This window comes from Chelmon rostratus, chromosome 14, assembly GCF_017976325.1.
Source record: "Chelmon rostratus isolate fCheRos1 chromosome 14, fCheRos1.pri, whole genome shotgun sequence".
Taxonomy (NCBI): Eukaryota; Metazoa; Chordata; class Actinopteri; order Chaetodontiformes; family Chaetodontidae; genus Chelmon; species Chelmon rostratus.
The window spans coordinates 3,261,290-3,508,905 of record NC_055671.1 but is presented as its reverse complement, the minus strand read 5'-3'; the positions used below and the strand labels follow the sequence as shown (position 1 = coordinate 3,508,905).

Below are 247,616 nucleotides of genomic sequence, written 5' to 3'. Positions count from 1 at the left end.
GTCAGGGCTTTAAAAACCATGAATATCTGATCAAAGCTGTGAGGACAAGGCTTTAGGTCTTTGATTACTGTTAACACATCAGTAGAACACACTGTTGGGATCAAACACGTTCAGTAGTGAACAAACCATCCACAGGTTAGATAGGAGGCGATGTTTAGTCAGACAGTTAAACAGAAAACAATCCACTGCACAGCGTGACCCTGCGCTGCCCGTTATCATCTCAGCTGAATGCATGACCAGTGACGGTGAAGTGGGACACGACAGAAAGACAATAATATTATCACCTACATAGTGATTATTGTCACAATTATTTACATATTATAACCTTCCTCTTTGGCTGCTAGAAGCAGTTGTTAAATGGTTTATAACACTATAATGTGTTCAGGACATTTGTAAGTGGTGCATAAACAAACAATGAATAACTAACAATGTGGGTTAACATGAAATATGTGTTCATATTCAATAATATTATGGAATATATCCTTTATATGTATATATACTCCATATATCCAAATTTTATATATTTACATTTATTAATGAAGAACTTACTGATTTATAAATGCGTCTTCAGTCTCCATGGCAACTGAAGAAATTTACTTAGTGTCCCTTGAGTTTGTGTTTTGTTTTGTTTTTGTCAAACTATTATTTCTGAGGTTAAAAAATGAACCTCTGAGTTCAACGTGTCGTCATGGAAATGGAGCACATTTATAGACATTTGTAAACCTACCTGTGAATCAGGCCTAATTGTGCAGTAACAATCACTAACTGTTCATGAACCAGTTACAGATGCACATTAGACATTTTGTAAATAAACTGCTCGTAAGTGCAAAGTAGTTTAAGTGTTTCATGAAAAGAAATTCTTTTAAGGAGCATCACTGGTTAAAAACAATGCAGGTGAGTGGATTAATGTGAAATCCTCTTCAGCAGTGATGCTCATTTCATGTCATATGGGTTAGAGAGGAAGAAGAGCCTCTTACAGTCGTTGAAAAAGTCATTCAGCTGAGCTGTTGGGTCATGAGAAGTGAGACTCAGTGGTGCTTTGATTTATCCTCCTGAATCTTTATGTCACTAACGAGGAAAGTACAAAATTATACATTCAGCTTTACATAAACCAGAAGAACTGATTGACCTCGGCCTTTTTTTGCCGACATGAAAAGAACATGCAACTTGCCGGATTTGTCATTTGTGGTTTGCATTTCTATGTTTGGCTTTATGTAAAACATGAACTCCATAACCACGTGCACATGTGTAAAAGCTTAAGAGGAGAAGCCAAAGTGTGCAGACAAGTGCAGTCACTGTGTCTTTAAACCGTCAACATGCTTCAAATATGAGCACTTATTAGCTTTTTACCAAGAAGTCGTTTCTTTAATTATTCCCACATGACATGAACGCAGCACGAGCCTTTTGTTTTTCAGCTGTGTTACACACAGGAATAATTGTGCAGGAGTTGGTGTCTTCATATCAGCGTGTCAAAGAAAGAAAAAATCCAAACAACTGCGTTCTTGCCTTGAAATGAGAAGTTAAAAAATATCCACAGCAAACAGAGCCTAACAGGCTAAATGAAGTGCAGCAACAAAAAATCATGTGGCAACTGTTTACAGCATGTCAGGATGAAAAAAGCTGCTTCCCCTTGATTTACAGTTTCTGCACAACAACCAGCTCTGCTGAGGTGTCTCGCTGCAGCATTGTGCGTGAAGGTTTTGGCTGAAGCTTCCCAGCTGTTTTGAAATCCCTGTGACTGTGATTCAACCACAGCTTGCGAGCGGTACGCTGAGCTCAAAGAGCCCTCTCTGAAGCCTGGGAATCCAACCCCACAAAGACGACTTTGATTTCTGATGAGTAAAATAAACATCGTGCTTGTACATGTTACCAGAATCTGCTGACTGTGTCTCTGTGAGTGGCCTCCGGGAGTCTCACAAGCTTCTCAAACAAATGAGGCTTGAAAACCCATAAACTCAGCCACAGACTATGGTCCTAAGTATATATGTGTGTGTGTATGTATGTTTATTTTCAGAGGAAAAGTCATTATAGATAAATATGTGCACTTTGTAGTTTTTATGCTTTTCAGCACACACATGCAAAAGGCAAATTGCGTGCAGGCCTACAGTATATACTGTAAGTGTAGTCAATTTCATTTGTTGAATGAATGCATTTGATTTTCATTTCATACGACTGATATGGTTCGTACCACATGGCACACGGTGCCACTTATAGACAAAGGCCTCCAGCAGCCCATGTTGCAAAGAAAAACGAATCATTTCTGTTTATCACGAACTTGAAGAGGTTTAATATGCTGGCAGTGTGGCTCTGTGGATGGCCGTGTCCTCTGCCTGACGCTCGGCCCACTATTGGATGGATCGCCACGAAATTTTGTGCAGACGTTCGTGGTCCTCTCAACATGAACTCTGACAACTTTGGTGATCCCTTAACTTTTCATCTAGCACCATCATCAGGTGAAAATGTCAGTTTGTCCGATACTTTTGCACTGTGATCAAACACACACACAGCTAATGACTCAGCCTCTGCTGGACTTTGTGTTTAGTGCTGATTATCTGAATTCAGCCAATAAGATAATTTCAGGTGAACATGGAAAAGTACTGGACCTGAAAAAAATTTAATAGTGAGCATGTTCTCATGAAGATATCAGCATTAAGCTCAGAGCAGCTCGGTGCAGAAGCTGAGGCATCTGATCAAGGTGCAATTTAAAAAGTTTCATAATCTGCTATTATTCCAGCATCTTCCAACAGAAACGTCTTTTTTTATTTTGATGAATGACCTCATTCTTCAGGTATGATACAAATGAAAACATAAAATTAGATAAATGACAATATGAAATAAAATGTGTTTAACTCAAATATCCTGTGATGCTCATCAAGATCTGCATAACACATAGCTTTCACACCTCTGTGGAGCACACTGACATCTTTCTAAATTCAGTTTTGATGAGACTGTACGTTCTGCATTTTGTCAGTAGCCATGTTTTTCTTTTGACAAGTGAAGAGCAGAATCTCACATCAAACCAACATGCACTGTTTCAGCCCTCCTTACTGAAACACAGAATGCCTGGATTTAACAGTTTGTGTCCGATCAAACCAGCAGTCTACTCATACAAACACCTCAGTGTAGCTCACAGGGTCCCACCCAGTGCCCTCTGTCACACGGCTGCTCGGGACAAACTTATTTATACTCCCAAAAGTTCCTCAAAGTTTTATTTTGGAATCTGGTCACATCCTTTGAAAGCTTTAAATGCCCAAAGCTTTCTGAGTTGAATGTACATGAACAGGCCAGAATGAGTTCAGCTTTTCCAATGACTCTGCAGCCCTACCAGCCAATCTACAAGTGCTTCTCCCCATTACGTTTGTTTTCTTTGTGTTCATATATATGATAGGTGCCACTTCTCATACCGTTCAGTGGTGACAGAAAACAGAAATAAACGCTTCGAGCTGCATCCATCACTGCTGACGAATCCCACGACTGCACAGCAACATGAAATGATGCGTCAGCTCAGACTGTTCAGGCCTCTGCATGCCTGGATACAACAAACCACCACAGGCCTCTGCTCTGAACACACACACACACACACACACACACACACACACATCCTGTATACATCCCTTCAGTTTATTGATTCATCTTTATTTCACAGTCTCGCACAGCAATCATGGCGGCCACGGCTCGCCACGCAGCCAGGCGAGCGTGCGCCTCCCCACGTCCTGCCATGCACGCCATCCACGTTGCAGGAGTAGAAAACTTGAACATACAGATGTCTCCGTCCCTCACCGGCTCACTGGTGCCTTCACACAAGACACCGCCGCCGCTGCCCCTCAGGCAGCAGCCTGTCAGACGGACATCCATCGGCGCAGAGAGGGAGGATGACGAGGCGATGTAAATGAATGGAGAGGACAGGTGTCAGAATTAGCTGCTGGAACACAGAAGACAGAGCTGCTGCGCTCTCTGTGTTAAGGAGACGGTTTATCATCCGTGAGAAGCAAGTTCAAGCCTCAACACAGAGATGTAAACACTTTAGGCTGGAGAAATGACTGACAGCTCTTTATGCCAGAGGCCTATATAATTACTAAACCAATGTGCAGTTTGTAAGCCTCTGAAATAGATTTAAATAGGTCTGCGTTTACTGTCCTCTCCAGATGTCCCTCAGCTTCACCCAATAAGAAACAGCACAGCAACGATGAGTCAGTAACATCACTTCACTGTGGCCTGATGTCCTCAGGTCTAACGCTCGTGCACCGTCACTGATTGGATGAAAGACCTGCAGCGCTGGCTCATCAGCAGAGAGAGCTCTGGCGTCATCTTGTGGCAGATAAATGATACCGAGACAGCTCAGCCACCGTGCAGCCTCCATCTGCAGCTCGGCTACAGCGTCAGTCCTTTTACAGTCTCTTATAAATGAAGGCCAGTCTTAGCATAACAGAACACACATTATTGGAGTTGTTCTGCAGAATTTACAGTTTGATTTTGAATTAAAAAAGAAAACTAAAGCATTTGTCATAAAGACAGGAGACAGGGAAAAGCAGCTCGCCCAAAGGTAAAAAAATACAGGGAGTAAACAAGGTTAAACCATTTCTGGATTCTAATGAAGTAAAATCAGGCTCTTCAAAGTACAAAAAATGAAACTGATTGAAATACAGAACAATAAAAAAAACAAGGACTCATTCTAAATCTAAACATGCAACTCAAACAGCTGATACTGTTGCAGAGGTGTGACACCCTAACAGATGCAACAAAACTCCCAGCAGAGTGAGGGACATGTCAATCAAACACATCCACACCCACACAGTCCTGAGAACAGTGGTGAAAGAAGTTATTTAGGAAAGAAAAATGATCATATACGTGAGCTGATTAATACTGATGCATCGAGCAGCTTTTATCTGGTGCAGCAGGTGACGGTGGAGCTACTTTATATACAGTTAGAGTGGGTGGTTCAGTCCAGAGGTTAGACCCACCTGAGGGTGGGTCAACAGAGACACCTGAGGAGCTGTGAGATATTTAATGAGGTAGGAATTTAAAGTCCATTTTTTTGGACTTTGGACTGAATCTTTGCTTTTATGTGAGATGTGGGATAATGACCCTCTCTGGGACTGGAACCATCACTAAACTGGACTCATCTGAGAAGTTTAAAGGAGAAATGTCTCTTTGGTGGAACACAAGCAACTCATAGACATCTGAAACGTGTGAAGGAGCCCCAGCGACACACTGCTTTTTTTGTAAAGGGTCACAAGCCAAAAACAAGCCAAGCACTAATTATAATTGTAAAATAAATGCGGTGGAGAAAAAAAATACTACATTTACCCTCTGAAATGTGGAGTAGAAGTATAAATTAGCATTAAATGGAAGTAGTCAAATAAAGCACAAGGACCTCAAAATTGCACTTACGCACAGTACTTGAGTGAATGCACTTAATGACTCTCCACTACTGCAGAGAAGAGGTCTAATCAGGCACAACAGGAAGCCTACACATTGTAGAATTTTGCTTGCTTCCATTGTTTTTGGGGGGGTGGCAGACACGACAGACACCTCAGAGTCTGGACGATACGGCTGCCCCTCCTCAGGTAAAATCAATCAACGCTGCAGTGCTTTCCTCTCGTATAAATCAAGCCACATTATCCTACAGCAGCCCGTTCCTTTTGTTATTACGGGACTCCTGTTGAAGCTTCATGACTGCCGTTCAGAAAATGTAACACATGACAGGAGAGTAAGCAAACATGGTGGGATTGTGACCAGCTGTGGGCTGAAGTGAGCGACCACAACAGCTTAGAGATGTAAATGATGTTAATTTGCAGAACCGCTGTGTTTACAAGTTCAGAAGAAGCGCGAGCTCCTCTGGCTGCCATGCTGTCACTGTGAATTAGTCTGACAGTGCTCGTACACACACACACACACACACACACACACACACACACACACACACACACACACACACACACACACCAGCAGGTGACAGTAACACACATTTTCGAATTTTGACAGACTGCACTGTTTTTTCTTTCTGTGTGTGTGTGTGTGTGTGTGTGTGTGTGTGTTTGTGTGCCGTCACTTCATTGATTACTGAGTATTTACCCAAAGATGTAAAGCAAAGAGCTGTTCAAAATTAGATCAAACAATGAGCCAGTGTGAGGAAATGACACTGAGAAAACACATCTGCAGTGTGTGTGTGTGTGTGTGTGTGTGTGTGTTTGAAAACCGACAGACAGAACAGTCTTTTTCCTGGAACATTTTCTTCAGCCACAGTAGCAGAGCGGCTCTGTAGTGACGATGGTGTGAAATGAAACATCGACTGATGATGACTCTGGTTATAGCTCAGCGTGTTTTCACACAGGCCAATCATCACATCCACTGGATCGACCGACATGATATTTAGCACAGAAATTCATGGTTCCCAAACAGTAAATCCTATAGATGATGCCATGATCTTTCCTCTGGTGCCACCATGAGGTCGACATTTGTAGCTTCAAGTGAAACGTCTCAGCTATTGTTTGCATTGCCATGAAATTTTGTACATTCATGTCTCCCTCAGGAGGAAACCTGTCATCTCGTGCACCATCAGACAAAACGTCTCGTTTAGGATCAAATACCTGTGAAATTAATGTAAAATTTGATTTATTTTTGCGAAGCTTTATTTTATAGATCACCTTTGGTCATGTTTATTGGGATTATACCATGAGTTCTAACTTAATTTAATCACCTTGCTCACCTTGTCTGTGGTTTTAATGAATTCAATGAGATGATATATGACATTTGTTGTGAGGGGTCTTTTGTCATTAATTTGGACTGTTGCACAGATGGTGCTGTCCCTGCGCTCCACCTTTAACCACCAGCTGGATTTAACTTAGTGAACAAATGTCAGCATGCTAACATGCTAAACTATAGTGATGAACATGGTAAGAATAACACCTGCTAAACATCAGCATGTTAGCATTGAGATGTTAGCAGTTAGCTCAGTGCACTGCTGTTCTTAGGAAGGCTTAACATGGCTGCAGACACTTGTTGACATACAGTGCTAACCTACGGGTCAGTGACATCACTATTTAAATGAATAATTGCTCTTTTAATTTCTTGTAACTCAGTAACTCACTTCTAACAACCTTTGAAAGTCAGACTGGCTCTCTGCGGGGATGGAGATGGAAGTCAGGGATGAAATGCGTGTGTTGGGCCACATCTCATCCATGAAAGACGTCTTTTACTAATGCTGGTAGGACACTGAGGGGAGTGAAAGGTCAGAGGATGTCCATTTGAACAGCAGCGCTCGAGTCTTCTCTGTCTTTATCGGTGGGTGATAGTGAGAGTGACCATGACGGCGCTGCGATCCAGCTCACAGGAGGAAGAGTCTGAAGGTCAGTGCTCTCAGAGACATGTTAACATAAAGTATTATAATACCAGTACAGCTGGCGATGATGCTCCAAGCTACAGCACCAAGGATCTAGATAACATCTGAAGGTTTGATGGTTCAGGTTTCTTTTTTTGTGCTTCATCTTTCCTGAAGCACCTGCTGATTTATCTTCACAGCATAAAAAAAAACATAAAATAAGAGGTTGGGTAGCTGGGGAAGAGTGGCGACAAACAGCCACACAGCATCGTTTCTCAACAGCCTCCGTCTCTGTTTGTCCTAAAACCTGACTCTGCCGTTGGGTGTCATATATTTTAGACAGAGGAGGCGCAGCTGGCAAATACAGAAGCTCCTGCTTAATGAGAGGAGACGGGGGGAGGAGCAGATCAGTAAGAACCAGGACAGGTGGCGGCCATGTTCTACAGGTACGAGTGGTTAGACATGAGGTTATTCTTCAGCTCCCTCAGAGTTAGCTCTGCGTAGCTTTGATCAAGTAGAACAGTGGTTACTGCAGGTTTGTATTCCAACCAATCACTGACCTCCACCAAGGCCAACAGTCCACTCTTTTATGATATGCAAACCTGCAAGCACAAACTTCACAGTCAATATTATTGATTGTTCTCTTGAAGCATGAAGTTTATTCCATACAATTCTCATTTGCATGTGAGAAAGAGCATAATTAGTTGCATGATATGTGTACATTTATGTTTCCATTGCCACATCTTAGTGAGAAAAAAAACATTGTGCTGATGTTCCAATTGTACTGAATCTGCCATGAAACCACTGCTCCCCCAATGCTCCACAACAACTGCGTTCTGCATGAAGTTTGAGCAGCTCCATGCTCCGAGGATCACTGTACCCCTATCTATATCTATCTATCTATCTATCTATCTATCTATCTATCTATATATATATATATATATATATATATATATATATATATATATATATATATATATATATATATATATATATATATATTGGTTGTTACTATAGAACTTTACTACCATCTACTGGATTTGAAGATGTATGGCATTTATTCCGCCATGGCCGAATCATGTTAACAAAAGTGAAAAATAATTTGTTTGTCTTCTGCTTCAAAATTGAATGGGTTCCTCCTTGGCCCATGCTACAATCTTGGTCAGTAGTTTTTCCATAATGCTGCTGACAAACAGACAAACCTGACTGAAAGCAGAGCCTCCTCTGCAGAGGTAATGATGCAGTGCTGCAACTCAATATTCTGAGGGTTTCCACTCTGTTAGCAGGTTTATCTCCAGCTCTTATGTCCCCGCGGGAGCAGTTGGTGCTGATCAATTTTCTAATAATCTAATCTAATTCATCTTGATGGTAGAGAGCTGACCTGTACAGACATGTTTTCTTCTTCTATTTGTATGAATTCACAAGACACAATAATTGCTAACAGTCTAATTTTCTAAATATTGTAATTAATTTCCCAGACCAACTGCTCAACACCAGTGCAACCTGCTCTCCTGTTTGTGCTGGTTGATCAGTTTGTCTGAACAGAAGGGCCCAGGCTTCCTGACATGGACTCATTTGTGTGCGTGAGCCTGCAGCCAGTTTGACTGAGAAATGTCACCTTCACTTCTGACATAATCACTATTCACTGTGACGGCCCTTTGTGTGCGGAGAATTAAAACGCTGCCGACGCTGCCAGCGCTGAACGCATCGTGACAATACCTGAGTCAAACCGCTGAAAGCTGAAGTGATGACACTTTGGAATAGCGGGGCAGCACACATGGTTAAATAATGGTTAATGTGTGAGTCGTGATGATTCAATGCATGAATACGCATGCATCATGAATACCAGCCGCTTATTATTATTAATAAATGATCAAGTCACTTTGAGTTTATGTGATTAGTTAACACTTCGTGGATCATCAGTTAATCGATATTAAATCACAGTTACTTCATATCACAATCACATTCAAGTGCACAAACAAGCTACCATTTCAAATCTGCATTTCATTTTTTATGCTAATTATCACACTGATCCCTCAGTGATCTAGTTGCTGCAGTCGTCCTCTAATTTTAACTGCAGTGTGAATTCACACACACACACACACACACACACACACACACACACACACACACACACACACACACACACACCGGCTGTCCAGTATTTGTTGTTGTTATGGGTTTTATCATTTTTATGACTATACGCTGAGATCTTATGGTTTAAAAACAAAAATATAATATAATATATAATATAAAAAAGAGAGAGTGAACTGTGAAGCTTTCTGCAAAATTATGGTCAAAATAGATTTCAAGTGGTGAACGGAGGGACAACCATTAGTCCAGTCTGAAGGACTGAGTCCAAACACCATGCACCTCTCATTAGAGGCATCAGCAGCTGCTATCTGTTTTCTCCCAGCATGCAGTGAGTCTGATTTCCTGAGAGCAGAGCACTCTCAGCTCACCCCGGAGGACATTGCTCCGGAGTATCAGTTCAACAGTATTCAGTTTGGGCACCGCTGTCCACCTAATCTCACGTGAGGGACAGGATGACGAGCGCGTCGCACAACACACCATGTTCATGCAAAATGCTTATTCGACCAATTAGAAGCATGGAGGCTGCAGTTCAGTGGGCTCAGGAACAACATTTGATCTGTACTAATTGGATGTCAGGAATTGCCTCTCAACAGGCCTAATGATAATACTGTCTAATGAGCTCCGCTTCCTGCTCTCTGGCTTTGACTTAAAGGAGAAGACAGACATAGACAACAAATGACAGGTAAATAAGAAGTAGATGAATGCAATAAAACTGCACTGCAGCAGTCATTCACACACAATCGCTTAGACAGAAAAGTTCCATCTTGCAGCAACATAAACTGTCATAGAATAATTTGGGAGCTCACTGTGCTGTGACATGCAATGACAGCGTGCCTGAAATGATAGCTGCAGATAGGCAGGTTCACCAGAAACTGAAATGTAAAAGAGTATCCGTGTTTGAAGATGTGATTTGGAGACGGCTCTTGACAATCCACAGAATATTTTCTGAAACGTGGAAGGAGTTCAGCTTTATGCGTGTGCAGTGCAGCTGTGTTTTCCACCGCTGAGTCGACTGGCTGTGGCAGCGTCCTCAGTGTTTCATAACACACCTGACGAGAGCAGAGAGGCTGCAAATGAGGAGGACAACATGTGTGTGAACGGTATGGCTGCTTGTTAAGGACTGAGGTCAATATGGTATTTTGGTAACACAACCTACCAGGCTTTATCGCCCGGTGGCACTGTCACCCGGTACACACTGCATCATCATACTCTGTCAATTTTTCACTTTCAATAATATTCATTCTGCTTTGCTGCTCTGTCACACAGACAGGTTCAGGCAGTTAAAGTAGCAAGATACACTAAAAAACTAAAAGTTACAATATTACCTAAACGTAGGATATGTATCATCAGCAAAATATCAAGAGTAAAGGTACTCAGTGTGACACTCTATTATAATAATCTTATATTATTAGATTTTTACTGATGCATGAATGTGTTTGCAGAATTTTGGGGTTGCATTTCATCTTTGTGGACTTAATTTTAAGTCCTTTCTATGCTCTTTAATTTAATCTGTAACAATGCATCATTACACTAGTCCTGTTTTGTATGTGTGAAATCTTTACCTGCAAAGTAAGTAAAAACTAGAGTTGTCAGATGGATGCAGTAGAGGTCTAAAGTAGCAAAAAATTGACGTACTCAAGTAAACACCTGAAAATTGCCTCTCCGTCCCTCTTTGTCCTGCCTTTGTGATTGGACTGAAGCCTTACTGATGTTGACATTGTGTGTCCTCTGAGATTCCTCCGGAGCTGTCAGGCTCAGCTCACTGTCCTCACTGCCCAAGCAACAAGCCTGACTCCTGCCCACGTGACGGGGGGAGAGGAGGCCTGCTCGGCCCGGCTCGAGCATCATCTGCAGTCTGGCTACGTCCCGCTCTTCTCTGCCGTCCTCTGCTCTCTCTCACCGGGGCTTTATCTTGAATTGTGTGTTTTCTTTTTTTGCATCTTTAATCGCTTCGTGTTTGCAAATCAACAGGCGAAAAAGCCGTTGAAGACATCACTTTTGACATCACGTGTTTTTGAAGCAGATGGTGTCGTGCGTCTTAATATAACCCAGACTAGCTGTCAGTCCATCCAGTGCTTGTGACAGACACCTGACTGTGAGGCCTTATGGCACTGGTTCACTAATGAAGCTTAGTGTCAAACTCGCTCGACCCTCTGGGAACAACACAATCAGCATGATGAGCCCGCTCGCTTGTCAATCAGCCTTCAGCCAAATACTTTCAGTTTTAGCACCTGATGACGTCTCATCACATCTGTTTCTTTTTGAAAGACATTTAATCAGTTCATAAACGATTGTTACTGTTTGCAGTGGGAAGCTTCAAAGACATATTTCACAAATATAATGCTTCTCGCCAACAACATCCCAAAACCTGTATTCACTCTTTGTTTTGGCAGCTGAGGCCAATGCAACAAGCTAGCAACAAGAGGAACATGTTAGCAAACAGTGGAGCAACATTTGCATATTTCTTCTCACATGATGAATGTAAGTCTAGTATTCACTCACTTTTTGCTCTCTTTTGGTCTCCTGATCTCGATCCTTGATCTCCTGAGGGAAATATCCGGCTCTGTCGTTGCTAAACGCTTCACTACGCTCACCAAACGGTCGCTAACTTTGCCGGTCTAGCATTAGCTGCTGAGCAAGCAGTTTACACTGGGTTTATCAGAGCGCTTTCACTCCGAAACGAAACAGAAACAGCTGCCGGTTGCATCTGGAAGCAGCACCGGTGACAGCGGTGAGACGGAGACACAACGGGATAGTTGTGGACCGGTGAACCAAAATGATTAGCTGAAAGATGACGGAGAAGCTATGAGCTGGAGTCTGCATACAGCCACGCTCTTGAAAAGAACAAGCAGGTTTTTCCCATTTTGTAGCTTTTCTGTAAATCTAAAAACACTTTGGTTTAATTCTGTACTGTTTTCTTCTTGCAGACCAAGCAGGGGCGAGCCAATTAAACTCAATATTTATGTCGTGTCAAAGGTATCCTTGGGATGGAGATACTGATGGTTGAACTCCATGGTAGTTTCTGAAGATGTAGTTTTTGGTGCTGCTGTGCGAGCAGAGTGTTTGAGAAGGTGGAGTATTTCAGGGTGACGTTGCCCCTGACATGCATCTGCTCATGACACTTAGAAGCGCTGATGTCGGAGGAGCTAGCAGCACTGAGTCCACTGTCCTTGTTCAACCCGAGTTTTATTTGGATGCTTCACCTCTTCGCTTCCGCAAAACCAGTCATGAGAAAAGGCTGAATTTCCAGATTAAAACACGGCCCCTGGTTTTTATTCTCTTTGCATTCTGGTGATAAGAGTCAGTGCTCTGTTTCTGACAGGCGTGCAAGGAGGAGGTCCAGAAGACGCCTGTATGCATACCTGAAATTTCTGTTGTGTGGATCTGTGTGAGACGTGAACCAGCTCGTAAATCCAGGGATTCAGCCTGTTTCTGAAGATTGAAGCATTTTGGTGCACCATTTAATCTTGGCACTTGTAGCTCAGGCTTTCCTTTTGACAAACCTTCACAGCCAGCCAGAGAGGTTTTCATTTACCTACAAGGTCAATTTTGAAACCAGAGTTCATGATGTTTTGTTGAAATTCGTTCTATTCTCTCATCCTTGATATTTTGTTCAATAAAACCTGATAGAACAAAAACAACTCAACTGAAATGTAAAAGTGAATAGTTGTGAATGCACTGCAATGAATTAGTTTGTACAAGTGTTCTTGACATTGTGTCTCTCCTCGTACAGTGACACACATCTCTGTGCTGCAGTGGCTCTGTTCTCTTTGTTGCTGAACAACACACCCACACATACAACCTCTGACTCCACACGTTTTCTAAAACCTGCTCACAACATTGTGGATTTTAAGAAACAACGACGTTCAGTTAATGAAAGCAGATGAAGGTGTGCGTGCCTCAGTATAAAATGTTGAAGCTTGTTCTACTTCAGCCACCAGGGGGCTCTTTTCTTCCAGTCTATATCTGCACATATACAAGCGAGAACAGGGTTCATTTGTCGCCATTGCTTGCTTTTAGCCTGTTTGTGGTGCACAAACCATCTGACCATCATCTTTGCATTCAAAGTGTTCTGACAAACTCTCTCAGTGCGAAGGCCTCACAGCCAAACACACAAACCTGGTGAGATGTAGAGCATCACCTTGGTCCTCTAAAGTGAAAAACATTTCAAGTAATGCAAGTGTAAAGAAGTGAATGCATTTAATGAAACAAAATACTCATAGAAACAGCTGGATGTCATTTACAGTTGAAAGCATGAAGCACAAAAGAAGTTCTGGGCTCATGTGCAGTCAAACTAGTTGTGTGGAGAGTCCTGACAGCCACGTGCAGCAGCTCCGAGGCTTTCATCCAGCATGACTGCAAACCTGTAGCAACCAGCAGATTCCCACAGAAAGTCGAGCTAATGCTGGGTTTGTCATCTGTTAGTATGACTTGCACTTTTTATTAGGATGGGTTTACTGTATGATAAAAACACAGTATATGTACTAAAGTGAAATTATAAAGCCACAGAAAACCCTCTTCAACCAAAAATGGGTCCATCCTGGATTTAGACACTAATATTTGTGCAGTCGGGCACTTCACTAGATAATCCCAACTCTGCAGGCCAGCAAATTATGTCAAATCCTCTCTGAGTATTCGTCTTATTTGCAGCTCTCAGAGAGGCAGTCGCTGCCCCGAGGCTTTCATCACCGTTCACCATTTTGATTTCACATTGAATTGTCATGTTTTCTCCAGTGACCCCCAGTGCCTTTCCATGACTCCACAGCCATTCACAGTGCATCTGAGAGTCAGGTGGTCCAGTTAGTTAGTTCAAGCAGAACAGTCCGTGAAGATCGTCTCTCTCGCCAACCCCTGCAGGACCAGTCATTTAAAGCACTGTGTGTTCGACCTCTCGACATCATCATCTGGGGAGGTATTCCTGTGGAAGTCTGCTAAAGTTCCTGCTCTGCAGTGCTTGGTCAACAGTGTGAATGAAGGGGTCAATCATCTGTCTCATGTCGGCGGTGAACGGGTCGAAGGAGGGCCGCTGCGCCGCTGAGCGTTTGAAATGGCCGTCCTGGTTGCTCTGGGCACAAAGCAGCCTCTCCTCGGTCACAGTGATGTTCAGGAAAGCCGTGATGTGTTGGAGTTGTGGGAGAAGGGCCCTCTGCAGCTCCTCGTAATGCACCACCAGCAGGCGGCGTCCAAACTTCAGCCAGCTTAAAGCGTGGGATGCCCACCAGGGGGCGTAGCTGGAGACAAATTCTGGCCATTCTGCAGGTGAAAGAGAGGACAGTTGATCATTTAGACAACAGCTAGTCTCAACAGGCGTTATGTGATTTGTGAATATAATTATTAGATCTTACTATATGGTGACAGCTTTCCCTCTGAGGAATGCAGTGTTCACATTTAGAATTTCTTTCTTTACATCTCACAGATCATGAGGTGGAGTTGGGAAGAATGTTGCATATGTGCAGCTTCAGAGGACTTACGGTCCAGATGTGAGTTAAATGCCACAATGCATCTAAAAATGGTCAGGTCGTGCACAATAACTGGGGGGATCTGTATTAGAGGGAGAGCCTTTACCCTCTTTATACACACTGGACCAAAGCCAAAGTAATGATACGTAATGGAACGTTCCAGACAGGTGTTTCTGCAGCATTCAATAACTTTCCCAGTCTCTTGTTGCTCCTGTTTCAAAGTTTGAAACGTGTTGCTGCATCAAATTTAGAATAAGAAGATATTTACAAAAAATCAATGAAGCTGATGAGGTTTTACACAGTGTCCCAAGTTTTCTGAAACTGAAGTTGCTTTTTAGTGATATTGCCACCACTGGATGCAGAGTTGATGATGATATGAAAAAGTGAGAGTGGAGGTGAGGCGGCCAACGATGAAACCCACTTGATCCACAGTTCATGAATTAAAGATGAAACCGCTCTCTGAAGACATATTGCAAGCATCTTCACAAACACTTTATAATCATTATGTAACAGACTTAGTGGATTAAAATTATTCCTCTGCAAACGGTCTTCACCTGGTTCTGGCAGCAGAGAAATCACAGCTGAACTCGCGCTGTGCAGCATTGGCTGACGACGGTACAGTGAGGAAGAGGATCAGCGCGTTTTCAAAACATTTAGAAAACTCGGAGCTGTAATGGTCCTCCCTGGAGCTTTACCAGGAGCCAGCATCTTGATTGCAGCCATGACTCTGAGGCACTTCTGTCTGAGCTGTATTTACATTCACGCTCATAAAGTTTTGAATAATATTTCAGAAATATCAAATTTATTTGACGAGATTAAAATACTAGAGAGACCTTGTTGTCGTGGCAGGAATCGTAGACTTACTCTCTGTTTGTTTCAGTCTTGGGGCTAACACTTTATCCGCTGAATCACTCCTCTCAAAATATTTTCATCAAAGTCTGTACAGTGCAAATGAGGTTTATACAGTATAACGTGCAAGTCCATCCTATAGTGAGTAGTGCTCATTTCTATAGTTCCAAATAACTGAGGACCCTCATATGCTGTTATTCTAATTTCTTTAGTTCAGCCATCAAAGTGTGTTTTCTTGCACACAGAGGTGTGCATATTCCTGCCTTCAGCTTTCTAGTTGAGAATCCAGCCTCTACATGTAACTTTAATAGCCTCTATCTGAATAGATGAAGAAATGAAAAATTTGAAATGAAAATGAAAACTCTGATATTTTGTCCTTTAACAATGATAGAAATTTGTCATCCACTAACAAGAATGATTTTTTCCTTATATACAGAATCATCAGAATCACAGTCTATCCTTGAATTTGAGTTGTTAGCTTGAAAATAAAAAGTGAGTTCCCACAATGACCATTCCCAAGACAACACCATAAATCTGACAAATCTTGGGATTAACAAACGCCTCAGAGAGAGCAGCATCTGTGATGAGGGAGTGATCTATCACTGGATCAGACACCAGATTAAGGCCCCCACGGAGCAGTAAACCTGGATTAGACGTCACATAAGGTTGACAAAAAAAGCAGCTTGTCCAAAGTTCGGAGCTTATATGTTAGCAAAAGCACATATTTTATTTTCAACAAATCCAGGAACTGTAAGGTTCTTCCTTTCCTTATCTGCAAGTTTATTCATTTCAAAGAAACTTTTTTTCAAAAACAAGACACTTGCACCCCTTGAAGCTCCATCACCTGGCCTAGAAAACCCATGGTTTCATTTCTGTGCTGAAGTATCAAAATTCAAATGAAAATGAGCAGCCTTTTAAGTGCAACCAGTCATAGGTTTAATTAGGAAAAACAGGGAACTAGACGATTATCACATCGAAAGTCTGGCATTAGAATTCATTAGCAATCAAAGCTGTCCGTCAGTCCGTCTCCATGGCGCGAGCAATGCCTTTCTCTTTCATTGCATTTTGGTGGAAGCAGAAATCTCAAACCCTGGACAAACAAACCTGAACTATCTGCCTGATGAGATGCCAGGAGACGTACAGTAAGTGAGAACATGTTTTACCCTCTAAACAGGCTGCATCCTGTGTCGTCACAGATGGAGCCACAGGAGGATGTGTCTGATTTCTGTGCAGGAAAGCTTTGAGAGAGCACACGTAGGCTGCTGTATGTTACTGACCGCGGTGCAAAAGCTGTAATACTCAGCAGTGCTGTCTTCACTGTAAATATGAGAACTTAACTGCTTCATGATGCACTCACAGTCACAGAATCCCCTCTGGTCCACCATTGCTCTGACATTCTGCAGCAGTAAATACAGCATCCTTCAGCAGGGCCATAAACTACTCCACTGTTATGTCTTTGTGGACTGTGTTACCTTTGCTTTTCCATTGTGCATCTGTGGCGTGTCCTAAATGTCCGGCGCACTTGCGGTTGAATTCGGCCACCAGGGAGCGGTAAGGGTTTCGAATCAGCAGGATGGCAGAGTCGAACATCTCAATCTCTTTCTGACCGCTCTCGTGGGTCTTCACGCAGACGCTGCGGCCACTCTTCCAGTAGTCCTTCTCTCCTTTGAAACCTGGCACCAATGAATAAATGAATGAGTAACGGTCAGCTGCGAGGCAGTATTCAAACGAGCGCTCACTCAAACGCTCATCTGAACAGCGGTGAGGCGCCCTCCCCACCTCTGTTGTACAGCGTGCCGTCGAAATAGAAGCTGCCAGTGTAGTAGCCGGTCACGAGCTCGATCAGGTGCCGTACCCAGGTGTTGCCTGCACCAGGAAAACTAGAAAGAGCCACCAGGGAGCTGGATCTCTGAGGCAGAAACATCCTCTCTTTGCACCTGGAATCTAGAAGGACAGAGTTTTTGTTGCCAGTGTTGAGAGAGATCCCAAACTGGATTCACCACCACAACAAAAGTAACACAAGTCCTCAGTGACAAATTTTAGTGACAAAATGGACCAGAGCTGAGATTTCGCGTGTGATCTAAACTTGGGATGAACACTGCTTTCAAGAGCAATTTCTTCCCCAATCATGCACTAACTGTTGTGCATGATTGCACAAGGAAACCACACAGCATCCGTGGACAGTGTCAGTGAGCAGAGCACTTATTTTTACAGGTGGAAAGAGTCTGCTAACTGCTGAACGCGAGCCGTAAAAATGACTGACATGGCCGGATGGCAGTCTGGTAATTACTACGCTGTCCCATCTCCCTCTGTACGACCAATCAGAAAGAGGCTCTACATGGTTGGAGCTTTAAACGAGACCTCGTCACGCGCAGAAGATTGATGCAGCTTCTGTACATGCGTAGCGAATATCTCACCGAGCACAGGTGTGTGATACACCTGGAAGTGGTCGTGCTCAGCGGACGCTGAGGTGCTGGTGTAGTTCCCCGCACACTGCTGGCTGTCGGACTGCTGCTTGAGACTGAAGAGAGAGGACGTCCACGTACAGAAACAGCGGGGCTTCTTGAACACAGCCAGCGGAAGCTCCTGCGAACCAAAAGCACAAATGTTCTCCATGTTTTTCTGTGACTCATCGTGATTATTTTTCTCTCCAAAGACTTCTATCTACCCAAGGGTGATGTGTCAGCTCAGTTCAGCAGGAGAGTCTGAATCACATCCGCGCTGCACGCTTCATTTTTGTTCATTATTTTTTCTCACTTTTTCAGTAACAGACGGCCAAAACGATCAATGTCAAAGCATGAGGACAGACACTGCAGTGGAAATTTTAGAAGGGTTATGCATAATTACACACACACACACACACACACACACAAACATAGTCACCAAATTATGTGCATTATTTCTACCAGCCATTTCTGTTTTGGGGAGGAGACACAGCTGCATTCAGTAAGATCTCAGTGCAAGATCCGGACTACTTCTCATTAGCGGCACATTAAACCTTAAATATTCAGCAAAATCCGAGGAGCTCTGCGCTCCGACATGCGATCTCCTGGGAGCGGAGACAGCTCTCTGAGCTATGGAGCCTCCTCTCCTGGAAGTGGAGAGCTGCTGGTAGACTACAGAGCGCTACGTGCAATTAAATTGCTCGCCAGCTCTGTAATTTGAGAGAGCTTATTCAAACCTTATCTGTGCAGGTCTCGATGCAGGACTGCGTGGTCAGGTTGGGCTGAAAGGAGTGGATGGGGAAGGTGCTGACGGTGTTCTTCGGCAACCTGAAGCAGCCGCGGTGGTGAATGTTTCTGACTGCAGAAAGAAAAACACGCATGAGAAATTAGAAGCACATGAGTGGCAGGATAACAGAATTAGATGTGGTAGGATTCACGTGTTTTCATTTGTTCTCTGACAACAGCAGATAAAGGCTATACTGAGACAACAACGGCGCTATTCAAAATTAGGTTGAATTTAAATTAGCAATCTGTTCTTCTGCTAATTACACTCCTATATTTAAGTGAATTCTAGTGTTTAATGTGCTCACAATTCAGCTGCAAAGCTCCAGAGACACTGAACCTTCCGATCATGAATATTAATACTGTATATGATATAAACAACGTATATATTTGACCTTGCCAACAGCAGTAATGTGATGCATATCTTAAAGGCCAACCAGTCTAAGAAGAGTTATCCTGACTTGTTTATGTATATTTTGTTCTTTTAAATGAAATTTACAGCATCTTAAATCTGGAGCTTCACAGCCTTTCTGTGACGTGCAGGCAGACAGTGTGTATCCTTTGATGCACCCTCGCCTCAGACAGCATTCTTCAACAAACGTCATCAATCAGGTCTAAAGTTGCAGTAACAGTGATGTTGCGCAAAAGTGTACCTGTTTAATCGGCCTAAAGCACTCAGTCGGACATCTCCACTCATCCCCTTTGCCCAAATTATTTCATATTTGGAGCATCTTTGTCACAGAAGTCTCCTCGCTACAAAAGAAGTAACGTAGCTCAGCACATCAAAGACTGTGGAAGGATAGGACTGGGGATTTTCTGTATGTCTGTGGCACTTAGCTCTGAGCTGATTCATATTCAGTCACATTCATGCTGGAGACAAAATCTTGAAAAAAAAAAAAGAGTGCTCTTTTTTTGTTTTTGAGAAAAGCTCTGTCATTTCCTCAAACAGCTGGGCACTGTATTTCTGAACAAACGGGCCTCTAATAGGAACAGTGTGCTCCATTTGTTGGGGATCATTTTCAGCTGCAGATTAATACACATTTAGTTTTCCAGTGCAGTGGGTGTTGCGGCACCCTGGGGTGTCTTGACAACAGACCAAGGCTGTTGCGATGTACAGTACATTTTTAATAACCTTTCATCACATTAAAAAAACAAGGCGGCATTTACATGAACTACATTTACATATTACATTTTCAGCAACACAGAGGCTGAAACATCCGAAAATCACCATATCAAAAGCCCCGTTAAATACGCTGTTATACCACAGAGGCTGCTGATGACGGCTCATGCTCGCCGGTTGTTGTGATAATGGGCGATCATGACTGTCGCAGCAGTGATGGAAATTTTCTTTCTTTAAGTCCGCCGTCATCCCAGTCTGAGACGACCAAATGAGGTAAAATTAAAGTTGGCTGACAGCTTTTCTTTGGAGAGGGGAGGTTAGCTGTCCCACAGCAGAACAAAAGAAGCGCACTCTGTCGACCACCACGCTTAGCTTTTATTTATTTCTTAGTTAAAGTTTAGAATTTATGAGCAAACCTGAGCAACTTTTTCACAGTGACTATCACAGAGAACAGGCCTCTATGATTCTGGGTTAGGGTTAGAGGCTGCTTTTGGCCAGACTGTTTAAAACGTTGCTTCTTCGCTGGGGTGTGAAGCCCCCCACGGAGCAGCTTGTGCACATAATAAATAGCAAACAGTCCTGTGTCTTTCCTGAGGGACGCTGACTCACATTTTCTGTGACCTGGCAGCTGCTCCTCCACCTTGTAAATGGAGAGTCGGCCCACGCCGCCACAGGGAGACCCCCTCTCGCCCCTGCACACCAGACTGCAATCCTCCTCAGGAGCCTGTGGGCTACTGATCCGGTTCCCACAGTGGCATTCAGCTCCGTACTCCAGACCTGCAAACTGGTACCCACTGGCCACACACACACACACACACACATATAGACAGACACAGTTATTGCCCTAGCCGAGGGCAATCCATAACCTTAAGCTATTGCCTTCAGGCTGAGCCATCCCACAGGACATTAGCTAACATTTCAAACTTATCATTTAACTCAAACTTCCAAGCATTAAATCTACAGTCTGGGCCGTCCCCCGTGACATTTGTCGGTACTTCTCCATCTGCACTTGTCTGACTGTGTACTGCTGTCTTCCAGCTGTGCTGCAGTCACCTCTGATCTGTACTTTACATATCAAGGCTGTTGTGACTCATCCTCTCTCTTTATCCTCCCTCCTTGGGACAGACGGAGACCTCATCACAATTGACCTTTTCATATGTGTCCTTTGAAGCTTCCTCATAAATTGCCTTGACTTTTTACTTCTACTTATCCCAGTAATTGGCCCGCTCAGGTAACGAGCATGACTGCTTTTGTGTGTGTGTGTGTGTGTGTGTGTGTATGTGTGTGTTGGGAGGGGTGTGGGGGGCGGGGTTGAGATGCGAGCACCAACTCCCTGCATCCATCTGTCCTCAGCTGTTCTGTTTCAGCAGGTCTGCTCTGCTTCCTTGCCGCTAAGATATTAGAAGGAATAATTTAAGCGGGTCATTCCTTGAGTTTGCTTTGAAAAATCCACCTGCCTCCCCACATATTCTTGCAGCTTTTGACAGTCATTACAATGCTGCAAAGTCAGCTCACACTGACCCAATCAGAGCTACCCCCCCCCCCAACGGCCACAGGAAAGCACACATCTGACCTCTGACTTCTCCACCGACTGCTGTAGTCAGCTCATTAAGCTTTCCAACACACACACACCTCCCTCCTTCCTTCTTCTGCAACAGATCAAGCCTTCTGTCCTGGCCTGCTCTTCACTCTCCCCTCTCTCACCCCCCCTCATCTCTTACTGTCATCCAGCCACCTGGCTCTCCGCTGGCTCCAAACACAGGGGGCATTCATGGAGGGGACTGAGATCCAAAGCATTTACTCAAACAGCAGGCCTTCTGTGGTCCCTTCACAGGAGCCCGCCGCACACGCATTACCTTTCCGAGCAGGTGTCTTGACACAGAGAACTGGTCATTTTGCGCAGGTCATAAAGCATCGTTCCTCCCAGGGCGCGATCACTGGCATTGTGCAGAAAGCAACCGATGTAGGTTCCTGCATGTGTCAGAGAAATCCAGACAGAAAACCATTCAGACTGAAAAATCCCCTGCAGAGGCATCGGGACGTGCCCTCAACATTGACAAGTGTCAGTGGGAAAAGTAACTGATCGAAACGTGTGTTTCTGTTACAATAACATTTCATGCTGAAAGGATAAATCAATTAATCGATTAGTTGGGCCACAGAAAAATTAACTGATGACAATTTAGATAATCGGTTTATCATTTAAGTAATTTGTCGAGCAAAAATTCAGAACAGTCCTCATTTCTAGCTTCTCTAATGAGAAACGGCTTCTTTTCCTTTGTTTTATATGATTGTAAAGTAAATATATTTGGGGGTTTGGGATCGTTAGTTTGACAAAATAAAGCAATTTGAAAGTGTCACCTTGAGCTCTGGGAAATAGTAATGGGACATTTTATTGACTAAATGATTCATCAATCAAACTAATGGACAGTTTATGAAAGTAATGAAACAAAATGAAATTAAACTTCATAATTCAAGTAATCATCCGTCGCAGCCCTAATGACATCAGTTACACCAAATGTGAAGCTTCTTTTCTGGTTTATTCTTTAAGACAGATTCTTAAAAATCTTAAAAAAGACAAATAAATTAGAATAATTTCTATAATAATTACAGTAATTCTGAATGCTCTTTGTTCCATGCTATGACAATGCACAAAGTGCACAGCTGCAATCAGCCCTGACGGATGTTGACGCTCTCCTCTTTAACTTGATTTGGACATAAACCAGACTTCCTCTGTCTTTAGTCTGGCACTGGCGACGTCCTCAAACGGTGCCAAAGCAGCTTTGCGTCATCACTTACTCACACTAATTATACACCAGCATGTATTGTGAGCCATAATATCCAACTAATTTATAATATGATGAGGCCTAATCTATGATCCAATAGAGATTCTTCTTATTGCTACATTACAGTGAACCTTATTTACTTTCAGTTGAATAAAAATCGCCCCTGTAGAAAGATGGATGTAACGCATAATAGACTACGACAGACTATTATGATGTGCTGGCAAGATTAAGGCACCATATAAAATGTCACCTAAATTCAGTCTTTGATGTTATCCTTGTCTTTGCCACATTGTGACATCAAACTCTGCTCAGCTAACACATAAAAGTCTTCCTTATAAATACTGGTCTCGTTGCGGAGGTTAGCATATGCATTTCTTTTGTGTGCAGACTTCATTTACATCTCGCCCCTTGGGTCTGAGACGACTATATTTTTAGGTTATATGCTGGATGTTCCTCCTCATTCAGGTAGGTTAAAGCCTATATTCTGTTACATGGAGTGCATGCAGATAATGCTGTTTTTTAAGGTTTATTTAAAAAACCCGAGTATTCATAGATGTTTTAAAGGTTTCAAGGACACTGAGGATTTTTTCTGTTTACTACCAGCACAAAAAAGACTAATGCCAACTGTTCAAAGAAAGAAATTAAAAGTGCTACTTGCAACTAGAACTGAAGAGATGTGGCAGCAAGGTGCGCAGACAAGATGGAAGCAAGCAATGGACCGTGAAATCTCTGGCAGACCGAGCATCACCATATCGAATTCGTGATTCAATCAGTCTGCTGTGTCCTCTGAAGCCCGTCCAGCCTGTTGTGCTGGGGCGAGGCTGAGTCACCAGCCGCCTGTGCCTCAGGAGACAAACACTGGAGAACAGCAGCAGATGCTGCCTGAAAGCACTAAGAGACTGGGGGCTGCCAAAGTCTGTGGCGGGAAGCTTCTCAAGAGGCGTCACCCAAGGTGGGGCTCGCCCACTCCCCTCACCCACCCAGCAGGGCAGGTCATTGCTTTAATCAAAGTGAAGGAGAGGCCCCAGGCAGCTGCAGCTGAGGGTTAATGGAGGGAAGCAGCCCAAATTCCCAGACGTGATAGAAATGACCGCACTTAGGTCTGACACTGTGTCGCTTCCTTAAACACACAGACAGATGGCTGTGCTGGACTTGATTCTTCCCCACAGGATTGGATGGAGAAGGTTAATGACATGATGACCAAGTATGAGGACATGTGCCACTGCTACGGGTAGCTTGTGCACCGTGTGTGTGGGCTGAGTTCACCGTCTCACTGCTGGGTCTATAATACCCTCACAGATGTGAAGAGAGTCATCGAAAGCACAGCAGAGAGGGTTTCAAGACATGGACGGCTGACCCACACTGGGGTCAGATAGGATCAACTCAACAGGGTTGTTGATACTGAAAACCCCTGAATGCAGTCACTGTACACCACTCCGAAAATCTGAATCTATCAGAAGATGTACAGACAACCAAGGCCAAAGGTTTGGTGTTGGAAGTGATGAAATAATAAAATAATCCTCTTCATATATATATATATATATATATATATATATATATATATATATAAATTGTTTTGCAATTTTAAATTGGGCTCTCCATAATCATGCATGTATAACAAAATGAAGAAGAAATGCTGTGTAAAGCTCTGTATCATTAATGCCGAAATCCTTTTTAGTTTCTGATTGATAAATGTTGCATTCCGAGCCCTGTGTGCTTAACTGTTTTATCTTTGACAGATGTTCAGTTCTTGCGTCTTTTTTGGAGAGGATTAAGATGAAATGATTTTTTAATCTAAATGAAAACACTGACTCAACCCTTTTTACAGCCTGAGTGGTACCTGCAGGTAATCTTGCAGACTGTGTACAGCCACAACAACTAGGGCAACATTTATGTAGCCTGGGAGGCATAACCCAGGGGAAAAATGGTCCGGCAAGCACTCGCTGCAACACTGCCTGCTGCTTGTTAGATCACTGCAGTGACCGTACGTTAATAAGTGAAGGTAACTCAGATAAGTGCATCCACATTTGTATCAATTCAAATCACTCTTATCTGACTGCAGTGGCTTTGCATTCAGTGGACAATATTTAGAGAGAACTCAGTAAGAAAATCAAGCCTCAAACAACAAATTGACAACCATCTAATTCACGCGTCACCTAAAACTTTGCACTGGAATCAACAGAAACCTCATAAAAATCAAACATCACAAAATATCAACACAAAGAGAGTGACTTCTGCTGTGCAGTCCCTGTAATATCTCTCACTTCTGATCCCTCTGCACATCTCTGGACGTGTAATACTTCTGATATATATTTTACATATCAAGGAATTTGTGACTCATCCCTGTGAGGCACAAAGTTTCCAGCAGCAGACACAAAGAGTTATGCTCCTCACGCTCTTATTATAAAATGTTTGACTAGGTAGGGCTCCTGGATCTATGAATATCTGAAACTGAAAATGCGTGTGCAAACCTTTCCACCCGGCTGTGTCACATTGTGTCGGAGCAGTGAATAAAGATGAATATAGATTAAAACATGAAACCAGTGAAAACATAAAGATTGAATATGAAACTACAGAGCTAAAGATTTTATATTACAGATGTAGAGAAGTGGGTTGGCTTGTGATTAGAGCTACAAGTCTTTATGTCTATATGATTTTCTCATACTTTTCTTACTTTTCCTTATGTTTCAATCCTTTGGCAGTCCAGAGCAGGTACATCACCATATCATAGAGATAAATAGGTACTAACATACAGCATGCATCAGCCAATAGATATAGAGTAGTTACAGTACAGAAATACCAAAGAAATGTTTAAGACAACTTAGCAACAGTGTTGTTATTGCATAGTTTGTCCACCAGAGCACTGACAAGTGTAATTTTACACTGTAAAATGAAAATAGTCACATCTTCAGCAATTCTTTAATAACCATATCTAAGGAATAATTCAAAAATATTTTTCTATGGTATGTGGTTAAAAACGTAGTGGACAATAATCTGTTATCACATTTTAAAAACTCTCAGATCTTGCCTCAAACATCTTGTGTTATTAGTTGGGCTCTAGTCCAGAGACTTCAGCTGTGTGCTGGATGGATAAGAGCTGTTTAATCATCTCATGATAGTCCTGATTCAGTAACTTCAGAGGACAGTTTCTGGTAATACGCTTCTACTCACTGAGTAAAAAAGTGATTCTTAACCCACTTTAGGAAGACACATCAGAAATGATGAGTGAGCTCTGTGGAACAGCGAAACTGCAGCTAACAATCACTATTAATTCATCTGTGGATAAGCCTGCATGTTAAAGAATGGATGACTCATTTAGTCCCTAAATTGTTAAAAATTAGTGAAAGATTTTGATCACAATTATTCAGTTTGGTTATCCAAAACAAAAATATTCTATTTATGATGATATGAAACAGAGAAATCACCAATTATCCCATTTGAGAAGCTGGAGACAACAGATCTGTGTACTTTTGTTCAATAAATCACATAAAACAATACTTCCACACTTTGGAAACAGAATTCTTTGCTTTCTTGCCAAGAGTTTGATGAGCGGTTAGCTTTGTTTAGCATACAGACAGGAAGTGGGGAAACAGCTGGCATGGCTCTGTCATTGGGGGTTATGTGGTGGACCATGTCTTGGCTGAGCAGTGACTTCCTGAAGTCCCTGCTGGTTGCCTGGCAACCTCACTTTGACGACAAGACTCTGGTTTAAACAAACGAGATGTAATGTGTTAATTAGTGAGCTTCAGTGGATGGATTTTCAGACACGGGCTACCTGTCAAATCTTGTCTGTTCCTTTAAATCATCGATCAATTATCAGATTCAACTTAATCGACTCATCTTTTCAGCACGAGCTGACACTGGGAAATGCACATTTGTTTATGTCTGTAGAGGTTCATGAATGAGATCAGAAACAGTCGGCCCGGGCATGAGGTACAGTAGACCTGAGCATTTCATTCTGTGTCCTTCGTAACACTTTTTAAAAGGAACCTTTGCCAGATGGCTTTTGCAGAAACTGATCTCATTCCTGCCTCCAACATTTTTCATCTGTATTAGCCTACTTAGTGACTGAGAGGTTATGTAGTGTCTGTTTAAAAAAAAAAAAGGATTAAGCGCTCTTGTAGGATGCTTTTCAAGAATGAGCTGGAAGAACAAATGCTCCACTGGAGGTAATTCCATTGTTTTTATCTTTTCATCAGAATGGCTCTGACAGGCCCGTTCAGGGATATCTGTAAGTACTCAAGTAAAGGTGAGGGCTCTTTAATAGAGAGCACTGGTAAGCAATTATATCATTTTTATCTTCATAATTACTAATTTATTTTCCAGAAACTTTGGTGCCCGCCCGCCTTTTCCTTCTCTGGTTTTTAGAGGATCAGTGAGCGCCACCCCTCATCTACAAGATCTGAAGCATCCGCACGTAAAATGTCATATAAATGTATAATGAAGCTCTTCTAAATGTTCTAAGGTCATGATTATCTGTTCATAAATGTACAATGAGGCTTGTTGTCAGTGCGCTGTGGAAGCCCCGTGCAGAATGTATTACCTCGGCTCCAGGCCATCCGCGCTGAAAAAGTAAATCACGAAATAGAAAATAAACGTGTATATTTGCTCCCTCATATATTATTCACCAGGAAAACCACCGTCTCAGTCAACACGTCTTCACCAGGATGCTTCAATGTCTCACATCCTCGCCCCGCCGCTCTATTTCAGATAGCATGATCGCGTTGCAGCCCAGAGCTTTTTCGCTGAATATCTGGTGATTTGTTTTGTTTAATGGCAACAGAGGTGCACCACCTTGGCTGCAGATATATAAGGTCGGTTAATGTTAATGGCAAAAAACGCCTTGTATGTTGTGACGAGGCCACACAATCACAAATCTGGTAACATGAGTGTCTTTTGGCAGCCATATTGGAGGTCCCTGTGGTTTGGAAGAGTGGCTGATTGAGCTGGTTAAAGCACAACTTTCCAGTAATTCCTGATTATTTCAGTTTGTAGTGAACGGAACAATAACATTGACTTTTCATTCACATGCTGGTCAGCTAGTTAAAAATAGTCTTAACTAGTTATCCCTTTCATGTCGTGAATGCCTCTCACTGGCACACTAATTAATGTAAATAGGGCAAGAAGTGGCCAGCGGTCACATGTTAACATTAACACTGGTTGCTTTGCTTCTTTGGCCTGCTGGCTAGTTCACTATAAGAAAAGCTGCAGTGATGTTTATGCAGTCACGACTCCGAGTACAGTATTTAAGAACTGAGACCTGGACTGAACACCGGACACTGTCCGTTCAATGTGGAGAAAAATCGAACTCTTCAGTCTGACTCTCAGCTTTTATGAATTGAATGTGTGTAGTTATTTACCTTTGTGTCTGCTGCTCCTGTGGAGAGAGACTCTTTGCTCGGGACTCTCTGGCAGCAGACTGTGAAACCAGCGGCGATGCAAGTGCTGGACCCCCAGGCTTTGGGAAGCGGGCCAGTGTCGCCCTGCCTTGGCTCCCCCTCCGGACACGGGCTGAATGTCGGCCCATCTGGAGCGTGCCCTCACACCCAGGCCGGCGGTCCTGAGGACCGTAGGGGGTGCTGCGAGGGACAGCAGTGGCGGCAAGCTGGCCAGGTTTGGCTGGGTTACTCTGGTGCTGGAGCGCTGCAGGAGCAGGATGCTGCCTGCCATCAGATAGGCGATGCCCAGGCAGAGCAGCAGCATCTGAGCCCGCTTCAAGAGGCAGTGCAGTCTGTAGAGGGGCGCCACCATTCTGCTCACTGTCTCTCACCTTAGTGGAAGGCCATTTCATGGATCAGGTAAGAGGAGATCTGTAACCTACTTACAACTTCATAATCTTGGAAAGACCTGCAGCATCTGGCAGTGTTGTAGACATTGTCTCTTGGTCCTTCGTCGCCATGGAGTCCAATAGCAGCAGTGGAACAATGGATGTGTCACAACAGAGGGATTTAATATCCAAGGCCATTGGCCACTGACTCCAGGATGATCCTTGGGGAAAAGCTAAAGCACCAAAACAGAAAAAAGCACAAGCAGCAGGATTTAAAGCATGAGTGTTTTTCTCTGTATGTGAACACAGTGAAAGGGAAGGGAAGTATATGCCTTGTGGATTAGATGCACATCTTATGTTGACATATGGGCTTGTGTTTCTGTCATGCAGCGTTTGCAACACATCCCTTGGTGTCTGCTACTTCATTGCTCTCACTCCTGCCGCTTGTTTTTTGATTCGGAGCCCTTCCTCAAGTTGTGTTCCGCAGTTCCTGTAATTCCTGTTTCATCTGTGCGCTGCCTGCGCTCTCCTATCACACAAATCTCTTTTTAAAAAGGGGGGAATTAGGAAATTACACCAGCCTTTTAAGTTGGATTCCACTTCAGTGCTGAGATTTCCTTCAGTTCCTGCACTGTCAGATTGTGAGGCTGGGAGATATTGTGTTAAAATAAGGATAATCTAAGTCTCAGTTATCAGAGTGAAATGACATCATGTGATAAAAAACTGTCTGGAGAGCGCATTATGGGCGCTTATGAAAGGGGGATTATCATAGCAGTATGCAGACCATCTCTCTCATCTGTGGAGAGATTAATAAGTGATGAATAAAAAAAAACATGCAAAGATGAGATGTTGAAGATTTCAGAATGATTAGGATGTAAAACAGCCAAGTGCTCCAAGTGTTTGTGAAGCCTGGTACTTGGAGTGGAGAGAGGCGCAGTGAAGTGCAGCCCTGACCCGCTCTGCGCGCTTTGTCCGGTTTTTCCTGTCACGATGCGAGCCCCTCTTTGATGACTGTACTTACTGTATTCTGTAGAGGTTCCCACAGAATGAGTGTGCAGCCCTCGGTGGCAGCCTCACAGACCGGCTCCCTCTCCTCCCTCACATCCGATCGCATCCATTATTTGCCCCGTTGTCTCGGTGGCCGTCACACACACCGTCATGCCCTTCAGCTCTACTTTACATCTCGGGCCTCTCGTTCTGTCTTCTGAAGCGAACCCGCCACACTGTACCCCCACACCCCAACACCCCCCTCCAAAAAAAAAAAAAAAAAAAAAGTAGGGGTGCGGTAGTGCTCCCGAGGATAGAAGCAACAGTTTGCACAATGAACAGTCTCTGTTCAAGTCCGAGTGCCCAAGTTATGTTCAACTCCAAATGTTTACGCATAAAATAACTCACGATCACGCCGAATGCTGCTGAAATACCCGCACCTGTCTGCTGCGATGTAGTGGCACGGATGAGGGGATAAATGCATAAACAGCATCAGAAGAAAAGCGAATCACCTATTTAAGGATCCGAGGTCTTCCATCTTAAAACCCCTGACTCTGCCTCCACCATTTACAGTACAGGCTGTCTGAACATGCGGCTTACCTTCAGCGGTGGACTGGTACGCACGGCATCCTCCTGCTCTGCGAACACTTATCAGTTTATGGCCGTCATGATGGCTGCTTTCCCCTCTTACTGTCCAGTGGAGGTCTCCTCGGCTCTCCAGCATTTCCCACAGCTGGTATTATATAAGCTCTCTCCCTCCCTCTCTCTGCCAGCCAGTGCTGCTCTCCGTCGCTCTGAAAGGCTGGCACGGCGATATAAAGCACAGACAGTATGTGCGAGTGTGTGTTGGAAAGAGAGAGAGAGAGAGAGAGAGAGAGAGAGGAGGAGGTGATGAGGAGGAGGAGGAGGAGGAGGGGAGTCAGTCTCATTTGCATTGGTGAAACGCGTCACAGCTCCACCACTGTGCAAACGGGAGAATCACGTCCAACAGTCCGCAGCTTGCACTGCGCACAAGGGGGCCTCATAAGAAACAGCGGCTTCACCATACACACCGTCACATCTCCCCCCGACACCGAGCTTCACATGCACCGTGCACTCTGCACTGGACCACGGTGTATGTGTTGGACCACGGTGGACCACGCTGCAGCGCACGGACACTAGGCAGTTTCGGTGGGGGGCATCAACAGTATTCTGTAGCCTAAATCAGTTCAGCCACAGAGGACGTTTGGCTTTGTGCGTGTTTGGTAAAGGGTGCATGAGCCTCATCAAATCTAAGGTTGCCTTTGGTATTATAATGGGGCGCATGGATTTCGCAGCCGTATCTCTGAAGTCCCATCAGGACCACAGATCCTGACAGCGGCAGGCAGTTTGGAGATCCACAGCTCAAATCATCTGTCACACTGACCAATTTATTGTCCTCATTTGTGGTTGTTCACTCGCATTTAGCCTTGCGCGTTTGTTCATTTGAAGTTCTGAGCGCACTGAGTTTGTCATGATGAGTCATGGGTGATGCCGACGATGCATCACTCAGCCTGACTGTATTATATCTGCGCGTTTCAGCGCCACGAGCAGCGCCTCGTCCGCGCGCTCCTGTCGTGAACAAAGGGAAATTAACAGCGCAGAACAAAGCGCTTTGTCATGGCTGATTGACCTTCAACCTGCTTTATGCAGTCAATGCCTTCAACCGAAGGCCCTCACTTACAGTCCGTGGCCTGGATACAAGTGCTGGTGTGCTCAAGGGTGCAGGGTGCCAAAAAAAAAAAAAAAAAAAGCATTTTGATTTATTCTTGAGTCTTAAAATGTTAATCTGCTCTGAAGTCTCCAAATGTTAAAAGGTTCTATTTCATAAAACATCTGAAGAAATCTGGGAGTTCTTTGAAACACCTTTTTCTGCTGTAATTGAAGGGGTTTGAAGAATTTTCTAAATGTGGGGAGGATGAGACGTTAAGATGGAAATGATTATCATTTCAAAACCATCAGCAGGGATGTGTCACTTATTCTTTTTGTTTTAATTCTACTCCCTGTGCTAACAAATCAAATATAATTGGCCTCCCATCTTCCAGCGTATTTGAACTTGAGGATGTCAAGGCGGCAGAGCACTTACATACAAGATAAGTGGTTTTCTTACTTACATACAAAACGTCATCTATAGAATAAACAGACTGCTGTCACAACTGGTTAAGCACGTAAAGTGCTACTGTCCTTAAACATCTTTATAGACAGAAAACACCAAACACAAACAACATACTGAACAAGATGCCACCAAGATAAGTAGACATATATATATACTTAGAACTTTAAAGATGAGCAACCCATTAACCAGGTTTGATTTGAACCAGAAATCTGCTGAAATCATGCTGATGAATGAGCACAGTGAAGGAGAAGAGGTCTTCTGGCTGAAACCAGAGGATGACAGAAGCAGAATTACATTGAAAATCAGTCTGGAGCAATGAGTTCATGTTGTGTGGTTAAACCAACCTTCTGTTTTCTTTTTCATGATTTTAAGAAATGTCTTTTGTAACGCCTGCTAAGACAACTATGTCTGTCTTTCTGTGTTTTTCACATGTTATACTGAACGTTATCATCTCCTACCTTTTGTGGAAGCCTCAACGCCTCGCCGTCTTCTGTCCAGACTACCAACAATCCTGGTGTGAAGCCTCACACAATGCGACCGCAGCCACCTCCTCCCTCTCTGCTTCTTGTCCAAATTATGTTGCTTGTCTGTACTAGTACAACTCCCTCCTGGCTGGGCTCCCAACAGACCTTCATCCAGCCTCTACACTCATAGAGGGCTGCAGCCTGTCTCATTTTCATCCACACTAAAGTCTCCCATTTCATCCCCTTCACACTGGCTCACCATATTGAATTCAAATCCTCAGCTCTCTTCTGTCTGTGTTCCCAGTGGTTCAATGACCTCCCCACCCCTCACAGGACTACAGTCGCTCCCTATCTGCAAGTCTCAACCAAAAATCCTGCCACCTTTCTCCCGTCAGTGTGTCCTTGCAGCTGATCTTCCATGTTTTCTTTAGCATGATTTTAACCATTGCCTCTTTCAAAGTCCGACAGCTTTATCTGTCTTTCTGGGTTTCTCACGCTATGCTGAACATCATCACTTCCTCCTGACTGACTGGAGCTTTCAGCAAAATATTCGAGAAGGTTGAATATAAACAAATGGATCACTCCCTTTGCACCCACGGTGTGTATGATGTGTTCAAGTCAGGTTTCTGATCTAATCGCCACATCAAATCAGCCATTATCAGAATAATCAATTATGTTATGATTAACAGTGATTCAAAATAGCTTTTCTTTATTAGTTTTGCTTGATCCCAGTGTTCAGTGCTACAATATTCTGATATGATATTCTATGTCAGTGGTTTCAATAGTTTAAAGCCTGCTGAAACTGTTTTCTCAGGGGTTCCACAAGGGTCAGTCCTTGGACCTTTGGTTTTTAATTTGTACATGCTCCTGCTTTGTAATATTTAGAAGAAATATGTTTAAGCAGTCAGATGCAGATGATACATTTCTCCTATAAACAAGCTGGTAAACTTAATCACAGCTTTGTATCTTGTGAAAAACATCAAATGTTTGTGGATTTATATCTCAAGATGACTCTCAGATGCTTGGTCATGCATTTTTCTCAAGAAGGTTAAAGCGCTGTAATGTCCCATTACTAGATTACCCAAATAACGGGAAGGCTCCAGAGCATCCAGAACGTAGCAGCCAGGGTCTGTATGAACTTTAGCCCAAACCACAAAATTGTCAGGCCGATACTGGAATGAGGACTCAGATGCAGAGATAGCAAAATCCACAGATTTATTTATACCGGGTTCAGAGATCTCTTCGCTGGGTGTAACCAAAATGGCTATGAAATTACTCTATGTAAATACTAACAAGATATATCATGAAAAAACAATAAAGTAACAAAAAAACGCTCCACAAGGAGGAAGAAACAAACGGCTATGAAAGAACTAACAAACAAACTAACAAAACAATAGAAACAAAAGATCGCTCCTGAAACACGGAGGAAAATAACACTACTATGAGATACAAACGAAACAAAAGAACAATCTTACAAAGTACTGAAATTCAGCTATCAACTAGCGAGAAACAAAACAACAAAACTAGACTATAGAAATTACAACAAAAAACACTCACGAAGAGGATCAAATGACACGAAGGCAATAATACTGTGGCTGTGGCTGTGAACAAGGGAGGCACGGGTGAATCGACCAAAGGACAAAGACACACTGGCACAAGACAAGGGAGACGCGACTATTTACCTATTTAACACATGGAGGGTAATCAGGAACAGGTGGAGACAACAGGTGATCGGGGCAGACACACAGGTGACACATGAGGAAGGGAAGTGCTCTGAAACGAGAGGAGAGTTATACCTTCAAAATAAAACAGGAAATGACGAACAAAAACCCAAGACGAGACAAACTCACCACAGTGTGACAAAAATAAAAAATCTCTTATTTTAACCTGAATGTCCTTTTTGTTTGTAACCCTAACCAAACCTTAACCTCAGTGTTGCCACATCATAAAACTGAAGGAACAGACAAAATGATGCACAGCGAGGTTGTTCTGGAGGGGATGGAAAAACAGCATACACAATAATAAGCTATTGTTGCCTAACTCAGAAGTGAGTGTCGTGTTGGTAACAGATCAGCGGCACCTTCCCCACCAGTGGTCACAAAAACGAGGAAGACATGGCTCATGATGTGTGGTTTGCTAACGATGTTGTGGAGCGAGTGATGAGAAGGGAAAGAGTTTATAGAGAGTGCAGTAAACTGTTGGAAGTGAGGACATTGTCATGAGTTAGCAGAGGCGCTGAGTCCTGCCACATTAAGAAGCCGCAGCAACTCAGAGATTTCATACTACTGTCAGGTTCTTCTATTGTTCCACTGCTCACTGAATTTCTCTTCCCTCTGAAGGCAAACATTTTCCACTCGAGTGAACGGAGCTGAGCGGTTTGATGCAGTAGCTCAGTCAGCCATGCTTTTTAATCTTAAAGAAAGTCCTAATTTGCCCAGAATTCATGTCGAAATAGTCCTACTTAGCGGATGATTTCAGACATCCATCAGAAGTCTGACTATTAGCTTCATCTAAGCCATAGTCAGAGTCTGGATTTGTATGTGTGTGGGGGAGCAGGTGGTTGTCACTGTTGTTTGTTCTCATGTGTTGTTTAATATACTCTCATGCCACTTGTTGTTGTATGCACTTGAATGTAAAGCACACTGAGTTTACCTGCAAGGAAATGTGTTATATAAAAAATGACCGTACCTTTAAACTACTGTGTGTTGTCTGGGTTGGTCTGGTGTCTAGTGGGAGTAAGCTGTGAGCTGTTACCTTGCTGCTACCCTCAGTTGACAGGTGCCTTGCTGTGGACTTTCACAGCCAGTTTATAAAGAGCGACACTGCCTCCCCCACTGAGCTTAACACTCCTGTTATTATTCCAATCAGCCTTAATATTGCTTGGCCTCAGCTTTTCCTCCTGTGGTTAAACTGTAGAGTTGCAGCCTTGTGTAACGCACCCCTCTCTGCACAGACAGCTGCACAAAAACAAGGGAGCTTATCCACAGGAGTCCATTGGGGAAGAACAAGGTAAATCCAGCAGCTTGCCTATTTGTTTTTATTACTTTTCCCTTCACAGTATCCTCTTCTATATCTCTTTTTTGCAGAGGATGGGGCCATCTGTCCCTAGGAGTGCTGTCAATTTAACCTTATTCCACCCTTTAGGTCAGCTCTGCTCAGACCATCGTAGAGACAGGGTGCTGGAGCTGTCAGTCAGCAGTCCAGACACCAGGCTCATCCCCCCCGTCTCTGCCTTTCTGTGCTGCCTCACAGACACTGATCACCTCAGACAAGACAGAAACACTTGCTGCTGTCTCTCTGCAGCACAATGCCTCAGTCTCTCCTCCATCCTGTATGCCTGCTGCTCTCTATTGACACTCCTCCTCTTTCTCAATTAGAGAGCGGTGGAAAGTCGGAAAGAAAGGAAAGTTCAGGTACAGTACGTTAGCATTAGCATTAGAAACAGGCAGGTTTAATGGTCTGCTGAAGAGAATAGACTTAGATTCTTATGTGGGTTATGTGAGACTGCGTTTCAGGAGCCTTATTTGTGGCAGGTTGTATTTGTAGAGCCTCGAACAGAAGACAACGCTTTCCTTGAATTTAATGTTACTGTATATATCAGAAACTATGTTCATGTCTGTCACGTGTTTTGCCATTGCAAAGGTATTTTTTGCTGTTTTAGAAGTCCATGTGGGGCACAATAAATAATACAACGAAGTAACTTGCTTCTCCATACAGCAGATCCACTTAAAGCCCTAACAAACATGGTCCACTGACCTCAACATTCCTGCAAAGAAGCTGGATTCTCTGATTTTCCATCACCATTTGTCCTCTGCGCTCTTGTCAAGACCGATGCTTTTAATCTGATTTCGCTGTTTCACTTCGCACCATCTGCAGTCGGTATTCCTCTCTAACTCCATAGCCTGCACTGCTCCTTCAGCAGCTGTCCTCTGTTCTTCTTTTGACCTTCGCTGTCATGATTTCCTCCTGCAGCTTGGCTGTCTGAAAAGCTCGTAAAATCAATTGACAAAGCCTCCCCGCTGCCCACAGAAAGTAGCAAAAAGCCGCCTGGTTTGAATTTTCTCTTGTACTTTTAATTCCTCCTCTCTTGCTGTTTTGTACCTGTCTCTGCTGAAAAGTCAGCAAAAAACAACCCTCTGTCTCCTTCTCAGCTTCTCCCCCTCCTTCCATGTATTCTGCTCTGCTCTTATCAAAATGTCACATATATCTACTGTACATGTGCAGCTCCTCCCTCCAACTCGCCACTCGCCCCTCCTTATATCCTCCTCTGACCCCGCTGAGTCAAATTCTAAACGACATTCTCCTCTTCCAGTTTGAGACCCAGAAATCTCTCTCTAACATCAGTGGTAGAGACTCCCCTCTTGACCTCATCCACCCCCTCAGACTATCGCAGCTCATCTACTCTGGTTCCATCAGCTTTCACTGTCAGCTCCTTCTCAATATGAGGCCACATGAAATCAGCCCGAAGGTCACCTGGAGGTCCTCCCTGTCCTCTTCTCTGGAAAAAAAATCCTTTAACCAGTTTTAGGTAAAAACTCAGTGATTTGATTAGTGCAATATCTGTCTGCACAGACACGACTTCTTTTTAAAATGACAGACCTTAGTTACACCAAGCTTGTTAGCGGGCATTGGAATCTACTCAGAAAATCACAGTTTTGTTAGAGGGCACCCAAGGACCTTCATCACTGCATCTAAGCTAAGGTTAAATATGTTTGTTGAATGCCATTATCGTCCAACCACCATCCTTCAGTTGGCTAAAAAGCAGCAAAAAGACGGCATGTTATCTGCCTTCTTTTTGGAGTGGTGGTGTCAAGCTAGAAATTCTCTTCTGTGTATGAGGTCACAATGATGTCAGTAATAGATAAATCAGTTGATTGATTGATCCTTCTTTACTGTAATGTTTCAGAGCCAGACTCCCTCTTTGTCAGGCTTGTGGAGGCCTGAAGAAAATGTCATCAGAACAAATCAATAGATTTTAGTCCATTGTGTGAGAGGTCTGGCTTGCAGAGATAACCTCTGTAGTGACTCTTTTTTGCTCTGAACCCTGACAACCTCAAATGCTCCTTGCCATGTTTGCTCACCAAAGAATCTCGAGTGATTCATCTCCTAACTGATACACATTTCTGCCCTCGCCGGGGTCTCCGCGGTCACGTACGTCCTCAGGGCTAAAGTGCCACTGCTGCTCCTTCTCTCCTCAACTCTGCTGTGAAATCCTGCAAGTCTCCCCACCATTGTTAATGCTGACAACACGAACTCTTCTTCTCTCCCATAGACACGCACATTGAAGCTTGCACCTCTGTGTTTCGAGCTGACATCTGCAGTTGGACGCCTGCCAACCACATCAATCTCAACACTTTTTTTTCTCTTTCTTCAGCAAATCCTTTTGTAGAAGCCTCAACGCCTCGCCGTCTTCTGCCCAGACTGCCGCCAACCCTGGTGTGACGTCACACACGATGCAACCGCACCCACCTCCTCCCTCTCTTCTTTTCTTGTTGTCCCAATTCTATACGTCGCTTGTCTGCACTAGTACAACTCCCTCCTGGCTGGGCTCCCAGCAGACCTTCATCCAGCCTCTACAACTCAAAGAGGGGTGCAGCCTGTCTCATTTTCATCCACACTGAATTCTTCCATTTCACCCCTTCTCACTGGCTCCTCATATTGAATTCAAAACCTCAGCTCTCTTCTGTCTGTGTTCCCAGTGGTGCGATGACCTCCCCACCCCCTCACAGGACTACAGTAACTCCCTATCTGCAAGTCTCGACTAAAAATCCTGTTCAGCCAAAGCATTTCATGTCCATCTTTCCCCCTCCCTTCCATGCATACTTGCGTCTGATCTCACTCTTTTCCTGTAAAAAACCTTTCACGCACCACTTCTTTTTCTCTTTCTTCGTACGTTTCTTCTCCGACACGTTTCTCTGTACATGAACAGTCAGCATACATGAATATTGATGTGTGGGTTGAGCTCACGCGTCTAGTTTCCACAGCAGCCAGACCTTTCAAACAGCGCTTCACTAAACTCTAACATTTAGATTTGTTTCTGCAGGCTGATTAATGTGGGACTTGAAACAAGCAAATGAAGACTGTCACTGCAATGTAACGGCTCCCTCTCCGTACGCCAGTGCCAATCATTCTGCACAAAACGGCTCTATTGTTTTCTGGACACCAGTGGTCATTTCCACTGTGGGAGAGGTCAAAGTATATTGTAATAATTATCGTAAGGCATGCCAATATAAACCCAGGACACAATTAAAACCAGACTCTCTCCAACAGCCCATGCTGTTTCACTTCTTAATCAAAATGAACACATATTCTTCATGTTAAATTCTGCTGATACCAATTTGCTGTTTTCAGCATTTCAAACAATCCAGAAAGCAGAATGAGCTCATTTGGAAGAACCTGTGACACAAAACACAGCAGTGGTTACAGTTTTAGCTGCCTAGCTCCTTGCTGAATGTTGAATCAATTACTGTCCTGCCAATATATTCAGCATACCCCGCAGGAGAACTGTGATGCTGAATCAGACCATGGCCGAAAGCAAGATGAGGTATGGGTAAATAATAATTGCTACATAAAGCATCAAAGTCAAAGGTTGTAAATATCTTTTTTATTTTTATTTTTTTGGCCATAAATAAAAATGTTCCACATAATTTGACAAGTCATACAACCCTTAATCTTCAGATAGTTTATTTGATGAGCTTTTACATTAGAGGGTGGCTCTCAAGCTTAAGAATGTGACCTAGATAATTGATTTTAAAATTACTGACTCGTATTAATTAGAAAGGTTTTTCTACACAAATAATCAAGAATGATTGGCGTTCACACAGGCGTGCATCTAGAGCAGCGGCGGCCACAATGCTGCACCCTGACACCCTGTCAAGTGAGTACTCCATCACCTCATGAACCCAGACAGCACATATACACTGTAATGTGTTTCAAATCAATAGCATCAGTCATTTTTATGGGACATTTATTTGAATATGCTCTTATATTTAAAACATATAAACTCAGCAAACAGATAAATTACTCAACAAGACTTTTATGTTAATTGGAACTTAATTTGTCCACGCAGCTAATCTAATCAGTCCTGCTGATGATGATTTTATATACACAAACCTGATTGGCAAAAAGGCTGGGACGCATTGTAAAACATAAATAAAGCAGAATATGATATCTTGCTAATCCTTTTTGACATAAACTCAACTGAAAACAAGACAATATATTTGATGTCTGACCTCACTGACTTCATTGATTTTTGTAAAAATATATGCTTATTCTGAGTTTGATGCAGGCAGCATGTTTTTTAAAAGAAGTTGGAACAGGAGCAACAAAAGAAAATCCTGGAATGCTCCAAAAGCAGCTGTTTGGAAGATTTTACACAGCGTCCCACCCTTTTGAAATTGGGGTTGTAATGTAAAGGAATAGTTTGACATTTTGGGAAATCTGCTTTCTTGCCTTCTTGCAGAGAGTTACATGAGAAGATTGATGCGACATCGGCGTAGAAAACTGGTATCAATCTTCTCATCCAGCTCTCAACAAGAGAGGGGATGAAGGTATTTTGAAGGTCAGTGTTGAACTGCTCCATGAAGGTGGTGGTAATCTCTGCTTAGTCAGGTTTCCATCCATTTGTAGCCAGGTCTTAACAGACTTTACATCAAATATTCTAAAGAAAATGCTAACGAATGCGTACGTCCATCCACACCTTTTATGTGTATATTAGCAGTTGGTTTGTCCAAATAAGTTTGTTAGTGGCGCTAATTCACCAGTTGCATTCCACTCAACCACTGCAGAAGAAGAGGGTGTCACAAGATGATGATAAAAGGATGCCAGTCAAACAACAAATGCTAGAAAAGCATGTGGAAACATGATGGAAATATGATGTTTCTGTTTGTTTCATCTATCACTCAAGGTTACAGTCTCCTCATCGCTCCACACAGATCTGTCTTTGTCTGCTTGTGTTTTTGGTCTCTTCTGTGTAGCAGAAGCTTGACTGGATGCTGAAGTCACTATTTGTAAGTCACTTCATGCACATCATTTACATTCCTTTGCGCTTTGTGACATTTTGCTTTAATTGATAGACCAACTTTTCCATCACAGCCAAGCATAAAAACGTTTTTGCCACATTTCGAGCTTTTTTTTTCTCCACATTTTCAGCATTTTCACTCAAGTTTTTCAATTTTGCACATAAAAAAATGTGGAACACACACACACACATAATGTATGCAGGAGCCAGCGTGTTAACTGATTGAATGTTTGGCGAGGCCTGGTCTCCTTAGTGTTGTGGCTGGACAGGGAGGAATCCAACCCCCCCATCTCCCCGAAACAGGGGCCTCAGACTGGTCACAGCAGAGAGACAGAGGGGCGGGGAAGCTTGAAACAACAGAGAATGAATAGTGGAGGGGCATGCTTTTAGAGCTGCAGACTAATTGGAGAATAATTATCCTTCAGCAGTACTTCAGCTTACAAATAAGCTCTCTGAGTTAAAGTCAAATATATCACAGATTTCAGGGCACCAAATTGATTCGAAATGAAATGACAGGCATTCATTAATAAAATTCACCACACAGAACACTTTTGCTTTTCATTTGTTATGCCCTGATTTTAAACTCATCAGCTCATGTCAAGACGGTACGTTACATCAATACTCTCACAACATACAGCATCTGCTCACCAGAAAAGACAAGCACACAACTCCTCCTGGAGTGCAGAGCAATAAACTGACGAGATGAAACACTTTGCAGTAACACTACATTTATGCGCTACATTTATGCTCCCACCTATTTGCCATGCCAGCAGTTCATTTGAGCCTCTCCACTACAACTCGCCTTGGCATTCTTGTTTGTGGGCAGAGTGTTCCTCTGTAAAGCTAAACCAGCATTGGCAAGTTCTTCATGCAGATGGTTCCTCTGTTCGCTGTGTTATTCTGCCAAGAACTCTCCTTTTCTTTGACTGAGAATGAGTCATTGAAGAAGAAACACATTTTGATTTTCTCATCATTTTGCTGAACAGCTGAACAAGCATTCCTCTCATAGAGGACACATTTACCGACTCTTCCTAGTGCTTCACCTCTCCCTGACCTTGGTGCAAACACTGGCACTGCCAAGGGGTGGCCAGGAGGGGGCCACGCCCACCCTGATACGATCTCTGTCACACCGCCCACCATGCGACCGTTGTGCGACTCAAAATGTTAAATGTGCTGGTACTACTCTATGCACATCAGATAATTAGGAACATTAACTGTAAAACAATGAACAAACTAAATCAGTATGTGATACCTTAAATCTCAGTCACCTGTCATGAAAATGGGATCTGTATCCGGATACATTATCCAGGCAATAAATGATCCGATCTTGCCTTTGCGTTTACGCCTGATATTTTTAATGCATTTCTTTACCCCCCAAAACAAATATCTGTAGGTTGTGTAAGGATGTCAGCATGCTGTTCAGACTGCGTTTACACCCACCTAAGATCTGTACACAATGCAAGCCAGACTACCACCAGAAGTGGTCAGGCATCACATTCCTCATTTACCTCTGGCATTAACATGCGGTTTTCCTTACCCAGATAACGTGTGATTCAGATCACATGTTAATACCAGGTGTGAATGGGGTCATACTGACATAGTTTGCAACTAGTTTACATACTATAATAGAATTCCTGAGATTCAGATACAGCTTTTGGTTTTGTGTGTCACTACAAGATTTTCAGTGGCCCCATCTGGCCATCCCCACATTTCTGGGGGTGCCACTGTGTGGAAACTGAAAAGAGTATGATGTGTTAACTATTCCACTATGCACACACCACTGACCCTTCCTGCATATTCTACAATGATGCTTGTTTTTCAGATACAGTTTAAAAGTGCATCAGAGTAGTTTGCCTACTGATAAACACTTTGTTTGCATAATTTGCTGGTTTTCTTGCATTCTAGCTGCTAAAAAGCTGCTAAAAGACGAAGAGACTTCAGCACACTGTACTTTGAGATAAATGCTAACCTCAACATGCATGCATATCAGCAACAACAATGCTAACAAGTTGATGCTGAGTAGGTTTTAATTTTAGTCTGGACCAAAGTGGTGGACTGATAGACCGAATAAAAATATTCTCTCATTTGCATGCAAGCCTCCAAGCAAATCAATATATTAATACATTCACATGTTAGAAAACTGAATTTGCTGTTTTTTAGGTCTTTTAATCTATCTCCATTCATCTTGCCGATGGATGGCTCAGCGACTGAGGCTCCTGCTCCTTTCTGCCTCTTCTCTGATTTAATCTGCAGGTTTTAGTTTTAATGAGAGAGCGTTTTTTTTTCCTCAGGTGTCCATCTTTCTGACATGGCCCTGCCAAACGATGGCCTATGCTAACTGAGCACTCTTATTATTTGCTTGCTCAAGGTCACTGAACAATCAAGAGATTGACTATGAGCGAGCTCGCCGTTTCTGCCTCAGAGGGATAAACTGGATTAAGGTATTGGGCGGGCCGCGCAGTTAAAGCTTTAGAGATGGCAAACACAATCAGCGTGTCTCTACATGCCTTGCCTCTTTCAATCATCCACAAGCAATCATGGCACGAATGGAAATCCCCATCCCCTCTGCAAATCAGATGGAGAGGCGGCAGCGTAAGATATGATCCTTGTAATACATCTCTTAAGGGCCTCATGTGCATCTGTGTGAGGATTCACATCTGTTCTGCTCAGTTTGCATAATGATACTCAGTAGATGTGTACATTAAATCTTAAACCAAGGAGGGGCGACTCCTAAAATGTGACACTCGGGTCTAAATACTACAGGTAGTACTTTGTAAGTTACCATTAACCTCAAAACCTTGTTTTCTGTTTCTAAATATTGAATGAAGGATAAAGCATCTGACTCCTGGCGGTATTAAAAAGTGATTTTACATCATGCATGAATAACTACATGGTTGGAATATTTTGGACCACTACAGTACTTCCAATGATGAGTGAAAGATTAAATCTCACGGCTCCATCTGTTTTCTTCTGACTACTTTTTAGAATGCATTCTTAAGGAGCTTCTCTCTTCTTGAAGGTACAGCTTCATTTGATATCCAGAGAGGGGTCGTGGTCATCGCTCATGCAGATAAAGCCTATGCAAAATTCAGTGCATGATATAGTAGAGTATATGCTGCTGCAATGTTTACGTACCGGCAAACACACTTTAACTTTCAGGGTTTGGCACAGCTGTAGCTTGACAAAGTTGTCTGAATGTAATTAGCTTCTAAGTTCCCAAGGGGGGATCCAGTTGGTTTGCCCACCAACAGTAACCCAGTCATCAGAAGTGCAGAGGCATGCTCATACAACCCCAGGATGCCCTTGTGGCTCATTCATCTGTCCTTGTGTGTGCGCTGGAAAAACATTTTCCTCTCAGCATTTCTCCCTCTGTAGCTCATAAATGTCAAAATGCCAGCGTTCATGTCAAACATGTTTGGACTCACAATAAAGATGAACCATGCAATTATGCTGATATACACATACGTGGCTACAATAAAATGCAGGATATGACACATGATCAGACAGTACCATGTGATTGGATGATAGTTTAACCAGTGAAATATCCCAAACTCTATTGGATGGATTACCACAAAATTCAGACTTGCAGTGGTGGTATAGTTAAAGTCTGACTTTTCATCTACGTCCATCATCAGGTCATAATTATAATTTGTGCAATACTTTGATTTACGACTAAATACCTGCAAAACTAATGACATTCCCAGCAGCCTCCACTGTGCTTTCTATTCTTTCTGTTCGGATTATCAAACGTTAACATGCTGCCATGTTAAGCTAAGATGATGAACATGGTGCTCTAAGCATCGCTCTGTCTAAGTGGAGCCTCACAGAGCTGCTCGTGTGGCTTTTTAGACTCTTTGTGTTGTTAAATAGCTCACAGACATGGAAAGACAATATTTACAAGTTTGACTCTTTGGATTTTATCCCAGTATTCCATTTAACTACCAAACATATCCCCTAAATTGTTGTGATGGTTTTCTCGAGCTATTAACTCACCTGAAAGTCTTTAATGGGTTTAGGTTTCAGGGGAGAGTTTCCCATAATGGCCTGGTGCTTCACCGGTTTGACTACTGCCAATTTCAAGTAGTGCTGACACTTGTCTTCAGAGAGACCAAACCAAAGTCAGGGTTGTAAGCTCGCTATAATCAATCTCAAACAGCCAAGGTAAAAACAAACAGGAAGTGTGTCTGGCTTCTTGTGTTTGTGTATGTATGTGTGTGTGTGTATATACACACACACACACACACACACACACACACACACACACATATAGGAGGCCAGGTTGTTGCCCTGCTACGGCCTCCTCCACATCTCCTGATGTACTGGCCTGTCTCCTGGTAGCGCCTCCATGCTCTGGACACTACGCTGACAGACACAGCAAACCTTCTTGCCACAGCTCGCATTGATGTGCCATCCTGGACGAGCTGCACTACCTGAGCCACTCGTGTGGGTTGTAGACTCCGTTTCATGCTACCACTAGAGTGAAAGCACCGCCAGCTCAAAAGTGACCAAAACATCAGCCAGAAAGCATAGGAACTGAGAAGTGGTCTGTGGTCACCACCTGCAGAACCACTCCTTTATTGGGGGTGTCTTGCTAATTGCCTATAATTTCTGCCTGTTGTCTATTCCATTTGCACAGCAGCATGCGAAATTGATTGTCAATCAGTGTTGCTTCCTAAGTGGACAGTTTGATTTCACAGAAGTGTGATTGACTTGGAGCTACATTGTTTTGTTTAAGTGTTCCCTTTATTTTTTTAAGCAGTGTATATAGTTTAACCATATACACTGCTCAATATATATACACATATGTGTGTGTGTGTGTATAGTATATACACATATATATGTATACATATGTATGCATATGTGTATGTATATCTGTGTGTATATGCACATATACATGCATGTATATATATGTATACAAGTGTCTACATATATACATTTATATTGCATGGTACAGTTTATCCCACAAATACTTGAAACAGGCTTGTTGTTGGAGTGATGGCAGAGGGACCTGTTTGGCTTTCAGAGTCATGCCTTGACCTCTCGGGATGAATGCTGAAGGACATGTTTTGAAGCGGGAGGTTACATCTCTCTCTGTAAGGCCTTTGCTCTTTCATCCCTGCCTCACTATCCTCCTCAGCCCGTCTCACACGCTCTCCAGAGCTGAAGCGATAGCCTCCAGTGTTTACTCGTCATACTGCATGACTTATACATGAAGAGGCTGCTCTTTATTCATCTTCGGGACTCCCACTGCGTGAGTGCAGCTCTCCGCCGTCTGTATCACTTCTGCTACTGTGTCTTCCCTAACCTTTTCATCTTCTCGCACGCACAGACGCTCACGCTGCGTTCATTCAAACCTGGGAGCCTCTGGGAGCCCTGTGGAAGTGAAAAGGACGTATAAAGCAGGCCCTGTGCTTGGCTGCCTCGCACTCTTTGCAGTTTAAATTTGTGTAAATGCATATGTAAAGGGTAAATAAATCAGCACTGTTGTCTAAATGAGTTCTGACATGGCCATTAAAACCTGTTGTAGAACTAAATGTATCTTCAGCTTTGTTCGACTGTTTGACTGTTGTTAGTCCTTTGTGTTATTTGAAGCTTGACTTATTAATGACACTGGAGTCAAATCCTGAAGGCTGGAGCATCATGATGTTGCTGGGACCTGCAGTTATCAGACATGTTGTTTTATTATTTATCCTTCTTCATCTTTTTAGCTGTGCTATGTGCCATGTTGGTCCCATGACGTTACCTCGAGCGCCGCCATGAAGTCTTGTATGGTTTTAAGAGAATGTCTTGACAACTTCCCTCAAGCTGAATTATAATAACTTTTGTAATCCCCCAACTTCTCATCTAGCACCAGGTCCAATTTAAATTTGTTTGGTTTATGGCTGAATACTTACTTATTTTCTGTCTAGCGCAAATTAGCAAATGTTAGCATGCTAGCATGCTAAACTACAATGGTAAACATAATAAACACTACATCTGCTAAACATAAATGTGTTGCGTTGTCTTTTGAGTATGTTAACATGCTGAAGTGAGAATTTAGCTCGAAGCACCATAGCCTGACTACCTTGTTACTTCATATATTTTATTCCATTCTTGGAACATGGACGACGTTTTTCATATCACTGCATATGAACTTGTTTTTCTAATTCTCCCTGGGCAGATTCAGCTGTCTAAACTACATTAAATAAAAAATATCCACTCATATTCCACTCTAAACAGAAGGGATTTTCATCCACTCACCAGGACTTTGGACCAGGGATAAAGAGCGCATTTAGAAAATATTCTACCACAAGGACCATATAGACAGCCTCGTCTTTTATCAGTAATTCATTATAGTATTATTTTTTTCTTATCAAATGCTGTATGTTTGAACCAGCTTGATGAACACTGTAGCTTTAAATCTCTGGTCATGAAATTTTATCTCACTTACTGTCCTTCCTGAGGGGAACCATAGCAAAACAACGATCCATATCACTGCATTTGTCACGTGATTTTTGCTCAAACTAATCCGTTATGTTTGATACGTGACAAAATGTGTTCATATCTTCATGTGTAAGATATAAAGAGGAAACTCTTGGATTGTTCTACGGTCCCCAAAGAAGCACCTGCTTTGGTGACACCTGCTCCGGCACACCTTTAGGGATCTTGCTGGTGTAATGGATTGAAATTGTTTCAACAACTTGAAATACAGCGAAAGGCATTTAAATATTTTCCTTTCAGGCTCAGATGACTTTATTGTCCATTCAAGATACAAACAATGTAAATTCATCTTCGACACTGGCAAAATGGGACAACTCACACCATACACAACAATACAGAACAGTACACAATAATGTAAGCCACCATCGCCATCACAATATTTACCATAATTAACAACTGTGTCAATACTGGACAGAGCCAGCGGATTTGGTGCCTGGTTTTTGCAGATAAACCATTTCAAGTGGTTTTAAGTGTGAGAGAATGAGGAGAATATCGAAACTCCTCCGTATTTTTGGACCATATCTGTTCCATCTGACATGTTTGTTTACCAGAAACACGCTGTGATTAATTGCAGTCCCTCTTGCAGAGAGCTTAATGAGACTTCTGATGGAAAAAATTAGTAATGCTCTGCAGGAAGCATCATTCTTTAACTCCCAAATGTTATATAATTTAATAATTATTATGATAAGCTGTTTAGATGAGTAGCATGTTGCCACAACTCATATTTATAACGGAGAGGGATTGCCACATGTCTGTATGCAGGCTGACGTGAGGAAACCAAGTGCTTTTATTGTTTCTGTGGGAATTATTTTTCTCTTGTAGAGAAATAGATCAAAATGAAGCTCAGTTTGAGTGATATCAAGGTAAAGAATGTTGTTATTGAACTGATGAGGAAGTACAGTTCCTGACATACATCATCAGTGCGAGCTAATGAGACAGCCCACAAGAAGCTACACTGTGATCACAGTCTGTAAAATGTCATCAGACTCAACCTTCTCCTCCCCCGACATGCTCTAATGGGCTCGTGGTCAAATAAAATACAGCAGGGGCTCTCAAAGGCTGAAGCTGTTGCAGAGTAACACTTCATGTGTGCAGTCTGAGATATGAGCTTCAGAAATCTTCAAAGCAGAGTGCATTTCAGCAGCAGAAGCAGCAAAGACTGAGCTTTATTTCATACAGCTTTGAAAATAAAGAGCTAGTGTCCACCCAGATAAGTGCAGGAGCGGATATTTGTCCCAGCATCTCATTTCCTGAGCATCCGCAGTTATTTCTGATAAATTCGCAGTGCTTGCAGTGTTCTTGTGCTCCCTTCACTGCTCAGACTGATGATAGTCTTATGATATCGTGCTTATGAAAACCGCGCACTGAAATTCCCTTGACACGTTGGGAGAAGCTGGGCTCAAATGTACTCTATTTTCACGTCACTCTCATCAGTATTTGTCATTATTTGCTTCAGTCAAACTGCTTTCACACCTGGAGCTCATGCATTATATGAGCCGGGCTATTTTCATCTGCGGGCTTCCTGTCATGAATACCAGATGATACACCTGATGGGGCCACGGCCTGATCGTGCGAGGGGTTATTGAGGTCTTCAAAATCGTAAGTCTGACTCATCTCCCGGGTCAGCGTGATGATATACACCAGATTCAATGAATCATTACGGAAGCATTGCAGGCCACGGAAAGACTTATTTCTGAGCATCCAGCCAGAACACAATGCAAACTGATTGTGTGCTTTCCAAGCAGATGTTTAGATGTTTTTGTAACCTTTTGTCCTCACTCCTTCTCTTGTCCTCACCTTTTGGTTTGTGTTAATGAACAATTCCCTTTCCTTCAACAGTGAATAAAAAAACAAAAACACCTACACTCTGCTTTCTAGATTGGTAGTCTGTATTAGAGCAGGGGTCTCATAGTGAAAATTTAGGCGGGTGTATTGGCAGAAATGGAATTTAATATTCATAGTTATGTTTTCATTTGTGTATAATCACCTGTAAATAAGAATAGTTGTGTTTTGTTGCCTTAAAATGAGCTCTTTATATCCACAGAATGAAAAGGTCTCTATTTTTCACCATCATGTTGCTACAGTAGCCCAGAAGGGTCAAACTGGTCTTTCACATTTTGACATTTTTAGCAGCCACTGTAGGTTCTCCTACACACTTGCAAGAGGAGGGTGAGGTGAGGGCTATTCTGCTGGTTTCAATCTGCAACCCCTTTGCTAGATGCTGCTAAATCCTTCTCACTGGTCCTTTAAGAGAGAATAAGTCTGTTTGTATCTACAATGTGACCATTTTTATGTTGTCAGCATTAGAAGTACACTGTCAGTCCACTCCTGCAGCTGAGTGCACAAGTGCTGTTTGTTCTTCATGCTGTGACGATGCTGCTGAGGACTGAGGTGAACTTTGGTCCTGTCATTTTAACAAAAAACAATCCAATCAGGCTCCCGAAAGAGAGGAGGAAACATTCAGAGGGAAGGCAGCTGCTGCTAAATTTCTTTCCAGAGAGAGGCAGGTGAACACAACCTGCTATCCGTGGGTCACAAATAGCCAACTAGCTCGCCGACAAATGAAAATGAAGCGTCATTGACTTGAGCTTCAGAAACAGCCACAGGGAGTGAATCAGCTGACAAAAGGTTTTTCCCCTTTCATTTTGACGATATGTGCACCAAAATGAAATGAACATGAAAGAGAAAAGAGAATGGAATAGACAGAAGAGAGGAACAAAAAGTGCTATGAGGAGAAAATGCGAGGTGAACGAGTGGGGAACACAGAAGTATTTTTTTCCCATCTATTTTTATGGTTCAGGCTGGATTTTATAGCTGTCGCTAAATCAGCCTATGATCTTGGGCTACAGCAGCTTTTTACTCCAATGGACGTTTCAATTAATCAGTCAGGCTCCAATGCACAGGCAGAGGGACGAGTTTAAAGGAAGGCGCTCGCTGTTTAAGCGCTTTCCCCGTCACTGTTTCAGAGTATGAAAGACAAACTGGGCGCTACGTAGGGGCCACCTGGTGTAGGTTTGCAGTGCTGTCACATAGAGCCGATGCATGATTCATTAAAGCCAATGTGGGGGCTGAAGAATTCAATCTCAAATTATACTGGAGACATTTTTGTTACTGTAGGCACTATCATAAGAAAAGGCCTCGCTGTAATTCACAGACAGTCCTTTCATCTATTCATCCAGCTGAATTCGCCTGTGCAAACGCTGTGCATTACTTGTCATTCAAGGATATAATGACTCACCATCCACTGTTCCTCCTGGCACCATCAAAGGTCATCCCTTCACCAGCGTCACACTCACTCATCGGAATACAAAGACGGCAGGAAAACTTATCTCATCTGCTCTCCCAGGTGCTTTTGAAGAGATATTTCACCGCAGTAGAATATTTTATCATTATCTGCGTGTGCCCACAGTGTGTGGCTATTCAGGAAGACTCCACAACAAAGACCAGAATATTTGCAGATCCACATAGACCTCAGTGCCTTGCTCAAGGACACTATGTAGTCTCTATAGTGGAGAGAGATAAAGCCATCCAATGTATTAACACAAAAAGAGGGCAGCCTTTAATAGATTGTTAAATAAACAGCAGAGAAACATCAATTCAGTGAGCGTGCTGTATGTGCTGTATGTGTGTTTTCATTTTTAATTACAGGGTCATTCTTTTCAGGATGCAATTTTTCCAGTTTGCAGTTGTTGGTGTTGTGGAGAAACAAACCCAGATTGCTGGTGTAAATAGCAGACCGAGGGCAGGCAATTTGGAGGGTGACTGCTCTTGAACCATGATGGAAGTGCGGGTGCTGGGAAGTATTTAGCAAAGAGAAATATCGCTGGCCTAAACCAACACCCACCCCCATCTGGAGCGTTATGAAAGGTTTCTTCTCTTATTCAAGATCCTAACTTGTTTTTGCATTCATCTTCTTAATCTCTGATTCAGTCTGTTCGCCTACATCGACACTTAATCATTTCTGCCATGCAATGATGGCAGTGAATGCAACACTGTGCCGCTGAAGCTGCCGTTCCACCTGCCAGCTTCAAAGACGAGTCTCTGCTCTCAGAGGACCAGTTTTGGAGACGGAGCTGCACAGACTGTGTGCATATACTGTATGTTTGGGTGGTTTCAATTCCAACTCACACAATGGGCTTATCTCTCCTAGTCTCCGGCTGCCTTCTGTGCTGTCCTATAAGACAGGCAAGCACTGTAAGAACTGTATTCTTTTTGTTCCTTCATGCAGACCTGAGATGAAAAATGTAATGATTTCACCCTATTAAGAACCAGTGAGTACAGCTCTTGCTTTGCAGCCTCCCACAGAACACCTTCTTTGGCTCACATGTTTATTTGCACTCCTCATATTCCACCTTTTGTAATGTCTTGTTTCATTCCTGCATCAATCACTCAGCTCCCCCTTTCCTTGGGCATCGCCTACAGATTGATTACCTTTCAGGAGTTCAATGTAATGACAGGAGGCCAAGCTAATTTCTGAGGTGATAAATGGTGAGCTAAGTGACTACAATCCACTGGGAGGCAAATGGTCCTGGAGCTGCTGACTGAAGTGGCCCCAACCTTTTCTGTAATGACGTTCTCTGACAATGTTAAAGAAAAGACAAAGACTGCCACTAAGCATGCATCCAAGAAACAAAGACATGAATCAGCCCGGATGAGATTACTGCTGCTTTTCCTTTAAAAGTTCTCTTTTGCTAAAGAGCCCTTAAGGCCCAGTTTGTAATGGCAGAGCAGTGAGCGCTAATGAGAAAATGTCACATCAAGTAACACTTGAACATGTAAAAGGGTCTTGTGCATTTAAAATGTTGATCATCGAGGGAAGAAAGCAGGCCTACAGTAAGAACTGGGATGAAAAGAGCATCTGTGAAACTCCAGATTAACCTATTGAAGTTGTGTTATATCCCTGCTGTTTGCTTTACGTTTAGAGTAAACAGACAATCAGTCATATTAAGGTGCCTTAAAACCTCTGCAAAGCATTTTCATCACAATTCTTTGAGGACGATCACGCTATAATTATGATGGGAAATAGATTGTAAAAGTCCAGATTGTAATTTCAAAGTGTCCTACAGTGTCCTACAGGTTCCTGTTATTCAGTTCACTGATGGCAGAAGCTTGTCTGCCATTGGCCTTTGTAGATGTGAAGACATCAACAGCCTTGCAGAGCTTTCAGGGAAATAACAAAGCTCTACATATGGACCAGCCTCTGTTCACCGAATAGCTCACACAACATGGCGATAGTCTGTTTCATGGTCATTTCTCACCCGACCCCAGGCCCTGTTGTGTATTAAAAGAGCATTTGTTATTTTTCTAGTGCTGGTTATTTCAGGGATTTCAGTTCAGAAAGCTTAAAGCATTTCAGTTTTCTGATTATTTCCCTTCTTTCTCAAATACCAAGAGCACTATTTTTTTTTCTTTCTCTCTTTTCTCAAGTACAGCCAACAAATTTCACACAGCAGATCCTTGGATTTGGCAGTGGTACAATTTCAAGACCTTTTCTTGCAGCCAGCAAAATATGTTAATTGCTAATTTTTGCATGCTTGAATAGTTAATGGATTTTTATCCATTTTTTTTTATCATATGTCAGTTAGCAAAAGTTTGCAGAGATGTGATGGGATTGGAGCAAAGCAAGCTGCCTCTAGTCCTGTACTCCAGTTGCCTGTCATGACCATCAGGCTACCTGTGATTCATTTCTGTTTTACAAGGAAAATTCAAGACATTTTTGTTTTCATCCTGACTTCTTTTTCGCACTCTATTTACAAAACACTGAGTTCATCATTTGTTTGTAATTTCCCCTGACATGTCTAATGATGACGTTTAGAGCTGCAACAATCAGCTGGTTAATCAATTACTCCACTGCCTAAAACATAATCAGCCTCTATTTTTATAATCAATTTTCTAAGCACTCTCAAACAGTATGCCCATCGCTGGTACTGGTCATACATTTCTTTTTGGGAGGCCGAGTCAGTCATTTAGGTAGGAGGACGTGTTTTTTTTTTTTTACCCATCAAATAGAACTAAAAGCTTGCAGACGCTCAACTTAGAGACGTTTGCCTACATGACATCTATATAAAGATATGTCACAGATGTCTCAACAGAGAAGCAAACAAATGTCTCGTATTTGTAGACAGAATAGTGTGGGCTGAATCAATCTTTCTTCCACATATTGATGGTGAAACGTCTGGCTGTAAAAAAAAAGTCCCACTACTGTCGTGGAGGAGGTGCATCAGTGTTGCTCTGTGCCAGTGAAAGCATAAGTGCGCTGGTCATTATGTGCATTAGTTGCAAATTAAATAGATTAGCTGCAAGTCCCGTTCCCTGGATGTGCCATGCACTCTGCCTCCGCTCCATGATAAGAATCACCAGATACGCTGACGAAGGGGGGGCCCATTTTCCAAGTGAGCATTCAATTTTGGAACCTATCCTCTAATGAGGGTTGTTGTTCGCCTGAACTAAATGTCAACTAATGGATAGGCTCTCAGACAGAAATCTCCATTGGCCCACAGTTCATCTCAGTCTCTTAGCCTCCTCATCAGGGTGAGTATATATATGCAGGCAGTGCAGAGGCAGAGCTCGTTCTCCGGGCCCTCGGCACACAAACTCTATTCTGCTTTAATGTCATCTCCCGCTCGTAAATAACTTCAATAGGTCCCAGGTGGTATTTAATAAAACACATCTGATTATGTGGGAAGGAGAGTTTATTAAAACTGTATTTCTTCCATTCGCGTGGTGATTTTGGTGTGCACCTTGATTCAGGGAATGTGACAGGTGCCATTATTCCTAACCCCACTCTCTCACATTCGGCCATTTCCTCTTCTATAAACAGCACCTCATGTCAGAGGAGGGTGTTTCCTGCCCATGTGGTTAGAATAGAGGACAAGCACGAAGACAACTTCTACATAATTAGTGTAACCTACAACATGGTGTCTGATACACTTTCTGTATTCTGAAGAGCCGAAGCCTCCAATAAATCTCACAGTAAATCCATTTGACAAGCACACGGTGATAAAACACCTCTGTGTAAAATCAAAAATTGCTTTGTGGGAGTCAATCAAAAGCTGTGTTTGTATGGATGGTGAACACTAATGCTTTTCAAACATCTGCCCACTGTGTTTGTGAAGATGATGCTCGCAGTAATCTTTGTTCTGGCCATGACAGTTGTTGGGCTAACAAATAGCTGAAAGGGTTTTTTGAGTCTAAAAAAACAATACAGCACAGTCATGTTGCGTCCTTTTACACAGCATTATGTGAAAAAACAACAACCTCCCACAGTGCTTTTGCAGCATGAATCTACAGAATACAACACAATACTCACCCTTATCCCTTTCTGTTGTGGTTCACTTTCTTCATTAGTGAGAAAGCAACAGCAGAAAACATGCAGAAAGCCTTTTGCACTCCTCTTGCATGATGTGCCACAGAGAAATGCAACCGTTGTGTGGGCTCGTGTTTGCTGCTAATTAACTGCCCTGTCTCTAAGCAACATTGTCCATTTCAAAAATCAATCACAGATATTAGTGCGCCATGTGATCAATGTGCTTCATTATATGCGAGAAGGCTCGTCACTCTTTCTTCTGCTGTTTTTGTTTGGTTGCCGGGTCATTTAATCTCATTCATGTTTCTCCTCTAATTGGTCACTTTTAATTCAAACAAAAGCCCAAACAGTAACCACAGACATGTTTCTGTAGGCAGTGCGTGCAAGAAACAGTGCAAGTAAAACAACAGATCTGTGATCTGCGTAGTAACCAAACTAAATTCCCTCCTAACAAAAGCGCTTGAATAGCCATCACAATACACCACTACTGGTCATCTTCATGGCCATGTGGAGAACAGCCAGTGTGACATTTGGTCTATGAATGCTAGTTTCTTGGTTTTTGTTGTATACAGATGATTATTGATTATTGCACAAAATACATCTTAATACAATTTCATTAATACCAGCATAGATGTTATATTATATTATATATTTTATGAAAGTTTTATAGCAGATGTCATGACCCGTGCCATGCACGCCGGTTTTGTTTAGTTTTCCTCTTGATGTTTTGCCTTATTCAGTTTGTAAGTGTTCATTGCAGTGTTCTTTGTTCATGTTCGTTTCTCTGTTCTACTCTGTGTATTCCTAATGTCTTCTAGTCATGCCATGTTTTATGTGCTTGAGTCTTGTCTTAGTCCATAGTCATGCCATGTTTTATGTAAGAGTTTTTGTATTGTCTTAGTCTGTACCCTTGCCCTGTCTTGTTTGTATTTTGTTAAGTTCCCCATTGTGTCTTGTCTTTGCCTGGTTTTGGTTACTTCCTGTTTTATTTTGAAGGTTCATGTTATGTGTCCTCTTGTTACTTTACTTCCTGTGTTTTCCCTCCCGTGTGATTGTCTGATTGTTTTCACCTGTGTCTCATTAGTGTTCCTCCCTAGTGTATTTAAGTCCGTGTCTTCCCTTTGTCCTTGTCGGGTCGTTGTCTGAGAAACCATAGTCAAAGTCATAGTCTGCGTTATCGTTATAATTCTTGCCATAGTCCCATAGTGAGTGTTTGTTGTGTTGTTTCTTTGTCATGTCCGAGTCTGGTTTCACGTGAGTGTTTCTGTGCTGTGTTAACTTTGTTCACGTCCGTGTCGTGTTTCATGTGTATGTCTCCTTGGTTTGTCTTTGTCCTTTGTTTCAGTCCCTGTAAGTTTGTTTCTTGTCTTTGTTCTTGTCCACGCTGTGTTCTCTGTGAGTTTTCCTTTTCTTATTATTTGCATAGTCAAGCTTTGTTTTGTTTTCGCTAACTATAGCCGAATTTCAGTTCCTTGTTAGATTGTCCCTTGGTTTTGTTTTAATAGTAGTGTTGTCTCCCTCCGAGTTCTCAAGAAGTGATTTTGTTTGTTTTGTTAGTAAAGTTCTCAAGATCTTTCATAGCTTTTGTGTTTTTCTGTTCTTTATTTTACTCCCTGATAGTTTGTTCCTAGATGTGTCTATGTCTTTAGTCCTGCCCCAGTTTATGTAATTGAGTTTCTAGTCTTGTCTTGTTATAGTCCGCCACGTTTTGTGTTAGAGTACCTGTGCTGCCCCTGTCTCATCCATGCCCCATTGTGTTTTGAGTTAGCGTGTTTCTATTGCTCAGTTTTTTCCCTCAGTGTTCCCTCGTTGTATGTATAGCCCTTGTCCCTAGAGTGTGTGTTTAATTATAGTTTCCTTACTTGTAGATTTTCGTTGTGACTCAATAAACGTATTAATTTGATTCTAGTGCATTCCTTAGTCTGTTCATGACCTTCCAGTCGTGAGTGGTTTTCCGTGTCTTGTCTTTGATCATGTCCATGCCACGTCTCATGTAAGTGTTATCTAGTCTTGTCTTTGTTTGTGTTACCATGCCATGTACCTTGTCAATGTTTTCCCATAGTGTGTCTTACCATAGTCTACGTCCCCTTTGTCTGCACCTGGGTTCAACCCTTAGTTTCCCCTCATAGTTCCCCTCATAGATCCCCCTAAGTTCTTCCTGACAGAAGAATCTTTCAGGCTGTACGCTGCCCGCCTGCTATTTACATGAACAAACAGAACTGTGCTACTGTGCGGAGAAAGCTGACTCAGCTTAATCAGCAAACAATGCATAACTGTGAGCTGTGGACACAGTTTGATCCTCCAACTTCAAAAGTATCTGAATCAATCAGATTCATAGTAAAATCCTGAAACGTTTCCAAATCCCTCACGATTATGAGAAATGATGAGAGGCATGCAGTACTGATGAGTGGTCAATCATAAAATGAGCGTCAGGACTCATAAAATTATCCTGATGTTCACGAGATTTATATCCATCGAACTCGACTGACTGCTTTACAGTGCAGTTATAAACTGTGAAGAGACTGTGTCCTTGCTCTCCTTCCTTTATATAACGTTGGCTTGTTAAGCCTTACGCAAGCCTCCACACTTGTACTAATTATGTACCTAGATCTCTTGTGGTAGCGCACTGTCACGTTGCCGGCCGCCTGCAATCAGCAGTGCCTTCAGAAAATGTTTAGTGGAGGCCAGTGAAAATCCTGATGTGGTGCCATGAAAGAGTTGAAGCATATCTGAAATTCAGATTAGGCGCCTTAATGTAAGAGGATTATATGATATAGAAGGTATCATTAACAAGCCAATGAAAAACCTATTTGAAGAGTAAATCAAGGGTCTGGTTGGCCTTAACTGAGATAAAGATTAATTCTAATCTGATATCAAAGAAGCGTTGTATACTGTATCATTCTCCACTCCTTGTTAATCAATCTTCAGTCAATCCTTAATTTAAAAAGTCTTATTTGAGATGTTAAGATTCTGGTTGATGAGGAATCCTGAGAGGCCACAAACAAATCTTTGCTCCATCATGAAAGTGGATCTAAAGATACGGTGGAATTAGAGGGAAGTAGAAGCCTGGAGCCACACGAGCGGCTGCTCAGGGCTGCAGTGTTCATCACACTCCACAACATATTGACACTTTTGCTATTTTTAAAGCTTTAGTGGAGCTTCTTTTTCTCCTATTCCTCTACTTTTTATCGGCTGTTTAATGAAAAGCACTTTGTGACATTTGTTTTGAGAAGTGCTGCACATAACTTAAATAACTTCTTTCTGATGCCGGTGCTTGGGGAAAGACTGTGAGGTCAATATAATCAATAGGGCTGCGCTCAGCAAATTTCACAGCCATATATCTATTTGACTTTGATATTTTCATGTGTAGTGGATATCTTGGTCTCATGTGTTGGACAGCGAAATGATGTTATGAAGAAAATTGAGATTTATCATCTGGTGGAGATCATAAATATCTCCAATTACACACAAATCCAGCGATCGATTTGGATATTTTGTGTGTGCAAAGCTTGCAGTTTGACCCCATGGGGGTGCATCTCCTCAAATCAAGGGAACACGGCAGTGAAATTTTACAGATGTTGGTAGTGCACAGGGCTTATATTACACCATGTGTATTGAAGAAATCAACCGTTCATCATCAAAGACAGACATTTTGGACTGATGCATTTAAAAGCCTTTCATCTAATCTTGATATGCATATCAAACCACGTCCAATAGTTTGTTAACTTGGCTCAACAGACACTGCACATTCCTAAATGGTACACAGAATGATCACATTGGCTTACTTCTCTGTCAAGTGGGTCATACTAATAAAGTGAAGACAATAGGACAACTGCTTTAACGTGCAGGCTGAAGGACCTCCTGGACTCTTCCTCAACAGTGAAAGAAGGCTGGGGCTGTGTAAGGTGCTGCAATAATAGAAAAGCTTCAGTCACTGTCAACTGATGAATCCTACTGTTGTTCTTGTTATGGTTGGTATCTTTTCTTGGATCCTCATGCTGGAATTTAAAAAACATTGCTGGACATTAGATTAGACATTAGATTTATTATATATTTTGTTGAGCACAGGAAAGCAGTGTGTGTGTATTTTAGCATGGGGGCCACAGTCCCTCCTGGTCCTCCCCTAAGGGCCCCATTGACTGCAATGATTCTTGTGTCTGTGTGTGTGTGGCACATTAGCCTGCAGTTTTTCCGCCTGCATATTAAGCGCAATAATGGAGCTTGGAAGGACCTTCTCGTTACAACAGGCCTTTGGGTGTTCCATTCATCTTTGAAGGCGCACCAATCCCCTTCCCTGCTGTTATTCTGCTGCAGCTCCTCTTAGATCAGCCGCTTTGCTGTCACTTGCCTCCACTGCCGCACAGCCGAACGTGGGGGCTGATGGAGGCCAACTTCACCCTCTGGCAGCTGTTCAGATTTATAGGCTTTTTTGCTTGAAGGCTGACTCCTAGCTGCCCAAAATGACAGCAACTCCCTTTTCTCCCCTGTTGGGGCTGTCTGAGCCACTTTGGTTAACATCCTTGAAACGGGACGGCTCCTTGGGGTCTGACTTTAAGGATGGCCACTTAGTCTGCAGCCAGCACATTTGCAGGACTTGGGGGACCTGCAGTTAGAGCTGCGTCAAACTCGTGACGCTGTTACCCCTTTTAAAATAAAAGTTTAATCCCATTCCCAGCTGGAAGACACATTCTCATTCGAAAGTCATGACTAATTATTTATTAATTATTATGGTTAATTGTTGTCTAAGGGGAAGATGAAAAAAAGTAATTGCTCAATCAAAACACATTATTTCTGGTTCACCTCAAGCTCTACATTATGAATGAAAAAACTTGTTTTTTTTTATCTGCAAGCAGTTCAAATAAAGCACTTATGGAGTTGTTTATTTGAAACACTTCATCAAATAGATGATGCTGGAAAATATGAGTCTCACTCCTCCTCTTGGAGTGCTGCAGTGCAGTTTAAAAGAGTGGGCATATAATCTGAGCAAACAACAGGAAATGACCCAAAAGTTCAATGTTTTATAGGATAAACAGACAGATAATGACTTTAATAGCCGGCCATTCCTCAAGCCTGGAGTGCCAAAATGAACAGAGGGCCAGAGAGAGATGCTCATAAACATCTATTTCACAATCCAGTTTCCATTTCTATCCCAGTTTGTTCTTAGGGCCAAACTCACATGAGTGATGTTTGATTAAGCAAGTCTACTTTGCTGGAAACGTACTGCAATCAGGTTGATTTTCAGCTAATTCTGTTCCATAAAGCAGGTTTAAATAAGTACGGTCCAAGTTACCATGGAAATGCATCCATGTAGACGAGCCCGTGGTCTGGGTGTTTTTCAGGCTGAGTTTATTCTCAGGCTTAACCAGTGTTACAATAAATCTGTCTGAATGAATCGCACTCTTTTCTCCAAGGTTCCTCCCACAAGGGTTCCTCTTTGCTACCCAGCAGAGCACATCAAGTGTATTGGCAATTTGAAAAAATTATGATATTCCATATTTATTTAGTACTTATTATTTATAAGTACTTACGTATCGCTTTAGGCAAGTGAAGTGCATTACTTGAATTTAAGCTTCATAATAACAAAAGTTGTCTTTACTCCTGCAGTGTGAAGCTATGAAGTTGTATGAACAACCTGATAGAAAACTTTAGTTCTAGGCAAATTATTTTATAATCTTTTAATAAGATACAGTAACTGGCTGGGGTCCTATTCAACTTCTGACTTCATGACTCCAGTGTCATGTTGCATTTTACACATTTTATCTGGCAGTGAGGTTACAGATCCAACCAACTGAATGATGCTCGCCTCCCCCTCCAAAACTGTGACTAAATGTAAAAATGCAAAAGGCTCCCTCTAGAGCCAGTGTTTGGTTTGTCCATTCTGGGCTACTGAAGAAACATGGCGGTGCAACGTGGCATGCTCCATGAAAGGGGACCTGCTCCCTCTGTAGATAAGGTAACAAAAACACAATGATTCTTACTTTCAGGCGATCGTACACTACTGCCCCTTAAGATCTAAATGGCTTTCTGAAAGAAATAATTCAGGATCTGTTTGTTAGGCTCATTCAAAACGTTTCTGAGTAAATGCTGCTTCTCTGAGCCTCCTTTATGAAACACCACTCTACAATATAAACACCCCACACACAGACATTCTCTATGGGGCCCTCCCCCCATCCACGGCTATTCATACTAGCATCTCTGTGGGCCCTCCGCACATTGTATTCAAAGTCACACCAATCCTACACCCCCGAGACCACATAGTGTATAAGGTGAAAGGTGAAAAACAAGCCAATCTGCACTTGGGTGCAAACCAGGCTGGTGCTGGCTAAAGGGCTTCTTGCTCCACTGTTTCCTGCCCCCACAATTCCCATAGATGTCTTTATGTCATGGCAACGGCCGCCTGATGAAATCTGACCTGCACTGACTGTTGTTTCAAACTGGAATTGATGTTTTGCATGATTAACCCAGCTAAGTTATTTTGTCACACACAGATACAATTAATTTGGGAATGTCATTGCCTCTGCTGTGCACCACTCGCTGGTTTGATCTCCTTGCTCATCAGACGACTCACTCATAACAGCGGCATGTGTATTGATACCTGACATTTCATTTATTGAACTACCTACAAGATTAATCTCTTCAAACCTGCACTAGGCAACTTTGTTCAGCTGCATGATTCATGTGATGCAAATTCTAATAACCTGCACACTGTATGTTAATGCAGGTCAGGATACCAAAGGCACAGAGGCACGTGATCGAACACTGTTCAGAACACAGTGTGTGTTTCTTTCTGAGGAGTCAGTGTATTGCTTTCTGCAGGGAAATACATATAGGTGAGGATGTATTTGAACAAATAAGATAAATCTGTGGAATCTCAGCTGGGAGGCTCTGTTTTGCTGAAGCATGTTTATTGGTGTAGTATAATAACAGGGATGTACGTTTACAGTAAAATCTGACTCGGTGCTGATTTAAACATTCAGTGTCACCTGCCATTAAATTTCAGCTCCCTTGACCACTTTGAACAGCTCAAACATGTTCTGTATAATCTCTGGCACGTTCCAGGGCCCCTCTCCAGCTCTGCCCCACCAGAGTTCATCGAATATCTTGTTTGCACTTCTGTAATTTGACAGGTTTTTCAATACATGCAGCTGGCTGTCTGTTGACCTTTTTCACACTATCCTGTCTTGCAGCGTTTCAGTTTGCTCTCTTTTTCGGCATTCATCAAAGCGTCACTTGGCTGACATGAGTTAATGTGCTATTTTGAGCCAGATGAAGCTTGCAGTGCCTGATAACACAGTAAATTTCCCCTGTCTTAATGAGCTTGTTCTGCACTGTATTGTCACAAACCATCTATTATCTACAGAGGTTTCAGCATCCTCATTAGTGTGTTGTGCTTTGTGTAGCATTTTGCAGACAGGGGTCTGATGCAGGCACTTTCTTTTACCACATTTGTTTAATTTATTCTATGTTTATGTAGCGCCATAAAACTATTCACATACAATAGCATTAGGAGTCACTTAATGTACTTATCATAATACCAGCAGGATTAAACTTTCATTTGTTGTTGCATTTCAAAAGCATAAGTGAGGCCCAGCACCGATCTTTTAAGCATATTTTGGGTTCAAGGCTAAATGAGCAGTTTCACAATCAATAATCGGCCTCTGCCCTGTTGTGAATTTGTGCCTTTTCTTTTGTTCACTTCAGTTAGAATACAGGGGTTATATGGGGCTAATTGCCCTTGTGGTGAATGCTCTCCCAGCCTATGCTAATGTTCCAGTATTATAATTACAGTACCCCCTGCTTAATTGTCAACCAAGGCTGAGCAGAAACATCATGTTGAGCTGTTACTGCTCAGAAAATGATGTATTGTATGTTTGCATGTTATGTAAGTCTAATATTCTATTTAATTGTAGTGCATCCTGAAATAAAATTAAAAAAAAATAATGTACAATATCTGAAATGTTTTCTTCTTGCCATTTAAAAACATGCATTTCAGAACGGAGGCTTAGCATTTATTTGAACATCCTGGATTTCTGAATCCTCCTCTCAAACCCTGAAGCTATCCTTTTACTCAGCAATTCGTCTGAATTGTCTTTCAGGATCATTGACCAGCACGCTTACTCTTTCTCAAGAAAACAATTTGACATTTCAATAGAATCAAGCAAGCAAAGCACATTAGTTCTGCAGCATGTACACTTTCAAAGGCAATTACAGAACAACAAAGGCGAAAAGTAAAGTGATGAAGCAGGAAATCTTTTCCATTTGAAATGTTAAATATAAGGCGTTAAGTATTGTTGAAGCTTGACTGTTCACAGGCATGAGACAATGTTGCTTTGTTACTGAATAAATGCAGTTATTTCAGTTGGAATGCATTGTGCACCAAATGATAATACATAAAATAATTTATGTGACTCCTCAGAGCAGTGTTTGAATTCCATGAGAGCTGAATTGTGCTTCTCTAACCGAAAAACAGCGAAGACCTGAGGCCCCTGTTAGTGCAGTGGTGTACTTGTTTGTTTCGATTGACCTTTATTAGACGTTTTGAAGGAAAAGCAAAGGTGTAATTAATAACATTAATACCGCCCCTGTTGCTACTGTGTCCCAGTAAGCCAGCACACAATACCAGGTCCCTGGGACCACCACACCCGAATGGTATTCAACCATTAATCATCTCAACTTGCAGCTGTGTTTGACATCTAAAGCTGTCTGCAGTGAGACAGATCTATAAAGAGACATTCACGATGCATTGAACATGCAGCTCACAGACATAGATAATATAATGCTGTTCAGGATAGACACAGCCAACCATCACCAGGTTCCAATTTAAGTATACAGAGGAAACATTTTGATATGTCATAGTTGGAAAAACACAGGTGTAAATGATAAAATGAAGGATGGCTGAATTCTATTTAGTTGCTTTAGTTTCAGGGTCCTGCTGCTGTGCATGCTGGCTTACTGTCACACTGTCAAGGCTCTGTTGAGCCGTTGTTAATTTTCTGAGTAACACTAATTAGTAATTAGTGCTTTACCTGCAATGACAAACCAAAATATCCGCGGTGACAACGGCTTTAATTAACCGTCCATCAACACAAACACACCAAAATGCCAATTTCTAGCCATTGGAAACAGTTGGAATAATAGTTGGTAGCAGAAAAGAAAAACAATCTGGAATGAAATAATGCAGTACTGAAATATAAAGAACACAAGGTCAACATAATGCATAAGAAAATAAGTACATAATGTACACTGGCCGCTGTGCATGTACGATTTGAGGTCAATTATCCAGCCCACACAACTACAGCATTTTGCAAATTATAATTTGGATGCTGTGGAAGAAGAGTTTCTATTTTCTTGCTAAGGATAAATTATACAAATTGTCAAAATCATTAAAAGCAGGATTACACACCAAACAACTTAATGACATAACAATGTGTATTTAAAGCCACCTTGCAGTACAGATCCACAGAGACCGCCTTAATTTGAGAAGAGGGTGGTAAGTAAGTATGCTTCATTAGTGAGCAGTCACAGGATGGCGTCTGTCCTTTTCATGATAGGGTCTTAAATGTCCACAGATTATTCATTTCTACAAACAAAACCATGCACAAACACACACCATTATTCACAAATAACACTTTTAACTGAAAATTTTTACCTGTCTGAGGGTGATCTTACATGCATTATTATAGGCATTGTGCTGGATTTCCACACTGATGACTGAGAATATTGAATGTATTGGCTAAGAGCCAAATTAAGAGCACTCTCATCCCCAACTGAGGGAAAACCCAGCTGGAAACTTGTAAAAACTGTTCCAGTTGTGTAAGAGCCACCGGAAACGTGAAGGCAAAGATAAGTTGTGATTGGTACAGTTACACAGTTTGGAGCCAGTTTTTGTTTTGTGTGTGTGTGTATTGCATACATCATCCCTTATAAAACAGAAATTTTATGCTTTTCTGCTTCTTCACCAGACGTGCCTAAGCAACGATTTCAAACAGTGACCATGATCTTGAACATCTACCAGATGTTCAGAATTATGTGAGAGTCCCCAGTGTCCATACGCAGCAAATACGGAACAATGTTTGCATGTGAAAATGAAGACAGATGGCCATTATTTCATAAAGCAAAATATTTCTAATAATGAACTGAACAACGCACAGCTGTGAGGCTGTGATCCAGTGAAGCTCGACCAAAACAATAACAAGTAACTTTCAAAAGGATGAGATGCCAATTTATTCTCTCTGAAGCAAGTTCAGATGTTCGATCTCTGTAACTAAAACAGGTGGAGAGAATCCTAGTTCCACAAATCAGCAAAGCAATCCTTTCAGTCCACCTATAGATCTATATAAGCTACTAATTATATCTTGCTTCATTTTACAGCACATGAAAGGTTTTTAGGATGCTCCCTTTGTTTTGGGAACAGATCAAAATCACACCTTGTAAAAAAGGATTTGACTGTGCAGCACACAGACTGTAGCCAACTGTAGTTTTTGAGGATTCTGGACTAAAGCATTCAAGTGCTGTCAAACAACCTATTTGGTTTGTATGGCCCAAACCGGGCCTGTGTGATAACATGAAAACTGAAAGGACTTTATCTTATCTTAATCAATGGAATTGCCACAGGGAAAAATGTCTATTTGATGATTTGAGAGTATAATATACCAAAATTACTTATTGGTTTTGGTTTTCTTTGAAATTACAAATAAACCTTACCTTACAGTGAGGTCAGTTATTACAGGTATCCATTATGCTTGTTGTTGTCCTCCATGTGAACACAACCACTAGAGGGCGCACGAGTCAAAAGGTTATCTTTCCATAGTCAGTTGATCTCAAGGATAAATTAGCTAATTACTAACGTCACACTCATCCAAGTTTTTTTTTTACGGACAACAAGAGCAAACATGCCACCCGTCGTTGTAGTAAATAAAGTGTATTTTGAAGGTATGTATATATTTCATCCATTCATTTATAGCTTGAAAACAACGTAAAAACAGTGTCAGCTAGTGTTAGCGAACAATATTAGCTGAAGTGCGTCACTAAAATGCCGTACCGTTACTGTATGTATGTATGTATGTATGTAGCGTTTAGCTAGCTAGCTATCCTTAGTACCAAATATATACAATTGTATAAAATACAAAATTATTTCTAATAACTCATTAAGTCATTGTCCTTCAATAGCTGAAAAACTATAGTGGATTCCTCTTATTCACTTATTCTCTATTCGTTTTTTAACCTTGTCACCTTTCATTAAATGAAATTAAACTGTAGGAGACACTGTCAAGGAAAGGTTCTGTAAAAAAAAAAGAAAAAACATACAAAATGCCAAAAGTAGGTGGTGTCCATTGCCTGTTATTGAGCCATTTTTCATTGTTATCCTGGAGACTTGCCATTTGATTTCATACTGTGTGTAAATTTGCATTGGATTATTGAGTTCACTGATTGCCTCACACACTCATGGATTAATTCTCTGCAGAGTACAGCTCTATGCATGTAAGTCAAACCTTGACGTTATGATGTTTGGGTTTCATTTTCCTTAACCACACAGTAAATATAAAGCCTGTTTGACTTACCTACCTGAACAAAACTAATCCATCTTTTTTGACAGTTGGGGTTCACTTCTTTACCCTTATCATATTTTCTCCTCCAGTAATTGCCTTTTCTTTCTATTTCTCAGGCTCAGAAAAGGGAATTGATTAAATTGTGAGTCTCAGCGGCACAGAAGGAAAAAAGAAAACCCCAGTCAAAGAAAAATACAGTAAAGCCCTAGAGGCCATGTAAGTCTGGCACATAATGTATCTTTATCTATGACTAATAACACACTTCTTTGGTATTCTCATTACAGCTGAGCCCTTTGCTATCTCTCCCACAGGACACTAATTTGAATGAGATGTACAAATGTGTATGAAAATCTATGTTGGAAGACATCAGCTCAGGTCCAATAGTCATTTGACCTCAGGATGTTTAAGTTCAATCAGTGCTATTATTTTTCTTTCCTGTGGCTGTGATGAAATGGTTTTAAATAAATTGAGAGACATCTTATGGAATACGAGATGCTGTAATTGCTTGGAGAGCCTGTTAAGGCCCAAACATGAATTTCATCTTGTTTACGTATCGTCCTCAGCATCTCCCTGCATGTCTTCACAGGCACTTAAAACCCTCTGCTCCTTCACCGCTCACTCTCTTCCCTTCTGATAGTTTCCCGCCACCCTTTACTCTCATAGAGGTTTTATAAACCAATTTCCCAGGAAAAAAATCAATCCATTAGAGGTGGATTGCGAGAGGAGGAGAAAATTAAATAATTAAGGGTGAAAATAGCTGCCGAAATGAGCCTGTCCAATCACTTAACAAGGTGTCGTTTTATATTCCTGAGAGGTGGCCCTGTGTCAGGGTACAGATAACCTCTTAAAAGACCAATTTATTTTTCACGATTATTTAGACCCACTCTATTAACTAAATTACCAGCTTTAAGTGATCTAGCCTCTGTGCCCTCCTTAAGATGTTAAGGCTACACAGGGCCACGGCATGCCAATGAATTTACCTTAAAGTGGACATATTGGAAAAATGTCTTACCTTTTGCAATAAATCAGCCAAAGTTTCAACTGCATAAGTAAAAGTAACTTCCTTGCAAAAATATTCCTGCTTAATCTCCTATAAATCGAGTTGTGTGTGTTGAAATTAAACAAGACAGTAAACAAATATAACACACTCTGACATCTGCCAGAGCAAATGATTGTATTTTAGTTAATTGCATGAAATGAAAGTACTTCATTGAAAATGCCAGCAACTGACAGCATCTCAAAATCCATTCAGTGTGGGCTTGTATTTATTGACCTTTGAGTTAATAGGAGAAGTGGATTGTAGGAAGGGGGCACATAGATATGTACAAGCTGTCGGTGGGTGAGATCAGCTTGTGAAATTGGAAAACTCCTCAGTTTCTTGTATTATTAAGTGCCTTGTGGAGTCTATAACCTGATGTGCATGTTTATATACTGTACGTTAAAAAAGCAGGAGGAAGAGATTAATTAACTGAACACACACACAGCTCAATGTACTCACCTCTCTCATCATCGGTACTGTTTTTTAAACAGGTGTCAAAGGAAAAGATCAAGTATTTTCTCATGACTTCTACAATCCATGGTTGCCTGACACATGAGCGAGGGGAATGGCTGCGTCGTTGATGTTACCCATCTGTCCTGCCTGTCATCTTGATTAATGATGTTATCCAGTACCAGGAGAAATGACATCCATCCTGACATTCTTGAGGTGAGGCAGAGGAAAAGCGGAAATCATGTTCTTTTTTTGTATTGTGTCCACTTGTATGTGTCTGTAAACCGAGCAGTAACTGTGTTTGCTAGTCGTTGTTGCAAGCTAACATACTCATATAAAACAATACTACTGCTACTTATGTTGGTATAATAATCATGATAACAGAATTGGTTGATGCATTTGATTTAAGTGCAGTAAAGTAAACACAGTCCCAACGACATGGTAACAATCAAGTAATACTAATACTTATTTAGAGCAACACATATTTACTGTATGTCAAGAACACCACAGCCTTTGAAGTCTAGTTAGCAGCTCAGCGGCTTCTTTGTACTAAATCTAATTGAAGCCAAGTGAACAGAGCTCAAGGCAATTGGGATATGGACAAATCAAAGACTAATGAACAGAGCACAGGCCAATATGGACAAACCACAGCATGGTACCAATACCAGGGCCTCTCATTGAAGGTCAGACAGATGGGGTTTTCCTTTCACCTACTTATTGTGAAAGTCAACTCAGTAAACATATGTGCGTTCCAGCAACAGCTGGCCTTGCGTTCATACATGCATTTACAAACAGATTTCTCCAGTAGCGCCAGTCCAGGGAGGAGGCAGTCACAGGCCCCAAAGGTTGTCTTTATACATCCTCTTCTGATATGTGAGCTCCAAGAAAAATACAGTACTGGCTTACGTTGTGGACAGATACTGTGTTTTATGGTGGCCCTAAAAGCCCATCACACTCTAACTAAAAAAAACACGCAAATAGACAAAACATAATTAAAAAAAATAGTAGGAGTATAGACAACACAACCAAATACAGACACATAGCAAACACAGAACCAATTAGAGAAAACAAAAGCAAGTACTGAAATGCTGGAAGTGGCAGAACTTAGTGAGAAACTAAAAGAAATTGTGTTATCTGTATTTGCTGTGCATTTGTGTAGTTGTATGTATGAATGTGTTGTTTGTGTCTTCTTTTTATGCTGCATATGTGTTTAAATTGGTAAATGTGATTCAGAATTTGCATTTCTTTGCAGCAGTTTTTCTACGTGCTGCTCATGTGTTACAACTGAAACGCATGAAAAATGAAGCCAATGTGCAAAACTGCAGTTCCTCAAATGGCCACTTGAGGCCCGTATTAAAATGCCCAACTTTACAGCAGAAATATACATGTTGCCACCTGCCTGGTACAAAAAACGGTTTTGGTCTCTGTCGCTAGTATCTCTGTTCATGACAACTGCACTGGGGTGATTTTCTATATAACTCACTCGTTTAATTTATATTAAGTCTTTAAGTTATGCATTAGTATGGACATGGCCCTTTTACTTGACAGCTAGCTGCAAGGTTTCAGCTTCATTCTGCCTTCCTCAGCTCCACCCACGCTCCACCTCTTTTCCCATTTTTGGCTTAGCTGTGACTTTGGTAGAGTTAGGCACTTCTTAGATGGCCACTGTCACTTAGCTTCACAATGGTTCTTCAGGAACCTATGTCTGACATCACGGAGACTAAGACTAATTTGCAGCGCATTGAGGTTTAAGACCACCGTAGTTAGTAAGTAAGTAAAGGAGTAAAGAAGGACACATGATTGTTGATTCAGATATCTGTTTGTGAAGCAGCAATGAAACCATTTTAAAGCTGTATCAGAAATAGCAGCACCGTTATGCAACCTATCAAGTAAAATGGCATCATCGATGGTATCAAAGGCGGCAGTCAAATCTAATAGGATGAGAATGGAGTATTCACCTTTGTCTGCATGCATGAGCATATCATTGGTTAGTCTCAGTAGAGCCGTGTCAGTGTCATGCTTGTGACAAAAGCCGGCTTGAAATTTGTCAGAGATTTTATGGTTTTTTTTTTTTTTCAAGAGTTTTGGATAAAAAGGGTGTCTTGGAGATTGGTCTGTAATTCTCTCACCAAGCTGGGTCTAGATAGGGTTTTTTTAAGAGTGGCAGAACACTTGCAATTTCAAAATAGTCAGGGATGTGAGAGAGTGGTTGAAATTAGAGAGCAAGCTGAAACCTAAGACAGGAAGAGGAACTTCCTGTCTTACATGGACACACATGGACAAGAGAAGGGATGCAGATGAGCTACAGTGTTTATAAGGAGCTGCAGGGAGATTGCCGCAAATTCAGACAGTAAAGTAGAACGGCTAAATGGTGTGAATGGTAAGACAGGCAGTGGAAAATTGGGCTTCAGGCCATCAATCTTGTCTAGAAAAAAAAAGAGAAGATATTTTCGCAGTCAGTAGAAGATGAGGCAGGAATGGCAGGAGGAGGGGGGTCTACAAGCTGGCTAATAGTGCTAAACAGGAACCTTGGGTTGTGTTTATTACTATTAAACAAGTCAGAAATGTGGTCGGGTTCAGGTTGAATAATAGCTCCTCTATATGGAAGTGATGAGCTTATATGTATGTTCAGCGTCCCCATATTCTCTTCTTTGTTGTCTGATGTCATTGTTGATTATAATAATAACTTAGGACAGACCTGAGTGTGTATGAAGTGGAGATCAGTAAACCAACTCAATTGGTCATTTAATGTTGAAAATATTGTGAGTTGGGCAATTGGCCAGATTAGAAAATTAGCAGAAAAATGTGGCTGCAGAGTGCTTATTAAAGACGTGAGAGTGGATTGTATGTTTCTGGGTTATCGTAGTAGCTAGTAAAGGTGCATCAAGTCATACATTTTTGGTCAGAGAGAAGTCACTCTTTTTCAGGGAATTCAGAGACATGGCCTGAGTAAAATCTAAGTCAATGGTATGCCTGTTGTCATGTGAGGAGCCAGAGACATGTTGCACAAGGTTAAAAGATTTGGAAACGTTCAAAAATCTCTAGCAAATGAGTTAGAGTGACAGGGCCCGGAGGCGCAAGGTTTCAGGACTCAAATTCAAGACTCAGACACAATCAGCGAAGTCACAAAATAAAGAAGTAATTTATTAAAAAAAGGCGCTCAGGATAAATAACAACAGCACATACAACGTATGGCAACAAAGTACAAACAAAAGACGCTAAGGATAATTTAGAAGGTCAATTACAAAACTCAAAAAAGGCTCAAATGGCAAGGATACAAAGTAAAAAATGAATCAAATCTAGACTAGAAAAATACTTGTTCAACAATGATTTACTTACGAAAAAACACAAGGCAATAACAGGAAGACAAGGATCAAGGAATGCTGGATAAATCACAGCTGGGTACAAAGACATGGCACGAGACAATCTGGCACAGGACAAAGGGAGACACGGACTATATATACACAAGGTAACAATGAAGAGGTGGAGACAATTAGGGTGGGGTAACTAATCAGCTCGAGAACGTAAACCTGGGCAGAATATCGCCCAGCTGGCGTCTGACTGGTGAGCACGATCCATCCCCGTTGTCCAGTACTTGGAATTTATTGTTCAGCTGAAGATGTTCGGATGAGAACGGTGGGAGGGAGCATTTAGCATGACCCCTGCCACTCTTGACCAGGCTCCAAGTTGCAGGGAGTATTGTGCTGGACTACTGAATTTTCACACTCCAGCAAATTCAGTGTGCCCATTATTACTGACAGCTATGAATAACATTTCCTATACAGCGCAAGCAGTTTGCTGAGAGGGCTCAACACAGAGATCTAAGGAGTTCCAGCCTGGACGCAGACATTTTGAAAGACACCCAGATGTTTTTCAGACTGTGTTATTGTCAGATTCTCCCGTTGCATTTATGATGCAGGCTTAATTGGAACAGACTGTCCTCAGAGCTGCATTTGAAGAGGAATCAATGGGCAGGCTGAAGGCAGCAAACAGAACGAAGGGGGAGTGAATGACAATTCAAAAAAGTTGTTTACATACTGTATAAAAATACATAGCCAGCACTGAATAAATAGACCAGATATGACACAAAATGCTTTCTTTCTTTCTTTTTTTTGTTTGGTTGTGCGCGCGTGTGTGTGTGTGTGTGTGTGTGTGTGTGTGTGTGTGTGTGTGTGTGATTCGAAACGAATAGTAGCAAGAATAGTAAATGTCATCAAATTTCCCAGCCCCTGGTTATTTCCTGCTGCATATCAGCAGAAGGCTGAATATTTTTTTCCATCTCAGAGCAGATAAACAACTTGTACGGACAAATGAAAACCCTCTGAATTGAATGAAAAAGTGAAGATGCAGGTCATGGGGCTGAGACAAAATTAAAGCTCGAAACTACATTAGGGTTTGGCTTCACTATTTCCAAATTCATCAACCAAAGGCCTCTTCACCTTGACACTGACTGCAGCCCCTCTGATCACACAGCCAGAACTGCCACCCTCTATTCTCAGCTTATCCCCGTGTGTCTGTGACCTCGATGTCAGCCAAGCAAGTTATCCACGGTGGATTGGGAGATGTGTCACCTTTGTGCTCTTTTGCCACAGTCTGCTGAATCTCAACCGCACAGTTGCTGCAATTGTGTTTGAGAAATTGCGGGTCACGATGTTTTCTAATTCCATTATTTTCTCTCCCCACCTTTGTTTTCCTTTTCAAGATGCTGAGGACAGGATAACATAATTACCTTTCATCTGTGATGTGCTTGATGTCGTCAGTGCTGCAGCGTTAGCAAGCATACTGGACAGATAATGGAGAGATGATTTGAATTTGAAACTCAACTCAAAGCTTCATTTCCAAGTCATTGTAATCATATTACAATATTATATTTACATAAACCTACCGTATAACTAAAAGCAAAATTTATAGTGACCCAAGAACCAGTTTGGTTCCCATTGGTGACGTGGCATCATATGGACTCAAGTTTTAGAGCTAACAGTAGTTAGCAGGAGTGACGCTGACAGTATGCGTCTTCAGAACTACTCATCAGATAATCAGAGGTCTTTTGAAGAGCACATTCCTCCACATCGTTCTGATGTCGCTGACCAACCATTTCTTGCCATTACTTTCCGAAACAGACAATCCCACATTCACACCTGCTTGACGCTGTGATTGGCTAGCTGCGCAGGGGTGAAGAAGGAGCCAGGGTTTGAATTTCTCCCTCTATCTGGATGTCATGTGAACAACTGAGCCCAACACTGTGAATGTGTGTGTGTGTGTGTGTGTGTGTGTGTGTGTGTGTGCACGCGCGCTCATCTCGCTTGCTTTCTGTTTAGACGCAATTGACATATGTGGAATAAGTACATAATTAAAAAAAACACAATAACATGCAGCAGTGATACTATTTCTAATAAATGTAGTTAAAGGGATCGAGGGAATTGAAATTCCAAGAGGACAGTGGGAGGGGGGCAGGCAAATCAAAAGTGTTGGCAAGCATGGGATGCATATTTCATCATTTATCAGAATCAGATCAGATTTGTATCATTTCTAATAGATTATCAGTGTGTTTTCTTGCCAGATTAGCTCGCAATGCGCAGAGAAAATAGAACAGACGCCATGGTGTGCTGTGTCTGAACAGCCCAGATGGTGAACATGGGTGGTGAAAGGAAGTGGCAGCACTTTGCGGCACTTCCGCCTCCTGTGTGCCTGGCGTTGCTTGATTATGAATTTAGATTTTTCAGAGAATAAAGTTTTGACAGTGATCAGTGTGATACTTGTCAACAGGGTCAGGTCAGGCTGCAGCAGGACCATGGACCATGATTTAGCTCACTGTTTTGAATAGAAACTGTCTGTGAAACTTTGTTTGAGTAGCATAGAGAAGAAGAGGAGCAGTAGACAAGTTTAGTGCTGCTGCAGCCTTTCAAAGCACAGAGGAAGTGACTAAACGGTGAGAGTCCAGGTTCTTGCACAGGCTTGTAACAGACAAGTAAAAGGACGTTGTTATGTCTGTTTCCATGCTGATACCCTGCTCTTATGTAGGTTGAAAATAATAACAAGCTCAGATTGCACTCCTAATGCCAACACTGAATTATGCATATGTGTGTATTCCTACTAAGAAGATGGTAATAAATGAGTTTTGCCAGTGTTACAGAGTGTTATTTCCCTTAGTAAAACACTATACATTCACTTTTTATGTAACCTACAGCATTGTTTTTCCCCTGGCTTCGCAAGTTATATTTCACCTCATCTGAAACAGTTCTTGCAGTTCAAGTTCAGCAGGAAGCTAAAACCAAAGTTTGTGACAGAGAGAGAGAGCGGTCAAGGAAAAATGTGTTAGTAATTCAAAGAAATGACACACTGTTATTTGTATCACAGAGATAGCAAAACCTTAAAACCTCTGAAACTGAACAAAACTGAATAATAGGCTGCAATGTTTTCACCTGCCCAGTCATGGTGTTGGGATATTAGATAACAGCTGTTAAATTTCTACATTTTTGCTTGCATCCTCACATAAAACTGATGCTGTGTGCATGAATTCATGTATGCTTGTTATAAGGAACTTGCACAACAGTCAGACGTTTTTGTGTTTTATTTGTTTTTGACAGAATTTTAAAACAAAATTCTTACCACCAGTTATTTACTGAAAATACAATATGTGGCACCCAGGCCCCTGATTCCTTCACAGCCTCAAGCAGAGCAGAGCGCCGTTGTCTTGCCTCCATCTAGTGTTCAGTAGTGAAACAGCTTGTGAATCCAGCAAAGTCAGTAAAACATGCTGCATCTTGTCTTGTTTGTCAAAGGAAAAGGGGAGAGATAAGACTTCATGCGTTAGTGAGACAGTAGTTTCCCTATTTAACAAGGATGCAGAGCTGACAAATATCAAAATAAAAGCTGAATCTTGTACATAAACCTACAAGAATATATGAAGAAGTTGTCTACAGCTTGTGAGCCCGAAGCTATGACTCTTATGTAAATGATCAGCCTGCTACAGTTGGTTATGCAGAGAATGTTCCAAATTAGTTTTCTTCTTACTCCAAAATGAACTTTGTGGATGTAAATTTGACTTTCCTTCAAGAAAGTCTTGTCTTGAAGTGAGTATTATGAAGTAGCACTTGTTTGTAATGTAGGAACAGGGTTGTGTGGTCACTGATCCAACTGATAACTGCTCGTACTGCAATTAAAAATGTCTATAATTTATTATTTATTTTATGAAAGTCATAATTCACAAGGGAGAGTCTTTATATTGAACTACCATATTGTGAGCTTATCATGTTTTTCTTTGTTGTTTTTTTTCTTTGTCTTGACACTTGATAGTTATATGGTGCGTGCCTTAACCCTTAGGCTACCCGGCAACCCAAAGATCTTATCAGGTCATTCATGACATGACATTCCTGTTGTTCAAAGGATTGTTTCTGAGTAGACTGTAATTAAAAGCTAACAGGAGGAGTTTTTAACATTTTGGAATTACGCATATGAAGACCTTGGTCTTATGAAATACATGACAGTGGAACGCAGTTCATTGCCTTGACGTGATGTGTGATTTTGTAAACATTTGCTGTAGTATGAGTTCAATTCAAATTAGTTATAGTAGTATATCCTTTTCAGGAAGAATCATTTTTCATAATATACCCTGCTGCATGACTTACCAGATCCATATAACTTAGTTTAGTGTCAGTCAGTAATAATTCAGGTGTAATGTGTTTGTTTGTACATGTCGTGGGAGCAAACTACGTCCGTCACATCAAATCCTCTGACAACTTCACTTCCTTCACCTTCACTAATGATGTCATAGCAGCACAGTGTGTTTGTTTGTGCGTGTGTGTGTGTTTGCTTGGGGAGCAGGGGGTGGGCACCGTATGAAGAGCATCAACATGCATCTTCACTCCGAAGGCTGACTCATACCCATATATCACACAAACACACCCTCATGTCTTGGCATCATTTCTCTCATGTTTGCTTGTTTTCTTTTTCCATCAGCTCGGCAGCGGAGGGTGTCAAGGAGGAGGAACAGTCTGAAAAGAGATGCATCACTGACTGGCTCACATGTCAGATACGTGAGGTAAAGCCTCAGGTGAGTCACAATTCAACATGAAACTTGACCTGTTAAAGCTCTTTTTCGCACAGAGACTCAACAAAGTTGTGGGATTTTCTCTCTAGCATTCTGTTTCTAATGCTCAACAAACCATTTATTCTCAATTTATTTGATTGCATATAGATTGACTTGACTGATCAATTCATCATTTTGTCTACACAATGTCAGAAGATTGCGAAAAATGTCCATCACGGTTGCTCAGGGCCCTAGATGATTTGTTGTATATTTGTATGAAGGATATTCAGTGTACTATCATTTTAGAGAACAAAAGGCAGCAAACCCTCATCATAAGATTTCTGAACCCGGATGTGCAGATTCATTTTCTGTTAACAAATCGTCAGTAGCTAGATTTATTTTGGTTAGATTAAACTGACATTTCTTATGCGGCATTTACAATAAATATGTAAAGGCGTCACTTTGTAAGACAACACACTTTTCAGTCTTCTTATGGCAACTGCCTTTTTTTTTTTTTTTTTTTGCAAGGAACCAAAGAACCAGGCTTTTCGCACCTGATGCGAAGTGGGATTTTCTCTTTGTAAAATAAACCAGCAACAGAACTACAGAAAAATGTGGTCTCAGAAGAACTGCATGTTACCTTCAGCCCACTTTCACCGTGGAGTCTCTTGAGGTCCCAGACGAGTAGATCAATTGGCACTGTAGTGAGTGGAGATCTGTTTTTGTGCCAAAAAGGGAGGAGGAAGAGACATGCCGTCACTGAGTGCTGTCAGCCACGCTCATCTCTCGCTGGTGAGTCAAGATTTTGTAGTGATTCACGTCTGTAAAAAAGGTGAACGACGGCCCCAAAGTGCAGTCACTCTCCTCCTTGTTCTCACCACCTATATCCTCCTCTTCCTATTATTTCACTCCTCCTCTCCATTCATCTCTTTGTCCATATTCCCTTTCCTTCCTGCCTGCTAATTGTTGTTGTACCACACCATTTATTTCTCCACCGAGCCTGCAGTAGTTCTCCCCGGGCCAACACTTTTCAGCAGCGTCTCGAGGCCCTTGTTGGGAGACCTCCAGGATGTTCAAAAACTCTCACACACCCAACTCCACCTGCGGGCCAGTGCAGCCCGACAGGGGATTTCACCGCGTTGATGACGGGGCACAGTCTTCCTTCCTGAGCCCACATAAATCTGTCGGTGGGCTCGTCCTATAGTCTAATATTAAAGCTGTTTTCCATGACATGCTGCTCAGCAGGGGAGGGAAAGCTGTTGTTGACTAACATGAGCAAGTAGAGCCAGGAGGAAAAATTTTGGATGGAATTTGCTCTTCTTGGTCTGCGCAAAGAACAACTGACCTATTATTAGTTACTAGTAATGATCTCACTAGCTGTTAACTGCAGAGCTGTAGTTTTGATTCAATTCTATTGTGTGAGATGTAATACGTGCAGTTTCCACACCCATCTTAGCACAAACACTCCTAGTGTTGTCCCTCTCCCTATCACTCCATGCTTTTATTTTGCTATGTGTGAAAAGCACATTGACTTTTCGTCTCTCAGAAAAATGACAAGAATGGACTTGCAAGGACATTTTTCAACTGAGTGAAGGACCTCTGTCATCTCAGACTCTCAGGATAGTAGAGGCTACCGACCTTAGGCTATAATCAAACACAGGCACACACAAACACACCCAAAGACATGCATGCAAACACACCTTTTGTAGAGCAACGTGTTGTGATAGTCCAATATGCAAGTCCTAAGAAGCAAGGCAATTACAACTAAACATGCCAGCTATGAGAGGAAGCATAACAGGAACCATATCATTTTAACATTTAATTTTGAAGTTTGGAAAGTGATGTACAACCTTTTTACAATTTTACAAACAGACGTGACTTTTTATGCAATACAGAGAATAAATACATTAACAAATGTGGTTCAAATCTTAGTCACATTTCCTTAAGATGCACTTCCCACTACTTGAAAAAAAACATGGAGTGGGAACAAGTTGCATAGAAGTATAGTTCATATGTAAGCTGTCCCATCTTCATTTATTAGACTACTAAATGTTTGTTTCATTTTAATATGAAAGGTTTAGTAATGTAGCATATTTTCCAATTATTCAGCTTTTGCAGAATGCCAAAAGAGGACAGTTGAACAACTAGAGCACAGTTCTGTGGATGAATTATCTACAGCAGGGTGAAACATTCTTTTGAAAAATGAGATCAAAATACATTTCCCACTATATACAACATTCTGCAGTCTTGATTGCCATTGCACTTTTTTAAACATCTGTCATAACAAGGACTCTGCTCTACAATATGTTTTTCTGTAATACTGAGTTAATTGCAACAACAGAGACATAAAAACGTTTTTCTCCCTGAGGTCATTCAGCAGTCCACCGACATTACTAGCAGTCTTCAGGGCTCACAGTGGTGGATGTGTCTTGTTACAGTATGTCAGAGCACAGAGGGAGGTTGTGCTCCGGCTCCTGCAGGTAGCTCACCTGCCAGGGAAGCCCCAGAGCCGGAGAAGGCTCCACAAAGGTGTCCATGTATCTCTGAGTGCAGGAGGCCCACATCCCTGACTGGTATCCCAACCCCTCACCCACCTGAGGGTATCGCAGAGGGCTGGGCGGATGGTCATGGGGGCTGCTGCAGTGTCCATGTGAGGCATAAAGCTGTCCCTCAGTAGGATAACAAGGGTAGTGTGGTGATGGGGGACATGATGTCACAGCGTTATCCATGTAGATGTGTGGCTCCGTGGGCAGCCTGTGCACATGAGCCCCTTGTTGTGGCGGCATCTGGTGAGAGATGGATGCGTGCCAGGGGATGTAACTCTGGTGCTCCAGGCGAGGAAACGTTACCCTGGTCTGCTCAAGTCGAGATGTTGTCGTCATGACTGGACCCACGGATGACCTGTTGCATTCCCGGTGGGTGCAGGGTTTGCTGGGGGGGTTGGAGTTCAGGAATACTGAGAGAGCAGAGATGCGGTTGATGGCTCTCTGCAGTGTCGCAATCTTGGAGAGTCGTTTGCCGCTGAGGTCATGGTTCAGAGCAACACGTAGGGCATTGAAGGCCTGGTTGTAGTCCATGATGCGTTTTCGCTCCCGGACATTGGCGGCCATTCTTCGAGCTTTTGAGCGGACGGGCCGATTGCGCTTTTTACTCTGGCCTTCCTCTGGTTCGCTCGGGCTGCTGGTTGAGCTCTCGCTGTCTTGGAAAGATGCCTTTGGGCTTCCCTCGTCCTCCCCTTGGTCCAGCACGCCAAGCTCCAGCTCTTCCTCAGAGAACTCTGATCCTGCAACACTGCTGCAGCTCATTGTGTCAATAACGTCGACACCAGATGAGTCAGAGTAAAATCTTGTACTTATTTTGTAGTTGTAGTAGTCTGTCGGTAAAATGTGGTCTGTGTGGAAGGCTACCACCACCGCACACGCTCCCTGAGTGCTCCTCGGCTTGTTTTGTGGGGCTGTCGGTATTTGCTGCTATGCCGACAGCCCAGGTATTCTCCTCCTCTCACTCCTCTGGTGCCTTGTGATTACTTGTACCTCAACAAGACAGGTTGGCCTGCTTTTTAAAGCTCTTGAAGTCACATGGTACAGTCACCTGTGAGGAATGATGCACTCTCTCTCCCTCTCCAGGTTTATGGGCACCCTCCAGGCAAATGGCACTGTCACCTCCTCCTCCTACTCTGACTCTCCCTCACATCCCTTTCAGGAGCTTTCAGAGAAGTTTCAACACTTCGTGACGGTGTAAAACGTACGCAAAACATATTAATTATTTGGAGATAGTAATTAACTTCACACTTCCTTGAACAGATTTATAGAGGATTTGATTCCGTTGTTTTTCACTCCTTAATGCTCCTATAATTACAGACACCATGTGTTTTTTTTTTCTGTGAAGCGGTATAGTTTTGAAAAGCTAAGTTACTGCTAGTCACTTTTTCCTGGCCTTTCCTTACATAGAACAATGCTGCATCATGCCACTCAGACTATATGTCCGACAAGATGATTATTTGTTTCACTGCACAGAACCATGTGTGCATCTCACTTTTTACCATCATTAACAATGAAGTGACATTCATCTAAATAGATATTGTATAATTATTAGTCTCAGCGACATTCATGACTAATTGGAGAAGTGTTCTAATCTGTTCAACACGTTTCCCCTTTTCTCAGGTCTGGGAAGAGAGGAACCTTCTTAACTACCGTAGGTTAGATTTGTCCTTGCAATTAGCTGTCTCTAGAGTGGCGATTCTCCTTCTCTCTGTCTCTCTCTGCTCAGGTTTAAGGCCCATGTAATTTAGAGTAGCTTCCCTGGAACCCATCCCCATAAATCAGGCCTGGGCAGCACCCGAGGACAAGAGCAGAGGGAGCCCTAGACTTCAAAGAGAGGAAAAAAACAAGGGCAAATATTTTACAATTAGAACCTGCAATTGCTGCTGGTTAGGCTGTCGATCTTTCATAATCTTTTGCTAGTGAAGATATTGTTCCATTTTGATCAAATTTAGACTGTTGCTACTCTGAAATACTTAAGAAATTGTTTTTAGTCATTACCTTTTAATTGATGAGTTACATGTCATTTTCTAAAAGAAAGACCTACTAGATACAGAACAGAAACCGACTTGTGTTTTGTTCACACATCTTACTCCTCATGACTCGGAAAAGTCTCCAATTGAAGATCGTGAAAGGGGAAAGACCTGTATCCACATGAAAGATCTATGTCTCACATGTTGTGGTGGACAGTGAAAGGTGATTGCACTGACCTTTAACTAGGCTTCTGGCCAAGTGCAATGGGTCGAGTAACTAAAGGGCAGGCCATCAGACACTGAACTGGGGGTCGTTGAGAAGCATTGCTTCCTTCCTGCCCTCTTCTTTTTATTGTATATGTTGCGGCTCTGAGACGCCAGCCTTTAAAACAATTACAGCCCAGAGTTTCAGCTCTAAAAGCACAATTATTGATCTGAGGTGGGAACATTTAGTCTAGCATTTTTACTGTTGTGTCCGAGAGATCAGCACAAACTGAACTTTTTATTCACTCATTACAAAGATTTTTTTTCACATATAGTCAAGAACAGTGGCTGTGTTCAATTAATTAATCAAATCAATCAAGTTTATTTGTCACGTGTAATCTGGAAAATAGTAGTGAAATGTTTGGATACCTCCTGAGGCTTTGAAATCTAGTATTTTGTATTGTATTTTTAGTAAACCCAGTGCATTTTTAAATCAGTAAGGTGAGAATGATCATTTATTTTTTCTTTGAAACTTGAAGATGTGGACCCTATAGCTGTCCATAAGTCAACCTTGCATTCCACACTGCTTGTGTTTTAACCCACTAAGATCTGCTTTTGTTAGTTGATAAGACAGAATCTCTATCATTTTGGTCGTAAATGTCACAAACTTCATTTGCAAGAAAGCTGGACCTTGAGATACCGAGATCACACATGATCACGCCAGCCCAGAAACCACCTTGCCAGGCTTCAAGTTATGCATTTGTGGCCGCACGACAGTCGTTTGGACCAGTCAAAGGCCTATGAGGAGTTACTGGCAGCTATGGGCATGGTTTAGGCGTGATGACTGCAAGACTTCGGCACTAGTTTAGCTCTCGTAAGTCATACGGTGCATTTAACTGATTGCTGAAGATAGCCCGTGACAGACGGTGATAGACAGATGGTTCATCCAATCACCTGCAAAGTATTTTCTGAAAATGCCTGCCCTTTGTTTCAATGGATGACTTCGTAGATGGTTCTGTACAATGAACCAGGCATATAAGGTTAGAGTACAATGTGAAGAGTCCAGTGTTGTGTATCAAATACTTGTTGCTGACAAAATGAAACATACAAGGTGTGTTCATATACTTCAGTAGCTTCATATGAAAACAAAATGATTTTCCTCTCTGATTAAATGTAATATAAAGCATTGTGTAAATTGCAGACAAAACTTGAAATCATAATTTAGGACTAAAAATCGTGCCAAAACTCAATAAGTGCCCAAGCTCTAGCTTATCACTGTGTATTGTCTTATAATTGTGGAACCCTTACAGCTTGCAACAGTTGAACCACAATGATGATGTTTAAACACATCATTCAGCCGCTAGTCCTTCCATTCCTGTGAAGTTGTAAAGTAGCCACTTAACTCACTGTACTTACCACACCTTTTAAAAAACCCTGCTGATCTTCTGCATACCTTTATTGCTAAAACAGTTTGAAATGTTCATGCCACGCCGCTTAGCTCTGAGTGCATAGGCGTTATCACAAGCTGTGATTTATGGCTTCACAAACATGTCAGATTTACTGCCGTGGTGTAAAGAGCATGAAGACTACAGCCTTGGACTCTCCCTGTCCATTCATTTTTGACAGGTGACAAGACACCAGTAATTATCAGCCGCCGGGAATAAATCACAAGATTTTATCACGCAGCTCGCCATGCCCTTGATGGAATAACCATTTTCAAGCAAAGGGAACCTGTCCAATGCCGCTGAACCTAAGATTTGTAAATCTCCTGCTCAAGCCCCCATAATGACTGGTTGTTAGCCGTTTGTTATTAGAGGTCTGTGTGCCAAACGTTATAGATGTATATTTCCAAAGGGGTAGTTAGGGGTAATAAGTGAGTAAGGTCTGAGTTCGCTAACCTTGGCTTTGCAGTGGTATGTTAATGCATGTTTTTGGTGTCTGCCATGGAATTTTCTCACCTCAATAAAAAGCTTCCAGTCAAAAAAAAGTTAGATTATCTCTGCCCCTCCGCTATTTGTCACACCACAATCCCTTAGGATAGTTAATGTCTGTAAAATTCAATGTTATCAGCTTAACACTACCAATCTGTGGTTATTTCATGGCAGTTATTTTATTTGCCATACTCTAATCTCTTTTATTGCAAAAACACTGTGTTGCTTTCTTGGTCAGTGAAGAAATTTATTAGAATATTCAAGAAAAGTACAAGCACTTCAAAAAGTACAATCCTTAATTAAATGTGCTTAACTTCCACCACTGATCAAATAGCAAAATTAGCTTGGAAAGAAGTCTAGGAGCTCTGACTGTTGTCTTCTGTGCACTGTGCTCAGGCTTGTGTCACTGCAGCCCAGCAGATCTCTGTCCATCTAGCATTTGTTGTCAGCACCAAATGCAGCTTATATCACAGACCCACCAGTGAAGGAGATGTTCAGGCCTCTCTGAGTCACACTTTCCTTTGCGGTTAAAGAACAGAGTGAGACTATCATAGTCTCCTACCGTTTACAAAATGTAAAAAAAAAAGCAACAACTTGTCACTTTGATCTGAGGTACAATCAGATTTAGTATGAACTGTTGTTTTTATCTGTCAACACGTACCACAGAAACATACTCGAATGACACATGCTTCTTAAGTTTTGGTGACATGGTGAGAGAGTGTCTGCATCAGAGATCTTGTCCACAATGTTAAAAACAAAACATGAAACCAGCAAGCCAACTGACACAACCAATGTGAATCATTCCGTCTGAAATTACTGGCAATTACGTGTATTTGGCTGCTGTAATCCCTTTCAGTGTGCACGCCAGCTATAAAATCTCGGTTGTCGGGTTGAAACAATGCCCCGGGTATTTCAGCACGCACAGCCCGACATTGAAAGTGTTATTCACACAATATCTGTCACAGCGTTGGCTATTAATCATAGAGGTGTGTTGGAGTTTATTCTGAAACATTAGAGGTGCTTCCAGTGGTTTACCACGCTGAGAACTTGAAATTGTTGAGATTTATGGGGGCAAAAAAGTAGTAAAATTGGTGGTTGCATATAAAGAAAAGGATATTGTGATCAAGGCCAATAAGTGTTGTCATCATTTTTCATCAAGCAGTTAATCATACGAGGATACATTTCACTGGAAGCAAACACAGCTGAACTTCTTACTGATTAATTCACTGACCTAAATACTATTTATTAGTCATGTTCTTGTTTATTGTCCTGTAAAATTTGATTTCATTTTAAATCTACATGTTTGCTGAATCTTAACCTTGCCTTTATAGTCATAGCAACCGACTGATTGATGAGACATTTTTGTTTCAGTCATCTCATAAAGACAAGCTAGTTGCTATGTAGAGAAAAACAGCACTCTTCATGTTTGGGTCACTAAAAATGCTGCACTCTCTAATTTAGCCATAAGCAGAACATTACTATAACCTCCCTTCTTAGTGATTTATACCTTGTAACAAAACCATGCAAATCTGTCAGTACTGATGTCATGACATGTCTAACAGTTTCCTCCACATAGGAATGTCAGTATACTTCCTTCTCTGCCCTAAATACTTGAATCATGATATGAATCACTTGTTTTTACAGGATAGTATTTATGGTGGGATCATGTGAAGTGGAAGCAGAAGGCATTGCTGAAAAAGAAGTGTATTTATTGTACTGGGCAGTGTGCAGGCATCAAGCTGTCCGCTTAAACCATATTTCATTTCGGTCCATGCTCATGCTGAGGTTAGTGTACCCAGTTTTCTGCAGCTTTCTGCACATGACAAAAAAATACATATAGAAACCAAAAAAGGCAGTGGTGTAGGCTAGTGCATTCCTTCCAGAGAGTAGTCAGTCATTACACTGGGTTGTCATTACAGGGTCCATTTGTAGTGTTGGAACATGTGGTCAAGGTTAACTGTCTGTTGTCTAGTTCCCACACAACCCACAGCAGTTAAAGTGATACCCTCTGATCACAGCAGTGGTAACAAAGCGTCACAGCAATGCTATGGTTAAATGAGTCTAGTAAGTTTACAGCACCCTCTTAAATGGATGCGTGTGAGAAATGTCTGCTCACACGGATACAGTTTGATTGGCAATTATTAGGTGTTTGATGGAATCAATACGTTATTTGTGTAGCATGAATTCCGTTAAATCTAAGCAGAAACACATGCTCGTTGAAAATCAGCATATTCGTTTAAAAACAAAGGAAAGTTACCATCAAGCTTGGGAATTTGGTCATTACATGGTCACTGATAATTGTAACTTTACTCTTCAGGTCAGTCTTTTGGAGGTCATAACCTTGTATTGCCTCTGGCCATTGGCCTCTCTCTCTCAGAGGAACGAGATACCCTATGCAATACAAGTCTAAAGATGTAATTAGAATAGATTTGCTTTGTCAAATCTCACTTTGACCTCATTCCATCAAATTAAGACCTGAGGGATATCTTAAATATTCTCTTTTATGCTAAGGACCAAAACATTTAGAGCAATTCTTCCACCAGTTGTTCACCACAGCTGGTGCTATTTCTGACTGTAGGTTACAGCATTGGTACACAATTTTTCAAGTCTGTTTCAAGTCATATGGAAATTTTGCTTCCTGTAATCATTCCTCCTGTTCGTACTGGACAGTAAATGATCCCTTGTTAATGCACCTTCAGTGTAAGTGATGTGGAACAAAATCCACAGTCCTCATTTTGTACAAATATGTGTTCAGAAACCAAATGGGAAATATTTCAGTTTTATATTTTATGGTTTCATGATGTAAACCTATAAATGTCACTGCTGTCCAATACCACTCAGAACAAGCTTTCTGCACTCTGGCGACCTGCCAACTGCTGTCAGTCAAACATAGACATGCCCCTCCTGCCAACTGAGACAAAAAGAAGCATTTTTGACATTTCCCCAAAGACTGTTCTTCTTGCCTTTAGGAATAAAATACTAAAAACTGTCAACAATACAAATAAAAAGCATTTTTGAATGCAGAAAGGGATGACTAAATGTGTGTTCAGCTGGGTTTTAATTGTAAGCAGGAACAAAGGAATGAGAGCATATGCTGCTAAAAAGACAGCCACTGTATCGATCTCTCCTCTCCTTACAGAAAAGATTAAACTATAGAGCAGATTAAAGATTGAAACACAGGGCTGCATTTTCCATCTTCACATTACAGAAAATACTGTATCACACAGCTATTGTGCAAGTGGCAAGGAAAGAAAACCAAACCATCTTTCAATCAATACATTTTCTTGATTGTAAACATTTTGATAGGTGCTCTAAGCTGAATGTCTCAGGAACAATTAAGTGGTATGCGGAAGAGACCACTTCATCTCCTAAACATGGAGTGAATTTCCATTTTGATGTATAAAAGATGGTCTTAAAAGTGCAGAAATCTTTATTGCTGCACTCCCCATCTGGCTCTGGCTGAGGTCCTCTGTTATAGTTGTTATCTTACTATGAGTTCACTGGCAAGGAAAGAAAAGATTTGTAGACATGTTGCCCTCTAGTGGCAAAAAGATAGACACACACACACACACACTCAGACACACACACACACATGCACGCACACACACACACACACCCACACCCACGCACATACGCAGTGTTCATTCTTATTATAAACCACTGAGCTTGAAGTTTGCAGAGTATTTCATTGGGTACAGTTAGCCAGTTATAAAAATGCAACTCATTTAAGTGTATGTTTTTTTAGAAAGTGAACAAAAATTCATAATGTAATTGAAAACAATTACTTGAATACAATTAATTGAAAAAAGGATAAAGCTCTAACTTGCTGAAAAATTGTTTATTGTGAAGTTAAATGGCATTAGCTGTTTTGGAGAGAGGTTGTCATACTTTTTAAAACCTCTCATATCAGTTTAATGATTTTCTTTAGTATTGTACTGAGATATTTCAGAAGAATAGTACTTTTATAATCTCAAAATTAAACAAAGCTTCTGACAGCAGTGGCAGCTACACACAATCGGACAGAAAAAAAAAAAAGAAAAAAAGATGGCAGCCATATTTCAACAGTGGCCCGCCAAAGTACTGACAGACGTGACATGCTGTCCAGTCAGTACTCTATATTGCAAAACAGTTTTATACAGGTGACCAGTCATTGTGTCTCCTCATCTCTATGACAACCAGCTTTTCACTCCACCTTCGACTGTGGCCGTTCAGATCAGTTATACATACTTTTAATTGATCTCCTCCATCTGTATGTGTGAGCAGGGAAATGCAACAACATTAACAATCTGTGTGATAGCGTAAGGTGGCTTTGGTTAACAAACTTTTGTATTTCATTACTAGTATTAGTGTATTGATTTGAACCAGTGATTTGTGCTTTTTCCTACCGGGCAGTTAACAGCTTGTTATTGCTTTGAACAGATTCCACGATCTACTAAAATGAACAACTCATTCATGTTTCTCATACGACATATGCTTACAGTAGAATTGTTGAACCTTGTGGTGCAACAGTTAAAGTGGCATAGGTTATAACTTTGGTTATAACCTTTAAGACTGTATTTTTTAACAGAGAAATGCTTTGGTTTTGGTTTTAGGATTTTGATTAAGGGTTTAGATTGGTCGTCCTTAATGTCTGATAGAAGGAAGGATGTGGGAGGCTGATGGGTAAACACTTGTTATGCTGACAGGTTTGAGACATAGGTTTGACAATTCTATACATCAACCCCATATATAATCCTTTTGGAGCTGAAACTAGAATACAAAAATGGCAAACACAGGCAGCTGTCTAACTGGTGGCGTCTTGTGGAGGTAAAAATGGAGTGAAAAGACAGAAGGTTGAAAAATCCTTTCCTAGTGTGTGTCCAACTGGTGCTGAGAAAAGGCTCAGTCTCTCCTGTAGGTGGTGTGAGTAGGCTGCATCTGCTTTCTGTTAAAGAGATAAGACAGATTACTATGCATTCTCTACCTGCACAAAGCTGGTATTCACAAATATACTCAAGTTGTTCCCTTACATGAAGGAGATGCTTGCTTGTGGGGCAAGTGAGAAGCTAAAGGTAATCAGTAGTCATGGTGCATTAAGTCAGTGCCTCATTTATGTCTACCTGTAGGCAGCTGAGGGATGGCAACATCAAACCAGTGATATCTTACAGCATAATTATATATATATATATGTGTGTGTGTGTGTGTGTGTGTGTGTGTGTGTGTGTGTATATACGTATACATATATGTGTGTGTGTGTGTGTGTGTATATATATATATATATATATGTTTTTTTTTTTCTGGATTTACATATTTAGCTGTTACTTCTACATTTATATGAGGAATTAGCCATATCTTAGTTAAAACAAATGTGGGGTGGCTCTCCTTCTTCCCTTCTAAGTGTAACCTACACTGTGGAGGAGCCAGGGAGTGTAGTGGGGATGAGTATTGTAGTGCTTGTCCTTGCTAACTCCCTTAGGCCTGTTAATTTACTGCCATGGTCAATACCGCATGTGCACATGGAACTGAATTGCAAGAAAAAAAAGGATAAATGACTACAAGCGGCAATCATACAATCACCTGTGCAAAGCCAAAATTGTGATGCTATTGTAGATACAGTATGCAGTTTGTATCTGGTTCAGCATGAATATATCAAAAGCTAAATAATAAACACATACTTTATTCTTTGTAGTTGTTATAGCAACACTTTTGGTCAGAAAACTGATTAAAGTGAAACTACAAGTTGCTGTAGAGGAATTCTTATGTTCATGAGTGGGCTTTGGTCACATGCAGGTTAACAGTCTAACTGGACAGAAAAAGTCATAGAACGCATTGACTGAAATGTAGTCTCGAGACCCACTGGCTATCGCCTGCATTCATATGCAGAAATATTTATAAAGAGTAGCCGAAATGTTGTCTGGACCTAAAACAAGTTACTAATTGACTGTAAACGATGACCGGCACACAAAAGAAGAAGTCTGAGCCTGGATATCTGTTATCCGAATATCAGCTCAATAGTATTTATCCCCTGAGTGAGGCCAACCCCACTCAGGGGATAAATACTTGAACCTAACACCATTGCATTGGACTAGAGCTGTCCTATCTAGTCTGGTTGCGTACGAACTGATGAAGCCTGCTCGGATGAGAGGCGAAACGTCTTCTAAGACAAACTGACGAGGTCCAGTTGCGAACGATTGAATGCCCTAAAGCTTGCAATGGCAGATTGAGCACTGGGCAACAAAGACACATAGAATTCCCTGAGATTCAGCCATATAAGTCGTGGGGAGGGTACTTTACTTTGTATTTCTAAGCCCAGTAATATGCAATAAATGTTTATTTTTGAAATGATGGTTATTTTTGTTATCCACACTAGCGGTCTGACTCTAGGGATGGCAGTGAGCACATTTACATGCAAAGTGGTGTTCTGATATTGAGTCTTAGCCTAGTTGTGATCATATTCGGGATATGGCACTTCTACGTAAAATGAGAAACCTGGGCCCTGCTCTTGTGTGGCTTAACTAATTCAGGCAATCATGCTGTTACCAGGCTAAAATTATCATGTTTTTTTCTCATCCAGTTTATTTGGTTCTTGGAACACAGGTTGAGGAGTGATTTGTTAATCCTGGATGAAGTTATCTTGAATAACAGTGAACACTTAATTTGAAGTAGAGAGTAGAAACCATGATCAGCATCCATACGATTGGCTGTGCCTGCATTTCTGTTAAGAGGCTTCTAAGTGATAATCATAAATCTGCTATGAAAGGGAAACCTTACTGAAATCTCTTAAAAAAAACAGCTTTAATTGCAAAATCAAACAAAGCAAATTGTACAGGATATCATTTGACATGTTTTAGACTTCAAATGACAAATACATTTCAAATTAAGTGCCATATGTTTTGGCTTCACTGGTCTTTTAACAGTCAGAATCTTAAATAAATGAATAATAATTACACCAACAGATCATAATAGTTTCTCAGTAACCTCCACATTCACATCCAAAAGCATCATTATGTCAACATGTAATTTTTTTAGGTTTGTGTTTAATGACTTGTTGCTGTGACAACAGGTTCAGATGAATTTTGAGTCAACTTTGAAGAACCACAAAATGCATGCCATGTCAAATACACGATTAGAGTGTCCAATATCCAAGTTTCTGTGTGCAGTTGTGTCTTTGTCCCTGAATATCTCAGTAACTGGACTCATTTACGTACTGGCTGTGTTTCCTCAGTTGAACAGTTTGCTTCTGGCTGTCTGAACACTTCTACATTTATAACTGTGCTGAATATAGCGTCTCTGCTTCCTCACTGGTAATGCACAACATGAGCGACAATACAATTTCTAATCTGCATTATTGAAGTTAATCATCATTTACCATTGGTTTGCTGATTATCTACTGTGTGACTTGAGCTGATGACAGACAAGAGAACGTAGCAGAGAGGAGGGCTTGCTTATGGTGCACAACAGGAAACCAGGATACAGGATAAACGCACTCATTGTTGGCCTGTCAGAAAGTTGGTCAATACCCTTGATTCAGACTGAAACATCTCAACAATTATTTGGCACTGCATCCAACAATTGTTGCTTCAGCATTTGTTCTCAGGATGAATTGACTTTGAGATCCCTTAACTTTTCATCTGGTGCCATATGAGACCAAATACCTGCGAAAGATCAGATCTGTACAGATACTACTAAAACTGTACAGCCACACCTGTAGTTTGTGTCAGCGCTAAATAGCAAATGTTAGAAACTTCAGTGAGATGGTTAACATGATAAATATTACATGCTAAATATTAGCATGTTAGCAGTAATGTGCAGCAGCATGGCTGTAGTCTCTTAATCTTGTTTTGCTTGGAAAACCCAAATATTACCAGCAGATTTGACCAAGTAATTCCTCATTGAGGTCGGCTTGCATAGCTGTTTGTCTTCATGGTGTTTATGTGAATCATAGACTGTCCTACCACCTGGCATTTAAACGTTGTTTTGAGATGTGATTTTGATAATCTGATTTCTTTGGATCAAGGTGCATTAACACCCAGTTTGAAATTGGCTTTTTATTGTGCCTTCTTTGGCTGTGTTTTGTCAAATCTACAGTACTTTTTCTTACTATCTCACTGTCACATGTTGTCCCTGGTTTGCATCCAGACTCTGTAAATTTAATGTGAGCCTGAGCACTATAGTATTTGATTTTGCAGACTCAATAAACCTTGCTTGTGTATGGCATGGTGAAATCTTAGGTAGAATGTTTTGAGAACTTTAAAACACAGAATCAAAACCTGCAATCACTCTCAAATTGCAGTAAATGTTAACATCAGTAATACAGATACAGGCCTGGATTTTCAGTTATGATCAGATGAAAGAAACAAAATCACGTCAAATTGGGTCTGATGAGGTCTGATTAATGCTTCCTGCTGTGTTGACATATGCTAAGAGATTAATTCGAAACCAAAGATACGGGATCTGTTCATTCTAGAAAATACAATCTATTAAATTTTGAACTAAACAGGAAAATAAAAAAATACATCACAGGCTGAACTAGCAAAACTTGGTGGTTTAGGGTAGTGCTCCATTTCAGCAACTACTCATGAAACTTTAATCACTTCTAGATGCTGTGATGATTCAATTTGATTTAAAAAAAAATGTTATTTTTAAAGAACAGTATATAAAAATTTTTTTGATGCTGTAGCACGAACAGACTAAAGACTACACATTTTCTGATAACATAAAATTGTCTTGCTTAAGTATAATTCAGATCTGAGGGAGTGGTCTTAGCCAAAGTAGACGGTAAAATGTGTGCACCCTCTGTTCCCAAATAACATATTTGCAGCAGGAGAATCACATGCAGGTCCCCTTAAAGAGGGAGAGTGAACAGTGATCCGAATCAGTCAGCTGCACTGTGGACCATGTGTGCATGCGTCCTCCTTCCCTCTCATTCAGCTGTTTTAAAACGACACCTCCCCCCCTCCTTCCCAAATCCTGCTCCCGCTCCGAGTGCAGTCATTTCTAGTGCAGAGAAATGTCCCTGGTGACACTGAGGGATGACGCAGGCTCTCTCTTCCTTTCTCTGTTTCACTACCCCCCACCAACACTAGCTTTTCTCTCTTTTTACTTGCTCTCCCCTTCTTTTTTTTTGCTCTGGCGCTCCCCCTTTCTCCATTTCCTCTCCCTGTCTCCCTCTCCCCCTCTCCTCTTGCTGCCTCCCCCCTTTCTCCCCTCCTCGCTCTCTCTCCCTCTCTCTCTCTCTCTCTCTCTCTGCTCCGGCACTGCAGTGCTGATTGTGATTGCACACACACACTCGCACACACACACACACACTCACGCAAGCACACGCACACACACAGGAGCGTAGCTGAGAGGCAAGGACTGCAGCAGCATGCACCAACCGCGGCTGAGCTGTTCGGGGACACGAGGAAGGGGAGCTGAGGAGAGAAAATAGTGTGCTATCTCACACCAGCCTGCATGGGCATCTTTGCAGCGGTGAGAACGATGCATTTCAAGAGCGGATAGCCTATGTTATCCGGCCTCCTCTGCACTGCCTCTGCATCCCATTCACCCTGCTCCTCCCACTCCAACTCTTCCTCCTCCTCCCGTCTACAGCATCATTAGACAGGACTACAGATTGACCGGGACTGGCGAGTGGTGGATGGTCAGGTTTGCCCCGGCTGAAAGATTCTTCTGTGGCTATGCTACATCTACACCTTCACTGAGGGCTGGATTGTAATCGACATTTGGAGGTAGAAGATAACCCACAGCCTGCAAGGAATCTTGGATGTGTGTGTCATTCTTTACCAGTGTTGTCATTGGCGCATTTCCTCTATTTCGCTGGTTGTTTTTGCCTTCTCTGAGACTGGCTAGCAGGCACTGCAGCATCAGGACCGCAAGACCCATGAAGCGGTAGGGCATGAGGACCCAGGGGCGACCCAAAGGAAGGGCTTGAGTGCTTCCATTGCTACCACTGCTGCTGAGGTGCTTATCTTGATTTTTTTTTCTCCAGAAAAGGGTGTCTGGTGGGGGTTGGGGTGGGTGGTGACAGCACAGGTGCCTGGGCCCCGGCTCTTGCTCTGGCATCGAGGCAGGCAGGACGTCCTGTGGGAAAGGGGGGAAGAAGGGCTGGCTCGAGCGTTGGGCTCCTGATGGTGGCTATTTTTGTCTCCCCTAGCTGAGTGATTGGGACAGCGGGTGGAAGAGAAGATGCTTATGGCCCGAGACACGGCACGGGATGAGGCTCAAAAGCTACACAGGAAGTGGCTGAAGCACCAGGCCTTTATGGCGGAGCTGGCCCGCAATAAAGAATGGCTGGCCAAGATAGAACAGGTGAGTGGAGGTGATCAGGGCATGATGATGGAGGGAGGGAGGGTTGGATGGGGAGGTCAGATAGTCAGAGCAGGTGAGTTGGGGGGACGGTACCATCCCAAACCATCAGCACATGACTGACAAACAGCGTTGATGGTGGGTGTGGTGGCAGTAAAATTGAATAGGTGAGAATGGGAGAGGTGTCATCACTCAGCTTTCATTTCATCGCTTGGCTTGGGGACATCCTGAATTACATTCTCAAGGTTATATTGCTATAGTGGCTGTGTTGTTTTCAGATTCACAGGTGGTGTGATCCCTGTGGTTCTTTGGCCTTTTTGCACAGAGGTTAGACCATCTGAATTTCATTGCTCAGTTATGGAGGTTACAGTGAATCATATAGAGGACATGCAAACCTTGGCAACAGTAAAGGCCAAACATACAGAGAATGCACATTCCTTTCATATTTGTCTCTTTACAAATGGCATCTATTCGGACTACACAGCTGATATAAGGCCAGTTCACATCATGGCAACATTTTCAGGCTCGCTTTTTAACCCCATATTCCCATCATGCTTTGCTACCCTGTTAGAGCAGCATCCCATCCACACAGAATGTTCTCCATGCCCTCTGCCTCATTGAAGCTCAGGTGGGCTCTTGAGATGCAAATTAGTCAATGAGACTCCATTTCTACTAGTGGCACATTGCATTTGGCTGGTTTAAGCCACAAATATATTGCTGCTATCAGAAAAATGTGATTTTCAGCTCAGTCACGTGACTGACTGCCATTGACGAGGACATGTAGAGAATATGAGATAGAAGTGCATTCAGCACTTAGTAAAATGTAGTTTGCATAAATCATTACTTTCACTTATAACCCAGAAATGTGTGTTAGTATGTAAAATCTGCAGTTTATCTTTCTTTTATACTTGAAATGCTTTAAATATTGAAATAGAACAGCTGACTTTAGGTTTACACTGTAAATGTGTAATGATGTCTAATAATTGATTCAGACTGATGAGATACTGGGTGAAAAAAAACCCTGATGTTTAGAGAGGAAGTGCTCTTTTGCGTTCAGCCCCCAAGCATCACATGAACATTAGCAAAATGTCAGCGAGAAACCATTTTTGCAGCTGTAATCTTATCATTCTTATAATTCCATTTTTATAAATATTTGAATAATTATTTTCTCATTAGGAAATGAAGGCAGGTTAAGGAGCAGATTACTACTTTCCTCTCATGCATTTCAGTGGCCAAATGCTGCACCAACAATGTTTTTGCTTATTTGATAGTTTCAAATAATCAGTTTTTGCACTTAAACTTGCTCCCATCAGTCCTCTACCTGTGCCAGTATGACAAAAGCTGTGACTAATATACATCACAAGTGGGTCCAAGACAAAGATTGACAAAAAATGCTGAATATTAATAATAATAGTAATTGCAGTGATGATGAGGTTGATCAGATTTTGACCTTGTTGAATCTATTTACATCTCTGAAAATATCCTGAGATGTTTCGTTTACATTTCCAAGTATTTGGATTATTAATTTCTTTATTGAACACATTAAGAAATTCTTTAGACTGTATAGATTTTCATGCATTATTTTTGTAGTATATAGAGTATTATTAAATATTCAAAATTCAGCATGTAACTAATTATAGCCATGGCCCATGAAGACAAACCCCACTACTGTACGGTACTACTATTATCTAATGAGGAAATCCTCATTAGCCATCCTGGTTGTCCATGTGTGAAATGTGTTTTAAGGTTTATCATGCTATAGTCTAGACCCTCGCATTAAGCCAGCAGACACCTCAACTTCAGTCACAATGTAAAAAAAAAAAAAAGACTTCTGCATGCCAATCAATGTGTGCAGACAGCTTTGAGGTTTTAGCAGATGACGATAATATTTCTTTGCTGTAGACAGTTTTTTAGTTCCCAGGTTTAGTCACTGAATCTGTGTAGCTATATTCATTATATATGTAGTGCAGGATATCATGTTTGTTCCAATACTGCCAGTTGAATAGTACACTGCAGTCTTTTTTATTGCTAAGATGTTGTTATCACAATATCACAGTTACAGAGACTTATATATGGAAAGTTAACAATGAAATGTAGCAACATATCTCAAATGGATGTGTAGAAGACTTAATGTAGTCAAACAGGTCTGAAGTCCATTAGGAGCGCATTGTAGTGTTAAGCACTATGGCACTAATGTTTCTTTGAATTTAAACAATAATGGCATATTATTGTAGTACATACTGTCAATTTAGAATACAGGTTAGAACTGGATGGCACATAAATCCCATCCAAAAAGCCAATGCTCGACTCATTTCCTGAACCAAAATGGTTTACCAGATCTATTTTTACGTTTCTGTAATGTAGGCCTACTGCTAAAACAATTAATCACTTTATGGATCAGTCAATTGACAGAAAATGAATCTGTAGCTGTTAATAATATTATTGATGATAATCAATTGGTTGTCAATCAGTTAATCATTTCAGCCTAAGCAAATCACTAACAATTCTCTGGTTCCAGCCTTTCAAAAGCAAGGATCTCTCTGATTTACATCATTGCAAACTGAGTATATTTAGGTTTAGGGCTGTTGGTCCAAAAAAAAAAAAAAGCAAGCAATTTGAAGCTTTGGGAAATTGTGACAGGCAGGTATTGCTCCTATCTGACATTTGATAGACCAAGTGAATTAAAATAATACAGAAAATAATCTGTAGATGATTAGTAATGAAAATGTCTAGTTGCAACCCTAATTTAATGTGTCCTTCGTTATTGTGTTTTAGTGATAGTTTCTTTGGTTTCATCTCTAGTGTTCAGCTAGGGTTGTGTCTGTCAGTTTATGAATGCTGTGTGTTTTATTAGATGTTGAAAGTTTAGCATTTGAGAAATTATAAATGAAAGAGCTGAATCAGATGTTGGAACAATGACATATTTTAAATATTAAAAACAGACTTGGACGGCCTGCTGTCTACATCCTGATCATATGTGTGTTTTTATCTTCAACACTGGTGAAATGAAATGTCTCAGTGGAAGATACTTTGCCCTCATGAGTTAGTGTCTGCTCACATGCAGCAGTTAACTGAGATATACATGTGCCCATGTGCCTGGGTAAATTTATTTATTAACATATAGATCATATTCCTATTCATTCATATTCTTGTATCCTATGGCTCTTTTTTTGGTATTTTGCCTTTATGGGTTAGTTTACAGTAGAGATACAGACAAGAAGCACAGGGAAAGGGGAAGGGTAACAGGCAACAAAGGTCCAGATCGATCGAACCATTGACACTGCAGTTATATGGTATGCGTCCTTAACCGCTATGACACCCTCTAACCCATAACCACTTGTCTTTAATGTACGTGCACAACAAAATCTAATGTTTCTACTTCGTGGAATTTAAAAGAATATATTTAATGTCTTATCATTCGACTCTACTCAGAGAGACATGGCGAGGTCCTCTAACTAGAATGACATCTCAGCTTGAAATGAAAATGGACTGAAACAGGATACCGCTTTACTTCTCAATCATCAGTGTATTTGTATAACCTTTCATGCCAAATATGAGACAAATCAACTGAAAGGACTGACACTGAGTGCAGAAGATGGCTGCTCCATAGAGGTTGTCTCTCCTGGGCTGACTTGCTGAAGTTCCTGTGTACGTAGCCCCGTACAGACGGCGGCTCAAGTCTACATAGCCCTGCTCACATCACTCACTTAATTTATCCCCATCGCTCTCTGTCTCGTTACCTGAGAGACAGAAAGAAAAGATGACGCCGCGTCCTGCCTCGATCAGAGAACTCTGCGTCCTTTTGGAAGGGTTCCCGCCTCGGCCCTCACCTCCGTCCTCTCAGTACTTACTCAGCACATGAAGCAGGCGCACAGCTCCATGCCGGCTCCTGTACGTGGAGTATCTGTGGGTGCTTCTCTGTTACAGCGAGAGGACTCACAGCTGACCTTGTGCCAAACCTGACCATGGGCTCAGGGGTCAGTGCTTGGTAAACACACAGACAAATCATGGGCCTGTTTAGCTGGAGCACATACAGGAGATCATTACCAGTGTGGTTAACACACACCACTTACATATTCAAATATGGACACCACATCAGTTGGTCACCTCTGTCTTACATTTTCACAGTGACTATCCAGCATGATGATCTGTTTTGATCTGATGTAGCTATTAGTTTGTGTTTTATATCTACAGTCTTAGAGCAGAGAGCAGAAAGTCATTTCTTTAGTTGCTGCCCCTTTCAAACAGTCCAAATAATTATAATAAAAAAAAAGGTTAACAGTCATTTAAATCATCTCTTTATCTTCATCTCCTCCATTGTATGTGTTGGTAGGACATTGGTAAAGGATGTGGGTTAGGGTTAGGGTTAGGTTTGTCAGCAGCCTATGTTTGGCAGTTTTCTAGAATCTTCTCATAGTAAATTAATTCCATGATCAAACGATGCCGTAAACCATTTTGACATGTCACAGTGCGGAAGGCACAAGTGTAAATGATAAAATAAATGATGGCTGAATTCCATTTAGCTGCTTCAGTTTCAGGGTCCTGCTATCGTGCATGCTGGCTCACTGTCACACTGTCATGGGTAACTTGGACACAAAGCCATCGTTAGTAACACCTGTGTTTTTCCTGCTATGACAAGTCAAAACGTCTGCTGTACTTTCCAACATCACTCCCCAGTCTGTGGAACGAGCCCACCTTTGAAATGGGTCTCAAATAAACAGCATGATATCATTTTTCATACTATTTCTCAGAGAGTGTTTAGCAGGACAGTTTGCATGATACTGCCATGTTCACATTAAGGAACATGACTCCCAGTCCACTGGTGTGGCTCAGTGGGTTTTTCATAGTTTTTGGACAACAACAGAGCTCAAATTAAATCTTGTGTTCCAGCAACAGTAAATCTTCCAGTCCTTTCTGCTTTTTTCGTTCTTAACTGTTTAATAATCAGCCTTTTCAATGTCATTTTGTTTGCTGATGCTATGTGTGACTTCATTCATTCTTTTTAATGATATGGAGTGAAGCAAAAGAGAACTTTGGACTCTTTGGATAATGAAGTTTAAAACTAACTAAATGTGGCCCAGAGGAATAAGATGCTGTATGTCAGGCTTTGTTGCTAATTCTTAACAGGATTAGTTTGTTTTTTATCATAAGATCAGTCAATAATAAGAAAACTATAGAAGATGACCACCGTCTTCATCATTTAACACATTATGTAAAGATGTTGCAAAGGCTCGACATGGAATCAGTTCCACAATTTACAATTTCATCAGCTATTTTCATCTCGCTCATCAAAGTAATGTTTAACTTCAGACATTTTATAATGTCAGGCTGAAATTTCACCACTGAACAACAATGGTTTTAATTTACAGAGCAGGTACAGTTTGAGAAGACCTTTTACTGTAGCCATACTCTAGAATGAAGCTTTGTAAACAATTTCTGCTGTTTTAATTGTGTACCATCCTATATGTAACATCAAGATCTAAGGACAGTCCCAAGAATGAACTGAGATTAACCCTATGAGTCCAGGGTAGTTTGGTTGTTTTATACAATGCTTTATTCCATTTCAAAAATGTTGCATTATTTTATCCTGTCATTTATTACCTACAAATACATGAAGTAGCATTGCTAATATATGCTTGCTATAGGCTTATACTAGTTTTCTACCATTTATGCAAGATACAGCATATAAATACCCCATACTCTGTCATCATCTGTTTGTATCAAAAGTGTATACATTCAAGTATGAGGTAGATAATAACCTAATATAAAGTGTGTTGCATCATGTTTAGACATCTGTATGAGTACTACATGTTCATATGTGTCGACTTGTTGTGTAAAAGCCAACACTGCCATCAAAGTCACCAAATCTCACAGTGGCCAACATTGATGATACTGGTATTTTGGCATTATGAAATACTAATGCAGTTTATCCTAATCTTCTTACTTGCTCTTTAGTGTCCCTGTGGCTGCTGTGTTTGAGACTTGAGGGTCCTGGGTGAAAAGTTTCTAAAATTGTTATGTACTAGTTCTCAATAGCTTGCATTATGATGTTAGTTGTACAAACCTGGTCAGTGGAGTGAAGTAAAGGCAATTCCTCAAAGGTTTGTTTTTCTTCAGTCCAATAATGTGAGCTTGAGTTAGTGACAATGTTTAAATATGGTAAAAGCAAGAACTGCACTTGTTTTTAATTCAGGCTTTCTGTTACACATATGCAGCAAACTGGTGAGATCCTATCATCTTTATTTAAACACTACCAATCTTCTGCCACATCTCGGCAGGGCTTTTTTGACTTGGTGACTGCAAACACACTCTAGTGTTCATATACTCAATGTTACATTAGATAAATCTGATAAAATAATTTGATATCTAGCATTCCTGTATATTATTTTTAGTAAGCATTACTTTGGCTTGATGTTCTAGAAAAGTCTTGTATCTCCAAAAACCATCTTATGCAATAATTAAAAGTCCACCATAATATTGAGCTGACTTCAGCGGCTTTAGTAACTTTTTAATAAAAAGTGAACCAGTCGTACAGTTAAGTTACAGCCTCTCATGTCTTTAACAGAGTTTAGATTAATTTACACATTCCCACTGTTGTTTTCATCTGCAGTACACTTTTATTCCCTCTATGAAAACACACGCCTACATAATCCAAGTCACTGGATGACTTTCCAGATGTTGCTGTTTTTTATACTGCATGTTCTTTTGTTTACTTACTTCATTAGCTTGTTGTGTTTGTTTTTTCAGTTGTGTTGCATTCATTGTCCTGATCTTTGCTTTTCAATTATTAACCTCAGGGATTTGTCCGTATTTTTTTTTGTCTATTACACTTTTTACACATTTCCTCCAGATAAATAAATTGCTTTAACCTAAATCAAGCAAATATTTTATTACAACTTGTTTCATAGCCTGTCATAGTCCCATGATGTGGAATAGAGCCTGAGATTAAAAAGAAACAGCAACACAATGTCACAGTTTTAAAACAACTGCAGACATTTATCAGCCATTAGGCTGATAAATGTCTGTCTTGATAGCAATGGTTCTTTGAGAAAGAACATGCTACTAGCATTGCACGCCACCCACGCTCCAACTAGTCCACAAAATATTTAAAAACAAGACAGCAGGAAATTAAAGCACAGGCCAAAGCATCCTCAAAAGCTAGATATGAACAAAGACGTTTATGATATTGTATTAAACAATGATGACGTTCACTCTATTTTGCAAATGTCTTTTAGAAATAATGGGATCCAATTATTCATACATTAATTCAAAAGACATTAACATATGTTTTTCTGAATTAGTACTTAAATATGCGTTTAAGTGATCAATGCTCATGACTGCATAAAAACATAAGTATTTTCATGATTGTCAAAGCTGAAAGTTGTTTGTGTCATGAGGGAAAAATCCAGAATTGTAAATAATAGTACATCCACTGAAAGTCGACAGTTTGCTGTAATAAATAGTGTTATTGTGTGGTTGTGGGTTGGGCTTAAGGGACAACATGGCAACAAAAATGAAGCTGACATCTTCAGTCTAGTGATAATTGCAGCATTATGACTCTTTGATTACCTAAATGTCAATTTGAATGTGTGCTTGATGTTAGAGTGTTTTATGTGTTTTTAATTCCCTGTGTGTGGAAGTGTAATGCAGATAATAGCATAAATTGTATAGTGTTACTTTCATGCATACAGTCGGTGTGAATACATTGTTGTTTGTGTCAATAGTATAAAACAAGCCCCTTAATCCCACCCACTATTTCATTATGCTGCATCAGCACTACAAGAAAGCCTGCAGAATTTGGCAACACAATGCTGCCATAATAGCATGATTCATATGTGGAAGCCATGAAAATATCGCACCATGTCAGCCATGACTGCCTCGAAAAATTCACTTCACAGATGCCCTTTGGATCCAACTGTGCCCAGGCTGTAACAAAGCCTGGCACACCCGCAGCCTCATTCCTGTTCCATAAACCTTTGATTCTTCCTCCTTTTGCTTCCCTTCCTCCTTTACTCTGCCTTCCTCCTCTCCTCTTTCCACCCCCTCTCTGATTTCTTCTCCCTCTGCCTCACTCTGTGTGTCAGTAAAGCCAAGAGAAGAGAGAGAGAGACCTGCTTTCTGCTGGCTCTGCATTATGAGAGGCAGAGCGAGGCTGAGGAAAGATTGGAGCGAGAGACAGGGATGTGAGAGAGTGAGCGCTAGCAGCAGTTAAGCAGAGCGCCTGTGCCAAGAGGAGGAATGCAGCACTGCATTATGAAAGCCATAGGATATAGGTCCAGCTCTCTGTAAAAGCTAAAGGAGAAAAGCAGAATTCAGAAGATAAAATCCATCATATGCACGCTTCTTATTAAAGTACGAGCTAAGTAAATAACAAATCAATCACCAAGCGTCATATGTAACAGAAGAATATGGAGCATAAATGCGTAATTCTGAAAATCTGGAAATAAATCGACAACATTAACATTATCAGGTGCTTTGAAGTAATGAAGACATACATTATAAATTAGCTTTTGTGAGCCAGATGCAGAAACATCCAAAATCTTGTCATAGAGGGAAAACACCTCCTACTCCCCTCAGTCTAGGTATGGGAGGAGACTGCTAGTAATCTATTTCAGAGAAGAGCTTCATTGACACAAAGGAAAATGCCACAAGCTTTGATCTCACCACATCTCCTCATCCAGATCACGTCACGAACAAAGCCCAAGATTTAGGGGAGGGAAGAGGAGCAGAAGAGCATAGGCAAGGACAGAACAGGGCTTTATTAGACTTACCATGCATGATTTTTAGGTCAGCCTGAGGCCAAACTTTGCTCCATACACCTGCCTCTCTGCAAGCAGGGGGCTCCAGCCTTGGCATGGAGCTGTGTTTTCCCGAGCTATTTTAGGGACAAAACTGAATTTAGCCACTCACTTTCAGCACAGTTATTCTCATACTGTCTTTCTGAAATAATGTAACACACAACATACTAAAACAAGATCCACAGGTTCATGATGTGTTTAGGCACAGTGTGTGTGGACATTTGGAACAGGGCTGTTTAGTACATACCATGCAGCTTTTTCTTCAACACCAGTTCCCATTCGTAAAAACAATTACTAAAAGGCAAAATCATTGTCATGGAAAAGAAAATTGATTTAGAAAGAATAAATGTAGATTTCAAAAAAAGATTTTGTTGGTGCTTGAAATCTAAAATGGTGGACAATTCTGTGCAGCCGTTGCACAGTTCACAGATTTGTGGCACCGAGTGAAGCAACAATCGTCTCGGCCCATAAGAATGATCCCTTGAAGCAAAAGCTGACATTAAAGTCGAGGACGAGTGACAAGCAAAAAGTCACTGAGCCAGGAAATGACAGTCCAACGCATGATGTCATTTTCAGACAGCATAGGTTTAACTGTGAAAACACAGAGTGACTTAAATTGGTGTTATGATCAATCTGTGAATGTGCTATGCATTTAGTTTAACAATTGGTCCTTCACAGTTATCACTTTCTGTCTCCAGGAGGGTCAGGAGCTGATCCAGGAGAAGCCAGAGCTGCGCTCGGTCGTTCAGCAGAAGCTGGAGGAGATCAGAGAGTGCTGGTCCGACCTGGAGAGCACGACCAAGGCCAAGGCCCGCCAGCTCTTTGAAAACAACAAGCCGGAGCCGGCAGTGAAGAGCTACTCGGACCTCGACAACCAGCTCTCCCACCTGGAGCAGCAGCCGCCCCAGCTGGAACAGGCGCACCATCTGCCCACCTTCAATGAGCAGCTCCAGAAATTCCAGGCAAGTCTCAAGGCTCTCCGTGATCTCTTGAGAAGTCGCTGTCGCTGTTTTTTGTTATAAAACAGCGTTACTGACACTCAGATGTTTCTTTGATATATGAAACACTTTTCACGTGTGAAGGGGAACTGCTTTTCAGCCAAAAATGATTTTATTGATAGAGTTACCACCATCAGTTGGTCATCCTCTGACTTCTGCATCTTTTCAACCTGGTCACGCACATTGTTCTTTGTAGTGCCGTGCACATTTCCATATTTGAACTCAAGCGTCTGCAGACTTTTATTCTGTAGCATGCATGAAACTGAGACATGTATATTTGACATATTTACAGAGAGGAAGAACTGCACAGCCCACCTACACACCAGGCCAATGTACGGTGCAATTGCTTCTTATTGTAATACCTACATCACATATGTTTAGAATTTTTTTATCTTTGGACTTTTTGTCCTCATACTTATTATTGTTCAGCTCAGGTTAAACTTTTGTTGCAAACAAGCATAGCTAAGTATTTATTGCCCAATATAATTTCTGTTAACATTGAAGGTCAAGTAGACCAACTGGCAAGCATTTTTATTACTTCTTCTCTTTTTCACTGGGCTTCAGAGTATGAAGATAATTAACTACAAGTGAAAGTCCCACAGTAAAAGTGCATAAGTCATGAATATTACCAGGAAAATGTATTAAACAAAGTAGACATTATGCAAAATGGCATATTTTTTTCAGTATAATTCATATACTGTATATACACATATACTGTATTTAGATATAGATATTACTGAAATATATATTAAATATGTTACTGAAATATTCTTTCTGGTGCAAAAATATGTGTAAAACATGCATTTTATTGCCATGAAGGTGGAACTAATTTCAGCATCTTTATTTACCTTTGGGCTGTGTAATGTATACTTTTTGGACCAGTTACTTGTGAAATAAATGTGATGGAGTAAATGGTACATTCTTTGCCGCTAAAATGTAGTTGATGATTAAATGTACTTAGTTACCTTCCACCACAGGGCTTCAGTTTTACCAAAAAACCCAAAAGCTTTGACCACACCATCAACCAGAAATGATGATTAAATGATTAGTGAAATTGAAATTCTTCATTCTTTCTCCACAGCACCTTTGCCCATGAGAAATGTTTGGATGACTAAAACTCTACCTTCTGGACTAATCAGCCTTGATGTAGCTAATGCTTTTGACAGACTGCATACTTCAGCTCATTGTTGTTTATGTAATTTTCCTCAGCATGGACATGTGTCCACAGAGGACGCTGTTGTGGCATGTTCTGAAACACGAGGTTCAGTGGCATTAAAAAATGCACCATATGCTTTTTTTCCCTTAAAGTGAGGCAACCCATTACATAACCCTGAAATGTTCTGATAGGAAAATGGCTGATGTGCTGTGTTTGTCCATCCCTCATATGGCTGTAACATGACCTTCCCCTTCCTCTGATGCAGGCAATGGAGTCTCAGATAGGGGACTTTTACAAGGATGTGGGAGAGCTGGGAAGCTTGCAGGGGGTCTGTCTACCCCAGCGAGGGCTGATGGCAGGTGACAAGGAGGGCGGTGAGCAGTCAGGCGGGGTAGAGACCCGCATCGTCCGCCTCATTGAGCCCTTGAAGGAGAGACGCCGCATCCTGCTGGCTTCCAAAGAGATGCACCAAGTCGCCCAAGACCTGGAGGATGAGATAGTGAGTGCACACTATCAGCTCATTTCACACATTTCCTCTTCTTCATATACTGTTTTTATATCCATTTTGTGCATCTTTCAGAGTTAGTCTGTTAAGGTATATGATATTATGGTACACACAGTTGTATTTAAGGAAACAGAATTTAAAAGAACGAATCATACAAAGTATGTAGTCTTCCCATGGTTTCCATGTTTGATACTGTACATAGATCCTTAACATTCGCGTTCTGAAAATGTGATGACCTGACTGTGGTTACTTGATAGCTGTGGATTCAGGAAAGGCTTCCCCTGGCCTCCTGTAAGGATTATGGGAATAACCTCCAGAGTGTACAGCAGCATGTCAAAAAGAACCAGGTAAGTGTCAAAGATGATGTTTGACCATGATCAGCTAAAATGTGGCCTAACCTCGCTCGGTCTGGTAACTTACCTCTGATTGGTCCCATAGATACTCCAGAGGGAGCTGACTGGGCGGCGGGCTCGTGTTGAGGAGGTTCTGGACCGGGCAGGGATTATCGCTTCACTGAGGACTCCTGAGGTGGAGTTTGTGCGTGAAGGGGCGGGGCATGTGCGCCAGCTGTGGGAGGTTTTGCAGCTGGAGACAGAGAGGAGGTCTGTGATGCTGGACGCCGCACTGCAGGCTCAGCAGTACTACAGTGAGGCTGCTAAGGTGGAGTCCTGGCTGTCAGGTCAGAAGCTCCATCTGGCCAATGAAGAAAAAGGCATGGTACGCACAGCCCTGATCGTAATACAGTTATTTGTTGACGTGAATCCTAAGTGAACAAGTAAAACCTACATCGTGACATTATTCGGACATCTTTCAGGATGAGACGAGCACCCTGCAGCTGCTGAAGGCCCACCTGGCTCTGGAGCAAACAGTGGAAACATATGCAGAGACAGTAGGCATGCTATCCCAGCAATGCCAGCATCTACTGGAGCTTGTACACCCAGAAAGGTGTGGCATGACACACCATCACACCTGTAGTCAAGAGTACACATACTAGATAACTAGAAGGATAATACTGCATAAGGATAGCTTTGTCACTGCTCATCTTGTTCGTAGCTGTTACATTTTGTTTTCTCTCAATTTTCAACAGTGAGCACATCACCAAGCAGCAGTCCCACATAGACCGCCTATATGTGTCTCTGAAGGACATGGTGGAGCACAGGAAGACCAAGCTGGAGCAGCAGTACTGGCTCTATCAGCTCAACAAGGATGTGGAGGAGTTAGAGAAGTGGATCACTGAGCGTGAGGCAGTGGCCAGTTCCACGGAGCTGGGCCAAGATCTCGAGGATGTCACGGTCAGTCCATCAACACAGTTGATGAGTAATTTGTGAGCCAACACTGTGTGCCATGATCATATGATTACTGACATATTTTGCGAGGAGATATAACTGCATTGTTAAGGTAATAATTAAAACAAATACTAATAATAGTTTCTGTCACCAGCTATCAAAGCCCTGAGTTGTGTATTTGTTTGTTAATTTATTTATTCATCTCTCATATTTGTGTAAGATCATAATAAAACGGATAATTTCGCTTCAAAATCTCCACAGAAATCAGTTTTATGTATAAACCAGCCAATTCTCCCTATTCAAGATGAATTAAAAGAAAATAAATTAGCTTTATAATATTTCAATTAGTTTTTAAGACCTGTTATCTTCTTAACAAATCTGACTGCATACATTTTTCAGCCTAATGCCGAAATTACAATTTGATTTTAACTGAATACTGAATTTTTTTTTCGCTGGATCACGACATAAATGTTCATAGCAAACAAGCTAAAAATGAGAGGAAGAGGCCCATACATAATATTGCCAATGATGACCACCTTATTTTGTGGGTGCGTGGGGATGTGTATGTTAGGACAGTATGTCGTTACTCATACTGTTATGCACATACTCACGAGGGAGGGGGCAGTGAGGGGGGCAAGCGATTGCATCAGGGTGGCCGTGAACCCCCCTTCGTGGTTCCACTGCTGTACGTACCAAGTATGACTTTCATATGCTTTGTTTTATGCTTGGCTTACACATGCTTTATGATGGTGGGAGGGTGGACATAAATATACACTAAATAAAAACTGATTAGAAAATAAAATATACAGTGGTGTTTCATACAAAATAACCCCAACATGACATGCATACCTTACCGTGATTTTTCCTGTCTATAGATATCCTACACCAGCTGGGGAAACAATCAAGAGTCTCTTTAACACTAACACACACAAACGAGAGCAACAAAAATGCCTGTAGAGTTTAATCAACATCTTACTGACAGTGCGTGCTTTACATTTGGCTACCGCGGATCCTCGCTTCCACACGCGCATCATCCACACCTTTTGTTTCCTCCCAATTGGGACCGCTCAGAAGAGACAGAAGGATGAAGGAATTTTTGTTTACCAAGCAGGACGTTCTTGGTCATTCCAGCATCATTTTGAACATTTACTTTACTTAGCAGTTACTCATGAAGCACAGTCTCTCAGCTGTCCTGATGCGTTTAAATAAAAAAGTAGCAGTTTGAAAGAAAAACACCTGATGGTTAACGACTGCTGCTCCAATTATAGATTTACTGTGGCGTCAGAGAATGTGACTGATATAAATAAATATTACTGAAGAACAAAACAGACATGAGAGAGCAATAAAAACAGCTATAAATGCTCTAAATGAAATCTACAATTTGTTTGTAAAAGGACAGAGTCTCAGGACTAAACGATAAATGTGACTGTGTGTCTGTATAACTCTGTATTTTTCCTAAATGAACCAAGATGAATGTGTAACAACAACTCAGAAGAGAAAAGTGTTTTGTTTTTGTTTGCCGTTTGGCCTGAAATATCACTCAAACGATTAATGATTATCAAAATAATTGCCAGGTAGCTTTCTGTTTACTCAAAAATGTCTAAAAAAATAGTTAAAGTCACAGTAATGCTATGACCCTTACAAAGATAGTATTTATTTCATCAATTAATGCAGAGTTATTGCATTGTGTTACTGTGTCCAGCCCCTGTAGTGTTGTGTGGTTTATGTGTTTACCAGGTGCTTCAGGAGAAATTCACTAAGTTTGCCTCAGAAACCAACAGCATTGGCCAGCAGCGCATGGAGCAGGTGAACAAAATGGTGAACGAGATGATCGACTGCGGCCACTCTGACGCAGCCACCATCGCCGAGTGGAAGGACGGACTAAACGAGTCGTGGGCGGACCTCCTGGAGCTGATGGAGACGCGCAGACAGATGCTTGCAGCATCACACCAACTGCACAAGTTCTTCACTGACTGCAAAGAGGTACAGATATGAGCCTGTGATTCAGGTGTACGTTGTTCTTCATCTTTTCAAAGGTAGCCAGTCTGGCCGTGACATGCAACTGCTATTTTTAAAGCGCTCGTGATAATGCTGTCCCGTGTTGTAGGTCTTGGCTCAGATCGCAGGGAAGATGAAGCAGCTGCCAGAGGTGAGGGCGTGCCAAGCCAACATCACCAATCCAGCCACCCTGCAGAGACTCATGCACTCTTTTGAGCATGCCCTTCAGCTGCTAGTCGCCCAGGCAAGTGATATGATTTCTCTCTGAACCCATCGGTTACGCAGTGTACTTGCTGCTCATGAGCAGAACGATGAGTACATATACCGTACATTTCATCAAACTAATTTTTGACAAACAATCGGCGTGCTTGTTCATGCTTGTTTGAGAAAGCTTGTTTGTTTGACCCAAAGAAATCCTTATTAAATTAGTTAAGGTCAGTTTAATTTCTACAAACACAACAATTCCTCTAAACCAACTATATTGTACTTTGATTAAGCCACTAACTCCCTTCATCATGTCTTGCTGCAGGTGAGGCAGCTGCAGGAGAATGCGGCCCAGTTGAGAACCATCTATGCTGGTGAGAAGGCTGAGGCCATCATGGTCAAAGAGCAGGAAGTGATGGAGGCGTGGAAGGAGCTGCTGAGCTCTTGTGAGGCCAGTCGCGTCCAGGTCACTTCAGTAACTGACAAGGTGCAGTTCTTCTCAGTGGTGCGTGAAAACCTGATGTGGATGGAAGGCATCATGGGCCAGATAGGATGGGACGAGCCCAGGTAAGAGATCTGCCATATCCTTGTTAAGCTGTACACCGTCTTTTCTCTTCTGTGTTGAGACGGTGCATAAAACCTATTGTATACAGTATATGATCTAGGTTTAGTATCTGCATTTTGTGGTTTAGGGTTCAGTTAAACTGAAAGTCTCTGTGGTCTTGTGCAGTCCCTGTTGACACAATTTCATTACTGTGAAGTGTTGAATTAGGCTGCTGTGCCACCTTGACCTAATTTTACATGACATCTGTTATTAAATTTTTGATACAATGTAATTGAGAGCTATAAATTTTATACTGTAATCACAATCACTGACATTATTTGTCATGTTACTCAGTGGCTTCCACAGTGCAATAAGCTTGCAACAATTTCACACACAAAATCTTTTAGCAGCTGTCGATATGTCAGCATATGCAGGAACACACAGCACTGTGGGACTGATAAAGATGACAAATCATACATACATGCATGCAAATAATGATTTGTTCCATTTAGAGCTCAAATGATTAATTGATAAGTTGATAAATAGAAAAAGAAAAATCATATTGTGATAAGTGGTCAATCAGTTCAGTCATTTTTAAGCAAAAATGTCAAATTCTCTTGTCCCAGTTTCTCAGTTGTGGAGATGTTCTGTATTTCTTTGTCTCGTATCATAGTAAACTGAATATTTTGGACTGAGGGTTGAACAGACGAAGACATTTTAATACATCACCTTGGGCTTTAAAAAACTGTGATTTTACACAATTTTCTGCAATTTATAAATTAAACAATTAATGAGAACAATATTTGGCAGATTAATCAACAATGAAAATAACCATTAATTGCAAGCCTACTTCATTTACAGTCAGTCTGTGGTATATTTCATTGTTTAGTCTATACAATGTAGAAAAATGCCCGGTCAAAGATGATGTCTTCAAATTGCTTGTTTTGTCCAATCAACAATCCAGAACCCAAAGATGTTCAATTTACAATCATATGAACCAGAGATAAGTGTTCAATCTTTAGCTCTCACTGCGATGTAAATATAGTATTGGTCAAAAGGTGTTGTCAGCATAAACGCCTGTGGCAACCTATATCAGAACGGTTTATCATGTTATGTGGATGGAAGTATTGCAGAGTGTATTTGTGTGTGGATGGTGTAAGCTGGTTCTGCTGCTGGGGCTGGGGAAAAAGTCTGTTCTATCTTACTATTCATCCACTGGGCACCATGGATATCAAAGGTGATCTGGCAATCCCTAGACACGCCAATAACTAGAAATGATTACAATCAATTAATTGATTGATTGTTTTAGCACTAGTACTGTATTACAGTATGTATGTATGTAACTGGTATACCTACAAATTATACCCTATTTGCTTAATATAATCAAAATAATCTGATCTATCCCTTCTCAGGGATTTAACGGCTCTGGAGATGATGATGAAACAACATCAGGAGCTGAAAGCCAAAATAGACGGCCGCAGCAAGACCATACAGCAGTGTGCAGATCTCGGCAAGATCCTGATAGCTGCAGGCAACCCTGCATCAGAGGAGGTCAGCCTAACAGGAACAGCGCAAACCATATGAATGACTGTCACACATGCCACAAAAGAGTACATAACACCTGTACAGTTACCTGATTAAGACATAGCAATATGTTGGTCATGACTGCAGTCTGTGTGTCAACAGATAAAAGAGAAGTTGGACAGCCTTCTGGCTAAGCAGAAGGATCTTAGTGAAAAATGGGACAAACACCAGGAAAAGTTACAGCGCAGTGAGTAACTCATTAGACGACTACATTAGAGCAGAAGCAGCTCTTAACACAACACTGTGTTAAATGTCAAATGGGCTCAGGCTTTAAATGGTTTTTCCACTTTGTCCTGCTATCATGAATCATGTATGAATTATATTCTTCTTCTTGTTTGAGCTAATATTACACACTTACTCTGAACGTGACTGATAGGATACACATTTGAGCTATGATCTAATGCATCAATACCACCGTAATGTACACGCAAGCATTCAAACAACACATTGCTACTGTAGAGTGCATTAAAATGTGGTGTGATACTAACTGTGCTGTGGGTCTGTTGTCACCTCCAGAGCAGGAAAGGTTCCAATTTGCCCAGGAGACGGTAAAGGCGGAAGCCTGGCTGAAGGCCAAGGAGCCTCTGATCACCTCCAAGGAGCCAGAGGGAGGAGAGGCCCGGGCCCAAACAGACGAGGTTGAGCAGCTCATCCTTCGCCATGAGGCCTTCCGCAAGGCTGCTGTTACCTGGAAAGAACGCTTCAGCTCTCTCCGCCAGCTTTCCGCAGTAAGCTTGACTGTAGATAAATGTTTAATCAGTTTGGTGGAGTCACAATTTAATGCTGCTACAGTAAAAAATGTGACCTTGGGATGTTGTGTTTGCTTAGCAGGCATGGGCACATCCCATGAGTTTGCATTGTTATAGGCTTAAATCCATCTCATGACGTTTGCTGCATGTCATGAACCCTCACTCACTGCACCCCATCTGCCTTTCATGCTTCATTGTATAGTAGCCAATAAAATCGACTGGTTTGAGCAAATCATTCTTGATAACTTGTTATACCTCCATTTTATTGGATCATCCAACCTATGCTTTCTGTTTTTTTGGGGGGTAGGTGGGTTTGTTTAGTGCTATTGGCTATTTAATTAACTCTCTCTTTAGGCTGAGAAGAAAAAAGAGGAGGAGAAAAAGACAACCCCACTCTCCAGCCGAAGGATGTTTCCATTATCTTGTCTAACTCCCAGTGTTCCCTCAACCAGCGCTACCTCATCTTTCTTGAGGCAGACGGTACAGGCCCATATAGAACCCAAACCCTTACAGACCAGTCTGGATCTAGGCGCCACTTCTGCAAGCCAGAGATTGTCCTCAACCCTAGCCAGCTACAACCCAGTTATAAATGGATCAGGCTTCCATGGACTGGAACAACAGTGCAGTGGGAAGTTGGTGAGCTCCCCATACCTTGGGATGAACCACCAGGCGGCCGGAGGTGGAAGTGACTCCGGTTTCTCTGCGATGACCTCCCACAGTGGTGGAGCAGACACTTCTACTTATCTTGGGATAAACCATCAAAATGCTGGCAGTGCTGAGAGCTCTGGATACTTTGGACTGACTACTGGGTGTGTGGGAGGCATGCAAAACCATCTAAGCAGTGGCAGGTTAGGAAGTTCAGGTAACCTGGCTCAGCAGCCAAGCAGTGGAGGTATGGGAAGCCCTGGATTTCTGCCTCAACAGAATATGGGCAGTTCTGGATATTTGGCCCAACCACAAAATATGGGAAGTTCTGGATACTTGGGACAGCAGCCTAATTTAGGGAGCACAGGATATTTGGCACAACAGCCTAATATGGGGAGCTCTGGGTATTTGGCACAACAGCCTAATATGGGGAGTTCTGGGTATTTGGCACAGCAGCCTAATATGGGGAGTTCTGGGTATTTGGCACAACAGCCTAATATGGGGAGTTCTGGGTATTTGGCACAGCAGCCTAATATGGGGAGTTCTGGGTATTTAGCACAGCAGCCTAATGTGGTGAGTTCTGGATACCTAGCGCAGAATTATCAGAGCAGTGGGGGAATGGGTAGCTCAGGCTATCTGGCACAAAATCATTACAGCAGTGGAAGTCTGGGTAGTTCTGGTTACCTAGCGCAGAGTGGTGGCATCATGGACCCAAAAATGGCATATGCGTGGCAGCACCTTAAAGCTGACTTCATGCAGCCTAGGATCAACCACATCCACAAGGCTGTAAATCCCCTACTAGAAGCCAGTAGAGTGCAGCGGGAACAGTTTGGGGACATCCCAATGGCGGACATGGTGGGGCCGGAGTCAGGGCTGGAGCTCCTCCATGGCCGTCTCCAGAGGGATCCCCGTGGCAGCCGCTCTGATCCTCAGATGGACCATCTGAGGCGAGAGAGGGAGTACAAGCTGGGCAGACAGACCTCCAGTGAACAGGAGATCCAGGCCAGGCTTAACGAGCTGCCGCTCATTGTGCGTCAGGAGCGCTACCGGAGACGCCTGGAGAGGCAGTCATCCAGTGAACAGGAGGGGAGCGGCAAGCAGAGGCTGCAGAGGCAGGACTCGAGTGACCTGGAGGGCTCTGTTAAGGAGGGCTCTGACAAACGCTCAGGGTATGTGAATTAGTTGTGCTGGTGACAGTGATGATCTTAACAATATTTGGCTTTATTTTAGCCTAGTCAGCACCATTCAGCGTGATCCTAATGAATTTTAGGATAACAGAATGATTGTGTTTACTGCTCGGGTGATTCATGTCTGTTGTCATTGCAGGGAGAAGAGATCTACCATGGCAGAGATTGTAGAACAAGTCCAGGAGAGAGAAGCAGCACATGTGAGTTGGTCTGCATGTAGTATATCACAAGGGTGTTGTGTAGGTTCATTTTTCTTTGTGTCTTGGTTTCACACTTTCTTTTTCTCCACTTTCTCAGGCACGAGGAGAACCTTATCGGCCTCCTAGCAGCCTCTCAGCACCAGTGACTCGTTTTGACGGACGTCCACGAGCTCGAGACCGCCCCAAACCGAGGAGGAGACCCCGTCCAAAAGAACCTGAGGAAACACGACGTTCTCGTTCAGCTCCAGCTACTGGTGCCCCAACAACACCTCAGCCACCTTCACACACTGCCCATAATGAAGGCTTCCTCTACCGCAAAAAGGCCACCACTTCTGACCTTGAAGCTCAGCAGAGAAGCCCTAACAGGTACAACACAACTGATAAATCATAGAACAGACAAAGCTCACAACAGACGAAAAACCCCATACCTGAACAGCGATCATACAGGCCTGTCGAGCTTTGCATTTCCCCATATATTGAACATGTGCATGGGACTCCATCAAGCAGTACTTGCTATTTAAAGAGCTTGGACGGTGGTGTCTTATTTTATGTGTTTTCAAAACCAAAAACACATTAACAGAAATGTAAGGAATGTATTAAACTCTGTGTTCATCTGCTCTAACATAAGAAATGTTAGCATGTCTAGCTAACTGTCTTACAGCCTACAGTAGCAACTGATCTTTACCTCCAAGACCAAGGAGCACATCAACAACTACCTAGAGTAATTGGCTGGATTACATTACATTCAAAAAAGCCCTGATCACAACTAGCACTTTCACTGTGTTGTATTTCCTCACTGTGTGGAAGTTGATCCTGGAAGCTGTCAGAGTTTAGGCTAATGCTAGCAGCTCTCTCTTGATTTTCAATGGATTCGGGGAAGTCCAGACAACCCTGCCAACAAGATAGTGTTACGTTTGCCAGACTCATTGGTTAGCCCTCGCTCTAAAAGGCTTTGCTCCTAGTTAAAAGCGAAAACAAACCATTGAAAATACTCGTAAGTTAAGCTAGGCTTCCAAACTTGGTTATGTTTGAGCGAGTAACAGTCTGATCTTACTCTTTTCCTTATCATACTTGTAACATTAGGACAAAGTAGCTCTACTCTGGAACACAAGATGTGTTGTGCAGTGTTTCTCTATTTCCATGTCCTCTACATGAATCAATGGATGGGGATGCTTTTTTCCATGTAGCTTCCAGCACAAAATCATGTATGTAGCAATCAAGTACATATTAAAGACCCCTTTTACAAAAAGATCGTTTTAAATGAGGAAAAATGAGCTGGAAACATTAAAAAGTCAGTTGGCGACAGTGTTTTCAACCAATTCATGGAGCAAATTTATGGTAATCTGCCAATGACAGTTGTCACTTTAACCTGCAACATCATTGGTCGTCTAGTAGAAATGAGAATCCTGCTTTTGTCTACCTCTGTCTGAAACCTAACCTGATGCACCAGATGTTTTATTACACAGAACCATCTGGGAAGTCTTCCCGTGGAAACAGCATTTTCAAAAGTAACTTTTTAGGTCATTGGATGAACCATCTGTCTACCAACGTCTATCACGGGCTAACGTAAACCAATCAGATCAACGAATCACATGACATAGTACAGGCATGTCCAAACTATTCCATAAAGGGCCGTGTGGCTGCAGGTTTTCGTTCCAACCAAGGAGGAGCACACCAGCTTAATTAGCTGAGCTCAGTCTTCAGCTGATAACTCAGTGATCCCTTGATGTTGATTGGCTGGCCTGGTGTGCTCCTCCTTGGTTGGAACGAAAACCTGCAGCCACACGGCCCTTTATGGAATAGTTTGGACATGCCTGACATAGTAGGAGAGCGAAACTCTTACCGATGTTAATCAGGAGAAGAGCTAAAAAATCTTTGTCATTGAGAAAAGCCCTCAATAGCATTCTTTAATTTTCTTTCAAAGAAGAAATACTCCAGAACAGCCGCACTGTCATCGCACCTAAACCACACCCACGCGTAGCTGGTAGTAGTTCCTCATACGATGCTGATTGGTCTGAACGACTGTGGTTAAGTCCCAAGCACATAACTTGAAGCCTTGCAAGATGCATTCTCATGTTGTATGATCTTGTGTTATCTCATGATCTCTCATATCCACCTGCCTCACAAGGTAATCTCAAATCAAATTTCGAAGAATTCCAATGGTAAATCTGCATTTGCTATCATTGTAAACTGCATATGCGCAGGAACATAAAGCCGGACAATCATAGCAACAGTAACTAAGGGGGGTGGGGTTTAGCAAGCAATCAATTCAAATTAGCATTAAATATATTTCTAAGTCTTTAGCTGTTGTTCTACCTTTGTAATGACTGTCATATAATGTTTGTTTGTTTTTTTGGTTAAAGCAAATGTCATTATGATTAGTAGACAGGTGGCCTATGGACTACATTATGTCCATAAATGTATTTGATATTAATCTGTTACAATCTGCATAATGTGTCGTTTTGATTTAACAGCAAGTCCTGGGTGAACGTATATTGTGTGCTGAAAGAGGGAAAGCTGACCTTCTACAAGGATGCAAGGAACCACAACACAACGTACAATGAAGAGCCTCCCGTTGACCTTAGTAACTGCTCATTTGATCCTTCGATGGGATACAAGAAGAAGAAAAATGTCTTCATTCTGAAGTAAGAGCTAGTTTGTTGTGGTATTTGTGATTTTAAAATGTGATTTTCAAAGTGTCATTTTTCCTTACATGTAAAATAGAAGTATTATATTGCCTATTGTACAGATTTAAGAGAGAAATGTCAAAACACAGAATATCAAACAAGTGTAATATTATTATTATTATTATGGTTTTAAAAAGCATTGCAATGCATTATAAACTGACAGTCCCTGTTGATTTTCTCTGCAACAGAATAAATGATGGAAACAACTTTGCATTCCATGCAAAAGATGAGGTAAGAACATTTATATTTAAGTTGTATTCAAGAGAAGCAGACATTAATTCATAGTCTACTGTTCTTTACTTTAGGCCTGCTATGCACCACAAAAGAGGTCCATGAGAGACCACACCTCTATAATTTAGGTTTGCCACAGGTACATGTATTTAATAATATTAAAGGATAAGTCTGGTGATCTACTTTATTTTTCTTATTGTCAACAAATCCAATGAAAAGACAAAGCCAAAATATCTCTATCTGTAAATATCACACAAATGCTGTAGTTTATTTCGACTTAATCCAACATACAATGTCTTCCTGCCCAAAATACAAATACCAAATGTGGATTAATCTGCAACTGAGAGTAGTCCCCAACAAACTCATTTCCTTTCCTCCTTTCAGTAACATTTGACCAGCTGTTCTACGAAATTGCAGACTACATATTTGTGAGCCATTTTTAAAGATTCACTTCTTCAGGAGGAACCAATCAGCTTGGGGTTGAGAACTGCAGACAGGCTGGGGATGTCAGAAAGCATTGAGAGACAGCCTAACGCATTACTGGTTCTGGTCTTTTCATGAGATTTGCTGACAATCACTAAATTACAAAATATTGCCAGCCCATCCTTTGAGGAAGAATAACCAAACAAGAACCTGCATTCAGAAAAACAAAATGTGTTCAGTTTTCACGCCTTTTGATATCACCTTATGCAAATAATTTTCAGACATTGCATCAGTTTGTCTATTTTTAATATCCTTTCATTTTGTATTCCTCTATTGGATTAAAATAACACAGGATATGAGCAGAATATATAGTATACTGTCAGTATTTTCAGGTTTCTGGAGAACTGCAGGAGGATTTTTTTTTTTACTTTGATGCTTTAGGGATGTATCTCAGTGCAGTCCCTACGTGGAACCTGCACTTTTTACTGTGTGTAGGTGTTCAAGAGACTTACTCTATGAAAGACATTCATTCACTGCAAAACAAACAAACAAACAAACAAAACACTTAGTGTGAGTTTTTTAAAGCTGCAACTTCACATATTGGCCCCATGTGGCAGTGGGAGATAACTTGTGGAAATCTTGAAGTCCAACTGAAATTAAATAGCTTTGTATTGTCTGTGGCAGCATACATATCTGCTCTGGAAATCATTTGTCCTTTGTTCAGCTTTGAGAAAAAAAATCAGAAACCTAAAGGGATAATTTTCTATTTCTAATATGTTTTTGGTTTCCCGATGCCTAGATTTGATTTAATTTGACAGAGTTAGTGAGTGCAGCCAGTCAAATCTTGCATACAACAGTAACGTCATCACTCTGTCATAGGCGGAGCAGACAGCCACACTGATCCAGGGAAAAGTGGACTGCTAATGTCAGATCGCAGGCTAGGCAGCTAGTTTGCTGCTCAGCTGCAGCACATTAAACAGCATGAAAACAAGTCGCAAAGACAGTCACCTCTGTCCGGTTAGACCCTAACAACAAGCTGTCTGCTCATGACATGCAGGCTACAGAGCAAGTTTCTTTACTTTGTGTAACACCAGCACTCTGGCAGCCTGCCAGCTGCTGCCGATATCAACACCTGTTTTCATCCTCTTAATAACAAAAAGTATTAACAATACATTTAAATGTCAAAACGTGACTACAAAAAGGGTTAACTAAATGCATGCACATTTAATAAAAAAGGTCAAGTGATGGCCAGCAGATTTACAAATACATTTTAGGTATTTGTATTTTGCTTTAATATTTCCGTTTTATGCTACTTCACACTTCTACTCACTACATTTCAGAGGGAAATATACCTTTTACTACACTACATTTATTTGACCGATATAGTCATAAGTTTCTTTTCAGATTAAGATTTTACATAAACAAACATCTAAGCCTTTAGATTACAACACATTGTTTAAGATTAAACCAGCACCTTAACAAAATCAGAGTGTGGTTGAGGCCCTTTGTTGGGTGTCAAACATCTCCAAGTTGTTAGCAGTTTCACCAAAGAGACATTTCCCTTCCAACGTTTTCATTTAAGTAACTCTTTGAAGCACAAAGGTAAAACTAGAATACTATGAAAATATTCCAAATACTCCAAAAAATGAAACCAGATTTAAATATGTACAAGAACTTTGTTTTTTCTTTGTTCCTGCCTCATTAATCCTCTTAGGACGCCTCATCTTGTAACCAGTAGTGTTGGCAACCACTGGGCTAAACTACCCAACTTAATTTTCCACCTCCACCTCAAGCAGCTACAACAGTAAAATGCTGCTTGCTTATCGATGCAACAGTATTAATAATCTAATAATGTCACATCTGTTCAGTCACAGGGGACATTTTGCCTCAGAATGAGTACTTCTAATTTATTGAGTTAATTTTGCTGATAATACTTCTGTACTCTGTTGAATGCAAGACTTTTGATGGTAATTAATGACTTGAGTAAAGGATCTGAGTACTTTCTCCACCACTGGTGATGGCAGTGAAGTTTGAAATCCTCTCATGCAGAAAGAGAGGGCTTGATTTGTAAAAGTGAACGAAGACAGTGAGAGAGCAGCCCCCAAAACAAAACCAGCAGATGTAACAAAGGAAAGGTACAGCACTGTTTCAAGGTCATGTTCCTTTAATTGTCTCTGTCTATCTGCTGGAAACATTACACATTGTCCTGACACCTGACATCAGTTTACTCCAACTTTTCTGTTGGAGCCTCAAACATGCAAAAGAGAAAGATATTAGATGAGAAAGAGACCCCTTGTATCCCTGTATCTTGTTCTGGTCCCTGTAGGAGGACCTGAAGGCTTGGACTTCAAATATCACCACCTGTATAGCTGAGCATGAGGCCATGGCCAAGTGGGACAAGCCAGGCACCTCGTCCATGGACCCCGACCACTCGGAGAGGAAGGAGAAGTCGGAGGGAGACGCAGATGCCAGGTCAGAGAGGTCCGAGCTCGCTGAAGGCGAGGAGAGGTCCGAGAAGGAGAGGTCAGAGAAAGGGGATGGCTCCGAGAAGTTAGACACGTCAGAAATTGCCGACAAAATGGAGGGCGGGGCGGGGGGCTCCAGCACGTCTGGAAAGAGCAAATGAGGAGCCCCTTTGTGTTTTAACATTACTCACTGACTAAAGGCGTAGGAGGCGGTGGGTGGGAGGGATGGATGGAGAGCATGTGCAGCTAGGTTTGCAGATCCTCAGTCACAGAGCTGGAACACACTGAGGCCGCGTCCTTGGACTGACTACTGTTACTGTGACAGACTAATCTCTCAGCCCCTCCCCTTCACCCAGGCAATACATCAGTGCTTGCATTGTGCCACCTGCTGGTAGATAGGAGGTTGGCCTAGACAGACAGACAGACAGACAGACAGACTCCAACAAGTGGTCCCAGGAATTAGCCACTGTCACGTCCCATCGTTGATCGTTTAATCTCTTGGATTCACAGCATCTTTCTGTATGTATCTTTGACTGATAATGTAATGCTCTGTCTAGCTAGACAAACCCGAGAAGTGGTGAATGAAATGTTTCACAATATTAAAAAAGAAAAAAGTTTTTTGAAGCAATATACTTTTTTATTTCTTCTCTTTGTTGAAGAGAGAACAAGGGAAAAGGAAACAAGAAATAATTGCAAAGGTGAACTCTATAATTTGTCACATCCACAAGCTTACTCCAGGCAGTTGTGCACCTTAGACACTTGACACATCTGTATACTAATCATGATGACATGTAATCCCATCACATGGCTAGCTTTGAATCATCTTAATATAATGGAATGCTGGTGTTACCCACCTGACTTCATTGGTGTCAATGAATACACGTTATTTCAATCACATTTTACTTTTTATTCTTCTTCTTATTGTTATTATTTGTCCGCGATGATCCATGTGAAGAAAAGAGCTTTCCATCAAATTCTGATCCATTAAGGTGTGCTCAAAGTGACACTACGCCGATGTGACACAAGGCCTTTGTATACATGACAAAAATCAGAACATTGCATGAAATAGTCTATTAGTGCACCTGTTAAACTTGCCTTTATTTTTATGTTCTTCTAAATAATTTGGGCAGTTCTGGAATTGCAATAATTTAATGTGAGTGGGGGCGGAGGTGGATTTTGCTATCATGGGCCACATCTTAAAATTCAGAGGTAAGTTTGACAGTGGGGTCGCCTTCTATCCACAGTAAGCATGAGAAGAAAGAAGTGATTTTTTTTGCTGTTGTTTTTTGGGTGGGGGCGGGGGTGGGGGGCGGATACACAGGAGAAGTGACAACTCCTTGATCTGTAACATGAATTAAGAAGCCAAGTGGCCCCTCTGCTGTTTGTACTGTATTACTGCAATTTATTTTCCACTGAATGTACTGATTTCAGCTGTGAAATGTTCAATCACCACCGAGTCTGTGGTGCCCAAAATTGTAAAACCCTGAAGCAGTTCAGTGAGAGTTAAACCTCTCTGCACCCTGTGTCTTTCATTTGAAGTTCAAACTGATTAGAATCTCTCCATCAAAGGCAAGTTAAATGTAAAACTGTCATGATTAAAGTCATGAATTGTATATACCTATCTTTGTATGTATACCAATAAATCCTGTGCTCTAATAAAACAATACTCTGAACTGAAATGGGTAAAATTAAAACATTTGTATTAATCCACAAATAAAAACAACCATCACTCAAATATATTAATGTTTATTACATTTAAATGAAAAATATGCAATTAGGAGTCACTAAATATCATAGTGTATATACATACACCAGTATCTAGTTGTATGAAACACCTTTTACCAGGGAAGAGCAGCAGGACATACTGTAGGTATGCTTGTTGTATTTTTATATGCCTATATTTATTCATATCAGATTCAGGTGTTGCCCCGCAGCCCCAATAAGAACTTGTAATAATAGCTGATTGAGTCGTCAGTGTGTCTGTGAGAGGTGTGCTAAATTTATGTATTACAGACAAGGAAAATAACCCACTACCCCGGGCAGGTCAGTACATGCTGCTCTGGAAAATCTAATTATTGATAACTAAAGTGAGAAGTACAGGATGCTGTGATCACAGAGATGAACACGCATTAGTCCACTTATTGTTTGTCATGTATGTCAATTATTTTTACATGTATAAGTCCAGTATGTAATGTAGCCATTTTGACACATCAAAGACAAAGGAGGAAACACACATGCAGTGTGCAGTAAAACACAGACAGCAGCTGAGACTTTATCCAGATGTACTTAGAGTGTTTTTCCATTTCCCGTCCTGTCAAATTGCACCTCAAATGTGTAAAAAATGGCTAATTAATGAAGTCTTCCTTTCTATAAAAACACCAAAAGTAATCTCAGATGCAGCAGTATTTGAATTCACTGACTTGAGGATTGTAGTGACAGTTTGCTGCGTCCGTCTGTATCTGCAGCCTTCAAATTAGATGAATGAGAATAGATAAGCTATGTTATGATGTGAATGTTATTTTCATTTGTCCGTCACTGTTTGTTTTTACATAAGTGCCATGCAGTTTGCTCGAACAGTGGTTCAGAGGAGAAATGGTTATTGAAACACGAATAACGTTTCATTTGACTTGACGCTCGTCTGACAGTGAGCCTGTCATTGCAATACATCTTTTTATCATTGAAATAGGAGCTATAGTATTTTCATGTGGCTGTAATTGTTCTGATTCATTGCTCATGGCAGATATTTAGCCTGCACCACCATGTGCGTTTTTAAGTGTTTGCTTCCCATCACTTTTATGAAACACGCAGGGGATTTTTTTTCCACTATGTTAGAACAGTAACAGTCGAAACTAAATAGGCAGCATAACCGTGACTGAAGAAAAAAATATTGTGCAAACTTTGTTTCCTTCATTGATGGTCTTACAAGTGTGTATGTCTTTGTTACTTTACATTACAACTTGCTGCTATGACATTAAATAAACCTCCAAACTTGCTGATGCAAACTTGACGTGGAATTGATGTGGACACACATGCTGGTCACGCACACACACACACACACACGCACGCACACACACACACCTAATGGAAACAGTTTGTTCCTCACATTGATTTCAGCTACAAGCTAAGTGGTTCGCTTCTCAGTTGCACATTCTTGAGACTAACAATCAACTTTTACTGCAGCTCTCTCAGTGTTCATGAATATGAAGGTGAAGACTCCAGCTGAAAAGACACAGCATTAGCATCAAGAGATAGCAGCAGCACTGATTAGCATTGACTGTACATGATCAGCTGCATATACTCTATGCTAAAGCCTTGGTGCTTCCAACCTCACGGAAGACATTTTGAAGGTCATGCATAAGATAAAATAGGGACATACATTAAAGTATGCAGGTATGGCATTGATATGTAAACACACTCGTTAAAATGATGTATATGTCTTTTTTTATAAACATCCGAGTCTGTGTGTGTCCTTCACGTAAGTGTTAAGCACCCCCTGGAGTAAGAGCTAAACTAGCCTTCATACTGACACTACTGCAGGACTGAATCACTGGTGGAAATCAACTGAAGGGCTGGTATTTTCCAAACTGTGTCCATGTCAAGGGGTTATCTAAGCGCTTCAGATCCGTCCCGCTTGCTTCTGTACATAGAGTAACTGGTACGACACAAACATTTTTATGCTGTATTTATGGCTTTCTTATAGCAACCAATGAAAATGCTGACTCTCATCCGAGCTACGTACGTGCACTTTTAAATAAAATGTGAGTGGACATGTGAATAATTTATGTGAGTAAAAATAAAGGTTCATGCAACTTTTGTTTTGCACTAAAGTACAGCCCCGTGCACAGTGTGAGACAGTAGTGGTGATGCAGGGTCTATTCTACAATAAAACACAAAAACATACATGTATACAGTATTGCACAAACTCTGCACAACTTGATGTATGTTTTAAGAATGTACATTTTAATTATGATTTGTTTATTGAATTGAATAACATCTGCCAATATCTGTCTGTGGAAATATGAAATATGGTATTGTCTCATAAAATCTGTTCATCCCTTGATTTTGCCATTGTCTTTTTTCTCTTCTGTAGGTTTATATTATGGCCAATGACAGGCACTTTATAATGTTGCAGTGATGCATTCAAAGTAAAAATATCATTTGCACACTGAGAGGAATCTTAAAATTAATTGTTGTGTTTTTTTACCAAGACAAATGCTGATGTATCTTTAGTGCTGCAATGTCATGAAATAACTATAAAGAGACCATGCAAACCAATGCAGATCTCCTGAATCCAAAGGATCTTTTCTGCTGTTTTAAGAAATGTGATAAAATTGCTTGTGACAAAACGAGACAAAAGTTGCAGCTCTCTGTGAAACCTGGGTTAACAGGACTGATTTCCTGCTCTGAGACACATGAATGTGCTCCCAGATTTAGAGTAGAGTACAGTCACTTTGTGTGGAGTCATGATCTGTCAGTATAGTGACATCATAATCCTTTCACCCTGTCCTCCACCAGAGTCAGGTTTACAAGCTACAATTCAACCCAACCAACCAGGCGGGGGAAAAACCCCCAATGTTAGCTTGTATTAGAGGAGTCTGAAAATAAACATTATGGAATCAATGCGAATGCAATCATCACACATTGCAGTGACTTTTCTCCAAGGCAGATCACATGATCTATTGTGTCACACTTCAGAGAAACTATAGATGACATTCTAACTTCCTGTCTAATCTCAAAAGTCAGGTGACAGAGGTCAGAAATCTTTGTCTTCAATCTGTCTCATTCACTCTTTGAATCCCACTCATTTTGTTTTAGGGCAGTCTAACAGGCTGGAGAACAGCCCCTCTGTCATGGCATTGAATGTACATGGCATGTTGACACCAAATGATTGACTGAGCTAACCAAGTGAAGTAAAATGAACCTTTACCGCTCTGCTCGCCTTGCTTCATGACTGAAGTGGAGGGGTTGTCCACAGTGTCGCCCGTCCTCAGGTGAGACAGCAGTCTGTTGCAGGAGGGGCAGAGTTCATAGAGATTAGCCTTCAACTGACACCTCTCAGCGCCCGGACACCGTACTGCAAGAGAAGTGGCAGTGATCTGCGAGACAGTGGGATGACATGTAGAAAAACGCTGGTGGATGTTGCATGAGGAAGAGTGATCCTCAATGGCATATACTTCTCATACTCATAGAGGATCTGTAACCAGACCATGCAAGGTGTAGCTGAAGCTGGTGGTTTGTTTCAGATGTCCCTTCCATTCCTGGAGGCAGATTGTTTTCCTCCTCCTGCAGTAAACGATTAACCTGTCTTTCCTTTTCCGTTCTTTTCTTTATAATACAGACAGTGGGCATCTCACGGTGCGTTCACTGTGCTGTTCAGCTTCACAGAACAGTGGATGTGCAGAATTTGACACTAGAGGAGTATTTTTTAGATACAGATACTGGAGGAAAACCTCTCTGTGCTCACCTTCACTGTCAGTTTAACACCCGAACATGGGAGCAGGTTTTCTGACATCATAACTAGTTTGGAAACCAATCATCATGAGAATGGACTTTTCAGCTTCACTGCTGCATTTAGCAGTTAAAGCGTTGAAATAAAAATGTATCTGCATATTCCTATATTCTGGATTTGTCTATGGAGTGGATGAGTGGATGTATCACAATAATCACAGATTATTTGTATACGTCTCAAAAATATGTGCAGGGGATCTTTAAATAACCTAGACCTGATCACTGAAAGAAGTCATGTGTTTTAGAAATATTCTTTCATATTATTCTTCCAATGTGTTAGAAACATTAAAATAAATGAATGAGGGCTGTTTTGTGAGCTCTGTCCTGGAGTTGTCTCATTTTAGATGTTCTCATAGTCAGGCTGTCTAAGGAATCGACTGGTCTATCCGGAACTGGGCGCGTCACGTGACCGGTAGCTCATCTTGTATCTAGGGGCGTGGCTATTTCCGCGTACGGTACGCAGCTACGGAAGCCTTGGAGTTTACACGGCTAGCGATCAAGCTTGTGAACATGGCCAGCTGGGCGAGGGTTTCCGCTGTCTTGAGAAATGTTTTCAGGAGCCCCCAGTCTCTGAAAAGTTTGGCAGTGCGCCGGGCAGTCGGCCCTGGTCTTTTCGGGTGTGTAATCGGAACTGGGGTGGTTTGTTATTTCCAATACCGTGCGAACAACAGGACTCTGCCCTTCGCCGTTCATGCCCGGGAACAAAAAGTGAGTACACACCAAGAAAAGTTTCTGTCCTTGAAACTGACTCCAAACAGTTAGAGACATGTTTCAACTGTGCCTTTCATTTTCAACATAAAGACACATGTTACTGAATACAAGTGATAGTGACACACTTATATTAATACTCAGCAGGAGTTCGCATCGCCAGCTAACGCCCCCAGCTGTCACTCACTGCTACAACACACACAGCGAAAGGCTGTTCGTCTCCTGTCAGGCCAGCAGTGTGTGTTCACCTGACATGTGTCACCTGTGCTGTTTCAGGAAGCCGCTGCTCCCCAGCGGTCCGCCAGAAAGGCTCGTTTCATCCAGTTCGCCTCGGTGGTGTACGAACAGGAGCCCTACATGACCCCCAGAGACTTCCTGTTCTCTGTGATGCTGGAGAATGTTGACCGTAAGCTGCTCACTCACTTTACAGTCTCCATCTCATCCGATCTGATGAGCGTGAAAATGTGTGAAGCATATTTCACAGACTTCACAGGCGCCAGGTGAATCTCAGCCCAGGTGAACTCCACTGAATCTGTGGAAAAACTGAGGAGAAAGGTCTAGGTTGGCATAAAATAGTAGTAGGTCAAGGCCTGGACCACAATGGAAGGTTAGACCTACAGATCATTGTGAGATGATACAAGACAATAAAGAATGATACAGAATAAAAATCAACCACATAAATGTATATTACATACAATAGTATAAGAATACTGTTGCCAAATATATATATAAAAATTATTGCAATTGCCATATTGAATTGCAACATGAGTCAGATATGGATAATAAATACAGTGTTTTGTAGTATTACACAGTAGAAAAATAATAACTAATATTGCATAAGACATCTGCTCAGGTGTAATAGATATAAGAGAATGTTAACATGAATAACATTAATGCAAACAGCAGGTTTGTGAAGTTGTGATGAGAAACAACATCAACACAGTGCTATGTTAAATAATAGTCTTACTTACTTGCAGCATAAAATCAAACATACACCATGGCTGTGCCGACAGGTCAGTTCATATCACCTTGTGACCAAGATGCATAAAACAAGACTTTTTTAATGAATTTGAGCTGATTGTATAATTTATAGGGCTGTGATTGGAACATTCTTAACAAACTGTGGCAGCTCAGTTATCATGTCAGAAGATAACTTGATTTAACCATAACCACAGATAACCACCACTGTCAAATGACTTTTATATAATGGAATCAATTTAAATCACTGGAAATCTGGTGAGATGTGTTTATAGTTTTGGCCTATTCACCCTAAAACACTTCATGATGGTCATTTCTTTTCCTTCAGTCTCTGTCACAAGCTGTTGCCTGGTCATTGCTCTTCACAGTATTGCGTGCTGTTATTTATTCTTCGTTGCTCTGCCTTCTGTTTCTTCTCATGCAGGAAAGCTGCAGAAGAGAATTTTAACACCACAGGTATGTTTACATGATCGCATTGTGTAAATACCTGCACATGTTGTCCTTATGTCGTCAGTTTGTGCCTTTCTCTGTTTCTTATTGGTGTTTTTGCAGGACTTTCACAGGATGTTGGCGTCTGCCTCTACAGCTCGGGCTGGTAATGATCTGTTCAGGACCTTAGGAGACAATGGTGAGTCTTCAGTCCGTTCCCTCACATCTCTCAGGCTGTGTATGGATTCAGCTGGGACAGACTGCAGCTCACGTTGACATCAGAGTTTTTTTTTAAGGGGCTAACTCTGGCCTTAACAAGAAAAGAAATCACAACTTTATGCAGTTTTCAATGTCAGTCAGTATATGTGTTGGTTATTTTATTTCTAAACTGCATTTTCTTTGTGCCTCGCAGGTTTGATATCGTACACAGAGTATCTGTTCCTGCTCACTATCCTGACCAGTGAGTAGATCGTCAAACCTTGCCTGAGCCGCTGGGCCTTGCGAGGTCTTCCCCCGCTCTCAGTAATATTGTGATGAATGGACTTGCCTGTGATTTTGAGACTTCAGTGGTTGCATTTTCCCCAGGAAGAATACTGCTTTTTCCACAGTTGGTTCTGTCCTGAGCTTTGCACACCTGCACATTTCAGTGGAGCAGCTGTTGACCTGATTTTTGTTATGTTTCTCAACACTGTTTTCCAGGCGGTGTTGAGAAACGCTGCTATGCCCTACTAACCAAGATTCATGTGAGGTTTTCTATAATATTCACATAGAGTTCAGATAACTGACAGTGCATTGCCGTTGCAGAGCCGCGTACAGGATTTCACATAGCTTTCAAAATGCTTGATGTTGACGGCAATGAGCATGTGGACAAAAAGGAATTTCTGAAGGTAAGACCTGCGATACGTCAGTGTTTTATTGGCGAGAATTCTATAATGCTGGAGTATTGTTGAACATGTTATCATGGTAGGACATTGTGCAGAGAGAATTGTGATTCTGTGTGTTCAAATGTCTGTGTTTGCATTTAAATGTCAAATTATTGCCACCTTTAATGCTGCGTCAAGCACTGATGCTACCAGTTGTAAGTATGGACCAGTGTGCAGGTGAGGGAGAGCTGCACTGCTAGCGACTCTAGTCTGTTTTTCATCCGTCATGTGTTTGCATCTCTGCAGCCTGAGTCAGCCCCTCAGTGTAGTCCATTTATGTAGAGTCACTTGACATTTTTGTGTCTGTTCCAACCAGCCCTGTCCTCTGTGATGACAGCAGAAGACTTCAGTGTGCGTAGTGCAGATCAGGCCCAAACTAGTAGACTGCATGTTGGCACGCACGCACCTTGTGTCGTATTTTCATGTCGTGACTTGGTGCACAAGCATAAAGCATTGAATAAGAGAGTAGAATTGCATGGATTCTCATCTGCCCCAGTGTCTGTTGCGTGTGACTCAGATGTAGGTCATCTCTCTGGTCTGATCAGTAAAATCCTCCTTGTTTTGATGTTGTTTGTGAGATCAGTGCAGAAAGTCATTTTTAATTTCTCTGGTCAAAATATTAACTTCTTTTCTTTGCCTCTGAAGCTGAAGAAAATCATTGGCAAAAGTAAAAAGAGAGTTCAGAAAGACGGCACAGAGGTGGGTATTCATATTCACTTTGATGGACAGCTTAGCACAATTTTGTCCCCTTTCAGTATCAGTAATACAGCGTAATGTCTGTGTTCAGTGTTAGTAATAGTGTTTGTTCGCTGAACGTAGAATCAGGTGGAAGAAGCAGGAAGTGTGAACACGACGCTGCAGGCCTACTTCTTTGGGAAGAAAGGAGAGGGCAAGTTGCAGTATCAGGAGTTCCGCAGGTAAGGAACTGTCCTCTGTAGTCACACACTCACCTGCTGCTGTCAGGGATCATTACAGTCCAGTGGTCACATAAACCGCCTTTCCATCAGTGCCAATCAGAGCTGGAGCCGATGAATAGCTGTGACTGCAGAGTCTTTGACCCGGGAATGAATGCCGACTTTTCTTTTACCCTGGCAAAAGAAAAGTTAGTGTTTTCTTTGTGCAGTGTGAAGGAGACTGTAGGGTCTGTATTAGTCTACATTTGGACGCAATGGAAAAACTATGTAATTTGTCTTTAAGGTCAGCTCTGCGGTCAGTTGTTGCATTTTAACTTAGTAGGACAAATGTAATGTTAGATATACTAAAGGTTTTAGAATCTGGTCCATCAACAAACTTTTCACATTCACCTTTTGTTGTAAAAACTGTACCCCGCCAAAAGTTTCTGTTTTGTTTTTTAAATCAAGATAAACAGTCCCGTTATTAATAGAACTGCTTTTGCTCAAGTTTTACCAGAATTTCATGATGCAAATCTCTCGAAGAACTAAACAAAGTGGCTAGATGCCTGCCTTTAAACGCAAACTTCTGCACTTGCGTACAAAGTGAAGTAAGCCTGCTCAGTCGTCAGAATACAGACGCCTCGTATCAGCACAAGGTACAGTGCTGATGACTGACCACACAGACACTGAGTCAGTTCTTATTTTAACAACATAGCATGATCATTATTTCACTGTCGCTGTCACACATGTGTCTGTTACTGAATTGAAAATTATGATTTAATGTTATACATTTTCCAGCATTACAGTATTACTGTAGTTTACTGTATGTTGGATTATTGCATTTACAAGTGAATAAATCATAGAATATACATATTACAGTCTATTCACTGACTTATATGAACGTTTTTTTCTCAGTTCTACCGGTAAGATGTTGAGAAAATGACCAGTGCAGACTGTTTTGATGAGAATAAGCTATGGTCTCCTTTTTCTGTGCAGCGTGAGAGTTGAGGCCAGAATTCAGAAAATGAAGTCAAAGCCGTTGTAAATACTGTAACACTGACAGGTCTCTGTATAAGATGGAGACTGCACATCTAGGATTTGTCCTTTTATTTCTGCATTTTCTCAAATGCTTCTCACTTATTTATTATCCCTTCTACCTTTTCCTTTCCCTTTTATTTGACTTATTTTACTTCGGACTTGATTGTTCAGAATGGATTTACGTTGAGATTTATTTCTGTTCTTCAGGTTCATGGAGGACCTGCAGGCTGAAGTTCAGGAGATGGAGTTCATGCAGTTCTCCAAAGGTATGGACACCATGCGAAGAGAAGACTTTGCGGAGTGGCTGCTTCACTACACCAACGAAGAAGACAACGAAGTCTACTGGGAAAACATGAGGAAGAGGATCCCTGCTGGCCAGGTGAAAGAAATGCTCTGAAAGTATCATTCAGTGTTGTGTGAAAGTAAACTGACAAAGTTTGTCTTGCAGAGCATCACATTTGATGAGTTCAAAGCCTTCTGTCTCTTCACCAACAATCTGGAGGATTTTGCCTTTTCAATGAAACTGGTGACTGGAGCCAACCGTCCCGTTGGAATGGGTAACACCTCTCTGTTGATCAGAACTTGGATCATTTTCTCTAAACGCTGTAAACAGTAGATGCCTACAGCTTCCCTCCTCTCACTGCAGCCCAGTTCAAGCGAGCCGTGAGGATCGCCACAGGCCACGATCTGTCTGAGAACGTGCTGGACACTGTGTTTAAACTCTTTGACATGGATGGAGACAACTGCCTGAGCCACAAGGAATTCATTGGTGTGATGACAGACAGAGTGCTGCGAGGTCTGAAGGTGAGTCTGACACCTTTCAGTGTTTGTTAAAGACTTTTTAGGTGGACAGTTTGTGGTTTGTGCAGTGTTCATTACATGCTGTCTAATTTGTATCCCTGCGGTTGTACAGACTAAGGGCAGAAACATGGTCCACACAAGTAGTACGGCAACACAAAGGACCACGCCAACGTGACACTCTGTAACGCAGGGACACGTGAAGTCGTTCTTGTGTAGCCTGAAGCGTCTGTTCGCGTACTTGTGTGGACTGTTTTCATTTACACAAAATCAACAATCAGCGCTTGCGATGCGACTCTCGCGTCAGCATGGCAGACTACTTGCAAAGAAAAAAACCTGAATCCTCCTAGTATCTATCTTATAGATTGCTGCCAGGGTGCATTTTGATGGATTTCATGATGAACTGCAGTCAGATGTGATAAACACGGTCCTGCCCTCAGGTGCAGCATCAGAACGGCTTCCCTGACTACTGGAAGTGCGTGAAGAGAGAGACCCTGAAGGGAGCTCAGGAGGCCTTGGGGGACACCGGGTGCCCCATCTGAACCACTGTGACGTTCCAGGACGCGTCTGATGATCACTCCGACCACTGCTCACCTTGGTATCGTCAAATCAAATATGTGGTGTGAACAAGACTCTAAATGTAACCACATGTATAGACACAAAGGATTTCCACCACTGTCTCGTGTACAAATATGTTTACAGATCAATAATGCATTATGTGATATTAACTATAGAACTGTGGTTGTGGTGTTTACAAGATATATTTTGTTTGGTGCCTTGTGCTTGCCTCTGAGCTTAATCGTGCATTTTCTATTAGAGTGGCTGATCATAATCAATTTTGCACTCAACACACTTTGTTACTTACATGCAGTGTGTTTACAAAACTGTGTTTCAAAGGATAGATCTGAGCATGCTGATGCTTGATACAACATCTGGTGTGGGTTTTTAATTTTTTTGTCAAATATTTATCAAGTAAAGTTTTCTAAAACTGTCTCAACAATGTGCTGCACATTTGACATTCACAGAATAAACCAGCTGTAACTAAGAACTATTTTTGTCATTTATTGTAGAATTGACCTGTTCAGATCACATGAGTATGTGGGTTAACCATTGAAGATTGTGGTGCTAATTATCTTACCATACATATAATTCAAAAAGTAAATAGACAAAACAAGCTTACTTCTGTGAAAGATGAACAAATTAGTGACTGATGCCAAGGTTATCAGTGAATACAGCATACACAGCTACAGTACAATAAACTTACATTGAGCATGAAGCCATCTTTGGTCTTCTTATCACTATAAACAAATACATATAAATTTGTATTGTATCAAAAATAGAAATTACATAGCCATATTGAAAGTAAATTCACATTTTTGACATACAATATAATGAGATTACCTAAGAGACATATTGTGGGATTAACTTTTTTTTTTCAATCCTTGGCTTTAAGGACCAAATGGTTTTGCCACATTTTGAACATTCATTTGTTTTTGAAAGTTTTGCATGATTCTGTCAAACCATCTATCGATATCGCTGTCATCCATCTGTGTAGGACAGTATGCAACGTATATAACAACACAAATGAAAGACAAAATAGATTGTCGTTGTTAAACAAGCATGTGCTTTCTATCCTGGACTTTGAGAATGAGGCCTGACGGGAGGCCTCTGGACAAAGAGGGAGGGAGGGAGAGAGAGAGAGAGAGAGATTTGGTCAGGACTCAACATTCGGTTGTGATGTAGCGGCCCAGCCTTCTCAGGTGAGCCCGGCCCTGACAGACGGACATGTCCCTCTTCTCAAAAGTGAGTCTTGTTGTGTCTTTAGTCAACGGTGTCTGTGTAGCTGTCCTCCTGGGGGTCAGAGTTCTTCTGTTCTCTGAGGCACACATGATGAACTGCAGCCAAAGTGGACCTCTGCTTGAGATAATAGGGAAGTGCTTTCAAAGTGTTTGATCCACTGTGGAAACAGAAGAGAAAGAAGAGTAAGGATGTGAGCGCGTTTTGAACAGATAACAATGGGCAGCATTTCTGGTCTAACTGAGCAGTGGTGATATTTTTAGGGTACATTTTGTTGTATCTGGTTCCTGAGGCGTGTTTCTCTTAGACCTACAATGTAGTCCTCTTATCAAAATATGACAACAACCGAACGAGCTCGGTCCCGTTCGACTGCAGAACGGGTCTGTTTATTTGGGAGTAGAGTGAAAGTGTTAAACAGATTATCTGCAGGGCTTAAAAATGACTGAATTCAGTTCTCTCAAGAACAGTCTTAGAAGGTACTAAAAAATCTTCAATTTCCTTCACAAAGACTATTTTTTTTCTTCAACAATAACACCAATTCTACATTTTCCTGCATGTCAGGAGACATTATGCATCTATGAACTACAAATGAGACTGTTGGCTGATGTCAGAACTCTGAAGAACCGGTCACTGAACTCGCTGGAGAGGGTGGATTCAAAGGTCTGGACTCGGGCGAGTGCAACAGTAGACAGTCAGCACCATCAGACCTGTAGCGAGCACTGTCACTGCAGCTAGCTATAGTAGCTACGAAGCTCATCGAATCAAAATAGGCAAGTGTTCATTTAAAAATAAAATAAATTAAAAAAAATTGGTTCATCCATCAATTTCCTGCCACTTATCTGGGTTCAGGTCAGATTAACTGGATAATTACATCCCTAGAAACAAATTGTTCTATACAGCAGGGAAATACAGAAATGTGGCAAGAACATCAGTTAAGCCACGCACTTCAACTGCAGGCCTTATTGTCCCTAAAATGGTATTCAGTTGCAGTGTTTGATGTATTAAGAAGATCCTAAAAGTGTTTTCATCTAATTTGGTGGACCCTGCACAAAGTGTAGGTTTAATCAGATGAGGAGGTCGTGAGTAGGTTTTTTAATTTTCAAAACATCTTGAAATGTCAAAGACCTTAAATTCTATCTAATCTGTGAATCAGCATCACACTATCGAGGGATCTCTCAACACCTTTGTTTTGTGTCTGCTTAATGAAGAAGCTGTTCACACTCAGTGTTTTTCTCTGCAGTCATTATGACATTGAGCCTCCCTCTCATAACAGTGTGCTGCCACTACAAGACACACGTAGCCAACAGGAGCCTGTTCAGGTCGTAGCAGCTGGAATCTGACCTCACTCCTGCCAATGATGCTCAGGACTCTCTTCACCTTCGTATATTCTGTTGTACAGTGTGAATGATAGAAGGAAGGTTAGATCACTGAAATGATCTATGCTGATTTCAGTTTAACCATGGGAGCATGAGGATTAAAAGATGAGCTGACAATTTAAGACCTGTAAAGACCAGAAACAGAGATTATCATTGTTGATAAAACTGATTGCTTTTCTCATCTGAAACTCTAATTTTCTGAATCATTTCTCATTGGGAACTGTAGATCTTTTGTTCTGATTAATTCAAACTTTTTTGTCAGGTTGGTGTTGACGAGGTGACATCCTAACCATCACTCTCAGGACAGCTGCTGTCTTACCATTCACCACAACAGGATGGAGACGTCAAGGGTCGTTCTCCTTCTTTACTGTCACATCTGCGTCTCCGGCCAGGATGGTTGAGATTTCTCCCTGCATGAAGGCCCAAGGCACAGTGGATCCAGCCAGGGGACAGCGCTCTCCACTGGGGCAGTACACCTCGCCGCCTTGCCCTTGGTTGCGGATGAATCCCCGGGTACACGGGAAGCAGAATTTGTGGTGTGGGACAGAGGGACACTGGACAAAATGAGTGTCCTCCAAGCGCTCTCGGCAGAGGGTGCAGCAGAGCAGCGTGCCCTGAGCGCTGCTCGTAGACTCCCCAGCGCCGGCGTTGCTGCTCGGACCCACCGCGCCTAAACCCTGGCCCAAGGCTGCCTGGGAGACTGAGGTGGAGGCAGTGGAGGGGCTGCTGCTGGTGGGGCGCCCAGCTGAGGAGTGAGCTGTGGACATGCTGGGGCTATCTCTGGCCATCTGGCTGGAGCTCAGGCTGTCTGCGACTCCCATGAGCGCTGAGATGGGTGAGGGCTGGCTGTGTAAACGGGGTGGGCCCTCTTGAGGGGCAGCCATGCCAGGAAGAGGATCCATGCCTGAGTAAGCACCTCGTGGCCAGGGCTCTCTCGCCGGGTGATCGGGCCTTCCATCGCTTTCTCCATTCTCAGAGCCCGGAGAAGCCTTGCGGCGGCGAGTTGTGCTCTTCGTCGGTACAGGGCGTCCAGCGGCTGCCATTGGCAACCCTGCATCTGGCTGCGGCAGGACCTCTGGGATCGGGGGTTCTTTAAACATACGTACGCCATCATTCAACAGCTCAGACAGCGCACGCCAGTCTCCCGTGCCTTGCCGCTTCTCATATTCCACATAGCGTAGCCCAGAGTTCACCGCTTTGCCCGCATCTTTGGCCGAGTCACGGAACATCTGCCTGACCAGGTCTGGGACACCTGAGAAGATCATTCCAGAGCCGGCGGGATACTCCACAAACACCCTCAGCTCAAAATCTGGAGTTGTGCTGGCATCAAAGGCCAGAACACGACCCATCAGGTTATGGTCTTTCCTGAAGCGCACGTTAAAGGGGACACAGCTGCTGAGAGCCACGAGGACATCCCGGACTGCTTTGGGACGGTTCGGCCAGCCTTCCACCCTGCTACGAGCCACATCGTTCAGTTCAGCCATCATTTCATTGTTCCTCCACACGGCAGGGTCTATGCCCACCAGAGCAGAGGTGCTCGCTCCAACACCCAGAGACACAGCCTGCCTTCTGCCAGCATCCCCCATTATGGGGCCAGCTGAGACCGCAATAGGTGTGGCCCCGGCCCTGGAGCCTGATAATGGGGCTAAAAGCCCATGAGGAGCTGCTACTAACCCCTGAGCTATCAAGGCATGTGATATGGTGCCGTGAAGACTAGGAACTGCCCCAACTGCAGCCCGGCGAGTGTTTGGGCTCTGTCTGCTGCCCTCCGACAAGGCCACATCTTCAGCTCTGTGCAGGCCGTTGGGGAGGCGAGAAGACACCCCATACTCACCCCTCCCCCTATCTATACGCTCTCCATGCTGCCGCCCTGCCTCAATGGGCCCGGCCGAGCTGGGTTTGCCCTGCTGTGGACCGGGGGACCTGCCGTCTAACACTCCGTGCGTGCTCTTCAGCTGCCTGGCAGTTTCAATGAGCAGCTCTATTCTGTCTGCCCCGTCGTAGTTGACACATCCCCGGCAAACGGCCTCGCTGAACTCCCACAGCATGGCCCAGGGCATCTTGGGCAGATCGCAGAGGTAGCACCATTGCCGTCTGGAGGAAGACTGCGAGGCGGAGGACATGTTGTTTACAGGCCCACGACCAAACTTTCTTCGGAGGCCTACACGTTACGGTCTGCGTTTTCCACAATCCTTCAGTTCTCGGACACCACTCGCCACATGGCGCGCATTTTACGATGGAAATGAAACGAAAACGAAACTCAAAGCGCGACTGTTGGCGACAGCATTTAAAAGTTAGCGACGTCTTCTTTCTCGATTTGTTCGTGTCGGGCTGTGTGGAAGGAAGTAAAATGTCATAAGACACCGGAAACACCTACGCGGCTGCGCGCGCGACGGGAATTGTAGTTTTATTCTGTTTCTTCTTCTCCAGTCGACACCGTGTCTAACGCTACTGTGCGAAAACAAAATAAAGGTACAAAGAAAAGGTAAAACCAGGCGGGTTATTAGACCGGTGATTAAACGGGATGTTTGAGGAGAGTCGGCAGGATTTTACGGACACTCATGCGAACAGTAATATCATGACATGCTGAAATTAATCGCCGTAACTTCAACATATCATCAGCCGCACATTTACAGATTTCCCTGTTCTCCATCTGTATACGCTAATTAAACGGTCCGTTAGGGAAGCAGCGCTGTAATAACGACCTGTCTACAGTTTCACCACGGTTATGATTCTTAATACATCATTGTCAACTTACCCTGATTAACATCATACAGCTGAGGTGGGGGCTTCGACTAAGAAGATGCTTCTTGTCAAACTGGTGTGGTAGTTACTGTGAAGAGGACTGTTTGTGCCTCATGTTCATGGAGAAAAGCTTTCCATCGAGATAAATGTTCACACTGTTATCCAGAAGAATCCAGCTTTCTGCATGTGTGCAGCGTACAGTTTTACAGAAGTGCTTTACCTTTTTTTCATGGTTTAGCAGGAAGAACTTCATTTGGAGAAATCTGACTTCACAAGGACACCACAAATGTAAGCATGCAGCCAACAAATAATCCAATCAATGGAAAGTAGGTAAATCAGTAGGTAAAAAATAAGTACTTAATCTCCAGTGATGTATTTTGGATGTGCTACTAATAACTGACATGTTTAAGACTAAATAATTCAAATATTAAAATGAATATGTAGGTAAAAAGGTCAATTAGGTCAATGATAAATTTTCTTTAAACTGCTTTAATTAAACTAGCACTTGTGAATACAAACTGTGATACTGGAAAATAATGCAGTGTAGATCTGACTACATGTCATTACTACAGATTATGCTTGATGTGGCTTCTGTTCAGTCCAGACCAGGGTCTTCTCCTGATGAAGCTATGTGGGAACTGAAACTGACAACTCTTAGTTAATTGAGTAATTCCAGCCAAAGTAATATTCACAGTTTTGTTTACTACAAAAAGTGACAACTGACACGGAAATCTTGATAGTGACAGATTAGTACTGATAACCATCTCCTTCATGTCTGCCATCCTCTAATCACCACAGTGATAATCTTCAATAGTCCAGGTATCAATATATGGAAGGCACCCTAACCACTTAAGTAGCAGCACAAAGATGTCAGAGTGAATGTTTCATCCTGAAAACTACAGCTGCTTCTCTCTGTAAGAAATGCATTTTTATTTCCCCATGGAACAACATGGATGATTCCCTGTCATGAGTGAAGAAATGACCAAAGATACAATACAAACCATCTCTGAAGAAGTGAACCTCAGCTAGATCAATATTCACATTATCATTACTGTTCACTTAATTTTAAGAGCAAAAACTGAGGTCCAGATTTAAATGTTATTCCAGGGTAGTGGGGGTTATTCAAATCTAGTGTTGTGAACATACAATATAAACAACTGATTGAAAAATATGGTAAAAGTAAAATAAATCATATAAAATCATAGTTTAACATATTCTAAACCCCATCAATCCTAGTTTTTGTAAATACTGACTGACTGTTTTAATGGGACATGACAACAGAACTACAATATACTCTATGCAAAGACACAAAATGTTACAAATAGCTTGAGACTATTTAGTTGGCATGGTGTGTTGTTGAGAAACAAAGTTTCAGCGTGTAAGGGTAAGGCCCACCTGTAAGAGAAATAAAAGAAAAAAAAATCTCATTTTAAAGATGAAGGCAAAACACATCAAGAAGTTTGAAATGTACAGTGAGTCATACGAAATGACACAACCATGTTGGTATAAGAACTTACTAGGGTTTTTCATCTGGTAATGGTTCATCATAGCTAGTGCTTCCATGGCATCATTGATGGATTCCCACTCCAGAAGGCCAGATGAACTTCGCTCACCTTTTGTGCCACACAAGATGACTGGTTAGTTTACAATGATAAACTGTCTGTTTATGCAGTGAGCTAAACAGTTCTGTATAGGTTTTAGGATCACTAATTTATGTATCCAACGAGGCCACCCAACAGGTAACATAGCAATATCCAAAACCAGCTACAATGTATATAATGTAATTTTAACTCAAATTGAGAGCAATAACGTTTTTTCTAACAATGATTTGGTCTTCACTCTATAAAACATTGAAACATATTTATGCTGTTAAAATTAATGAAACACTTCTCTCTGTCTCCCAAATTCCAGTGCTATACATGAAAAAATCATTTGTTTCCATTTTGAAATGATCTAGTTAGCAAATATCACTTGGATCTGTTTGAAGACCAATTGCACTGCTGGCAACTTACAGTGGAAACTGAAACTGGAACTGTAAGGTGTACAATCAGACTGTGTCTTCTGTGTATATCGAACCAAAAAATGTTCCCAAGTGTGTAGAAATGGGAAATCAAAGCTAGTGCAGTGCTATGAGCAGCTCCTGCATTCTAAGCACGTTTTATTGAAAACCATGAGAACTACACAGTTATTAAAGACCGAGGGAAGACACAGGTGTAACGTCTGAGGTGAATGTACATCAGGACTAACAGATTACATTGTGGAAGGGAGAAAACAATGACACCCAAATCGTATACTTTCTTACATTAATCGCCAAAAAAGTCAGGACTGACATTCTCCATAATGGTCCATTACAGCCACCCATTTTGTATTTTTCAATAAATACTTAATTCTGCTATCAACACTGTGTGCACACTTAACTGTAAACTGTAATGAGCAGCATAATATATAGTATAGATATCAAAATCAAAATCAAAGTACACTTCAACAAACCCAGTTCCTACTACTGGCCAGGCTGTAACTCATACTCACTCTTTCCCGTGAAAAGTTTCACACTTGCAGGGTTCTTAATTCCCAGTTCATCGCAGACCTGGAAGGTAAGATCAGTTCCAGTGAAAATCTGTGGTCTGTGGGAAACCTACACTTCAGATAGAACTCTGGTGGTTTTTCTTACCTGGTTGAAGATCTCTGCAGAGATGTCAGGCTGTGCGTTAAAGAAGTGCAGGACGTTGCTGGGATGCTGGATTCTGTTCTTGGCTGCCTGTTCTGGGGAGGTGAAGCGGTTGTTCCGGGATCCATGGAAATCTTTGAAGCTGCTGGTGTTGTCCTCTAACTGGTAGCACTGCCCTGGTACGATAGCCTGCTGCTTGGACACACTGTCAAGGAAAGAGGGCCAGAGGTCTTACGTCTGTATATCTAGCTCTGCACTCTGCATCATTGTTTGTAATAGATTATGTTTTTTTTTTCTAATGGTTTGGACAGCTGCTCTTACCAAACATTGAGTTTCTGTCCAAAAAGGAAGTTGTTGTTGAGGTGAGTGATGGCCCTGTCCACAGAGTAACAGTCTCCCATCTCCACCATTGCGGCTCCAGGCTTACTTTTCATGAACTTAATCTGAAGGTAAGAACACATCCAGCTTACTCACAGAAACAGCAAGGCTGCAACTCACAATTATTGTCATTACCAATTAATCTGTCAGGTCGTTTCTCAAGTGAGATTTATTAAGTGTAGATAAGGTGGGGGCGTGGCCAGCTAGTGTCTCTCTTTGGGACCATGTGGCCTGTTCAGGTGAGTTTGTGTTGTAAGATACAGAGTTGGCTTGTTTTTTTTTATTCTTTTTTGGTTGTTTTCCTGTTTTGTTTGCTTCTTGAAGGAAATGTTAGAAGAGGCTGTTAAATCTAGTCTGTGGATTAGGCCTCCACCTTCAGCACCCTCTAAACTTTGTACCCCCTACCCGAACCAGGGTCTGTATCCAATCCCTACTTTCATCTTTGACTCTACCTCTTTACTTTCTACTCCCTACCCGAACCAGGGTTTGTATTCCCATCCCGCTTTTATTGGTGCAGTTGGTGAGAGGCAGGGGATTGGCATTGTAGCAGCTAACAATAGCTAAAGCAGTGGCAGTATGATAGTATCTTAGCAGTTAGTATTGGCATCTAGCAGTTAACATTAACAGTATAGGTGAAGCTAGCTGTATTGTCTTCTTCTGTTCCTCTTAGCAGGTAGCGGTTAGCATTTAGCATTAGCATTACCTAAATGGTAGCATCAGAACTGTATTGTCTTCTTCTGTTCTTCTTAGCGGTTAGCATTAGCTAAATGATAGCATCGGTACTGGCCACTACCTGGAGCATCTACTAATCAGGCCTGGGTCAGTTACGTGGCAGTGCTGTTTGGATTGTGTAGGAGCAGTGTGAACTGGCACTAGGGGGGGTGACTCTGGGACACTCATTTTACATATCACTTCAATGAGAGGTGTAATTTATCATGTCAACATCAGTAATAACTTTTAATTAAATATGACTTTTTTTGAAGGTAGGTTTGAAGGCCATAGCATCATTTCACTCACCCTCTCTACATTGCCGTAGAGGCAGAAGATGTTGAAGACCTTGTCAGCGTTGATTTTAGAGGGCTCAAGACCATATACCATAAGAACCGGAGAGTCAGCGTGAGGACCATATTCAGGAGGTGGTGGTCCGTATCCAGGGCCATAGCGCTGGCTACCACGACCACGCCCGCCCATTCCTGGCCCCATGCGGTGGGGAGGGGGGGGGCCGTAACTGTCATCATTGTAGCCATGATAACCTGCTTGAGGGCCACCTTAAGCAGAGGGGAAAAAGAACATCTGAAGTACATACAGTACTGGAATGTGATCAATTATTTTAGACCAATTTCTTTTTTGGATATTTACCATAATCAGGTGGGTGGTCTCCCAGAAGGGCAGGCTGCCTCTGGCGTTTGTTGGGATTGGCATTGGGATCTAAAACGGTGAAATAAAAGTTGTCTATCAAACAGCTTCCTTGCTTAAGGTATCAAACAGGTACCTTACATGAGCTACTATGTGTTTAGAGACAAGGTTGTGACTGACATGCAACAGAGGGGCCTGATATCTTAAGTGTTAAAAAAAAGTATGCAGGCTCTATTTTGCTACTCTAATACGTGACATAATGGAGATTTTTTTAACAGTGATTTTGAAATACAGCTCCTAATATCCGTCATCCTAGTACAAACACACACACACACACACACCTTGTGAATTGTTCCAATTGCCTTCACCATCAGCATCTGTGCAGGTACACATATACACATATCAAATCCAAATTAACATTAAAAAAGTAGAAATTTGGCAACACTGTATAAACACATTTCTTTACATCCTAGGCAATTATATGAAATAGAAACACACAAATAGAAGATGAGAGAGAAAATATGCAGTGCTATGAGCAGCACCTGCATTCTAAGCACGTTTTATTGAGAACTATGAGAACTACACAGTTATTACAGACCAAGGGAAGACACAGGTGTAACATCAGAAGTGAATGTACATCAGGACTGACGGAATGACTAGATTACATTGTGAAGGGAGAAAAATGACAGCCAAATCGTAGATTTTCTTACATTAATCAACAAAAAAGTCAGGACTGACATTCTCCGTAACGGTCTATTACAGCCAGCCACCCATTTTGTATGGGCCACTTCCTCAAGTTTAAGAACTACTTATGAAGACAGCATTTAATAAGCTCATTTGAAATTGAGTTATTTTTCAGTAAATATTTAATTCTGCTTATCAACATGGTGTGCATACTTTATTGTAAACTGTAATGAGCAGCATATATAGTATAGATATCAAAATAAAGCTTCTTTTCCATCAGACCCATAAGGCAGTGAGGATTTTCTTCCTCATGACATCTCTTGATGATAACTTGACATTTGTGAAAAGTCAGAGTGTCTGTCTGTGCTGCCATTTCAAGAGCATCAATAAGTATGAGCCAATCGTACCCGAAATGTACTCTTAAATGTTTCTTGTGATGCATGATCCAAACATCTCAGCTCACACTGTGTTTGGAAGATGTAGCTCACCATAATTAAAACAAGGACTTCTCAGAGAAACTTCATAAACTTGTGAATTTGTGAAACATTGTTCACAAATTCTTAATCATTTGCAAGGTGCACCGTAGCACACACAATTCTTTCTTACTACTCCCACCCGGAATGCTTTCATGTTTCATGCAGTTCTGTTAAATAATGCATCTGTTGACACTCTCATGGCACAGAATAGACACACTGTATAAACAGTAAGGAGAAGCATCATTTTCAGCTTTCTCACTTGCTTGCTCTTCAAATCTGAGGAACAACCTGTATTTTATATTAGCTAAAAAAAATGTCTGTATGTTGTGTTGCCTATGGATGCCAGCAAGTTGGTGCGGACTGTGTTCACACCTACCTAAGATCCAAACACAACCCAAGCGAGACCATAGATGTGGTGAGGCAGATCCAATCACGCCGCATTTACACCTTGCATTAACACACGTTTTCCTAATCCAGATTGCATTGTAATGGCAGGTGTAAATGGGGTGTACTTATCATGTACCTTGAATTGCAGACTGAATTGAATGTGCCACTAAAGACATACACCAATAGGTAAGACAAGGGTACAAGACCGGTACTCGTCATCAAACTGGGACTTAAATTACAAGCTCCACAACCTGTTCTGCATATAATTTTGCATTATACGTACAATCTGAATATAACAAATTCAGATTTTTCTGTTCAGCACAAAGTGAACAGAAATAAAACCCTTAATCTGCCTTAGTTCCATTTTTCCCTTAGAGGAGCACACAAAGCCTCCTGTGGTTATGTCATTATAATGGGTCACCCCAAGGTGTGACAGTGTACTAAAACCAGAACACCCAGCACTATCACAAAAATCCACATCTGTACAACAAAGTCGTACCTTTATAACTGACAATTCAGAAGATTAAGCTACTGACTGGACCCCCTCATTGTCTTGGATACTAAGGATGACTGGTAATCACAAAGTTGTGTAATCAGATGGCTATAAATGTAGTAAATTCTAACAATATTTTAACAATAATTTATGAAAAGAAAGTTCCCAAGAGAATTCAGGGCCAGTTTGTCAATTAAATTGCTGAATTGGGGTTACTTTGGGCCTATAATCATATTGTAGTAGTAACATTAAGGCTCAACAATTTAAGACAACAGTCATGTTGTTTTAGTTTCACAATAAATTTAAACTTTTTACCATCAAGTCAGATTATTCATTCATTTCTGTCAAGTACTTACAGCACCACACATGGAGCATGGGACACAGTGGGCAGGTAGGGGGCAGTCTTCAGCAAGGATGCTACCCGCTAACCTCTTGACTCCAGCCTCAACTCATTCTCCCTCTTCAGTCTTTTCTTCCTTCTTTTCTTCCTTGCATCCCCACCACCAGAGAGAAAAGTACATCCACACATCCATGCTTGGTTTTGACTTGCTGCCGGTTTGTTTTGAAAGTTGCTATTAGAGGCTCATATCCAGCTTACCGTGCTCTGACCACAAAGCAGGACATTTGCACCGTTTGAGAGTGGGCTGTCTGTCCACAGACACACTGAGCCAAACCTGCATCACACGGGAGGCGTTAAAGGCGTCACTATGGGCCAGTGCAAAAAAGGGAAAATGAAACAACGCAGAAACAACACAAGAACAGCACAGAGAGAAGGAGGGAAATGGGGAGGAAAGTACAGGGAAAAAACAGAACACCAGAGTCCATAAATGTAGAAAGTTTTAGGAAAGGAGTTTTAATCTGTTTGCATCTGTGCTTGTATGCTTGATAGGTGTTTGATGCTTGTGTCTTCATAGGCCCCCCTGTGGATATTTCTTCTTGTGTAAAAATGGACGCTCACATGATGCTTGCTTATTTGGTTTAATAGCTGTCGGCCGCTTGAAAAGTGAAAAGGCATCTAGTGCTTGACAGTAAGTCATCTGGCATATCTGCGTGACGATGTGCTGTCATGGCGGTTCAGCTGTGTGTTGCCATGGATATTCAGCTCGTTGTGTTGTCATGTTGTGTTCGCCACGGGAAGGCAGAGACGAGCGGTATTAGCATCTGAGAAAGAGAATGGCCTCTTTTCTGTTTACTGCCCCAGTATGTGGTACCATCTGTTCCCTGGTCGGGCTGAGTGTGTCTGAAAACTCTTCTGTTGCTCCCTGTGGTTGTGTTATGGCAGGCACATCCCAAGGACTAGGAGGCGTGGCCGCAACAACCACACACCTGACTCCCGCCCTCATCATCAATGTGTTGTGTCAAAAGTGGTGACTCCTCGGGGCTCTGCAGATGAGATGTGCTGTACTGGTAAAGAGGTGGTGGTAGATGCTTATCAGTCTATCAACATCGGTCTGTGGTGGATATGCGAGGTGTCTGTTCGCGTGGCCTTGGAGTATTTCTGTCCCTTAAACTCAAATGGTGGCTATTGTCCACCACCACCAAAAGTAAAATGGACTCCCATGTCAGGTGGTGAAGATAGGGGTGATGATGGACTTGAAATAAGGAAGTACTGAGTTGAGGTTGTGTTCCGGTATTTTTGCCCCACTGTGTCCGATGTATGCCACAGAGCAGATTTACATTAGTTGTGGCTGTGGGTGCTGTTAGACTGTAGCTGTAGAAGCCGCTGTGTCTGCTTAGAGGTTGAGCTTAGCCTGTATGAGTTTGCACAGTGAGGACACAAGGAGTACCTCTGGTTGGTAAGGCAGCACAAACTTACAAATATCAGGAAGATGTCAAACACCTGTATGAAACTTGAAATGTACATGTTGTGGTCCCGTTGTGTACAAGAAAAACAACTACGTAATTTTTTTGTAATTGTTGAAAAAAGAAATTAAAGATTTTCCTCCATGCAGACTCACCTAAGTATTTATAATCAGGTTTAAAACCACAGCAAAAGTCTTCATCAGTCTCCTAACACAATCCACCTCCCGTGAAATCTAATTACCTAACAATTCTAGCAGAATCCTGTATTTTGGTCATTGAAGTGGTAGAGAAAAATCTCTGTTACCACAAAGTGCTACATGGCTGATTAAGTTTCATTCCTGGAGGTTACAGACATGCAACAAAACTGATTTTTAGTTCTTGAATTTTAAACGTATGGCTTTAGCATTACAACAACAAAAACACATATCCAGTAACAAATGATGTAATCCCTACTAAAAACCTATGCCCCAGATCATTTATGTCCTCAATAACACAGTGTCACTGACAGTGTTCATTCTGCTGTTTATGCTCCACCTAACCTCAAACATTAAGTCCCACCCGAATACAGAAATACTTGCACAGTACATCAAAACCTAGGAAAGGCTTCGGACCTCAGGAGTCCTCTCATGGAACCTTAACCTAGAGGTGTGCCTAGTGGTCACAACAAGTCAACTCTGCTGGCTAGTCTAATTTAAGATATGATAAAATCTCCACTATGTTTGAAACAATGTTAACAGGTGTACTAGTCTCTGTAGTGTTTGCTGGATTAGAGTAGGCAGGGATGTGAGGTTGTGCAGCTGTGACATGCTCTATAGGGAATGTGAACCTATGTGAAGAATGTTGTGCCTGCATATGCTACTGTGATGGGTATGTTGGGCTTTTCACATGCATGAGCCTGTAATTGAGGTTGGCTGCCCTCGAGGTTGCTCCTCATGCCCTTACTTTGAGCCTGCTGTGTGGTGAGAAAATGCATGAAGACTGTGAAAGCATCACAGGAATACTGCCTCTAAACACTGAGTTGAGCAGCATGCTAAATGGTGGAAAAAACCATTCATCTGTGATCAAAGGCAGTACCCCTGGAGGCAGAGAACCCTGACCATCCCATACAGTGGCATGAGAGGAAATGAGGAAGAAAAAAGGGGGAAGAAAGGATTGGGGACTACATGTTACCTTGGCCACTGAGGTTGGGGTTTGTATAGTCCCAGGTGTCCTGGTCATTCTTGAAGACATTAAGGCGTGCTGGCTGTGAAAAGGATTGCATTACGAAAATCAACATATCAGTAGTTTTCTCTCACTAACATCTGATGTTATCTGACTCAGCAGGCACAAAGGTTGAGTACACATTGCCATACACTTACCTTGGCATATTCAATCTTTAGTGTGCAGCAGCCAGAATAGATATCTGCCCCATTCAGAGAGGCTTTGGCCCTCTGGGCACTCTGGACCGAGTCAAATGTGGCAGCAAAGAGTTAAGGTGAGGTATGGGTACATGAAGATTTCTGAGGGCCCAAGTATAATTAAACATCAACATGCTACACGCTAATATTGTGTTAAAATGTAAAGGAAGATGGCCAATAAAAAGACAGTTATCGAAAAGGATATTCCACCATTGCCTGAACGCCATTCTTTCTGAAGATGACAATCCTCTGTACAGGACCACAGTTGTTACAAATGGTGTAGAGCACATCCTGCAGAGGCACACAAATAAGTTCATATAGTATTCCTGATATAGCAAGGACTTTATGTGACAACACACAGATTGCTTTTAAAAATATCACACATGAACAAACACAAACAAAATTGCTAGAGTTTTGCTGTTTCTATGAAGCAATTCAGTGACATCAAAGTGGAGAGGAAATTCACAGTTGTTGTGAAAAGTGTATCTCATGAAGGAAAAAGAAATGAAGGTCTGTATGCTTCAATACTCATTCAGAATCACTAGTGTTAACAAAACAAATGCAGTGGGGAAAGAACAGATACTGTTTGATGGATGTATTGGCAGTAATATGTCTAATCAAGCAGTATTTTTCCAGCACTTCATAATCTATTCCCTTCATTTTTCATGAAGCCAGTTTCAAGCATTGCTCATATTTGGTACTGAAAACCAGGATTTAATGTACAGTCATGTTATGAATGATTCTGCCCAAATTTGTAATCATACAATAATGTATCCAGTTCAATACACTACTACATAAATTATGATGAGACACTGTCACTGTGTGCAAAGTGAATTTTTATAATTACGTTACCGTGGTGATAGGATAGATGGGGTTTATGATCGTGAGCAGCAGCACATTGTTGACACTCCGGGTGTCGTCTGAGTCTCCTGGCCGGGAGATCTTTTGGCTAGTGGAGTAATTGATGAAGGCAGGGTGGCCTGCAATGTAAACCTGGTTCTCTGCTGCATATGTAACAGCGTTGCAAGAGCCATTCATGTCCTCATACTCCACCAGGGCCTGGCGCTTCTTAGGCATCATAACCACATAACTGCAAATAAACATTTCAAGAAGAAAATAATTGAATCCACGGGCTGGATTATTGAACCATGTTTCATTAATAAAACCATGAGTCATAAATGTCTAAAATTATTGAACTTGCAATTACACTGACTTTACCTCTACGTAGCAAATTTAAACCAGCATTAGGTTATATTTTTCATATATACACTGAAACAACTGATTCCCAGTACTATGAAAGAATCACCATTGAAATCTGCGGCTTTTAGTTGATTGTTTAGGTTTTCTGGCCTGCAGACAGTCTGTATGGTTGAGTTTCACTGCACTCACCAATGGCCCCATTTACTTCATAACAACAGGCAGCTGAAAAATCAGATAGCCCTGTGTGGTTGGTATGGAACAGATAAGAAGCCAACGGTGAAAAATCCAGCATCTAACAGGCTGCAGACCAAGATAGTTTCCAAAGGAACTGGAGAATTAACCCAGAGCTAACAAGCAAGTGAATATTGGACTCCAGCAGTGCTCACTCTGCTTGATGTGTTATGTCGTCAAATATTTTCTAACATAACAGCTTGATAAGATAAAAAGTGGGTCAGGACTGTGTTTTCTGTGAGTGCCTTTATTAGGTTTTCATGAACGTTCACACGTCTGGACCCATGAAACCTGCAGCGTGAGAATCACAGCACTAAGGAATAGACGTACAGCAGGCGCTCTGCTATTACCTGATGGCCCCAAACTCCTGCAGGGCCTCCACCAGGTCAGCCTCCATGATGCCGTCCACCAAGCCCCTGATGTGCACCACCGGGGAGGGTAGCGGTTTATGAGGGTCATCGTAGCTCTCCTGATAACGAAACACACAACACGATGCTTGTATGGTCGTAAACTTCTTCCACCGTCGGTGAAGAGGGGATGGAGCGGCAGACCGGTAGAGATGAGGAAATAGTAACCCCAGTAACTGAGCCTTAGAAAATAACCGTTACTGCGTTGGAGACTAGCGTTAGTCATGATGACTAACGTACACATCGACGTTAAACGCTGAGCTCACAAAACGACTGCTTATTTGTGGTAATTTTCACAGCTTGATTAGCCAAAAGTGTGTTTTCTACGAGTACAAAATGAGACAGTTGTGTGTCGTTCAGTAGCTATTTAATATTAATAAGACAAACTCCGTGACCGCTAACGTTATAACGTTGTTCTAGCTAAACCTGACTAAACTCGCGTTAACGTGAAATGGTTTGCTTCTGTTAGCTACTTAGCTTCTCCTCTCTTACAAAACAAAACCTACCATATTTTAGCATAATAAAACATCATCTAACAGGGCAGGGAGGAAACCCTCACCGTTGTCATTCCTCCGTCCTCAGTTTTCTGTCTTTTCGTTGCTCTGCCGCCTTCTCCGTAGTATCGCCCCGCAGCAGCAGCCATGTTGTCCTGTCCCCTTTGCCGGGCTACTGATGCATTCAGGGTATGTGGGGAAAAATGGTACACTGTTGGTAAAGATGAAAGCCATTGCTCAGTTTTGTGAGTTTGCGGCTTTTAAGACGCTGTTTTTAACCTTTCAGGCGTACCCCGTTGTTCCTAAAATCACATTTTATTCTGCAGATGGGACAAAGATTAAAATTATGAAAATTACACATTTTATTAATATGAATGTGTCTCCTCCAATTGTAATCAAACATTGCGATGACAGCTTGATTTTTTTTTTTTTTGATAAACAACAGTTTACTTTGATTATTCTTGTGAAACTGCGACATGACATCCTTTGTGATTTATTTGGACCAGGTTTCTCAAATGATTTATTTCCCATGCTGGGTGATGAATGCAGCAGCAAAGCGTCACACGCTACACACACTACTGTTGGCCACTTCACCCTGTCAATCATTAAAATGATTGCGTCCTCCAGGAGAGGAGGTGGGTTAAACCCATAGACTGGAATACTGCTAACCTTTAACAAACCTGTCACTCATGACGATGAAACACACACTGACTCGTTGCTTCTTAACCAGAAGATCATGGTATAATTGACATAATCTGCCAGGATGTTTCCCAATATGTTTTGTTATTTTTTCCACTTGTGCATTCAGAAATTTCTAGCTCAGAAGTAAGAAATATTTTATCCATGAAAATGTTACTCCAAAAATGCAGTTTGTCACTGTGTGTACATGATTGATGCGTTTTTATTTGCATTAGTTTTCATTTCTAAGGGACCATATGGTCTCTGAGAAGTGTCAGTCTGGGTTTGGAGCCCTGCACCGTGCTGAGGCAGGTCTGATCAGAGTGATGACTCTTTCTAGTGGCAGACACAGGGAAATTCTTTTGAGATATAGCTCTAGCTTTGGACCTGAGCAGAGCACTGAAAACAGTCAACATCTCATCCTGCTTAAATGCCTTGAACATAGGATTCCCGTCACAGGTAGTTTATCACTATACTTGGATGGTAGTCTTGCGTTTTCCATGGTAACACACAGTTTTTCCTTACCTTATTAAAAAAAATGCTAAGACTCCTGAAACCTCTATCCATGGTTTTTGGATGCACAATCCTAAAAAATATCTTCTATTTGATGTAAAACACAGACGGTAAGTGGTGTCAGTGTGAACATGCGCTCAATAACATTTCATATTCCCTTACAAACATATAGATATTACTTCAAATCCATTGACAATCTGTCCTCTTCTGCCCATTGAGGAAGTACTGTATTACTTAAACAAATGTGGGTGATGGATCCAATGGAAACACACTCAGTTAAAATTTCAATGTAATTATGACAACTTTAAATAAGTTACAATATATTTTTGTTCATATCTGATCAAATACATTAAATTACAAAGACATTAAATTACACCATTGATAAATAAACAGGACTTCAGGGCTGATTTTCATCTTCAAACAGAAACACTGGCAGATACTAGGTACTTTTTTTCATTCCACATCTTATTAGAGATCAGTTTCCTTTCTAATTCTTTGTAAATCATATATTTAAATATTGTGTCCATGTAGTGCATTTCTAATTACTACTATTATCAATACCTATAGTGAGATCAACTTCAGTAGTTGCATTACATTACACTAAACAGTGCCTCATGTCACATAACTCAACAGTGAAACACAATTTATCAGTGAGAGATATTACAACAGCAGCGTATCTCCCACAGATTGTATCCAAACTCTGCTCAGTTTTTCTATAGGCAAAACACTTGCTTCTGATTGGCTGGCAAAATTGTACACCAAGACAGCTCAAACAGTTCCCGTCAACAGTTTGACTATTGATCTAAATCTGTACACAGGAACTGGAGGAAACCATAGCGACCGTACTTTTGCTTTTCACTATGTTACCAATTAACTCTCACTGGTCAAACAGAGCTAATTGTGGGTTAATGCTTTCTGACTCAAACAACCTTTGAAAAATGGATGACAGTTTGAACACAGCTTCTACTTTTGACTGTGACAAGTGACCAGGTGTAAGTGTGATGATATATTCAGAGGTGCCCTGATATACAAAAACAACAGGTGCAACAGCTTTTACACTAAGCAGAGTGATGTCCTGCAACATTATTTTCATGTATCAGGGCAGCTTGTCATTTATCATCAGTTACTTTGCTCATCTGCGTAAAAGCAGCTATTATTGATTTTCTTATTCAATTACTACGTTGGGCAGCATAATGTGACCCAGCCTTTACATGCGTGAGGAGGAAAAAGAACAAACTTGAAAGCCAGGTTATCAGGCATCAAGTCAGTATAAAGTAAAATCCTGTTACTTCGCAGAGTACATGCTGACCATTTGTCAGAAACAGTCACTACATGTTATTTAGTCCACTTCATTAATCACTACTGTCACAATCAGTTCTACTGACTGGAAGTGTCCCGCAGTGGATGTGACATACAGATTCGCATGCATGAGTCTGGAGTGTGTATAGATATTTTTATGAACCATGGCAGCAGTTGTCAAGTGATGACAGGTCTTCTCAGTGATCCTTAGTGTAACAGTACCGTACAGGTAAATGTCCCAGTGTGCGTCTTCGTTATTGGGCAGTCATTACTCTCCCCAGCTGTGCTCTCTCAGAAGCCTTGTATATGGCAATAGGCCTCCAAGCTAGAGAAGAGGATGTAGAGGAACCAGAGTCCAAAGAAAAGCAGTGAAGTGAGGACTTTGGGGATCCGCGGGCCTCCCAGTTCGCCGCCTATGGACGGCCTCCGGCGTAGCATCAACACTCCCATAGACAAGAAGGCAAAAATGGTGAAGAGTGTGACGGAGAAGGCCAGCGAGCCAGGATCCACACGGAAGACCTTACCTTTGACTTCCCAATACACGGCAGCCACGGACCAAGCCAGTCCAATGCCCAAAAACACATTAACAGCATTGCTTCCTGTCACATTTCCCACACATGCATCCGCATACTGGTCCTGAGTCGCAGCCACTTTACTAGCAAAGGTATCTGGAAAAAAGAGTGAGGTTAGAAAATAAGTAGTTCAATAGCTTAATCCATCACAGTACCCTTTCAGTGCTTCTTACCCTGTCTAAGACTTCTGGAAAAAACTGAACTGAGTTCTACATTGCTATTACTGTGTGTGCCTCCCAGTTGGGGATTTACAACATATTGCCAAAAAAACAACCTCACAAGTAAAATCACTTACCAGGAAGTGAAGTCCCCAGTGCTACAAAGACCACCGCAGTGACAGTATCTCTAAGGCCAACTGTGCAGCCAAAATGGGAAGCAAGGTCTCCAATGATGGCTGTTAAGAAACCAATGACAGAGATTGACACTATGAAGCATGCCCAGCCATTCCAGTACTCGGTGGGTGGGATGCAAGCAAACAGAAGCTTCCAGAAAATGCACAATATGTGCATGAAATAGTCGAAGCAGTTCGGCATTCGCTGCTCCTGTCCCTCCTCCTCATCTCCATCGCCTGTTGAAAGAAGACACAGTGACGGTCAATCAAACGAAGCAACAAACATCATCCACAAATGATGCACATTTTGGGCCAATCAGAAATGAGCTTGTAGAGTCACATTAGAGGAAAGAGGAAAACCTGTAACCAGGTACAGTCATATAATCTATTGACCTGACTTTACACTGAGGGACAGTCATGAGAGATTGTGTGAATATTAAGCCTCATTTGAAGCCAATTAAAAAACAGAGTAGTAGCTTGGATGTAGGAAAGTGTTTTGTCACGTTGCTTTTTGTGTAGTCTCACATAGCCAGACCTGACACTACCTCCACACTTCATACTGCAACACAAACTCAGCTGCTTTGGCTGTTATAGGAAAGCCCCCTCTGCTGGTGCATGCAGCATTGGTATGTGCTACTGCTGCCATATTTCCTTCACAGCCATACCCCATGGTACACTGAATATTGTATTTATATAATATACTTTGAGTTTTCTGCCAAATAAATGCGTTGAGACATGAATGTTGTCTCTGGCCAACTGACTAAATAGAAGAACCAAAATCTAACCAGTTGTAACATTAAAATAAATGGGGTTTTTTTTTCAACAATGCCAAAACGCTTTACTTTCACATCTTTAATTCAGTAAATGGAAAACATAATCAATCTGAATAAAAAAAGTTTAAGAAGACACTTCAAAAAAACTATGCCTCTGATCAATACTTAAAAAAGCAATCAACATATGAAGTATACAAACACATGATGGCCACTGACCTGCACTGACTGTGACTGCTTCAATGAACTGCTCTCTCCACGAGTGAGTGCCAATCACTGACGCCAGATTTGTGTCCTTCAGCAGTTTGTCCACTGTGCTCTGTTACAACACATTAAATAGGTCAGTAATGAGACAGAGGCAGTCATAGCTCAGCTTAATACACACAGAACCCGTGGGTTCACATTTCTGCCACATAAAATAGAATCTATACAAGCCCATTTTTTAATTTATCTTTTGTTTTCTTTCTTTATGCATGCATTTATTATAGGTATAGAATAGATACTTCTAAAAAATTAATGGGAACATTAAATTATAAAAGTTGGTCAGAGAACACAAAAGGTTTGTCGTCCACCAGGCCCAGTTTGATATCCAAAACTAATATGTAAAATATTACTAGTACACCCACAAAACCACTGGCATCACTGTTCTGCTGCAGAATTAACTGACCCACACATTTCACACACAGCACACAAGGATACACACACATAGCCTCAGTGCATCTCAAATCAAGATGCACGTAACACACAAGAAAAAGTAGAAAACTGAGAAAAGGAAGATGTGAAAAGAATTTGAAATGAGAAGAGTGTAAAGAGAGTTTAGTGAGAAAAAGAGATGAGAAAAGTCTCATCAGTGCCATCACACACAGCATGCTGACAGAACTGTACCTGGTCCAGTACTCCATTGGGAGTCTGATGTGTCAGTGGGTGTAAGGTGGTTGAAGAATTAAAACACATATACTTCAAATTTTCCTCACTTGTAACACAGATGTTCAGAGTGCAACAACCCCAGCCCTTGAGGTTTTTATATTTGTGAAAGCTTTTACAGGAAATAACAGTTGAATTATCATTGACTACTCCTACGCCATCCAAATGTCATTTTATTGCTACTCCTGCCGAATGCAGCTAACAGCATATTTTGCAACGATTTAGTCTTGAAACATGTGACAACAGTAATAATAGTTGTGAAAATACATTTTATGCCTACATGCCTTTAAGCTGCACATTTGCAAGTCATGATGATAATAAAGACACACTGGTGAATTTAACCTGAAAAATACTTGTCTGACCTTGTTTTCAGGGATCTATTTGTTTTAGAGTACGGAGCCTACAAAGCCTCCTATCTGCCAATCACACACCTTAAACTCACAGGACTCCTCTATGATGACCTCTAGCCTGCTGTGCTCTCCTAGAATGGGTTTGCCCATCTCAGAGATCCTCCGGGCCTCCTCCTCCTCAGGGGTGGGGTGTCCTATCAGGGTGTACAGAGATTTAATTGTCACGTCTTTCATTTATCCTGTCATTTACAAAACACACACACATCCTAAACCTCAGCCAAGGGTACAGGCCCACGCCTAAAGCATAAAGATGGAGAAAAAAACAATAAAAAAAAGCATTCCATGCTCTGCACACACTTTCAAAGTTTAACATTTTTAAAGGTGCTGTGTGTAGCATTTACAGACAATATTGCTTCCATAATTTGATGTATTTCCTGTTCAAACAGGTGGCCAATAGGATTTCTAAAAGCCCCAGTCATGGAAAGGAGAAAATGGCCATAACAAACAGGCCCAGGCATGAGTGGAGGGATCATTCAAAAGTGTAGGAGAAGGGGAGATGCAGAGTTGTTAAGAGACATATATATTGATATTTTTGGTTGCAATTCTTATCTGTATACTTCCTGGTAAACTAACTATACGCTGGTAACGAGTAGGAGCTAGCTGTGGTTTAAGCATCTACTCCAACCACCCATGGTCATTGGCTCAACCACAAGGGCACAGTGGATGTGCCAGTCCTGAAGGGTGACAGCAGTTCCTGTCCCCAGCATTGTTCCTGGCACTGCCCCCAGGGCAGCAACCCACCCCCAGTGGACCTGACACTGCCATCATTGCTGATAGCACTATCCTCAGCATTTTTCCTGGCCTCAGTCATAGTAGCGGCACACCCTGCCCTCAGTGGTGGTCTTGTCTTCACTCCCAGTGCTGGTCCTGGAGACAGGTCCCACCCTCAACGAGCACAATTGACTAATAAAGATTTGCTTCCAGGTAGGAAGTAAGAGTAATAATATGCAGCACAAAACAAGAAGAAGCATAAATGGAGCTAAGGCTTTTGGAGTGTTTGACAATGGCAATGAAAGGCTGAATCCATGCATATGCTCCTCTTTTAAACAAATACACACACAGTGTCAGGGAGTGTAAAAGAAAAGCAGCAACGTTTTTTTTGTTACAGGAAGCAATCTAATCAATTTTTAGAAAAAACATTAACTTCACTGCTGCTGGTGTGAGACTTATAGCCTCGGCAGATATGTAATTTTGCAGTAATATGCTGGTATTTAAACATGCTGCACATTGCACCTTTAACACCTAAACCTACACCCAAATGATCTTACCCTGGTTTAGCAGCAGTGCTGTGAAGACAGACAGACAACGTTTCAATACAATATAACAAATTTATTACCAGCGTCTAATACATTAGAGTGAAAGAACCTGAAATGCAACAGAAATACCTGAATACACTTGGTTCTTGCATAGTGCACCCTCACTGTTAATAATGAATTATATTTCTGTACATTACAAACCAATGTAATTGATTATTTTGGTCTCCACTTACAAGCACATATCTGATTTCTGTACCATGCTTTTGACACATTAAGGTTAGAGGGGACATGCAACTAAAGGACACTAAATTTATAATTGGCTGTAGCGCCTGTGCTACAGTGAAACAGAGAGTGAATGGCAGCGTGTAATCTTCAGTTACTGGCTCTGACGCAGGTGCTAGGCATTCAGCCGCTTGATGCTGGCTATTGCTGCCCTCTACTCGGAGTGTACTATTTGTATTTTAGTGTAAACAGACTTCTTCTATGACTATCGTCTCGCTCTTCATTGCCATGAAAGCACAAGACACTCAGACATTAATGCTCACACATTTATTACCAGAGATTCCCCGCTTCAGCCATTTGGGGTCCTCAAGCACAATGAAGAAGTTTTCTTGCTTCTCGTACTCCTCCACATTTATAATGTGCACTTTTAAATTCTGACTGGAGATATGCAAGCACGCCCGCACAGACACACACACACACAAAGACACATACAACAACAAAGATAATAACAAAGAATTAAGTACTATTAAATACAATGAACAATAAGGCGCATAAATACACAATACACCAGATCTTAAACATTTGCTCTACCATCTAAATCACATCGCAAATTGAAGTGACCTAAATTATTAATCACAATGGGCCTTTAAATAATTCAGGCTTTAACATGGTGTGCTCTTGCTCCTCAGTGTGCCAAAGAAATACAGCTAAACTAAATGACTTGTAGCACGATACCCTGGTTAATCAATGTCTGCATAGTTCATTTGTGGAATACTTTGATGACTTCCTGGCACTTTGGTAGGAGAGTATATATATATAAACAGGCTATAATGATCCCAGCAGAAAAAAATATATAATAATACGGCTACACATCCATACACTTCTCCATTACCAGTGATCTACAAATTATCATACCATTTACTGTGCAGCATCTGTTGATTGGCCATGTTACATAACAGAGTCTTTCACTAAGTGTACAATTAGTCCATGTGCAAACACAGCTTATATAACCTGAAAATTTAATGAGAAAATGATCTGTCAGCCTACATGGGGTGACTAGAGGTTCCCACACCTGATCGGGGACAGGATTATCTTTGGGTGTCAAGTCGTCAGGTAATTCTGTCTAATAGGACCTCCTCCACCAGGAGTGGGCGACCGATAACCCATAGGAATCTTTCAGTGGGGTCCGGTGCCCCTTTCTTAAAAGCATGGGCCGAGGTAAAAGCTTTTGTCTCATGTGTTTGTAGTAATCATCCATAAGGTTCAGAGACATCAGACCATATTTCAGTTCGTCAATTATTTTATTCCAAAGAAGTTGGTCAAATATAGAGAATGTGGATAAACCCTGTTCTGAAGATATGCTTGCCACCAAGATCTACCTGCATTGCATTACAGGTTAATTAAAAGTTTCACCATCACGTTTTGTGATATTCTGTATTCTTCTTATTATCAATAAGGCCCATTAAAACCCTAGTAGTAGTAGTAGTAAGTAGTATCATCAACTATTAACTATTAAAAAACATCAGTAAGTCACACTGCTGCACTGGATGACATCTTCCTTCATTGTTTTGAGCACACAAGCTGTAGTTTATTTTGAGTCAATGCCACATACACCATCCTGTACCTGAAATACTCCCTAACACCCAAGATCCAGGCCTTAAAAAGTCCCCTACCAATGTACTTCTATTCATGTAACATTTATTAAAAATCACAGTAATCAGCTGTTTAGGAAGTCATTTAGCATTTTAAAAAAAGGAAACAATGTATTTGTGGCCAATTAGTAAAAATGGCTGTCTTTAGTAAGAACCAAAGGGACTGGGGTTGAGTGCCAAATACAGAGTCGAGAAGTGAGAAAGTACTGAGAGATGGATGAACAGATTGTTGGATTTGGTCTTATCATGGGCTTTGTTGACAATGGCAATAGTAATTACCAGTCTTATCCTTTAAAAACATTTGAGGGCTTTTGATAATGTAAAATCCTTGATTTAATGTAAAGTATGTTGAAGAGTAGGAAGAGAGTTGCACTGTCTCCTTCCTGGAAAAGAATAGATCGATGTTCTAAGGAAATACATCCATCGGACTCTGCGGTGGATGCCTCAGGTTGCTAGCTGTGCCTCACCTGGTCTGTTCATTGGTGAATTCCAGCTCGCCTCTGGTCTCCTCGTAGTCCACCCCAGCCTTGGCACTGCCATCCTCTGTATGGTACGGCACAGCAACGGTGCCCCTGGAGCCCGAGTTCCTCACCACTGTCACTGTCAGGGTGCCCGTGCTCTCACTCACCCGCAGCACTCGCTGGCCAAAGGTGAAGATACCAGCATGGTCATCATCCAAGATAGTGACGGTGGCAACCAGCGGCTCCACTAGTCTACCTTTGAGCGGACTTCCTGCTCCTTCATTTCCACCTTCTTCTAACCTCAGGTTCTGAAGACGCACAAAGAAATGCTCATCCTCCTCAAAAATGTCGTCATCCAAGATGCCCACCTGGAGAGCACAGAGTAGTGTATGGTCACTCTCCTCATGGATTCATGAGGCCATAACAGTTCTAATGCAGACACTTGAAACTGACAACAGTCGGGGTCCCATTGATATCAAACCCTGAAATATTAGTGATCTCTACAATCTGAAATCAGTCTGGAATGAAAGCTCATCACCCTAAATCAACTTTGTACGAAGCTAGCTTTGCAAAAATCCCTTGCTTATGTTTTAGGCATGTTTGCCTTATTTTCACAGTTGACAGTGAAGATTAACAGAAAACACAGACAGTGAAATCTAACCGCGGTGAACTGTGTTACACTGATAACTTCTTAAACTGACACTGACAAATTCCTTTATGTGAACTAAGAACACTTCCTCTCACAGTCCCCTGTTCCCCTCGCTCACCTTGATATCTTTGCGGGTCTCTCCGGGCTTAAACACCAGGGTTCCCTCACTGAATTCATAGTCTGCCCCAGCATTGGCAGAGCCATTTTCTGTACAGTAGTCCACATAGAAAGTGTTCTGGCCTGTGCCCCCCTCAAGAATCACCCCGAGGCTCATAGACCCACAGTTCTCTGTGCACTGGTACTGGGCACTTTCAAAACAAATGTGTGAGCATGTGGCCAAGTCAGAGTCCTGGCCTCCTGAGCGACGTGAGTGGTCTGCAGCGTGTTTCTTTAATATATTGCCAGCACCAATCATCATGCGTGTCGCCTGGACACGGTAGAAGGCACGACTCTTCTTCTGGTGGACCAGGGCAGAGTAGTTGGCCATCTCAATCAGCTGGTCCAGGTCTTTGTCTGGGTGTTTCTCCTTCAGGTCTTTCAGGATGCGGACCACCTGTCCAAGAGAAGAAACCAGCTGTAGCACTCTCATATCCAGCTCATGACTTATCATATCTCTATAATATCTCATACTTATAGAGATGCAAGTTTTGGCCAAATGTCCAGTGAAAAATGCTCTTGAAAACTGCTACAGAGCGTGTCAGTGGTGGCAGTTACAGCAGACGTTTTAAGTTGTGAGTACACAGGCTGGGTGTGCAGTGGGGTCCTGGAGAGGGTTTGGTAGGATTTGAGAAGAATGAGAAGACATAGCTTAGTTTAGAATGAAAAAAGTTTTGGTGTTTCTTGGACAAAACTTGTATGAAGTGCAATTTGCAGACTAATGCAGGGATCTTTTGCACGGAAACTTCAGAAACTCCTACTGCTCAGCGTCCCACTGATCAACTTCCTGCTGTTATTCTCCTGCTGCTTGCACTCCTGCCATTCAGACTCCTGCTGGGACTGAATCCTAATAGCCTCAGGAAACCTTATATTCCTCTTAAAGTCCTGTTTAGCTTCAAAGTTAGTAAAACATTAGACCCACCAGTGGACTGGACAGGGTAGAAGACGTCCCCCTGTGAGTAGCTTTCTTCCTTTTCCTTTTGCCTTTTAAAAATACTAGAGAAGTATTCTTTCCTCTTTAAGAAAAACCTTACCCAAACCTGAGTCAAAAAACATCAGTTTTTCAATTTAAGGATCACTAACTACTTAATACAAAATAGACACCAAACCTGACATTAAAGGGAAAAAGGCTATGATTTCACACCATTCTGTCTTCCATCACGCTCTGTGTGCCTACAACAGCATTCCTCCCTGAGCCACTTGTCTTACCTCATCTTTGTTCTGGTCAAGCTCATTGCCTGTCTGCACAGAGACTGTCACACTGGAGGAGTTTCCAGGACACGAACCACCGTCTGACAACTTTCCATCCATGATCACGTCAATGCCTTTGGGCGCAAGGTCACCTTCCATTTCCACCACGATGCCGTGCCTCTTGTCAGCACGGTAACGCTTGTGCATGTACTTGTAGAAGAGTAGGCGACGGTCAGCGATCCAGGCCAAGATCACACACACCGGAAAATAAAGCAGCGTCACAGCGGCCTCCCACACCTGGTAACAGAGGCAATGTGAGCATTACATGATTCACACGCTCCATTCATTAGAAACGCATCTACGTACAGTCATCGGAAACACACCTCTACAATCCCAGGTGAGATGACAGCCAGTATGAGGTAGAGCCAGATGTAGGCAAAAATACTCCAGAAAGCCGTGATAAAAAATACGCGCAGGTGTTTGATCTTGCGAGACTCTCCTTCAGGGATCACCCCCACACACAGGCCGATTATCACAAACATATTGAAGGCAGCACTGCCCACTATGGTGCCAGGGCCAAGCTCCCCTGCATCAAAGTTGTGCCCACACACCTGTCGACAGTTAAAAGAAAAATGTCAGATTTTAGGTTAAATGGAACTGAATGTATTGATTCATTATTCATTTAACATACACAATCAGTCATAGTTTTTTGTGACATTGCAAGCAGCACGTGCATGTTTTTAAGAATGGAAAAAGTGTCATACATGTTTTGAACAGTTTTTTGTGTGATGGTTTATGTCGAAGGGATATGAAACACCTTGTGTACCTCAATGACAGAAAGCAGGATCTCAGGCGCAGAGGAGCCCAGGGCCATGAGTGTAAGATTGGACACAGTCTCATTCCAGACCCTCACTGTCGTTACTGTTGTTTCTCCGTTGGGTTTGGTGATGGTCACCTCTTTCTCCTACAACGACAGAAGGTTGAAAAAATGTCAAAGGTGCTGCCATCACAGAAGTCATTATGCACAAGTTCCAGTTATTGCAATCAAAGCAATGTCACAATATGATAATGTTCAAAATGTAAGAAAAAGATCACTGATTATGCAGTTTAGAGGATTGTACATTTATTTTAATTCAGAGCATTTGATGTAGACAACATTTGGTTGCATTCAAAGGAACTCGATAGATGTGGATTTCAGGAGTTGTGAGGTATGTTTGATATTTCTAAAAGGCTGCTGATCAGCGGCCACTGTGGGATAATGACCACAGCACTCGCTGTTATCAATAAAGTAAGAATGGTTGTGTATCAAATAATGCATGGCTGCATTTCATTTCTTAAAAGAATTAAGTTTAACAATACCTGAGAGGTGATGACTTCAATGGATGCCATGAAGCGATCTGCGATGATGGACACACCCAGGAAAATGTACATGAGACAGGCGAAGTAGACCACTGCCCTCCCCGCCTGCTCCCCCAGCGGAGGGTTGAGTGGCAACCACACCGGCAGCAGGATACCAGGTTTACACACCACAACGCCCGTACACGCCCGCTTGCCAGACCCCGTTGTGTTAGCAGAGGACTGAGGCTGCTCGGGACCAGACGCTCGCTCCACAACCTGGGGCCTGAAGGAGGTACAGGGATGGGCTAGGAGGAGGAGGGAGAGGAAGAGGAGTGGGGAAAGGTGACTGGGGAGGGGTCCCATGATGTCCCTGAGTCAGGAGTCTGGCCTGGGGGTCGCTGGGGGGACTCTGGGTGAGAGGACTCTCCTGGAGGAACAGAGGAAGGCACATTGTTCTTAGAAAGAAATCCAATGGTGTGTAATAGTTTTCCAGTGTATGGCAGACTATCTTGTTTCTTTCTTTTGTGTAAAAATGCACCAAAAACATAAGAACGTAGCTGTAAAACAACTCTGCACATGGAGTGAAAAAGTGAAAAACCAACACAAAACATCATCTCTTCATCCTGTACAACTAAAACCTAAACCTGCTGCATCGTTTCACTTTTACTTCTATCACTTTTGTGAGTAAGTTGAGAAGAAGGAAATGTGCATTACTAACATTTGCCAAAACTCTCTTACACTCTCTGCATGGTAATCCTATGTAACACCCTGGGTGTCATGATCAACCACACACTGTTTCAGGGGTGTCTTTGTGGCGGTGCTGCACAGTTAACAGGATGCAGGTTGTTTTCTTTTTTTTCCCAGAGCCACCTACACAAAGGCCCGTTATTAGCAATTAAAGTAAACTGACCCGAGAGAGTATCTTAACAGCATATCAAACTGACCTCTGAGAAACTAAAGCCAGGTTGTTAAGCCATGCAGCTTGTGTGGTTATCACTCTCTGGCACTAATCACTGAAGCCTGCTGGTAAGAATGACTAACGGTAATTTAGGGCTCAGTGTTTTTCTGCCTGCAGTGCTGAGTCAACATCTCTGTGGGAATGCTACTTGAAAACAAATTAGTTTTCTTGAGAACCAGTGAATATTACCAGACACACATCTTATTTCTGTCAACTAATGTTGACACATGTGAATACGCAGAGAAATGCATTTGGTAAATATTCTAATGTGTCAAGTAATGTCCACAATGACCACAATCTGACACAACTGCAATCATTAATAACTGCTATTAATTACCTACTTTCTTTATTATCTGAATCATTACCACTTAGGCTAACCTTAATCTGTCACTGTCACTCCCTGATACCTATCACTGGTAATCTGCATGAGTGACCCTTGTGTGTGCTACCATAACTTATTTATTGGCCATTAGAGGTCTTATGACTAATCACTGAGTTGTGATGTTACCAAGCAGTCTACTGTTTTCAAATATGCGTCTTAGAGACACTACACACATACTGTGAAACAGTATTTTGACTTGAAAAAAACACTAAATTACTGCCTACTACCAAGCACAACATGTGTTAAAGCTTAAAGCTTAAATGTATACTTTCTAAGTATCATCGTCTTCTTGAAATGAGTTATTTTGTTTTTTATTATCGATTATTGATTCATTATTTTATTTATTTTACAACATTCCTAAGATGTGTTTTGCATTAAAGGAAGGTTTGACAAAACCAAAGCACAGACATCAGCGCAGCAGACGCATGGTAAAGTGCAGCAGGCAGGTCACAGTGTGAGCTCGTCTGAGGATGCATGGGTGTGAGTAGAGCAGGGGGGTAGAGAGCTTTCAGTCCCTCTGCGCTCGTCCTGGGCCCACCACCTCCACTCCCTCTGTTCAGGTGACACTGCACTATTGTGCATCGTGAGTTGAAACAGATACCGGGGTGCTGCATCTTTGATGCAGCCTGAGCTCGGCCAGCTCATTATGGAGTTGTGATTCAGAAACACAGCCCAGAGGGCCCGCCGCATCGCATTTCACTTTCCAAGGCCTGCTATGGTTACCACGACCTCAGACAGAGGGCCACCTTACACCAGCGGGAGCTGTTGGGGGGGGTGGTGGGCTCACCAAAAATAACTTCCTCAGTGTTCCTATTTGGATAACAATAGTGCACAAACAGAGTGATGTGAGATTAGTAATGGTAATATGCATTTTCCTGTCCAATCAATTCTGACACGGTGGCCCCATTAAAATAATGATCGTGATATTACTGGTCTGTAGTGAGGGACCCAGCCTTGTTTTTACCATAACAGCCAACACTTTCACACAAAACCAGCAATATGCACTCAGTACACACAGATACAACATACGCTCACAACACACGATTCAACAGGTTATACACCTGAGCTACAAAAAATAGACTCTCATAACATCCTGTATCATAAATTTGGTCTAAAAAGCATGACATACATATGGTCCAAATGTATAGTGAACGGACGTTTTCCTTGTGGATAGTCTGTAGAGTGCAGCAGAGCCACAGAGAGCAACATTTGAGTGCTAGATAATCAAGAAGCCAGTGCTGGAAGAGCTGGATGCATTATTGATTAATGCATTCACCTATATATAGCAGGATATCGCTTCCTTTCATGTCACCTACAAGCAGCTCTGTAAACATCATTCAGTAGAGGAGCCTGGTGGATTTATCAGCCAGACATAAAGGGAGTACTTCATCTCTCCAGTTGAGAGATTGAGTAACTAGGGAGATAAACGGCCAGATTACAGTCACTCCTAAATAGATCAGAGCTCTCATCTCAGTGACACTGATTCAAGTCAACTCTTTTTGATTTGGCTCCAGGAACAATCTTCACTGAGCTCTTTCAGGTCTAACTGCTGCATTAAAAGAAGAATGGAAAAGCTTCATACAAGTTCATGTTTAAAGTTGAGGCGGACAACATGAAGCACAAAGCCTTTCTTATGCCTGGGGGAAGGGGGTCAAGGGGTGTCGACAGGTCTGTGGTCTCCTTGTCCTATTAGCACACAGGAACAGTGAGCTGGGTGGCAGCTCATCTCCCCTTACTGCCTCTGAAACGGCCGCTATCTGTCAGCACCACAGATAAGTGATTGCCTGGGGTTATCTTACACTGATAGGAGCATCAGCAAAAAAGGGAGTTAGCACCTTTAACAGTTTAATACTTCCTGCCTGTACTCTGACAGTAGAGTACTGTCAGATGAGGGTAGGAGTCGGCAATATGGTCTTAAAATAATACCATGATATTTCAGGGTATCTCTGTGATAATGACAATCGAGACGATATAACAAAATGCGTGCTGAGCTCTACTTGAGGGGTTTTGGGCTCTGCTTCCTCTTGTGGTAAAAGAACATGCTGCTGTATTGGCCTCTTTTGTTGTTACAGCCTTGTTGCAGTTCTTACACATTACTGTGGTTTGTTGTATCTGATCTTTGTAACCAAACCACTTCCACACTGCTGAAGTTGCTTCCCTTCCCTTCCCTCCTGCACTGTGGAGCCTGTCAGACTTCGTGTCAGGCAGATGGAGTTTTACTGCCTCACAAAAATGCAAATTGTAAATGTTAAATAGACTGCATTCATTTAGTGTGTGTGTGTGCACATGTACTAGTGCACGTGTGTGCGCGTGAGTTGTGGGGTTGCATAACAGCAACCAGGTACTGTGACATCCAACCGGCAGTCCAGCATGTCCAGAGGTGGAGTGGTACAGTTTGCCTGAACTGGGTTTACTTGGTTCATCCACTACTGTACAGCAGATAACAGGAACCATGCAGTGACCATCCATGTGTAACCATCACGATAACCAGTGTAATCTGGACATGAATCTGAGTCACCTCGTGTGTTAATCCACTTGGTTTCAGCTTTGATTACATTTGTGAGATATATAAACTAGTAAGCATTTAGTATAAGATAAAAAAAAAAAATCTAAGGACACTAGATGAATTTGGCCGAATTTCACAGAGACAAGAACATGAAATGTGTCTGCGTTAACACACATGCACCATTTTTAAATCACCAATCCATCAGCGACAGGAAGAAAGTGTACTGATCGTGCTGCTTAAATGTTAACCTGTATGCAGACTGACAAAGATCCCCTTTCCAGGATGTCCTGTGCACAGGTAAGCCAATAACATACCACGTACAGTATAAATTTCACAGGCAGCCAATCAAAGCCAGTGTCTGCGCTTAATCTTACACTCTCAATCACGCAGTGAAGGCCCATGCTAAAATTCAGACAGTATAGCATTACTGTAGATGTCTACGAACAAAAAGGTTAATTTAGGCTACACATCATGAGAGACTTCACTGCCATTCACAGCCGTGTACAAAGTGTTCCTGCCGGCTGCTGCCACCAGAAGCTATCGGAGATGACATTACTAAATGTATCCTGAAGAGTCAAGGTATAAATATTATTATTTATTAATGTTATCATTATAGAATTTTGGAAAGGAAACGCCCCTCACACCGTAAGTCTGACTGACTTGAAATTAGACACAATTCCAGATCTATGTGTTTTACAAAAGAGCCTCTTGGACCATAAAAGTCCACCATAGTAGAATTTCCGATATTTCATTACCTTTTTTAAACAGCTATATGAATAGAACCTATAACAAAATTTTTATATTGCATTGTGGGACAGAGATAAACATTACTATTACAAATTAGCAAGATCATTCAAAAAAAACTTGGCCGCCATCAACTAATAAACTTTGCAAGGGGCGGAAGGAAGAAGGAAAATGGCTATAACTATAACGATTAGTCCAGTCATCATAAATATTGGTACATATCTCGAGAATGTGTTTGGGAATTGGCCTTCCGAAGCCTTTTGTTCCAGACCTACAGGGAGCACGACAAACACAAAAATGTGTACCTCCTCCTAACTTGACCAGTTTAAGTGTGCATGCTCTGGAGGTAAGTATGAACCAAAGTCTGATGAGCCATACTGATTGGTGTGAGTGGGCGTGGCCTATTACATATTTGCTCATAAGTCAAGATGCCTTTGAGTAATCCTGATTAAATTTAATGGACACATCTTGTGCTACCTACTGGCAGAGCTCAGTCCCTCTTTAAACAAAATGAAACTAGCTGAAATGACTTCGCTTATCTGTTAAGCTCAAAAGGCCTTGAACCCAGAATCGCTGCTTGCGGCTGTATTCTTTGTCTATTAATCTATGTTGGTCATTGTTGTTCATGTTAACTAGTTCTTTCCTTTCTATCCCTGTTTGTTCCCCATTTGTTTCATTGTATCTAATGTGCTGTAAAAAGCTGTTGGATAGTTCTGCTGCTACTAGATGATTTGGAAGTGTTTGGATGGTCAGACCCAAAGACTTCAGGCTGTTTTTATAGGAAACACATGAGACCAACCTGAATTTGTTACAGAGTGGACTCATCCAAAAGATTTGCTTCCCCTTTGCTCTCAGATGATTGAGTCTTGGATTTGAGCAATACAACAGAAAACATCCATTAGAGCACAATTAACATGTTGAAGTTACACACAAGTCAAGGTAGTTCGACAGTCTCTCTGTTTAACTGTCTCTCTGTTTGCAGTTAAAGGGAGGAAAGGAAAGAGATCCGTCCCTTTAATAAGTAACACAGGGCTTTGGCTCGCTGCTATGGGCCTGTCAATGAGCCCAATGAATCAGAGTGTAAGATAATCCACCAGGCCACAGTCACACAGACAGACAGACAGACGGACGGACTGCGCCAGAAAACTAATGTGGCATTAAAGGTATCTTGTAGAGGTTTCATGGTAAACAAACCTGGTTCTGTTTACATTCAACATTTCCCATTTCTTGACCTGAATTGTGCTAACATTGCCTTATGTAACACGAACTGATGAACTCTGTCAATTTCTGTCTGTCAATTTGGAGGGAAAGCTCTGTTTACTACTGTGTATAACAGAAGCCTGATTGCTCACCAAGAAAAAAAAACAACTCTCTTCTTAAGCTATTATATTGGCTTTTACTATGTCTGCTTTTTTTTTTGTTTGTATCTGTGTGTAAACCAGTAGCAGTAGCTGATTAATATCTGTCATTTCAGGTGAGGTCATGCAGCATTGTGATGAGTTTTGTGTGTAAGGAACCTAAATCTTGGTTCCAAAAAGCAAGTATATGCAGAGCAGGCCAGGGTTTGTTAAAGAGTTATCGAGTTAAGTTGTTTTCATTACATGAAATTTTCCACAAAGCACAATCTCTGCAAATGTTTAAACAAGTTTAAACACACACACAAGTTATATCAGTCACTGGAGACAGACTGCAGAGTCTGTCAGGAAGGTGTGTCATCAGATTACACCTTAAACAACTGGATCCACACAGAAACCTCTCAGATACAGCTCCACAACACAAAAACACAAAAAGGAACTGGATGTTTAACACTTATCATCAGTCAATGTAACTATCTCATTTCTTTGACTTTAGCTACAGTAGGCTAATGTCTGGTGAACATAAATGAGTAAGATGGCATATCTAAATCAATGCACTGCTGCTAGTTCTCTGTCATCCTGTTCCCTTCACACCTTTTTACTGTAGACTTCGTACACTGATTCCTTGCTCTACGCTGGTTGGTTAATCAAAATTGTACAATTCAGTACTGTACGTACATTAAAGTGAATCCACTGATACGTTTTAACACCAATTAAATCATTTCACGTTATTAGAGAGTAAATTCTATTGGCTGTTTTATAATATCAAATGGCAGGATGTTAAATTGGGACTCTCCTTTTTGCTCAAATGTTGGCATGTTGCCGTGAACAAACATTATACTGTCTGCAAGCTTAACCGTGTGCTGCTGGTGCCTTTATGTTAATCTGGTGGCTTACATTTCAAATTTGGGCTACAGAAGTGTTACAGCTCCGACCCGGTAAGACTGCTATCGAGACTTTTATGTTAAAGTCTAGGGGGCTTATCAGACACCAACGTGCTAAACTTTAGCAAGGTGGACAATGACAACCACATCTTTACAGCGTAAAAGCAACAGTACATCTTACAATGTAGATTAGATAACTATTTGTTTTCTCACTAAAAGTGACCTATAGACAATGTTCAACTCCAACAGAAGAAGTCTGTCAAAGTGCTTTACCATATCTCTGCACTGTGTGAAGCACCTCAGTCTATAAATTAACCACACTGGCTCAATCAGTACCCCTGTGGAATTAATTGGTTTTTGAGAAGTGCTTGTAGACGCAGCGGGGGAAAGACAACCTAAGTGGTGCACAGCCTCTGTTCTCTTTGTACCCACCAGGTCAAAATTACCATCAATCTGGACAGCAGCAGTGCAAGCTCGGCTGAGCACAAGGTTTAGTTTACAGCATGGCGGGAACGCTGCCACGCTGTTCAGTTCCTCAAGTGTGGTGATCTACTTTCAGTCAGCACAGTTCAGCTCCATTTCTCTGGTCTGATTACGTACAGTCCAATTGTGAATTTTCAATGTCTACTATAATGATCTTAGCGGGTAACAATCACTACAAAGTCCTCACACAGAATTCTACTTGATGAAAGCCAGAGGACTGAAACATCATTAATAGAGTGAGGACAAGTGATTGACAGGGTGCAGAATGTTTTGTTCTTCTACAAAATAACCTTAAAAGAATTTCTAAGTGAAAGTTTCTTTGCAAATGTCATTTCTATCTTGTGGACGTCTTTGCCATCTGGCCCTTTAAAATCGTCCTACTCCAAAAAGTCTCAGTCATAAATGGCTGTTCTAACTTTGATAATAGCACTGTGGCTCTAATAGACATTAGCATGTTTTAAAATCCTTACTGACAATGCGGATCAATAAGAAGTGAAGCTCTTAGACCAGTAAATACATTTATAGCCTAGTAAGTGGCCCATACCATTAGATGCAATCTCATTTCACGGTATGGGCAATATGAATAAAATTTCCTCTCATGGTATGTGCACTGTCATATCGCAGAATAAATATACTGGACTGTGAGTCAGTGTTCTTGAAAATCAAACAGAAACTGTTTACAGATCTGATATAGCCGAACAGGAATATCTGTTTTGGCTAATCAAGCAAATTCAATAGCTGGCAACTCAAGCTACTTCATCACATTAGTGCAAAAATCATGTATCCATACTGCCAGAAAACCGTTCTGCTGATTGAACTGCAACATAATATGCAATACTAACACACGAGAGGTATTATAGCTATTTGAATATGGATTATATTCGGAGTTTATTCTTTTTTAAACTTTAATTTGAATTTAAGTCTATTTTAAGGATTTTTTTTTTCACATATATAAAAGACACCCCTCTAACCTTCTTCTCTAATTTGACTCTGATGTAAACAATCCATTTGACATCTCTAAGCCATTCTAGTCTCTCGTTTCTCCCCCTCGAGTCACTCTGCCTCTGCTGAGAGCATTACACACTTCCTTTTCCTAAGATTTCTCCACGTGCGCCTCAGCCAGGCTCACTGTCAAGGAAGAGGCAGGTGGACAGTGAGAGGCCACATGGGGCCGGAGGTGAGGTGGACAGAAAGGGGTTGGTAGACAAACGACTGAAAGCCAGCAGACAGCAGCTCCTGGGGTTTCCATTACCTGAGACACCCTGCCCAGCCACTGTCACCTTAGAAGGAATAGCATTCTCAACTTCAGTATGAACCAGACAGGGACACCAGTTATGCAATATTCAAGATACTGTCAGAAACATTAATAACAGACAGAATATACAAACACATACTGCTGGCTGTGAGGAGCGATATGACAATGTGGTGGTGTCAATTGTACGAAACACTGCCGCCCGCTCTTTGCAGCATCTGCACTACTGTCAGACCGTCACTATTCGAGCAATCACTAATCTTTGAAATGGAGGCTTTTTTCCGATGTGACTCATTAAGGAGAAAATCTCCACTTATTACCCAGTCTAAGTTAACATACTGCTATAATGTTCATTGACTGGATGGCATGACGTGGTGAAGCAACCTACAGAATAACAGACAATGACAAGAAGGAAAAGTCAACGAACCACTGACCAGCATTTCCATTTGAAAGATTTTTGTGGTGCCTTTTATTCTTTGCATTGGCCACTTGGATTCAGGGCAACAATCTAGTTTAGACCAACAAAATGTTAACAAAATGTGCAGAGGCAGCCAGCAGGCCTGAACACACAATAGGCGAGGGAGTCAATGAAAACAAAACAGACCCCCACATGCACTAACTCTCTCTCCCAATCGCTCATATGCACACACACACACACACTCACAGAGAGGCTAGTAAATACATTACAGCAATACCATTACAGCATGTACACTGCTGTAACTTCAAGCTATATGATGACTTTTAAACAAGGTTAAACAGTTGTTACATAGAACTACATTATTCCTCTGATCCTAATGTGTGTGGCAGGAGCTTTTGGCCTTCATCAGTCATTACTGTAGCAATATAAATCAATGACAAAATGAGGTACAGTAATGTAATTCCCTCAGGGTAAAAGAGACCCGTCCACAGGGCTTGACTTCCATAAATCAAGTGGATGAAAAGAGTCTGATCAACTGTACAGTTGTAATGACTGCTCGTAGAGGAAATGTGAGAGAAACGTGAGGTGTAGTATAGCCCTTTGTCCTGTGGCACCTGTGATGGTGCGCATATCGGTGCCTGCATACAATGCAGCATTGGTTTACCTGAGCCGCCACATACGTGGGGGGGGGGGAGGTTGCATTTCAGGATAAGTGTCAGTGAGCTTTAGTGGTGGACTGCTTGGATTTAGCTTCTGGACTGCCGCACATATTGTCTTCCTTGTGCTTAGATGCTACCAAAGACAAGAAAGTCAAATGATAAAAACTATATACAGCAAACAACTTGTAAAAAGGTCTGCAACTAACAGTTATTTTTAAAATGGATGATATTTTTGTCTTGATTAATCCTCTCATCTATGAAATGTGGAAAAAATTGTGAAGAATTCCCATCATAATTTTTGAAAACCCAAGGAAATGAACACAACGTCAAAAGTCCAAAAGCCAGAGTCATTACATGTACAATGATACAAAGAATGAAAAACGAAGAAGAAAAGACAAAATAGACACATTACAGATGCTGTAGCCAGCTAATGTTTGGCATTTTTGCTGATTAACTGCCGACCAATCAATCAATTCACTAATCATTTCAGCTCTATGTGCGAATCTAGTTCTGTATTAGTATAACAAAGGCTCTCTAGTGTTGTTATATCCACAGTGTTTTGCTTTTGCCATTCTTATAATCAACTATCTTGAATACAGTCAGTTTTCGTGGTGCTGAATGACCCAAACTTCATTGTCATTCATTCTTAAGCATCACAGATATTATGAATAAATAGCCGTATTTACATCCTATGAGAAACAACAGAGAACAGTGCATGTTATAATGAAATGCATGAGTGAAAAAAATAAAAACCAAAAGAGTGATCATAGTGTCTTTTTGGAAGCATGCTCTGAAAAGTGATATAAGCGTTATCATGTGCGTAATCAAATATAATGGATTGGCACTGGGGGTGTATCTGCAGTCAACGCCTCCTGTCTCACACATCACCAACTCTCAACACGCCTGTGGGCTGCCAGCACTGTCGTGGACACAAGAGATGGCCGGGTGGGTCACTGTATGCGGTGCAGCCAATCTGCTAAATGAATGATGCTTTTATGTCAGTTAAATGTCAGCTCTGAAGTCAAGCCCTTATCAGAAAATGTCAGGGAAACAGCAGAGTGATCTTTCAGAATAAAATCAATGGGACCTTCTAAGTGTCCAGCAGGAACTCACAAACATCAATACACTCCTAAAGACATCCTTGATTTAAAAGTGGCTCTCTAAAATTAATTTTCTTCCGTCAACTCCAAAAAAGTGGCAGAATCAACCAAGCAGGGCGCTGTCAAGTAGGCTGAGGTTTGGACTGCCATGAACACATGCAGTGCAGCAGGCCAGATGTGCTTTCCTACAATCGGCCAAATGTTGGTAGACTACATGATGTGTCACAGCCAACCCAGCTTCCAGTGGTGAACTTATAGTGAAACACATACTTTTAGCCCAAATATGAAAGGTAGAGGTATTTCAGCCAGCTGTGCCAGTGAAGGGACAGCTTTCAATTCAATTCAATTTGTATTTGTGATCAAAAAGTAGGCCACGTGCTGACTTGAATTCCTAAAGATTAGACATCCTTTCTGTTTTTGTCACTTGTTTTACTGACCTCATACCTTTACAACACACATTTCCTGGCTGAACCATAACTTAACAATTCATCCTGGACAAGATTCATTTATCATCAATGTATTTTCAACTGGCGTGTCCAAGCCAAATGTAGCTCTATTTCTTCATGAAAAACTTCAAACACAGCCTTACCCGCTGCTGTGAGTCACAGTGAAGTTATTAAAAGTTAGGTCTATAGTTACTTATTCAATATCTTCATGTTATCAATCAAAACTACCGATGGGTCACGAGGGCGTAGCCTTTAGCAGGGTCCCAAAATGTCAGTTTATCCGCCGCACCTGCTCCTCTATCCCTCCCTTGCCCTCGTCTCTTACCTTCTGGTTTATGGCACGGCTCCACCAAAGGCTGGCATAGCGTCTGAAAGTCTGGAAACACACGGCCGGTAAAACTATCCCGGTGTCCGCACACGGCTGAACTCACAGAGTGAACTTTCCCGTTCACTCACATTGCCGTTAACTAACGGCGGTGATGCTGCGAGCCCACGCGGTGGATGACGTGCTACGTTCACGGTCTCCTCCCAAGTTCCGCTATCGGACGTGGTGAAAATGTCAAAGGGATTGGTAAACGATGATTTAAGTGCTTGTGGTCGGAATTAATGAAAGGAATATGAGCCTGCTGGTGAAAAAGCTGTTTTTAGTTCCAGCAGCGAGATGTAAGTAATGGCTCATTGTGTATGCCTGTTTTATCGAGTTGTTTTCGATGGTAACTAAAGGCAGCATAAGCAGGGAAAAGTGCGCAACTGCAAAGTTTCTGTGCTGAGTGGACCAGCTCAGCTGGTGTCTGAAACAGCAGTACTTATCTGCTGGGATCTTCTCCCCTGATCTTGTACTGCGTATATGTAATGTATTCATGCTTGTTTGGCTGCACATCGACTGAGGGCGCAGTGAGTCTACTGACAATTTGTCTCCTGAATGTGCGAAATGACTCTGAATTCTGAAGTCCACTGCTTGCATAATATTAGCATAATAGTCTATTCACCCACTTGTCTTATGCCAACTCAGTCAGTGAGTTTTAGTTGAAAACATATATGTAGTATAATTTCAAGTGTTTTGTAAATGTGGCGTCACTTTCCAATAAGACAGCCTTTTTCAAAGGGCTTAAGTTGTAACTAATGGCTTTAGTGAATCATTTGGTAATGATTTGTGGAGCATTGTAAGCAACTAGTAAAAACACATTTGGGGTTGCCAGTTTGTGACACATTCCATTGGCTTATAAGTGTTGGTAATCCATTGATAAATGCAAAAACTTGCTCATGATCCCGCTGTCAAATAAGGCCTTGTGCCTTATTTTAGGCAGTTTATAGAAGTTAATAAGTCATTATTATGAGTCTGTAATCAAGTCTGCATTTGTACAATGATAATTAAAGGATTCTGGTCCGTATCACCTGCAGTCACCACCAGTCAAAAGCTGGAATCCCAAATGGTGTTTTATTAATGACGTATGATCTATAAAGCACTAGGAAATTATTTGTGAGCGTTAATGAAGTCATTCCGTCCAAGTTACAACCTCTTTATAAAGGGTGGCTTATTAGAGACCGGCATCGTAAATGTTACTTGAGATCGTATTTAAGGAACTCAGACACTGGAAATCCACATGCACTCCTGCACTACTACACTGGAAAAAAGAAATGTGTGGGAAACAGAAGACAACAGCTATTGAAGGGAACAAATCTGAAAAGCATACAGGGAGAACAAAACAACTCTAAAAGGTTTTTGTTTCTTCTAAGTTTTTGTTCTTTGTTTATTTGGTTGTTTTAAATGTGTATTGTTGTAGGTTGTGTGTTTTTCAGTTTTGTGGGTCTATCTCTTGCTGATGTGAGAAGTGTATAAGATGTACATTGTTTATATTGAGAAATCAAAATGACATCAAATAACAAAAATAATAAGATTAGAACTAATGAATCCATTAAAACCCTGCCGTAGACTATATTATATAGAAGTATAGTAGACTATACTTTTATTTAGGTTTGTAAAAATAAAAACTTGACTATATATACTTTAGAAAATATATTGCAGGAGTATAAAAAATATATTGCCAGTGGAAAATATATGAAGAGAATTGCACATGGCTTTGAAAAAATTGCACATGGTGGGTATGGATAAATTAAGTACAGTGTTTGCTATATTGCACAGTAAAAATAAGATGAGTTTATAACTCACAAAGTACGTAGTCTAATTCCAGAACATAGCCACTCCTAATTTCTGTTGATTCAACAGTTTTGCATCATTTAGGACAGGATCATCCCTCACAGTAACATGAAGTGTCCACTACCCACAGTCAAGAACCCACCGCTTACATCAGACAAAATATGCTGCAAAATACTAAGTATATAGTGTGTGTGTGAGTGGGATAGTTATATACGACATACTGTACGTCTACTTCTTGCAGCTGAGTTTTTTCAGACACAGGTTTCACTGCTTGAAAGAAATAAACCGTGAAATAAGAAAAGTTTGTTTTATTACTGCACAAACCACTTCACAGATTGAATGCAAAATTAAAACAATTTAAAAAACGAGCCCAACAATCAGCATTATGAAACTGTATGATTGAACACATTGTAATGTTCCTAAGTGCATTAAAATCCATCCTATAATAACTAGCCTGAAAGTTAATACAGTATGTATGGAGGCTCGGGCATCTTTTTCGGATGCCTCCTGGACGCCTTCCTGGGAGGGTGTTCCGGGCATGCCCCACCGGGAAGAGGCCCCGGGGAAGACCCTGGACACGCTGGAGGGACTACGTCGCTCGGCTGGTCTGGGAATGCCTCAGGGTCCCCCCGGAAGAGCTGGAGGAAGTGTCTGGGGAGAGGGAAGTCTGGGCATCCCTGCTTAGACTGCTGCGCCCCGGATAAGCAGAAGAAAATGGATGGATGGATGGATGTTTACACTGCAGTTTTCAGCAGGATTCAGCCTAGGAGCTGGTTTTGGTTGGTTTGACAATCACTGAACTGAGGGTGAACAGTGTGGGGAAGAACTCAATGACAAACTTGTTCTTCAGTCTGTGCAGGAAGTGGACATGTCTCCCCCGGGCACATAGCCAGAGAACACATGTGACACCTGCAGGCCAACAGAGAGAAATACAATGAAGAAATGGAATCCTGGCACTTCAATACAGGCAGATTAGTGTACCTGACAGGGGACTCAGTAACTCAGCTCCTTCCACGTGTGTGAGCAGGTGCTGAGGTCCTGGCTGGGGTGGACAGTGTGCTCTGAGGTCACAGTGCTTTTGTCTGCTCCCAGTAACTTCACATGCAGCTGGTAGATGGGCTCATGCAGCTGACTCTCCTCACACCTCACAAAATGACAGATAATTAGACAGGAGGAGAAGAAGAAGAAATTATATATGTAGTTTTGCAATTTCATTGAGGGAATTTATTATTATTGCACCTTTCCTTGTAGGACAGTCATATTTTCTTTGCAATTTGTGTCAAATGACTTGACCAAAGATCTTTCTGGAGATCTTGAGCAAATTAGTATGACATTTTTGGGAAACCAACAACTTTTTTGTAACCTCTAACAACGGTGAAACAACAATGGTTTCAATATTCACCAAACCAACCATGTAAAAGAAAATTTCTACTGGTTTGTGCCACGGAAGAAAGATGCAAAAGGTTATAATAAGATAAGATAAGATCTTTATTAATCTTCAGCTGGGGAAATTCAGGTGTTAAAGGCAGCAGGCAATAACAGTAGGAAAATAACAACAGAACAGAGAAATACAATTACAAAATAAAAACTGACTATATACAAAAATGTACATTTTATACAAAGAACTCTAAAAAAATATGTAAAAAAAATATATTGCTGCAAAGAAAGAATAGAAGAATATTGCCATAAAAATATACTGGCCAAAACATTGTAGAAGACTTCACAGTTTTAACAGAAATTGCGATTGCAATTCTATTCATATTAGATGATACAGTATACAGCTGTATTGATTCTGAGGACTTGATTAATTAACTAACTCTTAACATACTGTTAAAAGGGATTTTCACTCTGCTGTAAAGCTAAAACAGATATATTACTCAACGTTTTCTGCATTTTATCTACACAAACACATGTCAGACACCAGTCCATGTCCAAATACTTTATGAAGCAAAGCTACATGACATATATACAAATGTGCAAATGCACAGACTGTCACATAATGTCATCTACATGCATGTTAATAGGGGCTGATAAGGCCACAATACTAAGTAATCACACGTGTCTGTTAAGGGCTGGAGGAGGGTGGGACACTCATTAACTCACTAGTCTTGGATGACCATTTCAGGCTGAAAGTCATCCAGCAGCTCTTCCCACAGAACCTCTGCCTTCAGGTCCACATCGTGCTCAATGGACAACCAGCTGAGGACAAGACAGCAGACAAGAGTCAGGTTTACCACAGGCTCATTGCGTGAGATAAACTTTTTAAAACCCTGGCCTGACATGTGTTATTATACCTAAACTATTGTAGGTGGAAGTATATGCTCACTGATAGTCCCAGTTGGAACTAGCTGTATGGTAAACATCTGATGCCTGAGGTCACAGACCACAGCACCACTGGTATCATAGGGGAGGACTGTGCTCGTGGTTCAGCTGCTTACGTATGTCGCTAAATGGTTAACCTCTGAGATCACAAAGACCTTACATAACTTGATTGATTTCCTTTGTTTTCATTTGCAGCCAAATAGGCTGATCACTCCTGTCTCTCACCATCAGGTTGACAACGCGGAGGTCCAGGTGTTGGCACCTGAGACAGTTCAGATTCAGGTGGAGGGGTGTCCTGGAGGAGAGGCTGTCTTTTTAACAGGGTCACTGGTTGTGCCTCTGTAGAAAAGACGCACTTAAAATCTTATTCAGCAGCTCATCAAGCTTATGTCTACATCTTGGGACACATATAGACCAGTATAGTTGTGTTTAATGTCATCAAGGAATCTGACTTTTCAACTTGCATCCTTTTTTTTATCAAGGAGAACACAGTGGTCACTTGAGTTTTTAAAATGGATTAAGTGCAGATCAGTTACCCAATTTCACTTATTCCTGTGTGTTATCCTTTGTTTTAATACTCAAAGTAACGTAAATGTAGGTAAGTATGAAAGGCCTCAGGCAACAAGCGACAAAGAAACCTCCCTTCTTGCTCTCTTAAAAAATGTTTGATGCTTTTCCTCATTATAGATTGGGCTGGACCAATATCTACAGTGACACTGAGGGTCAAAACACAACAACATTTCACAAAACACAACAACATTTCACAAAACTCAAAGACATTTCAGATTATGGAAAACAAGGGACCACACTTGTTTGTGATTGGACTGGACCCAAGTCCCTAGTTCAATGTCATTTCCTGTTTATAATGCGTATTTCGTGGCAGATATCTATCACGTCCACATCTGTATGACGAAGGCCTCGACAGCTGCGTTCCCATGGAAACTGCTCTCAGCGGGTCAAAGAGTCGCAGCAGCAGCTGGCAGTGCCCAGCACTTCTGCTGGCAGGTTTCTGGTAGCTGCCACTGACCTGCTGCTGTTTTAAGATGGAGAGTAGTGAAGGATGATTCCGGCAAACACACAGCCTTCACCCTGGAGATGAGGATTAGGGACAGACAAGACAGAGCAGCACTATGCAGCAGTGAGTTATTCAGACCACCAAAGGGAAAGTGAGAATGAGCTCGAATGAGAAAAAAAACGATCGATATCTGTTAGGGCTGAGGTGAAGTCCGAACTCCAAGTGCAGAACACAGACACTGAAGATTTGAATAATAAAAAGATTTATTGTCACAAAATGGATAATAATCACAGGGAGATGTTCTGTGTAGATCCAGGAAGGAGCGGACAGGTAGGTGAGGTGAGTCAGCAGGTTCTTTAGGTGGTGGACTGGAGCTGGGCTGACTTGGCAGGTTTGAGACAGGAGGAGGTGGCCCTGAGACACAAAGAGGACAGATATAGACACTCAGAAACACAGGACATGCACAGTAACATGACACAAAGGGATAGGGGAAAAACACAGAGACAAGGGAAGGGAGGAGGACGGAGGCAGAACAGGTGTTTTTGGAGCAAAAAGTAAGAAGTCTGCAATATGTAAACCAACATGACACTGATTTCACTCATAGACCAGGGGCCTGTTGTACAAAACCAGGATAAGGGAAAGCAAAAAAGATGAGAAAAGTAAAGAACAACGCTGGACCGACAGTTGAAGCGATATTAACACACAAGAGACTTGAGGACGCAAAGACTGACCAGAGTGAAGCGGATAGACACAAAAAAACACCAAGAGAAACACAGCATGAGCGATCAACCTGCTAAAAGACTGCTGAGTGGAGACAGAACTGGAGACATATTTTTAATGTATGACGCTGAACACCTAAATCAGCTGCTGCGGGACTTTTATCCCTCAGTACAAAATAATAGAAACCAAACTCTGTCTCCAGCTACGTCTCTCTCAGGTCTGGGATATCCCGTCACTTCTCCACATTTGACATGATTTCTCTGAATAACTGTAAAGAAATAAGTTATCCTGCCTGCCAGCCTGCTCACAGTGAGAGCAGTGACAGACGAGAGAAGGCTCATTTTAAATCAATCAAATGTTTTAATCACTATTTTATGTCACATTATTGAATGCTTTAGTAGTAAGCCGTGTTCTATGCGGGATCATGTATAGTGAGCAGGTTCCTGTGGTCCCTGCTCACTATACATGATCCCTTACTTAATTGAACGACGGATCCTCATGTTCTTGTATTATTGCTCTTTGGAAAACCGTTCAATTCGGCTCGTCTGAATTACAGCCATTCACTGCAGGATACTTACACTTAAATAGTTTCTCCACCACCTAGTTCAAATGTGCCAGCTGTGGGGGAGGAGTCTTCCGTTGAAAAACTTCCAGGAAGGATGCACTCATGTATCCTCGCTCATGGCTCCTCCCCGATCCCTCGATCCCTCCTCGATCCTCGCTCCTCAGAGCCACAATATGGATCGAGCAAGGAATTAGGAGAAATGAGATGCACCCAAGGAAGGAAAAACAGGAGTACAGCAGGAGGAGAAGGAGGAGGGACTGCAGATATTGCCACAGGATCGCTGGTAAATATGAACATATTGTGTTAATAATTAAGAAAGCACCTGAGCAGACATGACCCTGAAGAACTAAGAACTAGGTTCTTTAAAGCAACTGCTGCACCACTTAAAACATAGAACATTTCTTGCTGCTAAATGTGAAATCCAAATCAGTTTCTCCAGGGACTTGTTCCTGACCACTGAACTGAGTGAATAAGATTTATTGGACTGTATGTTGAGGCTTGTCTTTATTCAGATGGAGGCAGCTGGGGAGTATTTTTCTCATGACAGCTTCTGTTGTAGTTTCAACGTTTTCTTTTAAAGCTCGCCTCTGTTCCAAAAGTCTCTTTCAGATAGTTTGATTTTGTACACATGCGGATGTTGTTCTGATGATGGAATTTCATCTGAGGCTGCAACTAGAGATGCTTCTTGAAACCTGGTTTCTGAATGATGTTTTTTTCTCTGCTTCTCTCTGAGTTTATGTGGACTTTGAGGCTAAGAGTGAGCATTAGTATCTGTGTGCAGGCTGTTAGTCTGCTATCGGCAGCAGAGGGAGGAGAACACAAAGGACCGATGATGTCGTAGGACTGTTCACCACTTTATTGTAAAAGACCTTTTTAAATGGTGGAGTCCAAGAGCTTTAGGTAACCATAAGTTAGTCCAACAGTGAAGTTAGCGTATACATGTTCATCAAGAAGGAGATCAGGTCTGGTGTTAATTAGTCCACATTTTAAGAAAATAATGTAAAGATATTTTAAATGTATTCATAAATTATGAAGTTTGAAGTATGTATGAAGTTTTCTTTCATGAGTCTTTGACTGAACTTCTTCAGGCTGACAATCAAATGTGGGCCAGCTTCTCTTTCCTGATTTTCCTGATCTGTGAGCAGCACACACACACACACACACAGATAAACTGGTTTTCCTATAAATGACACTGATCATGTGACCCAGGCTCAGGTGAACTCAAATTCAGATGCCATCTTCCACGATCAGAAGAGGAGAAGTGAAAGCTGAAGGAGGTGAGTGTTAATCCAAAATTTCATTACTTTACTGTTAAAGTCTGAGTCAGTCACAAATGTTAGGCTGTGTGTGTGCGTGAGAGAGAGAGACCATGTATGACCATGTATTAATCACGTTGCGGGGACTCGCCTTCCTTATGGGGACAGTTTACTAGGACGTTATCCTGCAAACGGCTGCTGCTGCCGCTCTGGGCTCTGAGTTTCGCTCAGAGTTATTCTGACGGGGATTTCCTACTGCCTCGCCAAGGACCAGATACTGACTGGATCAGGGTCAAATTATGATTCTTTGCCTAATTCTTAACTCTTAACTGTCTTAGTCTTAGGAGAAATCAGCTTTTCTTCAGAAAATGCACAGAGTTTGGAAAAAGAGTCGGAGTCCAGAAGAGTTGAGAGGGAATGGGGGAATCGAACCGGCAATCTTCCGACCACAAGCCACTTCTCCAACCTCTATTGCCAAGGGGCTTGGCCATACAGTTTGGCCCATCTGGATAACCTCTTACCTAATTCCTACTGGTAATTTTCCACTGTAGCTTTTGGGGTTTTTCCACGGAGATCCTTTGGCATCAGTATCTATTAGGATCCCTGGAACTTTCCAGATCACTGCTTTGTACTAAGTTTAGCAAGTTATCTCTATTCTAGTGTTTTTATTGGTGTCCAGCCAACTCTTAGGACATTTTTTAAAAAGATTTATATAACAGAACATAGGCCAGGCAAAACAGAGATAGAACTAACTATACAGACTTATGACTCACTAAGTCAACAGAGATTTCACTGAGTAAACAGAGATATGAGTTCTTAAGTATACACAGTTAAGAGTAAGTTGACTCCAGTAGATTTCATTTACAGAGATCCTCATGTGCCCGTCTCCCCCATGCCTCTGAGCACAGAGCAGAGCAGTGTACGCACAGGGCAGAGTGGCATAGTCTTGTCTTGTAGCCCTCAGATTGACACTACAATTCCATCCATCAAAAATCAGCAAAATATAGAACCATCCAACCAGGATTAAAACTCTGTTAATGCAACACAGATGTTTTCTCATGGTGCTGTTATGAATTGCAGCCAAGTAAGTGAAATTTTGACCATTTTTAAAAAAATCTCTCAACTTTATGTCAGATGAAATCAGTAGAGTGGTTAAACAACAGGCCACACTCATGGGCCTCATGGGGGAAGTGCGTGAGCTGAGAGTCATGATAAAACAAAGGGACCAGAGGATTGCGCTGCTGGAGCAGAGGGGATGATTTGGAGCAGTTTGCTCGTGCTGGAGATATTACAATTACAGGATTGGAAACATCACAGCTACACTCGGGCTACAGTCTCAGATACTGCAGGTGAGGATGCACCACCTGAGGAATTACAGACACTGTTGAACAATAAAAACATCACGATAGAGAAGAAACACATTGAACATGTCACTCACTTTCAAATAAGGATAAAGTGAAACCCACAATAGTGGTCCAATTTTCAAACCGAAAGCATAAAGTGGAGGTGTTGAAACAAGCAAAAAGCTGAAGGGTACTGGAGTCTACATTAATGAGCATTTAACAAAGAAAAATGCAGAAATTGCCAGACAGAGCCGTACAGTCAGAAAGGAGAAGAAAATCCAGTCAGCATGATCAAGAAATGGCAAAGTGTTTGTGAAGTCAAATGGGTCACCAGAGCAATCAAAGACTGTCATGATACGTAACATGACAGACCTGGACCAATTAAAGTGATCATTATGCCTGCACAGTTGTAAAATGGACTTTACAGCAAGCTTGTTTTATTTGTTTGTTGTTGTTTTTTTCTCTTTGACATAGACGACACTTTAATTTTAGACAGGATAGTAAATCCTGATGGTGATCCTGAAGTATGTTCCATTGAGAAATTTAAGTTTTCTAGCTTTGATAATAATGTGGATTCTGAGTTAAATGTCTACAAAGATTACATATCAAACGCTAAATATTATACTGAAACTCAATTAGATAGCCTTCATTTAGAGGGCTTCTCAATGCTACATTTTAATTGTAGCAGCCTCTATACTAATTTTGGAAAAATAAAAGATTATATGTTATCATTAAAACACACTTTTCATATAATTGCCATAAGTGAGACTTGGATCTCAGATCATAGGTACGATAATTCTTTTCAGTTGGAAGGTACCATTTTTTTAGTGTAAATCAGAAGAACAAGCGAGGTGGTGGCGTTGGTTTTTTGTACAAAAAGACTTTTATTGTAAACAAATTGACTGCACAGTGGTCGATGATTTAATGGAAAGCCTCACAACTGAAATGGCTTCAGTACAATTAAAGAGTATTACTTTAAGTTGTATTTACCGGACACCTGGATCTTGTATTGAACAATTCACAACTACAGTAGTTGACCTTATCAGAAAAATAGGACATAAGAAAATGCATTTTGTTTGCGGTGACTTTAATATTGATCTGTTAAAATGTAAAAAGAGCATAAGTTAACAACTGATTTCTGTAATACAATGTTTAGTTTTGGCCTCTGGCCTCTTATAGATAAACCCAGTAGGATTACTAAGGACACTGCAACACTTATTGATAATATTTTCTCAACTGCTATTGTTCAAACAACATGTGGGTTGCTCATAAATGACCACCTTCCTATTTTTATGATCATGCACAGTACAAAGTCCTCAAATGCACCCCAGAATAATGAACCTTTATGTAGGTTAAGAAGGTTAAGAACACCAGGAAGACTAGAATCTTTAAAGGAAGAACTTAAAAGTTATAATTGGGGGAGTGTTTATGTGGAAGATCCAAATCAGGCTTATGAGGCTTTTCTAACAAATTTTCTAAATGTACACGATAAGCACTGCCCTATCAGAAAGTATCCAGTAAAAGGTAAAGACCCAAATAAATAACTATCCTGGATGACTAAAGGCCTCCAAAAGTCATGCCAAAAGAAAAAAAGTACTTTATAAACAATTTTTTGCTACTAAGAACTAATGAAAGTGAACATCATACAAATTATATAAAAATATACTGACCACAATCATAACACTACAAAAGAAGAAATTCTACTCTGAAAAGATAGAAGCTAGTAAAAACAATATACAAAAAAACTGGAATGTAATAAATCATATTATTAGGAATAAATCCATACATACTGAATTTCCAATTGAAAATTACTTTTGGAACATCAGCGGATCAAAAGTTGAGCACTTTTGTGACTTCAATGATTATTTTGTTAGTGTTGGACCTACTTTGGCAAACAAAATTATTATGGACAATCAAAATAAAGAACTTGTTAATGGTTTAATCAAACGGAATCTAAATTCTATGTTTCTTTGTGGGATTGAAGAAAGGGATATCATTGACGTTGTAAATAAGTTCAAGAATAAAACGTCAACTGATGTAAACCTTATTGATATGTGCACACTTAAAGAGGTCATCCATAGCATTGTAAAACCTCTAACATATACAGTTGTGGTCAAAAGTTTACATACACTTGTAAAGAACATAATGTTAAATTTCCAGTTATTTCTACAACTCTGTTTTTTCTCTGATAGAATGATTAGAACAGATACTTTGTCACAAAAAACATTTGTGTACTTTGGTTCTTTTATGCCTTTGTTATGGGTTAACAGAAAAAGTGCCCAAATCTGCTGGGTCATAAATACACATACAGCAATGCTGATATTTGGTTACATGTCCCTTGGCCATTTTCACTTCAATTAGGCGCTTTTGGTAGCCATCCACAAGCTTCTGGCAAGCTTCTGGTTTTGAATTGGTGCAGTTCAGTTAAATTTGTTGGCTTTCTGAGCTGGACTTGTTTCTTCAGCATTGTTCACATGTTCTTAATAGAGTTTAAGTCAGGACTTTGGGAAGGCCATTCTAAAACCTTAATTCTAGCCTGATTTAGCCATTCCATTACCACTTTTGATGTGTGTTTGGGGTCATTGTCCTGTTGGAACACCCAGCTGCGCCCAAGACCCAACCTTGGGGCTGATTTTAGGTTATCTTGAAGAATTTGAAGGTAATACTCTTTCTTCATTATCCCATTTACTGTCTGTAAACCACCAGTTCCACTGGCAGCAAAACAGCCCCACAGCATAACACTACCACCACCCTGCTTGACGGTAGGCATGGTGTTCTTGGGGTTAAAGGCCTCGCCTTTTCTCCTCCAAACATATTGCTGGGCATTGTGGCCAAACTGCTCGATTTTTGTTTCGTCTGACCACAGGAGTTTCCTCCAGAAGGTCTTATCTTTGTCTTAAGCCTTAGGGTGCCGCTTTTGGAGCAAGGGCTTCCTTCTTGCATGGCAGCCTCTCAGTCCATGGCGGTGCAAAACACTCTTGACTGAGGACACTTGACACCTGTGTTCCAGCAGCTTCTGCAGCAGCTTGGCAGATCTGCTTTTTGGTGGTTCTCGGTTGACTCTTCACCCTCCTGACCAATTTTCTCTCTGCAGCAGGAGATAGCTTGCATTTCCTTCCTGATTGTGGCAGTGACAGAACAGTGCCATGCACTTTATACTTACAAACAACTGTTTGCACTGTTGCTCTTGGGACCTGCAGCTGCTTTGAAATGGCTCCAAGTGACTTTCCTGACTTGTTCAAGGCAATGATTTACTTTTTCAGATCCATGCTGAGCTCCTTTGACTTTCCCATTGTAGCGTTTGTGGGTGTTTGTATCCAATGAGCCGTATTTAAATGGCCTCAGAGAAGTCACCAGCTGTAGTCACTCACAATCACTCACAAGAAGTGAAGAGGCCATGCTATGAAGCTCATTTCATTGACACAACTTTCTAACTCACCAAAATTGCTAATTCGTGTTGCTGTATGTATATTTTTGACCCAGCAGATTTGGGCACTTTTTCTGTTAACCCATTAAAAAGTCACAAAAGAACCAAACTTCATGAATGGTTTTGTGACAAAGAGAAAAATCAGAGTTGTAGAAATAACTGGAAACTCAAGAGAGCCATGACAATATGTTCTTTACAAGTGTATGTAAACTTTTGACCACAACTGTATATGCAACCTTTCCATCCAAACAGGCATCTTCCCACAGGACATGAAACTAGCCAAAGTAGTACCCATCTTTAAAAATGGTGACAGACACAGTATGGACAATTACAGGCCAGTAGCTTTACTGCCACAATTTTCAAAAAATTTAGAAAAGCTCTTTATAAAACAATTAGATAACTTTAATGAAAAATATAATATTTTAAACGAACAACGATATGGATTCAGAAAGAACAGAACAACTACATATGCAGTGATGATGATGGCTGAAGAAATAGCTGATGCAATCGACAATGATCATCATACAGTGAATGTCTTCATAGACTTAAGTCAAGCTTTTGATACTATTGATCATAATTATTTACTGGAAAAAATGGGACACTATGGATTTAGAGCAGGCATGGGAAAACTACGGCCCGAGGGCCATATGCGGCCCGTTACAAAATTTAATCCGGCCCGCCGAACTTGAACAAATTATATCAATAAACCTTGTTAATGTTTTATTTTCACTGCAATTCTGGCTTTTTCCCAATAGATGGCGCACTCTAGATACATTGAGCTTTGTTGAGGTGAAGCGTATTACTCCACGTTTGCGCTTTACTCTTCGACCCTCAGCCCTTCTGTAAAGATGAGCGGAGCTAAGGATGTCCAGTTTTTAATAAGGAGTGGACAACTAAATATTTTTGACTGAACACCGATCAGGCGGTGTTTAAAGACGATGATACAGCAAGAAAACTGACTCCAGACTTTGATGCGCTGGATAAAAAGGGAGACCAACAACACTGTTCCCACTGAAATTAAAAGTACGTTTCTCCGTTGTGTTATGTAAAAAATGCATTTGAAACTAATTTGTTCTGTCTGTTAAGGGATGCACATATGTGGTGCTCAGGTGCACGTACGTTCTCAAAACCAAGTGCGCAAATGCAGCGCGATCAAATATAACGCGCTCCACATACTGGCGTTGTCACTGTTCCGTCCTCGCGCTGCTCGTTGTTGAGTTTTGGCATTAGGGATGATTGAATAGAAGGAGAGGACAAGTAGACCTGCATCTCCTACCGTTTTTTAAATGAAGACAGTCAGGAGGAGACTGATGATGATAATATCCTTAAGGATAACACAACTTTCAGTGCTTTAAAATAATAAAAAGAGTAATTTCAATAAATAGCTCAGTTCTGTGGGACTTCAAAGACAGATATTTAGTTGTAATGCTTTTGTTCATTTTCAATTGAAATTAAAGCACATGTGTTCTACATATCTCATGATATTTTATTTTCTCTTATGAGGTGGATTACCAAAACACTCCATCCATCTGCTCCTGGTCCGGCCCCCCAGTCAAATTTTAGAACCCTTTGTGGCCCACAAGTGAAAAAGTTTGCCCACCCCTGATTTAGAGGGACAGTTCATGCCTGGCTGAAAAGTTATTTAGAAAGCAGACAGTAATACGTTCAAATAAATCAAACAATGTCCGAATTTAAACCGGTCACCTGCGGATTGCCTGAGGGCTCCATTATTGGCCCCAAATTGTTTTTTCTTTTTATTAATGACATTTGTCTGTATCATGTTTGCTGATGACACAAATTTGTACTCCTCCGTGGAAAATTTAGAAGAACTTCTGCACACTGTTGAACAAGAACTTGGAGTGTTCAAAACTTGGTTTGATGTCAATAAATTATCTGTCAATATAAAGAAAACTAAATTTATGATATTTGGAAGCCAATCTGAAACTAATATTAAATTAATTAAATCTCTAACATTGAAATAGGAAGGGTTTGGGAGACCAAATTTCTCGGGGTTGTGATCGATCACAAACTAAACTGGAAAAAACATGTTGAGTAAAAGGGAAAATCTCAAAATCAATTGCAATTATAAAAGTTTATATTTAATTTACTGCTCTCTGATACTTTCTTATTTACCTAATTGCGTGGAATTATGGGGATCTATGTTTAAAACCACAGCTGAAAAAATTGTGTTACAACAAAAACGAGCCATATGCATCATAAACAAAGCTGGTTATTATGATCATACAAATCCATTATTTTTAATTTCTCATGTTTTGAAGTTTCAAGACCTGCTTTATTATAGAACAATGCAAATCATGTTTAAAGTAAAAAATAAAACACTAGCAGACAGTGTGCGTAAGTTTTTCATAGTGTCTGAGAGTAAATATGAGTTGAGAGATGGAAGCAAATTTGTGTGACCAAAAGCTAAAAAAAGAAGTTAAAAGAAGATTTCTTTTAAAGGGGTTCAGCTGTGGAATAGTGCTGATCTCAAACTTAGGCAATGTACTTCCTTTGTTATGTTCAAAAAATCATTATGTGGATTTATATTTAGGAGTTATGGCTGTAATTAAAAAAAAGGAGAAAAGAGATATGTATGTGAATGAGTATATATATATATATATATATATATACTTTTTTTTTTGTACGTTTTTTTCTTCCCACTTGATACCATGAATTGTGTAGCTCAAGATGCATAGTAGGCGGGCATTAATAACCTTTGCTTCTGCCTGAGCCTTTTTCAGTCAAAATTGTTTTTTGTTTTTTTCTTTTGTTGCTTTGAACTGTATATATGACTGATATAAACTAAACTAAAAACTAAACTAAACAAAACGGAAGTCCCTGTAATGTAAATCATTAACTTTTAGGGTGAAGACTAAATATAAGTCGTGTGTGTGTATTTATTTATATGTATGTGTGTGTGTGTGTGTAACTTCCTGTTCTCTCAGCCTTGTTTCTTGATTCTTGTGTTCTGAGCTAACCATCAGCGTCGCTGTTTTACTCTCAGACTGACCTCAGATCAGAAGATAAGTGTTCGTGTGGAGGAAGAGGAGGACAGAGCCGAGTCTTCAGCATCCAGCTGTCTGTCTATAAAAAGTGACCGGTCCAAAGGTCAACCTCCAGCCTTCAGCCATGAACCTGGACCCTCAGACACAAAGTAAGACTCTGTTTTGCTTTAAACTGACCTGATGGGAGATGATGCATTGAGTATGAAGATAAAATACTCTGCTACAAGATTTCTATTCATGATGCAGAACTTTTGGTGCAGAAAGCGTTTCAAACTCAGATCAACCTTATTTTATTTCTGTAGTAAAACTCTTGAGAAGCTTCATTTCAACATTTACACCTCAGGAACATTCATATATTTCTGCCCTCACATTGAAGCTGCTGTGAACATTTGCAAATATTCAGAATGTGAAAGAATCTGCTTCACGTGTGAAATTCACTTTCTCATATTTGATCTGAGAATAATTAATTGGTTTGACTCTTTATCAGATCAGCTATTATGACCAGATGCATGTTAAATCACTTTGTACCATAATTGTACAAAATATGATAAAAAGTCATTTGTAGAAGAGCTTTGCTCACCGTGATCAACACTTTGAATCATTAGTAAGTGAACCTTTGAGTTCAGACTCTCTCCATCTGACGTTCAATATAGATATCCATCAGCATCCATTCCCGGTTCAGACAGCTCTGCAGTCGTTGGGTGTATTTATGGGCTCCAGCTCCGATCGGCAGTGGTGGAAACGTGAGGCCCAGGTGGACGATCATTTTTGCTGGTTGGGTTAGCTGAAGGTTAGCTGAAGGTGTCAGGTCATATTCTGAGAGGAGAAGGTGAAGTTCAGGTCAGTCTCTTGATCTTGGTGTCCTTGGAGACAGAGACAGAAAGTAACAAAACAGAGACTGTATCAGGGCAGCTGCCATCCCAGTGAAACAGAGAGTTTGTCACCTTTCAGACCTAAAGAACAAAAATTCCCTCAGTTACCACATAAGCTTGTAAACGCTGTAGTCTGGACAGTATTAAAGCACCATGAAGCATAAAGTCAGGCATTATTGATGATAACTCACATTGTCAGAGACGCACACTGTTGGAACAGAAGATACTGATAACAAAGATTGAATAGTGGACCAACTGAGTGGGTGGAGTAACTGTCCACATGGTAAAAACTACCACTGAATGAGTTGCCGTGCTGAGACGTGGGTCATCCTCTGGCAGGGAGTTTTATACAGATGGACTGGGCTGTGTGGTCTGACCATGTGCTGGATGTAGGATGAGCCTGAGCCATTGGCAGCACAGTAGGCGAGTACCAGCGTCTTGGATTCAGCATCACCCGTAGCCGGTTCAGGGTTCAGCCTTAACTATTGATAATGAAAATAATTATCAGATTGTCAGATTTTCTTTGTTTTCTCTCATTTTTCTCTCTTTTTTTAGTGACTGGTGATCTTCAGGAGGTTTTAGATGAATATAAGATCAGTCTGAGGAGGAGATGTGAATGTGTGACTGAAGGAAGTGATGAAACAGGAAGTGGAAACCCCCTCAACAGGATCTACACTGAGCTCTACATCACAGACAGACAGAGTGAAGAGGTGAATACCCAACATGAGGTTTGGCAGCTTGAGACAACTTCCAAGATGAAGACCCTCCATGAGACTCCAGTCAAGTGCCAGGACATCTTTAAAGCCTTACCTGACCAGCAGAGACACGTCAGAGTCGTTCTGACGAACGGCGTCGCTGGCGTTGGAAAAACTTTCTCAGTGCAGAGGTTCAGTCTGGACTGGGCAGAGGGCTTGGAAAACCAAGACATCAGCCTGGTGATTCTGCTCTCGTTCAGGGAGCTGAACTTGATCAAAGATGAGCAGTACAGTCTGCTGACGCTGCTCCATGTTTTCCATCCAACATTACAGAAGGTGACAGCAGAGAAGCTCGCTGTCTGTAAGCTTTTGTTCATCTTTGACGGCCTGGATGAAAGCAGACTTTCACTGGATTTCCACAACAATGAGGTTTTGTCTGATGTCTCACAGAAGTCATCAGTCAACGTGCTATTGACAAACCTCATCAAGGGGAATCTGCTTCCCTCGGCTCTCGTCTGGATAACTTCCAGACCTGCGGCAGCCAATCAGATCCCTCCTACATGTGTTGACAGGGTAACAGAAGTACGAGGCTTCACCGATGCCCAGAAGGAGGAGTACTTCAGGAGGAGATTCAGTGATGACGATCTGTCCAGCAGAGTCATCTCACACATCAAGACCTCCAGGAGCCTCCACATCATGTGTCAAATCCCAGTCTTCTGCTGGATCACTGCTACAGTTCTGGATCACATGTTGACTACAGACCAGAGAGGAGAGCTGCCCAAGACCCTGACTGACATGTACTCCCACTTCCTGCTGGTTCAGACAAAGAGGAAGAAGCAGAAGTATGATGAGGGACATGAGACTCGTCCACAGGAGCTGATGGAGGCTGACAGGGAAGTTCTTCTGAAGCTGGGGAGGCTGGCGCTCGAACATCTGGAGAAAGGAAACATCATATTCTACCAAGAAGACCTGGAGCAGTGTGGTCTTGATGTCACTGAGCCCTCTGTGTACTCAGTACTTTGTACAGAGATCTTCAAAAGAGAGTGTGTAATCTTCAAGAAAACAGTTTACTGCTTTGTTCATCTGAGCATTCAGGAGTTTGTGGCTGCAGTCTACATGTTCCACTGTCACACCAGCAGAAACACAGAGGTACTGAATGCTTTCCTGGGAAATTGGTGTGATGAAGGTGATGATGATTATGCTGTTGACGATGATAATGATGGTGATGATGAGAGGGATAATGACTATTACCCATCCCTGGATGTCCTCCTGATGAGCAACATGGAGAAATCTCTTGAAAGTAAAAATGGTCACCTGGACCTGTTTGTTCGCTTCCTTCATGGACTCTCTCTGGAGTCCAACCAGAGACTATTTGGAGGCTTGCTGGGTCAAACAGACAACCATCCAGAGATCATCCAGAGAGCCATCAACAACCTGAAGAAGAAGAGGACCAGTAACTCGCCTGACAGAAGCATCAACATCTTCCACTGTCTGATGGAGATGAACGACCACTCAGTACATCAGGAGATCCAAGAGATCCTGAAGTCAGAGAACAGATCAGAGAAAAAACTCTCTGGGATTCACTGCTCAGCTTTGGCCTACATGCTGCAGATGTCAGAGGAGGTTCTGGATGAGTTGGACCTGCAGAAGTACAACACAACAGTGGAGGGACGACAGAGACTGATTCCAGCCGTGAGGAACTGCAGAAAGGCTCTGTAAGTCCAGATGTGATTATCAACACTGTTAAGAAACGTAAAAGTGAAGACATCAGTGTTAAAGATACACACTTTACATACATAACTTCCACACCATAAGAGTTTAACCCTGATTCCAAGAAAGTCAGAACACTTTTTAAAACGTAAATAAAACAGAATGCAGTGATTTGCAAATTATTTTCTAATTTTGTTAAATTTAATACAAAGATAAGATATTTAATGTTCAAACCAATGAACTTGTTTTTCACAACAGTTACTGTAGAGGTAAGATATGCAGAGAAAACAGCAGCACACGTTTCCACTGTGATTTTGATTGAATTAGCAGCCACAATCTTTGTCTATTGAGCACCTGATTTACTCAGACAGCAGCTCATGACACAGTCAGCTCCTGGGACGCCTCCAGGTTCATTCTGCCAGTGAAGGAGAGCTCAGCAGGTTCAGTTCAGTGGAGGATCTCCATCATCAACCAGCTCAGTTATAGTCTTTGTTCCAAAACATTAACTTCAGCCAGCTGAACTCCACTTGATACAACTATCACCCAGAAATGTATAATAATACAATCTTTAGTGATTATTATAACAAAAATGTTGGTACGCTGTGTAAAACATAAACAGAATACTGATACTTTTTGACATAAACTCACCTGAAAAAAGCACCAAGTCCAGCACAGCACCAATACTGTTTGAGCTCATCAGCTTCATTGATTTCAGTAAATATCTGCTTATTCTGAATTTGATGCAGCAACACGTTTCAAACAAGTTGGGACAGGAGCAACCAAAGACTGGGAAAGATGTAGAACGCTCCAAAAACACCTGTTTGGATCATTCCACAGGTAAACAGGTTGATTGGTAACAGGTGATAGTATCATGATTGAAAGGCTCAGTGGTTCACGGCGAGGATGGAGCGAGGTTCAACACTTTGTCAACACATGATTGGATATAGAGATTAATACCTGGACACAGGAACACTTCAATAAACTGTTGTCAGTGAACACAGATTGATTATTAAAGATTGATTCTGGTTTTATTGATGTTTCTCACAGAGTTCAGACTGTTTTGGAATCAGGTTTGTAATTGTGCAACACGTGGTGAAAACGTATTATAGAAGGGCTTTGCTCACCTTGATTCTGTGTGTTTTCAGTTTGAGTTAGTCAATAATCAACTGCTTTGGTTAAATGTGATGAAGAAAATTTACTGTCCAAGGTTACTGTTGATTCAGAGCTTGAAGTTTAAAGTTTTGTATCATTAGTACGTGAATCAAACTCATATTCTCTCCATCATATTTATATTGATCTTGAAGGTGAAGAACAAACATCGAAGCTCAGTACTCATGTAAAACTTATCAGATTAAACAGGAGCAGAAAATGGTGAAACGTGGATTTGGACCACTTGAATTGCATTTCTGCCTTCATGTAATGGTTGACAGTAGAGAGTAATATGAAACACAATGATATCCAACAAAGGCAACTGTTATTTGTCTCACACTGCTGATCTAAAGAGGTCTAAAACTCCAGCAACACTTGTACTATATATTTAACAATAACTTTACCGTTAGACCAACAAGTTCCGGCTTGTGGCCTTCGTCAGGGTCGTAATGAGTAAGTAACAAAAGTAACAACACGTCTGATTTGATTGTTATTCCAGACTTGAGTGAGATAAGCAGCATGTTATTGATCTGTGTCGACATGAACAGGTGTATGAATGTTGTGGTGACATTTGATAGATGGATAGATAAATAGATACTTTATTCATCTCCGAAGAGAAATTTGCAGTTCCAGCAGCTCAAAAGGTGAACACACAAGGGCATGCAAAAAAGAGCGAGAACTACTTTCCAGGAATGAACCTTTTTAAGTAGGAGGTAAAAATACAATACAAAATACAAAATAACAATACAAGAAAAAATAGTGAAGTAAAAATAAAGAACTTGGCTATCCAGGATAAACGTCTTAACATCTGGCTATACAGGATAAACATTTGTAATACCGGATAAGCATTCAAGCAGTTAAATATGTGCATAGTAGTGCAGATGTGCAAAATAACAGTGTGCAATAGTCGGTTTGTCCACACTTAGGTCCAGCATTTAGATGTGTGTGTGATGGAGTCCAGCATTTAGATGTGTGTGTGATGGAGTCCAGCATATGGATGTGTGTGTGATAAAGTGCATGTGTCCATGCTGTGTGGTGTAAGTGTGTAGTGGGTTCGGAGTTGTTGTGTTGATTATTGTTTTTGTCGCCCTCCCCGAGAGGTGCTGAAGAGCCGTATGGCGTGGGGGAGGAACGATCGTTTCAGTCTGTCAGTAGAGCAGAGCGGATTATCTATTATGGACAGGAGCTTGTTCAGTGTCCGTCGCTCTGCCACGGATGTTAGACTGTCCAGCTCTGTGCCAACGACGAAGCCTGCCTTCCTCACTAGTTTGTTCACTGTACTCAGTACTTTGTACAGAGATCTTCAAAAGAGAGTGTGTGATCTTCAAGAAAACAGTTTACTGCTCTGTCCATCTGAGCATTCAGGAGTTTGTGGCTGCAGTCTACATGTTCCACTGTCACACCAGCAGGAACACAGAGGTACTGAAGGCTTTCCTGGAAAATTGGTGTGATGAAGGTGATGATGATTATGGTGTTGACGATGATAATGATGGTGATGATGAGAGGGACAATGACTATTACCCATCCCTGGATGTCCTCCTGATGAGCAACATGGAGAAATCTCTTGAAAGTAAAAATGGTCACCTGGACCTGTTTGTTTGCTTCCTTCATGGACTCTCTCTGGAGTCCAACCAGAGACTATTTGGAGGCTTGCTGGGTCAAACAGACCCAGGACTAGTTTGTCCAGGTGTGCTGTGTCCTTTTTCTTTAAGCTGCTCCCCCAGCACACTACTGCGTACAGGAGGGCACTCGCTACCACAGACTGGTCGAAAATCTGCAGCAGCTTTTTGCAGATGTTGAAGGACTCCAGCCTTCTGAGGAAGTACAAGCGGCTCTGTCCTTTCCTGCACAGAGTGTCAGTGTTGGCAGTCCAATCCAGTTTCTCGTCCAGCTGCACTCTCAGGTATTTGCAGGTGTGAACCACCTCCACGCAGTCCCCTTTAATGGTGATCGGTTCTGGACACGGCCTGAGTCTCCTAAAATCCACCACCATCTCTCTGGTCTTGGTGGTGTTGAGGAGCAAGTGGTTGGAGTCACACCATGTGATGAAGTCCTGGATCAGTTTCCTGTACTCATCCTCTTGTCCGCTCCTGATACAGCCTGATGGATGATGTCTGTAGAATCTGTAGAATGACAAAGTCACTGGACTGATTTTAAAGCAAAGCTTTTTGATTTGATTGATTAGGACAGAGTACACATTTACAACCTGAAGACATCTGATTGGATTATAAATGGATTTTTATCTTCATCATTAATTCTTTATTCAGGTTGGGGGGCTGCAGGTTAACAGAGATCAGCTGTGCTTCTCTGGCCTCAGCTCTGATGTCCAAACCCTCCCATCTGACAGAACTGGACCTGAGTGACAACAAGCTGCAGGATTCAGGAGTGAAGCTGCTGTCTGCTGGACTGGAGAGTGCAGACTGTAGACTGGAGACTCTGAGGTCAGTTCACTGACTCTCTGTTACTGTTGTAGATCTTTAATAATAATAATAATAATAAACTTTATTGACAAGACACCTTTTGTACAAAACATGCAGCTCAAAGTGTTTTACATTGAAAACAGAATAAAGACAGGAAACAGAAAGTCAATTGAAAGAACGCAGGTAAAGATTAACCCCTTGACGCCTGAATTTATTTAGAATTATATTAAAAAATTAAGAGGAGTTTGTTAATTTTTCTGCAGCACATAAAATAGATAGAAAAATAGGTATGATGCAAATTAGTGACAACAGGTGTTAATGCTTGCATTTAAGCGTTAATGCCTGTTGTCACTAATTTGCATAAAATACTTTTTTCAAAATTCATAAATGTGCATCATAAAAGCCACAAAATTGGCTTACAACCATTACATTGTAACAACAACACAACGGATGTAGTTTTCACTTTGACCGGTCTGACGAGAAACCAGTGCTTGCAAAAGGTTCCTAGGTGTGTGTTGAATAGGTACAAACCGGCATTAGAGGAATGCATGCGTGATTCAGCTGCGAATGTTGTGGTGATATTTGGATGATGTCTGTAGAATGTGACATTATGATGATCCACAATAATACAATGACAAAGTCACTGGACTGATTTTAAGGCAAAGCTCATTGATTAGGACAGAGTAATGTTGAGCTGCACATTTACAACCTGAAGACATCTGATTGGATTATAAATGGATTTTTATCTTCATCATTAATTCTTTATTCAGGTTGGGTTTCTGCAGTTTGTCAGAGATCAGCTGTGCTTCTCTGGCCTCAGCTCTGAAGTCCAACCCCTCCCATCTGACCGAACTGGACCTGAGAGGAAATGACCTGCAGGATCCAGGAGTGGAGCTGCTGTCTGCTGGACTGGAGAATCCAGACTGTAGACTGAAGACTCTGAGGTCAGTTCACTGACTCTCTGTTACTGTTGTAGATCTTTAATAATAATAATAAACTTTATTGATAAAACACCTGTTATACAAAACTTGCAGCTCAAAGTGTTTTACATTGAAAACAGAATAAAAACAGGAAACAGAAAATGAATTGAAAGAACGCAGGTAAAGATAAAGCTGAGTGTTGCAGAGAAAGCAAAACATCTGACAGATCAGCTATGAAAAGAGACATTTAAAAACAGAATGAAAATATGTTTAATGAACAACTGAACCTCATCTATGTTCAGACACAACTTCCTTCAGTCACGTTTTAAATGAGCTTTTGTTGATATTTTCATGTTGAAGTAAATTTAGTCTTCAGTCACAAAAGATTTGTGCTTCTTAAAGAAAGTGTAGAAAATGTTGACTGTTAGTTGTTCAAGTCAATGAATGATGATAATTTTTGGTAAATGTTCACATCTGGATACAGAAGATCCTCTGAACTAATATTTGTTTCAACTGATCAAGTTTACTTGATGAAGTGGAAATATTTCATTAGTTTCTGATGATTTTAATGTGTTTTCACAAATAATGACTGATGATTGATATTGATCCTTCAGAACACACACACACACACACAGAGGAACACACACACACACACACACAGAAAGACACACAGAGGAACACACACAGCGAGGAACTTGCACACACTCAAACACACACACACACACACACACACACACACAAACACACACAGGTCAAAGCATGTTTCCATATGCAGCTGTTTAAAGGATCAATATCTGGACTTGAGTGAGATGAGCAGCATGTTAATTATCTGTGTTTACATGAACAGGTGTATGAATGTTGTGGTGACATTTTGATGATGTCTGTAGAATCTGACATTATGATGATCCACAATAACACAATGACAAAGTCACTGGACTGATTTTAAGGCAAAACTCATTAATTAGGACAGAGTAATATTGAGCTGCACATTTACAACCTGAAGACATCTGATTGGATTATAAATGGATTTTTATCTTCATCATTTATTCTTTATTCAGGTTGAGGCGCTGCAGTTTGTCAAAGATCAGCTGTGCTTTTCTGGTCTCAGCTCTGATGTCCAACCCCTCCCATCTGACAGAACTGGACCTGAGCTTCAACGAGCTGCAGGATCCAGGAGTGAAGATGCTGTCTGTTGGACTGGAGAGTCCAGACTGTAGACTGAAGACTCTGAGGTCAGTTCACTGACTCTCTGTTACTGTAGGAGCAGAATGTGAATTTATTTATGTATAAAAGATGGTGAATTGGATCGGGTCTCACGGGTTAATTAGCGGTCAGCACTATATAAGGTAGGAACTTCTGTGTGTGGTCAGTTGTCTCACCTGGAAGGACAAATTGGTTTTTTTTTATAATTAAGACAAATGAACAACAAGCACAACAGACGAAACTGACACAGAACTGGCTGGGTCCTGACTCAGTACCAAAATATCGTTATCATAAAGAAATCATTTATGCTCCCTACCACCTCCAACACCCTTAATTCTTGACTCTGCTCTAATCGATGTGGCCAAAGGCTCCAAAAAAATTGTGAACAATAGTGGACTTAGACTGCACCCCTGTCTAGTTGACCTGGTTATACTAAAAAACGGAGATATTATCCCATTAGTAAAGACTGCAGCTTTAGGGCTGGAATATAAGACTTTTATCCACCTGCAGAAATCACCAAAACCAAATTTTGAAAGAGTTGTGAATAAAAAAGCCCATTCCACCCTATCAAATGCTTTTTGAGCATTAAGTGATATGGCTGAAACAGGGTGAGAGTTAGTTCTGTTCATCCAAATTAAATGCAACAATCTTGTGACGTGGCTAGGGAGCTGGACCCAAATGCAAACAAACAGACGTTGGAAAGGTGACTAGGTGAAGGTTTATTGAGGCAGCGGTGAGGGGGGAAGCGTAGGTAGAGGTGGTGTCTCCAGACACAGGGAAGACTGGGGAGGCAAGCAAGCAGGCGGCGAGGGAGGTCGGCCGTGTGGCACAGCGGTGGCTCGAGCTGACTGGTACAGGTGCTGGGTGGCTTGAGGGTAACGAGCTGGATCCTGAACATAGAAAAACACAGGTTAGTATGGGAAATCGCAATCGAAAATTCTCTGAGGCACTAGCATACGATCTACCACAAAGCGGTGACAATCTGGCAGCGAGAACACAGGCGGGCCCGCCTTATGTAAGCTCCTGATGAAGATCAGGCACAGGTGTGTGCAGCCAGCTCCTCCTCCAACCCACAAGCCACACCGATACTGTCAGAGAGAGCACACACAAAACCCAACCCCCAGCCTCACCTACACACACACCACAAATCTCCTCATGTTATTGGATGAAGATCTATGTTTTATAAACCCAACTTGGTCTTTGTGATTAATTTTGGAGAGTAAATTTAGTCTTCAGTCACAAAAAATAAATACTTGGAGAGTATTTTACAATCAACATTTATTAGGCTTATAGGCCCATAATTGGCTGGGTCTGTTGAATCTTTATCTTTCTTTGGTATCAATGATATAATAGCCTGGTTAAGACTTCTTGGGAGTGAGCCATATTGAAGCGCTTCATGGAAAACCTCTGTGAGAAATGGCCAAAGAATATCAACATACTTCTTACAATACTCCACCAGGAAACCATCTATACCAGGTGATTTCCCTGGTAATTGCAGTTCTAACTTCAGCTTCTGTTATGGGAGCATCCAATCTACCCTTTCCTCTGAAGACAGTTGTGGTAGCTCAACTTTCTGGAAGAAAGAGTTGAAATCTTCATCACTAGCCGAACATGTAGTCGTATACAAATCTTCATAAAGGTTTTTGAAAGCTTCATTAATTTTTTTTAGCTGAAGTGAACAGTTTATCATCTTTTCTAATTGCTGTAATAGTGTTATTTAAATCTAGGCATTTTAATTGTCTTGCCAATAATCGGCCAGTCTTTTCCCCACTTTCGTAAAAATTTGTTTTAAGTCTAAATACTGAATACTCTGCCTTTTTATTGTATAATTCATGTAATTCAAATTTAAGTTTACAGATTTTTCTGAAGTATTCTTCATTGTATTGTTCAGCAAGTTGCATCTCTAATTTACCTATTTCTTTTTGCAGTTGTTGTTCTTTTTCTTTATTGTTCTTTTTCTTCCATGAACTATACATTTTCCTCTGATGAACGCCTTGAGTGCATCCCAAACAGTAGCTAGTCTTTCTGTTGTTCCTCTATTAATATCCAAAAACACCCTAATATTCTCACCAAGTTTTGTAGCAAACTGTTCATCCTGCAATAAACTTGTATTTAGTCTTCACCTCCCGCGATTACTATTAGTAGAGTGTAAATTTACATGCAATTCGACCAAAGCATTGTCTGTTATTGCTATAACACCTATCTTGCAGTCTATTACCAGGTCAACAATTGAGCTTGCAACCAAAAAAAACTTTTTATGAGTAAGATCTATGTGAGTGAGAATAAAATGTGTATTCACGTTTTTTTCGGATTCAAATGTCTCCAAATATCTGTCAGACCTAGTTCTTCCTGTAAATTATCTAAAGCTGCTCCGTCTTTGGCAATGCCCCTGTTCTGACATTACAGCGATCCAAATGATCATCTTATGTTCGACTGAAGTCTCCCCCTAAAGTAATCTGACCATCTGTATCGGCTAGTATTTTATTGACCTTATGAAAAAATGATGTGTTTTCTCTGTTTGGCGCGTATAATTTGCAAAGTACTACTTTGACTCTATTAATAAGTGCTTCCACAACTAGGATCCGTCCATGAGAGTCCTTATATTGATTTACTATAGCAAAATTCAGTTTTTTGTTGATGAGGATAACAACCCCACAGCTCTTACTCGACACTGAGTTATGAAAGACATGACCAACCCAATCACGTTTCATTTTTAAAGCTTCATCTTGGTCCCTGAAATGTGTTTCCTGAATATATGAAATGTCTGTGCCTTTAGATTTGAGGTAAATGAGTATTTTTTTGCGTTTAATTGGTGTGCTACAACCATTAATATTCCATGTCACTATATTGATATGTCCACTACTCATTACTTCCAACGAATAAACATTAGTCTTACATTATCCCCTTTACCCCCATAACCAGTGTCCCAGAACAGGGACATGTACAATACTAAATAACAGTAAAGATAAAGCTGAGTGTTGCAGAGAAAGCAAAACATCTGACAGATCAGCTATGAAAAGAGACATTTAAAAACAGAATGAAAATATGTTTAATGAACAACTGAACCTCATCTATGTTCAGACACAACTTCCTTCAGTCACGTTTTAAATGAGCTTTTGTTGATATTTTCATGTTGAAGTAAATTTAGTCTTCAGTCACAAAAGATTTGTGCTTCTTAAAGAAAGTGTAGAAAATGTTGACTGTTAGTTGTTCAAGTCAATGAATGATGATAATTTTTGGTAAATGTTCACATCTGGATACAGAAGATCCTCTGAACTAATATTTGTTTCAACTGATCAAGTTTACTTGATGAAGTGGAAATATTTCATTAGTTTCTGATGATTTTAAAGTGTTTTCACAAATAATGACTGATGATTGATATTGATCCTTCAGCACACACACACACACACACACACACACACACATACACACACACAAGTATCCAAGATGGTGCCGCACGAGTGGAAACGTGAACTCACTACCGAATAAGATCGACGAACTGGCTGCATTGATGATGAACCTAAAGACCTTCAGGGAGTGCAGTTTACTGTGTCTTACTGAGACGTGGCTAACAGCTAGCATACCGGACTTCAGCACAGTCAGAGCAGACAGAGACACCAGAGCCTGTGGGAAGCGCAAAGGAGGGGGACTCGCACTGTATGTGAACAAACGGTGGTGCAATCCTGAGCATCTCCGGACTCACTACACACTCACACCACACACCATGGATACACGCACTTTATCGCAAACACATCCATATCCTGGACAAACCGACTGTTGCACACTGTCATTTTGCACAACTACACTACTGTGCTCAACCGCCAGATGTTTATTTTATATAGCTTAATTCTATATTTTTATCTCACTTATATTGTTATTTTATATTTTATATTGTATTTTTTACCTCCAGGCAAATAAATAATCTTCACATTGTACTTGAAGATTGTTCTTATTTTAACCCACATTTTCCTTCCTGTTGAGTGTACGCCGCTACTCTCTGGCAACTTTTTTACTTTTTGCCAACCCTGGGACTTTTAAACCTGTTTTTATGACTGTTGCGGCTCACAATGCGGTTCAACAAGTTTTTTATCATGTCTGTACTCGCCTGGATTGTACTGTGCCTCCTGTGCCATCCTGCTTCTGGTCTGCTCCAGTACTCGGCTGCTGAGCTCCTTCGACCACAAGGCTACCTGGCTGTCCCTCCGCCGGTAACACTACACTTGCACCCGGACATCGCCCGCCTGCCTCGCCCGAGATACACCCATCGGGATCTCATCAGAGCTTCCACTTCGATGACTCCACAGCCATACAATCCATCTGGTCCACCACTCGCCGCCCTGCCGAGCATGCTGTTAATCACAGTGTACTAGCCAGCCCGGCTAGGTCAACAGCTAATGCCTCCTCAACAGTCAAACAGGACAACACCTCAGTCAACTCCGGTCTACTCAACATCCGCTCACTCACTAGCAAAGGTCACCTCATCCAAGATCTCCTCACTGACCGTAAGCTTGACTTTCTCTGCTTAACTGAAACTTGGCAACAACCTGGCGACTTCTCACAACTCAATGACTGTACTCCTCATGGTTTTGTTTACATCTGTCAAGCCTGTGGCTCCGGTCGTGGTGGCGGTCTCGCAATAATTCACCCCAAGACATGGGAAGTCCAGCCTGTGTCCTTGCCCGCCTTCAGTTCACTGCAGTGTACTGTCTGTCAACTACCTGGCCCCACTCCCACCATCATTGCTTCTGTTTACTTCTTCCTCCTTAGCCACACAAACAATTTTTAAATGACTTTGCCACTCTTCTCACCCGTCTCTCCACTCTCTCTCCTAATAATACTCTGTTAGGGGACTTCAATATCCACATGGACAACTGCAATTCCTCTGACCCGTGACTTTTCATCATGTCAAGATAGTTTTGGTTTCCAGCAATTTGTTGATTTCCCCACCCATATCAAAGGACATACACTGGACTTAATCTGCTGCTCTGGTCTCTCCCCCTCCAACTGCTCAGCTGATGACCATCACCTATCCGACCACTTCCTTGTCTCCTTCAGTGTTACCCTCCACCTCTCCATCATCAAGACTCTTCGCCTCATCTCTTTCTGTAATATTAAGGACAATAATGTTGATACACTGTCTGCCTCTATTGAAAATATTTTGATTCCTGGTCATCTCCCCTCCTCTGATGAACTAGTCACTTTATATAACAATGGTCTTCACAGCATCCTGAACTGTATCACTCCTGTTAAAACTCGGCCTGTCACCTTCTCAGAAACTTCTCCCTGGTATACCCCTCAACTCTGGTCCATGAAAGCCAAATGTCATCAACCTGAGCGTCTTTACAAGAAAACTGGTCTCACTGTTCACAAAGAAATGTACAAAGCCCACATATTACACTACAAGGACTCCATCACTTAAGATAAATCTGACTACTACTCCACCTTAATCCACTCCAACGAAGGCAACTCCAAAACACTGTTCACCCTGCTCAACAAAATCCTCAAACCACATGACTCTCTCCCCGCCCACCTATACCCTACCCTATACTGACACTTGCAATGCATTAATGCAGTTCTTTAATGAAAAATTTCACAAAATCCACCAACAACTCAACTGCAACCCTCCTTTCCCTCCTCCATTGAACTCTTCCCCCTCCAACAGCTGTTTTCTAGCTTCCAGCTCCCGGATCCCTCTGAAATCTCTGACCTCATTTGCTAGTCCAAGCCCTCCACCTGTCAGCTTGATCCCCTCCCCACAACCCTTGTCAAATCCTGCCTCCCCTCTCTCCCCCCTATCATATCTGCCATCATCCACTCTTCACTCATCACTGGAACTGTTCCTTCATTTTTCAAAGTTGCTGCTGTCACCCCAATACTGAAAATCCCGGCTCTGATCCCTCCGACTACAACAACCTTTGCCCGATCTCCAACCTGCAATTCATCTCCAAAATCCTAGAAAAGATTGTAGCATCTCAACTCCACTTCCATTTAACTCACAACTCCCTCTATGAGCACTTTCAGTCTGGATTCTGCCCTCGACAGAGCACAGAAACCACCCTCGTAAAAATTACAAACAACCTCCTCATGGCAGCTGACTCTGGCCTACTTTCCATACTCATCCTCCTCGACCTAAGTGCAGCCTTTGACACCATCTCTCATGGTGTCAAAGGCTCATCACTCCATCCTCCTCCATAGACTCTCCTACATTGGCATAACTGACACACCCCTTGACTGGTTCCACTCATATCTCTCTGGCCATACTCAGTTCATCCAACTCAAGTCCTTTAAATCCAAACCCTCCCCTGTCACCTCTGGTGTGCCCCAGGGTTCTGTGCTGGGGCCCCTCCTCTTTATCACCTACCTCCTTCCCCTTGACAGTATCTTTCATAAATTTAACATCAATTTCCATTGCTATGCAGACGACACCCAGCTCTACCTATCTGGCAAACCCACTGTCACTCTCCCTCCCCCCTCCCTTACCACCTGCTTATCTGAAATCAAATCCTGGTTCACCTCCAACTTCTTAAAACTTAACAGCGACAAAATTGAAGTCCTCCTTGTAGGCACCAAATCCACCCTATCCAAAGCTGAAAGTATTTCCTTTTCAATCGACAACTCTCCTGTTTCCCCCTCCCCTCAGGTTAAGAGCTTGGGTGTCATACTTGATGGCTCTCTATCCTTCCACTCCCATATCAATAATACCACCCTTTCTGCTTACCTTCATCTACGCAACATAAACCGTCTCCGCCCCTCCCTCACCTCTCACACGACCTCCATCCTTGTATACAGTCTTGTCACCTCCCGCATTGACTACTGTAATTCCCTCCTCTTTGGTCTCCCTCGAAAATCCCTCCATAAGCTCCAACTGGTCCAGAACTCAGTCGCTCGTATCATCACCAAAATCCCTTCATGTCACCACATTACCCCTGCACTTCAGCATCTTCACCGGCTCCCTATTAAGTACAGAATTAATTTTAAAATACTGCTCCACATGTTCAAGGCCATTCGCAATCTTGCCCCTCCTTATCTGACTAATCTTCTCCAAATTGCTATTCCCTCTCGCTCCCTCCATTCCTCCTCCTCTATCCTCCTCACTGTCCCCTCTGCCCGCATCAGTACTATGGGGAGTAGAGCTTTCAGTTGCTCTGCTCCCCAGCTGTGGAATGCACTTCCCCCTGACAGTTTCAGTAAGCATATTCACTATCACTTTTTAAACTCTGTTTTGTTTTCTCTTGTGTTTACATTCTCTGAGCTTTTAATGTGTCTTGTTTTTACTATTGTTTATCTTTGTATAGTGTACTTGAGTGTTTTGTGCCAACCAGAATGGTACAGTGTTTCCCAAATAACAAACCCTGGGTGTCCCCTGAAAACCCTACTGAATGAGAAGAAAAGGGTTTTTCAGTCTGGGGACAGAACTGAGTTGAAGAGGGTGCAGAGGGAGCTGAAAAGAGAGATCCAGAAAGGCAAGGAGAGCTATAGGAAGAAGCTGGAGTGCCTGCCGGGGAGCAATGCCAGAGAGGTTTGGAGGAGCCTGAAAACCATCTCAGGCCATAGCAGCAACAACGGCAGGGGCCCAGAATCTGGAGACTGGGAATGGGCAAATGAGCTGAACCTGTTTTTTAACAGATTTGATTCTACCCCCATTCCCTCCCCTACACAGACCTGGGTGCATTACTTCTCCACACCCTCATCTTCCCCTGGATCAACACTGAGACCAACAGCACCCTCCTCATACCACTTAATCCACCTCCAGTCCACGTCAGAGACTATAGACCCCTCCCCGACCTCACGTAACAGGAACAACCCCCCAGTCCTCCTCTAAGTCTCTCTCAACAGCAGATCATGTGAGGAAGGTGGTCAGGAAAATGAAGGCACATCTTCAGCATGAGCCTTAGCCTTGAGAAAGTTTCTGCCCTTTGGAAAACTTCCTGTGTGGTTCCAGTGCCAAAGACTGTGCATCCCAGGGAGCCCAACCACTTCAGGCCTGTAGCCTTAACTTCCCACCTGATGAAGACACTGGAGAGGATTATACTTAACCATCTTCGTCACCTGGTGGGCAGCGAGCTGGTCCCCTATAGTTAATATACAGACCAGGCATTGGTGTGGAAGACGCTATCATCTACCTGCTCCATCGCTCTCTTTCCCACTTTGGAAAGCACTGGGAGCACAGTGAGGATGGTGTTTTCTAACTTCTCCAGTGCTTTCAACACGATCCAGCTATCACTGCTAAGGGGGAACCTGTAAGGAGCAGGAGTAGACTGTACCATCGACTACCTCACCAACAGACCGCAGTATTTGCGGCTTCAGGACTGTGTGTCGGATGTGGTAGTTTGCAGCACTAGGGCTCCGCAGGGTACTGTGCTCTCTCCTTTCCTCTTCACCCTCTACACATTGGACTTCAGACACAACACAACCAGCTGCCACCTCCAGAAATTCTCCGACGATACAGTCATCGTTGGACGTATATTGCAGGGGAACGATTTGGAATACAGAGAAGTCATCACTAACTTTGTCAACTGGTGTGGACTAAACCATCTGCACATCAATGCCGGCAAGACCAAGGAGATGGTGATTGACTTACGCAGGAAAGCACCACAGACTACACCGGTGTGCATCCAGGGATTTTACATTGAGATCGTGGAGGAGTACAAATATCTGGGTGTACACCTCAACAATAAACTGGACTGGTCCACCAACACTGATGCCCTGTACAGAAAGGGCCAAAGTCATCTCCATCTTCTGAGAAGACTGATGTCCTTTTGGAGTGTGTAGGACATGAGGACACCGAGGATTTTCTATGACTCTGTGGTTGCATCTGCCTTCTTTTACGCAGTGGTCTGCTGGGGCTGTGGGGGCTCTGAGAGGGACAGAAAGAGACTTAATAAACTGGTCAGGAGAGGTGGTTCTGTCCTGGACTGCCCTCTGGACACCACTGAGGATGTAGGTGAGAGGAGGATGTTAGCCAAGCTAACATCGATCATGGACAACCCCTCCCACCCCCTGCATGACACAGTGGGGGCCCTCAGCAGCTCCTTTCGTAACAGACTGCTGCATCCAGTGTGTAACAAGGAAGGCTACCACAGGTCCTTTATTTCATCAGCTATTAGATTATTCAACTCCAGCACCACTTAACATAAGACTGTGTTGATGTTGTTTGACAAATTACGCTCATATCCCTGCATTTTGTGCAATATTACATAGCATTTACTGTTTTGTGTATTTTATTCTTCTGTGCAATAGAAATAACACTATTATTTTTAATCTGAAGGCTTTCTCTGCTGCTATTTTTCTTCCCACTGTTATCACATGCTGCTATAATGCCCAAATTTCCCTGACTGGGGATAAATAAACTTTTATCTTGTCTTGTCTTGTCTTATCTTATCACACACACACACTCAGGAACACACACAGGTCAAAGCATGTTTCCATATGCAGCTGTTTAAAGGATCAATAGCTGGACTTGAGTGAGATGAGCAGCATGTTATTGATCTGTGTCGACATGAACAGATGTATGAATGTTGTGGTGACATTTGGATGATGTCTGTAGAATCTGACATTATGATGATCCACAATAACACAATGACAAAGTCACTGGACTGATTTTAAGGAAAAACTCATTGATTAGGACAGAGTAATGTTGAGCTGCACATTTACAACCTGAAGACATCTGATTGGATTATAAATGGATTTTTATCTTCATCATTTATTCTTTATTCAGGTTGAGGCGCTGCAGTTTGTCAGAGAGCAGCTGTGGTTCTCTGGCCTCAGCTCTGAAGTCCAACCCCTCCCATCTGACAGAACTGGACCTGAGTGACAACTACAACCTGCAGGATTCAGGAGTGAAGCTGCTGTCTGCTGGACTGGAGAATCCAGACTGTAGACTGGAGACTCTGAGGTCAGTTCACTGACTCTCTGTTACTGTTGTAGATCTTTAATAATAACACATTTTATTGATAAAACACCTTTTGTACAAAACATGCAGCTCAAAGTGCTTCTTAAAGAAACTGTAGGAAATGTTGACTGTCAGTTGTTCAAGTCAATGAATGTTGATCATTTTTGGTAAATGTTCACATCTGAATACAGAAGTTCCTCGGAACTAATATTTGTTTCATTGATCAATTTTACTTGGATTATAAATGGATTTTTATCTTCATCATTTATTCTTTATTCAGGTTGGGTTTCTGCAGTTTGTCAGAGATCAGCTGTGCTTCTCTGGCCTCAGCTCTGAAGTCCAACCCCTCCCATCTGAAAGAACTGGACCTGAGAGGAAACGACCTCCAGGATTCAGGAGTGAAGCTGCTGTCTGATCTGGTGGAGAGTCCAGACTGGAGACTGCAGACTTTGAGGTCAGTAGATGGTTGGAGTCAGTCCATGCTGGTCTCAGCAGTTTTGCTCTAAACACAGTTGGTATCAAAGCACAGATCCAGTATTTCCTGTAAACCTCCAACCTTCTCAGCAGCTGCTTTCCTCAGTGAAGCTGTGAGAGGAGAATGGTGACAGGCTTCGGGATTGGACAGAAAGACAGAGAGAGAGAGAGAGAGAGAGAGAGAACACTCAGCCAATCTGATGAGTCAGAATCTTGTTGTGATCATGTGTTTGAGTTGATGTGCAGACGACTGTTGTTGTGTTCATGTCTACAGGACATAAAGCTGGATTACAGCTGACAGCATTACAGGCTGTCTAGAGACAAAGGTCCTCCTTCATCAAACTGTCGTACCATCAAATCTGATCTCAAACTGTTTCTCTCATTTCAGCACTAAAGAATTGATCACTTAATGTTTGTCACAGCTCTCAGATCAGTGTGACTGAAGCCTGCAAATCTCTGGATCTCATTTCAAAGAACCATCATTACATTTAGTAACCATGTGGCCGGTGTATGAAAATGTATGAGTGTATGTAAGTGAGTGAACACCGGCTAAATACTGGCTAACAGTACTTTTTGACTTGGCTAACGTCGTCCCATCAAACACAATGCTGTGTTGTTTGTGTAAAATGGGTCAAACATAGCATGAAATGTAGAACTTCTGCAGCAGAACCTCACAGTGGGTGTGATTAGCCTTGCTAAAAACTGCTTAATATTAACTTAAAATTATTAGTAGAGTGGCTGAACTGTAGTGTGATAAACTGAGAGGAGTAGGGGCAGCTAATAATTCATTGATACTTACCTCACTGTCAGGATTTTATTTACATGGCACTTGACCAGCATCGAGCACAAAGGGCTTTCAAATGAAATACAATGATGGAATATTAAGAAAAATAAAAAATGTTATGACAATATTAAAACTGAGCATTAAAACAAAGCAAGAACAGAAAACAGTGACGTTAAAACATGTCACGGTCATGTCTGTATACTCTTCATCAGATTTCCACAGAGAGGAACATGTTCATATAAAGCTGATCCCTGTGTCATACAAGCTGTACCAGTATATATATGCATCTGTCCATTTGTCCCAATATTTTTATAACAGACTCCATATTTACATGTTTGTCTTGTGATATTTCTAAAGTAGATAAAATATTCAGATGTGACTGAGACTCTGGTTGTTAGCAGCTTTGAACCTTAAAAGCAGTAAATGCATCATCACAGTCAACAGTGAATATCTGTGTCTCTGCAGTAATGATGCGTTCAGGGACTCTCAGCACTTTATTTCCACTGTGTACTTGAGTGAAATGTGCAGAGTAAACAGACTTGATGGCCAAAGTGTCTGCAGGTGTGTGAGCTTCCAGCTCAGTGTGTTCACTCCAACACGTTAACATGAGAGCTGAGAGGAATCTGGCTACGCTACACAGCCGCTCCACTTCTGGTCTGAACGGGACTGATGTCCCTGCTGCTCTTTGTACTGGATGTGCTGCATCACTGACTCCCAGCTGATGAAGGGGTCTCTGTAAACTCTGATTCATGACTTCTGTTGTCTGTCTTCTTCTCTCATCAGATTGAAGTGATCTCTGTCAGAGTGTGAGACAATCAGCTGTGTCCTGATGATCCAGAGAGGTTGAAGCAGCAGCAGCAGCTTGTGGGTGGAGAGGCTCTGACTGGGCCATGTTACTGGGAGGTAGAGTGGAGAGGAGAGCTTCATCCAGCATTGACTGACAGAGGAATCACAACAATTGGAGATATTAGTGTCAGTGCTGCAGTGTGAACTGCTCTGAGATCAGCTCCACTGTCAGACACAGTGTCAGGTCCAGCATCCTCCCTGTGTGTTGCTGTGGATGTGACAGAGTATCATCAGTGTATCTGGACTGCTGTGCTGTTGCTCTGTCCTTCTACACTGTCTCTGCAGGCACTCCTCCACTCCTTCTGCTCCTCCTCTGTCGGCTCTCTGTGTTTCAGCTTGACGGATATTTGGGTCATATTCCTATACTTTGATAAGTTTGATTACACACATATATTCTGCTAATAGTTAGATTACATGCATATGCTTACGTTAATGATAGTTGGATCCTGATATGTTGATCTTATTCATATTTTCTGCTGATGGATTGTGTGACTGAACAATCAACAGAAATTCTTCTTCTACTTGGTAAGGTTTTCCTGTATTATTCATAGAAGTGATTTAGACGAAGAGTGATTCTTTGTGTGCAAAATATATCTAAGGCCAGTGTGACCTAGAACAGGAGGTTTTGAGATAGAGGCCTGGCATGGGAGACATCTTGGAGGGCTCGACTTAAGCTGAAAAGAAAAGGGATAAAACTGGATGGTGTCAGGGATAAGGGTATCTTACCGAGCAGAGGACACATCGCTGGCGCCGACAGCAATGAGGAAGGGAGAGAGAGTGCCCAGAGCCAATGAGAAGGAGCCAACGATTGTTTCAGCATTTCCTCATGTTCTGTCTATAAAACACTGGGTCAGGGAGAGGTAGTGTGTCAGACTTCGTGAACTGACCCATCTCTGTTGTGGATCAGGGAAAGGTTAAGTCGAGACCCAGAGCTCTGTAACCTTGCACATTCTATTGATGTTAAAATAAAACTGATTTTTTTGGGACTCAACATCTTCTCCTATTGCTTCATTAAAAGAACCCAGAGGACCAGAGATTTTAGAGACTGTCCTCGACAGCCTGTGTTCAAATGACAATTGTCACCGATTTTAAGTTCCTTTCTACCTCCTGGAAAACCCACATCTCACAAATGTAATTTACAAAGTTTATCAAAAGAAAGATTACTGTGTAGTTGTAAAATGCAAGAATACAGTGTCAAATCCAAAATGTGTGGCCTTTATCAGTTAAGACATCCATTAAAGGATGTTTACCACCTTAATTAATATTAAGGGTTTTTGCAAATAAGTGTGCTGATAAAGTCATTGAACTGATGCAGGAGGATTAAGTGATTCAGATGACTGTGACCCTGTGTACACCTGGCATTAACATGAGTCTTGGGTTGTCCGATCACAAGTGGACAGCTGAGACACATCACCTTCACACCTGTGCGTATTACGCGTCTCCAAAGTGTTCAGATTTCATTGCTACCTACGCTACTTCCACTAGACGGTCAAAGTGCCCCGTGCACAATTCATATGTGTTGCCATGTTTGTTTCACAGTGCCTAGCTAAGAAAACAAAACTGAGTCAAAAACTAATGCACATGTATGAGCTGCTCTACATGTCTACCTGTTGCCATCCTGCACTAAAGAGGTATGTTCCTGTTACGTCCTTGTCAGGGACACATCAGCATTAGCATTCATACTACGAATGTGGTCACACACTCACTCATTTAGATTTAGCGTTGTCCACTCATGATCTGATCACCCAAGTCGCACAAGATAGGAAGAGAGTCCAATGATCAAACACCTATGTGTGTGTGCTGTGTACAGAAGAAATCTCTGTCATGGAGACACTGTACTGGCATTTTTGCCATGTCAATGTTGATCAGTCATTATGCTCGTGAGTAGACTTTGTGTCCACGCATCATTCACTCAAATACTCCCCTTTTCAGGGCTTTAACCTTTGGTGGCACAGCTGGGATGCATCCCAAAGCAGAGGAAGACACCACGCTTCCATCATCCCACAAAACTAACCCAGGTGGCAGCGAGTGCAGAGACAGCCATTCAATACATACTTAAAGACTTAATATAACGCCTTTATTATTTCCTGCCATCATTCAGAGTTGCATTGGCTGGAAGAAGCATCTGACCTGAGGCCTGGATGTCTATTTGATTCTTCATCATGTTTCTCATCTTGTCCCATTAACAGGTCCCAGAGGTGTCAGGTGACGGGTCTGTCTGGATTTCTTCCCTGTCCTTTTTCTATCATTAAATTCAGTTAGTGATTTGTTAATTGTTGCAGGGATGGTGCAGTGTGATCAGTGCAAGTTCATTTCCTCAGTCACATCACCTGTTCCACTCCAGGTTATACCAAACAGTGAGAGTAAAACCTGTATCTGTAGTCATGTCTCCCCTAAAATAGTTTGTCACAGAGGTGAAGGCTACTGAAGGATCACAGAAATATTCTAGAAATATTACTGGAATAGTATAGGCAGCAATGTGCATCAATGATCCTCTCTCTTACGCGACAGCATGTTGCTACAGGTCACTTCGATCATGAAGGTGACTCTATAGAGTATACAGGCTAGAATGTAGTATAGAACTGAGTATTTCTTCATTCAGAGAATATTATAGATTGAAGACGACACTGACAGAAGGGCAGGACTGAGAAAAAAAAGGCACAATTACAAATCTGTCTACAATCTCTGGGCTGTGTGCTGGCTGTTCATCAGCAGCCACCACAGTAAAGGTTGGTTCTGGACCGGGCTTCTGTTTTCCCCAGGTCAGTGTTGGCAGGAGCTTCAGCACTGGTGATCGTGGTCAATGTGGACTGCAGGGATGACTGGAAGCTGGTCGGGGGGGTCTGAGTGGCTGGTGCAGCTGAAGCCACAGCAGAGTCTGGTTCAAGCTGAGATGGTGGCTGTCCCTCTACTTCCTCCACATGACTGTTCAAGCCACTGTGGATGGCAGCGTGGTCAGGAGGTCCAGCAACTGGTGGAGGAGTGATTACACCGCATACTCTGAGAGGTACGGTGTCCTCCTCGTCTTCAGCAGGGCCGGTTCTGGCCTCTGTACCGTCTTCCACGTCTGCTGTCTGGGTGTCATCATTCATTGATTTGTCGTGTTGATATTTCCAAACACTGGAGTGAGACTCTGAGGCTGAAACAGCGCACAGATCTCTCCGCTGCAAAGCTGTTGAGCGTCTTCAACAGGACGTCTTGACTGTGACCCTGTCTCACCTTTTCCTGGATAGACAGGACCATGTTGTCTGTGTGGAGCGGGTGAAGGTGATCTGATGCAGCATGGAGGACAGAGCAGTGGAGACCCGGTCCTCAACTGCTTTTGTTACTCCAACAGCCATTTTGCTCAGCTGCTGGGAGGGAATGTTCCTGAAGGTTTTAGAAGGTGGCAACCAGGAACCCTGCAGGACTTTGGGAACCCCCTCCGTCACAACCTCCGGTGGGCGGAGCAGTTTGGAGCTGGCGGCCTCCTGCAGTGGCTCAGTCAGGCTCCTGGCGTATTTCTGAGCCTGGCTGATGATCTTGTGATGTTACAGCCATTTAAAGTTAGTTTTAAAGTCACTTGAGAACACCACAGAGACGTCACAGCCCTGAACCTGAACTGATAAACTTGTCTAATTTGACTCACTGAAAGTGAGGAGGGGCGTCCTCTGGGCAGCTGAGCAGCCTTCTGGCTTCAAACTCAACGTCCCTCATCTTCATGCTGGTGTTCACCTCCCACACCTGAAACAAGGAGTCAGATAAGATGAGCAGATCTGAAATATTTACACATGAATTCAACTGTTGACTGAACTACTGTTGAGTCTTTTCAGGACTGTGGTCTTACCAGCTTGAGAAGAGGTTTGACATCAGAATCAAAGTCCTCCAGTTCAAACTCCCAGAGTCTTCAGACAGTAAGAAAACACAAGCGTCATCATCACTGTTCCCCTCTTCCTCATTACAGACAGGTTGGTGTGATGCTGGACTCTCTCTGTGTGTTTGTGTGTGTGTGCATGCTTTTGCTCTCCTCCACCAGCAGCTCACACGTCTTCAGCTGCCTCCTCAGATGGGAGCTGGTTCATCTGCTGAAGCCTCAGAAGTTCCATCATCAGTCGATCTGAACAACAAACAACAGATCACATGTCTTTAATGTCTTTATGTTCAAATACGAGACACAAAGTGTGAGACTAAAGCTGCTATTTTATTTTGATGCAGACGTGAAGACGTTGGTGGTTCTTACCTGAGACTTATAGGAGCTGATGTGCCAGCAGGTCTGCAGAGCCTGCTCATATATGTCAAACAACACCTGTGAAGGAAATAAGACAATGTTGTTCAGTAAGTTGTTATTCAGAGGTTTAACTTCACCTGAACATGTTTACAGTCTAACTCCACTCTCACACACCCTGATGGGTCTGTAGACGGCTCTGCTTCCTTCTATAAACTCCATGACTATTTTTTTGCTGCATATCAAATACAGAACAGGTTTATCGATCAAAGCGACAAAGACATTTTCACAAAAATCTTTCAGTGCGACGAACGACTGGAGAGTCCTCAAACACAGCTGATCCTCCAGACACAAGTGAAAAGAGTCTGTTCAGGTTGAAGAGTGTGTGGAGGCTGCAGAGAGATTCTCACTTGAGTCAACCTTCTAGAACTTCTCATTCTATATGACAGTCAGTGTTTCATCTCCATAGACATAAAACTTTAGATTCAGTCAAATTAACACAAGTTAGTCGCTTAGCAACAGTCCAAAGTCAAGATTTATTTATTCAAGTAGTCTCACTGAGGTTAAGATCAATTTTACGGATTGAAAGAGTCCTGAGAACAAATAACACACATATGACATCATCAAAGCAGTCATCACACACCCTCATCAAACATTCACAGGTGTTATTAGAAATAAATAAGCTCAGCTAAAGTCCTTCAGAGGAGGTAGTGTCTGCATTATAGTTGATTTTTGCAGTAGTGAGGTGCATAGTGCTGGAAACCAGTCTTCCCCAGTTCACAGGTGCTATGATTATGAGGTTAATCCATCCTGAGATCTGGTGTCTTGGTTCTTCACCTTGAACTCAACTACAGATGTGAAATATCTTGGGAAGCAAGACATCAAGGGCTTCAAAATGAAAACACAGGTAGTTTGATGCCTTCTCGATGTCAGTGACAGTGATGGATGTGATAGCTGAGGTCAGTGGAGTCCAGAGGTTTAAGGGTGGTGATAACAGCGTGAGCATTCAGGATATCTCCATAATCCACTGTAAGACATTTCATAAATGAGGTGAAATGATGCGAAAATCTGATGATTTCCTTTAAAATGAAGAGGAACAAGAAGCTCTGCTGAAAGTAAAAGAAAAGAAACTGACTGGCTTCATGCTAATGGCACTCATGACCTGGGAGGTCAAACTATCTCAATGAATCACACATGCTTCTTCCACTTTGGGGTGGGAATATGCATCCGGAGACAATCGTCTGAAATTGAAAACTCAAAAATCACTGAGGACGAGCCCTCATTTACAATGATGTTGAGTAAAAGTTTAAAATGACTTAAAAGATACAAATTATTAAAACTAAAATATATAAACACAGTTCATAAAAGATACAAAATTGATTTAAAGTCACCTAAGAGAACCAAAGTATTCATCTTTATGGTGTTTTGTTAAGAGTCCCTGGTGTTCGGGCATGGTAACTAAAAGCAGATATTGCAAGATCAGTGCAAACTCGAGGGTCTTGCAGTGAAAGCCAGACATTAGACTGAGCTTGATGTGGTCCAGAGGACCAAACTAGCACAGATGTGATGTAAGATGGGAAATTCTCAGTCACTACTTATAGATAAACAAATACATATGCCTGTCCAACTTGCCTTTATCCGTAGATTTCTTGGGATCCATGGATTAAAGAGCATCAACAACAAAGCCCAGAGGCTCTAAAATAAACAGAGGCATGATTTGGAGTAGATGCACAATCATTATTAAAGAAAACATGGTCATTATTAGTAGGAGGGGCTCCATTATTATCCACGGCTTCAAAAATGTGACCAGCTGCTGCAAATTGCCTGTTAAAGGCAGGGCAAGTCTCAAAATTGTCATATACTATGCAATTATCAGACTTGAACGGGTATGAAGGCACCAGAATTGCCTTTGTTAGATTTGACCATCTTCCAGAATCATGCAGCAGAGAAGCTTCAGGAGACACCTGAATAAGGACAGGACAAAGTTATAGTTGAGAGAAAGCAGACAACAGAGCAGACAACAGAGCAGAGAGACGGACAAAGAAGAGAAAGACATTAGTGATGAAGGAGAGGAGCTTTCCAGTGTAAACACTGAACAAATACCAGAGAAGAGGACAGGCACGGTACACAGGACAACAGAGACATGTATAATACACAGCAACAGTCTGGCACAGACAGGAAGGAAGAGGACAGAGACGACTTTAAGACTGTAGGACAAAGAGGGAGAAAAGTCCTCCATGAAAGTAAAAGTGGGAAAGGAAAGGACAACAGTGTACAAAAACAGATGCTACAGACAGTGCAAAAGGTATTTAAAACCGTGTTAACAAGAAAACAATTGAACAAAATTAAGCCTAAACATGGAAAGAAAAAATGTGTCCCCCCGGACAGGAATGTTTGAGACAGAATCAGAGCTGTAGTACATTTACTTTGAAATACCAGCATGTTAAGATGAGTGACAGTCGACAGAACAAGAGGCCTCACCAAAGATGTTCTGAAGAAAATATCCTCTGAGGTGAAGAAGTGTGCAAGGCCCCATGTTGCTTGAACTCCTGTAGCAGCCATCCATCATCCAAAGGCTCTCCTCTTTATCAGCACCTACAGATAGATCCTCTTGATGTGCTTTTACACACAGACACCAGAATAAAGATTTTAGCTGAACACTCCAGCATTTAAATATGTCTATCAAAACATTTTCAGATACTAAGATACTCTACTAAAAATGAGTGTTAAACTGTTATATTGTTCTGTTTCACACTGCTGCCCCCACGTTCAGTGTGGTGGACTCCATCTACGTGATGAGTCACGACACAGCAGGTGACAGAGCTGAGCTACCTCCTCTCAGCTTACCAAAGGTGAAGCATGTGGTTTGAGTGTGTGTTTGAGCCTGGTGACTGGGGGTGTGATGTGTGGTGCAGTGGGTAACTGCATTTGGAGATTCACAATCACACATTAGCACGTTTTAGTGAAAATGAGCTGACAGTCAAACAGAAGTGCTTCATTCCTTCATATTATTGATCGCTGTGTCCTCGTTATCGTCACCTTCATTAATTTTTGATCAAAATTAAATCTACGTACTATTGGACACAAACTCTATAAGCTCAAGTAGTTCAGGCCAAGAGCACATAACTGTAAGAGAGAGAACTTGTCTGGGGAATTTGTTATTAGAACAAGAAAGTTTATTATCTTTTTTAAATTTCATTGTGAAAAGAAAAATTACAAATCTAGCCTATTGAAAAAAAACAAACTGCGACCTGAATATCCAACTTCCTGCCAACTTCACCTCGGTTTGACACCAGGACAACCGGCGCTAGAATGGGAGGAGCGGAGTGAGGTGGACGGAGTCGGCTGAATTCTCCTCTACAGAACAAGGACCAGGGCTAAGGGACCCTGGGTTGTGGCCCCAGGTGTACCTGAGTAACATCTGGCTGCCACTGGACAGGATTAGGTGGGGGCCCTCTCACTTTCTTTAACTGAATAAGCAGTGGCAGATGTGGGCATGGCACAGTCAAGTCGAGCTCTGGTGGTGGCTGCAATCCCAACTCGACCCACATTTTGTTTTTCATCTTCAGTTGCTGCCAAGTATGTTGTACATTTTGTTCAGTCACAGCTAAATAAGTAATGAATATACACTAAGAATCCACCACTTAGGAAAACCCAAATCTGATAAATTATGGAGGACTTCAATGAATAAAGCTGAATGGTGTAAAATACACTTCAACTCAGATTCTTTCACTGTTTTTATTAAGATATGTGCATAGCCCACACATGCATTATTTCTTGCTCCACTTGATTAAATGGAGGCTCTGCCTCCTTATTTAGCCATCACCATGGTGAAGTGTAGTATTGGAGCCCCATTGATGGTTACTTTTTTTTTTTTGCATGAAAGGTTAATATATTCACAGTTGATTAGACTTACTCAGATCAGCCGTTTCCCCTCTCAGGGTTAGTAAACACAGACTCCAGAGTTTGTTAATTAAACCCACTCCCTGAAACTGGCCACTGAGCCAAAAGAACAGAAAAGTGGACTTAATTTCATCAGGTGGACACATGACAGCTCCAGATGAATGCTAATGTGGCTCTGTGTCAGCTGGATATTCAAACAGGCTGCTGTTATGTTGTGTGTCAGAGATGAACAGGGATTGAGCCCAAATGCAGATCACACAGCAGGGCTGGTGCAATTCAATAAATGTATTAAGATGATAAACATCAAACCCAAGACTTACAGGCAGGTGAGGATAGTGAGGATCAAAACCACAGAAAAGTGCCAAACAAAATCCAAAACAAGAAGGAAAAAGTCCAAAACAGAGAAAATAAACAAAATCTATGGAAAATTAAGGCTAAGTCCAAAATCAGAGAATCTCAGAGGAAAAACTCAGAATGCTTAACACAAAGGAACAAATAGGAGCTGACAAACACTGAAGGGAGCACACAGACTGAAAGACACAGGGGAGGAGAACAGAGGTCCGTTTCACAAAGCAGGTTTACTGAAAACTCCGAGTATGTTAACCCTGAAATGAGGGAAACTCTGAGTTTTCCGTTTCACATAGGAAGGTAAGTCAAACCAGAGAAAGAGGGGTAACTCAAGCCTGTTTCACAGACAGAGGTAAGTTAAACTCCGAGTCAGTTACCGCAGTAACTGACTCTATGAACCTAACCTGGTCGGGACCAGGTTTTACTCAAGGAACCTCAAGTTTCTCTGTGTCTCCGCCCTCTTTCAACCACACACCGTATTTCACTTCCTCATTCATTCATTCAGTCGGCAGACGAGTTTTGGCATAGTTCTGCCGTCTGTTATTAAAAAAAATCATTAAAAATATCAGTCAGTGGAAGTCCATTAGGCACAGTAGGTGGTGACTTTTTTCGTTAACATGGCATGTTAACGTCTTTTGATCATGATCCCGTGGATGAAGGTGCAGCGATACTGCGCAGAGAATTAAATATTCGTCGGGAGATAGTTTCCAATGTTAGGCCACCACCCGTTCTTCGTGCATCTGCCTTCTTTCTGTTGGCTGAGTAAAAGTCTGTGTTAGTTTAAATATAGGCTTAATTATTTAACATAACATGATATAGATGAGAACACTTTTTTCATTTTTAAATTTTATTTCATTCGTTAACAAAAAACAAAACACAATATAACCAATTTTACAATGAAAGGGAGCCACTTAATATTTACTTTACAATGTAAAACATGATCAAAATGAGGTAGCTACCTCCATGAGATCATGCCGAGGTCTTACCTGTTTCAACCATGTTTTTATATTTCATTTTAAGCTGCTGCCAAGTGCGCTTCTCCCCCGCGGGATTGCACCTAAATGAAATAAATTAATAGGCAACCATTCAAGCAGTTTTGCCCTGTAATATTATTGTGATTTCAAAGGACTACATTTATACTCACGCATTGACCCGAGCAGCAATGTTCTCCCACGCCGTCTCCCTCTCCTTCGCAGCTGCAGCGGTGTTGGACTTCCGTCTAAAAACGTGTTCATATTCGCTGTATGAGCGCATTAAAATGTCTAATTTCCAGTGGCGTGAAGTACGCAGCCTTCCGCTTCCCCGTTGCCATGGTGAATCCTTAAATCGGGGTTCCATTGATGCTGTCTTTTTAAAGTTGCGGTGCACGCGCTTAACTCGAGGTGGACCTACTCTGAGTTAATCAAACTAACTCAAATCTGCTGTTGTGGAATCGAAAACTCAGAGTTTCCTATCTCAGAGTAGATCAACTCAGAGTTCAGGGTTACACTCAGAGTTTGTTGAACCTGCTTTGTGAAACGGACCCCTGATGAGGCACAGGTGAAACACATCAAACAATCACAAGGGCGGGAAAAGTCAAGTTAATGTGACACATAAGGTAAACCTTCAACATAAAACAGGAAATAACACAAGCAAATAAACTGGATCATAACATCTACCTGATAAAGTGATGTGCCAAATGTGTGTTCAGCTTGTTCTTGTCCAAAAAAAAAAAAAAAAAAAAAAAAATCAATGCTACGGATAAAAAACAAATCATTCAGAGAACATAAGTGCTTGAAAAGTTCTCAGTTCTTGTTGCCAGTAGCTGGCTGACTACTACACTGAAGGCTTTCAGCTGTGTGTGAACCCGGCTTCATGAAATGAGGGCTGTCCTCTTTAACTCGAGGAGCTGCATGGAGGAAAAACACTGTACTGTTTACAGAGTGTTTGTTTTTAGCTTTTACATTTAAACAAGCTTTTATTTATCTAGTGTCCAGCAAGTGGGTCCATGTCCCAGCAGGATGGAAGGAATCACTCGGTCACTGAAGCAGGTGGTCTGTCGATGCATTCATGAGTATACAGTATATACAAGAGTGTATAGTCATGCCCTGTTTGGGATCAGTGTGATAGCATATGTCTTGCAGAAATCCTATGCTACGTTTGCCTTTTTAAAAAAACTTTTTCATGATACAAGGTTTCCGTGCTACAGTTTTGCATGCAGATTCTGTTTTATAGTACATGTGGCCTTAAGTTACAAGTTTTCGTTACTGTTTAACGTGAGTAATCCTCTAAAATATCCCATTTTGAGAAACAATACCTCAGGGAAGATATTACACCCAAGCTCTTCTACATGGTCCAAAAAATCTTGAGCTGATGGTATGAGCACTTATAGGATGAGTAATGTGTGTCTGAAAATCTTTAAATTGCTGTTAAAACATGAAAAGGCAGAGATTTCTTTTATTTGCATGGTGTAATCGAGAAGAAGGCATTTAAAGCCATTGCAGCTGTAACCCAGGCTGCTAATTCAGCCGCTCTTTGTGACAAACAGTAACAGAAACCTCTCCTTGCTCCAGTCAGCTCTGGTGCAGATGATAGTTTCTTGGATAAGGGTTCAGCTCTTCAGTCTGGTTTTCCCTTTGAACAGCTTCAGTCTTCTCTCAGTGCTAACACCTTTGCTGGCAGACTGGTGGCTCAAGTCACTCATTGCACCGTCCCCCTGTCCCTGGTTCTGTTTGGTAACCACAGAGAAGTAATCCAAGTCAGCATCATCTCAACACACCTCGTTCTGGGCTCTCCCTGTCTGAAGCTGCATAACCCCCATGTCTGGCCTGCTGGAAAGGTTGTCAGTCAGAGGTAATTTTGCCTCCTGCCTGTAATTAGCTCTGCCTCCAGCAGAGGTCATTGTTGTTCCTCCCAACCCTGTGTCCGCCCTTCCAGCTGAACCCCATCTGCCACCTCCGGATCATGACTCTCACCTCTCGGACACTTTGAGTATCTGGTGTTGCCCTTTGGTCCAAGCAACGCTGTTAATGTTTTAAAAGCTCTGGTAAACAATGTGCTGCTACAGCAGGACTACAGTCGGGTAGCAGCACCTCTCACCAGACTCTCGTCCTCCTCCATTCTGTTCTCCTGGACCTCAGAGCCTGACCTGCCTGATCCCTCTCACAAGTTCACACAGAGTTTGATGATGCAGACACTTTTGCACTGCTGCACTTCTTTTAAAATCTTCTGTTTTGCTTGAGTTTATGCATTGTATGTACTCTATTTTTAACTTTATTTTATTGCTATTATTCAGTGGGTTTTATTTTCCTTCTTGGCTTGTTCATTCTCTTTATTCTGTTTTTATCCTTATTTGTGATTGTCATTTTTACTATCATTATCAAGCAGGTTTTAATGTCTTTTCATGTCATCTTATTTTACATTCCTATTCTATTCCTGAGTTTATGTGCATTTTGTGTCCTTTTCATGTGAAGCTCTTTGTGCATGTGATTGCTTTTAGATGCATGTCTTTTATAAAGGGTGCTATACAAATTAAGTTTATTATTATTATTATTATTATTATTGTTATTATTATTATTATTATTATTATTATTATTATTATTATTATTATTATTATTATTATTATCATCATCTTCTCCCCAGCTTTCCTCAGAGGAACCTTCAAGCTGTCCAAATCAGAGAGTTTCTGGTGCTACATTGACCTGATAACCTAATTTACTCAAAAAAATATTTAAATGCAATTTTACATTAAGTGACAACTGTCCTTGTTAATTGAATCTCCAGTGTAATACCACTGTAGCCACCTGGCTCCTCTATATGAAATGCATGGCTGTCCTAATGCAAGTGATAAGTATCATGTCGAACTAACATTTGAGTGTGAAAACAAAACACTGTAGATGGACCTAAAAAGTCGACCCTGAAGTTCAGTTTATTGCAGTTTGAAGTTTAACCACCAAGTGTCAGTCAGTCAGTTTCCATGACAATACCCAAAATGAAATGGAAACTTGTTTTGATGTGCATATAATCTAAGATATTTATACAGATGTGAAATGTAAGGATATTGTCGTGCAGCGTTAGAGTGCTGATTATAAGGGCTCAGACCATGCTGGCAGTGGCTCGAGGATAAAAAGGGAAAAAAGTGCCAAAATGGATGAAATATTCACTAAGATTTGACTCTCACAGTCAGTGTTTGCTGGTTGTCACTGGGGTAAAAGAGGCATTGTATTTGAACATTGCAGATGTGCTTTCAGAGAGAACTTTTCATTGATTATTCCCACATATAACAGTTTACTGCAGTCCAGTTAAGTGCAGGCACCGTCCAGCTGTTCAGGCTCATGAACACTGGGTGGCGTGCTTATCTGCAAATCCTGCGCCCTGCTGCAGAGGACTTTCCCAACACTTTGGAAAGTTGCATTCATTGTTTATTGTTCACATCCGCAAACGTTTGCCATCATTTCCTGCTCAGTGTATAACACCCCCGGGATGAGTAATCTAATACTGGAAAGAATATACTGCATACATGTATGTACAGTCTGTATGCACGTTTGCACAGTATCCACATCCATTCACATACTGTATACCCTCCAGCCTAGGCAGCAGGCCTGTGCCTCTATTGTTACTACGCGAGCAGACGCCCAAAACACACTGCTAGCCAAATCTTATTCTTATCTTATTTTTTATTTTTGTTTTGTTGAGTTTAGCAGCAGACTAAGTGGCCTCAGCCGATCGTGGGTGTCTGGCACAGGCAACAAAAGGCTGCCTGCCTACAGGCTCCACCAACAGCTGTCTAAGTGAGACTGCACAGCGGACCGCAGGCTAGGGGAGGGGGAATGGGTCCGGGTCCGAGTCCGACGGCGGTGACTTCAGCAGCTGAAGCCTGCAGCCAATGCCGCTCCGCTGTAGCTGTCGAGAGAATAAGAAGAGTGGATCAAGCTTTCATCGGATTTATTTAGCTTCCCTTTGTTGAGGAACAGTGAAGAAGAAAACGGGAGGCGAGGATGTCTTTACCAGAGCTGCCAGGCTCTTTTGGAGTCATGTTCCCAGCTTTCTCTCTGCCCATGAAAGCGGAGCGCAGTCGGAATAAGGAACGGCTGGAGGCCAGCCTGGCCGGCTTGTGTGAGCTGGAGCTGCTCAAACAGAGGCAGGAATGCCGGGTCCTGAGCGCCCTCTGCCTCGGGGACTCTCCGGTTCCCGGGCGTCCACCTTGGGGAGGTCTACGGAGCTCACGTTGCGCCCTGGACGCACCGAAAGGCAACGCGCCGGATGACTGTAGCCGCAGGCTCCAAGCCGTAAGTCCTGCTCGGCTGATGCTTCTGTATTACTGTCTGTCTGTTGTTTGCTGATGTAAAGCACAGTTTGTTGAGCTGTGTGGAATCTGTTTGGAAAACTTTGCACACGAAGCCCCCCCAGTGTGATCCTTCTTTAATAACAGGTCTCCCATAGGTTTGTTCTTATAAGAAGGCTTTTTGTTGTCAGATGTGACTTTGCCCATAAGTCTGCTGTAGGCAGGGAGGTATGTGTGTGTGTGTGTGTGTGTGTGTGTGTGTGCGTGCGTGCGTATGTATGGGTGGGTGGGTTTGGGGGGGCTCTTAGCAGTCATGGATAAATTCTATACATTTACTTTCAGTACTGACTTTTAGGCCTGAATGAGTCTCTTCCTGGACTGCTGGAGGTTCCTGGACCTTTCTGTGGAAACTGCTGGATTAGATTCACAAACACTTAATGTTTGTGCTGCGTGTGAAAATTAAAAGAAAATCCCGTAAGCCTGCCATTGACCTCAGTGTGCAGTTATGAAAATGCAAAGTCAGGAGGGCCCCTAAAGGCGCACCTTACCATTTAAGGGCAAATTTCTGGGGGAGCTTCGTGACTTTATTCATTTCATGCTGAACACAATGGATTGTCCAGACATCTCTATCCCCTGAGTTTGGATAAATGATCACTTTAATGGGATTAATAATCACATAAAAAACTGAGGTCATTGTTTTCATGGAGAATACCTCACTCTTCCAGATTTGGTGCAGATTATCTCCAGACATTTGGGACTCTTTGAAGCAGATTCCAAAAACAACATCAGCATTTTCAGATGAACTGATTTTCTATGTCAGTTCTTCTGTGTTTAATTTTGGAGGAAAGGGAGGCTGTTCCCATACCACACGATACATTACAGCAGTAACTGTAGCCTACGTTTACTCGAGTGCTGTACTTAAGCACACTTTCAAGGTACTTGTACTTTACTTGAGTATTTCCAGCTACTTTGTACGTCTTACTCCACCAGAGAGGGAGATCTGGGCACCTCCCTGTGAGTGCTCCGTGGACCTCACTGCATGATCACTGCTCAAAACATCCCCACAGAAGAATCACAGAGTCAAATGCTTATTCATACAGCGATTGTAAAAACATTGAGACTCCACACCACAAGTAATGCTACAGCTGCCTGATTCTTCTGGCGAGAGCAGACCGTGTCACAGGCCCCAGAGGAGACTGGCTCCTGAGGGGAGTCGAGCCTGTCGCTGCTGCAGAACTGGGAGAGGTAAAGGGAGATGAAACAGTAAGGTTAATATACTGAAGGACAGAAATACACACTGAAAGCCAACATTTCCCAAACATTTTCATGAGGTTGAGATGAGAGAAGTGAGAATACAACCTACAATTTGGTCCATATGTATTTGGACATTGGCATGATTTGTTATTTTGCAGCTGCTGGTGAACCCAACACCTGAACATCTCCTCCAATCACAAGGGTTCAGACACTGTGAACATGAGGTGTGTTCCTCTCTATCAGGAATCAGGGGTTGGATCCTGGCAGCATTTCAGCGGTTCCCTCTGTGTGTGACCACCACCAGGCAACAGCATGCCGACGGGTCTGGTGACCAGCAACACAGAAACAATCCACGCTGCGTTCTGTGGCTCCACCACGCTGAATGTTTGCTGTAATTAAGGTGGCAGGTTAGCCCAGTACTTTGACTGACCCCACTCTCAACCACACATCCCAGAGCATACAGGAGAATCCTTGACTCGGGTCTGCAGGGACATACACTCAGTGGCCACTTTATTAGTTATTATTTTACTTATCATTATATGTTTACACATGGAGGTCTTAGTTGGTGGTGGTGATGTCATGAGCTGCATTATGTTCAGAGGTGTTTCTAATATTCTGCCCCCCTCATGTGTGTAAATTGGGAGGATTAAAATGAGAAACACCTCTCAATATAATGCAGTTCATTACAACACATCTTTAACTATGTCATGTCAGCTTTTCAACAGACCAATCTGAGAGGCAGTTAGCTCTCAGTACTTCTACTTTAGTTTTAGCCCAGCTGTGATCATCCACATCCACATAACAAACCGTGTGTGTGATGACTGAATTAACCAAAGAAAAACCCTGGTTGAGCTAGCTATCATTGTAATCAGGTGAACTAATACAGTCGCACCTATGTGCTGCTCACTTTAACAACAACTGACATCTGGTTAAAGTAGCTTGTGATTGAGCCAATGCAAAACTGAGGCAGACGAGGCTCAGACAGCTAGTCCATATTTATTTTTCTGACTCAAACATTTTCTTACAACTACATTTACACTAGTTGCAGTGTTAACTGGAGAAAATGAGACACATTCTTTCTGTATCTGTGATTTAGGAGCCAATCGCAAATTTTCTGGTTAATGTGTGAACTCGGCTGCATCAGCACAACAACAACGCTCTCTGTAGCAGCTAGCGTCACCGTGACAATGTCAATGTCAACCATGCTCAAATCAGCCTCGTTAAAACCACATTTTTCTGAGGACTCAATCTTCTGCTAAAGCGTCACTATTTACAATTTATTGATGGAAAGAAAACATTCATCTTCATCACATATTCATAGCACGAGGTGGCAGTGGCTGGGTCACCATTTTTCTAAGCAGACACTGTGGGGACCAGACTTTTAAATAAAAGAAATTAAGCCTAATTAGTGGCACGAGGCAACGCAAGAGCGTAGCTTGAGCCTCTATTGTTTTCCCGTGCGTTTCTGCTTCCCATTTTTCATCTTCCGCCAGAATTTCGGCCGTAACTAGTCCCGCAACTTTGAGAAAACCCTCGCAAACTATATATCAAAACGTGCGGCTCGATCGGTAATGGTGTGCTATGTCTTTTATAGCTCTTTCGTCAATAATTCGCAAAGCTATTCGCAAAAAACTGCGAAGAATTTCCCATAAGAAATGAATGGGAAATTTCCTCAAATTTCAGCCTTTTTCAATTGGTTGTTTCGCCATACTTTCTCGTAGAGACTTCATTCAAACTTTAAAACGTAGATAATTTTGTCTTGTCGAAATGAACCTCGGCACATTTTTTTGATATCTCTTACTTTTTTCAAGCTATGACCGTCTGAAGACCATAAAGTTTCTCAAAAAATGCTCAGAATTTCTCCCTGTAGAGAGGATGACATCATCACTTAAAGTGAAAGAGCCAGTGAGAAATCGCCTGAAATTTTTTTCTAAAATTGCTGTAAAATCCAAACGGTGAATAGGAGACACATAATTTTTGGCTCTTTTTGTAGATAACCCTTTCTTCTCTCGTCAAAGTTCAATTTTGAAGGGTTAGCCCCCACCAAATTTAAATAAAGAGGGATCTTGCACCAGCTGCCCTGCTCTGCTGCTCCATTTAAACCCATACAATCTCCTGTTTTCTGAGTTGCAGCCTGCCGGAGTGTGTCTTTTTAAATCGACCATTAGTCATTTTTCTAAAGAATATCTGGACATAAAACACACGTACATCTGGCCCAGACTTGTCTGTATCTCACAATGTAATCGGTTTTTTGATAGCAGCTACCGTTTTGTCACAATCACAAGTTTTTCGGAAGAAACCGACAGTGTAAAAGTAGCTGTTCAGGAACAGGTAAAAAGTGGGAGAGATAGAGAGGTAATTATCAGCAGGTGGGGCAGAAGTTACACACGCACACACACACACATTCAGACACACATATACCAGACACATCTCCATGTAGGAACTGGTTGGGCTGCTTGTTCAAAATACTTTGGACAATTTGATAAATGTGTAGTTCAAGCAGACACACACACACAAACAGACGAAGACACACACATATGCAGTCACACACAACGACAGATACATACACACAGACACAGTCACACACAAATAAAGTTAAATACACACAGACAGCCTCATATACATAGACAGACACAACGCGTTAGCTCTATTAGCGCTGTTATCATTAGCGCCGTTAGCTCTGCTAGCTCTATAAGAAATGTTAGCACTGTTAGCTCTGTTAGCATTAGCGCCATTAGCTCTATTAGCGCCATTTGCTTTTAGCTCTGTTAGTGTTAGCTCTGTTAGCTCCATTAGCATTAGCTCCGTTAGCTCTGTTAGCACCATTAGCGTTAGCACCGTTAGCTCTGTTAGTATAAGGAAACTTTGGATGATAATAGAGATGGTTCATTCATGTTTATTGATTCAGTTAATAAGACCAGCAGCCCCCTCGTGCCACTTTCAAAATTTCGGAATTGTCTAGTTAGCCTATTATTGTTTGATATTTTCATTTTCTTACAAAGTTAATACTATTTGTATGAGTCTCTCAGACCTCTCAGGCCATGGAGGCAGTCAGGGCTCAAAACGAAACCCACAGCAGAAAACAGTAAGATACAATCTTATGTGAAATAAGTTTGACTAAAATGACTAAAATAATTATTGGTTTTGGTCAGACTAGACTGACTGAAATGTTCAATATATAACCTGATGACTAAAAAAAGACTCAAATGTCAATAGTTTTCATTGACTAAAACTAGACTAAAATAGTTGTTTTTCTTATGTTGTCTATGACTAACATAAGAAGAAAATGTCCGGACTTTTAGTCAGACAGTTTTTTGCCAAAAAACACAGGATGAGGTTGACTTAATATGAAAAAAAAATAATAAGGACAAAGCTCTAAGATAGATTAAGACTCAAAAAAAAAAAAAAAAAAATGGACGACAAAATGACACTATTATGCATGTTTGCAAATCGTTCTCTATTTTGTGGATATGACTTAACAGAGCAATTTAAAAAGTATGTGTTTATGGATAGTGATAGATAATTGTGGATTTGTCCTACGGATCTGCTGCGGTACAGACTGAACAAAAATCTGCAAACAAATAGGAGGGAAGAAACAAATGTCTCACGGCCCACAAACCAACGGGAAGCGACCCACAAATGTGCAATATGCACTTTTCATGTTTCTGTTGTGGTGAATCCGTTTACATTTGTGAAACCCATAACCTTTTCATGTGAAATTAAGATACTTGTTTACAGAATAAGTTGTGTGTATTTGCAAATTACCCTGTGTTTTTGTGGATATGACGCTACACAACACAAATAAAAAGTTCTGTGTTTGTGGGTGGTGGGGTATTTGCGGATCATGGTACACATTTGTGGATTGTCCCCTATGAAAGGCCAATAAAGACTTTCAAGGATATTCAGTTCAATTCAGTATCTCCAGTTTCCGCCTGCAGTACATCAGCCTTGTGCAGCAGTGACACAAATGTGTCACTGAAACAGGACGAAGAGGATACAAAGCTGAGCTGACCCCACAGCGATTGTGAGCAGTGTACTGTCCACATGAAGCAAGATTAATTCTTTTGACTCATGACAAAGAAATAATTGACGTATTACGAGTGCAACATAATGCTTTCTACTGAGATTTTGGAAAGAAAGTAGGAGCCTGATTCTGTGTTATCATAGTGCTGTGACATTGCTCATGGAAACCAGTGCTTGTGAGTATTTTGCCCACTTGCATCTATTTTTTCCAAACCTCTTATATAGACTGTAAAGCACGACACACGGTCTAATTCAGTGGCATTAAGTAGTGGCAGACTTATTTGCCTGAAAAGTCTGAAAAACTACAAACAAATCTAAAAGGTGTAAGCACAAAACAACTGAACGACCTGATCGATGTATAATCTTCACCAACCGAGTATTTGTTTAGAAAGGATGATTTGTAACAAAAGCCCGTCAACTCTCAGATTCATTTCTTTGAATATATGTTATTTTTAGCCTTTCCAAGCTTTTCCCTGGTGGAGCCATTGATTTCATCCTGCATCCTATTCTTTGTTCAAACAGGTAGAGTCACTGTCATTAAGCTTTTCAAGAGGTTGACAGCAAAGGAAGCAGTCACAGTCGGTCTTTAAATGCAGTCAGACAAGAATACAAAAAACAACGACAACAGTCAGAAGACCAACTTTCAAGTGACAACAGTAATTCATTTAAACAATGCAAAGAGTCATAAAACAATCGTATCTAATCTGAAACAATAATAATAATTATTAATCTTTGTTTGCGTTCGTTCCATTTAAAAGTGTAAATATCTGAATTGAGTCTTGCCAAGATCAAATCTTTTGCAGTATACAGCATTTCTTTATTTTAATAATCTATTGAGGATTACTTTATAGATAGATTAGTTTATACATGCTGTTAAATTTAACCTCCTACCAGACAGTAACTCATCTGTTGTGTATACACGCACTGTGTAAATACTAATAGAGAGATTCCACAACGGTGGCTACCAGCTGTGATGTCGAGGCTCTCAAACACCATATGTAAACCTATAAAAAGGAAGAGTTGCACTACGTAGCTAGTTCGAGGAGGCGATTATCTTATTAGCATGTAGACTGGCAGCAGGGGAACTGTGCACTGTGTTTTTCAGGTCCTGCTTTCAGGCCTTGCTGTGCCTCCAACAGCTTCTTCTTTATTGTCTCCGTCTGCAACTGTTGCAAGTCATCAGTGGACCTGATTGACTGCCATGTGTCCAATTGTGAATTTTTTAACCCCCTTATTCATCACTTGTTTCTGAGTATGGTAGCCAAATTACAAAAAATGATCAATCCCAAATTTCTTACTTCCAAAAAGCACCATATTGTATCATCTCTTTTGTCACAGTTGCTGCATCTTGTATTTCAGTCTGCCTAGTCACCTGTAAATCTGCTCTAAAACATCAACCAAAGACCTTTCCCTTCTATTTCTAATGACCATAATTAGTATTTATCAGTGTTGTACTTGAGGTATGTGACAGCCATGAAGTTTCCATCATCACAGGGTTATGCCCAAGCGTAAAAAATCTGTTTCTTTGCTGCACACTTTTGCCACATATGTGTGTGTATTTACAGTTTATGAGCTGTACTGCTACACTGCTGGATCATTTTATCTCCTCGTAGATGTTGCTGCATTCGGCACGTGCTTCCCACTACTTTCAGACCACTTGAAACTTAAAATATTCTTTATCCGGTACTAGATCCTCTGAGCCTGTGTATGTATGTTCATGTGCTTGGATGAGATGGAAAAAAGGAGTGGAGGGACAACGATAAAAATCTCCTGTCTGTGATCCAGAGTGCAGGCACAGAAAGAATGCGTGTTTGTGTGTGTGAGAGAGTGTGTGTGTATTTATTCCTCAGCAGAAGCTGCTGACAGCCATGTGACAGCTGACAGCAGCTGGGGAAGCAGCACAACCTTCTCTGTGGCCTCCTGCATGTCAAGGGACTAATGAGAGGCACGCTGAAATGTGGACTCAGAATGTGTGTGTGTGTGTGTGAGTGTGTGTGTGCTCTGCATGTCAAATAACCATGATAATCATAATCAGAGAACTGGGTAATGTTAATGGTCAGGAAGTTTATATTTACAATGTTACTGCCAGGTGATCTGAATAACAGCATGAGGGAAAGAATATTGAAGTGATAATGGAGGCATGGTTAGCGTAAGAGGATTATGAGGGTACAGTTGCATCTTTAAACAGTCAGAGTCAGAGTGGCTGATGAAACAAAACGTGAGCAGAAACACTGCCCTTCCTCAACAGCTGCTGCTGAATTGCTCTTGAGCAAGGCACCAATCCACCAACTGCCCCGGGTGGCCAACAGCCAGGCAGCGTGGCTTTCCTGGACTCGGTGCATGTGTACTTTTGGTACGGTGGTGTATGTGTTTACCGTGGGCCTGTTTGTGCTGTCGTCCAGCATTCTGTCAGTCTCCAGTGGAGACCTTTGCAGCTGTGTGGCCAAATTGTCACTGAAGGCAAACGCAAACATTCTCAATTGTAATGGATGTATTTTGCTTGCATTTCGCACCTCGCCGTGTTAGGCAAACACAACGTGTCAGTAGCTGCTGTTTAAACTCCTGGTGGGGCAGAGAGATCACACTGGGGCACGTCACTGAGGTACCTGGTCGCTTGTGAGGTCTCCAAAACAAAAAAAATACCACTTGGTTATTTTAAGTCACAGCTGTAGAGCTTCAGATGAGTCAATGGAAAAAATGCACTCATGACTGCAAGCCAGGACACAATGGCCTGCACAACGGAGATGCCTCCTTCTTTTCTCCTTTTTCCTCCTACTCCTTTTTCTGACAAACCAGTCTCATATTGCTGGTTTAGAAAACAACGACAGAAATCATGCAGTTCCAACGTAGCAAACTGTTGAGGATTAAAAGCACAATAAAGCCAAACGCTTCTTTCCACAGTTGTCATCATCGGAAATGACGGATTGAATGGTCTGGTGGATAATTTACTCTTCTCCTTAAAGTGACAACATCCTGCTATCTGAGCAACCTTAGCTTCTCTGAAAACTGATCCCAAACCATCACAAGTAAATCCATGAACAGTAACAAAGTCACAAATACAAGACAGTATGGACCAGAAAAAATCTGTTACAGCACAATTCAGTCCATGTGTGAGTAGAAAATGGTCACAGTATCTATACATCTGACAGTAAGCCGGAGCATGTGTTCACTGCCTGGCTCTAATCACATGAAACTGAATGACCACAATCTCTCTAAGACACTGAAGGAGATTTCCTGTGGTAATCAATATGTTTTTTTCGAAGAAGGGATCAATGGATTTCAGTGCATAGAGGAAGAAACCATCCCTTAAACAGCTCCACCTGGGTCTGATAAACTTTGAGCAGTCAGTTGAAAAACACAATCACTGAATGGATCCTGGGCAGAGCTGGTCCTGAGCTTCACAGCTTTCAGCAGATACCAGGCCTCCACAGCCTGATGGCTGCTCGCTCTAGTTGATCACATTCCTCCAACAGTCCGCCGACTGTGCAGCAGTGCTTCCACTTCAGATGCTTTTGACTGTATAGGTCACGGCAATAGCTGCCAACTGCCTGCTTAACCTCGCTGTGAAACCTGAGGTCACCCATGGATCTGAAAATATGATAGCAAGGACATAGGTTGATGAGGAGCACGATGCCCACGAAGCTGACAGGAAACAGTGTTAGGGTGTCTTCACATCTCGTGTAAACAAAGCTGCACGGGCCAGCAGTCCAAACAAGCCAAGATGACATTGAACATGAGCTCTCTGCCTTTCCATGTGCACTGATTTGCAGTCTGTTAAACGACACTGCATGGCATTAATAACATTTCATTTCAACAAGTGTCAAAGTCAACATTTTGCAGATATTACTCAATATAGTTTAACTTTACATTAACTGTGGTGGCCTAAAGGTTAGAGAAGCAAGCACGTGGCATGGAAATCAGCTTGGACTGGCAAATCGAGTCAGGAGAAGCTGCCTTTTACTGTCCCAGAAGAAATGGATTAACTGAGATGTATTTCTGGTGATTTGTGATGCACAGGCCTGCTTTAGAAGAACAAAACACGTGAAGGTCCACGATCTCAAGACTAAATCTACATCCAGCACTCCAGGACTCAGTCAAAGTTCCTGCTTGATGATAAATGAAATGAGATCTTATTCACTGAAAAGAGTGACTTTAGGTGTGTCTAGAACAGGAATAGAAAATAGAATGATTATTGCTGAAGTTGTGAAAATATTTTGCTCATTATTTTCGTTTTATTTAATGTTTTTAACCTCGATTATAATTAGAATTGGAGAGTAGAATTATTTTCTTTACAGAGCTTCATAAATAACTAAAAAAACAAAACACCAAGTCCCTCCATCTTGCTCATACACCTATTTCTATTAGACTATAACTACTGCACATCCTCCCAGACATAAACCATTAAACTACTCATATAATCTGGGGGCACGGGGGGAGTCAGGCTCCATTCAAAGACCTTTTGTCTGTGTGCATGTACACAGACTCTGTGTGTCTCTGTAGTTTGTCTGTGGTGAGGAGGCAGATAAAGCACAGGTGAAGAACTGGTGTTTTATACAGCATCAGGTAATGGTTTAAATCATTGATCACAGGAAATAAAGGCTGAAAACTCTTAAGGGGGCTGCTGGGGGACTCTTTGTTTTCAGTCTGTACTCTTCTGAAACATTACTCTTGTGAATCCATGTTTTCCTGTCTCTGTCCCCCTCATATATTTTCCTCCGTCTCATTCTTTCTCTATGCCCCTTACCTTACAAGGGAAAACCTTTCTCCTCTTTCATCCCAGTTTTTGCCTCTCCATCATTTATTTCTTCGTTGTCATGGAGACAGCCTTTGCTTTCAGACAGTTCTTAAATATTTTTAGTTATGGAGCCTAATGTTCAAGGCACAGGCTTGTTTGCAAGTCCACCTCTGTGAAATGATGTTCACTGAGACAGCCTGCTCAAAAAGCATTCCTATTCCCACACCCCCCTCACACACACACACACACGCACACACACACACACACACACACACACACACACACACACACACACACACACACACACACACACACACACACACAAACTCAACCAGTTTATCCATTTATCTGTGCTCATATTTCAAACGGGCAAGTGTCTGGATTTACATTACAAATTGAAGTCAGGGGGGAGTTCAGCACAGCATATCTCTGTGTCACGCCTTAATTCTTGTCCATGTAAATGAAGAGTCAGGTTTCATGCTAAATAATAAAGCCACTATTGCAAAATCCTGTATGAATTCATTCTTAAAATGCATATATCTTTTCTAGGCTAGTTTAAACATGAACTCACTGTGCAACTGTGCATAATCATATCTCACTGTGCAGAGAAATCAACAAATCAAACCAAAATAAGCACTGTTGACAAATATTTCTGTGAAATCAGAATGCTTATGCTTGTGAAATGCACATTTTCAGTCTTTGTCATAGTTCCAGGTGTTATTAGTAACCAATGTCAATGTAATGAATGCATGAAGTCACTCAGAGTGATGTTCATTTCAGACCAAGGCTGCATATTATCACAGCTTCAAGCCAGAATGAATATTATTCTTATTATTCAACCTATCAGACAAAGAATTCTATTTGGAAAAAAAGCACACTTATTGAAAGCAGGATAGAAAACATTGCAAACTCTGCACACACATTTCCTTTCCTGGCCAGTAGCACTTTGTTTCAGTCACGTGCCCAATGAGATGAAGTCAGCTAGACTATACAGACTGTTAATAGTCTGGGGTGAAGTGGCACCAGTTCTTCATGGTTTCAGCCTTGTAGAACCACTGAAGGTCTTACTGTCGACTTTATAGCTGAAGGCTTCAATAGAACCAAAGGTTCGTACATGTGTGCATGCACGAGTGTGCGCATTCATGCATGACTGCTTGTCTGCCTATGCGAAGACATGACCGTGTGTGTGAGCGTGCACTCGCACGAGGGAAACAAGCAGCCATTGAGCCAGTGTGGTCTCACATAAGTAGCTCCTTTAAACCCACACACAGGCCCTTTTATACAGTGCATGCCTGACATAAGCCCAACTCAGTTTTGCATGCATACGTATGTACATGCACACAGACTCACACACACACACACACACACACACACACACACACACACACACTGAAATATGGCTACATGTGTTGAAGAGTCTTGCAATGCAGAGAGTCAGTTAGTTTACAGTTTGAATCTTCAAGGACAAAGGACAGTGGTGGAAATTATTTGCAATTACAATTTTAAGTGAAATCTGCAAAGAAAAGACTGTATGAGAACAAAAAGCTGCATAAGAAGTGGGTGAAATTATTCTTACATGTAGATTAGTTTTGATTTGGTTTTAGAGGTATGATAAGCTTGGGTTTGTTCCAGTTTAATACTCCTGGAGAAGGGAGTGTTGTTTCCTTGCTGGAGTTCATACACATGCTCTCTGATATCTATTCCAATCACCATTTTTCAGCTCTGATGCTGATGATGTAACCGTTAGATAATCCACAGATGTAAGCTCTCCAACTCAATTTATTGCGTGTGGGCTGAATGCCTTAAGTGAATACAGCAGGTCTTTGGAGAGTGGCTCATTGATTAACTCACCCATTAAAATGACAGAACATAAACACTAAAATCACCAAACATGTCTCTGTAGTAGACTGCTGGCTAAGATGGTACCATATAATACGGCAGTCTTGAGAAAGATTTTAATGGTGTATAGATCCTTACATTTTAAAACTAAAAGGAGACCGTGTTATTAAAAAAACTACACAGAATTATACAGCAGAGCTGTGGCACTGAGACTTGAAACTTGAGACATGGACTAAGTCAGACTAAAGTCATTGAAATGTGGACTTGAGCCTTGGCTTGGACTTGAGTCCGTAAAGACATCATAACATGCGACTCAGAAGCAAATGTATTGAAGGCTCAAGTTCTGACCTGGTGAAATCCTGTAGGAGCTGTTTGTTTGTTTAATACAACTTACATCAGTTTTAATCATGATAATCCATTTCTGTTCATTTTTATCCTCTTCTGCTCCTGTTTGTCGGTTCAGTTTTAGATGCACTGAAATTTGCACTATGCTTCTACTGAGGTCTATTTACTGAAGTTACATTTCCTTTTAAAAAGGGGGAGGTTCTTCATCTTCAGCCTCTTTTTAAGTTGTTTCAAGGATGTCAAATGCTAAATGGACAATTTGTCCCGCTTAGTCAGAGCAAGACAGAAGTCCTCTTCACTGTTACCGCAAGTTCCACTGGTGGCGTAACCAGTTTTCCAACCACTTTGGTTGAAAGTTATTATTTTGTCACTCTTAAGTTACTGCTGACGGCTTATTGTAACGTCAACCTTGCTGGAGAAATGATGAACCACGAACACTAGCATGACTTTCAGTATATACCTATTCTGTCATTATCCATTCGTCCAACTTCTTTTCTGGTTTCAGATGTGTGCGGGAGGTTGGATTGGATCTGAAGTTTCTTCAGCTACCACTGTTTATTGAAACCTTCCCACAGCAACAGCTATCCATGCCTATGTATACATTTATAGATACTTCTGAAGGCCACCTAGTGGGTAAATCATGGAGGCTGTTATTCTGTCTACACAGTTTGGAACAGCTCCAGGTACAATATGATATAAAATATAAACATATTTTGATTTACTGGTTTTCTAATTATGCTGATTCTAAGGTTTTGTCAAGAGGAACAGTTCATCCACAAATGGCAATAACCACTGACTATTTAGAACATACCTGAAGGCATCTGAAGGGCAGTTGTTTCAGGTCACATGCTGTTTTGGGGTACTTTTAGGGCCTTCTGGAAATCTGAAGTATCAGTCACTTGTAGGGATGTGGCTGCTAAAACAAAATGCACCAGATATTATTCTCTGTTTTCACTAAAAGAAATGCAGAAATATTTTTGTGGTGAACTTTTCCTTTCAGTATAGGGGTCACACCCTGTGCCTTATCCTAGCCAGTAGTTCTCTCTCTGTGTGTGTGTTTGTTGGTGTCATGCTCTGATTGCACGAGTGGGATCAGGTGTCGGGCAGACGGCTGCTAATCATCTCCAATCTTCTCTGCTTTAAATACCGGGCTTCAACTCCACCATACCAGATCATAGACTCAGCTATGCAGTTAGTCTCGTGGCAGCCGTCAGAGTCTCTTTGTTGAATTAAGCGCTTGCTAATTCTTGCTCCTCCATGCTTGTAGCCTTCCTGGTCTGACTCCTGCCTCTGACCCATCTTTGGCTCAGTGCTCTCCAACTGGCACTCTGAACTTCCATTGCTCTGTCTTCCCTCACCAGTTTATCTGCCTTGTCTGGCTCACTCAGCGGCTCACAGCTCAGCCTGACCCCCCCACCCCCCCACAAGTGACTCTACTGCCTGTTATTTGAGTGTGAGTAAGTTCCTCGTGCAGCGGCTTCTTGTCTAGGATACAGTTAACACTTTGCTGCTGTTAAGTGACATGTGCACCAAAACTGAACTGAACTCACAACTAGTAGCTCACTACTACTCTTCTCACAGTCTCTGTGTTTTTGGTATCTTAGCGGCTCTGGTATGCACAACATAGTTTTTACCGTGGACGGTGTAAAACATGGACATAGTCTCTGCAATGTTACCTCTGAAGAGCCGTTGTGAGGCTCGGTGACAGTGGCTCCAGCTGTCTTCATCTTGGCAGTGCCTGACTCCGCTTAAATCCCGGCTAATCCAAAAATAGGCAAAGAGGTGGAGCATGGGTGGAGCCATGCTGGGCCGAATGAAGCCTGATTCCTAAAACCTGAAGGTTAGCTGTCACTTACGGCCTTGCCCTTAATATAACTTAAATGAGTGAGTTATATAAAAAATTCACCCCGTGTGCAGTTGTTATGAAGAGGTTCATTAGTTATAGAGACCGAAAACATTTTTTGTAAACATGTTTATGTCTGCTGTAAATTTGGGCACTTTAATGTGTGATAAAATGGGGTTTGACTTGCTTTTCAACTGCAGTTTTTGGCATCTCACATTGGCTTCATTTCTCATCCCGGAGGTTGCCCCTTGATTTTTAAAAATGGCCTCTGGAAAACAAAAATATAGACATTTCCCCACTGAGTATCTAACCTTTACTTTGTGATTTTTTTTTAACTCCTGCAGTATTACTACAAAATCCATGAAGTGTATAATTTTTTTTACACATAGTAGCTGTACTACAAAACAAACCTTTAAGTGTAGCTGCAATGTGTTATTCTGTTGATCATTATTGGTTTACAACAGCTCTTATATCTAATGGCAGTGCTATAAAATATGCTGTATTAAAACCCCAGCAGTAATTTGTCTTTGTATCTCAGATGTGAGACATTTGGGTTTGGTTAAACATATCAGGCTCCAATAGAAATCAGCCAACCAACTGCTATGTCTCATGGGTTATCTGAAATCTTTGTGTCACTGCTGACACAAGTTGTTTTAGTTAATAGATGGGAAACCTTTATTGGATTCATGCGGTAAAAAGTATTCTGAATGGGAGCATTCTTTTAATACCAGTATTTCACTTTAATGAGGTCAGTTCTCCCTTTTCCCTTCTATGTCTCTGTCCTCTGGTGTTTATACAGCTTCCACTCCTACATAACAGATTTTGTGTGTGCATGTGTGTGTGGGATGGGAGAATGGCGTGTTATTGTTCCAGTGTTTTGATAATAAGTGCTTGTGGTCGTAGCTGTCTGTGAATGTGAAGGTTGCTGCTCGCTGTGTCTCTACCTCTCGTCCTTTCAGATGAACAGGAACTTGATGTGTACGTTGCAAATGAATGTGTATTTTAGTGGGATGTGAATGAGTGGCTGCTCTTGAGCCAAAATTAATAGATAAGAACAAAAAGTGAAAGAAGCTCTTCCCATATGTGACTGTCCGTTGCTGTAAGTTACTATATGAGGTAATTGGGGTGAGTTTAGTGTTAGGGTTTGTCTTAAAAGAATTCAAGTAAAAATTACAAATAATGTGATAGCAAAAATTAAATTGTAAAAAGGACCAGATATCCTTCTTTCATGGATGTGAAGATAGTAGATGAAAGTGGATTTTGTACACCTACAGCTACATAGCAGATGAATAAATGATGATTCCCCTGACAGTTACAGTGTTGCTCTTCATACTTTGGATAATGCTAATGGTGTAATACCACTGAACAGAGTGTACGATGAAGTGTTGAAGCATGGAACACTGGATGTTGAAAATGAAGGGTCCTCAGACTAGTTTTTATTTTGTGTGCATGCTCAGTAGAGTAGTTTTCCCACCCAAGTACAAATTCTTGACTCTGACTCTGTGTCTCTGTGTGTATTTCAGAGCAGTCTCCAGTGTATGCCCTGGAGCACAAAGGCGTCTTTAGAACAGCAGGTCGCAGAGCTGAAGGTGAACACTGAGGTCAAATCAACAGATTCTCATACTGATTTGGAGGACAGCCAAGTCACTGCAGGTGAAATCATCAACTCTGCTTCTCCAAAACAGAACATTTCACTGTAAAACACAGCTAGTTTTTTAAGGTGCACACCATGTATGCTTATTTACAACTTGCATATTAACTGTTATATATCTCTGTGCACAAAACTCATGATAGCTGTGTTGTCTGTGTGCAGATACTGAATAAATCCCCAAAAGCACAATAATTAATCACTTATTGTTATTTTTGAATAATAAGTGATTCATATAATATATAATAATGGAGCAATAGCTAATGTGTGCTCCATTTGCACCAGAGCATAGAGCACCATGTGACTCAGTCATTATCAAGAGCAGTGAATCTTTCTCCCTGCTGTAGACACTGAGGTCATTAAGAATGCAGTTTAGTGTCCAGCAAACAAACATCAAGCAGACAAATGGAATGCAAATGGACAAATTGATTAAAATTAAAGGAATATCATGACTCAGTTGGTTGTATTGTTTTTATTCTTCATAACATATTACTGTGAGAGTAATACAAGAAAACTAATGCACTTAAGTCATATTTATTCCAAATGTGTGTTGTTATTGTAGATGATTTTAAGGTTAACCTCTATTTGTCATCTCCATCCATAATTTTATTTCAAAATATCAAATTCACTCTCAATTGAAATACGTGACTGTGTTTTAGATATTTCTATTTTATATTGTATAATGGCAGAATGAACTTACTCTTGAAGTCATTCATGAAGGTCTGCCCCACTATCTAACCACAATTCACTACTATGAAGTGGTGAAAGCTTTTCATCTATTTGATAGCAATGTTAAAGTGTGGGAGAGTTTTTTTTAGCTGTGGAGACACAACCTTTTGTGCTTGTTAATGGGAATGGATATTTTTCAGCACAAACACCATTCTCATTAAGCTATAGATATGTGACTATTGCTCATGAATCCACATCATACCATAATGGACACACTGATGCTCATTCTTTGCCTTCCATTTGTTGTGGTCAGGATTTATCAGCTGAGACAATGTGTTTTGTACATCAAAAGGACAATAATTTAACTAAGTGGCAACAGCAAGAATGATTCTGATCACTTTCTTTGTCTTTGCTCTTTTTGTCAGGAGAAGTCCTTGTAGCCAAGCAAAACAGATTTCCTGAATCAAATTACCACCCCATGGTCCCTCGCTCCCTCTCAGCCCCTGAGGGGACTGCAGAGACAGAGACAGGAGAAAAATGGCTGTCAGACCCAACAAGACGAGCCATGGTTGCTGAAGCTTTGGGGGAGATGAAGGATGTTGACCCCTGTCAGGAAGAGTATCAACAAGCCCAAAAGGTAGAGACTTATATATTTGGATTGATCCAACGCAGAGCCCTACCGACACGCCCCTCAAAGCCTCGCACCAGTCTGGCACATGATGTCCGAGCTGTCAGCGTGGTGAGGCAAAGTAGTATATGCAAGGAGGAGCAACACTCACCAAAGCAGGCGCCTCTTCAAGAGATCTCTAGTCCATCTCATTGTTCAGAGGAAACTGCTCCACAGGCTTGCCATAACCTTGATCAGGGGCATTACCTAGGGACAAGGTTTCCTGAGGATGCCTCACCCCCATACCACCACCATCTCCAGCAAAGTGTCCAGCATCAACCAGGGCTTTACCACAGGCCCAGGCAGGCCTCCATGATGAACAGCTCCCGGTCAACCTTGCTGGAATATTCATCTTTCAAAGTGCTGCAAGCCCACCCTGATTCCAGTAATAGTGAGCCTGATTCACCTCAACATTTCCACAACTACCCTCCCCCTTCAGCTGTGTCAAAGCCTCAAAAGCCACCTTCACCTGATGAGCTGCTGGTCAACGCAGAGTATATTCCAGCCCAGCCTTGTCGAGCATCCACCAGAGCTTATGCTCATCACCACCCCAACCCCCAAAAGGGCTCTGGGGCGCCTAAACCCAACCGAAGCACATATTCTCCAGAAAGGGTCCATCATCATCAAGGGCAGCAGCCGACGGCATCTCAGATCCAACCCTCCAGATCCCGTGGGGGCCCAAAGAAGTGTCGCTCAAATGAAGAGAGAAGTGGTGCCAACAGGAAGCCGGGCAAGAAGGCCTGTAGGTCTCAGTCAGAGAACAGCCTGCAGAGGGTTCCAGAGCGCAAGTACAATACAGTAGAGAGAGATGGTGGAGGAAGTGGAAGCGGTGGAAGGGGAAGCCGCAGTAGTCAATCCAGGAGCAAGAAACAACAGCAAGGAGGTGGTAGCTATCTGCGCTGGCAGTCCACTCTGGAGCTCAGCCAAGATGAGGCAGACCAGCCACCCATGCAGGCACCCATGCAAGGCTCCTCAGCTTCAAACCAAAAGGACTATTGTGGAAGGCGCACACGCAAATCTCGCCCTACACATGCGTCATATGCCTACCCACACCATCACTCCCACCACCACCAGCACATGGAGTACCAGTTAGAGAGGGACCAAGTACCACCATGTCAGCCTAGTGATGACTACCCTCACCCAGGTCAGGGTGAGTCTGAGTCCAGCATGAGCGAGGCTGACTCTCCAGATTCCAGCTCTTTGTCCAGTGACTCAGATGAGAGTGGTGGTCTGGTTTGGCCCCAGCAACTACCCCCTCAACTTTCCCTTCCATCACCTCCTGCCCCACCTGGAGCACCTCTGCAGCCCAAGGCTTTTGTTAAGATTAAGGCCTCACATGCCCTTAAGAAGAAGATCCTACGCTTCCGCACTGGTTCACTGAAAGTAATGACCACTGTATAAAGTGGAATACCGGCCAAACTGAAAGACCATGAGATGCAGAGCTTTGGACTATGTAAAACAAACTACAGTGAATATAAAAATCAATGTGTGCATGGAAGTACTTTGATCTTAGCTCACTGAATTGATTGGATACTTTAAGGTCAGGCTTAACAAGCAATGAAGGAAATAGCTTTCACCATATCAGCCTTTTGGTTTTAAAAATGTGTGTTACATTTTACTTTACTTTAATCTTATATGGATGACTCATGTTTTGCCAAAGGGTACGCTAATTTGGCCACATTGGCCCCTAAATATTCCAACACATCCAGATGAACACACCCATTGAGTATCTGACATTGTCTTTAAGGCCGCAGTGAACTGAAATTTCATAATTTTGATTTCCAGCCAGGCATGAATCATTTCCCATTGTAAGGGACATTGAACATTTTTGCATTATTATCCTAAACCTTTCTTACTTTTCTGTGTGGCTTGTTGTACAAGTGTCAGCGTCACCAAACTGTCTTAACTGCACATGATTTGTGCAGTTAATCATTTAGGTGATTTGATCATTTGCATAACCAACACTTTGCTATATACCTGTTCTGCTTATTGGAAACTTTATTGTTGAAAATAAAGTGGTCTACAATGCTGAGACAGGCAGCGGTTTCCTTATATTTGGACCGTGAAATTCTCTTTTGTTGCTGAAATGATGTATACCTGTAAATAGGAGGCTAACTTAAGACAAACAACCAAGAGTTTGTGCTTCCTATATATTTTTTTCATAAACAGCTATTGAATATATTGTGGGTGGAAATGAATTTATCAATGGGACAGGGGAAATGTGACCACAGTACATGACACAAGTGGTTGTGAAAGTGTAGATTGTTAGCACAGTACAAAGTGCTATTTTGTCTGGAATTTGTGGTTGAGATAGTAAATCTCGCTCTAGAAAGAACTGGCTGTCAGCTGAAAAGATGTCTGTGAATCTTTGAAATTTTACTGTAGCAGCAGAAACAAACCAGCTACATTTAAACCGTGTTCAAAAAGTCTTGGAGAGACTTTTTTTTAGTCCCACTCACAGAGTGACTAAGAATTCTTGAAGGACTTTTATTAAAATGTTAAGTAGCAACAGTTATTACTGTTTTAAATGTTAATAGTAGACTACTTGCAGACTAATACAAATTTGCCTGCCCAGAGAATGTATTAAACATTACAGTGTCACTTTGAGTATTTGATAGTGTTATTTAAAGTGCACGAGCCAACTCACTATTAGCTTCTTTTTGTATGAAATTTGTTTGACAAAACGAAGTGTATGAAATTAAACTGTAAAAAAACAAAACAATACTTGTGTGTTTAAACATTGTCACATCAACCAGTAGTTTCAGAAATGCAGGTTTTTCTTCAATGCTAGGTGTTACCAAATAACCAGCCCATGTTACTGTCTCCATTCAAACCACACACCATAACACAGGTAAAACACTCTCTCTCACACACACACAGCTTTGTTTTGTGCCAGGGAATGATAGAAATGAACTAGCAGAGAGGATAACTCAGCTGTCTAACATACGCCTCATGCATGTTGAAAAATCCATTCGATTCTAAATGTGATGGCCCACTGGATGGAGAAACTGATGGTCCATGTGATGTTATAGCGGCAATCTAGCTCTAATTTTGTCATTTGTTTCTTTGCTCATGTATAGTGTAAGTGAGGATACACGCATGAATAATCTATGCACAGATGTACGCTCGCCATAAATGTACTGTTCCCAGCCTTCAACACTACATACTAGCTAGTCATTAACTGAAATCCTTTCTCCATACCTCCAACCATACCTCCATACCTTTTCAAAGAGTGTGTAGAATCAGCGTTATTCAGAACTATGTCTCATGCCATTAACAAACAGCCAAAATTAGCTGGATTAACTCTGGTTAGTTGGCTAAATGTCATCTTATTAGCCTCAAACAATCCAAATCTGATAAACACTAAACATTATCAACATTAGGTTGGTCTATGTGCAGTAAGTTGCCAGGTAACACGATGGAGCTCACTGAGTAACCGGCCTTGATGGTGACTAAGAAATGGAACAGCAGTGGGTTACAGATAATGAGTGTAGGGAGTGTAAGAAGCAAAGGTGCAAAGTCAAAATAATGGCATCACCAGGATAGAACTCTGTAAACTACACGTATTAAGTGACGGTGAGCTGTGTGCATCATTTTCTTTAATGAATTGCATATTGACACACAACAATGGATGACTCCATACTATATTGTTGATAGTCAGTGATTACTCTGAAATTAACCCTTATGCAGTTTGTAATTAAATTGCTCTTTGTTGCTTTCTTTTGCTGGTGAGTGTCCATTTTTTCTTTTGTCTTTCTTTCAAAGAGACTATACATATATACACCTAACACACACACACACACACATTTTCTGAGATTTTAAGACATTTAGACAGACTTTATTATACCCTGAACAAATATAATCAAAGAAAAAATTTAAAAAAAAAATGACAGAGGCATGAAGACATTTTTCAGTTTGGACAAATCTTAAAAAAAAATAATGGCTCAGAAAATGCTGTTAGAAGTGTGTGGGTGTAAAGTTTTCTGAGGCCCTTGTGCCATGACTACTCACATAGTACATAAATGCAATTAGGGCCTTTGAATTCTCGTTTATCAATTTTACAGTCATAGCCAATTTATGCAACTTTTACTGTTTATGACCACATTATTTAGAAATATTAGGCGAAAATCTGGGTTAGCACAACTCTACACAAATCTACAAACTATTTGCCCTAAAATACATGTCATCAATAAAGCCATCATTTGGTCGTAGCTATTTTTACCCAAACATAGCTCGGTTGCTATTTATCAGCTACAAGATTGCTTTGGTTATAGCAAGCTAGCCTTCATGTTGCGTAGTTCTGCGAGACTAATAAAAATAAAGTTGAGACTTAGTGAGTCTTTCATTAACAGACATAGTTTTGATAATAGAGAGTGAATCACAGAGGTCACAAAACATTTGTATGCTATGCTATTTTAAGTGGAAAGGGGATAAACAGGCTCAGGCTATGTCTCTGAACAGTCAAGTTTAGACCAAAAATTTAAATTGGGCTTATTTGAACACAAGAACGTCATCATTTCAACTGTGCCCAGTTTGGTTTGATGCAACAGACAGCACAACCTAATGCCATAGAGATTACCTTCCATCAGACCCAAAGCTTTCACTGGAAACATCGCCTATATGATATTTGTCTGATAGTCTCGGTTGATGCATACTAACAATCAAGGTGCACTATTTGTGTTGTTCATATACAAGAAATGAATGTATTTGGTACATATCACAGGTACATAAACCTTGTCACATCCAATTTGGTGTGACCCAAAATCTTTAAAAAAAAATCTTCAAATCTTTAGGAAATATGTGAACAATATTGATTTTGGTAACATCAGGCAATGCAATTAATTAAAAAAAGATAATGCACACGTCTTGCAGTGTCATGTTTATGTAGTTATATAGTGATATATACAGTTACACAGGTATCGTTTACAGAGTTCCTTCTTGGTGAAACAATTATTTTGACATTGCACCTCTTAGTCTCCCCGTTTTAACTTCAGATCACATTGTAAATGTAGTTATAATGAATGCATGCTGTTCCATTTCTTAGTCACTGTTGAGGCATGCTATTTAGTAAGCTCCATTGTGTTACCTGGCAACCCACTGTTCATAGACCAACTTAATGTTGATACCTGAAAATCAACATCATTAGTTGTTGTGGACCAGTTCAGATCAGGGAACAGAGTCGCTCCCAGCACCATCAGGAAAGCAAAACGGCAGTATACACAAAACACTCAAAATCATTTCTGTGACACCAGGACACTGGGCACATGTGGCAGGGCACCCGGGCCTTAACAGACTACGAGAGCACACCACAGGCCAGTGATGGTGACACCCATTTCCCTGACACATTTAAGATTCAAGAGTCTTTATTGTCATTGAGCATGTCAATGAAATTTTCATTGCAACCCCCATGTGAGGAACAGATAGTAAGAAAGATAAGAAGATTAAAAAGAATAAAATTAAGACTTAATTTAACAACTTCTACACATGATTTGAAGGTCTAATTGACCAGCGAGTCACACCTCTCCTCCCCCCAAGGATCAGCCTCTCTGTCTGGACTCAGCTGATGTAAGGAGGTGTTTCAAGTGGCTAGTCACGAGATACATCAAATCTGCCCTCCTCACCTCACTGGACACTCCACTTTGCATATTGTCCCAACCACTCCACTGGCGACGCCATCTCCGACACCCTGCTCTCAGCCCTGTCCCTCCTGGACAGGAAGGACACTTATGTTACAATGCTGTCCGTTGACTTCAGTTCAGCATTGAACACAAACATGCCCCAGAGGCTGGTAGGGAAACTTTCCCTGCTGAACCTGGACACCTCCCTCTGTAAATGGGATTATGGACTTCCTGACTGAAAGTCAGCAGACACTATGCATTGAGGGCAGAACATCAGGCAACATCACTCTGAGGGGCGTCCCCCAAGACTTCATACTAAGCCCACTGCTGTTCACGCTGCTCACCCACGATTGTTCTGCCAAGTTTGAATCCAACCACACCATTAAGTTTGCTAATGACACAACAGTGGTGGGCCTCATCAGCAGTAATGATGAAAGATCATACAGAGAGGAAGTGGAGCAACTGATGAGCTGGTACAATGACAACAATCTATCTCTCAGTATAGACAAAACAAAGGAGATGGTTAGTGATTTCAGGAGGACTCTGGCTGACCGCTCTCCACTGCTCCTTCTATAGAAGCACTGTGGCAACGCATAGTAAGGACGGCCTTCACATACTGCTCCTTCCCCTCCCAGCATCATATATTGGATGCATATGCCTTTGTTGATTTGTCGCTTTTCCCTCCCTGTGATACACTGAAATCCAAATGGCATAGTTTACAAAAAGCTTAACTTTGACTGACGTTGCTCTTCAATAAGTAAGGTAAGCTTCGTCCCATGTGGTGAGATACTTGCACAAACCATTAGTCGTTTTGGCAGGTTCTCCATCCCTCCCACGATCACCTATCGTCTTCCTCTTGTCTTATTGGTGGGTGCCGTTTGAATGAATGACTTCTCGTCACTACCAACTAATGTTCTACATGTTGCCACTGCATTACTGCGAGGGAATGTAGCAAACACATCAATCTGGCCTGGCCGTCATGCTTCAACATTATAGCCAATCTTTGGGTTTTTTGTCACCAACAGTTAAGAAGAAGAAGAGCTGATGAGCCACAGTAAGTTCCTGGTCCTCTGTACGTCATGATCCATGTGATTCTTGTAATTTAATGCTCTGGCTTATGACAGTTTTTAATGCAACTACCACTAGTATTACTACGACTACATCTACCACCATTACTACCACTTGATTATTACTATATCACATCACCTATTTTACTACTACTACTGATAATACTAGTACTTGTTGTACCATGACCTACTACTGCAACTATCAGCACTACTAATACAACTCCTACTGCCACACATCTATTATTGCATAACTAACTAAAAAGTAACTGAACTCACATACTACATCACCCTTGCTAATTTGCACATATGTGCAGTATAAACACACTTATATGTGTGCATGCTCTCACACACAGACACAGACACAAACAGTCCTTTCTCAGCACACACGCTCAGACCACTCATCCATCACACTTTAGCCCACTCTCACGTAGAAAGTTCCTCACCTACAAAGACGTCTATTGGCTGAAGAGGGAACTTGTGTGTGTGTTTGTGTGTGTGTGTGTGTGTGTGTGTGTGTACGACAGAAAAGAAAAGTGCAGGGATTTCTATTTCTATGGGCTGGGATGTTTTATGACATTAAGATTCAGCTCCAGCTGCCTCAGTTCATTAAAGTGGAAAAGAGGCATATAGGAAAAAGGAGAGAAAAAGCGGACAAAGAGGAAGAGGAGCAAGGGCTCATGTAAGCCACCAATGCTCCAATGGCAAAGAACAAAACCCCTCACTTCTGCCACATTTGAAGCTCTTTATCATCTCATAATATAGCTTAGTGTTACCAGAATTTTCCCAGACACTGTCCTTTCACTCTCATATCCATCCCTTCCCTCCTTCATCCTTCCATCTGTTAGTGGTTAGAAGAAATGTACTCCCTTCAGGGCCAGGAACCTGTAGTATTTCCTGCTTTGCCAGAGAGCAAGGGGGAGAGAGGCAAGAGAGGAGGAGGAGGAGTAGACGAAGGGGAGAACAGAGAGGCACTGAGCCCGAGGAGGAAACACACACAGAGAAAGAGAAACAGAGAGACGGTGAGAGAGGGAGGGAGGGGGGAAAAGAGGAGAGGTTGAATGCAGGCCTCGTGCGCATACATCTGGCTTTGATTAGCCAGACAGAGAGGGTGATGGTGAGAGAGGAGACAGAGGGGCTTTTATTTTTGGCACTTTTGGGGATATAGAGTGATTGACCTATTTTTTCTCCTCCATCCTCTTTGATTTTCCTTACTTAAACCCAGTTTTTTCACATTTCAAATATCTGGAACGAACTTTTTTTGGACTCTGTGGACAAAGCAAAAGGGTTTTAAGGTGGAGTCCATTTTCTTCTCCTTTATTTTCTGGTTTCTTTCTCCCTGCCCAGGCCACCTCTGTTTCATTTACACATACAGCCTGTCACTTTCAAACATCTCTTTACTGTCTTGTCTTTACCCCGAATTGAACATCAATCATCAAACATTATCAGCCTGAAATAAGTCAGTACTTTATTATGTCCCCATGAGTCACAGAAGTGCACCTTATTTTCAGCCCCTAGAATCAATTCAAAAAAATCATTCATGCTTCCTCTAACATGAATTCCTCTAATGTTGTGGTTTCCAGAGAAAAATCATTGATTTATCATCATGGATCAAAATTACTATGGCAACAAGCTAGCCAACATCCATCTGTTATCTTGCAAGTAGCAACAGAAGGTAAATAAACTGATTTGGTTTTAAAAATTATAATATTATTATAATTATAGCTGCCAGGTATCTTGAGAATGTATGACAGTTTCCACACAATGTTTATGAAACTTGATTCATTTGATGAGTGCATGTCTCAGCATGTCTGCTCAGGCATTTTACATGTGATGAAGAGGAGGAACGACAAGCACTACAAAATAGTCTACATTTATTGATATGTAATTTAATGATATCTGGCTGAAGAGATTAGGCTGCAAATTCAAATACGCTCTTCAAAACTATGTATTGTGTTAGCGCAAAGTTTCAGTGGACGCGATACCTCACTGTCACAGTCTTCTTCCTTTGAAAAAGGCATGTGACTGTGAGTCTGTAGAGCCTGGAAGTGTTTCAGCCAGAGCTAGTGTCTCTAACGTTTCCTCTTCAGTAAATATGGGGACCAAAGTTACAAGCATTAAGATTAAATCTAATAGGTCTAATTTTGGTGCTTGTGGGCATATATCCTCGAGTCAAGCTAATTTACCAGTATATCTGTTGCTGAAATACGGACGTTCCCAAGGGTTTGAGCTGCAGTCTTCCAAATGCCTTGCTCTGTATAGACCGCAGCAGTTGAGCCTGTTTAGTCTAGGATTAATAGAAAAACAGCCAAAGTCCTAAGGGGACAACAGGCCCATCAGAGCAGACAAAGAGAGAAAGTTTGAAAAAATGATACAAGCTGAGTGTGGCTCAGTCTTCAGTCCCTGGGAAATATCAACCAACCTCTGACAACATCTCCCCAGGGGCCCCCTCCCCCCAGAAATTTCAGTTCAACTCTGATAAATGTGAGACAGAGCGAGAGAGGTTAATGTATGTCACACATAACAACTGTTCAGCATTTGTGAAACATGGGCACGTGACACTATCTACAGTATTGTTCCTGATATAGTCAGATGTCAAACATTGTCTCTTTGATTATTTCTCCTCTGACTGTCAGGGTTTCTGTGTGTGTGTGGGGAGTGTTACTCATTTCTGCTGACTGTGGAGATATCAGAGAGGAATTCCAAAGGGAGAAAAGTGAAATGGCATGCAAAGTTTAAAACACGCTGACTTTGTTTCAACCATACATTAATAAAGTCTCATTTTTCCACATTTTTGTCTTTAAATTTCTTTTATATTAAGATTTCTTCAAGGCAGCTATTCCAGGTCTCTTGTGCAATGAAATGTTATGCTATGTCTGTTTTTTCTGATTATTGGTAACAGCTGTAGTTTTTTTTCCTTTTTTTCCTCCTTCTTCTGAACAAATAGTCCTGAAACCTGCGGATGGATCAC

General features: G+C 41.6%; 9 protein-coding genes and 1 pseudogene across 17 annotated transcripts; 4 read left to right on the top strand and 6 right to left on the bottom strand.

Annotated features, from left to right (window-relative positions):
• Positions 1-13,661: 13,661 nt before the first annotated feature.
• Positions 13,662-32,286, bottom strand: wscd1b (WSC domain containing 1b). The gene is made up of 11 exons (XM_041952689.1): positions 32,200-32,286; positions 30,208-30,409; positions 28,679-28,853; positions 28,214-28,584; positions 21,927-22,041; positions 20,680-20,864; positions 18,905-19,026; positions 18,141-18,309; positions 17,503-17,667; positions 17,196-17,396; positions 13,662-14,668 (listed from the first exon to the last, which is right to left on the bottom strand). The coding sequence occupies exons 2-11, from the start codon at positions 30,329-30,331 to the stop codon at positions 14,316-14,318; spliced, it is 1,980 nt and encodes a 659-aa protein (XP_041808623.1). The 5' UTR covers positions 30,332-30,409; positions 32,200-32,286; the 3' UTR covers positions 13,662-14,315.
• A 45,224-nt stretch (positions 32,287-77,510) lies between these two features.
• bhlha9 (basic helix-loop-helix family, member a9) lies at positions 77,511-78,383 on the bottom strand. The gene has a single exon (XM_041953026.1). It carries the CDS (start codon positions 78,381-78,383, stop codon positions 77,511-77,513), a length of 873 nt encoding a protein of 290 aa, XP_041808960.1.
• Positions 78,384-91,890: 13,507 nt separating this feature from the next.
• sptbn4a (spectrin, beta, non-erythrocytic 4a) lies at positions 91,891-117,831 on the top strand. Its single transcript, XM_041952702.1, has 19 exons — positions 91,891-92,013; positions 101,507-101,770; positions 103,228-103,461; positions 103,725-103,814; positions 103,906-104,184; positions 104,282-104,412; positions 104,555-104,759; positions 106,491-106,736; positions 106,861-106,995; positions 107,281-107,522; positions 108,912-109,050; positions 109,186-109,270; positions 109,600-109,811; positions 110,187-111,646; positions 111,804-111,864; positions 111,962-112,230; positions 114,339-114,509; positions 114,740-114,782; positions 117,532-117,831. Exons 1-19 carry the CDS (start codon positions 91,891-91,893, stop codon positions 117,829-117,831), a joined length of 4,689 nt encoding a protein of 1,562 aa, XP_041808636.1.
• A 5,813-nt stretch (positions 117,832-123,644) lies between these two features.
• micu2 (mitochondrial calcium uptake 2) lies at positions 123,645-130,007 on the top strand. Its single transcript, XM_041952331.1, has 12 exons — positions 123,645-123,886; positions 124,163-124,292; positions 125,289-125,320; positions 125,417-125,492; positions 125,706-125,753; positions 126,098-126,180; positions 126,862-126,915; positions 127,036-127,133; positions 128,355-128,526; positions 128,596-128,704; positions 128,794-128,951; positions 129,386-130,007. The coding sequence occupies exons 1-12, from the start codon at positions 123,689-123,691 to the stop codon at positions 129,485-129,487; spliced, it is 1,260 nt and encodes a 419-aa protein (XP_041808265.1). The 5' UTR covers positions 123,645-123,688; the 3' UTR covers positions 129,488-130,007.
• LOC121617231 (interferon regulatory factor 2-binding protein 1-like) lies at positions 129,966-134,458 on the bottom strand. The gene is made up of 2 exons (XM_041952330.1): positions 132,438-134,458; positions 129,966-130,902 (listed from the first exon to the last, which is right to left on the bottom strand). Exon 1 carries the CDS (start codon positions 134,239-134,241, stop codon positions 132,463-132,465), a length of 1,779 nt encoding a protein of 592 aa, XP_041808264.1. The 5' UTR covers positions 134,242-134,458; the 3' UTR covers positions 129,966-130,902; positions 132,438-132,462.
• An 889-nt stretch (positions 134,459-135,347) lies between these two features.
• LOC121617460 (heterogeneous nuclear ribonucleoprotein L-like) lies at positions 135,348-147,004 on the bottom strand. The gene is made up of 14 exons (XM_041952649.1): positions 146,903-147,004; positions 146,287-146,405; positions 145,358-145,595; positions 144,711-144,796; positions 144,467-144,563; positions 144,279-144,351; positions 139,607-139,642; positions 139,269-139,337; positions 138,927-139,177; positions 137,853-137,974; positions 137,535-137,736; positions 137,393-137,450; positions 136,381-136,476; positions 135,348-136,258 (listed from the first exon to the last, which is right to left on the bottom strand). The coding sequence occupies exons 1-14, from the start codon at positions 146,984-146,986 to the stop codon at positions 136,200-136,202; spliced, it is 1,590 nt and encodes a 529-aa protein (XP_041808583.1). The 5' UTR covers positions 146,987-147,004; the 3' UTR covers positions 135,348-136,199.
• A 2,614-nt stretch (positions 147,005-149,618) lies between these two features.
• Positions 149,619-159,622, bottom strand: slc8a2a (solute carrier family 8 member 2a). 7 transcript variants are annotated; one of them, XM_041951861.1, is made up of 14 exons: positions 159,281-159,367; positions 158,748-158,885; positions 158,305-158,532; positions 157,940-158,218; positions 156,693-157,127; positions 155,932-156,293; positions 154,147-154,250; positions 153,603-153,620; positions 153,157-153,164; positions 153,115-153,118; positions 152,356-152,468; positions 151,220-151,319; positions 150,195-150,467; positions 149,619-149,995 (listed from the first exon to the last, which is right to left on the bottom strand). In XM_041951861.1, exons 1-14 carry the CDS (start codon positions 159,350-159,352, stop codon positions 149,619-149,621), a joined length of 2,511 nt encoding a protein of 836 aa, XP_041807795.1. In that variant the 5' UTR covers positions 159,353-159,367. The 7 variants fall into 7 exon arrangements, with proteins under 7 accessions (XP_041807795.1, XP_041807792.1, XP_041807791.1 ...); XM_041951858.1 differs by lacking the exons at positions 153,115-153,118; positions 153,157-153,164; positions 153,603-153,620 and adding an exon at positions 154,079-154,088 and having other exon boundaries at positions 154,124-154,250; positions 157,928-158,218; XM_041951857.1 differs by lacking the exons at positions 153,115-153,118; positions 153,157-153,164 and having other exon boundaries at positions 152,356-152,501.
• Positions 159,623-173,367: 13,745 nt separating this feature from the next.
• Positions 173,368-177,560, bottom strand: LOC121617508 (annotated as a pseudogene).
• Positions 177,561-178,465: 905 nt separating this feature from the next.
• On the top strand, positions 178,466-208,155 carry LOC121617103 (NACHT, LRR and PYD domains-containing protein 12-like). 3 transcript variants are annotated; one of them, XM_041952134.1, is made up of 9 exons: positions 178,466-178,503; positions 186,257-186,406; positions 187,685-189,539; positions 192,951-193,124; positions 193,874-194,047; positions 195,082-195,255; positions 204,945-205,121; positions 205,399-205,572; positions 207,160-208,155. In XM_041952134.1, the coding sequence occupies exons 2-9, from the start codon at positions 186,382-186,384 to the stop codon at positions 207,167-207,169; spliced, it is 2,763 nt and encodes a 920-aa protein (XP_041808068.1). In that variant the 5' UTR covers positions 178,466-178,503; positions 186,257-186,381; the 3' UTR covers positions 207,170-208,155. The 3 variants fall into 3 exon arrangements, with proteins under 3 accessions (XP_041808068.1, XP_041808069.1, XP_041808070.1); XM_041952135.1 differs by lacking the exon at positions 193,874-194,047; XM_041952136.1 differs by lacking the exons at positions 192,951-193,124; positions 193,874-194,047; positions 195,082-195,255; ... (1 more) ...; positions 205,399-205,572; positions 207,160-208,155 and having other exon boundaries at positions 187,685-189,543.
• Positions 208,156-220,421: 12,266 nt separating this feature from the next.
• LOC121617422 (dapper 1-like) lies at positions 220,422-241,620 on the top strand. Its single transcript, XM_041952603.1, has 3 exons — positions 220,422-220,944; positions 236,503-236,632; positions 237,722-241,620. Exons 1-3 carry the CDS (start codon positions 220,654-220,656, stop codon positions 239,362-239,364), a joined length of 2,064 nt encoding a protein of 687 aa, XP_041808537.1. The 5' UTR covers positions 220,422-220,653; the 3' UTR covers positions 239,365-241,620.
• The last annotated feature ends 5,996 nt before the right edge of the window (positions 241,621-247,616 follow it).

Bases quoted from the DNA above. Each gene is read 5' to 3' on its own strand.
- wscd1b (XM_041952689.1), bottom strand. From the start codon at position 30,331: ATGCTGGAGAGCCGAGGAGACCTCCACTGGACAGTAAGAGGGGAAAGC. The intron at 18,310-18,904 runs GTTTGAATAAGC...TTTGGTTCGCAG, and splicing joins TCGAGACCTGCACAGATAAG to GAGCTTCCGCTGGCTGTGTT. The intron at 17,668-18,140 runs GTGAGATATTCG...CTGTCCTTCTAG, and splicing joins GTATCACACACCTGTGCTCG to ATTCCAGGTGCAAAGAGAGG.
- bhlha9 (XM_041953026.1), bottom strand. From the start codon at position 78,383: ATGAGCTGCAGCAGTGTTGCAGGATCAGAGTTCTCTGAGGAAGAGCTG.
- sptbn4a (XM_041952702.1), top strand. From the start codon at position 91,891: ATGCTTATGGCCCGAGACACGGCACGGGATGAGGCTCAAAAGCTACAC. The intron at 92,014-101,506 runs GTGAGTGGAGGT...TTCTGTCTCCAG, and splicing joins GGCTGGCCAAGATAGAACAG to GAGGGTCAGGAGCTGATCCA. The intron at 109,812-110,186 runs GTAAGCTTGACT...CTCTCTCTTTAG, and splicing joins CTCTCCGCCAGCTTTCCGCA to GCTGAGAAGAAAAAAGAGGA.
- micu2 (XM_041952331.1), top strand. From the start codon at position 123,689: ATGGCCAGCTGGGCGAGGGTTTCCGCTGTCTTGAGAAATGTTTTCAGG. The intron at 124,293-125,288 runs GTAAGCTGCTCA...CTTCTCATGCAG, and splicing joins GATGCTGGAGAATGTTGACC to GAAAGCTGCAGAAGAGAATT. The intron at 128,527-128,595 runs GTGAAAGAAATG...TTTGTCTTGCAG, and splicing joins AGAGGATCCCTGCTGGCCAG to AGCATCACATTTGATGAGTT.
- LOC121617231 (XM_041952330.1), bottom strand. From the start codon at position 134,241: ATGTCCTCCGCCTCGCAGTCTTCCTCCAGACGGCAATGGTGCTACCTC.
- LOC121617460 (XM_041952649.1), bottom strand. From the start codon at position 146,986: ATGGCTGCTGCTGCGGGGCGATACTACGGAGAAGGCGGCAGAGCAACG. The intron at 146,406-146,902 runs GTGAGGGTTTCC...TTTCGTTATCAG, and splicing joins AGGACGGAGGAATGACAACG to GAGAGCTACGATGACCCTCA. The intron at 136,477-137,392 runs GTGAGTATGAGT...GTGGCACAAAAG, and splicing joins GAAACTTTTCACGGGAAAGA to GTGAGCGAAGTTCATCTGGC.
- slc8a2a (XM_041951854.1), bottom strand. From the start codon at position 159,622: ATGGGACCCCTCCCCAGTCACCTTTCCCCACTCCTCTTCCTCTCCCTC. The intron at 158,533-158,747 runs GTACACAAGGTG...AACTGTCGACAG, and splicing joins TCCTGCTTTCTGTCATTGAG to GTGTGTGGGCACAACTTTGA. The intron at 152,469-154,146 runs GTAATAAATGTG...ACACCCTGATAG, and splicing joins GCTGAAGCGGGGAATCTCTG to GACACCCCACCCCTGAGGAG.
- LOC121617103 (XM_041952134.1), top strand. From the start codon at position 186,382: ATGAACCTGGACCCTCAGACACAAA. The intron at 189,540-192,950 runs GTAAGTCCAGAT...TTCTTTATTCAG, and splicing joins AGGAACTGCAGAAAGGCTCT to GTTGGGGGGCTGCAGGTTAA. The intron at 195,256-204,944 runs GTCAGTTCACTG...TTCTTTATTCAG, and splicing joins TGTAGACTGAAGACTCTGAG to GTTGAGGCGCTGCAGTTTGT.
- LOC121617422 (XM_041952603.1), top strand. From the start codon at position 220,654: ATGTCTTTACCAGAGCTGCCAGGCTCTTTTGGAGTCATGTTCCCAGCT. The intron at 220,945-236,502 runs GTAAGTCCTGCT...TGTGTATTTCAG, and splicing joins GTAGCCGCAGGCTCCAAGCC to AGCAGTCTCCAGTGTATGCC. The intron at 236,633-237,721 runs GTGAAATCATCA...TCTTTTTGTCAG, and splicing joins GGACAGCCAAGTCACTGCAG to GAGAAGTCCTTGTAGCCAAG.